General features: G+C 37.5%; 7 protein-coding genes, 1 long non-coding RNA gene and 1 pseudogene across 30 annotated transcripts in view; 5 read left to right on the top strand and 4 right to left on the bottom strand.

Moving 5' to 3' along the window:
- Positions 1-103,002, bottom strand: part of LOC105469869 (solute carrier organic anion transporter family member 1A2) — a 164,115-nt gene extending 61,113 nt beyond the window's left edge. For 3 of the 17 annotated variants that reach the window (XM_011721409.2, XM_011721421.3, XM_024789138.2), the window contains exons 1-2: positions 90,866-90,959; positions 90,268-90,331 (exon numbers count right to left, since the gene is read on the bottom strand). The gene's annotated coding sequence lies outside the window, so the exon portion shown is untranslated. Of the gene's footprint in view, positions 1-92; positions 206-309; positions 332-15,857; positions 16,031-50,154; positions 50,325-73,687; positions 73,921-73,955; positions 74,071-90,267; positions 90,332-90,496; positions 90,614-90,865; positions 90,960-91,842; positions 91,862-92,052; positions 92,085-92,850; positions 92,997-102,793 lie in introns of those variants that run through there. The other 14 variants (XM_011721415.3, XM_071072088.1, XM_071072089.1 and 11 more) reach the window with 13 other exon arrangements.
- LOC112424636 (uncharacterized) lies at positions 1,843-3,727 on the top strand. Its single transcript, XR_003015415.2, has 3 exons — positions 1,843-2,225; positions 2,723-2,909; positions 3,071-3,727. It is a non-coding gene; the product is annotated as an uncharacterized lncRNA (long non-coding RNA).
- On the top strand, positions 49,082-52,457 carry IAP (islet amyloid polypeptide). Its single transcript, XM_024789139.2, has 2 exons — positions 49,082-49,161; positions 52,268-52,457. The coding sequence occupies exons 1-2, from the start codon at positions 49,082-49,084 to the stop codon at positions 52,455-52,457; spliced, it is 270 nt and encodes an 89-aa protein (XP_024644907.2).
- Positions 103,003-105,946: 2,944 nt separating the features above from the next.
- LOC105469867 (pyridine nucleotide-disulphide oxidoreductase domain 1) lies at positions 105,947-140,185 on the top strand. 2 transcript variants are annotated; one of them, XM_011721408.2, is made up of 12 exons: positions 105,947-106,115; positions 108,980-109,060; positions 117,705-117,824; positions 121,633-121,761; positions 124,360-124,433; positions 128,054-128,214; positions 128,909-129,009; positions 133,889-134,018; positions 134,851-134,963; positions 135,595-135,717; positions 138,219-138,356; positions 139,291-140,185. In XM_011721408.2, exons 1-12 carry the CDS (start codon positions 106,032-106,034, stop codon positions 139,537-139,539), a joined length of 1,503 nt encoding a protein of 500 aa, XP_011719710.1. In that variant the 5' UTR covers positions 105,947-106,031; the 3' UTR covers positions 139,540-140,185. The 2 variants fall into 2 exon arrangements, with proteins under 2 accessions (XP_011719710.1, XP_070928183.1); XM_071072082.1 differs by lacking the exon at positions 105,947-106,115 and adding an exon at positions 111,181-111,298 and having other exon boundaries at positions 108,978-109,060; positions 139,291-140,182.
- On the bottom strand, positions 119,645-119,981 carry LOC112424632 (elongin-C pseudogene; annotated as a pseudogene).
- A 638-nt stretch (positions 140,186-140,823) lies between the features above and the next one.
- On the bottom strand, positions 140,824-170,837 carry LOC105469866 (RecQ like helicase). Of its 2 annotated transcripts, none has more exons than XM_071072081.1 (14): positions 170,816-170,837; positions 163,044-163,241; positions 161,730-161,909; positions 157,721-157,827; positions 154,594-154,792; positions 148,733-148,899; positions 147,847-147,928; positions 146,370-146,518; positions 146,162-146,279; positions 145,514-145,652; positions 144,224-144,315; positions 142,178-142,397; positions 141,732-141,861; positions 140,824-141,119 (listed from the first exon to the last, which is right to left on the bottom strand). In XM_071072081.1, exons 1-14 carry the CDS (start codon positions 170,829-170,831, stop codon positions 140,967-140,969), a joined length of 1,950 nt encoding a protein of 649 aa, XP_070928182.1. In that variant the 5' UTR covers positions 170,832-170,837; the 3' UTR covers positions 140,824-140,966. The 2 variants fall into 2 exon arrangements, with proteins under 2 accessions (XP_070928182.1, XP_011719709.2); XM_011721407.3 differs by lacking the exon at positions 170,816-170,837 and adding an exon at positions 166,457-166,627 and having other exon boundaries at positions 140,825-141,119.
- A 2,561-nt stretch (positions 170,838-173,398) lies between these two features.
- LOC105469865 (golgi transport 1B) lies at positions 173,399-187,780 on the top strand. 2 transcript variants are annotated; one of them, XM_011721404.3, is made up of 6 exons: positions 173,399-173,558; positions 178,477-178,568; positions 179,994-180,172; positions 183,861-183,942; positions 186,821-186,853; positions 187,251-187,780. In XM_011721404.3, the coding sequence occupies exons 1-5, from the start codon at positions 173,534-173,536 to the stop codon at positions 186,827-186,829; spliced, it is 387 nt and encodes a 128-aa protein (XP_011719706.1). In that variant the 5' UTR covers positions 173,399-173,533; the 3' UTR covers positions 186,830-186,853; positions 187,251-187,780. The 2 variants fall into 2 exon arrangements, with proteins under 2 accessions (XP_011719706.1, XP_011719704.1); XM_011721402.2 differs by lacking the exon at positions 186,821-186,853.
- Positions 187,781-198,636: 10,856 nt separating this feature from the next.
- On the top strand, positions 198,637-207,889 carry LOC105492100 (spexin hormone). Of its 4 annotated transcripts, none has more exons than XM_071072080.1 (7): positions 198,637-198,828; positions 199,230-199,310; positions 199,477-199,534; positions 200,046-200,108; positions 201,324-201,407; positions 203,436-203,490; positions 207,676-207,889. In XM_071072080.1, exons 1-7 carry the CDS (start codon positions 198,823-198,825, stop codon positions 207,701-207,703), a joined length of 375 nt encoding a protein of 124 aa, XP_070928181.1. In that variant the 5' UTR covers positions 198,637-198,822; the 3' UTR covers positions 207,704-207,889. The 4 variants fall into 4 exon arrangements, with proteins under 4 accessions (XP_070928181.1, XP_011757300.2, XP_011757298.2 ...); XM_011758998.2 differs by lacking the exon at positions 207,676-207,889 and adding an exon at positions 203,870-204,946; XM_011758996.2 differs by lacking the exon at positions 207,676-207,889 and adding an exon at positions 203,910-204,945.
- Positions 207,890-208,806: 917 nt separating this feature from the next.
- On the bottom strand, positions 208,807-271,801 carry LOC105492101 (glycogen synthase 2). Its single transcript, XM_071072079.1, has 16 exons — positions 271,213-271,801; positions 254,577-254,758; positions 250,107-250,298; positions 248,059-248,241; positions 241,860-242,004; positions 236,050-236,167; positions 235,748-235,868; positions 233,273-233,379; positions 232,536-232,595; positions 231,601-231,679; positions 230,711-230,824; positions 219,265-219,391; positions 215,430-215,525; positions 213,051-213,214; positions 211,901-211,981; positions 208,807-209,807 (listed from the first exon to the last, which is right to left on the bottom strand). Exons 1-16 carry the CDS (start codon positions 271,331-271,333, stop codon positions 209,586-209,588), a joined length of 2,112 nt encoding a protein of 703 aa, XP_070928180.1. The 5' UTR covers positions 271,334-271,801; the 3' UTR covers positions 208,807-209,585.
- Positions 271,802-288,358: the final 16,557 nt, after the last annotated feature.

Genomic DNA, 288,358 nt, shown 5'->3' with positions numbered 1-288,358 from the left:
TAAATTAACTACAAAATTGTAAAGCATCATTCTTTTGAAGTAAGTACTGAAAATGAACAACATAATTGAAATCCATTGTATTACAAAAATACCTGGAATACTTTTAATACAGATTAGAAAATCATGGTGTTAGAGAAGATTTAGTTGTTGATTTTCTATTTCAAATGGTACATCAAATAACTTCAGTTACTCTTCAGTGAGATTAAAGACATTAGAATTGTTTGTTATCATCTTGCAAAATAATGGTCACATGGTTAAAAGAAAGTTTTTCACTTCTCTAGCCAAAACAAATAGTACCAAAGGACTTACATGAAAATAGCTGCTTTTAATAACACACATACTTTGAGTTGTGTTTTTGCTAAAACCTGCTTCAGTAACCCTACCAAGGCTCAAAAATCTTTTTTTGGCCAGGCTCTCTTTTCAAGTTATTTGCATTCCAAGGCTTCCCTAGAGTCTCAGGAAGGGAAACACTTTCTGGGGCACTGCTGATACATGGAAACCTGGGGAGACATGGAATTTTAATCATGAAAATAGGCTAGTAAAAATAACAAACAATTCTATGTTCTGGAAAATAATCCCACAATTGCAAATTAAGATGTAAGACTTAGGAGATTAAACATATAAATGGATATCTATGGGTAGCTATATGTAATAGGTATAGATATATGTGGAAATATATGTACATATGTATAATATACAGGCACACATTTTTATATATAAAACAAAAAGTTGACTTAAACTCAAGTAAATCCTACTAATCCCATCAAAGATTTTGTTTGTTTTACATCGTGAAACTAAGGCAATATTTTGTATCAAAACCAAAGTGTTTCACTTTGGCAGTATTTATTCTAGTTTCTAGAATGATTTCTTAACAGTATCCCCAGCATTAATTAATTAAGTCCTTTAAACAATATCCATTTAACATGTGATCCTGAGTGGCACTAATTTTTAAAAAACCAACTGCTTTGCCTCTACAAACGTGCTGAATCCCAAACAAATATTAAGGCAACAGTCACTGCACTATAATGTTTGAGTTTTGTTATTTTTACACATTGTCTCACGGATACAACAAATATTTATTGAACATCTACTCTGTGCCAGTCATGGTGCTACACACCAGCATTCAGCAGTGAGCAAGACAGCCAAGTACGTGCCTATGGAGAATATAAACTAGTGAGAGAAGTATGTTTCTGTGGAAGATACTTGGACCCAGATTCCAAAGAACTTAAACTTTCATTGGGAAAGATAAAACTTTTAAATAAAACACGCTGGAATCGAACCAGACAGTGTAGAAGGAAATGCAATTTACTTGGTATGTAAGTGGTGAAAAAATTCATAGATTATTGTTCTCAACTGCCCTCATTTCTTTCTTCTCGTGCATTTACGACCCAATCTCTTTCCCCTTTTTCCTTCTCTGTCTCCTAACCATTATCTTAGCCCAATATAGTCACCCTATCAAACACTAAGGGAGAGCACTTATTGTTCTTCCATGTCAAAACTGTCTTCATTCTTCTTTGTGGCTAAAAACATTACTATATTAAATGTCTATTTTTTCATATATAACCAGAGGGCATAAAAGCTGGAGGTAGCGCCACAGCGAATCACCACATAGGGGAATTCTATAGAGTTCCCACCATGAATTGTGACACTAAGTAACCATCTAGAGCAGTGTTTTTCACCATATCTGGAAGATTTGTTTCAAAATGTTTTGACGTATTGAAAAAAAGGGTTAAAAAACTATTAACTGAGGTAAGAGGTAATATTTAACGCTAAGCACTTGAAAAGAATTAAATGGGATTAAATGAACCCTAAACTTTCCCTAGTTTTCCAACCTATACAGTGAAAATATTTTATATTTTCAGATACATTTCAAACATTTTCATGGAGGAAAATAAATTAACAAAATCTATTCAATTTATTCAACAAAATCCATGAAATCCAACAGTTAATATCACAGTCACTGTTGTCCATCTTGGCCCCAAATCAGGAAATTGCGTGTGTTGTCTTTTCATCTTCTCGAGGTTGTGCTAGTGCCAGCCATGTGAACAGTCCTCTTTTGTTAGCACAGCGTTGTTTACGCAGTGACTTCTGCTTCCAGGACCACACAGTGTCACCAACAAATCCCTGTCAATCATCACTTCTAATGAAAAAGACGTGCTGAAGTTTTATTAAGTGGAGAATTATTTTATTTCCCTAACTCCTTCTCAGCATTCAAATGGGAACAGGTAATGCTTCAGTATGCTTTCTCACACAACTGCTGGATTTCTTCCATGCCTGCTGGTCATAGCTCTGTGTTGTGTTGTTTTTTTTGTTTGACTGGGATTTTTAAAAAACACACAAATAAGAGGAGCTCTACTCTCCTAAATTTTTAAGTGCACAGTACAGAATTGTTAACTATATACACATTGTTAAATAGCAGATCTCTGGAACTTTTTCATCTTGCACGACTGTAATTCTATATCCACTGAACAGCAACTCTGGGGCTTTTGACACCTGTTGGTTTCCAGCCCCTAATGATGTGTCTCAATCACAAGATAATACAAAGTTTGATAAAACAATAATATGAAGTTTTATAAAACAAATTTTGTTTGGGCTCTTGCCCAGTGTTAAGTAAATTGACATAGTTTGTGATTGTTAGAAATCAACTGGGAAAAAATGTGTGTGTTTAATTTTACATTATTCTGTACTCTCAAATTAATGAAATAAAGGCCTTATTTTACAGAAAAGCTAGCAGTACATACATGAAGAAGACTTAGGAGATCATCCTTTTCCTGGGGAAAATAAAAAACGTTACACCAGCAAAAACCTTATTTCCAGGATCCTGAAATGGCTCCTAGCTCCGTGAGAAGAGAACAGCCTCTTGGGTGGTATCCAGCTGAAACAATTTCAACCAATACTAATCCAAGCAAGTATGTGCCAATGAATTACATGTAGAATCATCAATGGCTTTTTGTATTTTGTCTATCAAATTATTTTACTTAAATTCATTCATTTTCACCAGAAATTAAAGAATAAAATAATGAATTCTGCAATTCAGTTTTACAAATATAAGTATTATTTTATTTTCTAGATTCAGAGGAGGCACTAAGAATGCATTGCTTGGAAAAACTATGAGAGAAACTTAACTGAGCCATAAAATGTTACCCATACATGTGATTTCACCATGCAAAGCAAAGACTGGATCTCACAAAAACACAAGTAAACACTTTCATCAACAATCCATCAGTAAAAATATCTACCCTATGACTTTAGATAATGTACTAACTCTAGATAATAGACCAAGAAACAGAAAATTAAAGTTGAAACCTGAATTCTGTGTTTAGGGGAATTGGTTGTAAATATCATCAGTGTCACACACCATACCAAGTAATTCTAGAGAATGAGTAGATAACCATGGGGATAACGAGCATTTTCCGCACTTGATAACAAGATGAACTCCTTTACCTAAGTCTAGTTCTGACTCCTCTATGTCCCCTAGGCCTCAGTCTTGGTGCCCAACCCTCTACTGCCCAATTGTAGTGGGAATCTTGCTAAGTCTGTTTAGAGAGAATCCTTCACTCTTGATATCTGATTGTCTTGATATTTGATCAAATTCCACATCCCCAGAATTCCCCAGTTGATATCTGATCATCCTGGCCTTCAGTCTGCAAAAGTCCTGTCACATTGGTTTAGCCATAGTCCCTCCTCACTCCCGATGTTTCCTGTTAGTAATTTTCCATCCCCTCATCCCCCAACCTGCTCCTTCGCTAAAAATCTCCATCTGTTCAAGCTACATTCGGAATTGAGCCCAGTACTACACTGAGGTCTCTTTTCTCCTGTTGCAATAGTCCCTGAATAAAATCTTTTACCACTTTACTGTCCAGCTCTGATTTTATTTTGACAGCAATATCAACTATTTCATTTCTTCAGATTATTATCCCAATTCTTATTTTCTTTTTTTCTGCATAGTCTAGGTAAGTACAAACATATGTATTTTCATTCAATATATGGCATACTGAGCTGCTCCTTTTTCTCACAGAGACAAGACTTTATCTGTTTATAAAGCTCAAAAAAATAACTGAATATTCAATCAAATGCTTTGAGTTTTTTCCAACACATTTATTTATGTATTTTTTTTCACATAAATTGATGTAGGGAGGCAGCTAGACATAGTCAAGATAGCAGACCTTGTAATCCACTTAGCCTAGGTTTAATCCCAGATTAATTGTGAGCTGTTTAAACTCTTTGAGCCTATTCCTCATCTCTAATATTGAAATATTTATGCCTACTTTGCAAGATTGTCATGAAGATTGAGTTATAAAATTTACATAGGACTCCTTGCAGGGCTGCGGAAATAAAATAGTCACTCTGTCAATGACAGTGATTACTACTCATTTATTCTACAAATATTTATTAAGACTCCACTACATTCCAAGCACAGTAGTAGGTACTGGGGATACAAAGATGAATCAAATGTGCCTGCTCTCAAGTGACCTTATAAACAATTGGGAGAGATAGATAATTAAGTGATGATGATAGCTAGTTAGTGCCATAAAGCAGACAATTTGAGCTAAGTAATAGAAAGAGGTGATTAATGAAAAGTATTCATTTGGGTATTCATTTGAACTATCACTTGAATGCAGCATAGTAGTTCAAATACTTGGGCTATGAAATTAGTTACAACTTGTTTGAAAGCCTGTTTTTAAACTAGCTGTGTGCTTTTGTTCAAGTTACTTAATGTTTCTATAAAATGAAAACAGTATCTATCTTTGTCAGGGTCCTGATAGGAAAACAGAACTCACAATAGATAATTTAATAGAGGGATGTTATATGGAAAACATCTCTTCATTCTTATAATGATACAAGAAGAGCTAAAAAAAAATGTGGGATTGTGGGCAACTCAGAGATTTACAACAGTGGAAAGTCACTCCCACTCCAAAGGCTATAACAGAAATGGGAAGGGCTGACGTGCAAGAAGCCATGACAGGCAGAAATACCTTGCTTTCCCCTTCTCCATAACCCTAGTCTCACACCAGTACTTCCCACTGACATACATAAAAGGAAGTCAGGTGGCATTGGAGTAGAAAACTTAGTTTGCAGGAGTTATTCTCTTGGGATACAGAGAGGATCAGAGGATAGGAGAGAATGGATGTGAGGCCAGACAAAAAAATGACCAACACAACCATAATCATTGCAACAGAGTTAGATAAAAGATGTATAGTGTATAAATGTATCATATAAAACTAGCATGCCATCAACATTCAATGAAGGGTAGCTATTCATATTTAATAACATAATTTCAGTCCTCAATGCTCTTTTTATTCCTAGTAAGAAAAAAATTCAGGAGACTTACAACCTGCATAATTGGTCAGCTCCCCACTTTACATATGTAAGCATTGCAATTTCTGTGTCATACCAAATAAAACAAAATGTTGTCATCAAATCAACTGATTTTTAATCAACCTGCATGCATTCACAGTTGCATCATGTAAACACAGCCAAAGTCACCAAGTCTTCACATAGCAAAATAGATACAGTTTACTTATTTAGTTTATGTGTGTGGGGACAATGTCCAAGAAGGACTGACTTGATGATACATACATAGTATTTGTTACCATTCGCTGCTTTGTTAGAATGCTTCAGCAGCCAGATTACAAACAGTACATAATTTTTAAGGCACATAAAAATCAATAGTGAAATGTTTCCATGGTGAAAGGAGAAAAAGAGAAAAGGATAAGATTAATATGTTTCTCATTTTTAGGATTTGCTTCTATGTAGATTTAGCTCCATTGGCACAGCACGCCTTTCCTTTCCATACCCCAGTCACTCATGTGGGTAACATTGACATAATCCAGTGAAAACATGGAAAGTCCTTCTATCTGGAGGTTCATGATGAGGAAATCCACTTGCCACTGGATCCCCTAATAAGCCACATCTCCTAATATGAGCTTGCCTCATGCTAAAATTGACACTTTGGACTCCAGGTGCCATACTTGTGTGTCTTGTGTTTAAATTGATTTACAGTTAAGATGGAGGAAGAAAGTCGGTATATATTGAGTACTTTCAAAGACCCCAACATATAAGAAAAGGATGAAGAGGCAGATGTTCCTAAAGGGCTAGCATCAAATTGGAAAGCCACAAGCTTTAATATAACATACAATGTGATGTCACTTTTTGTAAAACTATATACAATTAGAGATAATAATAAAAATATAAACATTATATACTGCTTTCTGTATTCCAAGCACTGTTCTAGGGGCATTTCAGATGTCAACCCATTTAACTCTCCTAAAATCTTATGACATAAGTACTATTCCCAACTTTAAAGATGTAAAAGTTAAAGCACAGAGAGGTCAAGTAACTTGTACAAAGTCACACACCTTATAAGTGACAGAGCCAGGATTCAGACCCAGGAAGTCTGGCCCTAGAGAATCTTAACTACTCTAAGCTACCTCTCCACAGGTGTGTGTGGGTGTGGATACGCCTATTGATGTATTCACTTAGATAAAACACTGGAGGACCTAAACCAGAATTTAAAAAGTGGTTATCTCTGGATAATCTATAGCTATCCAGAAAGTGGATAATCCTATGGTTGATTTTATTTTTCCTTTAGGAATTTCTATGCTGGTTTCCACAAGGATCATTATAGTTTTCCCAATTAAAAAGTCATTTAAAAAAAAAGGAATCATTGGAATCAATTCTTTAAAAATGTAATAAGAATATAGAACACCTTGATCCATGTTAATGCTGTGTTCTTGACTATTTCAGGGTTTGGTATTTTTTCTGTGTTTCTCTAATTGTTGTATTTTGTGTTCTCCAAGAACCTTTGTCAGTCTCCAATTTTTCTGCTTTTTTTTATTACTTAAAGTGGAATTTAGAAAACTGGCCTGAGGCGGCCATAATATTCCTGACTGGAGCCACGAAATATTAGTTAGAGCTAGGACGCATCCAGCGTTGATTCCCAGAACTTCTCAACTGGCTGCATGTGGTTTAAGGTTGGGATAGTATCCATTCAGATTTCTACTTTGGGATGAGTAAATAAAATGATGATTGAAATAATATAAAGGGAACAGTTTGGAGCTCTGTGTATGTATAAATGAGGCATGGGATGAGGTTTAATCGATGGGCATGTGCATATGACTCACCTCTCCTTCGGTTTGCCACTCAGCTGAATACCATTTGTCAGCATGGTGGTTTGGATCATTAGACAATTTTAAATGATCCTTATTTGTGGTCATATGCTGTTTTATTTATTCCTCTAATGAACCATGGCTAAAGGCAGGAAGCATAAAGAGCACTGATCTCAAAATATAACCTAATGAGGAGCATAAAATGATAATGTTATACATTTCCCTCAAGATTGCCTTCACCTGATCAGTAAATTTCATTCAGCTATTCAAAATATTTACCCAGTACTTCATGTTATTTTTCCATTGTTTCAAGACCTATTTTTGAAAAAAGTGTAATACGATGGAGAATTTTACTAAGTAGGCTTTTCATAGTCAGAGAAATATGCTGATATAAAACCCATTCTTCTTTCTTCCATTTTAAAGAAATTATTAAACAAGTGTATTGACATTTTACACTTTTAAAATATTTTAAGTATAAAAATTCCAAACATAAAAAATCAGTTTCCTCTTATTTTAACAAATTAAAACATATAGTAAACTCCAGTTTACAAGTATGACATAATGTCATCTATAAATTTATTTGTTAACAGGCCACATTTTTTCTCTCAACATTAATTTAACGTAAGGGGTGTATGTTACAAATTAAATAGCATGATATATAAGACAAAGAATATTGTATTCACGTTTAATATTATCAAATGTCATAAATAAGTAAATTTTATAATTATCTACAAGCATATTGATCTAAAATTAAACATTTTAGAATCATGTATATGTACAAAAAATTTTTTTCAGAATTAATATTTGTAACTAATATCTTTAGTGATTACTGAATATATGGGATGAAAGAGGAGGAGGAAGTATAAAAGATGATTCCCAGGTTTCTAACTTGGTAGTACCAGTACTTGAGATAAAAAATATAGGACAGAGAGCAGCTCTAGGGGGAAAGGTATGCTCAATTCCTAAAATGCAGAAGGCGCTCAGAAACAGAACAGGGTGATTTATTTGGGGAACTTTCAGACAGTAGCATGGTCTTTGGCAGTTGAAAGACAGGTAGATTCCACACTGCAATCCCCCGACCCAGGGATTATATCTTGAGGAAAAAGTAGGAAGATGTAGGTGGCTGAGAGAATTCTGCCGGCGTCATAGCCTATGTTATATATGCAGCAGCAGCAAGAGTTGTTTTGGAGAAAAGGTAAAACTTACAGTAAGTCGGTGTTTCTAAATTTGTAAATAAAAAGTGATACCTAGGCCAGAAACCCCAGAATCATTCCTGGACTTGAAGGTAGTTAGGTGTCACACGGCAGTTTAGCATCTAAAATAGAGTCACCTTGTCCCCACACAATGACTGTTTCCATATTTGCTAAATGAGAAGTTGACTAAGTCAATCTTTGCCAGTCTCATTTGATTTACAATGATTTTTCACACGAATGCATAATCTCTTGAAATTTTTTTTTTTTTTTTTTTTTTGAGATGGAGTCTGGCTCTGTCGCCCAGGCTGGAGTGCAGTGGCGCCATCTCGGCTCACTGCAAGCTCCGCCTCCCGGGTTCACGCCATTCTCCTGCCTCAGCCTCCCAGGTAGCTGGGACTACAGGCGCCCGCCACCACGCCCGGCTAGTTTTTTTTTTTTTCAGTATAGACGAGGTTTCACCGTGTTCGCCAGGATGGTCTCAATCTGCTGACCTCGTGATCCGCCCGTCTCGGCCTCCCAAAGTGCTGGGATTACAGGCGTGAGTCACTGCGCCCGGCCGAACATTTTATAAATTAAAAAAACACGCTTTTCCTTCTTTCTTCTGAACTCCTAATACTTTCTCAAACTTATTGTCTGCTTTCTTATCTTGTAGATCTTAGTAAATCTTTCTAAAATGAGGCACTTTTCTTGATCCACCAAGCAAACCCAGTTGGGCACACGTGTGTGTCAAACCCTGAGTGCCAAGATTTAAGCCCCAAGATTTGTGTCAAACCCTGAGTGAATTACTGAATATAGATACAGTGGGGACAAGAGGGACTTTATTTTCAATGCTAATCTGTTTAGCCCCGTGTTCAGGAATGCCTCCAAATGTCTGGTTGATGACTAACGTAACTCCTTATGTAGTAACATGCATTCACTGTAAGTTTTGCCTTTCTTTCAAAACAACCCTTCATATTGTTGTATACATAATAGACTGGGTGCCTACAGCCGCCACCTACACGTTCCTTCTGAGTACGTGTACTTTTTCCTCGAGATGTAAGCCCTGAGTGCGGGGAGTTGCAGTGTGCAGATGTACCTGTCTAGTGACTACCCACGCGCTTCTCTCTGTAAGTTCTAATGAATCATCTTATGCCTACCAACTGGATTTGTCTGCCGCCTTCTTTGGTTTCCTGGCTCTTTCGGCATTTGGGGCCACTTTGCATATACTGCCCTTTCACAGAACAGACACCGAAGTATCTCGAATCCAAATTTCATTTACTTTGTAGTGAAGAGAAAGACGCTGAGTATTTCACAACTCTTTGGAACACATGTTATTAGAAAGAACTTCAGGGCAAAAAAGGGTAGTTTTCCCAATCTTGACAGAAAAAAAAAAAAAGCCTCGTTTAAATTACCCTTACTTTGACAATCAGATTGTGAAAAGTAAACAGTTTGTTCTATGTGTATTTACTCTGGTATAGGCCAGAGATAGCCAATGTTAGTTAGAGGAGATGGTTAAAACCCTCTAAGCCTGGGCAACATGGCAAACCTGTAAATATAATAATCTCTAATAAAATATAAAATAAAACCTATAAATATAATAATCTCTAACAAAATATAAAATAAAAATATAAAATCTCTAATAAAAATACAAAACATTAGCCAGGCATGGTGGTGTGTGCTTGTAGTCCCAGCTATTCAGGAAGCTGAGGCACGAGAATCTCTTGAACCCAGGAGGCAGAGGTTGCAATGAACCAAGATCTCACCACTGTACTCTAGCCTGGGTGACAGAGTGAGACTCTGTCTCCAATAAATAAATAAATATAAAAATAAAGACTATAAGTTAGTTGTTTTGTAAAATATTCCTAAATATAAGTTTTTCTGGTGTTTATTGATTGGGTTCTGGTGACACATTTTGGATAGAAATAATATTGAAATGACATTACGCCTTCCTCAAGTGCTTGAGACAGATGATGTCACTTTGTCAAATGTTGGTGATATTAGTTTTGATGACATGGTTAAAGTATATCATCCAGTTTTCTCAGTATACATACTATTTTCTCTTCAATAATTAGTAAGAAATAAGAGTGGAGATACTTAGAGACCACATAAACATTATTTTTCTTATCAAACTTTAATCCACTAGTTTTAACATCCATTGCATATTTTCTAACCCCATTATAACCCCATGTTATATTTATTATTTGGTATTCTAGTCTAAGAAAGAGCTTCCCTTTCTGTCTTGATATTTATTTATTTCAGTGTGGACTCATGATTTTTTATTTTATTCAATGGGTTATAATCTATTACCTTGATTGTTTATATTCATGTTCAAATTTTCGAGTGGAAGCCCCTTCAAGCTGGTTTCTATATGTTCTTATTCAAGTAGAAGGCTCTTCAAACCGATTCCTATATTTTTAACATGCCCCCATAATTGTTTGAGCACTTCTATATCACTCCCAAAAATGTCCCAGGCTCACTTTTTACTTTCCCTAGAACAGCTCTCAAATCAAAATTTTCTTCAAGAAATTCTAGTTCCTTGCAGTGAAGAACAATATTTAGAAGCTAAGATAGAGAAAGAGATAGAGATATCTATACACATGTACACCCAGAAATATATGTCTATATCACCAAATATAGATAGATAATATATAGATAAGTGTATCAATATTAAAACTGGGTTTTAAACTGATATTTCCAATTCCAATTCAATATCACAGAGTACATTCTAGTCTTCTTTCTATACCTGTAACTCTCATCTCCTTCCATGAGAAACCTATTTTCCATTATTTCCAACACATTTATTTTGAACCTAGAATATAGAGAAAGTACTTTTCAGAATTGCTAACCCTTATTACTTTGAAAAACAAACCTATTAACAGGAATTCAATATTTGTTTACAGCTCTGCAGGTGAAATTAACATACAGTGAAATTGCACTAAGCTTGAGTACGGTTCATTTACTTTTGACAATTAAATACACCTGTGTAGTACACATCCCTATGAAAATGTACAGTATTTCCATTATGCCAAAAAGGTTCTTCATGGGCATCATGAAGTTATCTGGGGTCTTCTTAGTGTGGGTTTTTAGTAGTAACAAGGAGTGCTTTAACTTATTTGCAATTTTAAAAACAACAAATTGAGAATGACTAAACACACTATGCAATAATACAAAAATAAATTAACTGAGAAAAATCAGTCTTTCCTTGCTGTGGAATATGCTCACATTTTTAAAATTTTTTATTTCCATAGATTATTAGAGAGCAGGTGGTGTTTGGTTATATGAATAAGTTCTTTAGGGTGATTTGTGAGATTTTGGTGCAACCATCACCCAAGCAGTATACTCTGCACAAATTTGTAGTCTTTTAACTCTCACCTCCTTCCCACTCTCTCCCCCTGAGTCCCCAAAGTCCATTGTGTCATTCTTAAGCCTTTGCATAGTTTAGCTCCCACTTACGAGTGAGAGCATATGATGTTTGGTTTTCCGTATCTAATTGACTTCACTTAGAATAACGGCCTCCGATCTCATCCAGGTCACTGTGAATGCCATTAATTCATTCCTTTTTATGGCTCAGTAGTATTCCATCATATATATATTCCCTTCAACATAGTACTGGAGGTCCCAGCCAGAGCAATCAGACAAGAGAAAGAAATAAAGGGCATCCAAATCAGTAGAGAGAATGTCACCATTGCTGTTTGCTGATGATATGATTATTTACCTAGAAAACTCTAAAGACTTCTTCAGAAAGCTCCTAGAACTGATAAAAGAAATCAGTAAAGTTTCTGGATACAAAATTAATGTACACAAATCAGTAGCTCTTCTATACAACAAGAGCAACAAAACTGAGAATCAAATAAAGAACTCAACCCCTTTTACAATAACTACAAGAAAAAGAAACACTTAGAAGTATTTCTAACCAAGGTGGTGAAAGACCTCTAAAAGAAAAACTACAAAACACTGCTGAAAGAAATCGTAGATGGGGGCCAGGCGCGGTGGCTCAAGCCTGTAATCCCAGCACTTTGGGAGGCCGAGGCGGGTGGATCACGAGGTCAGGAGATCAAGACTATCCTGGCTAACATGGTGAAACCCCGTCTCTACTAAAAATACAAAAAACTAGCCGGGCGTGGTGGCGGGCGCCTGTAGTCTCAGCTACTTGGGAGGCTGAGGCGGGAGAATGGTGCGAAGCCGGGAGGCGGAGTTTGCAGTGAGCCGAGATCGCGCCACTGCACTCCAGCCTGGGAGACACAGCGAGACTCCGTCTCAAAAAAAAAAAAAAAGAAAAAAAAAGAAATCGTAGATGGGTAGAATTAATATTGTGAAAATGACCATACCGCCAAAAGCAATCTACAAATTCAACACAATTCTCATCAAAAGACCACCATCATTCTTCACAGAACTGGAAAAAACAATTCTGAAATTCATATGGAACCAAAAAAGAGTCTGCATAGCTGCAGCAAGAGTAAGCAAAAAAACCAAATCTGTTCATCAGGGATTTGGTTCTGTAGTTTTCTTTTTTGGTTATGTCCTCTCCTGGTTTTGGTATTAGGGCAATAGTCGCTTCACAGAATGATTTAGAGAAGATTTCCTCTTTCGCTATACTGTGGAGTAGTGGCAATAGGATTGGTACCAATTTTCTGAAAGTCTGGTAGAATTCCGCTGTGAATCCATCTGGTCCTGGACTTTTTTTGTTGGTAATTTTTATTATCACAATTTCAATCTTGTTTCTTGCTATTGGTCTGTTCAGGGTATCTAATTCTTCCTGATTTAAGCTAGGAGTTTTGGAATATACTCACAATTAATTATCAGCACTTTGTAATAGGGTTATGATTTCAATTATACAAAGGAGAATAAAATAATTAGAAATAGATAAAACCTTAGCCTGTGTAACTAAGGAAATATCTTTTCTCGGGTCCTATTTGAATTTTGTTTGTTGTGGATTGTATTAATCATCTTCCTCTGTAATTCATACTGATCTACACTAAAATATTTTTCCTCTTGAAAAAAGTTTTCAGATTCTCATGTCAAGAAGATTTTGTTTTTCTCAAATGTATTTGAATTTCAAACACAACACAATACTATGTTATCTTTACATGTATTTGTCAATAAATTCATGCCCCTTAGTTCATTAATTCAATTAAAGCTAAACCTCCAGAAGAGCTTACCACCTTTCTAATTATTAGTCAGGGGTAATAAGCATCTGTATTTGCAATTCCCTTATGATATACTCGAGTCTACCTGTTCTAAGCCCTCTTTGGGTGCTTCCTTCTGTGTTCTCTGCTACATAGCAATAGAGAAGTCTTTACGGACCTTTTTGTTGTGGCTGCCACTTTATTTGTGTTCTTCTATTTGCTTTTTTCTAGAAGTTACTTTAAAAATTGTATTCAAGCAAAAAAAAAAAAAACTTCCCACTATTTACCAGAAACATAGAGTCTAGTATAATTCCCCCTATCATTATTAAACATCCATCCTGGAGACAGCAGTTGACAGTTTTGCTGTTTAACTCTTTCTCGCTCATTAGTGAGCTGGGCTACACACATTAAAATAAATATATGTTCATGTGCATATTATTTGTATTAGGAAGGGTATGTCAGCTATGTTACAAAGTACAAAGTTTAAGAGCTATTTATGTTTTTGATCCACAAATAAAAGACCAAAGTTGACTGAATATCTGAAGAAAGTTTGAGGTAAAAGGAAATTAAGAGAATATACACGGAGTGCCTATGACATTCTCATTGAGGAAGGCAAGTTTTCCTGCAGAAAGCAAACTAGTACGGACATGCTGGAAGATTAAATAGATGAAAAAGTTAAAAATAGTCATCATAAATATTTAAATAGGAAGCTAAAGGGAAAGGAGTAAAGGAATTGGTGAATAGCATTGATTGCTACTCTGAGTCAGACTGCCTAACATGTGTTTGTAAAGAAGTCCATCAACATCATTATGTAATTTATTCCAGAAACACTCAATAGAAAAGGGAAAGGAGGAAGACAAGTAGATGTATGTGTTTACCCAGAATTATGAATTAGCAATTTTGATTTAGTCATAGATTAAGGAAGTAAAGGAATCTGTGTACAAAGTCAGTAAATATACACTTGAAATTATAGACTATAAAGTCAAGTTTGAATAGAGAAGAAAAGGAAAAACAAAGAAAGTGATATTAAAACCACAGGGAGGGTCATATGGTGAGTAATACGATACCGGTGAAAGTTGATTAATTGAAAAGATTAGAGAATCAGACAAATAAAACATTATTGTTAAAGAAAAAAACATTCAGAAGGACTTCCTGTTGGGAGATAAGAGATGGGGAGTAGTTTCTTGAGGTGACAAGGCCACAGAACAGCAACATATGTTAACTGTCGTTATAAGGTAGATGTGAGTCACTGAACTGGAAAAGTATTCAAAAGGCAATGCCAAGATTTAAATAATTTATCAGAATGGTGTGAATTTTACCCAGATGAAGCAAAAAGATTTTTTAACTGTGTAGTGCTTAAAAATGTTGTGTACATTTTATAGCTAATATTTGACAAGATTGTAGGCTTTTCTGAAATTTTAAAAAATTCCTTTGTCCAACATTTAAAAACTATCAGTACTTTTTTTCCCATCCCATGTTCCCTTTCCTGATGTACCCATTACAATAAAGAGTTCATCAAAATTTAATATTTGACAAGCGGTTAAGCGAATATGCTTCTAAAATATCTCTTAGAAGCTTAGAAAAGTGATAGTCCACACTAAGCGAAATAAAAATTCCAGAAATTCCATGGGAAATGGTAGGAGAAGGGATCAAAAAGCTCAAAAAAGTGCATGAGTAGATATATTACATAAAGTCCCAAACTCCACCATCCATCCATATTTCATAGGAAAGTTTACAGAATATTCCATTTTCCAGAGCAATTGGGAATTCACCAGTAAGCATTGTTGAGAAGCTCAGTAATGGCACCTTCTGTAGGCCAGGGATGACATTAAGAAATCCTTTTACAGAATAAGGATGTCTGATTCAACCAACTGGTATCTCTCAGTCTGTTTCATTGGCTACCCTAGAGCTGGGCACATGAACAAAATGATCATTGGAAACCATGGGGGTAATGCATGGGATCAACAGGATGAATCCTCTCAGCCAAGGCTGATACAGATACTGTCCCAGATAAAGCTGATATGGCTACTGTCCCAGATAATCATTCAATTTTCCAGGAACAGAAACCAACTATGAGTTCCCAAAATTGTACACTTAAGAAAATTAATCAGTCATTTGGTGGCAAATTTCTTACATTGGACCCCTTCCACCCTGAAAGGGGAATTTGATACATCTGTACCAGAAGATACGGTCTGTGTGAAGAAATACCTTTTCTGCTCATAGAGTCTATCTGAACCATTATCTACGTGGAGTGTTTGGTCTACATATGCAGTGCTTGGTCTACCTTCAAAACACAGGATCCTGCAAAACTTAAATTGGACCAAGGAACCTATGTTATAGCTGAAGAAGATATGGACCCATTACCATATATATTAGTCTGTTCTCACACTGCTATAAAGAACTGCCTGAGATTTGTTAAGTTATAAAGCAAAGAGGTTTAATTGACTCACAGTTCTGCGTGGCTGGAGAGGCCTCAGAAAACGTATAATCATAGTGGAAGGGGAAACAAACACATCCTTCTTCACAAGGCAGCCGGAGAGAGAGGTGCAGAGTGAAGGGAGAAGAACCCCTGAACCTCCATTGTATCTAGGAAGTAACTAACTTGCTTTCAATTATACAAGCTCATAGGTGGGAGAGACTTGCTCTGTCTCAGATGATACTTTAGACTGTGGACTTTTGAGTTAGTGATGAAATGAGTTAACACTTTGGGGAACTGATACGAAGGCATGATTGGTTTTGAAATGCAAGGACATGAGATTTGGGAGTGACTAGGGGTGGAATGATGTGGTTTGGCTGTGTCCCCATCCAAATCTCATCTTAAATTGCAGCTCCCATAATTCCCACATGCCGTGGGAGGGACCTGATGGGAGATAATTGAGTCATGGAGGTGGTTTCCCCCATACTGTTCTCATGGGAGTGAATAAGTTTCAAGAGATCTGAAATGTTATAAGGGGTTTCGCCTTTTGCTTGGCTCTCTCATTTTCTCTCTTGCCTACGGCCATGTAAGACGTGTCTGCCACCTTCCACCATGATTTTGAGGCCTCCCCAGACATTTAGAACTGTGAGTTCATTAAACCTCTTTTTCTTTATAAATTATCCAGTCTCAGGTATGTCTTTATCGGCAACATGAAAACAGACTAATACAATTTCTATGCTCATGTCTCTGCCAGTTGGGTGAAGAACAGCTGAACTAGGCTTAGCTCTGCTCAACCAGGGTAGACTCTAGACTTCTGCTTTTATTGGCGAGCTCTTGTTGAAGGCATAGGGTTTACCTGAATCATGCCCTTTCCATGAGAACTCATATACAAAAGGGTATGCTCAAATAAGTGATGCCTCTGGGCACCTTGGACTCAAACAGAAACACTCTCACTTCTTCCCACATTCTACTGGCTAAAAATATTCTCATGGCTAAGGTCAACATCAAGACAGTCTGCAAATACACTCAATCATAATGGGAAGTGCTGAAAAGTTACATTACAAAGGATCTGAGTATATGTTTTATTAAGTAAAGAGTTAAAAAATTGAAAACAATATTGCAATCTCCCATAGTCTTCCCTCTTAATCACAATTACTCACTTTTTCTCACTCACAAAATACACTCGTGACCTATATTTCAGATCTACCTCAGGTCCATAAATAGGTCCTCTTGATCCAGAATCCTATGAATTAAAAAGACAGGTTATCCTCCCCTCACATACTTAACTCTGGAAGAAGAATAAGGTAATCACATTATTGTTCCTATTCAAAAAGAGAGAAAATGTTACGTACCTAGCAGTCCCCAGTACACTGCAATTTTCAAAACTCACTGGGCAAATGTTCCTAGTCTAGATCCCAATTCTAGCTGTCTCTGAATACACTACTATCCCCCTCCAGTCAATTTTTTTCCAGAGCTACATTCTCTTTGTCTACATGACTACATTAAAAAATATGCCCTCTTTGACACCTGAGAGTCTTTATTAACCTACTTACTGTCTGTAGAAACTTGGGGACCCAACTTTTACATGTTTTACATCTCCTCAGACACTATTTCTTTAATCTAGTCTGGCAGCACATTTGGCAATACAGTGATCTCAAATAAACTTTGTTGGTTTTCTAGAAGTTCAATTACAGTCAATAACACATTCCCCAAGCTACATTCATAGTCTATTTTGAGATATGCTTCTATCTTTATAGATTTAAATGCAGACATTTGAGTATATTAGGCTTTGATGGTACTTTGATCTTAATAGCAATTCATCCAAATGAAAGATCTATAAGGCATGATCTTCATCCTTTTAGGAGTCTTTATAAAGACCATGCCTTTGCTCTGAGTTTATCCCTAAAGGGCAGTCCTTGAGTATGGTTTCCATCTTGAGGATATGCCTTAATGACTGCACCTTCATTGTGGTGAGAAACAATTTTATTTTCTAATCCCGGGTTTCTAGGTTCTCTACATTCCCTTTCAATTCTGCTTGCAAATGAACTATTTTCTAAGCATATCTCTATTTTGCAGCGTTTTATAAAATTATAGTTAGCAACAACCAGCTCACTCTATGAAATTTCTGCCTCAAGACCTCCTTGCCAATGTCACCTGTTCATTAAGTCATGATTTTGGTTGTTTGTTTTCTAAGTCATTTCAGATGAGCTGTTTGACCAAATGTTTAACCACCACATAACACGGGTCATCACTTTTCCAGCTCACATTATGGTTTCTTGTCACACTATCCCAAAATCAGTGAGATAGAATTTCATGTTTTTGTTACTAAAAATAAGCCCATTTGCAGTACCCATTTCTATATTAATCAGGTTTGGGTGCAATAACGCTGCATAATAAACAACCTCAAAAATCTTAACGGCTTTAAAACAACAAGTATTTGCACAGCTCTGTTGTTTGGCTTTGGGTCAGATATAGGCTGTGCTTAGCAGAGCCAGCCTAGATACTAGGCTTTTAGTAAGGCTTAGTTCTACTCCCATATTCCACAGAGACACACGCTACCTGATGCGTATTCTTCTCTTATGAGATCACAGGTGTACAGACAAAACAAGTAGAAACAGGCAATGCACCTTAATGCCTCATATTAGATCTTACAAAATACATTCTGACCACAACCTACAGGCCAAAGGATACCAAATGGCCTAGCTAATATCAGACTGGTCAGAGGCTTTACAAAGTCACATGGCCCTAATTGTGAAATCCATGTTTATTTCTGTACTCACTCTATGCTCCACCTACATGTATCGACCAGTTACTTTTTTCAGACTCACGCATTTACATCTTATCACGCTTTTCCCTTTTACTGGAACATGTTTCTGCTTTCTCTGCTATCTAATTCCACTTATTCTTCAAGGTCACAGCAAAAAGCATCATTCTTTGAAGTCTCTCCCATGCCTTCTTCATCTGCCTTCATTCAAATTTATATAATTTGTCGTTTTTCATTTTATCACAGTCTTTGCATTTTAAATATGTAAATACCTCTGAAGAGGTTATAATCTTTTATAAGGAAGATATGATACTTTACTTATTGTTGCCCTCCACCAAAGAGCTTTCCAACTTTCGTGCAACTTATTCAGTGAATGGGTTAAATCTGTATGAAATATTAATATCACAGCCAAAGGATGGCCAATCGGTCTGGAGCAGCCAGATTCCCTAAACTGGTCACCTTCAGTTGAGAGCAGCCACTTTCATTTACCCTGGTAGGAAATACAAATAGTTATTTTCTCTGTGTGTCACAGGAAAAGCTCCCAAGCACCTAGAAATGTGCTGCTGTGTTAGTAAATACTCAAAAAATTTTATTGAATAAATGGGAGGACAATAATATTATTTCTAAAATAAATTATTATTGTAAGCATTTGCTAAGCAAATATTCTAAGTTCAAAACATTCTTACAGGTCAGTGTCACATCTTTCCTTGGAGGTGAGGATATAAAAGTCAAATAAGCTATTGCTGGACTTCTCAATTATTATGTTAATACATATAAAAATTATAAAGAATGATAAGAAAAATTATATAAAAACAACATGTTTGAAAAAACTGAAAGAAGGAAATATTAACTAAATGTTTTGTCCTGGGATATGCAAAAGTCCACCCAATATGAATATGTCAGATGGTAATAAACACAAGTTCACCTAAGAAAAATTGCCCAATACATTTCTTCAGGTCAAGAGAAAATTATATTTTCCTAGGGCTGATGAAAGCATGGCAAGTTGAGTTATGATACAAAACTAATTTCTATGTGTCCATTTTATCTGCATCTGAATTTTAGGTAATCTGATTGCCCTTCTGACAAAGCTAGAAATCAGAAAACATGATCAAAACGTAAAGAATTGGCTGTCTCCCTGCCTTAGTTCATCTTCGTAACACTTATACAAACACAAATGAAATAGATAAAAAATATCCGGTATATCCCTTTGGTTTAGAGACCTGCCACTGGGGGTGGAGGGCATTATGAGAGAACTTTATGAATTGTCATGTTTTATTAATCCTGTCAGTTCTCCCTGTTACTTAGTCCTTGAAAGGATTCAGTTTTTTTCATCTCCTTTGCCACCACTCTAGTCCAATGTACCATCTAGTCTCACGCGGTCTCAACATTATTGAGTAAGGGGAAATAGTTCTTTCTCTTTTATTTGACTGCATACTTCTTCCCATCCTTCTTTTGTGTATTATATTTGTTTAGTAAACATGTATTATATACAGTCATGTGCCCATAATGGTAACAATGTTTTAGTCAATGAGGGACTGCATATAGGATGATGGTCCCATAAGATTATGATGGAGCTGAAAAATTCCTATTGCCTAGTGACGCAGCTGTTGTAACGTCTTAGCACAACTCATTACACATTGTTTGTGGTGATGCTGGTGTAAACAAACCTACTTCACTGCCAGTTGTATAAAAGCATAGTGCTTACAATTGTGTGCAATACTTAATACCTGGCATTAATAAGCAACTATGTTACTGGCTTATGTAACATAGCTGGAATACTATACTTTTTTATTGTTACTTTAGAGTGTACTCCTTCTACTTTTTTTTTTTTTTTTTAAGTGCAGAGTAACTGTAAAATATCCTCAGGAAGGTCCTTCGGAAGGTATTCCAGAAGAAGGCATTGTCATAGGAGGTGACAGCTCCTTGTGTGTTATTGCCCCTGAAGACTTTCTACTCCTTTCAAGATGCAGGAGCAGAAGACGTGAAATTGAGGGTCCTGACCCCATGTAGGCCTAGGCCAATATGTATTTGTGTCTTAGTTTTTAACAAAATAGTTTAAAAAGTAAAACTAAAAATTTAAAAATAGAAAAAATCTTACAGTATAAGGATATAAAGAAATATTTTTTTTGTACAGCTATATAATGTGTTTGTGTTTTAAGGTGTTATTACAAAAGAGTTTAAAAATTTAATTTAAAAGTTTAAGGAGTTAAAAGGTTACAGTAAGCTAAGGATCATTTATTATTAAAGAAAAAAATTATAAATTTAATGGTGCCTCAGTGTACAGTGTTTATAAAGTCTACAGTAGCTATAGTATTGTCCTGGGCCTTCACATTCACTCACCACTCACTCACTGACTCACCCAGAGCAACTTCCAGTCCTGCAAGCTTCATTCATGGTAAGTACCCTATACAGGTCTACCATTTTTTATCTTGTATACAGTATGTTTACTGTACTTTTTCTATTTTTAGATATGTTTACATACATAAATACCATTGTGTTACAATTGCCTACAGTATTCAGTACAGTAATATGCTGTACAGGTTTGTAGCGTAGGAGCAATAGGCCATACCATATTAGCCCAGGTGTGTAGAAGGCTATACCATGTAGGTTTGTGTAAGCACACTATGATGTTCACACAACAACAAAATCACCTAATGACAAATTTCTCAGAATGTATCTCTATCATTCAGCAACACATGACTGTACAGAACATACAAAGAATACTTTTCTAAATGCGTGGGGGATAGATAGATACCTTTGGAAGACATGATTTCTATTTATATAAGCTGATTCTATTATCAATAAAACCTATAAAAGTACGTACTTTAGAAGTTTGCTCTGAGAATCAAATGAGTTAATGTGTGCAGAGATCATAGTATTGTGCCAGACACATAGAAAGTGCTCAGTAAATACTACTTTTATTAATGGAGAAAAATATCAAATTTGACATAGGAAATCAAAGAAGGTTTCAAGAATCAGACAGCACTCAGGCTGAACTTGAATGCAGAAATTAAACAAAGAGAGGAAACAAGGCATTCCAGACAGGAGAGTGAGACAGCAAAGGTCTAGCACAAAATAAGCAGACTTCCTTTAAACACAGCATTTTCCCCCCGAGCCTACAGGAGACAGAATTAAATCCTTAAGGTCAGCAATTGATCATGAAAGAGACATAATGCTTAATGACTTCTTCTCTTGGGCCTCTATTACTCTCTCTTATGCTTCTTTTTCTAACCTAGTATTTTCTCTGTGTGTAAAAGACAGGAACGGATTAGATGATTACATTATTTTCCAGATGGGGAACCTGAGATCATAATCATGAAGAGATTAGACTAAGATCACATACTGGATATTTGCAGCAGCAAGCATCACCTGCCAATTCCCAAAGCAGATCTCTTGCCTGTGCTTTCAGTCTCTCCCCAGCTCTGTTCTCCAGAACCACCAACATACTCACACATGTGTGTACACACACATACATCTGCACACTCACACAAACATTTTATTTTCCATCACTTTACAGCTCAACAAATGACCATTCTAACGTGAAAACCTACAAGGAATGACTCATTTTTGTGTAGATTATCCCAAAGGAGTAAATGGTTTCAGGCCAGATAGAAGAAGAGTGACCCTGTAGCCTACTGTTGGGGGCATGTTTTAGAGAAGGTGGAATGCGAAGAATTCCTTTATGTAAATCAATGGTGGCTAATGCTATTGTGTATGAAGGAGAAATCAGAGTTGATAAAAATCCAGTCTCCATCCCAAAATGAGGAATAAGTCAGGCATCTTTGCTTAGTTATAGAGAAAGCTGGATAAAAATTAAAATTTAAAAACTCTGAACTATTCATACCAGCAGTCTCTGCCTTAAGTTAGTAAATAGTAGTCAATCTTGCTTTTAACTTGGTGCTGCATAGAATTGACATCAGTATCCAAAATAGTCAAAGTATTATCCCAAATTATTAAAGCAATTTTTAAAGCAGCTCCCTTAATGATATGGTCACTTAGCATAGGTAAACATGTGGTAAGATACGAGTTGAAGCCCTTTTAAGTTCATCTAATCTGAATTGCTTACAAATTAGCTATGTTACAGAAAGGGTTTTGATTAACAAAATTTAAACACACACAATGTGGTGCAGGTTGACTGCAGCTCAAAGATTTTTTTTTCTTGAGTTTTTCACAAAAGGTCATTAATGATGATTCATTAATCACTGTTTTTGTAACTAGATAGCATTTTACTTTCATTATACACCAGGCCATAATTCTGAAAGTATGGAAATATGCCTATCTTCAAATTCATCAGACAACGGCCAAAAGATTCTTGGTTAGACATAAGAATAACTAATAGATGTAATTTACTCATAGACTTTTTGTTTGAGATATCATTGGCCCTGCCAAGATATAGAAAATAAATTAAGCATCTCTTGGTGGTCTACTAACTCTTTCCTTTTTTCTCGGCCACAGTAAGTTGTTGCCTACGCAATGGGATTTTAAGTAAACTAACTCCAAAACATCACCTTCAAAAGGCTGCAGATACCTGCACTCCCCTGTAAAAAGGCTTTGAAGAATTCCTGTTAAAAATACACCTTCATAACGCAGAGAGTTCCAGAGGGGTAGACCACGTAAGATCCTATAGGCAACGGAAGAATTCTGCTGTTATTCCAAAGGAGAACAAAAATCACTGTTTTCCTGCTTTTATTACAAAAGACAATGAAAATCACTGTCAAGTTTGAACAGAGGAGTGATATTTTCTGACACGCTTTTAAAACTCATCACTCTGACTGTTGTGCCAAGAACAGGATGATTATTATTTTTGAAGCCGGGTGGTGTGTTCAGAGGCATTTACCACAGTCTTCTTTCTACTTTTGTGTATATTTGAAATTTGCCACAATAAAAAAATATTAAAAATTTAAAAAATACACCTTCATATGTAAAAGAGGCTTAATAAATATTTGTAGAATGACTGTTATTGTATTAGTCACTATGAGATTACCTTATACATGGTAAGTTACTTGGTCAACAGATACAGTTGATAGTTCGTAAAGTTACATCATGTGCCTCTAATCAGGCTAAAACCCCTAGATATAGTGTGAGAAACTCATATAACACACATGTGCACATACAGACCTTCCTGATGTATTCCTGTCACCTTGAGAGCATCATATTGTCCTTGTCATTTATTTTTCTCTCCTTAAACTATATGAGAAATGACAGACTCAATCAAAGACCATTATGCAAACATCTTTGTCAACCCCATTTTCTCTTCTTCCTTTATTTTAGCACCTCAGACATATCCCTTGAGTACCTCATTTTGCTACTTTTCAGCATGACATCAGCTAACCAAAGAATGTTCTGATTAAAGGATAACTAATCCTCATCCTCCTTTCCAGGAAAAAAAAAAAAAAGTATGTTTATAAAACACAGGAGAAGACTCTCCCCTTGCTTACCTCATGCAAAGGTAAAATGTTAATAATGGACATTTGCATTGGAATGGAAATAGGGCAGAGCAGAACAAAATTTTGCAATACCTCTCAAATCACATCCATTAGATGGACACCTACTGTGTCTATCCTCAAGACCTGCTGTTTTGCAGAAAGTATGAAGAATGCCTACTAATGGCTGAAGAAAGGCAAAGGAATCATATGGGTCCAACATATTCCTTTTGCCAGATAAATAGTGTCCTTTAAATATGATAAAATTACTGATGAGCAGTAAAAACTGGAACTTTCACAAATGAATTCATGAATCTTCAAAAATTAGATAAATCTTGTTTACTAAGTGAACATTTGCATGCAGCATTGATGCTAGAGGTACATTAAGCAACTTTATGAGCTATCAATTGTATCTATTAAAAAACTATATTTCCTGCCTTTCAGGAACTTCTAGAATGAGAGAATCATAAAATTTTAGCATAGTAAGAAGCTGAGAGACAATATAATCCAAGCAATAGCCTTCTCCCCTTAATCCACCACACCATAAACCCATATGTTTCTGATACTCGACTTCATGGAGGCCTAAGTTATAGTAATTCACCTGACTCACTTTCCATAGTGTTCCATGCCTTGGTTCTATTCTAGTTGCCAGAAAGCTAATCAAATTAATAAATTCATGACAATAGATTACCACTTCTTAATTTTGAATTTGTTATGCCCCTCCCAGTTAGATATATATTTTAATAGGGGCCTTTTGTTAGTTTTTTTAATTAAGGGGACTGGCTCACATATTAGAAATTTTAGCATACTCAAAGCCAAAGAGGCAAATATATGTAGTCATGGAGACCTTTTAAGACTCTTCATATAATGCTGTGAATTTCTTATCTGAATAAATATAGCAGAAAACTATATGCATAAGAGAGAGACAAGAGAAAGGAAACATGCAAATTAAAGGCCTGCTCTACGCAATGTTAACAATGCATTTGATTCATCAAGTTACATACAAATGAGATTTAAAAAAAAGAAGAGGTAACAGTTTGGGGTTTTAGATTTAGAATGGGTTTTTTTCTTTACATTGAATTCAAATGTTAGTACCCTAGTCCTATTTCTTAAATAACTAATTGCAATACTGCTTCTACTTCTTCTTGATAAAATCACTGTTAATAATAAAGATTCTTTCTCCAAAATCTCCTATTCCATATTTATATAAATCCAAGGAGAGAGTTTATTCATATAAACTCCATAGGAAAGAGTGGGTAAATGTTACTTTTCATTATATAAAAATACTAAAAGCCATAATAACACAATAAAAGAAGCAGGTTAATTTTTAATTTTCAAGCATTGGAAGGCTTTGTTTTGATTTTGATCTCTTTTCGTTTCCTACTTGGTTTAGCTAAGTAAAATTGCAGAATTTTTTTACGCTTCTGACATTTATGGTGCAAATTCAGTTCATTCTTCATGTAAATCTCAGAAAATAAGGGCTAAATACATGTGAAAGCAGCATGTTCAGATGGAATCTGCTTCCTCCTTGCAGTAGACAGTAAATCATTATAAATCTGCGACTCAATTCTTATGATGTAAGCATAGTAGTCTTGAACTAAGAATGGTCTAGACTATTCTAAAATGTTAGAACCAGAGAAAGAGTGATGAGTTCATTGGCATGCAGGGCCACATCTTTTTTTTTCCTTTGGGCAAAGACAATAACTCTGCTCATTCATTTTAGATAAATAACAAATCCCCAAAATATCAAATCATTATCAGTTGTAGGAATAGATTTATACTATCTTGTTGAAAATAATAATTGATTTTAAGTTAGTTTTTATTACATCATCATAGAAGCCAAGTTGGCAAGGCTGAATGAAAGCTATGAAACTAAAGTGTATTTTTTCCATTTTAAGTCTTGAAAAACAATCACAAACTATGCTTTCTTAAGTAAATAAATTAATAACAGAATTAAACCCGAGGTCAGTTACAACATCAATTTACAATTCACCAAGTGACAAACTTGCCACATTGGCCAAATTTGCAAATTTACTAAAATTTGGTATAAGAAATATTATCTTTAAATATACACATTTTCATTAAATGTATTTTTTAAATAATGTTCAGTTTGCCAAAAGCTGGGTCCTAGGCTTATTACTTTTTTGTGAATATTTTTAACAAATACATAGACTATATAACGTGTATATATCTTAATAGAGTTGAGTGTAAATATGTTAATAAAGAGCACATTCCAGTAAAGCAGTTCTACAAACATAATCAAGAAGAATAAATTAATGAATATATTCTTAATGTGAAAAATATACTCATAAACAGTACAATTAGGAAGAATGCATTTATAAACAATATATTCATGCTGAATATGTTCTTTAGTAGATTATTAAATATATTTTTAAAAATCATATTCATTTAATATAGTAAATAACATATGTTTAAGAGAAACCATATACAAAATCACTCAATATGATCATGCAGATTAATCCGTAAAACAATATTCTTGGTAAACTAGTAAATTTACTTAATTCACTATTCCAGAGGTGGCTTTCAGTGTCTTGATCTTTGAAGAATTCACCCACCTCTGTAGAACTGTTGGTGAGAGAGCCGTGCTGAAGCACAAACATGGATGTATTTTTACTGAGCACAGGATACAGATCCATGATGGATTCTTGTGTTCAGAAAAATGTCCATTGGTAGTGTGTACGGTTCAAATCAAGCCATAATTGTGAACTATGTGACTTTATTTTTAGAAGATACGGTCACAAAAAGAAAACATATGTGGAACAATGACTAGGAAAATGACTTTCACCCTTGCTTCATCAAAAGCCACTGGCATAGCCACCTTCCCAGCAATGGTAAGGACCTAGTTACAGATTCCCAAGTGATTTTCCTTTCATTGGAGTTTGACATGTTGTGTGACCCAACCTCCAACATCATCAAATACCACATATCTTGAATTTGCAGACTTAACTGAGACTGTCTGCTCTACTCCCCCATAAAAGTAACATTCACACTTCTCATGTACTTCATTTGGAAACAAGATGGATTACAAGCCATACATATACCACTGGTGCCATTAATAGTAGGCTCATTTGTATTTAACAGTAATTTCCCATGAAAATCCACCTACACAAAGAAGAACATTTCCTTAACTCCTTGTGGAAAGCTCTTAGCAACATGACTGAGTCTATGTTCGGAATTGTTTCAAACATCAAAAAAAAAAAAAAAAAAAAGCTACTATTGATAGCCCATCTGTCAAGACTGCATTGTTTTGTAAGATGAAGTGTGTTTTAACATACAGAGGACATTCTTTTGATAAACTGAATCAAAAAGAAACTTACTATTTAAAGTGAAACAACTTTAAAGAAAACTTGCTGAGAAAAATTAGAAAAAAAAATTTAATTTCTACTTTCTTCCATACCCCAAAGGAAATTCCAAAAAAGTTCTGGACAAAAAATATTGTAACTATTTATAGGCTGTGATGGAAGCTTATTTATAAGCCTTTCTAAACACAAAAGCAGAGGCAGAATGCCTATATCAAAAAGTTAAAATTTAGAGAAACAACAACAAAGAATATAAAATAAATTCTATTAATAGTAAATTAAGAATCTGGGGGCCAGGGGCGGTGGCTCATGCCTGTAATCCCGGCACTTTGGGAGGCCAAGGGGGGCGTGGATCACCTGAGGTCAGGAGTTCAACACCATCCTGGCCAACATGGTGAAACCCCCTCTCTACCAAAAATACAAAAATTAGCCAGGCATGGTGGCACGCATCTGTAATCCCAGTTACTCAAGCGGCTGAGACAGGAGAATTGCTTGAATCTGGGAAGTGGAGGTTGCAGTGAGCCGAGATCATGTCACTGCACTCCAGCCTGGGTGAAAGAGCAATACTCCGTCTCAAAAAAAAAAAAAGACGAAAGAAAGAAAGAAAGAAAGAAAGAAAGAAAGAAAGAAAGAAAGAAAGAAAGAAAGAAAGAAAGAAAGAAAGAAAGAAAGAAAGAAAGAAAGAAAGAAAGAAAGAAAGAAAGAAAGAAAGAAAGAAAGAAAGAAAGAGAAAGAGAAAGAAAGAAGGAAGGAAGGAAGGAAGGAAGGAAGGAAGGAAGGAAGGAAGGAAGGAAGGAAGGAAGGAAGGAAGGAAGGAAGGAAGGAAGGAAGGAAAGAAAGAAGAGAAGAAAGAAAGAAAGAAAGAAAGAAAGAAAGAAAGAAAGAAAGAAAGAAAGAAAGAAAGAAAGAAAGAAAGAAAGAAAGAAGAAACTGGGGAAAACGGAATCATATAGAACAAATTTAAGAGCATCATATAAACAGCACTTATATATCAAAAAGTAAAAGATACCACCAATTGAAATATGGACAAAAAATAGAAACAGATGTACAAAGAATAAATGGCAAACCAATTAATGTATTTTAAAACAATAAACTTCAAAGAACTTTTAATAGAAATGCTTGTAATTGCCATCTTTAATTCTTCAACTCATTACTCAACACCTGCGGCTTCTAGCCAAACCACTGTGCTATGCTTTCTGTATCAGGAAGTCCAATGAACTTTAGTGTTGCTAAATTCAACATCCACCTTTTAGTCTTTCTTTTTTTCCATCTCTTAGGAATAGCGGACAATGAGGACCATTCCCTTTTTTAAAAAATTTTTATGAGTACATAGTAGGTGTATATGTTTATGGGGTACATAAGAAGGGGTACAGGCATGTAACCTAAAATAAGCACATCATGAAGAATGGGGTATCCATCCCCTCAAGCATTTAACCCTTGAGTTGCAAACCATCCAGTTACACTCATTATTTTAAAATGTATGGTTAAGTCATTTTTGACTATAGTCACCCTGTTCTACTATCAAATAGTGTGTCTTATTTATTCTGTCTATTTTTGTAACCATTAACCATCCTCACCTCTCCCTCACAGCCGCCCACTACACTTCCCAGCCTCTAGTAGCCATCATTCTACTATCTATGTCCATGAGTTCTACTGTTTTGATTTTTAGATCCCACAAATAAGTGGGAGAACATGTGATGTCTGTCATTCTGTGACTGGCTTATTTCACTTAACATAATGATCTTCAGTTCCATTCATGTTGTTGCAAATGACTGGATCTCATTCTTTTTTTACTCACTTTTTTAAAAAGTCTTCTCTTCCCTTGGCTTCTATGACACCACATTCTGTATCATCCTCACCCTCATTTTACATTGCACTTTGAGCCATTTATCAACCACAAGGAATCAAAGCCAGAAATCATCTCTATCATTTAAATTTAATATCTATTCAGTTCAGCCACTTGTTATTAATAGTCATACTATCTTCCATGGAGCACAGTGGATTTTTAGGGCAGTGCAGCTACTCCAAATAATGTAACAGTGCACACATGTCATTATACATTTGTCCAAACCCACAGACTATATAACACCAAAATGAACAACTTATGTAAACTAAGGCCTTTGGGTGGTAATGATGGGTCAGTGTGGGTTCACCAGTTATAATAAATGTACTACTCTGGTAGAGGATGTTAATGGAGGAGCATATACAGTTGTAGGGGTAGGAGGCATATGGAAAATCTGTGTACCTCCAGTCTATTTGATGTAAACCTAAAATTCCTGTAAAAATTAAGATATATTTTTAAAAAGGGGAGGAGAGAGGATCTGTTCCTTTCCAGATGGTGAGGCAACAATATTTGTATTACAAGAGTCACCTCTGGCCTTGTTTTCAGCCATGTAGAGGAAGTCAGTCTGAGATCATTAGTTTGAGATATAACGAGAAGGATAGAAAAAAGAAGAATAAGAGAAGAGAACAGGAAAGTTGGGGAGGGGTAAAGATAGAGAGACTATTAAGAGCATTCGATTCCTTGGTTTCTATTCTGCTGAGAGGCCCAGATGAAACTTTTACTTTTCATGTTTGGGTTATAAGAATCAACAAATTCTCCATTTTGCTTCAGTGGCTTGAGTTAAATTTCTGTCACTTGCAATCAGAGTTCTAAATAATACACACTGCAAGCCATTGTGGTCGACACTGTTGCCTTCCATCTGGGCTCCCCACATGTATCCTTGCTTTCTTGTACTCAATTCTCAAACTTCAATCAGAATTATTTTCTTAAAAATGAAACATCTAACCTTCAAAATAAAGTCCTCAATCTTAACATACCTTCCAAGGCCTTATGGGATCTGACACCTAACTACCTCTCGGGCCTCATTTTGACTCATTCTGTTATACTCCATGCACTAACCAAACTGTTTTCTTCAGTTTCTCCAGCATCGGCCAGTCAGGAAAGATTTTACTTCTGTGGCTCCCTGCATTGCCTTCCTTTCCCACCTTGGCTAACTTCGATTCACCCGTAAGTGCCACTTTAGGAGGCCTAATCAAACACCCTGAACCTAGAACATAACCTTCAGTGCTCTTCATCATCACACCTTTAATTGCTACTTGTTTAAAGTTGTTAGACTTTAAGTTCCATCAAAGTAGAAACTTGATCTGCCTTGCTCACCTCTGAATCACTTCCCCTTCCCAATATTCAATGACTGGAACAGAGGAGATGCACATTAGTATTTGCTGAATTGAAAATAAATTTTGAAATACAAATTAGTTGCCATTTTCCAATTATCAAATTGTCAAAGGGTTCTTTCTTATGATAGGTAACATTGGTAGAGATATTTCACTTGTTGATGATGAAAGTATAAATATTTCAGTGGCAATTAAGTAGTAAGTATAAAATCTTAAAAAATGTATAAAATCTTAAAACTATAAAGTCTTAAGTTTATAGTCTTAAGACTATAAAGTCTTAAGTTATTCTTTTTAGAATAACTTAAGAAAAAATTGACAAGAGATTGTACAAAGGAATATTCACCACAGCTTCACAGCTTTGTTTTAGTAAAATACAAAAAAAGGAAGAAGAAAACCTAAATGTCCGATATTATGGAATTGTTTATTTTATATATATACAATAAGAATAAAATATGGTTATTTAAAGTTACAAGGTAAAACATTATTAATATGGAAAAGTATTCATAGCATGTTCTTTCAAAAAAGGGACACTACAAAAATGATCTGAATGGCACATTACTTTAAATTGACATGCAAATAAATATAAATTAAAAATAAATGTTTCAGGTCAGGCACAGTGGCTCATGCCTGTAATCCCAGCACTTTGGGAGGCCAAGGCTGGCGGATCACGAGGTCAGGAGATCAAGACCATCCTGGCCAACATGGTGAAACTCCGTCTCTACTAAAATACAAAAAAAATTAGCCAGGCATGGTGGCGGGTGCCTGTAGTCCCAGCTACTCAGAAGGCGGAGGCAGGGGAATCGCTTGAACCCAAGAAATGGAGGTTGTAGTGAGCCGAGATGGTGCCACTGCACTCCAGCCTGGCAACAGAGCAAGACTCTGTCTCAAAAAAAAAAAAAAAAAAAAAAAAAGTCATGTTTCAATATCTCTGGGAAGTGAAATTAGATTGATTTTTATTTTAATAATTTTCTAACATATATTTCCGGGATTTTTTAAATAAGCATATACTGGTTAACTTAAAATCTCTTGTTACTCAGTGTTATAAATGAGGAAATAAGATTCAAATATATTAATTTGCTCACAGCAACAACACAGACTGTATTCCAACCCAGTTTGTCAGTCTCTAAAGCCCTGGCTCTTAACCATCACACTATAATAACACGGTGCCTAAGTGTGTACAAGGCACTATGGGAGGCATTGAGTAAATAAGAAGTTAGCAGCTTGGAAGCCAATAGATAAGAAATATAGACAAATACGTGACATGGCAAAACTTGTTTTGTAACCTGGGAGGTACAAGCATGGAGGTCACAAAGTTCAACGTTTGCTTGGAATAAAAAACAAGTCAGTTGTCCTGTTTTATTAGTGCAATTTCTCCAAGTGTGGTCTACAGTCCACCTGCAACATATTCCTAAACAGACCTGCTAAAGAAAATCTCCATGCAGCTCAGGAAATTTCAAATTACCCCCAGGAGCATCATCCATTTGGTGCCTTGCATTTTTTTTGGATGCCTTATAATACTTACAAATACAACTAGTAAAATTTTAGGCCGGGAGCAGTGGCTCATGCCTGTAATCCTGACATTTTGGGATGCCAAGGCGGGTGCATCACCTGAGGTCAGGAGTTCGAGACCAGCCTGGCCAGCATGGTGAAACCCCCTCTCTACTAAAAAGCACAAAAAATTAGCTGGGCATGGTGGTGTGTGCCTCACATCCCAGTGACTCAGGAGGCTGAGGCAGGAGAATCGCTTGAACCCGGGAGGCGGAGGTTGCAGTGAGCTGAGATCATGCCATTGCACTCCAGCCTGAGCAAAACTTTGTCTCAAAAATAAAAAATAAAAATAAAAGTTTAGGAATAGACCATTATTGAAGGGAATATACAAAGTGTTCCAAGACCAGGCTTTGTTTCCAAATATCTGAGGTCAGATAAACACTACGCAACCTCACCAACATCCCCTAATCCTTTGGGTCCCAGTTTAGACTGACTCGACATTGCCCTTAGGAGGAATTTTCTTGAATTTCAAAGAAGGTTTAGCAGTGTGTGGCATAAACAGAATCTCAGGATAAAATCTGAAGGACAGATTGAGAGGAATTCAAGATGCTTCCAGGGTCTCACACTCTCATGGAAAATATCAAACCCTCGATTGCTTCAGCCTCATACTCACTCAAAAGGTCTTCTATTTTATTTCATAGGTTGAAAGGTTAGAATTGGATGTCACCAAGCATTTCACTACAGAGCAACGTCCCCTAAACTGAACTGATCTGGGGAAATGCGAAGAGAGGAAAAACTAGGACAGGTGGATGGCAGCAATTAGACAAAATTCTATGAGGTTTGAGCCATTAAAAGCCCTATAGGGCTTTAGTCTTATAACTCCAATTTCATAGTGTCTGTAAAATCTCAATTAATCCCATTCTATTTTTGCAGTAACTGGTTTATTACCATAGTTCCTCCCTTCACCTGATTTCAATAAGATCATCTGATTGAGGGAATTCCCTAATTGAACATTTTATTTGAATCTTCCTAGTAACAGTGCTACTACAGCTATGTGTGGTTGTGTCTGAAAATACCAGCCGTCAATCAAGAGTCCGTCAAGGCTGCCCACATATGAACACACTCTTTATTAATTAATACCTGTCATCTGTTATTTATAGACAAAACTTGGTTGCTCTGGGCCTCTGAAACTCAAAATGTTTGTTCAGAATACACAAGTTTTGGCTCTTCCATCCACAGCCAAAAGCATACTGTGAGAAATAGCTTCAATCCATTTATGCTGAAACATTAAACTAAAAATGTTTTTTCCTGGTTGCTTTACATGTTTGTTCAGTTCATTGCTTGGTTGATTGTTCTTGTGGGAACTGGGGGAAGTACACAAGGTGTATGCAAAAATATCTCAGTAAGCTTGGCCAGTTTGTCTGGCTCAATTTACATTTAAAGTGAAACCACCGATCTTCAAAGAAACTTTTGGCACAAGTTATTAAACTTTGGAACAATGGTTATAAAATAGTTAGATTTCAGCTTTAATTATATGCTACCTCTCTGAGCAGTGCTACAACAAAATAACAGACTATTCCCCCTTAAATAATCATAAGGTCCGTTTAAACATTCAAATTCTAATCAGAGTTCCTTTGACTATACACATTACTGCTTAAAACCCCATTATAATTTTATCCAAACACAGTATTCATTATCAAGAATTTATAACTAAGAGAAATAAATAGTTGGAAACAGTTAATTTTATCCTATCTACTTAAGTTGGAAGTTACTTAGCAGGAGATCAAATTGCAATACAATTCAAACATAAACAACAGAAAATAATAGTATTTTTCAAATGTTCCTAAATATGGAGCAAAAGAAAATATATAAAAACAGAGTTTCAAAGAGCTAAAGATCTTCTGAACCAACATGAACAGTAATATGGATGCTTAATCCTGAGGCTTCTACTACATGGAAGGTTCATAGCCTCTTTATTTTTTGGATGATGTTCAGAAAAAAAAAAAGAAAAGAAAAGAAACAAAAAGGCAAGGCTCAGTGGCCTTGATAGGAGATAGCAGATTGCTCTGATGCACCTGATTATATCCCGTTTGTTTTCCCTTTTCATTTAGCCCATATGTGAAAATCTCCTGTGGACAACTTGGTTTTTTTCCCGGAAGCTTGGTCCAATCCCTGCTTCCAGTGCCATCAGCATGGAAGGGACGAGGGAGCAGGGCCAACCAGTTGCAGATCGGTGTAGACACTGCTTCAGGTGATGAAAGGGACATTGCGGACAAGTCAGTAGAGAGTAGAAGGCCAGCCTAATGGCTATTCTCAAGTGGTCATTCACAGCTATTTGCCAGTGAAAATTGAGACTGAAATTTCTCTAATTTACCTTCCCTAGAACTTCAATCTTTTTTACAATAAGTAATTTTTTAACTTCTTTATAACTCTCGCCGTGTGGCAGCTTTGGTGCGTGACACATGGAGGTGCGATTCTCCTTCTTGCCACTTTCGAACATGAATTTGAAAAAGTTACTAGGCCGGGCGCGGTGACTCACGCCTGTAATCCCAGCACTTTGGGAGGCCGAGCGGGGCGGATCACGAGGTCAGGAGATCAAGACCATCCTGGCTAACACAGTGAAACCCCTTCTCTACTAAAAATACAAAAAATTAGCCGGGCGTGGTGGCAGGTGCCTGTAGTCCCAGCTATTCGGGAGGCTGAGGCAGGAGAATGGCGTGAACCCTGGAGGCGGAGCTTGCAGTGAGCCGAGATCGCGCCACTACACTCCAGCCTGGGTCACAGAGGGAGACTCTGTCTCAAAAAAAAAAAAAAAAAGAAAAAGTTACTTAACCTCTCTAAACACTCAAATGCTCACTGTAGAAGGTAACATTAGGGTTGTTTGAAGATTATGGGAGATATTGCATAAGAATGTCCTAACACAATTCATGATATAAAACATATTCTGAATAAACTGATATTTCCAAAGTCCACTTCCCTCCTCCTTAAAACACTAATGTCTCCACCACACCCATGATCCCATTGCCTCTAAGTTCTCTGGGGACACTGTGCCAACAATTATATTTTTCCTCTCTTTTCCTGGTGGCTACTGAAAAATCAACAAGCATTCACTGAACATGTGTTTAGTAAGTGCCAGGTATTTTTCACATGTTACCTTAACCTACCCCTAAGCTCTCCTGAAGGTATTGGTATTTCTCCTTTCTGCTATGATGAAACTTTTTAAATTAGGTGACAATAAGAGAATCCAGATAAAGATGGTTATCAGAGGAAATGTGACTATCTAGATACTGCATTCAATATTTAGATTGTGTGTGCATGTGAGCATTTTCCAGAAAAAAAAATCAATTTTTTCCATCGTAGTCTCAAAAGATCCCTGACTCTCAATATGATACAATAGATTGAATCTACATTAGTAGTTGTTCAGGACTGTCCTGCTATTCCATTGTATCTGTTTCTGTCCTTACCTGAGAGCAGTTTAGCTATGGTCGTCGGTAAACTTTTTTTTTTTTTTTTTTTTTTTGAGACGGAGTCTCGCTGTGTCCCCCAGGCTGGAGTGCAGTGGCGCGATCTCGGCTCACTGCGAGCTCCGCCTCCCGGGTTCACGCCATTCTCCTGCCTCAGCCTCCTGAGTAGCTGGGACTACAGGCGCCCACTACCGCGCCGGGCTAATTTTTTGTATTTTTAGTAGAGACGGGGTTTCACCGTGGTCTCGATCTCCTGACCTTGTGATCCGCCCGCCTCGGCCTCCCAAAGTGCTGGGATTACAGGCGTGAGCCACCGCGCCCGGCCGGTTGTCGGTAAACTTTTGCTTTTAAATTCAAATTTCTGTTTTTCAGCCTTCATCCTATGTTATCTTCATCATGTAACACTCATAACAACCTTTCTTTCTTTGAATTTTTCTTCATTTGATTACTGACACTACTGATATCTCCCAAGAAATCATCTTTGAGCAGTTCCATATCTTTCTTTGACTCCTACTTCTCAGTATGACTCATGAATTCTGGTGTTTCCTGAGATACTCTTTGTCTTAATTTACTGTTGTTGTACATGCACTCTTTGGATTATATACTCTATAGGCAAAGCTTTCTGCATCTCCAGGTCAGACCTATCCTAATATCTACATCTATATTTCTAGGTGACTAAAAAGTAAATTGCACAAATGTCCAAAAATACACTTTAAATCACTACTATCAAAAATAAAAACCAACTTAACACAAAGATACTAGTTTTCTTTATCATTTGATCCATATGTATTATTTTATTATAATGTCCTCTGTTGGCAATTTTAAGAAGACCAGAGCCACTAAAACATTTCTAGAGGAGTATGGATTATTATAACCTTTATAGAGTAGAATTTGTCTATATAGCTCAGAAGTCTTTAAAATGTGCATACATTTCTCTATTTCCTGAAGTATGACTTTATCCTAAAGAGTCCTCCCACTAAAAGACAACTAGAACTTAGATAAGCTAAGACAAACTTATTTTTATGGCTAAGCTCACAAAAAGGAAAAGAAATCTCGAAGTGTGAGGGGGTAGGCAATGAGCTGAAATCCGAGCAGACAGCCATGAGTAATCAATAAGTGAGAGGAAGTTGTTCTGGGAGCAAATACTGAGACAAGGCCTAGGAGCTGGGAGACCTGAACTTTGAGTCTGTCTCAAGGTTAGGGAGCTGATGTGAGTCTCCTATATTACCCTTAATCCCCCATGGAGCTGAAGCAATCCTAGATGTTAGGAAAATCTCTATAGTGGCACATGCAACCAAATCTTTTCTCAGGGAATATTTCCAACATAAACACTGAGGATTCTTACAGATTAAGTTCAAAAACAGATGATCTTATAAACAAAAACCAAGCTACTATAACTGAGAGTTCTCAGAAACAAAATACAGATTAAGTTTAAGAGAAAATTTGTATGCTGAAATTATCAGATACACAGTATAAACTAATGATATATAAAATGGTTAAAAGATTTTAAAATGGATTATTTTTAATTAACCAAAAAAGACTACTTAAAATGGCCAAGCAGTATTTAGAACTAAACTAACTTAATCTTTGATATTAAAATAGTATTGAATGAGTAACAGCATATCAGATACAGATGAAAGGGATGATTTGCGAACTGGAAAATAGATTTTAGGAAAGTACACAAGATTATCACAAAAGGCATAAAATAAAGACCCTGTATAGTGATAGAGAAAAAAATTCAAGAATCACAGCTCTATAAGCAACTAGCTCTGTGACTTTCAGTATGTTATTACCCTCTCTGTCCCTCAGTTTCACCATATATTTTTAAATGATAATTTATGTAAGAATTAAATTTAAAATATTTATATATAATTCTTGAATAAAGTCTGGTAATATTAAGCACTATAGAATAATTTTCATTATTCATATGACAGAACTCAGCCCAAACATACCTATGATATTAAGAAATATGCAGACTTGGCCGGGCGCGGTGGCTCACGCCTGTAATACCGGCACTTCGGGAGGCCGAGGCAGGCGGATCACAAGGTCAGGAGATCCAGACCATCCTGGCTAACAAGGTGAAACCCCGTCCCTACTAAAGGCGGGCGCCTGAAGTCCCAGCTACTCGGGAGGCTGAGGTAGGAGAATGGCGTGACCCCGGGAGGCGGAGCTTGCAGCGAGCCGAAATCGCGCCACTGCACTCCAGCCTGGGCGACAGAGTGAGACTCCGTCTCAAAAAAGAAAAAAATAAAAAGAAATATGTAGGCTTAATTTACCTACTAAAAGAAAGAGCTTTTCAGATTAACTCCCAAAACAAGTCTCAATTTTATGCTGTGTATGAGAGAGACACACTAAATACAAATTTATACATAAAGATAACAATAAAAGAACAGGCACAGTGGAATACAAAAGAAAATAAGGCAGAGAGAAAAAGGAAGGAGAGAGGTAAGAAAAAAATGAGTCATGATCATAATATTTGAAAAGGTAAAATTCAGAACTTTTGAAAAAGCATTAAATGTGACATAGAAAAGTACTTTAAATACACTAAAGGGAACAATTCACAGTAAAGATATAAGTGTTATACATTTCTATGCACCCAATGAGTAAAAAGCTTCATGAAGCAGAAAACACAGCAGATGCAAAGACAAAGTGGCAGAAACATTTAAATAATAGTAGCTTAATTCTCTTGTAGTCCAAGATCTAGTAAGGTAAAAAGTATAAACAAGGATTTGTGAGACTTAAATAACATTTTTAATAAAGTAGATTGTATGGAGATCTATACAGCAGCAAGAACTTTTGTATCTTAAACAGAAAATATTCCTTTTCCAGCGCTCATGGAACCTATACTGAAATAGATTATATTTTAGATTACAGATATAAATTTAATAAAGTCCCAAATAGCAATAATACAGAAAACACTGAGCACAAACAATAAAAGAAATAATTTCACTGAGAAAGATTTACAAACAAAATCTATTGAGTTAAAGAAAGGATAAAAACAAACAAAATTATAGAATGTCTGGAAAACCTTTATGGGTTAAATTGTGTCCCCTGTAAAATGCATCTGTTGAAGTCCAAATAGTGCCTCAGAATGAAACCACATTTATAAACAGAGTTATTTCCGAAGTAATTAAGATGAAGTCATACTGAGATACTTTGGGACCCTAGTATAATATAACTGGTGGACATATAAAAAGGGGAAATTTGGTCACAGAGACACACATACAAGGATAATCTCTCATGGAAATAAAGACAAAGATCAGGTGATACTTCTTCTACAAGCCAAGGAACACCAAAGGTTGCCAGGAAACTACCAGAAGCTAGGAAGAGGCATGGAACAGCCCTCAGAAAGAACCAACCCTGCTGACACCTAATCTTAGACTTCTTGCCTCCAGATCTGTGAAACAGTAAATTTCTGTTGTTTAAGCCACATGGTGTTGCAGCACTTTTTGTCCCAACAGGTTGGAAATGTCATTGTTATTTTCCCATTTGTTGACCAAATCTCCAATTAGACTATATATAAGAATTTAGTGTCCAGTAGATGCTCTAAGTATTATTGAATGAATAATTCAAGCATTGTGGGAGAGTTAAATTATTCTTAAGTTTTCTTCTAACTCAGCGATTGTTTTTCATTTGTTTCTGTGTTTATTTTTTGTTTTCATTTGGAAGAATCATCAAGCCTTTCTAAAGCACCTAATCTGTATGTCTGAAATAACAAGATTTCAGGAGTCCTTAAGAAATGCATTTTCTTTTAAAATATTAAAACAGTATTAGAAAACACATGTTCTTGCTTAAGAAAATTTCTTGAGAAATTTTAAAAATACAGACATGCAAACCATTAAATACCGAATTATCCACAAAACCACACAAAGAAAATGAAGCTCTAAGTGAGAGCTCACTGCTCACTCTTACTCAGACTTCAGTGGGTGGGTGGCGTGAGGTGGGGCAGGATGGAGTGAGTTGGTCTTCTGCCTCTTTTCAAAACTTTACTTACATGTTTTGAATCAGATAAAAAGATATGAAGAGAGTGTTGGAATAGGTATTTTCCATTTAATAAACTTAAAAATGTCCGTGCTACATTTTAAAGAATGGTAGAAATGAATAATTTTTTAAAAGACAATTCTAGATTGTTCTCCAGCAAAGTGAATCTGTGATACAAAGAGATGAAAGTAACGCTGGAAAAAATCATTAAGCTTGCTAATTTGCAGCTTTTTGCATAGGATATCATGTTATTTAAGCATTCATAGTGGAATGAAATAGAAAAAGTATTGTTTGATACCAAACAGCACAGATTTAAAAACACATTTTTTCGTCTCCAAAAAATGTTTAGAACAAAGATGCAACTTTTAAACTATGTGGCAATCCACTAACAAGATGATTTTAAAACTATGTAACAACATTAAAAATGCATAGAGAAATGTCAGCCATGACCTAATATTAACACAAAAACTATTATGATATTTTTGTTTTCTTTCATTGTATGCAAATATTGTGTATAGTTCTATCATCATACATAGATAATTTTGTACCTTATATTTTATCAGTAGTCAATACTTTTCAATATTTAGTCTCTTTTTAATTTGTTATAATTAAAAATTAACTTTGAAACATGAAAAGTCTACAAACAATAAATGAACAATATTGGAAAAATTAAAAGCAAAATAAAAAGCAATTTGTTGGAGATACTTTTAAAATATAAAGATGCAAACCATTAAACACTGAATTCTAATACATAAGTCTAAATACCTACCAAAGCCACAAACAGATTCCTGAAGGAATTAACATGTAATGTTACACTTCATTTAACTATGGCAATATTAAAAATGAAAGCAAAGAAATAAAAAGAACACATGGACAAAAAGAATGAGCGAGGAAACAATAACAGGCTGAAAATATTCACATATATTTGGAAGGTGGCAAAAGACTGAGGAGAGGTAATGACTTCTCTTCAGAATCCTACCCTTAGCTAAAAAGGCAATCTTAACAAGAAGCAAGCTGCTACTCCAGTGTGCCTGCAAGTCTAGGGATTTTTAGACCCTGGAAAACTCAGAAGCAAGGCCATGGGATAAGACTAAAAGCTAGAAGATTTTTATATACTTTAAGACTATGGACTTTAAGAGAGACCCTCCCCGCATACTTCCTTCCAAGTATCCAGGTAACGACCTTCTCTAATCCCAACAAGAGTTTAATCTCTGGATAAATTAAACTTGATAGACTCTAGGTCTGTGGAAACCAATCACCATAAAGGGAAGAAGAAAAACACTAGATTAAAAACATGGAAAATCAACTAAATTGTAAACCCTCTTCCTCAACTTGACTATTCGCTCTTTGTGGAAAACATTAGTGAATTAAAAAAAAAAAAAAAAAAAAAAACCACAAACTGAAATTCCCTGGCTAGAAGAACCACAAATACTGATATTTGGGAGTCTCCCAGATAAATGATCTTGTTCCTACCCAATAACCATACAATGAAATCCACCATTTGGCAAGCCATGTCCATGCATGTAACACCCAAGCAATGTTGTAGTGTCTCACTAATAAAAATTAATGGACTTCTAACTCTCCCCTACACACTTAAACAACAGAAAAGAAGAAGCATGTGTCAACAGAAAGACTTGTACATTAATATTTGTAGCAGCTTTATTTGTAATAGCCTCAAACTAGAAACAACCCGAAGTCCATTAACAAAATGGCTAAACATTTTGTAATATATTCACACAATGAAACACTACTCCACAATTTAAAATACACACATGGATACGGAATGCAGATAAATTTCAAAATCATTATGCTGAATGAAAAAAAAAAAAGTCAGGCAAAAAGGAATACATGCTATACTATCTCATTTGTACAGTATTCTAGAAAATGCAAACAAATCCATAAGAACAAAAAACACAGCAGCAGTTACCTGATGAGGGGGTTGGTGAGTGGAAGGAAATGAGGAAGTATAACAAGAGATAAACTAAAAAAGGTTACAAGACAGCATTTTAGGAGGATGGAAATGTCTGTTACATTGATTGTGGTGATGGTTTCAGTGGTGTGTGCATTGACCAAAAACAGTCAAATTATACATTTTAAATATATGCAGTGTATTGCATTTTGATAATCCCTAAAGGAAGGGGTAAAATGACACCAATATAAAAATAAATAAATGGGCCAATAAGGATCATCAGATATTTAAAGAAAGCTCCAATAAGAAATATAAACATCAAAAGATTTCTTTTTAAAAGGGATCTGAAGGAAATGAAGACCACAACAGAAAGAGAATTTTAAAAAGAAACCAGAAAAGAGAAAGCTGTAAATAGTAACCTCAGAGATAAGGATGGATATTACATCAATGAAACAAAAGCAGGCTGCTATAAAAGAAGATTCAGAAAGGAAGATCTCTTAAAAATTAAAAATATAATTGTAAAAGTTAGTTTTTGTATGGAAAAGTTGGTAGATTAGGAATTTTAAGAAGTTAAAAAATTAAAGAGATCAAAAAATAGTGAAAATATGTATAAATAAATACAAGAATAATAAATTCAATTCTAAAAAGCCTTTTGGGGAGGAAAGCAGAGAAAATGGAGAGGAGACAAATATCAAGAAAAAATTCAAAAGTACTTTTCAGAACTAAAGAACACAAATTTACTTATTAAAAGGTACACTGAGTTTCCAGCTCAGTCAATAAAAAAAGATCCACACCAAAGCATATCATCATGAATTTAAACATATCAGGAATACAGAAAATATCCTAAGGACTTCTACAGAGAGGTTTTAAGCAATGAAATACAAAAAATCAAAAACTGCTTTTCTTTGTAGCCACATTAGTGATTAGAATACAATGAAATAATGCCTTTATAATTCTGAGTAAAAATAATGTGTTTAGAACTATGCTCAGAAACAAAAGGTCTCAGTCTTTCATGTGTCCATTCTCAGGAAGCTACTGCAGTATATGTTCCATCAAAATAAGGATGTAAATCAAGAAAACAAGAACAGTATATTGAAAATGGAAGAATGGTGGGAGTATTTCTCAGTACAAAAACAAACAGATAAAAACAACTGGGCGGCAACCCTAAAAGAGCAATCAGTTTGGAGAAAAGGAGGAGGTCAGAGGCCATAGGAGAGAGATTTCTATGAGAATGGGCAGTGAGAGGGAAAGTTGGAAATAAGAAGGAAATATTATCATATGAAGGGTGGTCATATCATATTTTATCATTCTGTGAGACTATTTGCAAATCTAAAACTGAGCAATCGAAAAAGAGGCAAATGTTAATTAGAAGAAAAACAAAAGGTATATCAGAAAGGAAAATACTCATAGCATATTACTCAGTTCAATAGTAATCAGCATTTAGGCTATCATAAAATCATGCCATTCATCAGAAATTAATAAAGCTATCAAAGTACTGAGACAGTGTCAGCAAGACATAGAAGGCAACTGGAAGGGATTCCTATTGATCCAACATGGGATAATTTTAATACAAAAAAGATAAAGGAAATCAAAATACATATATAGTAAAGTATATTTCAAAAAATAAAAAAGAAAAATCATATATCTTGCCTTTCGTTTAAAATTACCTCAAGGTAATCAAATAGTTAACAAGAGATGTTCTCTTTTATTGAAGAATTTCAACTAATAAATGACAAAGGAATGACAGAATTAGACTAGCACTATCTTTCAACCCCTAATAAAAAGTATTTCAGGCAATTATCATCAAAGATTGCTAAAAAGCAGTAAGTGAAAGGCTGATAGAGAACTCAGAATGAACAACTTGTCTGCTGTCTGAACTCACTGATCATTCTTAGCCTCATAAAAGATATTATATGCCCCTTGTTATAATGCAATAGGAAATAAACAACATCACGTGAGACCTATCTTACCAAAATAATGGAAGCTGAATCATATCAAGCCTCTAGATCAAATTACAAGTATAGAGGAAATGCAAATGAGAAAGGAACATGTTAAATGATACCACACATATGCCATCAGCAAAATCCAGGATGTGGGAAATTCTACACAACAAATGCCCCCATTTTTTAAATATCAACAATAAGAAGAATAAAGGACAGACAATTATAAATTAAAGAGTCACAAAGAGCAACCAAATGCAATCTTCTTTAGATCCTGAATCCAACAAACCAGTTAAATTTTTATTTGTAAACAACTGGAAAATGTGAATGCTAAATGAATTATTTATTTATATTAAAGAATTCCTTTAAATTGTATGTGTAGATGGGATAATGGTTTTATAGCTCCGTTCTATAAAATGTCCTTATCTTTTATAACACTAAAAAATGTACAGTTAAAATTATGTGATCTCTAGGATTTGTTTTAAATAATACAGTGGGAGGTGGGAGGAAAGTAGGTAGGAACATAGAGTGAGCAAGATAGATCATTTGTTGATGATTGTTCTAATTTTATATGCATTTGAAAGTTCCACAAGAAACACTTTAAAATGTAAATTAAAAAAAGATGTACATCTAATATTGATATAATTCAAAAAATCTAGTAAACTATTTTAGGATGGTGGTAGAGAAGAAGAGTGAGGAGAGCTGAATCTTCGTCCTCTAATATGGGATATCAACATATAAAATGTAAATTTAATAAATCAAGAGTGACCAGAGAAGTAAATATTTTTGAAATGTAGAAACAGCTAAAATAGTTAAAATTGAGTGCCTGTGGAGAGCAAAATTTATGGGTGGGCAGATTAAGGCAAGGGACTGCTGTGATTATTAGTAGTCTTCTAATACCATTTGAACACATACAAATTTGATAAAACATAAAAATTATTTTTTAAATGATAGATAAAGCATCTTTTACTTTTAAAATTTGATAGGAAGAAGCCCATTAATACATATTATGAATTATATCCTAACCTGACATTCATGTTTATCGTCAATCTCTTCTCATTTGTTCCCTTTCTTTACGTCATTGTCAAAGCATGTTATGATTATGAAGATGACTTGGAGTCATTTACTTCTCTAACTCCTCAGCAACCACCCTGGTCTAACGCCTCATCATCTCACTGACTTTGTCTGCTAATAGATTTCCTGTTTTTACCCTTGCCACCCTCTAATTCATTCCACAAATATCCTGGGACAGGCAGAGGAGAATTTGTCTTTCACTCTGCCCTTGAGTACCTCTTTCACCTTAAGCGAGTCGTTTATATTCTTTGAATCTCAGTTTCACTATCTATAAATTAGAGCAGATGATAATCACCGTAGAGGTGTGAAGATGAAGTGAGGTATCACATATTATTCCACATCCAGACTGATGTTTTAAAGATGCAAAGCAGAACATTTTATACCCCTGCTTAGACTTCTTCAGGAGCTTCAAATTGTCATCTGAATAAATCCAAGATCCTTAACACAACCTTCAGAGCCCTACACCTGCAGGTTCCTGCTTGGATCTCCAGCATCATGCCGCTTTTGCCTTCATTCACTAGAACTGGCATATGCTTTTTCTGCTCTTGAATACTTCCCCATCACTCTTCCGTTAGCTCTTAGGCTTTGCAATTCAGCATAAATGTCACTATTTTTTTTTCTAACTCCGCCATATTTTTTTTTCTCCGCAGTGCTTACTATTTGTAATTGCACATTTACTGTTCACTTGTTTACTCTGTTTCTTTTACAGACTATAAGCTGCGTGAGAACAGGAATGTGTTTCTTTCACTGTCATATTTCTTGTACCTAGAATAACTCCTACCACAGAGTAGATCCTCAGTAAATACTTACTGAATCCATAAATAAATGGAATGTATTACGGGACAGTTTTTCTCAACTGTAGTGTGCACGCAATCACTAAGGAAAGATCATTTTTGTTTCGGTTTTTTTGTTTGTTTGTTTGTTTGTTTGTTTTGAGACGGAGTCTTACTCTTTCGCCCAGGCTGGAGTGCAGTGGCGCGATCCTTGGCTCACAGCAAGCTCTGCCTCCCGGGTTTACGCCATTCTCCTGCCTCAGCCTCCTGAGTAGCTGGCACTACAGGCACCTGCCAGAACACACGGCTAATTTTTTTTTTTTTTTTTTTTTTTTTTTTTTGTATTTTTAGTAGAGATGGAGTTTCACTGTGTTAGCCAGGATGGTCTCCTGACCTCGTGATCCGCCCGCCTCGGCCTCCCAAAGTGCTGGGATTACAGGCGTGAGCCACCGCGCCCGGCGGAAAGATCATTTTTGAAATGCAGATTCTGGTAGAGTGGATCCAAGGTGCGGCCTGGGATTCTGCATTTCTAATAAGCTCCCAGGTGATGCAAAAGCTGCCAGCACCTTATTCACACTTTGTCTTAGCAAGGCTAGAGGAGATATACCAAGATAAGTGACAGTGATGCTTGTCCTTTAGAAAGGAGCTTATGCCCTTGTAAAGATAATCTAAATATCCACATACCACCTTCACTTTCATTAGTGCTGTAGGGAGCATGTAAACTCTGAAGCTATTTGAGATTGGGATAGATGTTGATTTTACTAAACATTATACGAGACCAGCATAAGGTCACATCTGGCTATAACAAAATCATTCAAGGTGTTATAACAAGATATACAACTTAGAGAAAGCAATTAGCAATTTAGAATATGAAAATATAGATCCTTTTTAACAAAGAAAGAAATATCCTGAAACAGACGGATGGTAATTTGTCTTTCACTCTGCCCCTGAGTAGCTCTGTAACCTTAAGCAAGTCGCTTATATTCTTTGAATCTCAGTTTCATTATTTATAAATTAGGGCAAATGATAACCACCATAGAGGTGCAAAGATGAAGTGAGATATTACATATCAATTCTATGACTGTGCCTCACATATATGGTAGTCCTTATAAAATACCAGGTCTTCCTGTTCTTTCCTTAGATAGAACATTTTGCCTACGTACCCTCTCTTAGCGTAAGAGAGGATCCATTTTGAATGTTATGTTTGGCACCCTTAACATCTTAGAGAAAAAATAAAAGGTTATGAAAATAGAATAAACAACAATGTAGGTAATAGGCAAGTATTTTTGTCTAAATGAACACTAGACCATGAGTCAGAAAGCTAGGCTTTGGTCCAGGATTCAGCATTAACTAGATGTTTGATGCTGAACCTTTTTTAGTGTCACTGGCCCTTGAATGCTTTCTACATCACTGTATTTAACACAGGACAGGTGAGCCCCAAAGTGGGGCTTAGCCCTCAAGGGTTCTTGGCTTTGTTCATGAAAGAATTCAGGGGCAAGTTAGAGGTAGAAGAAAAGAGCTTTGTTGAAGAGGCAATGTTACGGTTCTGGCATTTATGACTCTGTGATAATATAATATATAATATACAATAATGATAATATAAGCCCTTCAGGGCAGGGCTACCCCTTATGCAGAGAGTAGCAGCTTAGGGCGGTTTTGCAGTCATATTTGCACCCACTTTTAACTGCATGCAGATTAAGGGGTGGTTTAGGCAGAAATTTCAAGGGAAGTGGTAGTAACTTTGGGGTCATTCAGTCATTGCGGTGGAAAGAAGCAGTAACTCCTGGGTGTTGCTACAGCAATGGTAAACTGACATGGCACACTAGGGGGCGTGCTTTCCATTGGCCCTGTTTTAGCTAGTTCTCAATTTGGTCTGGTGATCAAGCCCTGCCTCTGGAGTCTAGTCCTTCCTCCTACCTCATATTCACCTTATTAAGTACACTATCTTCTTACGGAAATGCATTATCATTCCAAATCTTTTGATTTTATTTTGTGTTTTTTTTTTATTTTGGAATATCAGTAAATTTCACAGAAAATATTAAAATTGTAGAATCATTGAATAATTAGAACACGGATTCTAAACAAGTTTGTTTCTTTGGTCCTGAAATCCCTACCAAACACCTTCAAACTATGTTACTACACTTTCAATAAGTATGTGAAATCAATGAACTAATGTTTCTAGTTTGATAACTTTAATTTTTTTAAGATTACACAGGCATGCACATTTTCACTGACAATTGAAATTTATTTGCTTTACATGACATTAAGTTGCTATATTAATAACTAAGATAACAAATATAATTTAGAAATACAAAAAAAGAGGCCGCGTGCAGTGGCTCACGCCTGTAATCCCAGCACTTTGGGAGGCCGAAGCGGGTAGATCACCTGAGGTCGGGAGTTCGAGACCAGCCTGACCAACATGGAGAAACCCCGTCTCCACTAAAAATACAAAATTAGCCGGGCACGGTGGAGCATGCCTGTAATCCCAGCTACTCTGTAGGCTGAGGCAGGAGAATCACTTGAACCCGGGAGATGGAGGTTACGGTGAGCTGAGATCGTACCTTTGCACTCCAGCCTGGGCAACAAAGAGGGAAACTCTGTCTCAAAAAAAAAAGAAAGAGAGAAAGAAATACAAAAAAAAAAAAAAAAAAAAAGAGCAATTTGGAGAAAGATTTAAAAACTAAGTCATTTTAAAAGACAAAGTACAAAGTACTGAGTCAAGCCATTCATAATGTTCTCATGAAGCTACAGGGAAACAAATCTGTTCTTTCAAAATAATTGCAAATTTCTGTGTAAGAATGAATGGAAAAAGTCATCCAAAAACTACTTGACTACATATACTTATGGATCTCTATGTAAGTGCCAACAAATGAATTTTTTTTATTCATTTGGTTATGTAGCAGTTGTTCATTCTAATCTTGTTTTGTTCCCTGTCATATCTCTGGTACCTAGAATAATCCCTACCACGGAGTAGGTCTTCCATTACTCTTATGCTTTTAAATCTCCCCTCACTTCATTGTAAATGACTTTTGATTTCTCTTTTATGCCCTTTTTATACACCTTCCCCTAATATCTCCATTTATTTCTGAAGCTTCATAGGATTCAGCCATTGAGGTCACTTGGGTTTAGATATACCAAAAGTCTGTGATTTCTTTATTTGCATATATGCACATTTGTTGTTACCCTTGCCACCTTCTATCAGTTCCTTACCATAAGATACACTTACTTCTTGAAAATTCACTTGTATCTTACAAAGATGGCAAATTCAAACTTCGGCTGTGTATGACACACCATTAACTGCACAAGGACACTCTGTATTTGCTACGTTAATATTTGCTAATGAGTTAATGTAATAACGACCCATCTGCTTCTGCTGTCTGTGAGGTACTTTCTATCTATAGGGATGGAAATTAATGACAAGGCTCTCTGAGCTGCCTGATGTCAGAGCTGTGAAAAGTGTGAGGGGTATATAAGAGCTAGATTACTAGTTAGCAAATGAGGGGGTAAATATTCCAGTGGATACAAGCTTGGGCTCTTTTCTTGAAGCTTTCTTTCTGTCAGAGGCATTTGCTGATATTGCTGACGTTGAAACATTAAAAGGTAAAGAATTTCCTATTTCTGGGAAAGTTTTATTTATTTAGAAAAATGTACACTTGGTGTTAAATTCATGGTTTATTTCAAAGAAGGCTAAAGGGAGAACATATTACAATATAAATGTTCAGATTGTTTAGATAAGGAAATTGGGAAAGTAAAAATCTCAAAATTACTTGAAAAGTAGACAGTATTAGGGACTAAATCAATAAAAATTTTGATCCTTGTAAATTATGTTTTAAAAAGATGTTTCTTTTAAAAACTAGGCTCTAATTTAAAATTACATCAATTAGAACTGTAAGAAATCTCTTGATTTCAGTGCTGGATTATTCTTTGCAGAAAATTTGAGAAGCAATGTGCATTCTGAAGCTGCAAGTATTTCTCATCGTGCTCTCTGTTGCATTAAACCATCTGAAAGCTACACCCATTCAAAGGTTGGTAACTTTAAGATCCTATTTCTTCTGTAAAGTGTGGGAAAATTAGAATTAAATACTGTCAAATGACTAACAGCCTTAAATTTCTGACTATATCATGCTTAAGAACAGTACCTTCAGTTATTCCATTGTTGCTTGAATTCTGTGTTCTTTAAAGAATAACACCAGTGGCAAATAAATATCTTTGATGGAACTTCTGACAGACAAGAATGGATAATTCCAGTTACATATTTAGTTTCCAGCATATTTCCAAGAGAAATATGGTTGGAACTTAGAGGGGCAAAGCCAGAACATGAAGCAGAAAAAAAATCAAAAGGTAGTAATTTCTCCTATATTAACCTGATACTGAAACAAACCAGAGGAACTTAAGTAAAGCATATATTTTTGTACCAAGTGTAATTCTTTTTGTATATTTACTTAGATTTTTATTTTCCTCAAATGTCTCTGGAAATATTCAAAACTTTTACATCTTGTGGAAATGGAAATGTATAGAAATAATCAGGAGCAAATTAATGTTTTTAAGAAATGAAACATAAAATAACTAGTTAAAAAGTCATTTGCTGTTGGGGGATTTATTCTATATTGTTAGCTAGCTATTCTGTGAGTGAAACAGATTTATAAAAAGTTAATGTTCATACATATTACTTCTAAGCTGCTATAAACTTAATACTTTTTAAAATTACTTTCAATAGGGAGCATATACGTCAGGATTTCCTGGGAAGTCTTTGTATGAAAGGTTTCCTGACATTTAAATGGTAATTAAGGAAGTCTAAAAATTATGTCACGTAAAACGTTTAAGAGTAGTTACAATTTTCAAACTGAAACTTTAATACTGTAATTCTCCATTAATTTAAAGGATTACTAAGTTCAAATCTGTGCATAAGTCATAAATAATATAGTGAGGATTTGTTTGTGCCTAAATCAGTTTTGCTCCATACAGTCTTATGGGACTGAACTTACACACTCTTTAACACCAAGAAGAATTAAGTTTACCTTTGTAAAGAGTGTGCATTGTCATATTAGAACTCTTCCCATTAGAATGATCATCATCTTGTCTTTGTTTTCCTTTGAGATCGTTTTTCTTGGAAGCCCATAGCAGTATGCAAAGATTTCTACAGCACCTATGTATAATAAATAGCAAGAATCATGTTTTTTGTCATTTCAAGACTTATTTAGTTTACAGGGTGTTCTTCTCAGAACTGACTCTAATTTTCTATTTGATTTTTATTGGATAAAAATAACTTTTAAAATGACATGAAGTTTCTGATAAGCAGAATAACTGAATGATGATAGGAAAATCAGTAGTATTTCCTACTATATCTGTTTATATCTTGATACTTTCTTTCAATAGATATGGAAATTTACTCAGCACATTTACCCTCTTTTTTAAAATTTTATTTTGAGACAGGATCTCTGTGTCACCCAGGCTGCCGGAGTACAGTGGTACAATCATGGCTCACTGTAGCCTTGACTTTCTGGGCTCAGGTGATCCTCCCACCTCAGTCTCCCAAGTAGTTGGGACCACAGGCACCTGCCACCATACACAGCTAATTGTTTTATCTTTATTTTATAGGGAAAGGGTCTCCCTATGTTGCGCAGGCTGGTGTCAAACTCCTGGGCTTAAGCTTTCCTCCTGCCTCAGTCTTCCAAAATTCTGGGATTATAAGAGTGAGCCACAGAACCCAGTCCATTATGATTTTATAGATGCTTGTTTGTTTATTATGAGAGAAACTTCTCTTAGAAATAGGGTAATATGTAATATAATATTACTTATTATTAAATGATTTTGGTGTTAGTCTAACAATCTTTAACTTTGAATTATTAGAAATCTTGTAAAACAGTCTTCAAATTGCTTTTTAATGTGTTGCCTGAAATGAGTATGTTTGAACATTTGTTAAAAGGTGTATGATTTATCATGCTGAGATGTTAAATCATGTACTATTCTACGTATCTCACAGAAAGTTAGGAAAATATATGTGGAAAATGTGTCAAATTTTAAATTCTTTTCAAAAATAAAACTAATATTATTCAGTGTAATTTTCCTCATAAAATTTAATCATCTCATTAGAGATTTTTTCAATTTGTAAATGTATGAAATAGGATAAAAGGATCACATACTTTCCCACCAACTTTTTTACACTCCCTTGTAAATATCTGCCTGGCAGGTAATCAAAGGATAGTTAAAAATGTAATTACATAGATGCCAAGATGTAATCACTAGGATCTCCCTACAGGAGCTCACATACTTTCCACAGGTGAATGTTAAGAGCTGAGAGCAGGGAAGCACTTTAAAGCCATTTTTAAAACTCTGGAGCTACAATTTAAAAGAGAGGCAATTTAAGAGTTATACTTTGGCTTATTGTCATCTCTGTTTAAACTCTCTTAAAGTCAAGAATTTCCATGTGTATATGTGCCTGTAAGTGGTCAACAACTTTAATGTTTGTTACTAGCTGGTATGTTACCTGTCCAGGTAGTCAATGAGAAAAAAATGCCTGAAACCAGGGAGGTAATGCCTTTTATTAACCATTTTACACATCTTTTTCCATCCTAAAGATTGCTTTAGATAGAATCTTATATATGCTGAATAGTATATTTAGGTGAAAAGTCTTTTTTAGAAAAGCAATTTAGGCCGGGCATAGTGGCTCACGCCTGTAATCCCAGCACTTTCGGAGGCCGAGGCAGGCGGATCACGAGGTCAGGAGATCGAGACCATCCTGGCTAACACGGTGAAACCCTGTCTCTACTAAAAATACAAAAAATTAGCCAGGTGTGGTGGCGGGCGCCTGTAATCCCGGCTATTCGGGAGGCTGAGGCAGGAGAATGGCGTGAACCCAGGAGGCAGAGCTTGCAGTGAGCCGAGATCGCGCCACTGCACTCCAGCCTGGGCGACAGAGCAAGACTCTGTCTCAAAAAAAACAAAAACAAAAACAAAAACAAACAAACAAACAAAAAAACCAACTCAGTCATCTAGGTGTTTGCAAACCTGAGTTACTTTTGTGAAAATTGTTTCTTTAGTTTTCATCAATACGAGATATTTGACGTCACGTGGCTGGATCCAACTAAAATAGTAAGGCTCTAACTTTTCACATTTGTTCCATGTCACCAGTCATCAGGTGGAAAAGCGGAAATGCAACACTGCCACGTGTGCAACGCAGCGCCTGGCAAATTTTTTAGTTCGTTCCAGCAACAACTTTGGTACCATTCTCTCATCTACCAACGTGGGATCCGATACATATGGCAAGAGGAATGCAGTAGAGGTTTTAAAGAGAGAGCCACTGAATTACTTGCCCCTTTAGAGGACGATGTAACTCTATAGTTATTGTTTTATGTTCTAGAGATTTCCTGTATAATTTAACACTGCCTTTTTCATTTCCAGTGTGAATATATGGTCTGTGTATCTGATGTTTGTTGCCAGGACATATACATTGTCAAAAGATTGTTTTATATACAGTACTAAGGTCCCGTAATAAAAATATGGTATCTTTTAAAGTGAAATGCTTTTACTATAGATATTTATTTTAAAGCATAAAAAAATCATTTTGGGACCTATATCTCAGTGGCACAGGTTTAAGAACAAAGGAGAAAACAGTAGTTTGAACCTTAGTAAATTGTAAACAGCTAATAATAAAGTTATTATTCTTAACATTAGAAAATCAGTAATTGGGCCGGGCGTGGTGGTTCACACCTGTAATCCCAGCACTTTGGGAGGCCGAGGTGGGCAGATCACGAGGTCAGGAGTTCGACACCAGCCTGACCAACATGATGAAACCCTGTCTCTACTAAAAATACAAAACTCGGCTGGGCGTGGTGGCACATGCCTGTAATCCCAGCTCTTCAGGAGGCTGAGGTAGGAGAATCACTTGAACCCAGGAGGGGGAGGTTGCAGTGAGCCGAGACTGCGCCACTGCACTCCAGCCTAGGCGACAGGGCAAGACTCCGTCTCAAATTAAAAAAAAGAAAGAAAGAAAGAAAAAAAATTAGTAATTGTAAGTACCCCTGTTAAGTAAATTAGTAAATGTAAGTACCCGTGTTAAGCAATTCCTTTTTGCAGTAGATTTCTGAAATGATAGGATGCTGTTTTAAAAACAAAGAAAATCCTGCTCCTGACTCAGTCAAAATATTTTTTAAAGTCCATTGTTTGTTGTGCTTGCTGGTTCTAAGAGGCTATTTAAAAATATAAAACCACTTTGTATCCATGAGAGTTTCATTGTGTGTTAGCAGCAGTGAGCTTCTGTTAAATGTATATGCCCTTTATTCTGTTTAAGTGGCTTTCAGCAAACCTCAATCGTGTTTTTATGCAGGGTATTGCAAAACAACTTGTGTTCTATTAATCGTGTCTTCAGTTAAAAGACCACAGACGTCTGGAAACTATTTGCTGTATAGGAATTATTTCCTTTGTTTAATAAATTGGACATTTCTGGCAGAGGTTTATGTGTATGATACACTTTTTTTGATAGCAGCTGCAATGTTGGACAGGAGATGAAATGCTTTGCTTTGAGTCAGATTCTTATAGAATGAAGGGGTGGCCTGCCCCTCCACACCTGTGGGCATTTCTCCTTAGGTGGAGCGAGAGACTTGAGAGAAGAAATGAGACACAGAGACAAAGTATAGAGAAAGAAAAAGTGGGCCCAGGGGACTGGCGCTCAGCATACAGAGGACCCACGCCGGCACCGGTCTCTGAGTTCCCTCAGTATTTATTGATCATTATCTTTACCATCTCGGAAAAGGGGAAGTGGCAGGACAATAGGATCATAGTAGGGAGAAGGTCAGCAGAAAGACATATGAATAAAGATCTCTGTGATATGAATGAGTTTAAGGAAAAGTGCTGTGCCTTGATATGCATATGCAAACAACTCCATAAACCTTTTTAGTGCATAAAGAGCAGCATTGCCACTAGCATGCCCCACCTTCAGCCCTAAGGCGGTTTTCTCCTATCTCAGTAAATAGAACATACAATCGGGTTTTACACTGAGACGTTCCATTGCCCAGGGACAGGCAGGAGACAGATGCTTTTCTCTATCTCAACTGCCCAGAGGCCTTCTTTCCTCTTATACTAATCCTCCTCAGCACAGACCCTTCACGAGTGTCAGGCTGGGGGACGATCAGGTCTTTCCCTTCCCATGAGGCCATATTTCAGACTATCACATGGGGAGAAACCTTGGACAATACCTAGCTCTCCTAGGCAGACGTCCCTGCAAACTTCCGCAGTGTATGTATCCCTGGGTACTTGAGATTAAGAGAGTGGTAATGACTTTTAACAAGCATGCTGCCTTCAGGCACTTGTTTAACAAAGCACACCCTGCACAGTCCTAAATTAGTTAAACCTTGAGTCACCACAGCACATGTCTCTTGCAAGGACAGGGTTGGGGGTAGGGTCACAGATTAACAGCATCTCAAATACAGAACAAAATGGAGTCTCTTACGTCTACTTCTTTCTATATAGACACAGTAACAGTCTGATCTCTCTTTCTTTTCCCCACATAGAATATCTGCTTTTCCCTGACTTTGAGTTAGGAACCTATGGAAGTAGCATTAATTCAGATAAACTGCCATCATGCTGCGTTATGCCATTTCTAAAGGCACTCAACTTGTACTTTCAAAAAAATAGGAAAAGTAAGCATTTCAATCTAAGTGGAAATTTGACTCATTGACTTACCTTTCTATGTTAAAATTTCCCTATATGAAGTGTGTCTTAGATTACCAAATTGTAGAGGCTTTCATTGGTGGTGGTAAGTGGTAGTGGTCATGAGTGTATAGAGGCAGACAAATATATTTATAATACATTTTATGTCATGAATTACATATTGAAATAAATAGATGAATATATAGATTTATATTTGTGATGTTCAATTATTGGTCCTTCTTTCAAAGTGGACTCAAACCCAGTATTTCAAATTGAATAAGGTATAATTAAATTATAATCTCTCAAACTTATTTGAAAAATTTCCCACAATAGTCTACAGTTTTATTGTATATCCCATCTATATATAATATAAATATATATAACATAATATGTAATTTATAATATGCCATAATTTATAATATCAACATTATATTTAGGTTTATAAATATTACATATATGTGTTTGTCATTTAACATTATAATTTATTTCAACTCCCCCATCTCTCTTTCTAGTGTTAACAACATTTTTTTTTTTTTTTTGAGACGAAGTTTCACTCTTTTTGCCCAGGCTGGAGTGCAATGGTGCGATCTCAGCTCACTGCAACCTCCGCCTCCCGGGTTCAAGCTATTCTCCTGCCTCAGCCTCCCGAGTAGTTGGGATTACAGGCATGCGCCACCATGCCTGGCTAATTCTGTATTTTTAGTAGAGATGGGGTTTCTCCATGTTGGTCAGGCTGGTCTTGAACGCCCAACCTCAGGTGATCCACCCGCCTCGGCCTCCCAAAGTGCTGGGATTACAGGAGTGAACCACCGCACCCAGCCCGTGTTAACACAATTTTAATGAGCGCATATGATGTTCAAGGACATTGGCTATGGTAGCATACAATTCCCAGGAATTAAACAAGAGGACTTATGAATAGTAACCCAACAACCTCTGGTGCTAGGGATTAAAATATAGTTTGAGTGACTCCATAACACTCTATAACACAAAGATTACTATGTGGATACATCAGATATTAATTGTAGATTTTATTCTAAAGTTTATTCATTCAATTTCTTATGAAAGTGAAGCATTTAGACAAATTCAGCATTATTTCCTTAGTTAGGTTGGTATTTGCAGCTCAGTAAGGAATCAAATACATTAAGGTTGAGAATGCCTTACTGCCAGGGAGCTTACTGAGTGTATTCTCTGGTTTCACACAACTACTTTGGAAAAAAATAATGAGAATAACTAAATTACTGTAATTAGAGGTACCAACAGTAAAATTTTGGTGACTACGTTTATCTTAACCTTTCTCAGTGTGTACATGAAATCATAGGTACCCTTGAGTAACCTGAGTGAGTTAGGCTTCCAAGTGCTAGAATGGGTAGCTAGGCAAGCATGAGCAGTGACGAGAGGGTTCCCCAACCCTACCCACACCCATCTATGTCCCCATTCGCCCAACGCTCAACCAAGAATTATCAGGCGACCGTCAGCTGATGGTCAGGGGGTTGTCAAATTGTCTCTCTGAAATAATAACTGGTGGCAGCCAGCACCAGGGAAAGGTAGACTCCCAATAGATAGAAAACACCTGAAACTGATTATCAGCAGCTTCCAGATAAGATCTCAGAAGCTGGGTAAGTAGGCTCAAGTATATACACTAAGAGACAAAATGGCAGAGTTTAACTGGTATATGACCCCAAAAATAAATGCAACAAAAACAAAAATATATAAATGGGATGTAAGTAATTAAACTAAAAAGCTTCTGCACAGCAAGAGAAATAATAAACAGAGTAAACAGACAACCCACAGAATTGGAGAATATATTTGCAAACTACACATCCGATAAAGAACTAGTATCCAGAATCTAAAAGGAACTCGAACAAATCACCAAGAAAAAAATAAATAATCCCATTGACAAGTGGGCAAAGCACATGAACAGACATTTACTTTAAAAAAGATATACAAATGGCCAACAAACATGAAAAAAATGCTCAACATCGCTAATTATCAGGGAAATGCAAATCAAAACCACAATGAGACACCACCTTCCTCCTGCAAGAATGTCCATTATTAAAAAGTCAGAAAACAGGCGGGTGTGGTGGCTCACACCTGTAGTCCCAGCACTTTGGGAGGCTGAGGCAGGTGGACCATGAGGTCAGGAGATGGAGACCATCCTGGCCAACACGGTGAAACCCCATTCCTACTAAAATACAAAAAATTAGCCGGGCATGGTAACGCGTGCTTGTAGTCGCAGCTACTTGGGAGGCTGAGGCAAGGGAATCACTTGAACCCAGGGGGCAGATGTTTCAGTGAGTTGAGATCGTGCCACTGCACTCCAGCCTGGCAACAGAGCAAAACTCTGTCTCAAAAGAAAAAAAAAAGAAAAAAGAAAAAAGTAGAAAAACAATAGATAGTGTGTAAATGTGGGGAAAAGGGAATGCTTACACAATGCTAGTGAGAATGTAAATTAGTACAATCTCTATGGAAAAGAGTAAGGAGATTCCTTAAAGAGCTAAAAGTAGGTCTACCATTTGACACAGTAATCCTAGTACTGAGTATCTAACCAAAGGAACAGAGGTCATTTTATGAAAAACACACTTGCACACGTATGTTTATAGCAGCACAATTCACAATTGCAAAGGTGTGAAGCCAACTTAAGTGCCCATCAACTAATGAAAGGGTAAAGAAGATACGGTATTTACCCACTATGGGATACTACTCAGCCATTAAAAGGAATGAAATAATGTCTTTTGCAGCAACTGGGGTGGAGCTAGAGACCATTATTCTAAGCAAAGTAACACAGGAGTGGAAAACCAAAAACTGTATGTTCTCACTTTTAAGGGGGAGCTAAGCTATAGCTATGAGTTATGCAAAGGCATACAGAGTGATATAATGGACTTTAGAGATTCAGAAGGGGGGAGGATGAGAGGGGGCCAGGAATAAAGAACTATACATTAGATATAATGCACACTTCTTGGGTGGCAGGTACACTAAAATATTAGAATTCACCACTATATAATTCATCCGTGTAACCAAAAACCACTTGTATCCCAAAAGCTATTGAAATAAAGAAATGAAAATAAATTTTTTTTTTCTTTTTCTTTTTTTTTTTTTTTTTTTTGAGACGGAGTCTTGCTCTGTCGACCAGGCTGGAGTGCAGTGGTGCGATCTCCACTCACTGCAAGCTCCGCCTCCGGGGTTCGCGCCATTCTCCTGCCTCAGCCTCCCGAGTAGCTGGGACTACAGGGGCCCGCCACCTCGCCCGGTTAATTTTTGTATTTTCAGTAGAGCAGGGTTTCACCGTGTTAGCCAGGGTGATCTCGATCTCCCGACCTCGTGATCTGCCCCATCTCGGCCTCCCAAAGTGCTGGGATTACAGGCGTGAGCCACTGTGCCCGGCCTAAATTTTTTTTTTCTTTTGAGACGGAGTCTCGCTGTTGCCCAGGCTGAAGCACAGTGGCGCCATCTCGGCTAACCTCAAGCTCCGCCTCCTGGGTTCACGCCATTCTCCTGCCTCAGCCTCTCGAGTAGCCGGGACTACAGGCGCCCGCCACCTCGCCCGGCTAGTTTTTTGTATTTTTAGTAGAGACGGGGTTTCACAGTGTTAGCCAGGATGGTCTCGATTTCCTGACCTCATAATCCACCCGCCTTGGTCCCCCAAAGTGCTGGGATTACAGGCCTGAGCCATCACACCTGGCCAATAATAAATTTTTAAGAAAGAAAATGGCTGGTGCAGTGGTTCACGCCTGTAATCCCAGCACTTTGGGAGTCCGAGGTGGGCGGATCACGAGGTCAGGAGTTCAAGACAAGCCTGGACAACATGGTGAAACCCCGTCTCTACAAAAATACAAAAATTAGCCGGGCTTGATGGCGGAAACCTGTAATCCCAAGTACTCGGGAGGCTGAGGTGGGAGAATCGCTTGAACCCAGGAGGCAGAGATTGCAGTGAGCCAAGATAGCACCACTACACTCCAGCCTGGGCGGCAGAGGAAACTCTGTCAAAAAAGAAAAAAAAAAAAAGGAAAGGAGAAAGGAGAGGAAGCTAACTTATCTAAGATCACATAGTAAGGGTGGATTCAGGATTGAAACGCAGGTATATTGACTCAGAAGTCCAGAAAATTTCTCTACATCATGTCCAAATAAAAATATTTTTCTTTTACTCCCACTTTGCACTGTTTTATTGAATGTCAGACCGTGCCAAATCAGTTTGTCTTGAAACTGGACAAATAGGTCAGGCAAAAGAAGAATGAGACTAAAATAGTTATCACCTTGTCTGACATTGAGAATAACAATCTTTACCCTACCCATTATGGAATACTTTTGTTTTGTTTTATTTTGTGTTTTAAGGTTTTAACTGGAAGAAAGTTAAAAAAAAATCAATACACTTATTAAATATTTCCAACACTGAAAGATTGCTGGTAGCACATCTTTTTTTTCTTCTAAAATCCAAATGGGATTGTTCTATTTTCTTTGTTCTGTATACAACTAAGAAAATTTTCTTTTATGGTTCAATAAAACCTTTACCGACTAAATAGATCCACATCCTGTAGCTGGTCCCTTAATGTCCTTCCAAAGGAACTTTGGTCTATATTTTCATCTGCCTCATTACTGCTTCCCTTATGCATTAACCATCCCATACCCCACACTCACCTGCCTCCACGTTCTTGCTTATACAACTTACTCCCTTGAAATATCCTTTCCTCACCTCTGGGATCTACACTGTACCCTGGTTCTGCTCAAAGACCACACTGTCCGTAGAGCCCGTCATGATTCTTTCAGTCATACATAGATAAGAGTCTTACACAGGTAAGAGTCTATATAAATACAGGTTCTGAATTTACAGACGTTCACTCAGTGACTGAACATGTTTAGTTAGCTTATTTTTATACTTGATGTGATATTAGTGGTTGGGATTTTGAGACCACCTTGAAGAAATTCACAGGTAGAACCTGTGACTAACTGAGGTCAAGGATGTATGAGTCATCTCTGTAATTGCCACAACATTTAAGCCCATTACTTGCCTATAACAGATGCTCAATACATATTGGTTGACTACATTTACTCTATGAATAACGAAAAAACAAATTATTTTAATATAGATTTATAATTTAATACAGTGTGATTAAGTTGATAGAGTGTGGCATCTTATACTTCCTTTGTAAAACAGGGATAGTAATATCTATCTTGCATAGTTTTCTTGAAGATTAGAAATAAAATATGCGAAGTATCTGTTATATCTTTAAAGTCCAATCAGTGATAACTGAATTAACAATGATAACTACACAAACCAAAGAATGGTATGGTATTACAGTGGGTACTTTTTAAATTAATTTTATTAAGAATTTTAAAAGAGACAGAGAAGAAAATAAGTCAGTCACAAAAGCGGGTACAAAACAATGCAGAGAAAGGTTCAAAGATGAACAAAAAGGGAAACAGAATAATGAAATTAATCTCCCCAAATCCTAAATAAAATTTGCATAAGTAGATACCTTCTCTGCTCAAATAACAAAATGACACAAAGAAACTTGTACTGCACAACCACATCTAGAATTACAAAATTTTTAAAGAACCATAAAGATACTGGTTCTGAAAATCCACCGCTTCTCTGTGGGAACATTCCTTATGCTATTTAGAACAAAGGTTACATCAGTAAGAAGTGGCACACAAACCCTTGAAAGGATATCGCAGACAATATAGAAACAGCATATCTGGTAAGTTTATCAGGGTTGTAAGTAGATTAGAAGAGCAGGAAGAAATTCTAAAATTCTAAAACGATATAATTTAAGTAGTGAGAAATCTTACCACATAGATAACAAACTGCATTAATAAACACTTTAAAAATTGAAATCATGGATAGGCATTATAAAAAGAAAAATGAAATATATCAAAAAAGTGTCCACTTAGATTTTTTTAAACAATGAGAACACTTGGACACAGGAAGGGGCACATCACACACTAGGACCTGTCGTAGGGCAGAGGGATGGGGGAGGGATAGCATTAGGAGATATACCTAATGTAAATGACACATGTATACATATGTAACAAACCTGCACGGTGTGCACAAGTACCCTAGAACTTAAAGTATAATGAAAAAAAATAAGAAAATAAAATAAAATGAAGAAAACTAAAAAAACCAAAAAACAAAAAAACAAAAAAACAAAAAACCTTTTTTACCTTCATGGACATAATGCCCTGATTATCACATAAATATATAAATACAAAACCTCTGGAACTGAAATGCTGAAAATTTAGTAAAAGCTTACATGAAAGCTAAGAGGCTGTGGTCCCACATACAGCTATAACTGTTATAAAACTCTGTTCTGTTTTCTGATCATTCACTTCTTTGTATAGACTCCATGCCTCCACTTTGGTAAATAACCTGATCAAGCAACAGATCTTGAGCAGAAACTCTGTCCAGAATTTACTCCATAAATTTCTATAATGTGAAACTCATTCTTGTGCATAATAAGTGCTTTTTAGTCAAAGAATCTCTCATTAAAAGACAAATCCTTCTTGAAATAAAAACTCTCATCAATATCAAATAAGAGTTGAAGTTAGCTAACAGCTGGTTAAGAACAAAGCCCTAAGAGAACAGGATAGGTACCTTCAGCAAGAACATTGGTAGAGGAATGGTAGGGGTAAAGTGCAAGGAAAGCAAAACGGAAGAAGAGCAAAAGAGAAGGGCATGAAGGAGTCCCGTTACCGTACAATGTCTCTGGTTGGGCTTTGAGAGCCATATACATTTGCAATCACTTTTCTTCACACGTCTGGGTGTGATAAGGATTTAAAGCATCTATTTCACTCTGGTTTTGAAATCCTAATATGTTAACCTGGAGGATGGGTAGAGGAGGCTGGCACGACAAGACAGGGAAAGGAGCAAGACAACAGAAACATTTGTTTTTCTGAAGCTTCATCAGCCTTCTGAAAACAATATTTGATCCTTATGAGGTGCTTAGAAACCATATTTTTCTGGAACCCCTCCTGCAGAAAAGCCACTGGAAAATAAAAGAGGATATGAACCAGAACCAAGCCCTTGGAGTACCCAGATATTCAAACTCAGTTTTCAGAGCTTTATTTGATTTTAAGTTTATGATTATTATCTGGCTATACCAAGAGATATTGTCTAAGTGTTTTCAACTTTCATATTAAAGTAAAATTTAAAATTTAAAGAATGTCTTGCTGTGATGCTGAAGAGCAAAAAATCAATAGGACAGTGAAAGATACTACAGTAGAGTCATTGGTGCAGTGGGAAAGACAGGATTTTTTGAATCAGGCAAACATTTGTTAGGATACTGGCTGTTTTTTAAAACTTTGTATACATATCTTGACTTCTTTTGCTTCAACTTTCTTATTTACATATTTTTAAAAATCTGCCTTGCAAAGATATGAGGATGAAATAATGTATAAAAAACCCTTAGCATATAACAATACCTAGTGATAAGGTTTGACTGTGTCCCCAGCAAAATCTCATCTTGAATTGTAGCTCCCCTAATCTCCACATATTGCGGGAAGGACCCTGTGGGAGGTAATTGAATCATGGTGGTGGGTTATTCTCATGCTGTTCTCATGATAGGGGATAAGTCTCACGAGATCTGATGGTTTTATAAAGGGCAATTCCCCTGTACTTCTCTCTTGCCTTTTGCCATGTAAGACGTGTGTTTCCTTCTCCTTCACCTGCCATGATTGTGTGGCCTCCCCAGCCATGTGGAACTGTGAGTTCATTAAATCTCTTTTTCTTTATAAATTACCCAGTCTCAGATATTTCTTCACAGCAGTATGAAAATGGACTAAAGCAGTAAATCGGTACCAAGATTAGTGGGGCGCTGCCGTAAAGATAACTAAAAATATGGAAAAATGTGGAAGCAACTTTGGAAATGGGTAACAGGCAGAGGTTGGATAGTTAGGAGGGTTGAAGAGAAAACAGGAAAATGTGAGAATGTTTGGAAATTCCTAGAGACTTGCACGGCTTGGGAGACAGGAAAATGTTGGAAAGTTTGGAACTTCCTAGAGACTTGTTGAATGGCTTTGATCAAAACACTGATAGTGATTTGGACAATGAAGTGCAGGCTGAGGTGGTCTCATATGGAGATGAGGAACTTCTTGGGAACTAGAGCAAAGGTGACTCTCGCTATGCTTTAGCAAAGAAACTGGTGGTTTTTTGCCCCTGCCCTAGAGAATTTTGAACTTGAGAGAGATAGGGTATCTGATGGAAACAATTTCTAAGCAGCAAAGCATTCAAGAGGTGACAGAGCATAAAAGTTTGGAAAACTTGCAGCCTGACAATGCAGTAGAAAAGAAAAACCCATTTTCTGGGGAGAAATTCTTGCCAGCTGAAGAAATTTACATAAGTAACAAGAAGTCAAATGCTAATCACCAAGATGATGGGGAAAATATCTTCAGGGCTTGCCAGAGACCTTCACAGCAGCCCCTCCCATCCCAGGCCCTGAGTCTTAGGAAGGAAAAATGATTTCCAGGGCCAGGTCCAGGGCCCTCCTGCTGTGCACACCCTTGGAACTTGGTGCCTTGCATCCCAGCCACTCCAGTCGTGGCTAAAGGGGCCAAGATACAGCTCGAGCTGTGGTTTCAGAGGATGCAAGCCCCAAGCCTCGGCAGCTTCCATATAGTATTGACCCTACGGGTGCATAGAAGTCAAGAATTGAGGTTAGGGAATCTCTACCTAGATTTCAGAAGATGTATGGAACGCCTGGATGTCCAGGCAGAGGTTTGCTGTAGGGGCAGGGCCCTCATGGCGAACCTCTGCTAGGGCAGTGCAGAGGAGCATGTGGGGTTGGAGTCCCCCCACACAGAGTCCCCAGTGGGATACTGCCTAGTGGAGCTGTGAGAAGAGGGCCACTGTCCTCCAGACTCCAGAATGGTAGATCCACCAACAGTTTGTATCGTGCACCTGGAAAAACAACACAGACACTCAACACCAGCCCATGAAATCAGCCAGGAGGAGCACTGTATCCTACAAAACCACAGAGGTGAAGATGTACAAGGCCGTGGAAGTCCACCTCTCGCATCAGCATGACCTATATATGAGACATGGATCAAAGGAGATCATTTTGGAGTGTTAAGGCTTAATGACTGCCCATTGGATTTTGGACTTATGTGGGGCCTGTAGCCCCTTTGTTTTGGCCAATTTCTCCCATTGGGAATGGGTGTATTTACCGAATGCCTGTACCCCTATTGTATCTAGGAAGTAACTTGCTTTTGATTTTGCAGGCTCATAGATAAAAGGGACTTGCCTTGTCTCAGATAAGCCTTCGAACTTGGACTTTTCAGTTAATGCTGAAATGAGTTAAGACTTTGGGGGACTGTTGGAAGGGCACATTGTATTTTGAAATGTGAGGACATAAGGTTTGGGAGGGACCAGGGGCAGAATTATGTGATTTGGCTGTGTCTCCACCCAAATCTCATTTTGAATTATAGCTCCCATAATCCCCATGTGTCATGGAAGGGACCCAGTGGGAAGTAATTAAATCATGGGGGCAGGTTTTTCCCATGCTCTTCTTGTGATAGTGACATTTCACAGGATCTGATGGTTGTATAAAGGGCAGTTCCTTTGTACTTCTCTCTTGCCTGCCACCATGTAAGATGTCCTTTGCTCCTCCTTCTTCTTCCACCATGATTGTGAGGCCTCCCCAGCCATGTGAAACTATGAGTCCATTAAACCTCTTTTTCTTTATAAATTGCCCCATCTCGGTTATTTCTTCATAGCAGTATGAAAATGGACTAATACCCCTAGCAATACAACACTTTAGTAATTTTAAACTATAATCATAAACTAAAATTCTAGGATCCTGTGGCATTGACCAAAGCATGAAGTGCTCAAAAATATTATGCCACTTCACTACTTTCATATAAGGCCCTTTCTTGATTCTAAGACTTCTGGGAAAAAAAAATAAGGAAATATGTAAGCCCACAGGTCAAGATGTTTAGGAAATTCTAATAGCCGCAACTGGTAAAATGCTGCAAGTGTAGGATTTGTCTTCCAGAGTACATGCAAACATAAACCTAGCCCCTTTTGTACCTCATCATTATAAATACCATAATACAGCAATCCAATGGATGTCTAAATGTGACTATTTTTAAGACATAATGTACTGAGTGTCTTCAATAGCTTTAAAATCTCTTACATCTGTAGTACACGTTGCCCTGTCAATATATGCGAGTTTAGGAGCTGAATAACCTAAAATGGGTAATGTACTACTTTACAACCAAATATGAGCTAGGGTCACTGTGACCAGTAATCTGAGGTAAATTGTTTTTTCATCTATAGTAGAGGAAGGCATCAAGATATCAATTTACTTGTCAAAAATAGTTATAATTATTACAGGTACATTGTACTGTATGTTTGTATCTGGAAATTACCCTCTGCAAAGCTTATGTTATTACCACCTACACGTTTTGCTTTCTCACTTTTCTTATAAATATATATTTAAAACTTTATTTAGTCTATAGAAATACCCACAAATATGGCCAAAATGTTATGCAGATAAGACTTATTAACAAGTTAAGATCCAGATGCAGATTAAGACTTATTAAGTCTTATCCAATGCAGATAAGATTTATTCATAAGCTAAGATCCTAAGTTAACAAATGATCAGTGTGCCAACTGGAAACCAGAAATTCAAAACACTGTACAAAACAAAATTCTAACCTCTGTACTCTTCCATATCCATATGAAGAACTTATTTTTTCATGTAAATGGAACAAAATATATTATAGCAAAATCAAAGATTTTTTGACATGACATTATAGTTCATATTGAACTTAGCTATTAGACAGCCCAACCAGTAAGTTCCATCTAGCATGGATTTTTTTTTTTTTTTTTTTTTTTTTTTTTTTTTTTTTGAGACAGAGTCTTGCTCTGTCGCCCAGGCTGGGGTGCAGTGGCCGGATCTCAGCTCACTGCAAGCTCCGCCTCCCAGGTTTACGCCATTCTCCTGCCTCAGCCTCCCGAGTAGCTGGAACTATAGGCGCCTGCCACCTTGCCCGGCTAGTTTTTTGTATTTTTTAGTAGAGACAGGGTTTCACAGTGTTAGCCAGGACGGTCTCGATCTCCTGACCTCGTGATCCGCCCGTCTCGGCCTCCCTAAGTGCTGGGATTACAGACTTGAGCCACCGCGCCCGGCCAAAATTAAATTACTTTTAATGGCTAAAAGACATAATTACTTGTGCACCAGCCTAATATTTACATACTGTTTCTTCATTTTAAAATGCAAATACATGTATACTGTTACACTAGATTACCATGTTTTATTCTTATAAAAATAGATGGGATCGTAGATAGTTACTATCAAAAATGTGTGATTTGTAAGACAAAAATGCTGGTGAACTATGTTCACATTACCAGCTATTTATTTCTAGAGTTTTATAGAAAATTTTAAATCACAGAAAGATATTTGTAGTGTCAGGAGGCATCTGACCATACAGGCCAAACTTAAGTAAACTTATATAGTTTTGAGTTTCTAAATTACTGTTGCATACTTTATTTTACTCAAAAACATCGTCATATGGACCTTAGACCGTGTCTAATGTCCACAGAAAGGAAAAGAAGGTAAACTTGTGAAAGATAGCCTTTTAAAAATCTGAAATACAAATATATTTATAGTTAAAATGATGATAAGGTTTGTAAAACGCAATGCAGGAGGTTGTAGAAGAATAAAGATACTATTTTCTTATTCCCCAACTTCTAATTTCCCCCAACAACATTTCCCAGTCTACATTTTCCTATTTTTTTTCCTGTCTTGCAAACATTTACATCATATATTGCACTTGGATGACATTTTGGAACACTCAAGCTGCTACTGTAACAATGGAATTGATACTAACTTTTAAATCCAAATAACAGAAATATTTCTGATGCTTTGGTGATTGCCAAAGGGCCATCTTGGTAGATCTCTTAGGCTTCCTAGGATTGACTCAAATAGGAGATATCTAAATCTTCTTTTGCTGAATCCTAAAAAGATTATATATCCACATGCATATAAAAAATGAGATAAATTATGTAAAGTCCCTCTTAGAGAGCCTGAAATGTTATAAATTTCAATAATTGGTAGCTCCTGCTGCTAGACAAATTAACTGAAAAGTTGTCAGCCTTCAGCTCTGTCTTGTCCTTGTTCTGCCACTAAGTAGCAGTATTAAGCAACCCCTAAGCCATTTTTTATTTTCTGTCCCCATTTCAAAGGTAGGACATGTCTTTGAACACTTATTTGTTTTGGCTGTCTTACAAGAAATAACGATTTCAAGAGATTTAAAATGTATAAATTTCTGAAATTTTTCATGTAAATGTAACAAAATATTACAGCAAAATCAAAGATTTTTCTGACATTATAGTTCATACTGAATTTAGATATTAGACAGCCTTACCAATGAGTCCCATTTAGCATGGATTTTAACACCAAGATTTACAGCATTATTATAAGTGATGAATTCTCCTTTGAAAATATCCATTTATAGAGGAGCCCAAATTTGATTCAAATGCTTTGACTGTCCTTATCAATTTCCATCTCATGGAGATGATGACATGCCTCTCAAACAAAATCTATTCCATGATTCATGAAGTTGTCTGTAAGTTAAATGGTAAAATATATATATAACCTGAAAAACTAGTAACAGCATGCCAAAGTGAGGAGAGTTGCAGAAGGAAAAATTATAATTCTAGTGTCTTTCTGAGCATAAGGACAATATTTACCGAAAGAGGTGTGTTATTGAAAAATACTCGAAAGTTGTGATAATGCACTGTTGTACTCCCAAGCAATATTTACATTTGAAAAGGATAGTAGGCGCAGGTAACTTGAACAAATGGGATGTATATGGTGATATTAGAAAAGAGGCTAGTTCTTCCTCCACTGCCTATCAAATTCATTTTATAGGACCAGTTTTTTTTTTTTTTTTTAATTCCACTGACACTAACTGTAATCTCAAACAGACTGCACTACTTTCCATTGACTTTCAAAAGAAAAAAAAAAAGCCTTCTGGTCACTTTTAGTTCCCCCAAAAGGCGCAGTTCTGGATTAATATGTCTAGTTCACTTCGCACTTTATGTAAACCAAATCTCCTTCCCTCCCACTATATCAGGTCCAAAGTCTACATTTGAGAAAGAGGGTCTAGGTTATTTCTCTATTTTTCATCCTAGTTTCTCTCCTTCTGCCTTCCTTTTTCTCCTACAATTGAACAAAGCTGTTCTATCTCCTCTAGAGTTGAAACTTAAAGGGGAAGAGTTAATGAAGGAAGAAATGTCTTCCTTGATTCCTTTGCCCAGGGCAGTATCTAAAACTGACTCTTTCTCTTAAGGCCACTTTCTTGAATTCTTTGGAGATCCTACCCCTCATTCATGGTCTGACACCTGCAGTATCTTTGGCAGGGTAAATGCATCTCCTCTGACTATCACATCCAATTTCTCCCTGCAACTTTAGATATTCAACCTACACTTTTAGCCTCTTTCTACTAAACTCTCATCACCACTCCATACGACCCAATCATTCTGGATGTAAGACAGCCCCAAACTAGCTCTGGGTAACCCATGGCTGGCTGGCGTGAAGCTCTTTTTTAAATGTGGCCTTCTCTTCAATTCACCTCCTGGCAGGTGGATCCAGCCACAGCCTTTTGCCTTTTAGACTTCTTGAATTTCTTAAATATGAATTGGACGCCAGTCCCCTGTGTCTCCCAAACTGCAGAGGACAAATATAAAGCACTCTGAGCAAACTTAAAGTTATGCTCCCTAGGCTTTAAATCAGAAGAAAGAATAGCTTACCTTTCCCTAACAGAAGTGAAAGTGGGACTCACAGCACAACTCTCTCTACAGAAACGACTTTTATCTTTATCTCCACCCTTTGATCTCTAGTGCACCTCTCTACCTGCACAACCTGTTACACATGCTGGCAATGAGAGTTTTCACAAACCCTGTTCTTGTATATTTTACAACTTTATTTTACAAGTTCCCTAGGTGGTCTAAAACAGGTTCTGCAAACCAAGGTATATGAATATTTAGAATGCATAAAATTTTCCAAGGGGTACATGAACATTAATAGTTTTAAGAGAAGTCACTTTCAATTCTTCATTTTCCATGTGGACCCTTTTGAAAAGCCAACCTCTCTAAAAATGTATCTTAAGTTTAGTCATCATGCTAGTCCTTCTTTCCCAATCTTTGGCCTCTGCATAATTTCCTTTTCAAATGTTACAAAAGGAAGGACTTATCTCTCACCGATTCTAAATCTTACTGTGGCATATTTCATCCTCCTCTCCTATAATCAAATAATTCATGCCTCCTGGGGTAGAATCACATGAGACCATATTTCTCTAAGTCTCCTGTTTAGCACTGGCCAAATACCTTATGTTTTGTAGTTAATTTTCCACCAGAAGATTTCATTGTACACTTAAAATCAGAATATATATATATGCAGATAAAGATCAAGATCACATAATGAGAACACAACTGATAATAAACCCTCTATCAATCTAGCAATAGGTAGAACACAGACATGGTTCACACTGCACAGTGATTTTCATTGCTTCCCCAAAAGCAATCTAGGTAACAATGCATTAAACCTTAGAAAACCAGTTTCCTTTATTTAAGATTAATTACTCCCATTCAGAGAATGATAAACTCTGATTCTACTAGATGCATAATAAGAAACATAACCATTTTCAATTGTGAAAGAAATTCTAATCAATATAGATATAAAATTCTCAAAAATATTTATTTCTGTTGCTCTGTCAAGATTTTTGAAGCTGCTTAGAGACCAGCCAGATTAAAAATTTTTAATTTGGCAAAGATAAATAAATCTTTGCTCAGCTTATCAAAGAAAGTTCTGCAATAGACAATGTCCAATTTAATTTTTTTAGGCTGATATAATCTATGTGTAGCTTCAAAAACAAGGTGACTATAAGAGATAAACAGATACAGTTAGTAATCCTTTTTTCAATCTAGATAAAATTGTAAGGTATATTTCTCAGAAATCAGCAAAATGAAAGATTCTAATAACTAATGTATTTTTCTGTAAAAATTTTGAATGTTTTCAACAGACTTGAAAGAAAACCAACGTATCAATTGACAGTAATTTTTGATATTGCAACACAATTTGAATTTTGACATATAACTATAGAGGGTTCAAATAACCAAGTGACATTACTGTAGTAAAATGCCTTCCCTCAACACCATCTTCATGTAAACATATTTCCTAGTGCTTACTTCTATAAAATAATAACAGAACTGATAATAAACCTTGTATCAATCTAGCAATAAGCAGAGCACAGCCATGGTTCAACATTGCACAGTGACCTTCGTAGAGAAAATATAAATCTAGGGTGTCTGTAAGTGAAAACCCCCTTTCCAGATTAGGTGCTCATAGATTTCAAGAAAGAAACGTGGGCCCATGCACAAGACAGTGCTTCAAAAGACAGTGTCTATGTACATCTTTCTTCCCATTCTGGTCAGCTTGCCTTAGTGGCTCAGCAACAGTATAAAATATTGGGCCAGTGCAGTAGTCTGTAATCCCAGCACTTTGGGAGGCCAAGGTGGGCAGATTATTTAAGTCCAGAAGTTGGAGGCCAGCCTTGGCAACATGATGACACCCCATCTTTACACACATACACACACACACACAAATTAGCCAGAAGTCATGGTGGATGTCTGTAGTCCCAGCTACTAGAGAGGCTGACATGGGAGGATCTCTTTAGCTCAGGAGGTAGAGGCTGCAGAGAGCTGTGATCGTACCACCACACTCCAGCCTGAGTGACAGAGTGAGACTCTGTCTCAGAAATAACACACACACACACACACACACACACACACACACAACAAAAACAAAAACAAAAAATAACACAAGAAAAAGAAATGTGCAGGGAGACATACCGCAGTTACAGCAAGCTATTCCTGAACAAGGTGATATGGCCACCTCTACAAAATCAGCTGTGCACAGAGAAGAAAAAGTGCTTAGAATGCTGGTCCTGGGGAATAGTAAATTATCCCAGCAAGAGGCTTGCATAACATTTTTTTTTTATATTTAGATATTTTTCAACACCTGGGAGTGGGTGGTACACTCAAGCCACTAATACCAATGGCTAAAAAGCTTAATTCACATAAAATAACAGATCCTTCCACTAGTATTTTGCTAACAATTGCTTACCATCTTGTCAGGAAGATGATGATGATAGTAACATAGCAGGCACTTAACAAAGCACCATAAGTGTGCTGTGAAATAACCAAGCTAGTCTCATGAAAATCAGGAACAAATAAAGGTTGCCAGCTAATATAATTATTATTCATCACTGTTTTGATATTTCTTGCATTAGCTAATACAAGCAAATGAGAAAATGAAATTAATACATAAATATTGTAAATTTAAAAACAAAATATATTTAATTATAGAAAATTACTAATACTGGCCGGGCGCGGTGGCTCAAGCCTGTAATCGCAGCACTTTGGGAGGCCGAGACGGGCGGATCACTAGGTCAGGAGATCGAGACCATCCTGGCTAACATGGTGAAACCCCGTCTCTACTAAAAAATACAAAAAACTAGTCGGGCGAAGTGGCGGGCGCCTGTAGTCCCAGCTACTCAGGAGGCTGAGACAGGAGAATGGCCCGGGAGGCGGTGCTTGCAGTGAGCTGAGATCCGGCCAGTGCACTCCAGCCTGGGCGACAGAGCGAGACTCCGTCTCAAAAAAAAAAAAAAAAAAAAAAAAAAAAAGAAAATTACTAATACTTGCAAAACACAAAAAAGTTCCTATATTGTAATTAATAAAAGAATTTGATACAGAAACATGATACAAAATATATAAAACCAAAGGCTTTTCTTTATACTGGCAGTATAATACAAAAATTAAAATAAAAATGAAATAGCATTCATAATAACAATCAAACTATAAAGTACCCCAGAAAACTTTAACAAAAATGTGCAACTGTATGAAGAAGAATACAAAATTTTATATTGAAGGTCATCTTGCATGAATTAAGAAAAACTATCATGCTTACTGGACCAAAGAAAATCCATAATATTATTAAAACCTTTATCTTTCCTAAATAAATATAAATATATAATGCAATTTTAATCATAATTTTCTTGAGATACTAATTTTTATTTGAATTTTCCTTTATGATTTTAAATGATTTTTAATTTTAATTATTTTTTATTTTGTTTATTTCTACTTTTTAGTTTGACTTTAAATTTTATAAGGAAGAATAAATATGTAAGATTTGCCTAAAAATATTGAAAAAGATGGTAGGTACCTGACATAGGAGATACTAAAGCCTTCTGTGATATTAATTTGATTAAAATACCATGTTATGACCACAAAAAATGTACAAGTTACTGTACAAAACTGAGTTTATAACTACAACCAATATAAATATAAATTAAAATGTGTTATATGATAAATACTTCAGCAGAAGTATACATATACATAATAAATACATAATAGCTCAGCAGAGAAAGTATAGCTTATTTAATAAATGATTTTATAATTATAATTAGATCTTCATTCAACAAGAAAAGAGTGGTATTCCTGCATAATGCCATGTTTAAAGATGAAAAAGAGCAATAGATTAGGGATTTTAATGTTAAAATAAAATGTAAAAAAAAATGTGAAAAATAAGAGTAATGTTAGGTTAAAGAAAAACTTTTTTAAAAAAAGACAAAAAAAAAAAAAGAAACTATAATGGAAAAAAATTATAGAGTCTACTTCTTTAATAGTACAAATTTACACAAAGGCAAAAAATACCATAAATAAGTTTTTTAAAAAATAGAGAACATGTTTGAAATGTATATGAGAGGTAAGCTTTATAACTCTAATGTAAAATAGAGAACTTCTACAAATTGAAAAGAAAAAGCAAACATGGGTAAAATGTATGAACTGGGGTTTATAAAAGAGGAAAATGGCAAATAGACAAAAATTATTATAACCTTTTTATAAAAGATGCTAAATCTCACTGGTATCCAAGGAAATGTGATTGAAAAGTAGCACAATACCCTCATTTTTGCATATAGTAAATTAAAAAAATTTTTTGAAAGATTTATCACATACAATGGAATGGCGTGGAGAAGTGATGGGATTGTATATTGCAGTACATGATGTTTCTTCATTCCACTTTTGGAAATTCATTCTGCAGAAAGAGATATTCTTATCTCAGGATTTATGGACTAACCACAATTTAGATATACATGCTGACCTAGAGGGATGTCCATAGTTCATAAATGATTACAGCAACAAGTCAAGATATGTATGTAATGATGATCCTATATTTGTGAGTAAAAATTGTAGGGGAGCATATGTGTATAATTACGTACATCATGTATGTTTTATGTGAGCATAGAAAGAAATGTAAAAAGATATGTGCAAAATTGATTTTTTTATATACTCCTCTGTTACTTGGCTTTGAAAAACTAATGTTCTCATTTTTGAACTTTAAAAGAAAACTAAAAAAAAATGTGTATATGTGAGTGTTAAGTGTGTAGCTATGCATGTTATAGACAACTAATGTTCTAAGATTTCTAGAGAGAGAGAGACATGTGAAGAACACGGGGCTTGATCAGAATTGGAACGATGGTTGTGGAAGAACTGGATAAACAAAAAGGGACTTTCCAGGCCAATGACAAGACAGGAGGAAAACAACATTATCCAGAATCATTTAGACATACTTCTAATGCTCCAAGCCACTTGTAACTACATATTTAAAAACTCAATGTAAACCTGTATCTGTGCATGCATAAACAAACAACATTATTATTACTTCACAAAACGAATCCTGCATTAAACAGAATTGTCATTGCTATAGGACTGTATAAACAAAATAATTAGAAAACCCAAAGAATCTTATAACTAAACATTAAATCTCCTTATATTTTTCCAAGTAAAAATGACTGAATTGCAACCCATTAAACTTCATTTAACCCAAATAAATGAAGGACTTTTACCTTAGCATTCACCAACATCACCATTCATTGTTGCTTCCATACTGTAAGATCATCAGATTTTTAAAAAATTACATATTGAGTAGCCAGTATGAATAAAGCACCTCAAACGTGTAAGCTGGAGCTTCTTGTTCGTCAGAGAAGCAGAGTTGTAAATAAAAGGATCTTTGTTTACGTAAGTTTTAATCCTTTAGTTAAGTTTCTTTGGCTCTGATGGTTGCATAAAACAGGTTATAATCTTGGAAACAGGTTCTAAGATTACTGTACTCACTTGGAACCAGAGGCTCCTCCTTGCTTTTTTCTTTTTTTCTTTTCTTTTTTTTTTTTTTTTTTTGGTTGCTGTTTTTTTAAACAGTTCACTCTTAGGTGGCCTTGGCTCCAATATCCTGTTGAAAAACCTCAGTTAATGGCACTAAACTTTGCTGAGTGTCAATTTTCTCAGATTTTTTCTTTTGTGATTAAGGCGCCTTTAACAAGTCTCTTATAAATCAAAGACAACATGTTAATTTACTCATTGAGTCAATTGACACACATATATTTGAGCATGAGTTCAATTTTCATTGCAGCTGGATATCCAAGAAAAAATGACACCAAAACGGGAATGAGCTTGAAAACAGAGTTGTTGTAGACAAATATAATTTCTGTGGGATGCCACTGACATTTTTCAACAGTAGCCTGAGATGCAAAAACCAGTGTCTACAGATTATTCTATCAGTAACTTTCTAGCTGGATGGGATAAGTAAAAGATTAGAGGCTACGTAAAGTAATTAGGTGGTCATATCCAGGTGTAATTTGTAATGGAGTGGATAAAATAGTGAGATTGATTTTTTTTAATTTTGTGGGGAAAAGAAAGAGAGATCAGACTGTTACTGTGTCTATATGGAAAGAAGTAGACATAAGAAACTCCATCTTGTTCTGTATTTGAGATGCTGTTAATCTGTGACCCCACCCCCAACCCTGTCCTTGCAAGAGACATGTGCTGTGGTGACTCAAGGTTTAACAGATTTAGGACTGTGCAGGGTGTGCTTTGTTAAACAAGTGCCTGAAGGCAGCATGCTTGTTAAAAGTCATTACCATTCTCTTAATATCAGGTACCCAGGGATACATACACTGTGAAAGACCTCTGCCTAGGAAAGCTAGGTATTGTCCAAGGTTTCTCCCCATGTGATAGCCTGAAATATGGCCTCATGGGAAGGGAAAGACCTGATCATCCCCCAGCCTGACACCCGTGAAGGGTCTGTGCTGAGGATGATTAGTATAAGAGGAAAGAGGGCCTCCTGGTGTAGCAGGACAAGCCGCAGACAAAACTCCTCAGACATGGAAATAAAGAAGGAAGGGGTTTATTCGGCCGGGGCATCGGCAAGACTTCTGTCTCAAGAGCCGAGCTCCCCAAGTAAGCAATTTCTGTCCCTTTTAAGGACTTGCAACTCTAAGGGGGTGCATGTGAGAGGGTCGTGATTGATTGAGCAAGCAGGGGGTACATGACTGGGGGCTGTGTGCACCAGTAATTAGACTGGAACAAAACAAGATAGGAATTTCTATACAGTGCATTTCTATACAAATGTCTGTAATCTATAGGTAACAGAACCAGTTAGGTCAGGGGTGGATCTTTAACTACCAGGCCCAGGGTTCGGTGCTGGGCTGTCTGCCTGTGGATTTCATTTCTGCCTTTTAGTTTTTACTTCTTCTTTCTTTGGAGGCAGAAATTGGGCATAAGACAATATGAGGGGTGGTCTCCTCCCTTGCTGGTGGTTGAGATAGGGAAAGGCATCTGTCTCCTGCCCATCCCTGGGCAATTGAACATCTCGGTATAAAACCCGATTGTATGTTCTATTTACTGAGATAGGAGAAAACCGCCTTAGGGCTGAAGGCAGGACGTGCTAGTGGCAATGCTGCTCTTTATGCACTAAAAAGGTTTATGGAGATGTTTGCATATGCATATCAAGGCACAGCACTTTTCCTTAAACTCATTCATATCACAGAGATCTTTGTTCATATGTCTTTCTGCTGACCTTCTCCCTACTATGATCCTGTTGTCCTGCCACTTCCCCTTTTCCGAAACGGTAAAGATAATGATCAATAAATACTGAGGGAACTCAGAGACCGGTGCTGGTGTGGGTCTTCTGTATGCTGAGCGCCGGTCCCCTGGGCCCACTTTTTCTTTCTCTATACTTTGTGTCTCATTTCTTTTCCCAAGTCTCTTGTTCCACCTAAGGAGAGACGCCCACAGGTGTGGAGGGACAGTCCACCCCTTCATAATTTTATTTTATATTCCAGGATACATGTGCAGGGCATGCAGGCTTGTGCCATGATGATTTGTTGCACCTATCAATCCGTCAACTAGGTATTAAGCCCCGCATGCATTAGCTGTTTATCCTGATGCTCTCCTTTCTCCTCGCTCCCCAACAGGTCCCAATTTGTGTTGTTCCCTCCCTGTGTCCATGTATTCTCATTGTTCAGCTCCCACTATTAGTGAGAACATGCAGTGTTTAGTTTTCTGTTCCTGTGCTAGTTTGCTGAGGATAATGGCTTCCAGCTCCATCCATGTCCCTGCAAAAGACATGATCTCATTCCTTTTCATGGCTGCATAGTATTACATGGGGTATATATACCACATTTTCTTTATCCAGTCTATCATTGGTGGGCATTTGGGTTGATTCCATGTCTTTGCTGTTGTGAATAGAGCTGCAATGAACACACTCCTGCATATATCTTTATAACAGAATGATTCATATTCGTTTGGGTGTATACCCACTAATGGTTTTGCTGGCTCAAATAGTATTTCTGGTTCTAGATCTTTGAGGAATTATCACCCTGTCTTCTATAATAATTGAACCAATTTACATTCCCCCCAACAGTGTAAAAGCATTCCTATTTGTCCACAACCTCTCCAGCATCTGTTGTTTCTTGACTTTTTAATAATCACATTATGACTGGAATGAGATGATATCTCAATGTGGTTTTGATTTGCATTTCTGTAATGATCAGTGATGCTGAACTTTTTAAAATATTTGTTGGCCACATAAACGTCTTCTTTTGAGAAGTGTCTGTTCATGTCCTTGGCTCACTTTTTAATGGGGTTGTTTGCTGTTTTTGTTTGTTTGTTTGTTTGTTTGTTTTTTGTCTTGTAAATTTAAGTTACTTGTAGACTCTGGATATTAGACCTTTGTAAGATGGATAGATTGAAAAAATTTTCTCCCATTCTGTAGGTTGTCTGTTCACTCTGATGATAGTTTCTTTTGCTGTGCAGAAGCTCTTTAGCTTAATTAGATCTCATTTGTCAATTTTTGCTTTTGTTGCAATTGCTTATGATGTTTTAATCATGAAATCTTTACCCTTGCCTATATCCTGAATAATATTGCCTAGGTTTTCCCATAGCGTTTTTATAGTTTTGGGTTTTACATTTGAGTCTTAAACTACCATTAACATTTTTCACTGAATTTGAAAAAAAACTACTTTAAAATTCATATGTAACCAAAAACACAAGTATAGACATGTATAGCCAAGAAAATCTAAGCAAAAAGAACAAAGCTGCAGGCATCACGATACCAAAACTCCAAACTATACTACAAGGCTACAGTAACCAAAACAGCATGGTACTGGCACAAAAACAGACACATCAACCAAGGAACAGAAAAGAGATCTCAGAAATAAGACCACACATCTATAACCATCTGATCTTTGACAAACCTGACAAAAACAAGCTATGGGGAAATGATTTCCTATTTAATAAATGGTGCTGGGAGAACTGGCTAGCCATATGCAGAAAATTGAAAAGGACCCCTACCTTACACCTTATACAAAAATTAACTCCAGATGGATTAAAGACTTAAGTGGATTGATATTTTAAAGGGAGAAACATGATGCAATGCTATGGAATGTTTAAAAGCACTAGCTGAACCCAGCACTAGCATTGACTAGCTGTTATCTTGGACAAGTTAATTAACCTCATTTTTAAACATATACCACAGGATAATCATAGCACCTACCTCAAAGAGTTGCTGATGTTGTTATTTCATTCAAGAAATACTTATTGAGCACCTATTCTATGCCAAATATTTCTAGGTTCTAGAGATATTGTTATAAGCAAAAGAGTCTAAATTACTACTCATGGATTTTGGTCTGGTTGAAGGAAGAAAGAAAATAAGTCAACAAGTAAGATTAAGATGGAATCCTTTTCTTTTGCTAGATCAAATGAGTAAATATATTTAAAATGGGGTGTGTGTGTGTGTGTATGCGTGTGCAATGCTTGGTAACCAAATCAGAACTTTTTTTCTAAAATCCCTTTTAGAATTTCTCAGATGTTACTTGTACTGCTTCTCAGCTGCTGCTGATGAGGCTTCTTTCACTTTTTCCAACTATTTAAGTAGTTCGAAGAAAGACAGACAGAAAAATATTTGCCAGTAGTGAAGCTCTGTGGACAAAACCTGGGAACTGCTTCAAAAGTAAGGGGAGGAGCCCTGATCACTCCTGCCATCTTATCTGGAGTGGAAATGGACATTTCAACCTTTCATTTCTCTTGAGAAGCTTCAAGCAGCAGGACTGTTTTCTACTCTCTGGTAAAAATTAGAGTTAACATTTGTTGAATATTTATGATGTGCCACAGGTTATTCTAGGAACACAGGGCTGTTAACTAATGTAATCCTCTCAACAAATGTTTAAAATAAGTACTATTATTATCCCACTTTTACGGATAGGACACAGGTACAGATAGGCTTTATCATTCCCAAGATTTCACAGCTGGTAAGCAGAAGAGTGGGGATTCGGTCAGCTTCAGAACACTACACTATACTGCCTCTCAGTATTGATATTAAATTAGCAAATAGATGTGAAAGAGACTTAAAATAATTTTGGAGACAGCTGCATGTTCTTTCTCTTTCTTTTGTTGAAATATGTATAAACTCTTAGAACGTTGAAAACAGTGAAGAACCAAACCACAGAAAACATATGGTAGTCTATATATCCCAACTTTTCTCAAAAGAAAACATTTCTCAAAAGAAATCACATTGCCTATGTTCAAAAGCACCCTGGCTCCATGCCTGGCCCCCACCCACACCCACCTCCTTGTTTCACTTTTTCATCTTCTGTCAAGATCATCCAGGGCTTTTATGAAACAATTTAACAAAATAATTTCAGGAAGGCAAAAGTGCTATGAAGACAATCAAACAGAATGATGGACTTGGGAGTGCCCAGGGGTTTACATTTTTGGGGCGTGGACTGGAAAGTTCCTTGATGAAATAATGCTTGAAATGAAATTCAAAGCGTAAGAAGGAAACAATGTGTGAATATCTAGAGACAGAATGCTTCAAGCATGGAGATCAGCAAATGCAAAAGCCCTAGGATGGAAGGAAACAAGCTTGGCATATTTGATAAGAAGGTTGGTGTAGTTGGAGAAAGAGAGCTATCCTCACTGAGGGGAAAGGGGAACAAGATGCAGCTGGAGCATTGGGCAGAGGCCAGGTCATGTACCGCACTATGCCCAGCAAGGAGTTAGGATTGTATTTATTGGAAATGGGAATCCATAGGAGGGTGTGAAGCAGAAAAACTACTTGATCAAATTTGTGTTTTTAAAAGGCCTATTTGGGCCAGGTGCAGTGGCATATGCCTATAATCCCAGCACTTCGGAAGGCCAAGGCAGACGAATCGCTTGAGCTCAGGAGTTCAAGACTAGCCTGAGCAACATGGCAAAACCCCGTGTCTACAAAAAATACAAAAATTAGCCAGGCATGGTAGTGCGTGCCTGTAGTCCCAACTGCTCCCTACTCAGGAGGCTGAGCAGGAGGATCACTTGAGCTTGGGAAGTCAAGACTGCAGTGAGCTAAGATTGTGCTACTGTACCCCAACCTGGGTGACAGAGACCCTGTCTTATAAAAATAAAAATAATTTTTAAAAAAAAAGCCTTTGGCTGCTCTGTGGAGACAGGACTGGCCAGGGGAAGGAAGAGTACAGCCAAATCGCTACTGCAAAAGCTCAGGCAAGAGATGGTCAATGGGTATAAGTTTGGTGTTACTGACAGTAAAAATCTGCACATATTTGGAACTTATCTGGGAGAGAGCCTGAAAGGTTTACTGATTGAGCTTTTCTGGAAGGCTTTCTATAAGGGGAATATTTAGAAAATTCTGTGGCAACTCCTCGGATAAGGAGTTGTTAAGGAACCAAATTATTTTCCCTAGTACCTTAGTTACTCTGGTAAGTTTTTACACAAAATAATGTTCCTGGGACTTAGATGGGCCTGTCCAAAATGCACAAAAATGCCTGTTTTATATGACAAACGGATTTATTAACCATGCATAAAGTGTTTCTAAAACACTGATAATGTCCCTTAGTCATAAAAACACATTCTTCCCTTGCCTCTTTGTGTCTATCAACCTCCCTCTTTTTTTTTAACCAGAAACAATACGCTTCTTTGAATAAATATCTACCCAAGGTCATCATCCCTCCCTCAGCAACAGTGAAACATAGAGTCCTTTAAGTTGTCACTGTTGACCCTCTCTCTACTCCCAATATTCAACGCGATTTCTTAGCTTTCAGTACCACTTTACCACATACAATGTTGTACTTAAAGACCTGTGTGCATACTCCTCTTCAATTTGCCGGTGAGTCTACCAGAAACCTGCAACTGCCCAACAAAAAGTGTCCCAGTCCCCTTCTCTGTTGATGAAACTCAGTATCGTGTTGAAGATACTGGTTCTGTAAGCTGGCGAGTAAAAGTTCTAGACAAGCGTATACATCAGGGAGGCAGCTATGAAGACGTTTGGCTGCCACATGCACGCGTGCGTGGTTGTGCGTGTGTGTGCATGCACTCATACACACACGCACTTATAGATAAGACAGAGAATAGTCATGGCAAAAAGTGAGCTTGTTATCCATCCTAACAAATAGGATGGAGAAAATTATGTCCAAAGACCACCAAAAATCCCCAACGCTCTTCTAAAACAACTTCCAAATAACTGGTAGAATAAAACTTTTTAATGACTGGTAGAATAAAACTTTCAAATTTTGTCCCAAACTTATAAATAGACAGGCAGCAGAGGTAGACAGAGTTTGTGGATCACCCTCAGAAAGGTTTCCTGGGTTCTAAAAGCAACCAAGTTTTAGCTCCCAAAGAAAACTGAGAATCTTCCTTTCAAATTCTGTTACTGTTTGCTTCTCATCTCAAATTTGGAACTCTGGAGATAGTGTCACTTGATGAGAAGTCTGTTGGAGGGACTCCTGTAGTGTGGATCCTGAGGTTTTGTTTCTTTTCATATTGCAAGATGAAGCAACTGTTGTGGTATAACTTATTAAACTCTAAGACATGGGATAAAGATGATCTCATCATATTGGCAAGCATGTTGTATTCATATTCTGCCTCTGCAAGATACAAAGACCAACTATTGGATAGATAGTATAAAACTAGGGTCAGACTGTGAGTAGAATCTGGCCTGCCACCTGATTTTGTAATTAGAGTTTTATTGGAACACAGCCACGTTCAATGATTCAAATTGTATCTATGGCTGCTTTCGCAAACACAAGGCAAGTTTGGATATTTGAAACAGTGATATTATATCTAACAAAACCTAAAATATTTGTAATAAAATAATGTATTTAGACCTTTATAGGAAAAGGTTTGCTGATCTCTGGTGCAAAACGATGCTTCTGGTAGCAGTAGTGGCCAGTTTGTGGTAGTGTCTGCAGAAGCTCTAGTAAAAATTGGGACCTGTGGCTAAACAGATAAATCCCAATGGAAAGTATTGGGATGAATTCACGTGTCTATGGTGACACATCTGCCATTGTTGTCTTTGAAAACAACCTCTGAGATCACAGTCTTATATTTGAGCTGTATAGTACACAGTCTTCCTTCAGAGTCTGCACATCCTGTTATGTCACTGTAAACATCAAACACATTAGGTGTGTTCTCTTCACCCCATTACACAAGTTCTTTCCTCTCAATGAGCATTAATTAGTCAGGTGTGGTGTCCCATAAATTTTTTTCTGTGCTCTATTTTTCTTGTGCTCTATTTTTACAATGTGGAAAGTAAGCCCTCTAGGAAATCCTTCATTTGGAGAATATTTTATTTAATGGCTCTCAGGAGCATAACATTGAATTAATCATAATCCTTGGATCACCCCCTTGCTCTCACCATTTTTCAGGCACAGTATACTTTTATTTATGAAATCTAAAACTTTGTCAATAAACTAAATCTAAGAGTCAGGCTTCCCCCACCAACCCACCCCCTGTCTCCTCCAGTCTGAGGAAACCTCTACCTGAATCTTGAGTCCATCATAAATCTTCTGCTTATCACTCCCTTACTTTTAATTTTATACAGTTTTGCAATTGCGTTTATGCATATTCCTAAAGAGAGAGAGAGAGAGAATGCATGTGTGCCTGTGTGTATGTGTGTTTAGTTGCTTAAAACTTTATATATAGAGAGATTGAGGCTATATATAACTTGAAGGAACATTTTTCTCACTCATTGCTATCATTCATCCATGTTGTAACTATCCATTCATCCACATTATTATATAATTCTCATTAATTTATGGTTATAGCTGTAGAATACTATAATAGGCGAATGCACCACAATGTAGTCATCTAATTTTACCTTTAATGAGCATTTGGGGCCGGGCGCGGTGGCTCAAGCTTGTAATCCCAGCACTTTGGGAGGCCAAGACGGGCGGATCACGAGGTCAGGAGATCGAGACCATCCTGGCTAACACGGTGAAACCCCGTCTCTACTAAAAAAATACAAAAAACTAGCCGGGCGAGGTGGCGGGTGCCTGTAGTCCCAGCTACTCAGGAGGCTGAGACAGGAGAATGGCCCGAACCCGGGAGGCGGAGCTTGCAGTGAGCTGAGATCCGGCCACTGCACTCCAGCCTGGGCGACAGAGCGAGACTCCGTCTCAAAAAAAAAAAAAAAAAAAAAAAAAGCATTTGGATTGTTCTTTGGGTTTTGCTGTTTAGAACAGCTCCTACTATGTAAGTGCAAAAGTTTCTTTTGGGAATAGACTTGTCTGTGAAATGGTGCATTAAATGGTGTGTTAATGCTCAACTCTAAGTGGCAAATCCAAACTATATTCTAGTAGTGATACCAATTTATGCTCTTAGCAGTAATGTGTCGGTGTTATTTAAACATATTGGTATTTTCTAAGTTTTTATTTTTCTCAAATGGTTAGGTATAAAATTGTATCTCCTTATTTCAATGTGTATTTCTCTGATCATTAAAGAGAGTAAACATTTTCTTCATATGTTTATTGGCTATTTGCATTTCTTCTCTCTGATGTGCCTGTTCATTTATCTTGTCTGTTTTTCTATTGGGTTATTTGTACTCTTTTTATTAATGAGTAAAGATTCTTTGTGTATTATTAATTGTAACCTGTTAGTTTTGTGCATTGTAAATACTTTCTCCCATTGTGTTATTTGTAATTTCATTCTTTATGTTGGCTTTTGATAAACAAAAATTCTTGTTTTTCAGTAGCCATCTTGGACCCGCGGAAGAAAAAAAAAATCCTTGCTTTTAATACAGTCAAAATTTTAAATTTTTTTCTCTTGTAGCCAATGCTTATTTGTTACAGGTTTAAGAAATCTTACCCTGCCTAAAGATGTTAAAAAACAAAACTCTAAATTTTTAAAAGATGTTTGAAAATGTTGTTTTTGATATGTAAATCTTGACTTGGGGTTTATTTTTGTATACGATATGAAACAGAAATTCAATATTATCTTTTTCCATATAGATATGCTTTTTCCAGCTCCAATCTCTTTTCCTCCTTGATCTCCCATGCAACTGTGATCATATACCAAAATCCCAAACATATTTCGACCTGTTTCTGGGCTCATTCTGTTACACTGTGTCAATTTATCTATCCTTGCACTATTACCACACTGTGTTCATTATTATGGCTTTATCATAAGCATTAGAATCCAGTAGGTAAAATCCCAGTCCACTCCTCACAGATTTCCCTTTAGAAGTGTTCTGTTGGTGACCTTTTACTTGACTGTATAAACTGGAAATAATCTTATCAAATTTTATGACTGTTACTTACTTTGAACCTATAGATCAATATGGGGAGAAATGTCATCAGTATAATTTTTTTGTTGTGTTTTTTTTGAGACAAGGCTTCACTCCATTGCCCAGACTGGAGTGCAGTGGCACAATCAGCTCACTGCAGCTTTGACGACCTCCTGGGCTCAGGTGATCCTCTCACCTCAGCCACCCAAGTCGCTGGGACTGCAGGCACACTCCACTATGCCCAGCTAATGTTTTGTGTTTTTTTGTAGAGACAGGGTTTTGCCATATTGCCTAGGCTAGTCTCGAATTCCTGAGCTCAAGAGATCAGCCCGCCTTGGCCTCCCAAAGCGCTGGGACTATAGGTGTGAGCCACTGCACCTGGCCATCAGTGTGATATTAAGTTTCATCCATGAACATGATTTATCTATTTAGGATTTAGTATTTTCTTAATATGTTTTAAAAAGTATTATAATATTACCTATAGAGATATCAAATATGTTTTGTAAATATCTACGAAGACTGGGCATGGTGGCTCATGCCTGTAATCCCAGCACTTCAGGAGGCCGAGGCGGGCGGATCTCTTGAGGTCAGGAGTTTGTAGACCAGCCTAACCAACATGGAGAAACCCCATCCCTACTAAAAATACAAAAATTAGTTGGGCATGGTGGCAGGAGCCTGTAGTCCCAGCTACTTGGGAGGCTGAGGTAGGAGAATCACTTGAACCCTGGAGGGAGAGGTTGCAGCAAGCCGAGATCACACCACTACACTCCAGCCTGGTGACAGTGAGACTCCATCTCAAGGGAAAAAAAAAAAAAGTATATCTATGAAGTATCACTTCATGGAGACTTATCAGGTCAAGATCCTTTTCCTTCTATTTCTAAGTTCCTTTGAATGTTTATCATGATTAGTTATTAAATTGTATCAAATGTTTATGAAATGGTATTTGTAGTCTATTAATGTGATTAAAGGCACTTATGAATTTGTCTATTAGGTTTTTAAAAGACCAAATACTTGCCTTTCTTCACCGTTGAAAGGTAAGAGTAAATTTGTCCAAGACTGATTCCCTGCAGGGTACCTCCTGCAATGCTCCACTGGAAACTAACTATTGTTTAATACTTAAGGCAATCAGTCTTGTAGAGTGTTACAGTGAAGGCCTCAGGTTCTAGAAGGTTTGAATTAAGATTCATACCTTAGCCCCTCACCATGACAAAGGAAGTACTAGTGTTCCCTCATTAATAAATGCCATGATCAAGGAATAAGGATATAGATAAAAATGTTGCCAAGTCACAGTGCTATGACCTGTACACTTAGAGTCCATCACTTCATATATCAGGAAAGGGACTTGTGCTTCCTTCACAGTCCAAAGCCAGAGGTCCTCTCCCCAAATCTGGTATCCAGTTCTGCCAGATATATGTAGAATGTCTAGATGATAGGGGACCTGCTCACCTGTTAGAATTTCTATCCACCAAAGTATCCTTCAATAAATGATGTTCCGGAAATATTTGTGTGCCTCTTAATTTTATTTTTGTATTATTTTTTGTTGATTTTGGTATATATGTACACATATTCCTTTCCTTCTATATTATTTGTGCTATTGTTTTGTATTTATGACTTCTTAAGATAGATACCTAGTTCACTGATTTTAATACTTTCTTCTTTTCTTTTCTCTTTCTTTTTTTTTTGAGAAGGAGTCTCCCTCTGTCTCCCGGGCTGGAATGCAGTGGCACATTCTCTGTTCGCTGCAACCTCCACCTCCTCCTGGGTTCAAGCGATTTTCCTGCCTTCTGAGTAGTTGGGACTACAGGCACGTGCCACCATGTCTGGCTAATTTTTGTATTTTTAGTAGAGATGTGTTTCTCCATATTGGCCAGGCTGGTCTCAAACTCCTGGCCTCAGGCAATCCACCCTACTCGGCCTCCCAAAGTATGGCAGTCCAATTCTCCCTGACAATCCCATAGACAGGCTTGCATGACAGCCACACAGACGGGCCTGCATAGCACTCCAGTTACATGGACAAATTTCCACAGAGCTGCCTTAACATTGAGCAAATAGTCAGTGCCCAGACGTCAAAGCTAGAAATGCAAACATGGCCATCAGGAGCCTTGCATAGCCTTCTCCCTTGCTGGAGCAAGTCAAAATAAAAGAGACAGCCTTGCTAGTGCCAGGACCCGTCTTGGGTTGACAATATCTGAGATGAGTCAAGGTAACAGAGGCAACTGTTTGAATAGATTTATTGGAGAGTCTAAGGCAGCTCTCCGGACCAAGCTGTAAAGAAGATAAGCTAGAAATAATCACTCTGGTACCACAGTAGACAGGCCTTGAAGGCACTGGGGCCCTCACAGCTTAATTGGATTTAGCAAGCATTTTTTTTCCCCCTCTGAACTTCTAGTTGAAACAAAATTAGTTACCTATAGATTTAGGCAAATGCTGTACTGCACATAGGCACATAACCCCAACCTATATAAGCACTAAGAAAATTGTAACACTTTGAGTTGGTCTGGTGGAACTATCTCCAACCTTCTCCCTGTATCCAGCAATAGCAATAAATTCCCTTCTTTCCTAGTTTGTCTGCTTCTCATTATTGGCCCAGGAGAAAATGCAGCCAGACCCAGCTCTGTTCTGAGAACAAAAGTGCTGGAATTACAGCAGTGAGCCACTGTGTCCAGCCTCCTTTTTTTTTCTTTCTTCTTTTCCAATGTAAGCCCTTAAAGTTATAAGTTTCTCTTGAAGTACAATACATGTTGCTAAGTAGTGTTTTCTTATAGTTTAGTTCTAGATAATTTTTAATTTTCATATGATGTTTTCCTTTACCTGAGTTATTTGCTAATTTTTTTTTATTTTTTTGCTAATATTTTTTAAATTTCCAAATATGTGGAATTTTGTATTTATGTTTTGCTATTAACTAACTTAATTGCATTGTGTTCAAAGACTGGGATCTGAATGATGCTTGATTTTTTTAATTTATCAAACTTATTTTATTGCCTGGATTCTGATCAGCTTTTGTAAATGTCTCCCATTTTCTTCAGAGAAATGTGCCATCTCTAAATGTTAGATGCAGAACAACTCTATATCTGTCTATCATGTCAAGTTTGTTGCATGTATTGTTTAGATATTTTAGTGTTTAGATATTTTCAATATTTCCAAACTTTTATATATTTAACTTACCAATAATGAAAGGATGTACTGAAATTTTAGTATAATCCTGGATTTATAAACATTTCTCTCATATTATTAATTTGGATTCATGTATTTTAAGGCTTAAAATTTCTACACCTCCATAGTGCATCGAATACTTATTATTATTATTTGATGATATATTGTATTCCTAATCATTATTTTGTACTTTGAGGTCTATTTTATCAGATATAAATAACTACACTAATTTTCACTTGGGTAACACTTGCCTGATGTATCTTTTCTTCATGTTTTTACTTTTGATCTTTAATGTTCTTATCTTTTTGGTATACATTTGGATTATTTACTTATCAAACCATATCTTTTAACTGGTGAGTTCAGTCTAATCTTATTTTTTGAAATTATTGATATACTTAGACCTTTTTTATCATCTTAATTCATTATTTGAGTTTGTCCCACTTTTTGTTTTATATTCTTTCTTACTTTATTTTAAAATTTACATCTCTATTTCCCCCTTAATGAGATCAGAACTATTCTCTTGATTCTTACCATACTATCATTATCTAGACTTTCAACTTTGCATCTGGGTTTTTGTGAATATATTTGGGGAGAAGGGCAGTTAGCAATTTTTAAAACAGCAACAAATGTTTATTCTTTTAATCGTCTTTACCTCATACATTTCATGTATTTCCTGGATTTTTCTTTCTTTTTATTTAAGTATTTTATCCAAAACTGTTTTTAGTAGGAGCTTTTTGTGTGGCAAACCTGAGATCTTGTCTGCCTGAGAATATTATTTTTATATTATACTCTCATTTCTGAATAACAATTTGGCTCACACTAAATTTAAGATCTTTTTCTGTGATATTTTAAAAATATTGCTTCATTTATTTTTGACCCTAGTGTTGCAATTGAGGAACCTAAGATTGATATTTTCTTGTCTTTTTGCATGTCGATTTTTTATTCTCTTCAGAAGTTTTTATATTTTTTTCTTTGTCTTTGTTAGTATTGAATTTCACTATAGTATTTGTGTATGTGCTTTTCAATATTTCTCTTTTTTAACATTCTATAAGCTCTTTCAATATGAAGACTTGTAAAATATTTTAATTCTAGGAAGTTAGCACTTTTCCATTATCCTCCTCATCTCTTGGCGTCTCTTTTATATTTTCCTACTTTTTGTCCTTGGCTTCTTCCTTCTGGAAGATTTTCTCCATCTGATATTCTCTTTCAATACTTCATTCCTCAAGCTTTATCCATTCTGCTAGTCATCCCATCTGCTGCGTTCATTATGCAATTATTTTTTATACATAATATCCTCTGTTCTTTTGGTGTTTTGCTGTTCTTGTCTCATATTGTTAGTAACTATACTTTTTCTCTTTTAGTATGTTTATTACTTTAATTTTTTGTAACTGTTCTAATATTCTGATTCTGTTTCTATCTGTAACCTAATCTGTTATTTTTTAGTTCAAATGGCTGTGCTCTCAAATGTCTTTTTATTTGAGTCTGGGAGCTCATTTTACCTTGAAAATATTGGCTAATCTGTCAGGCAATGCTAGGAAGGAAGACCAGACCTTATTTTCTGTCAGTCACAATCAAATCAGGAAAGGGAAATAATGAATCTTTGGATACAGAATCTCAGGTACAGACACACACACACACACACACACAAGACAATAAATCACTCGTCCTCCCAAACTAACTCCACAGATCAAGTTTATATTTCAACTGTTTGTTCCCCAAGTTTAAATATTATATCATTAGGAGGATTTTTTTTTTTAACATTGTAATTCCTCAAACTTGAGAACTAAGCTAGCTTCATGGGTTTGTGTGACCTGTTCATGCTCACTGAGGGTGTCGTGCTTGGTTTAATTGTCTGCAGGCTGGTCTTGTTTAACTTTTGCGTTTTTATTTTAAGAGACAGGGTCTCATGACATTGGACAGGCTAAAGGGCACTGACTATTCACAGGAGCAATCCCACTACTGATTAACACAAGAGTTTTGAACAACAGGTCCCATCTTTTTTTTTTTTTTTTTGAGATGGAGTCTTGCTCTGTCCCCAGGCTGGAGTGCAGTGGCACGATCTCGGCTCACTGCGACCTCCGCCTCCCGTGCTCACGCCATTCTCCTGCCTCAGCCTCCCGAGCAGCTGGGACTACAGGCGCCCGTTACCACGCCCAGCTAATTTTTTTGTATTTTTAGTAGAGACGGGGTTTCACCGTGTTAGCCAGGATGGTCTCGATCTCCTGACCTCCTGATCCGCCTGCCTCGGCCTCCCAAAGTGCTGGGATTACAGGCGTGAGCCACCGAGCTCGGCCTGGGCCCCATATTTTTATTCGGCTGGGCATACTCATCACAAATGAAGGAGTTAACCAAGAAAAAAATACATCATTGAGTTCAAGAAACAAGCGATCTTACTCAAATGAATGGAATTTCTGGAATGAGAATGAAAAGAAATTACTGTGCAGCAAAAATGGAGAGCAACAGTTTAATTGGATCAGGAGGATAAATGTCTCTCAAAAGGAAATTTCCAAGGAAAAATCAAAACTAATATTTGTTGAATGTATTAAGCTGGAATGTTGAGTATTTGAACTTAATGATTGAGAATGTTGAGTCTTTGAACCTTCTGATCTAGAATGTAAGGTCCATGAATGCAATAAGTAGCACACAATGGTACTCAATGTATTCTTTTTCAATATTCCTGATATGACTTCACTTTTTCTGGCAGATTTGGAAACAAAGTGATAGAAACAAAGAAAACTAAGTAAAGAAAAAAACCAAGGCAATTTTAATTACAGGAAAAACAAAAAGTTTTATAAGAAATGTAATTATACTACAATATATGAATCAGCTATGAATAATATTTACATAGTCATAATTCCATAAACATTGAATACTGATTTAATCAAAATTATAAGGAACTATATTGAGATGTTTTCAAAAGGAGTAAAGAATATATGGGGAAATACGTTATTTAAAAAAGTTTTTTTTAAAGTTACATCTTTCATAGTAGATTTAAAAAATTACATCTTTCATAGTAGATAAAAAGCAGAAGGCCATTACTTAGATTTTCTTTTTAAAAAGAGGCAATACCAAAAGAAATGAAAAATATTGAAAATAATTGCCTTAAAAGAGGGGAATTTGGAAAAGGGAAAAAGTGACAAAGAGGATTATTATTTTTGTTGTAAATCTCATAAAACTATTTTCAGGCAATTTATGCATGCATAATTTATTAAAAGTCAATTTAAAATAAAATATAAAAATTAAACCTATATACTCAATGACAAAAATTATGAAGAAGATGGGATTTGGTACATATCAAAAAGTTAAATCACAAAGTTTCCTAAACTGTTTGGGAGAATGATCGAAACACTGACAAGCTTTAGATCTCGTTAGAAAAATATAATGTACATACATATTAAAATGGAAGGAGAGTCAACAGAATTGTAGAAATAGAACACTGACCTTTGCTTCCAGTATCAGTTCAGAGGAGAGTTCTGTGAGACTTTCCCACTAAAGAACACAGCTTCTGTAAAGAAAACACACTTTTATAACACACCGGGGGTCTCTATTGAGGTAGGGGAGGTCTAAAAATATCCTAAAACTTTATATCCTCATCCCCACACCTGACCTGCACCTGGGTTGCTCTGAAGGATGAAGACAAGAGAGAAATACTAGTATTTGGATACTATACCTTAAGCCAGAGGCAACAAAGAGAAGCTTAACATGAGACTTCTGCACTGAGCCAAAATCTAGAGAAAAGATTCCATGTCAGTGGTGCCCCTGGATATCAACAGAAGCAGAAGAAAAGTCTTCCTGTCTGGAGAAAAATGTCCCTCAACTTAGGTATATGATTAAGATCAAATAATCAGCTCCAAAACAATGGAAAGACAAATCTTTTGAGAGAAAAGAAATAAACAGAATCAGATTACTGAGAACTGCAGGTATTAGAAACCTCAGGCACAGAGTATTGAACAGTCATTGTATTAGTTCATTTTCACACTGCTGATAAAGACATACCTGAGACTGGGTAAGTTTTAAAGAAGAGGTTTAATGAACTCACAGTTACATGTGGCTAGGGAGGCCTCACAATCATGACGGAAGGCAAAAGGCACGTGTTAGATTGTGGCAGACAAGAGAGAATGAGAGCCAACTGAAAGGGAAAACCCCTTATAAAACCATCAGATCTCACGAGACTTATTCACTACCACGAGAACAGTATGACAGAAACCTCCCTGTGATTCAATTATCTCCCACCGGGTCCCTCCAAAATCATGTGGAAATTATGGGCACTACAACTAAAGATGAGATTTGGATGGGGACCCAGCCAAACCATATCAGTCATGTATAAAAACTTAAAGAAGTAAGGGAGTTTCTGCTATTAGTAGTGATGGTCTAGAACAGGGGATTAGCAAACTATCACCTCCAGGCCAAATTTGGCTTATGATCTATTTTTGTATGGCCTGTGAACTAAGAATAGTTTTACATTTTTAAATTATTGAAAAAATTTAAGAATAATATTTAGTAGCACACAAAAATTATATAAAATGCAATATGTTCCAGCTCTGGGAAGTTGAAATAGATATACTTTTCCCTATTTCTCCCGTTATATAAGGCTAATAATTCAGGATATTACATATAAAATCAAACATAGGAAGACTCTGCTTACTATTTAACCCAGAAATACCAGTAAATAAAGCTTCTTTGGTTTCTTTAGCCAAAGGACCAGGAAAGGGGCGGTTTACCTGCACTGGAAAATTTTTTGGATAATAATCTCTCCACTCCTCCTAAAGATCACAGGAAAAAAACAGTGGTCTCACCCCCCTTAATGCCAAAATGGTGGAATAAGGGACCTAGATGTCTACCATTGAGAGGCTATAACAAGGCAGTCCAATATCTGCTTCCCACCTCCCTGCAGTTTTGTCAGAAGAGTGAAAGTAGGAACCGGGAACTTCATCCTTGCTAACCAGTATGAGCCCCCAGCCCCAGAATGTCAGTGGAGATCACATGGTGAGCCTAAACTTCTAACCAACCCAGTACCTTTTCCTTACTGGGTGATGCCAGAAGAAGCCTAGTGAAGAGTCAGGACTTTCACCTTTGCCCAGTGGTAATGAAGCAGCTCCCACTGAAGAGACCACATGAAGAGCCAGAACACCCATCCCCTCCCAGTAACAAAGAGAAGGCCCTCACCTCCCACACCAGCTAGCTACCAATGGAGGCCATGTAAAGAATCGGGACTTTAACCTTTACCTGGTACTTAAGTGGTGGTGTCATCCATTGCCCTACAAAAGTCATTGTCAGAGAAAGCCAGTTAAAAAGGGTTTAACTATTAACACATACAACAACCAACATGAATATTCAAAACATTATGCTGAGTGAAACAAGTTAATCTTAAAAAGTTACTTGCAGTCTTATTCCATTTATACAACATTCTTTAAATGACAAAATTATACAAACAGAGATCAGATAAGTGGCTACTAGGAACTGAAAAGAGCACACAAGTGGGAGGGAAATGGACGTGGTTATAAAATAAAAACATGAGGGATCCTTATGGTGATGGAAAAGTGCTGTACCTCGCAAGTATGAGTGTCAATATTCTGGCTCTGTTATTGAACTAGAGTTTTTCAACATGTTACCACTGGGGGAAACTGGGTAAAGAGTACATGCATCTTTCTGTATTATTTCTTACCCACTTCATGTGAATCTTCAGTTACCTCAATATAAAAAGTTTGGTTTCTAAAAGGCATGCAGAAATTATATGAAATTCAATTTTCAGTGTCCAAAAAACAAAGTTATATTGGAAAACAGCCATGTTAATTCATTTATGTATTGCCTATGGCTGCTTTCATGCTTCAGTGATGGAGTGGAATCATTAGAAGGGATACCATAGGGTCTACAAAGTCAAAAATATTTACTATCTGGACCTTTTTAGGAAATGTTCTCTGAACTCTGATCTAGATAAACCAGACCAACCTTCTTACTGAAGTAGTAGTAAAAATTTTTTTGTGTATGTGTTCACATATATTTAAATATGATAAATTTACTCACCAAAATTTAGCAGAAGATAAAATTAAATGTAGTCCGAACATTCAACAATGTTTTTGTCCAGAAGACATTTTTTGATCTAGAATAAATAACAGCAAAACTCATCTATTTCTGTGGATCGTGGGGGCAAAAGGCTGACTCAAGTGGATCTAAAAGAAAAGAAGAAAAAAAAATTTCTGCAAATGGTAAAGAAATTTTTTTCAAGGTCACTAATGACTAGGGTGACCTTATGTTCAGTTTTTCCCAGACATTTTTGTCTTATGCCTATGGTTTTGCCATCATAATTAATACTCTCCCTCTTTCTGTTTTAGAAAGGTCAAGTTTGAATTATAACCAATATAGTCACCTTATCAATGACTTCTCCATTGCTAAATCCAGTAGATGTTTCTCACTGTTAATTTAACTTTGTGGCATTTGACAAAGTCTATCATTCCCTTCTCCTGGAAACTTTCAATATTGGGCTTTTAGCACACCATACTTCATGGTTTTCCTACCATCTTACTGATTCCTTTTTTCAGAGTCTTTTGGTGGACCCTTCTCTTCCACAAGATCTTTGAACACTGGAATACTTCATGGTTCACTTCTTGGTCCTTTTCTCTACTCCATCTATATTTATTTCTTCAGTGATCTCAACCAGTCTAATGACATTTGAATATGACCTATAGGGTCACCATTCCCAGATCAATATATCCAGTCCGGACATTATTACGGAACTTCCATCACATGCTTACTCAATAGCTCCACGAGATCTCTAATGAATATGTCAAACTCAACATACATAAAACAAGACTATTTTCCCCCTTCTTCCCTCTCCCCACTGACCCTTTCCCCCCAAAAGAAGATCCTGTTTCCTGCTCAACCTGCAGGTTTCCTTATCTCACTAGATGGTATATTATCTCTCTGTCTTCTTAACCAGAAACATTGGGACAATACTTACTTTTCCTTGTCTCTCAGCACTTTTTCTCCCAGCATGCAATGCTTCATTTGACCAGAGGACATTTTTCTGCCCTAGTACAAATAACTGCAAAACAATCTATTTATATGGCTTCTGGAGGCAAAGCCTGACAGAAGTGAATTTAAGAGAGAAGGATAGTAGAAGTTGTTCTGCAAAGAGGGAAAAATGTTCTTTTCAAGGGCACAAATGAATACAATGGGTTTATGTCCAGGACAATTCTGGTTTATGTCTCCTGCCTTGGCATAATACTTAATAGCATCCCTAGATAGTTTTAGAACTATCTAGTACAGATGCTAAAAATTGTATCGTCAACCTCCTCAAATCCTGTTGATTGATTTTGTCTTCAAAACAGATTCAGAATCTAAGTGTTTGTCACCTGTGCAAGTCACCATCTCGTCTTACCTGCTGCATCTTCTCTCTCTCTCTCTCTTTTTTTTTTGTTTTACGCTCTTCGGAGCATGTCACTCTTCCACTCAAAGTCCTACAGTGACTCCTTGTTTTATCCAATAAGTGCCAAAGTTCTTACATGGCCTACAAATGTCTATTTAATCAGCCCACTCCTTCCCTGATCTTCTCTGACGTCATATCATACTTCTTTCCCCATCATACACTCCGGTCCAATGAGATTGGCCTCCTCCATGTGAGAAATGCTATCATTTTTTAACTGTTTGCCCACCACCCCACCCCTACTCACCATCTATAAAGTTCTTCCCCCAGACTCCACATGGCTTTCCCACCTCCATCATGTCATAGGTCAAATATCATCTTTTCAATAAAATCTACCTATTGACCTTATTTAAAATTTTCTACTCTGCACATATGGATCCCACTTTCTTTTTTTGAATTGTTTTCCATACTCATAGCACTTTTTGATATACAACCCTGTGTATTCATTAATTTCTTTAATTGACTGCCTTTCCCTTGTACAGCAGAAATTTCTGTTTGTTTTATTCACTGATATATCCTAGGTGCACATAGCAGATACTCAATAAATATATGTTGAATAAATTAATGAGTGAAAAGGTAACAATTTTAAAATGTTCAAATAACATTAGAATAGTCTTACTGATTTGCATTTGCAAGGCCCAAATGTAATTCTCTTAATTCATTTCATTAGTTTTTTGATTACAAAATTAAAACATGCTTATTGAGCATATTTAGTTAATTTTGATAAATACAAACTTCTAAGAAACTGAGAAATGTATTCAGACTTAGAAATTTACCACATTAAATCATTAAATAGAAATCCATGGTGGTTGGGAAAAAAGCAAGGCTATTGCCTTGGAAAAAGTTACATTTGTATAACTATTTGATATCTCAATCACATACATAGATATAAATGTAGATGTAGACATAGGTATAGATATGCCTATAGATACACACAGGTAATTAAATATGTTAGTTTGCACAGTAGCCTGCTTCCTGCTCTCTGCTAAGCAACCTCCATAGAGAAAAGGTGGCAAATTGGAATCTACATCTGATGAAATATATCATGCCTAAATTTTAAAAAAAATAATTTGGACCAAGTTTGTAGGAACGATTAACATGAATTGGCATCAATATGGTCAAGTAATGGTATAAGGAAATCAAATGTCACCAAGGTTCCCAAATTATAAATCACATCATGCCAACAGCAAAAGATTGCAGAAAAATCACACTAAGAAATGTCAGAATAAATCGTTGAACTCTTTTGAACCAAAAGTAATTTATTTGGCTTTGCAAATGATACAGAATATTGCCTTCAGTTTTCTATATTTTCAAATAGTACATTGAAGAGAAAGCAGAGATGAGCAACAGAAATAAATATGGCTTGATCAAGCATAGGTGTCCTTAGGCAATTAAATAAAAGCAGACTCAGTATTATACTCAGTGATCACCACAGACAAGGAAGAGTGGATTAAACATATAGCAATTTGCCTCGGGGAACAAGAGTCCTGGAGATAGACAATCCAGATTTGTAAAAGAGGTTCAGTGAAGCCTTTAGAGAAGGATCACTCTGTCTCTTCTCTTGACATCATTAGTATATGTGCCTTTATCTTCATACTTGCCATCTCCTGGTTGTAAGACGACCGCTCTACCTTAACCTCACATCCACATTCCAGACAGGAAGAAGGAGGAAGAGAAGAGGTAGAACTAAAAGCCTCAAAAGAGCAAAAGCTTTCCCCAGATCCCTGGCTGACCATCCATTATTCATTGGCTAGAACTGTGTCCCATGGCGACCTCAGCGAAAAGAGTCTGGAAAGACAACTGTTTTTGGATGGCATATTGTCAATTCAAACAAAATTGGGGTTCTTTTAGTAAGAAAGCAGGGAATAATGAATATTTGATAGGCAAGTAGGAGTAAACGTACAGATAAAGGACATATAGAAAGAGAAGAAAATTTGGTAAAGAAGACGGCTTTGAGAAACAACTACATTTAGGGGCAGGTAAAAAAAAATGAATAATCACAGGAAAGAGAAAAAACATAACCAAAGATGTAAAACAAAAATAGGAATATTGTCAAAAAGTTATTCATGTTTTTGCAATATTATTAGGTTTGTAAAATGTTTTGACTTATTTCTCAATTATCTTTGAATGTAAGGAAGGTAATTACATTATGATTTCAGAAGTCATGACCATCTAACAATTGACACTTAACATTCCTCTTCAACAAGTAACATTAATAAATACAGAAAAGCATAGTGTCGGTTCCTGAAGCAGACGACTGGGGCAAAAGAAAGTTCTTTACAGACATCTAATGCTGTAACTGTTAGTCAACTGACAAAAATTTAGATAATTTCAAATCACAACACAGTCAGCTGATGTGTCCATTTAAATAAATATTTCTTTTTATTGAGAAAAAAAAAGCTTTTTCCTTTGTGAATGCAATTTCACAGCCAAAAGAATAACTATTTTTGTTGTTATATCAAATATGTTTTTTTAACTGCTCTTTTGCTAAATGTACTCTATGCACTAAATGACCTGACCTGAATCAAGCCAGAAATTTGTTAGACTTGTATCTCCAAAGTTTGAAGATGAAATGAGAATGTTTCTTTTCACTTGTAGCTTGCTGCTTTTGGTTAAGCATTCTCAATGTGCATCATCGTTAGCATAAATAAACTGATTAAAGATATTTTGATAGCTAAAACTGTAAAATCTCATGTGAACTTGAATGTATTTTCAAAATTAAAAAGGAAAATTTATTTAAATGTTCATATACATATGTTTGGGGTTAATTTAAACTGTAAAAAGTTAACGTGTACTGCAGTGATATTTGGAACAACAAATGTGTTTCATTTTTCTTTCCAAAACAAGTAAAATTAAGAGATAAAAACTCTTTAATTTCAATACTGTCGGTCAACAGAAATAAATTAGCCACATTCATTTGACACCATAATTTAACATTTTACTCATTACGAATAAATTATGCTCTACTTTCTTTGCATCTTATTTTTTAGAAAACACAAGTTATTTTAATCAACAAAAATAGGAGTAGAAAGTGTTGCTGCTTCTTTTTTCTTCAGTAGAATAACTAGCCTCAAAACAGTTTATTTTATTTATTTATTTTTTTTGAGACAGGGTCTCACTTGGTCACCCAAGCTGGAGTGAAATGGTGCAATCATAGCTCATTGCAGCCTTGCCCTCCCAGGCTCAGGTGATCCTCCCATCTCGGCTTCCAGAGTAGCTGGAACCACAGGTGTGCACCACCATGCTTGGCTAATTTTGTGTTTTTTATAGAGACGAACTTTTGCCATATTGCCCAGGTTGGTCTCAAACTCCTGAACTCAAGCGATCCACCAGTCTCAGCCTCCCTCCCAAAGTGTTGAAATTACAGGTGTGAGTCACCATATCTGGCCTGATTTTATTTATTTATGAAAAAAAAATCTGAAGTTCCCTGATCTTCTATGTAACTGATGTTAAAATGTTACCTGATATATTAAATAGAAAATAATTAAGCCTCAGATCATTAAATAATAATTCTTTCAATTGCTGTCACAATAATTTTATATATGGAAAGCATAGCGATTAATGAATGATTGCCATGAAACATAAGTATGAATATTTCATTCAAAACGGCGTGGAAGTTGTAAATCTATTTCTTTATAGAGGATATAGAAAAGTACATGCAAATTATCTTATAATATTTCATACTATGAAGGACATCTTTTAGAAGTTTTCATCATGATTCAAAAGTTATAGAAATGAGATGTGGATAATAAAAAAGATTTTATATTTGACTTTGGAATTTGTGTACTTACAACTTAATAGAGTACTTCCTGTTGATATGGTTTGAAACTTAAATTGAAATATCAAGCTCCATGGTACCACTTGTGAAGAGCTTAGAAATTTTGTAAACCTATCAAACAGCATTGGAAACCCAGGAGGAAAGCCTCTTATTGTAATAAAGAGCCTGATTCCATTGTTGATGTTTGACTGCTGGAAGTTTTCAAGCCTCGCGATTCCCCTGTCCCTTGCTGCCCCACATCTGGGCAGGCTGAGAAGTTTCAGTATGCCCCTCCCTTGGTGCCCACGGGATTTTTCAAGCCATACAAGGCCTGGCCTGTATGTGCCAGAACTCTCACCCCAGCTCGATCACCTAATCTCATTAAAAACAGGGCCTGTCACCTTTCTCTGCTCTCCAAGCCTTTTTTGTACCAGCTTATAATCCTGTCCTATTCTCCCCAGAAAGCCTCATTATGTAAGTAATAAGCCTTTTCATTCCCTCATGGGGGGTGTGTGTGTGTGTGTGTGTGTGTGTGTGTGTGTGTGGGCGTGTGTGTGTGTGGGGGGGGGGGGGATCAGTAATCTTCACATCCAAATCAAATTTTGGATGGAGGTTCCTTCCTGATACTGTGAGTTCCTTCCTGATACTGTGGGGTGACTGTAACGTTTGTCTACCTAGAACAACAGAGCAACCTGGTCTCAAAATATCATATCAAACTATTGAAAAAGGAACAGCAGTATCTCATAAGGCAAATTCATATTTCACAATCGTAGATTCAGCCATACTATGAAGCCTGAGTCTTTATAAGATTGTGCTTACTATGCTAATTATAAAGCCTTAAGAAACATTTATTGAATATATATTACTTAAATAGCTGTGCTAAATTCTGGGATTAGGGGCATAAGCAAGAAAATCAAAGGTGAATAAAATGCATTCCCTTTTCTCAAAGAAGCCCAATAAGGACACACCAACTTAACATAAGAAACACTGCTCAATGCAGTAAAGTACTACAGATTTGGCCATTTCTCCCTGAGAGTGGTGGGTAGCATCTGAGCTTGCCATTCTTAGACCCATAGATTCCCATAGGCAGAGCAAGAAAGCCTATAATGAAGGAAATCAAAATTCTTTTTTTTTTTTTTTTTTTTGAGACAGGATCTCACCCTTTCTCTCAGGCTGGAGAACAGTGGTACGATCAAGGCTCACTGCAGCCTCAACCTCCCTGGGCCCAGGTGGTCCTTCTACCTCAGCCTCTGGAGTAGCGAGGACCACAGGTGCTTGCCACCACACCCAGCTAATTTTTGTATTTTTTGTAGAGATGAGGTTTGGTCACATGGCCCAGGCTGGTCTTGAACTGGGCTCAGGCAATCTGTCCACCTCAGCCTCTCAAAATCCTGGGATTACAGGCGTGAGCCACCAAGCCCTACCTGAGACAAGAATTCTTGATGCATTCAGGGAACTGGGAATGTTTCAGAAGCAGAAGTGGTAGAAAGGCAGAGGAACCACATCTCCCTTTTATAAGATAACTCTGACGGCAGCATGGAGGATAAGTTTAAAGACAGTGAATGGAGGAAGAAAGACCAATCAGGAACTCATTTTAATAGTCTAAGTGGGAGAAGAAGACCAAAAATAGTGCAGTTACATTCAAAACTGAAATGAGGGAACTGAGAATCACTTGAGAATTGGTAGGAATTGGGAAACTATACTTTGAAGTTGAGGGAATATCGTGTAAGAAATGCATTCGGTTTTCTAGATGGTATAAGTTTAATATTTATAAAACAAACATGGTGTATCATGGGGTTAAATGTGATTTCTCTGGTTAATTCAGCTGCAAAAACTTAAAACAATATGATAGGCACCAAATTGCCCAATGCCTTTAACACAAGGCACTAGACCACGTAGGCAACACATGCTAAAAGACTGTAAAATTAGTTCTGCCAGCATTAGTCCATCACATTCACTCCCTGCTCCAACATGCTCATGAAGCATATGGGGAAGGGAAAGGGAAAGTTTTTCACCCCACCACCACCAATTCCCTGTCTTCAGCACAAGTGAGTAGGATGTTAAGGGAACCATTTAGAGAGCTTTACAGGTAGCCCCTGGAGTCTGAGTGATGCAGAAACTGATACCTCATTCCACTGAAGACAAGGAGGTGTGGCTAGCTAGACATTCTGACAGCAGAGGAGAAGAGAGGTGCTCTGTTAGTTTGGTGTGCACTTTCAGGGTCTACTGGGGACAAAGGATGGGTGAGTTTTCCAGAAGCCCATTGTGGACCCTATGTCATCTGAAAAGGGACTGAATCTGGACAAGGAATGGCCCAGAAACTGTAGGTGAGAAATCCCCAGTGATATTGAGATTCTGATGTGCCCATAAAAAACCCCAGCAGAGAAAGAATCAACATTTGGAATCAGCCACACCAAGAAAACAGCAATGCTAGATTATAACTAATGTTTGTGCCGGCAAATGTTTAACGACTGGCTGTCTCAAAAAACTGCATGTATAAATATATGTGTGTGTATGTATGTATACATAGGTTTATTATAAATTTTATTGAAAGATGCATAGCAAATATTTTACAAATAATAATATACAATACTCTTTATGCAAATTCCATAGAGTCAACTGATTCCCACAGAATCCTTTCATTGATTTTTGCTGAATCCTTGTATTACCCAAACTGTAACAGCAATTGATGAGTGTAGTTTGAATGTTGCTTGACTTTTCTATTTACATTAACTAGTAAGATGGAAGTGAAACAAAGGAACTATAGGTCACAATTCCACTTGTTTGTCTGATATTAGTGAGTTCTTTGCTAAATTGAATAGCAGCTCTCTGACAAAAGAATTCCTTCAATTTTTTGTGCCATTCACAGTGTACTACAATCTACCACAACAGACACGACACACTTTTAATTTCATTATTAATATTCTCTCCATCACTTTTTAAAAAGGAGTCTCCATCTATGTTATGTCTTTAAAAATGAGACTCCATCTATGTGAAGATTTGTTACATAGATAAATATGACTCATGGGAGTTCGTTGTACTGATTATTTCATCACCCAGGTATTAAGCCCAGTATCCGTTAATTATTTTTCCTGATCCTCTCCCTCCTCCCACCTCCACCCTCAGATAGGCCCAGTGTGTGTTGCTTTCCTCTATGTGTCCATGCTGTTCTCATTATTTGGCTTCCACTTATAAGTGAGAACATACGGTATTTGTTTTCCTGTTCCTGTGTTAGTTTTCTAACTAATGGCCTCCAGATCCATCCATGTCCCTGCAAAGGACATAATTTGATTCCTTTTTATGGCTGCTTAGTATTCCATGGTGTATATGTACCACATTGTCTTTATCCCATCTATCATTGATGGGCATTTGGGTTGATTCCATGTCATTGCTATTGTCCACCACTTTTTTAAGTCTAAAAAATCAACAATAAAATAAATCAAACTCTGATTTGTATGATCTGCCATTTTCCATGGTGTAAATACTCCCATTATGGCCAATTTCAAGCTATCAACATGACATCACTGAATGAGGCAGTAGGAAGAAATGTGTAGCAGCCCACCATTATATTTTTACCTATAGATACAATAGATGTAAATAACCTCAAGAGTAGAGATAATAGCAAAAGAATTAGGAAATAATGAGTTTTGAATACTTATTACCTTTGTCTTAATATAATTTATGTGATTATGTTTATACAGTTTAGTGTTTAACAATAGCTGTGCTAACAATCAACTCACACAAATCCTAAAATTTTAACAATCAGCTCTCACAGATTCACAGTTGTACCACACCACTGATTCATAGATACAGGAAGACAGCCTGTGGTATAGCAAGAGTGACACAACGGCCATGATGACTGATGTTTGATTCCTGCCTACTAAGGTATTCTGCAGCAAGGTCCTTAAACAATGCCCATAGCATAGATAACCCTTCAAAAGAAACAAAGCATGTAGCATAGATAATTACCTCAGTAAGATTCTTATCTAGACTCCCTAGTATTCATGAGTTTTGCAAGAAAGTCTGAGATAAGATCAGCTGTACATGTTTTATCCTAAAACCTTACATATTTTCTGGAGGGCAGATGTGGGGATCCACTTTAACAGAATCATCATTTCTGTTTGTACGTCCCTATTAAATATCTCTTTCTAAGAAACTGGATTTGTCAGCTTTTCTTTGGCCTCTCAGCTCCCTCAGCCTTTGGGGGTAGGTTTGCACATCTATGCTCATACAGGAACAACAGGGAGGCTCTTTCCTTTCCTTACTCCTTACCCACCCTCCAATTTTAAAGCCCCTAACTAAGAAGCAGCAGAGAAGCAGAAAAGACAGAACTTCAGATCCCTTTTAGCTCTGGTCAGTAAGCTTAGGAGTGAAGACCACATCAACCTGGTGACTGTTTCTGAGGAGTCAAAGAAATACCAGTGCATTGCTAAATATTATAGGGTAAGTTAAGAGCTCTTAGTTAGGAGAAGAGCTGGAGCACGAAAGCAACAATAAATCATTTAGCATTGCCTGTAGTTAGGTGAGGCTTTAATTGGATGTGTGTCTGGAGTTTTGATAACACATAGTACCAGACTTTTTATTACCTGAGAATGATCAGATAAGCTAAATTAATAAGCATTTAATTTAGAGGAGAAAAATACATTCACGGGAAAATTATCCAGAATTTAAAATGTTTGCTTTAATTTCTTCCCTATATAGTCCAGCTTGTTCAGTAAATCAGTTACATGAACTATTAAAAACAAAGAAGAGGTTTCGAGGGCAAGATGAATCTAGGCTGTACTCACAGTGAATTGGCAAAAACCAAGATAACAATGAGAAGATATCCAAGATGCTTCAGAAATTTCAGACTTGAAGATTCAGAGTAGATTACATGAGAGATAGACATCTGGGAGTTAAAAGCATAATAGGTTTGTCAAGGTTATGACCATAGATAAAATCCTTTAGACAGAGAAACACAGTCTATTCAACAGGGCACAGGCAGACAACCATTAATCCTACTAAGAGGCACGCACTGTGCTAGAAAGTTTAAATATGTCGCCTCACATATGTATCAAAGCAACTCTACAAAGTAGATGTTATACCCACCTTGCCAATGAGGAAACTAGGGTTCAGATGAGGTAAATAATTCACTGAATAGTCACACAACAAAGAAATTCTGGTGCCACATTTGAATCTAGGTCATCTGACTCAAAAGCTATTAATCTTTAACTACTCTATGAAGTGTCATTATTCATTCCCAATTTTTGCAGTTCAAAATTAACCTCAATACTCCTATTCTAGACATTTCTGATATCAACTTGAAGAAGAATGGAAAACTAGATTTTGATGGTAGTTTAAAAGTTGGGAATGGCCTTCAAGAGATTAGGCAGGTATGGGAGTCAGATGTAAGAACACTATGGAGGGAAACAGAAGAAGATAGCTTTATCTCCTTCAGTTTTTCCCGATGAGTCTTGAACTCCCCAACCACTTTTCTTTCTTTCTTTCTTCCCTTTTAACCATCTCCTGTATTTCCCATGCTCATTCCTGCTACTAAGCCTTTGGTTCTTGGGATATTTCCTACATGACTTGCCACATCTTCTTCTGAACCTATCCAAATGCTATTGGCCTTTGAGGTTCAATGTAAGTTCCACTTCTTCTCTGAACCTTTCTTTGCCAACTCCAGTCCTGCTATTCTTTTCCACCCATAAACATACACCATAATATTTAGCAACACACTGGTATTTCTTTGACTCCTCAGAAACAGTCACCAGGTTGATATGCTCTTCACTCCTAAGCTTGCTGACCAGAGCTAAAAGGGATCTGAAGTTCTGTCTTTTCTGCTTCTCTGTTGCTTCTTGGCATTGGGCCTCCCTTATTTGTAGGTGCCCAGTTTTCTTTGCAGTTGCCCTTCCCCTAACCTGTACCTATTGCTGCCCTCCCTGTGGATAACATGTTTCAAGTTACCTATATCTTACTTTTAACCCACCCTACATCCAGTATATGTATCTAATTTAATCAACATTAAGGTGAGATGTACTGAAAGTTCTTTAACTCTTAGACATTTCTAAAAGTTGGATCTTTATGCCAGTGTGGCAGGCAGGTAGGTCTTATCCCTACACCACCTTGACAAAAAGCCAGCCTTCAAAAGCGGAACAAAAAAGGAGAGTGTGGAGTCATTACTCCTTTACATTTGAGGAGGCTCCTGCTACTTTGCTTCCCCTCCCATAGACAATGATCTCCCTCCATTTCCCCTGGGAGCTTAAATTCCACTCTATTCTTCCTTCCGACTGAATTCCGTAAAGAGGAAACCCCTTTCACAATATACAGGAGGATCCTGACCCTGAACAATGAATCTAGAAGTCTTTAGAAGGACTTCAAGGCAGTTTCATACTGCACCAACTTTCTACTTCATTCAGCACATTTTTGTTGAATATATATTACCTACTAAACATTGGAGATACAAAGGGAGACAAAAACAATCCCTGAGATTAAGTAAGGAGTTTATGGTGGTGGTGGGGTCAGGCAGTAAGAATTTACAAAAAAGTGGGATAAGTCTAAATTTAGAGGATGACAAGGTGCTACAGGAACACACAGAGAGGACAGCTAGTTGTCTTGAGGATGTTAGATAAAGTATCTTAGAGGAAGCAATGGCTTGATGAAACCAAAGGTCGATGAGTTAGCTAGGGAAAAGTAGTTGGGAAAAAGGTATGTGCAAATGCTCAGAAAGAAATTGGCATATCCTGGGATCTGGAAGTGTAGTGTGGCCTGAATGGACCACAGTGTGAGGGAGATAATGTGAAAATAAGGTGAAGCAAGATTAGATCTAAATGGGCTTAAGGAATGTATTTCCTCCTCCTAGAAATGAATGCTTTGTTTGGCTGCTACACTAGTAACAGGAATTAGACACGTTTATTAAACCGCTTACCATTTAAATTGGTAAATCAAAGAACAATGATTTTTATGGGTATCAGTAAATATCTGTAATTAGATACGTGGTAGGCTTTCCTGTTCATATATAATGGTTATTCTCAGTGTTTAAAGAATTAAAGGGACACTGGTAATTACTAGTTTTAGAGTGAGCCATTTGGGAGATAATACCTTACCATTACAATAGTACCTTACCATTACCAATAGTAAAATAATATGAATAGTGAATAATATAGTAAAAACAGTTAGAAATAATTTAGCAATTTCTTAAAAACAATTGACCACCACGAAAAAAATTCACAATAAAACGGAGACTGGGAATGTTTCGTTCAACTTTCAAACATGCTGCTATTGATTGGAAATGTAAGAAATGTTCATTTGTTTTGACAAAATGGAAAGCAACTGTACATTATTACTGGAAACTTTAGCTGAGGTCAATGTTGTAAATGTAAAGGATAATTTATCTTAGAGAACAATTCAGTAGTATTGTTTTGCCTTGTCATGAAAAATTTTTGTGCTTCCACAAACAAAAATCTTGGATTGTTAGGTGAATGGTGGCAATGAAGTGGTTTTCAGAAGACTCAGTTTCTTCATCTACAAAAATGACAGGAAGTGGGGCCGTCATTCTGCCAGTAAGACATTCTGCCAATAAGTGGGGCTCCTTCTGCCAATAAGAGCATGAGATCTGCGCCTCTAATTTCTCTCAGAAACAAATAATGAGAACTTCATACCAATTCATCTATTATATGAAAGCTTTGTCCCGTGAGAATACTGGTCTATCTTTAGATATGTAATTTATCAAACTTCTTTGGGCAACCCATCTTTTTTACTTTTTTATTTTTTGGTCTTCTCTTTGTCAAATTTTTATGGAATAACTACATTCAGGTGTAGTAATAGTAACGCAAAGCTCTGAAAACCACGAGACAATCCGTTGCTTCCGAAACGCAGCCGGCAGCAGGCACTCGAGAAGACTAAGTATGAGCTCCCGAGCACCCGTAGGTCGGATTCCGTGGATAAGGCACCGGAAGTGACCGCTTCTTGGCTGCTTCCTCTCCTGGAGTCCAAAGTCCAGCTGCTCCGCCGCAATATTCAGTAAACCACCGGGAGTCCGGCAGCATGGAGGCAGCGCGCCCTCCCGCGACTGCAGGGAAGTTCGTGGTGGTCGGCGGCGGCATCGCGGGCGTCACTTGTGCGGAGCAGGTAGGGCGGTGCTCAGGCGGTTCCGCCTCTTTCCCCTACCCCAAAGGCGGTAGCGCTGAAGACTTTCCTCTCACCCCCTCCCTTTTTCTTCCGGGTTCCTCTTTTGCTGCGTGCTTTTCGCGCTTATTGCTCCCAGATTTTAGAAACGGCTTGGTGGTCCTCACATGGCCTCACTAGCTTTCTCTCAGGCGCAGGGAGGAGTGGGAGGCAAATTATTGCCGAGAAACCAAAGCTGGCAGATCCGTGCTCAGATCCTTGTAATGTCAGAGCAGACATGAGAACTTCGTATTTAGACAAAAAATTCAGCCCTCTTTTTTTTTTTTTTTATTTGAGACGGAGTCTCACTCTGTCGCCCAGCCTGGAGTGCAGTGGTGCGATCTTGGCTTAATGCAACCTTTGCCTCCCGGGTTCAAGCGATTCTTCTCTTGCGTCAGCCTCACAAGTAGCTGGGATTACAGGCGCCCGCCACCACGCCCGGCTAATGTTTGTATTTTTAGTAGAGAAGGGTTTTCACCATGTTGGCCAGGCTGGTCTCGAACTCCTGGGCTCAAGCAGTCTGCCTGCTTCCGCCTACCAAAGTGCTGGGATTACAGGCCTGAGCCACAGCGCCCGGCCCTCAGCCCCCTTTGTTAATTGTCATAGGTGACTGAGTTTAGTTTCCAGATAGTTGCCAAGTCTTTAGTGCACCTTAACTAATTAATAAAGAATCCCATATGTAAGTTTTCTATACTTCGAACTCCCAAGATAGAAGATACTTTATTTCTAGTAATGTTTTGTAAAACAATCAGGAAGGGATTATGTGCATGTAGGGCATGCTTTCCTGTTGATACTGAATAGCCAGACCGTATATATTCATATACATGTGTGTATTCCAAAAAGTTCTAGGTTATTTTGTTGATATAAATATGAGCAATCGCTGAAGTCATAAGAAATAGTGCAAGAAACTCAAGTGTTTTCATTATTTTATGCATATTTTTCATTTATTCACTAAGTAAGCATATATGATGCAGGCACTGTATTTAAGGATTGAGTGTTCAGCTATGAACGGCATGGTATACCATACTAGGGACCCACAGCCTAGTGGAAGAGACAATGTTGTATGTCTATGCAAGAGATATCAACGGTTATCTTAGGGGTGCCTGTGGAGTAGTTAGGGAGTGAATTAGGAAAGAGGAATTTTTTTTAATCGAAGGAGGTATTTTTTAAATCTCATTTTGAGAGAATGAGTGAAAGTTCAAGTATTCAAGAAAAGAATGTCATCTCCAGTGGAAAAGCAGGGATCATCAGCGAGCAGTAAAGCTTAAAGCATAGATCATAAGGAATCTTATAAATCATGCTAAGAACTTAAGAAGAATTTACAAGTAGTCAGATGTTTTTGAGCGGTGGAGTAACTTGATCATGTGAAAAGGTTTGAAAGATGATTAGTTACAATGTATTTGTGGCAGAGGCAGCTGGTTTATACGTGAAACTGGGGAGCCAATTTGAAGGTCATTTGAGTAGTATAAAGAAGTTTCGAGGACCTCATCTAGCAATGGAAACAGGGAGATAAATTACAGAATATACAAAGGAAAGAAAGATGGAGAGAGTAATAATATTGCCAAATATAGAAAGTTCAAATAGAATGAGACTAAGAAGAATCCCATGGGTGTTGGGCACGATAGCTCACAGTTGTAATTTCAGAACTTTGGGAGGCCAAAGTGAGAGGATTGCATGAGGCCAGGAGTTTGAAGCCAGGCCGGGCAACATGGCAAGATCCCATCTCCATTAAAAACAAGAAAAGAAAAGAAAAGAAATAATCCCTTGGATTTTAAGGATTCATAGATACCTCAAACATGCTGTTTTAGTGATGTAGTAGGAATAGAAGCCAGATATATTGAGGGTGGTGGTGTGGAGGAACCAGACTTTGAGATAAGAAAATGCTTTCAGGTACAGAATGAAGAAAGAGATTATAGCTAAAGGAAAATAATGAAACATTAACAAGTTATACCTCTAAATTTTGTTGAAGCTATTGTTAAAATGGATTTATCATCCCACAATATGTACTGACTGGAAGAGGCAGAATAGGAGTGCCAAAGCATTGGGGAAGGTCAGACCAATATTCTAAGTGTTTAATATTGAGGGTTTGCTTTGATTTCATCCCGTTGAAGACAAATGAAATATTATTTTAAGATAAATATAAGTTGGTTTAACTGTTAGGTAGGAAAATAGTTTATTCTAATTCTCTGCATTATAACTCTAAATTGGTATACAAAATAGTTGAAGTAAATAAAGGATTCTTCTTTTTTTTTTTCTTTTTTTTTGAGACGGAGAGTCTTGCTGTGTCACCCAGGCTGGAGTGCAGTGGGGCGATCTCGGCTCACTGCAAGCTCCGCCTCCCGGGTTTACGCCATTCTCCTGGCTCAGCCTCCCGAGTAGCTGGGACTACAGGCGTCCGCTACCACGCCCGGCTAATTTTTTATATTTTTTTAGTAGAGACGGGGTTTCACTATGTTAGCCTGGATGGTCTCGATCTCCTGACCTCGTGATCCGCCCGCCTTGGCCTCCCAAAGTGCTGGGATTACAGGGTGAGCCACCGTGCCTGGCCATAAAGGATACTTCTTTATATCACTTTTCTTGTTCAGCAGTTCTTTGTTAGTGTTTGCTGTAAATATATTATTTTATCAGTATCAGAGTTTACCATTATTTACCATTGCCCCATAGATAAGGACATGACAGGGGATAATGGAGACCTTTAGATGAGGAGCAGTGAGTTTTTAATTTTCTAGATTAATTACATTATTAAAGTTGCATCATCCTCAACCCCAAACCATATATGCCAGTAGTTAATTTGTCCTAATTTTTTTTTCTCTCTTTTTAAAAATAAGTTGGCTACTCAGTTTCCATCAGAAGATATTCTCTTGATAACAGCTTCTCCTGTTATTAAAGCAGTTACGAATTTCAAGCAGGTAAGAACCTTTGTATAACTTCTTAATATTAATTTGAAAAAATTGCAATTTAACTTGCATAGCATTAAGGTAACTATTTTTTTCTTTCTTAAAAATTGACAAGTACAATTATATGCTGTACAACATGATGTTTTGATATATGTATACATTGTGGAATGGCTAAGTCAAGCTATTTAAAATCTTTCCAATTTTGATGCCTTCTATTTCTTTCTCTTACCTAATTTAATTACTCTAACTAGGACTTTAGTACTGTGTTGAATAGAAGTGTTGAAGAGTGGGCATCCTTGTGTTGTTCTTGATCTTGGAAAAGCTCTCAACTTTTCACCATTCAATATAGTATTAGCTATAGGCTTGTGTATGACCATTTTTATGTTGAGGTACATTCCTTCTATACCTAGTTGTTGGGCTTTTGTTATGAAAAGATGTTTAATTTTGTTGAATTTTTTTTCTGTATCTGTACAGATGGTCATGATTTTTGTCCTTTGTTCTGTTAATGTGGTATATCACATTTACTGATTTGCATATTTTAAGCCATGTTTGCATCCCTGAATAAATCCCCCTTGATTATGGTGAATTGATGATTTGTATTTTATTGTTGTTATTGTTTTGTTTTTTGTTTTTGTTTTTGTTTCTTTTTTGAGACGGAGTCTCACTCTGTTGCCCAAGCTGGAGTCCAGTGGCGCAATCTTGGCTCATTGCAAGCTCTGCCTCCCGGGTTTACACCACTCTCCTGCCTCAGCCTCCTGAGCAGCTGGGACTACAGGCGACCACCACGACGCCCGGCTACTTTTTTGTATTTTTTAGCAGAGATGGGGTTTCACCATATTAGCCAGGATGGTCTCGATCTCCTGACCTCACGATCCACCCGCCTCGGCCTCCCAAAGTGCTGGGATTACAAGTGTGAGCCACCACACCTGGCGAATTGATTACTTTTAATATGTTGTTGAAATCAGTATGTTAGTATTTTGTTAAAGATTTTTGCATCTATATGCATCAGGGATATTGACCTGTAATTTTTTTTCTTGTAGTATCCTTACCTGGCTTTTGTATTGGGTAATGCTAGCCTCATAAAATGAGTTTGGAAATTTTCCCTCCTCTTCAATTTTTTGGAAGAGTTTCAGAAAGCTAGGTATTAGTTCTTTAAATGTTTGACAGAATTCAGCAGTGAAGTCATCAGGTCCTGGGTTTTTCTTTGATGGAAGACTTTTTATTGCTAATTTAATCCCCTTATTACTGATCTGTTCAGATTTTCTGTTTCTTTGTGGTTTAATCTTGGTAGGCTGTATGTAGGTATGTATCCACTTCTTCTAGGTTGTCCAATTTGTTGGAGTATAATTATTCCTAATAGTCTCTTATGATCCTTTGTATTTCTGTTGTATCAGTTGTAAAGTGTCCTCTTTCATTTCTGATTTTATTTACTTGAGTCTTGTCTCTTTTTCAGTCTAGCTAAAGGTTTCTCAATTTTTTTGTATTTTCAAAATAACATCTTTTTGTTTTGTCGATCTTTTCTATTGTTTTTCTAGTCTCTACTTCATTTATTTCTGCTCTGCTCTTTGTTTCCTTCCTTTCTTTAATTTTGAGTTTAGTTTGTTTTTAGTTTTCTAGTTCCTTGAGATGTAACCTTAAGTTGTTTACTTGGTATCTTTCTTTTTTGATATAAGTGATTATTGCTGTAAACTTTGCTCTTAGAACTGCTTTTGCTGAATCTTGTAAGTTTTGGTATGTTGTGTCTTCATTTTAATTAGTCTCAAGATATTTTTAATTAAAAAAATTCTTTCTTGACCCACTGGTTCTTTAGGAGAATGTTGTTTAATTTCTAAATATTTGTGAATTTTCTGAAATTTCTCCTGTTATTAATTTCTAGTTTTATATCATTGTGGTAGGGAAAAGGTGCTTGATATGATTTCATCCTTGTATTTGTTAAGACTTGTTTTGTGACCTATTGTGATTTATCGAATGTTCCATGTGCGCTTGAAGAGGATGTGTACTCTGCTGCTAAGTGAAATATTCTGTATGTGTCTGTTAAATCCATTAGTTCACATCCAGTGTTTTATTTCCAATAATCTTTTCATTGTTGAAAGTGGGGTACTGAAATTCCCTACTCTTATTTTTTGAGACAGAGTCTCGCTGTGTCACCAAGGCTGGAGTGCAGTGGTGCAATCTTGACTTACTGAAACCTCCATCTCCCAGATTCAAGTGATTCTCCTGCCTCAGCCTCTCGAGTTGCTGGGACTACAGGTGTGTGCCACCATGCCTAGCTAATTTTTTTTTGTATTTTTGTTAGAGATGGGGTTTCACCATGTTGGCCAGGGTGGTCTTCCTGACCTCAAGTGATCCGCATCCCTTGGCCTCCGAAAGTGCTGGGATTACAGGTGTGAGCCACCATGCCCAGCCACTCCTACTCTTTTTATACTGCAATCTGTGTCTCTCTTCATATCAGTTAATATTTGCTTTATTAGGTGCTCTGATGTTAGGTGCATATATATTTACAGTTGTTATATCTTCATAGTGAATTGTTCTCTTTAGCATTTTGTAATGACCTTTTTTGTTTCATTTTACAGTTTTTTACAAATGGTTATTTTATCTGGTACAGTTACATCCACTCTCTTGTTTTCTCTTTGCGTGAAATATCTTTTTCCCTCCTTTTCCTTTTCCTGTGTGTCCTTACAGGTGAAGTAAATTTCTTGTAGGTAACATGTAGTTAGACCTTGTTTGTTTATTCATTCAACCACTGTTTCTTTCACTTGAGAATTAGTCCATTGATATTCAAGGTAATTGTTGATAGGTAAAGACTTACTGCTGCCTTTTTTTGTTAATTGTTTTCTAGTTGTTTTGCAAATCTATATTCCTTTTTTCTTTCTTCCTGTCTTCCTTCTAATTAAATTATTGGTATCCTACTTGAATACCTAATTACTAATTGGTATCCTTTCCTTTCAGTTTGAAGAGCTCCTTTTAGCATTTCTCTAGTGGTAGCTTCAATTCCTTAATCTTTTCGTATTTAGTGTATGTTTTTGCTTTGTGGTTATCATGAGGCTTATGTAAAACAATTATAACGGATATTTTTTCTTTTTTTTTGAGACGGAGTCTCACTCTGTCGCCTGGGCTAGAGTGCAGTGGCCGGATCTCAGCTCACTGCAAGCTCCGCCTCCCGGGTTCACGCGATTCTCCTGCCTCAGCCTCCCGAGTAGCTGGGACTACAGGCGCCTGCCACCTTGCCCGGCTAGTTTTTTTTTTTTTTGTATTTTTTAGTAGAGACGGGGTTTCACCGTGTTAGTCAGGATGGTCTCGATCTCCTGACCTTGTGATCTGCCTGTCTCGACCTCCCAAAGTGCTGGGATTACAGGCTTGAGCCACTGCGCCTGGCTATAATGGATATTTTAAGCTGAAAACTACTTAACTATGACCACATAAAGTAACTCTACACTTTTACTCTACTCTTCTACCACATTTTATGTTTTTGATACCACAATTTACCTCATATTATATATCCCTTAAATTATTGAAGCTACTGTTATATTTAATAGTTTTGTCTTTATTTAATAGTTTTGTGTAAGCCAAACATATAAGTGGCTTACACACCACCATTACAATTTTAGAGTATTCTCAGTTTGACTGTGTAGTTACTTTTACCAGTTAATTTTTATATTTTCACATGTTTTCATGTTACTAATTGGTGTCCTTTTCTTTCAGTTTGAAAAACTCCCTGTAGCATTTCTTGTAAGACAAGGCTGGTGGTGAAGAACCCCCTCAGCTTTTATTTGTCTGTGAAAGTCCTTATCTCACTTTCATTTCTGAAGGACAGCTTTGCCAAGTACTGTATTTTTAGTTGGCAGTTTTGTTTTTTGTTCCTTCAGCACTTTGAATATATGATTTGTGTTAGGCCTTTCTTGCATTGCTATAAAGAAATACCTGAGGCTGGGTGATTTATAAAGAATAGAGGTTTAATTGGCTCATAGTGCTACATGCTGTATGGGAAGCATGGTGCCAGGAATCTGCTCAGCTTCTAATAAAGCCTCAGGAAGCTTACAATCATGGTGGAAGGTGAAGAGAGTAGATGTATCGTATGGTGAGAGCAGGAGCAAAGGAGAGAGTGTGAGGGGAGGTGCCACACATGTATAAACAACCAGGTCTCACAAGAACTCATCATGGCAAGGACAGCATCAAGCCATGAGGGATCTGCTCCCGTGATTTAGCCATCTCCCACCTCCAACACTGGGGATTACATTTCAACATGAGATTTGGCAGGGACAGATGTTCAAATCATGTTATTTTTTCATTTTGTCCTGGCCTGTAAGGTTTCTCCTGAGAAATCTGCTGTTAGCCTTTTGGAGACTCCCTTATTGTGATTTGCTTTTCTCTTTCTGCTGTAATGGCCATCTCCTTGTTTTTGATTTTTGACAGTTTAATTATAATATGTCTTGGTGTAGCCTTATTTGGATTGAATCTGATTAGAGACTTTTGACCTTCTGGTTCCTGGATATTTATATCTTTCTCCAGATTCGGAAAGTTTTTTATTGTTATTTCTTTAAATACACTTTCTACTCCTTTGTCTCTCTCTTCTCCTTCTATAACTCCTATAACTCAAAGATTTGCTTCTTTGATGCCATCCTTTAAATTCCATATTTTTACATTCTTTTCATTCTTTTTTCTTCTTCGTTTTTGACTGTGTATTTTCAAATAATCTGTCTTTAGATTCACGGATTTTTTTCTTCTGTGTGATCAGTTCTCTTGTTGACATAGTCTGTTGCATTTTTTGTTTGTTTGTTTCATCCATTGCATTTTTCATTGCCAGAATTTTTGCTTTATTTTTTAATAACTTGTCTTTTTAAATTTTTTGTTTTGGTTGCTTATTGTTTTCCTGATTTAATTGAATTGTTTGTTTGTAACTTCTTGAAGTTCCTTCAGCTTCTTTAAACAATTATTTTGAATTCTTTGTCAGGCAGTGGTTTTATTTGTGTGTGTTCTTTTAGTGGCATGTCTTCTTGGTTTATCATGTTTCTTGTTGCCATTTCTTTCTGTTCTTTTGGTGGCATGGCTTCTTGGTTTATCATGTTTCTTGTTGCCATATGTTGATGTTTGCACATTTGATGACACACTCACTGTTTTCACACGTATGGGCTAGTTTTGCTGTGGAAAGACCTTCCCCTATGGGGAGGGCTGCTTGTTGGATGGGATGTAGCAGTACTGGCACCAGTGAGGGTCCATGCAGCTCTGTCAGCTGAGTTAATTGTTGAAGATTGCAGGGATCCTCAGCATCCAACTCTGGATGTCTGCAGTGGTAGTGAGGGTTGTTGGGGTTTTCAATGTCAGTGGCTGCTAAGAGCCTCCCAATCACAAGGAAGTTGTGGCTTAGGGGATCCCAAGTGGCACTGAGTCTGCCTTCCGGTTCAGTGGCAGCAGCACTGGTGTCTGATAAGTGGTGCCTATGGAGCAGTGATAGAGCTGAGACCCAAAACACAGGCATACATGGAGGAACAAAAGCTCTGGGATCTGGGACAGTAATGACATTGTTGCCTAGAGTGCAAGTACCCATACTGCTGTATTGGTAATAGAATGTGAGGTGAGGATGCTTGTGAAGCAGCCAGGGAAACCAAGGATGGGAACACAGGTGTGCTGTGAAGCAGCCAGGGAAACCAGGAATGGGAACACAGGTGTGCTCAAAGTTATAGCAGCTTCATTGTCAGGGAAGGGCCTTGCTTTCAACTGTGGCTGAGCCAGTGCCTGGATTTCAGACATGTGCAGTGAGGCTTGGTTGCAGGGCCCAAAGTGCAAACTAGCTTACTGTGGTGATGGCTCTGGTGTCTGAGATGTAGGTGGGCCCAGTGCAGGCCATAGAACCTGGGTCTGATGTGTGGGCATTCTCAGAGTGACCATGGCTCTGGGGTTGGGACACTTACGGGGTTGAGAGATAAAGTGACTCCTTTCCCAAAGCATCTTGACATTGGCCACTTCTTTGTGAAGACAAGCTGTGCCGCCATGTCTCCCTCTCTGGGGTTCCCTGGCCAGAATGGTGGTTGGATCCGTCACAGTAGCAAGGGATGCCAGTTTCCTCTGCAGTGCAGGCCACCATGGACCACAGTGCTCCCCACCATGTGACTGATACTAATAGCCTCTGCCTTTCTTTGCTCCTAGCCGTTTCCTGGTTTCTCAGGTGTGCCAGGGTCAGTATTGATTCTTATTATGTGGCTATTCTCCATTTTCTTGCTCCACTGTGTTGCTGCAGATTGTAAAATGGGCCCTTGAGCCCTCTTTGGGCTATTTTGGCTTGTGAATAGTCGTCTATATTTGTTTTGTTGTTTTTTTCTTAATGGGAGAATGAAGGCTGGTATCTCCTACTTAGCCATCTTGATGATAATACCTCCATGCATTCTGGAGTGTTTTAGTTGTTTAAAATTACAAATATTCTTTTGACAGTCATTTTAAAAAACCTCGAGTTGAGAATTATTCACATAAAATACCGAAAGCTCCCAGAATTATACTGAATTTTTAGTCTTCTATTCTTTTTCTCCATTTTCCTTCCACTTAGAATTACTTTTGAGAAAGTTTCCAATAAAAATTTTCCAGGAAAGATGCTCTGCAAATCTAAAATGGATACAAATATACATGTAGATAGTTATTATAAATATGGGTAGGGGTGTGTGTATGTGTGTTTACAAATCAGAAAAGTACTTCCAAGCCAAGTTTATACTTACAGATAATTGGTGTTTCAGATATGTAATAAGCATCTCGGAATACTTTGTATTCCATTAATTTATATTCACATTATAATAGGAGTCTAAGAACAGTGGGGTCGTAGTATAGAAAAGCCATCTCCAAACTTTTTTGATCCTGTAGCTCAACTGTTAAAACGTTTTGCCTTGACATCCCAATATATGTATACTAATAAGTTATATGCATGAGCTACAGAACTACAATTATAAATATTATAAAGCCTATGCAAAATAAAATTTATAAAATGGCGAAAAACGTAGGTTCTTTCTTCCCACCCTTCAGTGAAGACTACTACCATAGCCCTTCATTTAATACGATGTTTCTTGTAATATCCTGATAATGGAATATAATTTTCTCATATTGTAAACCTGTAAGACCAAGGGTAGTTTAGTGGCATATACCATGTTGTCCCTTTATAACCTAAGCAGAGATACATATGATATCTTACTAGTTAGGTATAGCCAAAGAATTAAGGAGTTTGGGAGAAATAGAGGAAAAATTATAGCTATTAATCTTTAAAAGGTAAAAGTACATATTTAATGACAGGCTGAGACTGTATACATAAGAGAAAGATGTATAGCTGGGTCCCATAATTATCTTTCCAGAAGACCTAATTCAGTATAATAATCCAAGAGTTGTGAGACTTGAATTCAGTTTTTGCCAGTTTTGTAAGTTATGCACAATAGAAGGAAAAAACTTGGTTTCTAGGCCTCTTATTTACTGGTCAGGTAGCCTTGGAAGAGCTCTGTAAACTGCTTCTCCTGTAGTATTAATACTTTCCTTGCTTACTTCACAGGGTTGGGAGCTTAAATGTGCCAATAACAAATATACAAATATCAGCTATTCTGTGTACAGCAGTAGGAAATGGCATTATCTTTATGATTTATTGAGTACCTATATTATGTATTAGCCAATGTACTAGGCACATAAGATACAGAGATTAAAAGTATAGAGCATAATACCAAAAAGTCACTAGTGCTTATCCTGAGGGATTATGGATGAGATTTGGAGAGGGATAAAGAGAGACTTTAACATTTACTCTCTATTATGTATTGTTTGTTTAGTGTTACAAAGAGCATGATTCATGACTTGTATAATTTTTAAAGGAGAAAAAAGATTACTAGTAATAATTCATATTTATTAAGTGCTTACCATGCACCAAGTAGTCTTCTAAAGGTTTCAAATATATGATCCTTAAATAACCCTAGAAGTAGGTTCTTACATAATTTGTAAGACCGTAGAGGGGTCATGAGACCAAAAGGTTTGAGAACTGTCAAGGCCATGCAGTAAGATTTCCATGCAGTTTTTAAGGAGCAGCTGAGGTTGAATATCAATCTGTAAGGCTGTGTGGTCTTTCTGCAGCAAACTGGGCTTAGGACTAGAGCAAGTAGATAATTTATAGGGTTGAGGATTTTCAGGTTAACAGTTTAGGATAAAAGAGCAAGGTAGTGAAGGATTTAGGGAAAAGGTGAAATGATTCACAACTGAACTTTAACTGGACAGAAAGGAAAGTGAGTCTAGAAGAATACTGATGGTTTTATAGAACAGGAAGGAAGAGTGCAAAGACTAGATGACCATAAGGTCTGCTAGTAAATAGAGAGTGAAAGCTTGAAGGATAAGGAAATAAATAAGCTGTTTGACTAAACTGTAGAAATGTAAGTGGTGTTACCCCTCATTTTACAGGTCAGTTCTCATTTTATTAGCCGGGAAACTATGGCTTATAACACCTGACTTGCCCAGGAGTGGCCAAGCAAATATTTAAGTCTCTAAATGCTGAATGTAATCCTCTTTCCACTCTATATAGTGCAGTTGGCTAACTTTTTTGTTTTACAAACACAAAATAGTGTATAAAAGCAAAGTATTTTTTTTTATTTAAGTTCTTGAAAGAAAATACTTTAAAAATATACATTTTTAATCTCTTTGATCTGTACAGATTTCTAAAATATTGGAAGAATTTGATGTTGAAGAACAATCAAGTACCATGTTAGAAAAACGCTTTCCCAACATTAAGGTTATAGAATCTGGCGTAAAGCAACTGAAGAGTGAAGAACACGTAAGATAATTGTTTTCTTAATAACATTTTCCATTATTGAATCTTGATGAGGTTTTGCCTGCCTTCTTTTCACTCCAGCTCTACCACCACCACCACCATTTAAGTTTTTAATATGTAAAGTTTAGTGACATTGATTTCTGATATTATTAGAAAAAATACAGTTTTTGTAAGTTTATTGGAATTATATAATTAGATTTGGAATTTTAGTCTTCACATTTCAAATTACATTAATGTTTATAAAGTGTCCACTGTGTTCTGGTTACTGCATTAGGTGCTGGGATGCAGTAGGGATAATACGAGGTGTCTGCTCCTAGGAACTGTCAGTGTCAAAGGGAATATGAACATGCGTACAATAATTATATTGACATAAAAAAACACAGTCATATAAAAAACACAGTCACTGAAATACTGTCAAAGCTCTGATATCAGGGATTTAGGAAGACTTCACAGAGAGAGTAAAATGAGCTGGGTATTAACAGATGAATGAAATTAAGAGTTCGCCGGGTGGAAAGGGGCATTCCAGGAAGAGGAGGTTGAATGTACAAAGACCCAAAGAAAGGAAAAGAAATATGAAGAATAGAGATGTCAAAGGGATTAGGGTATAGTTAAGTAAAGGAGATTGGCAATCAAGGCTAGAAGCTAAGTAAATAAGATCCTGAAGGGTTTTTAATGTCATACTCTAAGAAGTTGAGTTTGTTTTATATTTGGGAGAAATTGTAAGGTGATTTTAAGAGCTGAGGCATCAATAATAAAATTGATTTTTTTTTTCTAAGGAAGATGGATCTGATAGGAGTGTTGAGAATGAACAAGTGGCCAGTAGCCAACCGAATTAGAAGGTGGTTATGATAGTCAAATATTATGTAAAGGGTCAGGAAATTATGTACAGGCTCACACCTATAATCCCAGCACTTTGGGAGGCCAAGGCAGGTGGATGGCTTTAGCCTAGAAGTTCTACTCTAGCCTGGGCAATATAGCAAAAACCCATATCTACAAAAAACATACAAAAAATTAATCAGGCATGGTGGCGTGCACTTGTGGTCCCAGCTACTTGGGACACCGAGGTGGGAAGATCACCTGAGCCTGGGAGTTCAAGGCTGCAGTTAGCTGTGATTGTGCCACTGCACTCCAGCCTGGGCAACAGAGTGAGACTCTGTCTCAAAAAGAATAAACAATTTTTTAAAAAATTGATTTGAAAAATGATGTAAGGCCTGAACTGAGACAGGGACAATGTAGTTGTAAAAAATATCCAAGATTTGAGTGAGATTTCTACTATAAATTCAGCAGGACTCAGTTACCCTTTGCATGAGAATGAAGAAGGCAGTCTCAGGAAAGGATGTAGTTAGATGATTTACAGTATCCTCAGATGAGCTTTAGGCAAGATAAGAAGTAGGTTTATAGTTGTTTATATAAGGCAGTTCTAATTTATGAGGTCTAACCCATAAATTAGAGATGTGTTTTATCTCCTTTAGGGATAAAACACATACCACATTTGAAACACAAGTAATTTGAGAGAAAAAAGTAAAAGTACTGAATTTTATCAGGAAACAAGAAAAAATCTGAATCCTCAAACCAGATAAGTTTCTAATACTTAATAGTGGTATTACATATTCCAAGTAATATCATTGTCAATTTATTTTGTATTTGAGGTGGGCTCTCACAATATGCTAAATGTGTTGTGAGGGAATTTTTGTGTTAGGGCATTTGAATGAAGCAGAATGCCTCCCATTACCATTTGAAAAATATCCCACATGCAGTGCATGTCTGCCTTCTCTTATCCATTGTCCTTTACATTTTTTTTTTAACAGTTTATTATAATTTATTTAACAATCTAAGAAGTTCACAGCCATCAGCAGTTCTAGTGCTATATTTCAGGTGCAGTTGGGAGTTTGGGAACTTGGTGGCGCTGTTAGTGTAGCGAACTTTGTATGTAAAATACATGCATACTTTTGATAGCACATGTGAAGGTATCTCTCTAAAATTGACCTCATTGGTTTCATTCTCAGCAAACTGACCTGGGCCACTCATGGCTTTTATCGTGTCTGATGTTAATGCATGTTCTCTTTTTACCATAAATTCATGGTCATCAGATGATATCAATTTCACATACTTGGCATCAGGGCCTTAACAGCCACCACAGGTTTTCTCTTCTCCATCCATTTTTTTTTTTTTTCTTAAGACAGAGTCTTGTTTTGTTGCCCAGGCTGGAGTGCAGTGGCACAATCTCAACTTACTGCAAGCTATGCCTCCCAGGTTCACGCCATTTTCCTGCCTCAGCCTCCCGAGTAGCTGGGACTACGGGTGCCCTCCACCACGCCCAGCTAATTTTTTGTATTTTTAGTAAAGACGGGGTTTCACTGTGTCAGCCAGGATGGTCTGGATCTTCTGACCTCATGATACGCCTGTCTCGGCCTCCCAAAGTGCTGGGATTACAGGTGTGAGTCACCGCGGCTGGCCTCTCTCCATCCATCTTGTTTATATGAAATGCTACTGTGCTTCCCCAGGAACTTCAGTAGTTTCCCGGTGAGGCGAGGATGCAGAGTGTGTCACTCACTTCCGTCTGGAGAAGTGTCCTTTACATATTTTAGTGAATTAGAGATAGTATGTTTTACTTCTACATCTCCTGGCAAAAATTTAGCAGTATGGAAAGAGTTTTTGTGTGTGTTTGTGCTGTTTGTTTTTACAGCAGCTAAATGCAAATTATTTTTTAAGTTTTGTCAGTGCCTATAATTAACTTTTGTTCTTGTCAGATAAAATTCTAATGAGATTATCTGAAAGAAGACTTGTATAAAATTTCTATATGGCTTATGCTTATGCTGGATTACTGGTTTTATGTGTTTGTTTTGCAACTAAAGAGTTAATTTGGGTTATAAATGTCTCGTTGGGTATTAAGTGCTATGATACAATTTGCCAAGGTTTGTAAATAAAATAATTGGCACAAACATGAGCACTTAAATCATTCAAACAAAGTTGAACATCTCTCATAGTATCATGCGTTATGTTTAAATGTTTTCTAAAGGCTACTATTTATATGTAGTTTTTCATTCAGTATTAAAGAACGAAAGCACTAGATCTCTGATATGTAGTTTTAGACCCATTTATTTTATTAAAAATTAATATAAATTTAAAGCCAGTACATGCTAGGATTGAAGATTATCATGTTCTTTACTTATACTAAAGTATACCCCAAAAGCATTTTGTTTGCTAGTGAAGTCATTATTTTTACTTAAGAATATAAATACTGCTTTTTTTTTAATAGCACTTCCTAGTCTTTTTAGATTAAGAAGATATACCGTAATTTCTTGCACCACTCACTGCGTTTCTGTACTCATAATAGATACGAAGGTATGATATGATTAGAATTACTAGGTCGTCTTATAGTAACTTCCCTTGAGATCAGAAATCTTCATCAAGGCCTGTCACAGGTGTAATGAGAAAGCTTAATTAAAAAATGTCTTGAAGTTTTGTTTTTAATCTGGGGTCAACATACCTTTTCAACCAACATGGGATTCCCTGAAGTTTAATGTAAAACTTTGCGTGAATGTACCTTTTTATTCCAGAGGAGAAAGACTGGTTTTCACAAGATCTCAGAATGGTTCATGAGCTTAAAATGATTAAGAATAACTGGATCAGTGCACGTATTCTCATGCTTAGTTTTGTAATTGCTATAACAAAGAACTGAGTGCCACCAAGAGGCAACCTTAATATGTTACGTTTTGCTTTTGCCTTATTGAATTTTTAATTTAAAGTGAAATTGTATCCATGTTGATTATGTGTCCCCCTTTTCTCCCATTGTTTAATGTATTTACAGTGCATTGTAACAGAAGATGGCAATCAGCATGTATATAAGAAACTCTGTCTGTGTGCTGGAGCTAAACCAAAGTTGATATGTGAAGGAAATCCTTACGTATTAGGAATCCGTGATACAGATAGTGCTCAGGTAACATTTTAAGGTTGAATCATGGGAAGGAAAATAAAAGACTTTTCTACATTCGAATTAAACTGTTCCACTTATGATTCCTAAATTATAATGGCAGAAGGGAATTTTGTTTCATGACCAATAAACCACAGAGTGGTTATGTTTTATTCCCACCAATTTTTCTTTCTTTTTTTTTTTTTTTGAGATGAGTCTCCCTGTCACCCAGGCTGGAGCTCAGTGGAGCGATCTCAGCTCACTGCAAGCTCTGCCTCCTGGGTTCACACCATTTTCCTGCCTCAGCCTCCTGAGTAGCTGCCATTACAGGCGCCTTTCACCACGCTCAGCTAATATTTTTTTGTATTTTTAGTAGAGACGGGGTTTCACCACGTTAGCCAAGATGGTCTCGATCTCCTGACCTCGTGATCCGCCTGCCTTGGCCTCCCAAAGTGCTGGGATTACAGGCATTAGCCACCGCACCCGGCCTATTCCTGTCAATTTATTTATTTTTAGTTGTTATTATGTTTTTAAGTTCATGCTGATGTGTTATCAGCGTGAGATAACCCAGATATAATGACTCTGCTGAATATTAACAACTTGCAGTACACACACATTCATTACTCTACTTTGGGAATATGTGATTTGCAGCCTAAATAATATAACACATACATACCACATTTGAAACACAAGTTTTTTCCAAAAAGGTAAAAGCAATTCAAAAATTACGGATCTTATTCTCCAGCAAAAAAATTTCAAAAGATCTTTGTGGTACAAAATCATGATAGAATCATAGAACAGAAAAAGTCACTTGACTTATTGTTCTGCCCTAGATAAACTGTCCCAATAAGGTGAAACATCTGTATTTGGAGCATTATATAACTTCCTTTTGGTAATTTAATTCAGGGCTTATTAACCCTTATTGCCAAGAAGCTCTTCCTGGTTTCACAATACTATGTCTAGCCTCATGTTTGTTGTTCTGTCTCGTGACATGATGATTTTGCATTAATATAATTTATATTCTGAAAAATTAATAAGGTTTTCTTTCAGCCTATTTGTCTCTTAATTAAATCATTAGGAATTGAGAGAAAATTTAAAGGAACTTGATTATCTTCTTGTAAACAATTTAAGTTCATATTATCAGAGATTGAGCTCATAACTGTTTCAGCTAGGTCTTCTACATACATGAACTCATTGAATCCTCGTGATAATCCTGTGTGACGATTATTACTCCCACTTTACAAATAGGAAACTGAGATTGAGAGATTAATTATGTGTCTGTACTAATTTAGCTATTAAGTTTATCAGATACACAATTTAAACTTGTGCTTTTCACCTCTAGGTCCTAGTGCTCTTATAGGTCTTTCTTAAATTGCAATATCCTCAATGAAGGACAAACTAAAATAAACTTCAGTGGTTTTTTTTCTTGGAGAATTTCAAAGATATCAGCTTCAGTGAATATTATAAGTTTGGAGATAATAGAAACTTAGTAGGAGGGGGGAATTTTTCTGTTCAGATGTCATTTTGAAGCAATGAGACTATTCTATACTTTCGAAAGTGCCCAAAGAATTACCACTGGCTTCTGCTTCTGTAAGCTCATTGTGGTCTTTTTTTCTGGAGGGTGGAGGCATCAATTTATCTGTCTTAGAATGTTAATAACATTTTTTTTTCCCGTAAACGTTTGACATTATTGTGCACCTGCTACTCCTACCAACTTTGTCTGTATCATCTCACGTAATCTTTACAGAAGCATCAGGATATATAGTCACTTATCATTTCCATTTATTTGTGGGGTTTTTTTGGTATTTTTTTTTTGAGACAGGGTCTTGCTCTATCACCCAGGCTGGAGTGCAGTGGCGCGATCTCAGCTCACTGCAAGCTCTGCCTCCCGGGTTCACGCCATTCTCCTGCCTCAGCCTCCTGAGTAGCTGGGACTACAGGCACCCGCCACCACGCCCAGCTAATTTCTTTTTGTATTTTTAGTAGAGACAGGGTTTCACGGTGTTAGCCAGGAAGGTCTCAATCTCCTGACCTTGTGATCCACCTGCCTCAGCCTCCCAAAGTGCTGGGATTACAGGCCTGAGCCACCGCGACCGGTGGATCATTTCTATTTGTAGTTGAAGGACTGAGGTGCAGATAGGGTAAGCAACTTGCAAAGTCATTCAGTTAGTAATTGCTAGAGCCAGTGCTTCCAGAGTCTGCTCTTAACCGCTGTGCTGCTAAGCTTCTCATTCCTCATTCCTAGAAGTTTTGAGTGTTGAGTAACTCTAGGGAGTCTAGGCAAAAAGAAAGAATAATTGATTTGGTCAAATAGTTGGGAATGTGGTAAGTTAATAGTGCCTCCTGCTGAAATTCTGAAGTACTGTAAATGTAATGACCTAAAAGGAAAGGAAAATCAGGAGAAGCATTGCTGTAAAAGCAGCCTGGGATAAAGTAGAAAAGGGAGCTTTTGTAATATTAATTGAGAGGATGTACCCTGATAGAGTGGGAAAGTGAGATTCATTTTTTTTTCTTTACAAATTCAATAAAATATTTACATTTTTAGAATATTATCATTGAAGCCTCTTATTTCAGATATTGCCCGCTATTACAAAATACTGCCTCATTATTTTCTTTTTAACATAGGAATTTCAGAAACAGCTTACTAAAGCTAAAAGAATAATGATCATAGGGAACGGTGGTATTGCACTTGAGTTAGTGTAAGTATATATTTTTAAATATAACATATTTAAATTGTTTAAAAATCATTTGTTTTTAAATTTAACAATTGCTTTGTGATTCATGTGATTTGTTGGCAGACTGGAAAATGTTTTTTATTCTGAAAATCAAAGATAAATATAATTTTCATACATTTTCAAGGGGAAAAATTCACCTTTTTATTTTTAGCTTTTGTGGACTCCATAATTGTAGAAATTTTATTATAAAATATATATGTTTTGGGAATGCTTTAGGTCTCAAGGTGGTTGGCCAAATTTGGCCCCTAAATGTGTTTTATAAGTATATTCTATGTTTAAAAATAATTTAAGCTGGGCGCGGTGGCTCAAGCCTGTAATCCTAGCACTTTGGGAGGCCGAGATGGGCGGATCACGAGGTCAGGAGATCGAGACCATCCTGGCTAACACGGTGAAACCCCATCTCTACTCAAAAAAAATACAAAAACTAGCCGGGCGAGGTGGCGGGCGCCTGTGGTCCCAGCTACTCGGGAGGCTGAGGCAGGAGAATGGCGTAAACCCGGGAGGCGGAGCTTGCAGTGAGCTGAGATCCGGCCACTGCACTCCAGCCTGGGCGACAGAGCGAGACTCTGTCTCAAAAAAAAAAAAAAAAAAATTTAAATATTTGCACCTTTTGAGATTTCTAGTGATAACCCTCACCACTTTTTTTTTTTTGAAACGGAGTCTCGCTGTGTCGCACAGGCTGGAGTGCAGTGGCGCGATCGCGGCTCACTGCAAGCTCCGCCTCCCGGGTTCACGCCATTCTCCTGCCTCAGCCTCCCGAGTAGCTGGGACTACAGGTGCCGCCACCACGCCCGGCTAGTTTTTTGTATTTTTTAGTAGAGATGGGGTTTCACCGTGTTAGCCAGGATGGTCTCGATCTGCTGACCTCGTGATCCGCCCGTCTCGGCCTCCCAAAGTGCTGGGATTACAGGCTTGAGCCACCGCGCCCGGCCACCCTCACCACTTTTTATTGCTTATATGATAAATCCTGCTTCACACATTCATGTTACCTGTCTGGCCAGTGTAACCTAGAATATTTGTGACTCCTGTTTTAGGATATGTGGTTCTTCCAGCTCTTGGTTTTTGGTGGCTTAGGAAATGTGAACACATTAATTAATATGAAATATTTTCATCTTAAGATGACATTACAAGTTCAAAAACCATTGAGAAATATCCCGCTGTGGCCTGCAGAAGACTGATTCACTTCATGATTTTATCCTCTAGCAGATGATTGACGTGAAATAGTCTGGATCTTTTTCAGGCCATAAAGTTGGGTCAGACCACAAAGAGGACAAATTTGAATCAAAATAAGGACTCTTCCAAAGCCATATCTATGCTCACTTGCGTTCAATCCAACTCTCAGACTAGGTTTTTGCCCCGCTTTTAGAGGATGATCTGACCAAGTGGAAGCCTGTAGGAGTTCTTAAATTGCCTGAGTACTATAGGTAGCAGTCATTATTGTTGTTATGAAGTTTGTGGCATTGTATGTAGAAATACAGAGAAAGGGTCAAAACCAAAATGTGGGCCAAGAGGGAAGAGGTATAGATTTATTGTAAATGGGGTTTCAAATCCATGTGTATAATATATACATGACAGGTTTTCTCCATCAGCTATCACCAAAGTATCACTATTATTGTAACTGTCATTATTTACATTTAAAAATTTTATGTTCAGAAATGTTCAGAGTCTTCCATTTAATCCGATTCATCATTTTCTTTAAGTTGGAGATTGAAGACAGTATAATTGGATAAAACTTATAATTTTGTATTTAGTAAGCTCTTCTTTGATAAATAAAAATGGACCCACATAATGTTATTCTCTGACTTTAGGTCTGCTAAATGATTAGGTCTTTGTCTGTCATGAAACTTGGCATATTCATACCCTTTCTGCACTGTGTTTCAGTGAAAGTAATACTCATGTTCTTCATTATACATTTTTTTCAGTTATTATCTGTTTTCTTGTTTCTAAGTGTAAGTTAATCCTTTCCTTTTCAAACAGATACTGTTTTTCATAACTTCACAAAACTGCAATACCTCATTGTCTGTTTTTGTAGAGTCATTTTAAAAATGAAAGCATATTTCCCCTCTGTATGTGATGATGATCGTCAAACTTGTGCATCTTGCATAGTTCAAGTTAGGAAAAGAGGATTAGAAGGTGTCTTCAGAGGTAGAGCAAGTACTGAAGTTTCTTGTGGTTGCTTGTAATAACTTCGTCTGCTAGTCAGTCATCAGTATGTTAAACTACACTGATAGGTGTTATATTGTAATATTACTTTAAATTTAAAAATGGTAATACAAATTCCCAGTTTATCAAAAAGAAAGCATTACATGATAACTGTATGTCTGTATGTAAATTGAAATACAAACTTTTTTTACCAAATGTGTGTGTATTCCACTTTCCACTGGTCAGTAATGCTATATGACAGACTAACATAAAATTGAATGTTCACCCACTAATCTGAAATTTGGTGACTAAATGTTTACTGACATAGGAGAGCTGGAAAAGTAAAGACTTATTAGATGAAGCAAGGAGCTCCTTATCACCATATGTTGAAAAGTGTGAATATCAAGTGACCTGGATTCAGATGTACTAAACCCTTTTTCTGTAATCTGTTTATTGATTAGTTTTGAAAAGTTGTATAACCTAACTATGTTATATCAGTCTGCAAAATAAAGATGGCAGTACTTTGTACCGTAAAGAAATGTGAAAAATTAATACCTTAACTTTTTAATTACAGTATTTTATTAGTATTGCAAGTTTAGATAAAATCCTATTATAGTTAGGATGGCCAATATATCTTGTTTGACTGGGATTGTCTCCATTTCCACCAATTGTACCAAAAATGACTATTAGTAGCAGATAGTATACCAAGTTAGATGATAAATTATATGATCACCTTAATTATAATGGACTTCAGGGACTTTGTGAAACGAATATTGTTACGAAAACCACTTCTCAGTATCTAAACCTTCAATAAAATATCACATGCCCATTACCTTACATTAGTGGTAAATAGTAATAGAAGGTGGCTTACATATACCATGTCCATTCGTTCCTTCCTCTAAGATCCTTGATCTTGATCCTTAAGATTTTTAGCTTATAACTCTGATTCTCTACATTTTCTATCTCCTTCCACAATGTGCTTTGAAGATACAAAAAGTCGTTACCAAATAAGTGACTGATTCTCAATGTTATAGCTATGTACCATCCATCCATTACTGATTACACTATAACCAGAGTTTTTAAAAAGCACTGCTTACCCCTGGGGGCCATTCATATAATAAGTGTGTTGTAGAAATTGAACATTTTCTAATGATGTACATTGTAATGAAATTACATGTATTTGTCACTTAATACATATTCATATTCAGTACATGTATTTGTCACCTAAAGGTTCTTTCTGTAAACAGCTTTAGTTTCTTTTACTATTCTATTTTTCTTAGTATCTTTAAAGAACGTTAATATTCCTCTTTATAATCAGTTTTTCCCAGTTTGCCTTAAAAATGTGTTCCCTGCTTTTACTTCAGGAGATCATTATTTGCAAATACAAAGATTTTTTACTTAGACTTTTGAAATTACTCTTAGTAACTTCAATATTGTTTTAGGTATGAAATTGAAGGCTGTGAAGTGATTTGGGCCATTAAAGATAAAGCTATAGGGAATACTTTCTTCGATGCAGGAGCAGCTGAATTCTTGACTTCAAAGCTCATTGCTGAAAAACCAGAGGCTAAAATTGCACAGAAAAGAACCAGATATACAACTGAAGGTAAGCGTAGCACCTAGCTCTTAATTCTCATACAAAACTTTGTTTTAACCATATAGAAAAGGGCTACAAGAAAATTTAATAAAACAAATTTTGGAAATAGTAATATGGGTATTTATGTATCTTTACATGAAGTTTTCAGATTTTCTATTATATATATTTTATATATGTATGTATTTTATATGTACAATTAAAATAAGAAATTTAAAATGAATTGAATAACTCAGCCCATCTGCATCTTTGCAAAGAGATGCTACATTTGGGCAACACCTAAAGAAGTTTTGTAAAAAATGCAATGATAATATAAACATATTTTTTAAGTTTGATGTCTTTAAAAAATTTTTAGATCATAAAATTAAACGAGTTTTGTACATTTTGGAGGTGCTAAAAATTGACAAAATTACAAAAATTCGAAGGTTAATTTTCTTGCCCTTCAGATTAACCAATGTAACATCCAAAATGTAAGTTGAGTGTGTTTATACACAACTTACACAGTTGAAAGAGTATCCATTTTGTAACTCTCCATCAGAAAAATATTAAAATAATGACTAAAATGATTAATAGAGGTAACATAGTTTAGTCATGCTGTAATGTATGTATATATATGAATCGTTACGTTGCCTAAATAAAAAACTTCAGAACACTAACCTATTTCTCTACCTGGTAATTTTTATATTATTTAATTTCATCTCTTTAGGAAGGAAAAAGGAAGCTAGAAGCAAATCTAAAGCAGATAATGTAGGCAGTGCGTTGGGACCAGATTGGCATGAAGGCTTGAATCTTAAAGGAACAAAAGAGGTATCTTTTCATATACTGACTGGACATGTCAAAATGTAATTTTAAATTCTTGAACCATTTATTAAAGACTGGTTGTAGATATATAGTCAATGAACTGCTAGGTCACTTTACTCAAAATCGATAGTGCTAGGAAGAGACTTCCAATCCAGTTGGTCCATTTGGCCACCAAAGAAAAGTGAATGTCAAAGCATCTAAGACTGGATCTCAGCCTACGTTTTAACTCGTGAGGTGTGATACTGTAATATATATACGGTCATTCCTTGGAGTATTGCAGGTTCAGTCCCAGACCATCACAGGAAATAAAATATCACAATAAAGTGAGCCACACGAATTTTTCAGTTTCCCAGTGCATACAACAGTTAGATTTATAACATACTGCAGTCTATTAAATGTGCATTAGCATTATGTCTAAAAAAACAATGCACATACCTTAATTTAAAGGTACTTTATTGCTTAACATGCTGGCAATCATCTGAGCTCAACAAATCATAATCTTTTTGTTGGTGGAAAGTTTTGCCTCAGTATTGGTGGCTGATGACTGATCAGGGTGGTGCTTGCTGAAGGTTTGGGTGGCTGTGGCAATTTCTTAAAATAACAAGGAAGTTTGTCCCATCAATTGACTCTTCCTCTCATGAAACATTTCTCTGTAGCATGTGAAGCTGTTTTATAGCATTTTGCCCAGAGTAGAAGTTCTTTCAAAAGTCAATTCTCTCAAACTCTGCTACTGCTTTATCAACTAAGTGTATGTAATACTTTAAATCCTTTATCATTTCAACAATACTCATAGCATCTTCACTAGAAGTAAACTCCATCTCAGATAAGTACGTTCTTTGCTCATCCATGAGAAACAACTCCTTATCTTTTCAAATTTTATCATGAGATTGCAGCAATGTAATCTCATCTTCAGGATTCACTTCTAATTATAGCTCTTTTATTATTTCTACCACATCTACCTTTCTCCATTGAAATCTTGAACCCCTCAAAGTCATCCATGAAGATTGGAATAAACTTTTTTCAAGCTCTTGTTAATGTTGATATTTTGACTTCCTCCCTTGAATCATGAGTGTTCTTAATAACATCTAGAATGGTGAATTCTTTCCAGAAGGTTTTCAATTTACTTTTCCCAGATCCATCAGATGCCTCACCCTTTGTGGCAGCTATAGCCTTATGAAATGCATTTCTTTAATAAGACTTGAAAGTAAGAATTACTCCTGGATCCATGGGCTGCAGAATGGATATTGTATTAGCAAGCATGAAAACAACATTCATCTCTTTGTGCATCTCTGTCAGAATTCTTGGGTGACCAAGTACCTTGTCAATGAGTGTAATGTTTTGAAAGGAATCTTTTTTTTCTGAGCAGTAGGTCTCAATGGTAGGCTTCAAATATTCAATAAACCATGTAAACAGATATGCTGTGTATTACTGCATTCTCACAGTATTATAAAGAAATACCTGAGAGTGGTAATATTTATAAAGAAAAGAGGTTTAATTGGCTCATGGTCCCACAGGCTGTACGGGAAGCATGACTGGGGAGGCCTCAGGAAACTTCAATCATGGGGGAAGGGGAATTAGGCACATCTTACATGGCCAGAGCAGGAGGAAGAGAGAGAAAGGGGCTGGTGCCGCACACCTTTAGACAACCCGATCTCATGAGAACTCTATCATGAAAACCATTAAGGATGGTGCTAAACTATTAAAAACTGTCCCCATGATCCAGTCACCTCCCACCAAGCCGTACCTCCAACACTGGGGATTACAATTTGATATGAGATTTGGGCGGAGAACCAGACCCAAACCATATCATGCTGTCATCCAGGCTTTGTTGTTCCATTTATAGAAGACAGGCAGGGTAGCTGTAGTAAAGTTCTTAAGGGCCCTAGAACTTTCACAGTGGTAAATAGGCATTGGCTTCAACTTCAGATCACCAGTTACGTTATCCCCTAACAGGAGAGTCTGCCTGTCCTTTGAAGCCAGGCATTGACTTCTCTATAGCTGTGAAGGTCCTAGATAGCATCTTTTTCCACTAGAAGGCTGTCATGTACACTGAAAATCTATTGTTTAGTGTAGCCACATTAATCAGTTATCAATTGTATTTTTTTGTTGTAGAGATGCTTCTTTCCTTAAACCTCATGAACCAACCTCTACTAGCTTCAGCCTTTTCTTCTGCATCTTCCTCACTTCTCTCAGCCTTGACAGAATTGAGAACAGTTAGGGGCTTACTCTGGGTTAGGCTTTGGCCTAGGGGAATGTTGCGGCTAGTTTAATATCTCCACACCACTAAATCTTTCTCCATATCAGCAAGAAGACTGTTTCGCTTTATCCTCATTCATGTGTTCACTGGGTTACCAGTTTAGATTTACTTCAAGAATGTTTCCTTTGCATTCACAGTTTGGCCAACTGTTCAGTGCAAGAAGCCTGACTTTCCACATGCCTTCCGCAATAAGCCTAATAATCATTGCTAGCTTTTGATTTAAAGTGAGAGATATGTGATCCTTCCTTTCACTTGAACGCTTAGAAGCCACTACAGAGTAACTGATTGCCCTGGTTTCAGTATTATTGTGTCTCTGGGAATAAGGAGGCCCAAGGAGAGGAAGAGACATAGGACAACAGCTGGTTGATGGAGCAGTCAGAACACAGAACATTTATCGATTAAGTTCACTGTGTTAGGTGGGTGTGGTTCATGACACCCCAAGACAATTACAATAGTACATCAAAGATTACTAATCACAGATCACCATAGAAGATCCAATAATGATGACAACTGTGAAATACTGCAAGAATTACCAAAATGTGACAGAGACACAAAATGAGCACACGCTGTTGGAAAAATGGCACCAATAAGACTTGCTTGATGTGGGGTTGTCACAAACCTTCAATTTGTAAAAAACACACTATCTGTAAAACAATAGTGAAGCGCAATAAAATATTGTGCCTGCAGGTTTCTGGCGCACAGCTCCTAAACTTTTTGGCATCTCCAAAGTGTTGTGTCCTTTTGTATGCTAACGAGTTGACTGGTTAGCCCCTAGGTGGCTTCAGAATGGGGACTGGTCACAGGAAAGACCAAGGCATGATTAGAGAATTTAGACTTTTCAACCCCCAGGAAAGGAAAGGGGTTGAAGGGTAAGCCAATCACTAGCAGCCAATGATTTAATCAGTCACCTACATAACACAGTTTCCATGAAAACCCAAAAGGACTGGGTTTGGAGAGCTTCTGGATAGCCGAACGTGTGGAAGTTGCTAGAGGGTGGTCTATCTGGAGAGAGCATAGAAGCTCCATGCCCCTTCTTATATGCTTTGCCCTATGTATTTCTTCCTCTGTTTCCTCGTGACATCCTTGATAATAAACCAGTAAATGTAAGTAAAGTGTTTCCCCAAATTCTGTGAGATGTTCTAATAAATTAATTGAACCTAAGAAAGGGGCTCATGGGAGCCCCTGGATTTGTAATTGGTTAGTCAGACGGACTGGTGAAACACCCGGGACTTGCAGTTGGTATTGGAAGTAGAAGACAGTCCTGTGAGATTGATCCCTCAACATGTGGGACCTGATGCTATCTCCAGGTAGCTGATAACATCAGAAGTGAATTGAATTAGAGGACAGCCAGATGGTGTCCTGTGCAGAATAATCGCTTGCTTAGCGTGTAGAAAACACCCCACGCATGTGGTCGCAGAAGTATCCTGTGTTGTGAGAGTATAGGAGGAGAAACTGAGTTTGTTTTTTCCTGTATCCTCAGATCAGGGATAGAACTCTTTATACCCAGACTGCAGTGAATACCCCTGCCCTATTTTAAACTAATCTTTTCTCAAAGGTCATTTCAGATGCATGCAGTAAACTTATAAAAGTTATTAGATTGATTAGAAATATACACTTAATATCCTAATTGGATAAGGAGATGATTTGCTTTTCCTCGTTTTGTTAGATATTTTGATTTTGTAATAGTTGTTAAAAGGCTGTGAAAACTAAATGTTGTAAGAAGCATGTATGCAGTCCTTCGTTACTGTGTGTGGTTTCTTTAGAGCATTGGTTTTTGGCTTTCAGTAGGTGGGAGGGGGGCTGGCTGCATAGTGTATCTAATTTTCGTGATGGAAATTATACAAAGTCCCTTCTTTCTGCACCTTCAGATTCCAATATTAATTATATTTTTAACCTGAGGACTTCAACAGTTTAATTCAGTAAGCATTTATTTAGTACTTACTACCTACTTGGGACTTTATTAATGTTCAGGGATATAACAATAAGTCAAGACAGATCTGACCTGAATAAATTTTTATAGTCCATAACTTTTTTTTTTTTTTTTTTTTTTTTGAGACAGAGTCTCGCTCTGTCGGCCAGGCTGGAGTGCTGTGGTATGATCTCGGCTCACTGCAACCCGCCTGGGTTCAAGCGATTCTCCTGCCTCAGCCTCCCGAGTAGCTGGGACTACAAGCACACGCCACTAGGCCCAGCTAATCTTTTAATTTTAGTAGAGACAGGGTTTCACCATATTGGTCAGGCTGGTCTCAAACTCCTGGCCTCAGGTGATCCACCCACCTTGGCCTCCCAGAGTGCTGGTACTATAGGCATGAGCCACTGTGCCCAGCAACTACTGTAATTAAAAAAATATATATTTGTAATTATCAATGAGGCCTAGACTAAAAAACATTCCCTCGATGCTGTCTGCTAATGCAGATACCAAATCTCTTAAGTTACTGAATGAATTTTCGTTCACTCCTTTCATGTGCATAAAGAGACTTATTTTAGGGCAGTCAATGTGTTTTCATTTGTATTATAAGAATTATGCTTTCTATATGTTTCTACAAGTATAAGTTTTTTCTTCATCATTAGTAACCCAGGTCACTCTTTCTGGAAGTATTATGCTAACCAGTATTTTCTTAATGTTAGTTTTCTCATAAGATTCACCTTGAAACTATGTGTGAAGTAAAGAAAATCTACCTTCAGGATGAGTTTAGAATTTTGAAGAAAAAGTCCTTCACTTTCCCGAGAGACCCTAAGTCAGTTACAACTGATACAGGCAAGTAATGAAAGAAGAAGAAATATATATAACCACTTAATTAAAAGGAAAGCAATTTAATCCTGCTGTGTTATATATTAGACATAACTTCATATTTCCATATAAAATTTAAAGATGAAAAGTGAAGACCATAATGTAATAACATTCACTTCATTTCACTATCCGTTGTTTTCTAGTAAATTAAACTGTGTAGGGCATTACATCTTACATAGAGTTCATAGTGTTTTGATCAACAATCAGAATATATTGTAAATCCAAATAAAACAATAACTTGCAGCTCTTAAAGGTGACATGATTTCACCCAAATCGGATTGAAAATGTATATTTTGGGGACTAAGATGCAGCTTTCCTAACTCCAATTCCACAACTCCTCTGAGAATTGCCATGATTTGAAGAAATACACTCAGTGAACTAGCATATGAAATACTCTCCTGTTCTGAATTCTTCATATTTTTCCATAGGAAAGGGGAATTTGAATATGAATAATGAGGGAAAACACCCAGTTGAACTAAACACGAGGTGGAGTGTAAAGTATTACGAAAGATTTTTAGAGAAATAATTTAAATTTACTTTGTCAAAATGTATGTGTCCAAATTTGAAGGAAAAACATTTGAAATGCCATGGTTTTAAAATTATACCCAAACAAGATGATGTTAATTGCATTAAAATTGCTTTAGTAAATATGCCTCATAATAATTACTAAGGAGTGTGCTACAAAGTCATCTCTTGCCTACCTTTTACTTTCTTTCTTTCTAGTCATTGTAGTCACATGCACTGCTGTGGTGGTGGTTCCATTTGCAGATAAAGTCTGTTTTTCTTTTTTTTCTTAAAGAGATGTGGCCTGTCTATGTGGAATTGACCAATGAAAAGATATATGGCTGTGATTTCATTGTCAGTGCTACAGGAGTTACACCAAATGTAGAACCTTTTCTCCATGGTAACAGTGTAAGGTGAAACTTCTTTGTCCAGCTGTGAATATATTTGAAGTATTTTTGTGAAGATCTTTAGTTCTCAAACATGAATAATAATTATTTTAGTATACAACTGTAACTTGATATGGTTGAAAACAGTTTGGTTAAAACATTGTCTTGATTTACAGTATTTCTTACTGCTTAAAATCCTTACATAGTTACATCCTGGCATAAGCGTCATCAGTAATGGTTTATAATGTACAATTTGTTTATCTAAATGTTGGTAAGAGACTGACGCCTCCTGTGACTTCTCAAAAGTGATTCTTTTAGAGAAACCATCTTGTATTTTTTGCTTTTCAACACTTGAAGCTTACAAAAGAAAAAAAAAAGAATATTCTTACAGTTATGGGTAGGGTAGCAAGATAGTTATTGGATACTTTCCATGTTGAAATTCTAAGAATTTTATGGATCAATCTTAGTTGGAATTTGATCCATGGAAATTCGGCTGACGTGTCTCTAAACTTTGTGGCTATTTTTCATTTTCTCATTAAAGATGAGCATGCCAAAGTGTAACAGTTTAATTTGTTTTTACCTTAGAATGGAAAAAATCATGTTTCTTTTTATTTATTTTTTTACCACTAACGCTTACGGGGAACATTGTTTAGTTTAATCTAGGAGAAGATGGTGGCCTGAAAGTGGATGATCATATGCACACATCCCTTCCTGATGTCTATGCTGCCGGTGACATCTGTACTGCATCCTGGCAGCTGAGCCCAGTCTGGCAGCAGGTAAGCTAGCATATGTGATCATGTTTTTATCAGAGATTCTGTCTGAAATAAAGCGGTTGTTACCAACAAATCCAACTTCTGGTTTTCCAACTTTGCTGCTTAAGTGGGAAGCTAGCACAGAGTTGTTATATATATTTAAAAAAAAAAACAACTAGAATATTTCCCTGTGTGGTAAGTTATTATAATGGTAGATTGGGCTATCTTTTAATTTAAAGGAAATTATGGGCTGTCACTTTGTTTTTCATTCTTACATGCTTGTCAGCACTGTCCAGAACTTTTTGTGATGATAGAAATGTTTAATTCTGCACCATCCAGTCAGGTAGCCAGCAGCATATAACATGAGCAATTGAAATGTGGTTAACGTGACTGAGGACCTGAATTTTTATTTTTACTTACTTTTCATTAACTTTAAATAGCTATATGTGGCTAGTGGCTACCATGTTGGACAGCACAACTTTAGATTTAAAAAACTACTAAGATTGTAAATTATATAGATAAAGCATTCTATTCCTGGATGATCCTATTCTGTCCCTGTGGTAATTATTACTACAAAATGTTCCTGGCCGGGAGCGGTGGCTCACGCCTATAATCCCAACACTTTGGAAGGTCGAGGCAGGTGGATCATCTGAGGTCAGGAGTTCGAGACCAGCCTGAACAACACGATGAAACCCTGTCTCTACTAAAAATACAAAAAATTAGCTGGGCACGGTAGCATGCGCCTGTAATCCCAGCTACTCAGGAGGCTGAGGCAGGAGAATCACTTGAACCTGAGAGGCGGAAGTTGCAGTGAGCTGAGATCACGCCACTGCATCCCAGCCTGGGCAACAAGAGCAAAACTCCGTCTCAAAAAAAAAAAAAAAAAAAAAAAAAAGTTCCTGTCGTAAACACCTTTCCTGAGCCTTAACAAGTCCCAACTAGATCTAGACTTTTTCGAACCCTCACAGCTTTACCTATGTCCTCCTAACGGTGGAACAAAAATACTAGAGGAAGATAAAGACAGTGACCAGAGGTGTGCAGAGGAGTAGAGACCTAGGTAGATGTTTGAGATAAAGGAACCCTGCAACATTTATCTTTGTTAAAGACCAGCTCCACAATGAGGGACTTTATTCATTCAGATTAACTATGCAGTGTGAAGTAGTAGAAGAGCTAAAAGTATTTCAAGAGGCAGCACCATCATTTTGTGTTCTTACAGACAGTAGAGACATCAGTAATAGGAGAGTGGTTGCAGCCTTGTTTCTAATCTGCCTCATTCTATGTCATTTCTGTGGCAAGACTATCACAAATTCTTAGAGTTGGAATTTGTGGGGTTTTTTTTTTTTTTTTTTAACATTTTTAATTCTCCGGGGTAAATTATATCTTAATGTGTTATAATCTGAAAGAGGGGAAAAAAATCCAAAAATAAACAGATGTCCCTTGTTTTGAGTGCACCTTATAGACCCCATATCTTGGCTTACACAAGCAGGAAGGATACTAATTAGTTTACACAGTTCAAGATGCAAATTTTCAGGCCACTTCTATTAGCTGTTCTCTAGTTGTAACTGTGCTCAGTTTTTTCTGACCTCCAGCCATAAACTGCCTTTCACTTTATCAAATCTATACCTTGTTTACAGAGGAGATTGAAAAAAAAATCTGTATCACTTCTGCTAGAAAGACTTAAAGCTCATGTCTATGATTATGATATTATTTCTGCAAACAAAAGATAGCATTAAGTACATATGCACATACAGGGAGGTAGAAGGAAACCAAGTGCTTATTAGAGGCCAGTCTATTTAATTCTCTCAGTAGTTACGGAGTAGGTAGTGTTATGTTTATGTTTCAGGTAAATGAACTGAGGCTCAAGAAAAGTTAACTATATGTGTAGATCTGGTGATATTAAAATCCACCGTGACTTCCAAGATCAGTGTTCTTTTATACCAGGGAGTCTCAAAACTTTGTAGAAATAAAATAAAAATACAATAGAGGATAAATTGATACTGTCATACAAAACAATTTAAATGACTTCCCAGAATCAGTTGCTGAAATATTTATGTTATCCTGGGGTGAGGTACCAACAGTCTGTCTGACCACTGAGGTCAACAGCATGGCAGACCTTAACTAGTGCATAAAAGTGAAGGTTGCTGGAAAACAGAACAAATTCTTCAGTGATAATTTGACATCTCTATTAATGGTGATGACAAATTTTTGAAGAAAGGACTGGTTAATTAAAACATTTTTCTCACCTGGTACAGCTTAATATAGTTTTATAATATTTAATAGAAATGTTAGTAAAACAGGCATGATTGGTACCATCTTTTAATTTTAGAGGCACTAATTTAGATAGAATTAACAAATACCAAAAATCAGTCTGATTAGTTGTCCATTGGTGACTGCTTCTGTGGCAAAGATGACAGAAAGACTCTCAAACATTGAACTCCTTTAAGTGAATTTACGAGGTTAAGATAACATTTTTCAAATAATGATCATGAAAAATGACATTGTGTAACATTTTTTCATTATTTCAGATGAGGCTGTGGACCCAGGCTAGACAGATGGGATGGTATGCAGCAAAGTGCATGGCTGCAGCGAGTTTAGGAGACTCCATTGACATGGATTTCAGCTTTGAACTGTTTGCTCATGTGACAAAATTTTTTAACTATAAGGTAAGATAGTTAAGCATATTAATGCCTTCTCTGCTTGTTAGTCTTATGACTATGGTAAATTGTCTAATTTTCTTGCTTGAATAAAAATGTACATAGTTTTAATCATCTTACAAAAAAATGACATTTTTCATTTCTTACAAACCAATACCTAGTATTATTGCTGGTCTTAATCCCTAATCATCTGATAATTATTATCCACCTTACTACTATTCTATTTTAGTTAAGAGGGGAAAAAATTTCTCTCCAGATCTGTTCCCCGTTGGTGCATTTTTAACTTTTACTTATGATTCATCCTTTCTTTGTGAAGGGAACTAACAGCTATTGTACACAAAAATAAACCAAGTGCCTTCCTGTATGTATTATCTTATTCAGTCCTCTTTACATTACTCTGACGAAGGTTGTTTTGGGTTCCCCCCCCCCTAATTTACAGAGGAGAAACATACTCAAAAGGCTCAGGGAAATTAAGTCACTTGTCCATGAAAGCTCTAATTCAGTTCCTTGCCAAATCTTTAAACCACGACCCCACATCGTTTAATGTATCCACATCCTACATATTTATATATTCACTAGTTTTAATGTTCATATAGATTGGTAGAATCACCTACCTATATTCACTAGATATTTTTAGTGTTAAAACACTAATTAACATTAATTACTAATATTAATTAACATTAATTACTAATAAATAACATTAATATTTCACTATATTCACCAGAATTTTTTAGTGTCAGTGTAGATTGTGTGGTGGTGTCATCTGTAGAATTAATGCATGCTATTCAAACATTTTCTTTGGGACTGTCCCCAATAACATTTTTAGTTATAAAATTTTGTGGCATCATTTTTCTGCTGGCTATTCTAACATGACACAAAATAACTACCCATTACATTTTCTGTTTGATACTCATGACAATAACCTCTTTATCTCTATACATAGGTTGTACTGCTGGGAAAATACAATGCACAGGGCTTAGGTTCAGATCATGAATTAATGCTGAGATGTACCAAAGGACAAGAATACATCAAAGTTGTCATGCAGAATGGACGAATGATGGGAGCTGTCTTAATTGGTGAAACTGATTTAGAAGAAACATTTGAAAACCTAATCTTAAACCAAATGAATCTTTCATCATATGGAGAAGATCTGCTAGATCCAAATATTGATATAGAAGATTATTTTGACTGAAAATGGAATTTCTTCAAGAATCATATAAAGTTCCAGATGACACCAGAAGAATCACAAGTCAATAAAATCAATGACTGCATTGAGTTAATGATGACCACACTGAAAATTACTGAAGTGATAATGGTATTAGTGGAAAAGTATAAAAACATAAATTCCAAGTTTGAAATCAGTTCAAATAGTTTATTTATAATCTTTCCAATACAGCACTGACCGCTTAGATAAAAATCTTAAGTTATTTATTTCTATGTTTTAAACATAAATATGTTTACTTGTGACTTAGCTTTGAAGCAACTTTAGCTAAGTTATCAACTTAGCCAAATGTACTCTAGTAGACTAGAACCATTCTTTGTGAAATGTCAAAATATGACTGTGGTTTCAGGAACTTTAAAATCGGTTTTATTTTACTTTAAATAGAGATGTAGCAGTATCTCATCTGCTAATATTTATAATGATGACTTACTCCTTTTTTGTTTGAATTGTACTTCTGGTTTTATAACCTGAAATCATCTTGTCCAACTCTAGCCCACGGGCCTAATGCAGCCCAGGACAGCTTTGAATGCAGCCCAACACAAATTTGTAAACTTTCTTAAAACATGAGATTTTTGCCGGGCGCGGTGACTCAAGCCTGTAATCCCAGCACTTTGGGAGGCCGAGACGGGCGGATCACGAGGTCAGGAGATCGAGACCATCCTGGCTAACACGGTGAAACCCCGTCTCTACTAAGAAATACAAAAAAACTAGCCGGGCAAGGTGGCGGGCGCCTGTAGTCCCAGCTACTCGGGAGGCTGAGGCAGGAGAATGGTGTAAACCCGGGAGGCGGAGCTTGCAGTGAGCTGAGATCTGGTCACTGCACTCCAGCCTGGGCGACAGAGCGAGACTCCGTCTCAAAAAAAAAAAAAAAAAGAGATTTTCTTGCAGTTTTTTTTTTTAAGCTCATCAGCTATCGTCAGTGTTAGCGTATTTTATGTGCGGCCCAAGACAATTCTTCAGTGTGGCTCAGGGAAGCCAAAAGATTGGACATCCCTGATCTATGTATTTAACTTAAAGTATCACTCAGTGAGCCTCTGTCAGTATAATACTGTTTTCAAAAAGATAGTTATGTCAAAAGAAAAAATATAGCTAAGTATATAAAGGCATAAAAAACTTAAGACAATTATATGAACTTATTCTCAAATATTTTACATATAAAGTGTTTTACATAAAAATTTTTCCCTTGTATTATACTGGAAAATTATATAATTCATGATCTCTAATTTTCAAACGTTCTCAAAAGTTTAGATCTTCAGAGTTAAGCTCTGAAAATATAGATCCATACATATAAAATATCAATGAAATTGCTTTAAAAATTAAACTTTTATCTAACTACAAAAATAATGGCATATACATGCATAAACCATCTTTAATTAGAAAATTTAGTAACGTTCATTTCAGGCATCATCAATTTTTCTTTTCTTAGCTCCTGTATTCTTAGAACCAGATTGCTGAAGCATGTTTGCAGCCTTCTTCTGGAAGTTGCCTGAATTTTTTTCCTCCATCTTTTTATCACCTTGTTCAGAATGACAAGTTTGAGATGATTCAGCCTACGAAAACAATAACAAAGCAAGCACCTTGGTAAAAATTCAGCCATTCAGTTTTCTCATGAGATTAAAGATTTCAAAATATTCTTTTTGTATCAGTTGGCTTTTTAAGTATACAGGGATCTAGTTTTTTTTTATCTGCAAATGTCTATTCAAATATGAGCTCTATTTTGAATAAAAGGGGCTACATTGTGAGAGAAGTTCTAAAGACCTCAAATGTCCTGAGACAGTGGCACCTGACATGCTTTTGCAGACTTGATAATATTTGGTTTATAACAGTGGTTTTTAACCACTGGAACAGCAGAAACAGGCTTCTCAACTATTAATAATCACAACCAAATAAGAGCAGGGAGCATAACAAAATTAGATATTCAAATGGAGTCCTCCCATTCCCAGACATTGGAAACCCCTAGTTTATGTTAAAAGGCCAGTCTAAATTCTTTCACTTATATCTTTACAGAAAAGTATGTTTTCTCTCTTCCATACCCACAAATCTAATCAGAAAACTGGACCTAGGGGATATGACAGAAAAGCATCCCATAGGCTTTAATATACTTTTAAAATATATAAAATATAATATACTTTAAATATATAAAACTGAAAATAGCCAGTTACCCTGAAAGAGTTCTGCGTGGACTTTGTCACTTGCATAGTAATAGCATGTGCGTCATTGTTCAGAAGATTAGCTTTAGGTCCTATTTTCAAATATGAAATGGTAGCATAAGCTGTAAAACTGTAGTCTTCTCTGCATAAAATAAAGGCCAACAATAAGAAAGTTTTTGAAGGAATCACAGAAAACAAATTTATAAAAGAAATAACTGTGCAATAATTTTTAACACATTGACTTGAAATAATAAAACAAGAATGCAAATAAAGCCTTTAAAGAAAATATTTTTGTTACATTTTTTGATTTATAGTGATTGAAGTTTGAGTGTTTTAGGTAAATTTCCATAGCATTTAAAAGTTCACACAAAATAACTGCAAAACCGTGTATTCTGTTGCAATTAAAAAGAAAAACCATAAAGACAACCTGAAAGGATGATGAATGGGTTTGTACATACTTAAGATACTGCTGTATTAGAAAGTGTGCAATAATCTTCTCCAGGTCTTCACGAGGAAGTGTGGGAGCCACAACACCTGCTACTCTCAGTTTTGCTGCACCCTTTCCCATCCAAGAATCAATCAGTTTCAATGGAGTGAGTTTTTCATTCAGTTCCTCTGCCTGCTTCAGGATCTTGATTAGATCTCTGCAGTACTCTGTTATATTCTTTCTTTCAAATGCTGTAATAAAGCAAATATGGTAGCAGGTAACTGGGATTTAGAAATGAGGGCAAGGATAGGCTATCTTAAGTGGATAAACTGGTTTAAAGCTGGTTATCAATGTGAGCCACCCTAAACACTGATTTTTAAATGTATTCTGAATGAAGACTAGGCTATTCCTCAAGTCTCTGTCACTAGACCAAGTTATGGTCTCTACATTGTGGAGTTTACAGTGATATTTAAAAAAAATGGTTATCAGAAGCCCTGCCATATACTCTAGAAATCAATGTGTCTGCCAGATGTGATTATTAAGTTACTAAGAGGTGTGCTATATAGGAGACCCTGTCTAGTTATAGGCTCCTGTGCACTCTGATTTAGCAACAAGAATGTCCTCGACTGATACCCCGATTATTAACAGACCAGTACTCTGATTTATATATAACACTCTTGTTATTTTATAAGATGGTTTAATAAACTCATAAACTTCTCTGCAAAGTTAAAAATGTAGTGGCTTCCACCTAACAAGGCATCAGAACTCAGTAAGGTCTTACCATGAGGTCCAGATCTTCAAATACAACACACAGATGACAAAAAGTTAAAATACAGTGCCAAAATGATTGCAGGCAAATCCCAAAATTGGGACTCACCCCAGGAGGGTTCCCAGTTTCACGCAAGAAAGAATCTGAGAGCAAGCCAACAGAGTAAAGTGAAAGCACAGCAAGTTTATTAGCAATAGAGTATAGAAAATGGCTCCACAGACAAAGTAGGGCTACCCCAAAGGCAGAGTGGCACTGTAGATTGCTCACTAGCGATATTTACAGCTACTCATTAGTTACATGCTAAATAAGGGGAATATTATTCGTGAATCTTCTAGAAAAGGGTAGGGAGTTCCTAGAACCATGTAACGTTCGGGCATTGTCACGGCATTTGTAAACTGCCATGGTGCTAGTGGGAGTGTCTTACAGCATGCAAATACATTACATTTTCTAGTTCTAACTGGTTTGGGCCAGTTTCTTTGCTACATCTTGTTTGACCAGATCCTGTTTGATCAGCAGGGTTGTGATCAATGCTCAGAAAACAAGTCCTGCTGATCTACCTTTAAAAGAATTTTAAGTAAATCTCCTATGACTAATTAGCCATTAACTGGATCAAAAATGATTCTCTATAATCTCTATTTTGCACTAAATTTTCTTCTCAATTAGTGACTATAATGTATTAGAGATTATCACATGGTTAGCGTTTTCTTACAGAATAGCATTTCTATTCAGAAGAATTCAAATATTTTCCTTCATTTCTTAAAAATTTCACATCCTCGGTATAGCAATATAAAACGTGTGCATACACATAAGACGTTTCCTTTTATTCAGCTTTGTTTCAAAACTTCATGTTGATACTTTTAATTCTGGAAAATCTGAGTCACACTTTAATCTTTTAAATCCATTTGGAAGTCTAATACTTCTCTCATGTCCCAGCTGTATATACAGTTTTGTGTGTGCCACATAATATTTTGGTCAGTGATGGACCACGTACATGCCAGTGGTCCCAAGAGATTATAATACCATATTTTTACTGTACTTACTCTATGTTAAGATACACAAATACTTAGCAATGTGTTACAGTTGCCTGCAGTATGCAGTACAGTAACACGCTGTACAGATTGGTAGCCTAGGATCAATAGGCTATACCATATAACCTAGGAGACTATACCATCTAGGTCTATGTAACTACACTTCGATGTCTGCACAATGACAAAATCACCTAGTGATGCATTTCTCAGAACGTATCTCCGTCACTAGGCAATATATGACTGTGTTAGCCTATAAAGGTTTACAAAACAACAAACTCACCACTGTCTTTACAGCAGTTATCACACATTTTGTTACATGCTTCTGAGTTCCATACTTCATCAAAATGTTGAGCCATCAACACACGACGACATCTGAAAACACATTTAAAGATACAGATTATTTGAGGATATAATAAAGTTTTAAGAATCTCTTTCAGATTACACCATTATATACTGTATTCGCGTCCTATAACTGCCATATTACCATAAACTTAGTGGCTTTAAACAACACAAATTTATTCTTAACATTTCTGTAGTTTAGATTCAGAAGGTGTACTGTGGGTTTCACTGGATCAAAATCAGGGTGTCAGGTTCTTCTCACATCACACAATCTAAAATAATCTCCCGATTTTAAGGTCAGCTAATGAACAGTCTTAATTCCACGTGCAACTCTAATTTCCTTTTGCCATGTGAGGTAAAATACAGGTTAGGAATTAGGACATGAACATCTTTGGGGCACATTGTGCCCCCGACATAGGATTTTTTCCCCCCACATATTCTTGATAAACACTGTTTAAAAAATTGTCTGAGTTCCATTTTTAAATTCAATGTTTTACAACTATTAGGAGAATATTCTCGACAGTAAAATAGTTTCTTATATTTTTAAGTAGCAATATTTGAGTCGAAGCCTTAAAATATGCTTCATGAGAATCTACTGGGCTTTTAAAGACATTTTCATTTTCTCATTTCTTTTAACTAGATTATTGTAGCATCTATTGGAAAGAAAGAACATTTCTATCACTGTCTGTCTGCTATTTACCACCTCGACATTTCTGAGCACTTTTTATGTGATAGGCAATAAGAGCACAAAGATAACTATGACAAAAAGCTTTCAGGAAACTATATAGTCTAACTAAAGCCACCCTAAGTAGATTTAAACTTACTTCTTAAGGAGAAACTTGGTATTTCATTGACACATGAGCTAGCAGGATGGCACATGTTACTGAGCCTGACTCTCAAAATGCCTATCTTAACCACAGACCTTTTCAAAATTATTAAAGCATGTAACTGTACACCAGTGCCAGAGAAAAAAAAGGCTTCAACTGCTATCAGTGGGTCTCAAAAACCTTCAATTAAAAAAGTAGTTTTGGAGGATTATCTCAAAGACAGGGCATCTTTTCTTGAATTAAGGCAGATCACACAGATTGATGTATGGGTACCTACCCTCCAACATCTGCTTTTATAGATCTGTACTTTGGTGTTACACCAATGCATTTAGTAAGAACTTAAAAATGATGTCATATACTTTCATATTTAATTGATAAAAGTTATACAAAGGTATGTGGCTTACTTGGTTATGTTTTGACAGTATGATACCATCTCATAAAGCTTCTGCTGTCCCACATTTTCCATCACCACCATTGAACTTATTCTGAATATATCTCCAAAGCCATAGTACAAAATACAGTCTGCTTTCATGTCATCTCGACCTGTGGTGTGAGAAACCTTGAGAATGCAGAAACCTTGAGATTGCAGAATTACATTTAAAAATTCAAAATATGCAAAAATGATATACGTAAAATTAGCAGGCAATGTTTTATACTACATCTAGAAATTTTAGAGATGTGAGAGTTAATTTGTAATGGGTACCCTCAAATTAAAAAAAACTCTAACAAGAGACATCAATCATCAGCTCTACTAAGTTAAAAAATGTGTCTATAATCCAGTTAAGTTACAGATTTGAAATCACTAATTAAAAATTCAGGAGGCAAAGATGAACATCAAATTATCTTAACACACATAAGAAGAAACAATTCAGATAACAACAGAACAGAAGTAAAAATTTCTCCATATGCAAGTAAGTGTCAGACTGCTAAAAATACATTGTTCTAAAAATACTATCCAATAAAGATAAAATATACAGACTTATTAAACACTTATAATGTGTTTTTGGGAAAAGCTTTCTAAAAATTTACTTCTGGATTTGAGTCCTACATACCTGCACGTCCACTCTCTTGGTAATAATTTTCCATGGATTTACTCATTGAATGATGGATGACAAACCTCACATCTGGCTTATCAATTCCCATACCAAATGCAACAGTTGCCACTACTACCTGAAATATTTTAACATTTTATCAGTTAATTAAATCAAGTTTAAATATTTTAAATGTAAATTAGGCTTCCATGGAAGATATATACCTAACCTGAATTTCATTGGCTGACCATTTTCTATGAACTGTGGTCTTATCTTCTGGCTCCAAATTGGCATGGTAAGCACCTGCATGAATTCCCAGATTCTGCAAACTAACCGTAACTTGTTCAGAGTCTTTCTGAGAAAAACAATATATGATTCCTGCAGTAAAATATGTGCATTTGTTAGACAGATATGGTATATTCCTGGAAGATAATTTTCAACACACACATTCGGAACACTGATTAATACAATGCACAGAAGGAAAAAAAGAATTATGAAAACTTTCAAGGCCTTGTGCATATATTGACATTTTGGTATAATTCCAGACTTGAGCACCAGCTTGCTTTAAAGCAGAAATGAGCCTGAGCCATCAGTTTTCATTCCCGTTATCTCTTTTCTCTCTTTATTTCCCACTACACAGTATTTCTCAAACTGATGTCTGTAAGATGCTAACAAATGTGCTATGAATGCAGTGTTCTCCGGATTAATTTTGGGTTAATTTAGATTAATTTGCATGCAAATTAATTTGGAGAACATTGCATTCAACCAAGTTAAATGGGTGTCTCTCTTTATTTTCAGGGATGGTCAGAGCTTCTAGTTTGCTGATATACCCTGTGAATGTCCAGGCAGAATAAATACCTACAACCTTTCTCAAATTTATTTGACCCTAGAACTCCTTTTACCCAGGACACCCATTACTACCTCCTGAAAATCCATAGAACAGTTTAAAATGCTACTTCTACACAAATTCTTTGCTTCGGTAACATTTGTTTAGTCATTAAACCCAGAAAACCATGTATATATGGTTTACTGGTTATATGGTGGCTTTAAACAACACAAATTTATTCTTAACATTTCTGTAGTTTAGATTTAGAAGTGTATTATGGGTTTCACTGGATCAAAATCAGGGTGTCTGGCTCTTCTCACATCACACAATCTAAAATAATCTCCCGATTTTAAGGTCAGCTAATGAACAGTCTCAATTCCATGTGCAACTCTAATTTCCTTTTGCCATGTGAGGTAATGTACAGGTTAGGAATTAGTACAGGTTAGGAATTAGTAGTACATACATATTCAGTATGTACTACTGGATTTACTTATTGCTTTAATGTGTCCTTTACTATAAGGGAGTATATTTTCTATCCCTTTAGAACATCAGTTGCTTAATCCACTATTTTGTACTTAGTGGATACGTACTAAATATGTGCTGTTGATAATTCACATTAAGTCATCAGGTCTATTCTAAAGCAAGTGTAAATAAGCAAAAATAAATCAAGCAATTTGATGACTCATAATCTATGGCATAAGCAAATGTCACACCCAATTTCTAAGATCAAGTGAATTAATTTTATCACACATTTTCAAGTATCTTCTGCTATACATTAATTTTTTGTTGTTATTCAGTTACCAGTATAATTCTCAATATAATATGAAGTCACTTTTTGAAAGTTATCTCTGTCTCCAAAGTTGGTTTGTTTTTACATTACCTGATTGCCCTTTGTATCTCCCATTAATGAGCTTTACAATATCCTCAATAAAATCTTCAGTGTTTGAGGGCTTCTGCCGAACCTAAAAAAAACTTAACTTATTAAAAAGTAAATGAGTACCATTCAAGTGGCTGTCTACTCACAACTTTCAGGATGCAGTTCTTTCATGACCATAGTGCTTTTCTATTACTCTTTCACTTACTCATAGGATTCAACCAATCTGACTCATCTGTTCCTCCTCCCAGACTCTTCTTGATCTTTATTTTTTTAATTTACCAGAGAAGAGCAAGCACAGGAACAGTGAATAACTTGTAAGGATGAAGACTTTTTTATTTTGTGATGCTACTTTTATAAAAGCAAACCGTAACATAAATAACTCTGGAATGAAAACTTAGAAAAATATTAAATCTATTCTTAAAAGGGTTTAGAAAGAAAGAAAAGACAGCTGTTAGGTTATTTTTCAAGTTTATCAAGTCAAATCTAAATAGAATTGGCAAATCTTTAATGGCATATTAATACTTCTATTAATTATTTATTAATTTGAACAGAGATGTTATTAGGGTCCTTAGTATCACTCCATCCTTTCTCCCCATCTTTACACAAAGAAGAACATACAGAAATTTAACAAAGATATATAACTTACTCATATATTTTATAAAAAGTATCACCTAGCAAGAATGTCTTCTGTTTAATCTAACAAAGGATTATGTAGCAAAAGATACATGAATGAAGCCCTAGTTACAGAATCTACTTATAATTACCTCCTAATGTTAAAAGTTTTTGTAAAGTATTTAACTGCTGCTCATGTAAACAAACATAATAAAAAGGTAAATCCTCTCTGTGTAATTCTTCACGAAAGTAATGAATGGACATAAAAATTACATACCTCATAATATAGATTTGACCTATTAAAAGAAGCTGTAAAAGTAAAACACTTTTCAACGCACAAAATTTTCTGAGCATCCGTCAAAACGTGATTGGTTGCAGTCGCAGTCAGCCCAATTAGTGATGCGTTAGGGAACTGCCGCTTTAAGATACCAAGCGCCTTATAATCTGAAAAAACAAATAAAGTAGCCCTTTTTCTATCCTTTAAGAGTTAGAGTAAACTATTCCTTTTAACATTATGCAGATAATCGATGACTACTATGATTTTAATTCCACAGCCATCTATAGCAGTAAATTTGCAGTTCTGCGTTAGCCTTTTTGATGTGCAGGCTTTATTATATTTATTCCAGATATTATTCTTGGTCACAGTGGACTCAAGAGACAGTGGGTATAGCCACAGTGTTTTAATTTATTACAACTAACAAAAGATAAAACCGGCCATCAGACAAACCCCTGCTACCACCTAGTGTCATCAGACCAAATAAAGCTTGGTAAGGGCAGCACTGCTTTGTATATAACCTATTTCTCGGAAACCATTCTAGGCTCAAACTTGTTATATGCATCTAAATCACTAGATAAATTGTCCTTAATCTCCCTTAAGAACTTGAACTATTTGGGGGAAAGTGAAAAAAATGTGGTAGAAATTGCTTATATGCTAAGTAGAGGGCTACTATGAAAACACAGAGGACAGAACAGCTGCTTGGGAAGTGAAGATTTCAAGGAGATAATACTTGAGTTATGTCTTAAGACAATGAGCAGAAGTTCACTAGGAAGAGACGAACATCACGCAGAAGAAACAGCATATACACTGCAAATACACTGGCATGAAATTAGTATGTTCAGACAACAGCAAGCAGTTCACTGGGGTGGTCACAGAGTCTTGTGGTGGATGGATTTATTGTCCAATCCATTAAGCTGGAAATTACATTTCCCAGAATCTCTTTCCTGTTCCAAGTTAGAGCTGACCCAAAAGAGGAACTTGTGCAAGATTTGGTGGCAGAAGTGAACCAGCTAACATTGCTCCTTCAAGGTCTTTACAAGCAGAGAGGATGATGGACAGATCTAGAAGTGCTCAGCCAGTTCTAGGTCATCCTAGTTCTTTTCCAGTCCTCATTCAGCTGTTCCTCCCAACTGCAGGTCTTGCCAGTCAACAGCAGACCCACAGAGGCGATAGCTACTCACAGGAAGTAGCTTACCAGAGACCCTTCCACGACCTTCCCTTTAGGGGTCCTCTTTGCCACTGTACATGCCAGCTGCAGATTTCCCTACAGGCTCTGCCTCGTCCTCCTGCACCAGTGCTTAGGCATCAATCCGTTACTTTTCTCTAATCCTCCACCTCCCCTCTTCAGACCTTCACTTCCCCAGTTCCTCCCACAATTGTTCAAGATCGACTTCCTACAGTAAAACCGTTATCCTGTAACATTCATCGTGACTCTGCTTCCCTGCCTGAACCCTGACTGACACTGTTATGTAGAAGGCAGGTGAGGAGGCCGAGGCGGGCAGATCACGAGGTCAGGAGATCGAGACCATCCTGGCTAACATGGTGAAACCCCATCTCTACTAAAAATACAAAAAATTAGCCAGGTGTGGTGGCGGTTGCCTGTAGTCCCAGCTACTCGGGAGGCTGAGGCAGGAGAATGGTGTGAACCCGGGAGGCGAAGCTTGCAGTGAGCCGAGATCGCGCTACTGCACTCCAGCCTGGGCAACAGAGCGAGACTCTGTCTCAAAAAAAAAAAAAGCTATGAACAATGCAGCCAGTTGATTCTAAGCTGAGACTTTATCCTATAGGAAATGAGGAGTCATCATGTAATTTTTTTTTTTTTTTGAGATGGAGTCTCACTCTGTCACCCAGGCTGGAGTGCAATGGCATAATCTCGGTTCACTGGAACCTCCATCTCCTGGATTCAAGCGATTCTCCTGCCTCAGCCTTCCGAGTAACTGGGATTACAGGCATACACCACCACATCTGGCTAATTTTTACATTTTTTGTAGAGATGGGGTTTCACTGTGTTGGCCAGGCTGGTCTTCAACTCCTGACTTCAGGTGATCCACCCGCCTCGGCCTCCCAAAGTGCTGCGATTACAGGCATAAGCCACCGCGCCCAGTCCATCATGTAATTTCTAAAGACGTATGCTTCATAAATCATCTTTTGGTGACAGTGCAAAATATAGACTGGAATAGACAAAACACTGAAGGAAAACCAGTTAAAAGATGGCAGTAACAGACCAGAAAACAAATAATACAGAATATAAAATAAGACATGACATTAAGGACAAATCAGAAAGAGTAAAGAGACATACATGAACCTACAGGTCCTAGTGACTACTGGGATCTGGAGGTGGCAGGGAGGAGGGAGAGAGTGCCAGATTTACCCATTCATCAGTAGATAAATGTTGAACAACTTTTTCATTGGGTGCCAAGCACTTCCCTAGGCACTGAAGATAGAGTGATGAACAAGACAAAAATGCTATGCAAATGTGTCTGTAATTCAAGCAAAGAAACAAGACAATACAAAGAGTAAGCCAATAAATACGCCATTAGAGAGTGGTAAGTGCTCATAATAAGCCCGGCATAGCTGGGGCTTAAGAAGTAAGAGAGGAAGAGTGGGAAATCAGGTAGACAGATGGGGGCAGATCACCTATTACCCTATGGGCCCCAGTTAAGAACTTTGGGGTTTTATTCTAAGCACAGAGTAGCTACTGGCTAGTTTAGGTAGGGAAGTAACATGATTTGATTTATATTTAGAAAATATCACTGGTTGCTCTGTGGAGAATGAACAAAAAGGGTAAGACCATAATCACAGACTACTTAGGAAGCTACTGCAGTAGACCAGTGGAAGGGAGCTCAACTGTATGTAAGACGTAGGTGCACAAAGTGTAGACAAACTTGAGATTCATTTTAGAGGCAGAGCTGACAACACTGAGTGGTGGACTGGACCTGCAAAGGGAGCGTAAATCAAGGATGGTGTGTCATCCATCATTTTTTTGTCATCTCTAACCCTACCTTCTATACTCTGCTTTGGGATGCTGCACCAAGGACTCTGCACACGACGCATCAGCTTTGCCTGCTGGCCCTGCATGGAAGATTCTATGGCTGCTTCCTCCCTAACTGCTTCCTGTGGGCTTGCTTGTGTTCCTGTGACTGCCACCCCAGCAAGGCTTCTCATCCCTGCAGCAGCACTTCTTTCCTTAAGAGCAACTAAATACAGCTGGCAGTTTTTTCAGCCTTTGGAGAATCAGCTCTATCACAGATGTACCCCACCTCTGGCTCCACCAAGAGACTCCAGCACCAGGGAGCTCAGTTCCACGGGGGCCTCTCCTTTAAGTTTCTAAGCCTTATTTGTTTCAATCTTTTCTTCCTGTTCTCCCAGCCCTACAGGTGGTTGTTGCTTCTTCCAGCTTTTAACTCCATGATATCTTAGTTTTCTTTTTACTTTTTCAGTTATCTATGTAGCTACTTTTTACTTAGTTCACAATTCTTTATAAAAAATCCTCTGTGTTCAAATAACTGTCTCCTGACTGGAATCTAAATGATAAAGGTAACTGCTACAGTTTTGGCTTCAGCAAACAGGTGAGTGAGTGGATGACTTTCTAAGACAGAGAAGACTGAAGGGGAAAATTGCTTGGGAGTAGAGAGGAGAAAGGAGAAAGGAAAGGTGAAGAAAATAAAAAGTTTTTGGTTAGAACGTCGAGTGGAGTTATGGGGAAAATAGTGACTCCCAGTTGAGAAGAAAAAGAGCAGTTCTTTGGGGGGAATTTAGTTTCGTTCATGCTAATTTAGATACACATTTCTGATAAACAATTAGGAGTATAAATTTAAAGTTTAGAAGTTAGATAATTAGATATGGGAATAATGTTTTACACTTCGGCAGCAGATCCACAGAGACAACATAAGTCACGGTAATACTTAAGCAAGGGTGATAATCGTAAGTGATTGCACCACTTAAGTTGAAAATAGGGCAAGAGTCACAAATCGGGTAACTTCAGTGGCCACCAGGTAACAACCATGTGGCATTATCTGGTTAAGAAAGTGGGGTCCTTAATAGAAAGGACTATACATCCTGTTTAAGGCATTTAAATCCATTTAAAATATATAAATAAATAAAAACAATGCCCATAATAATTCTGTAGGTAGAGAATGCAGTCTTTGGGCTACAAGCTCACTATCCCTGGAGAAATGTAAGAAAGGGTAAAGACTGAGGTCAGAACCCTAGGGAACACTAATATTTAAAACGAAGACAAAGGAAGATGAGCGAAGGAGGTAATAATGGAAAGGAAGACACTGACCAGCATTACTGTACAGTAACCAAGGGAGTAGCATGTGGCAAGGTGAGAGGTGAATATATAAAATGTTACTGAAGTTAAGTGGGAAGAGGAATGAAGATGAGACCACGTGATGAAGCCACTGGGGGTGGGTCACCGATGACCTGTTTCAATAGGACGGTGATGGCAGAAGGATATGATTCAATTAGTTCAGAATGGGTTAAAGGTGACAAATGGAGATGGTAAGCTGAGAAGTCTGATGGTGACAGAAAGAACAAAAAGAGGACAGTCACATTAAAAGGTGCAAAAGATCAAAAGGGTGTTTTAGTTTCTGTTTTTAGGGAGGGGACAAAAGAGACTCAAGGTGAAGGAGTGAGGAACTTGGCAGTGCAAGATCTTAAGAAGGCAGGAAAGGATGAAACGGGAGTGGTCATGGTTACCCTTATAAAGCAGTGGTCTTTTCTGCCTTAACAAAAGAAAAAAAACAACAACAAAGATTACTAATGTTTGAAAGTAGAAAGAGGAGCTGTTCATACCTGATGGCATCTATTTCCTGTGAAGCAGAAAGCATCTGCTAAGTACAAGTTAGGGCCTGAATAGAAAGTTAATGATACGAGACATTTGTTGGAAGGAATGTATAAAGGAGTTGAAATAGGGACAAGTATAAGGACAGCTGAGGATAATGAAAAGCTGAACGGAGTTATGCAATTTTTTTTTTTTTTTTTTTTTGGATAATGTTTAGTAGCCAAGCAGCAGGAATAGGGAAAGCAGAAGTCTAGATGAATCCAGCGTCTCAGGCACAACACCTGAAGCAGACTGGCAGAATGGCCAGGCAGTCCAGGGCAAACATAACAGAAGTCGGGGCAACAGCACAGTGTCTGGACGGGAAAAAGAGTGATTGCTATGTAGGGACAGGAGCCTGGATAAATAAGCCGGGATTAAAAGAGGGATCCAGCAAATCCTAATGAGTGTGAAAAGCTTCAGAAGGAAAAGAGGTTGAAGCCAGGGAGTCGGATTTTTGAATTTAGGATTTTTTTGCATATAACAATTCTGAGTAACTTACTTTAGGCTATGACTGTAGGATTGGGTGGTGGGGTGAAGAAAAAGGTCACTAAAATATCTCATCAAAGTTTAATGCTGAGGAGTTGCAGGTGGGTGCTAAAAAGACCCCTAGAATGATGACTAAAGATGACAACTTTGAGACAGATGCAAATTCTTCAATAAATGTGAAGGAATACCTAGATGTCATAAATGCCAAAAAGATGTCTATTATTGGCTAGTAAACATATGTGTCCATATTTGTCCATAATTGACAAAGGCAATTAAACTACAGACTACAGAGGGGAATGAAACTAAAGATTCTGCTTCTCAGTCCTCCTCATAATGAGGCAAGATAAAATGAGTAATACAGGCTGATCATCCCAAACCCAAAAAAATCCAAAATTTAAAGCTCTTTTGGTTCCAAGCATTCTGGATAAGGGATATTCAACGTGTAACTACTTGAGGCTGATTTTAATAGAAGCAGAGATTTCCATCATGCCAAGCTGAGTAAGGACACAGTCTATGACATCAAAAAGCTTTCTAGATAAAACATACATACCAGGTCTGAAATCATGTCCCCACTGACTACAGCAGTGAACTTCATCCACAGCAATTCGAGTGAATCTCCTTGCTTCATAGGCTTTCTCTAGTCTTGACATAAACATTTTGCTTTTTGCAATTTTCTCTGGAGTCACATAAATCAGCTTTAACTCAGAGTTTTTATTTACCATTTCAGCATGAACCCATTTAACATGCTCCTAGTAAAAGAAAAAACAGACACAATGATAGTAAAACTAAGCTGGCAGACTGAAATACTAGGTGGTAAATGAAAACGTTCATTTCTCGAAAGCAATAATAGACTTCGGCTCTTCTAGGAGCAGACGTTTGGTTCATTAAAACTGAAACCATGTCCCAGTACTAAACATCATGGCAGCTGTGTAAACAGCATTCTAGTTATTTACTAACATCTACATTGTTGGTGATTTAAAAAAAACTCACTTGACAAAAAAGAACAAAAAAAAATGAACATGAACAGATAGTCCAATGAAGAGCATTTATTCTATAAAGGGATAATTCTAAATTGTTCATAATATATTCTAAAATGTGAGCTAGATGCAATTGTTATGGTTATAAAGGTGGGTTTTATTAATTTTAACATTATATTTATAATCCCTTTATGTATGTGAACAAAATTTATTATTTATTAACTTCTTAAATGATGCCATCAAATCTTTTAATCTCTTTATTTAAACATGAAGACCATGGGGTTTCAAAAAGTATTACTCATTAAATTAAGATAATAATAAATCTTAAAAGCTAACATTTATTAGCTTCTTAGTACTCTAATACAATTCTATATAATACTTAGCACATTAGATATCATTTTTTTCCTTCTAACCTAAAGAGGACCAAAAAAGTATAAAAACATGCCAGTGAATGGGATAGAAAGAGACAATCAAACTGCTTTCATCATCCCAGCAAAGCAGTTTGTTAATTCCTAGATATATTCTAGGATACAGATGTTCTTTTTTTCTCTCTCCAACTTTTCAAGCAGTGGGGATATATCATGAACTTGTAATTATCTTCAACTTTCTAAACTACTTTCTATTACTATTATGTTCTTTTCCAATTTTAAGAAAGTACATTATTAGAAAGCAGTTTTCTCCGTAGACTGATTTTGTTGAATGAAGGAGCAGTTATAATAGAATGACATGGAGTTTAAATAAAACAAAAACATATGGGTAAACTAAAGGAAGCAGGGCTTCTTGGAGGTATGGCTGACTCTAGGTCTGCGCAGGAAATGCATAAAATGAACATGGATTATCTTACTGCAAAAGAAAGCAAGGAGCAGAAGCAATGCGGTTAAGAGAAAAGATTCAGGAACCAACTTAAAGAGGCTCTCACTGCCCAAGGCCAGGACTATTTCAGCATTACATAGATACACATTTATATGATTCCAAAGGTGAATCACATTATATCTCAAAATTTGTAAGTTTATAGTGATACTTGGGGGAAAAAAATACCTTAAAAATCTTGTTGACCACCTTTGGAGAATGCTAGAAAACCAACTCTTTCTGAAAACTGGTAAAGAAAGGGAAAAAAAAATCTAGCATTTTCATCATGCAGAGTTAATGAGGAAGAAGTTCATTTTTGTAGAAAAAGTGTAGCTAATACGAAGAGTGACAGAATTAGGTATCACCATTTTGCACCTCCCTAATGAAATCATGGCTCTCACGGTGCCACTCAGTGGCTGCTAAAACATTAGATGAAAAGCTGATAACCAGAGATCAGGCAGACATCACCTGAACCCACTGATGCTTAGCATCACAAAAAGATAACCCGGTACTATGTACCACTTGAGTGATACCACAGTAAGTATACTCTTGCAAAAAACAAAAAAAAAAAAGTTAAAGAAAAAAGAAAAATTCCAAATACAATCAGGCTTTTAGATCTAACAGGATCCAGTTACCTATGTAACAAACCTGCACATCTTGCACATGTACCCCAGAACTGAAAAGAAAGAAAACGAGAGAGAGAGAGAGAGAGAGAAGAAAAGAAAAGAAAGAAAAGAAAAGAAAAGAAAAGAAAAGACCACAAGGATGCAATCAGGAAAATGTAGAAAGATACAGGACCATTAATGTGGTTTCTTCAACAAAGAATTTGCATGGGAAATACAAAAGAGATAAAGGGAACCTATGGGTATATCAACCAAACACAATACAATGTATGAATATTATCTGGGCTATATTTAGAAAAAGAAAACATAAAAATGAGACAGAGAAATCTGAATTTTTCATAATTCTAAAGAATTGATATTAAAGTTTTTAGATGTGATGATGGCATAGCACTTTTCTTTAAAGTTAGAGATACATACTGAAGAATTTACAATTACAATATGATGTCTGGAATTTGTTCTGAATAAATAAACTAAGGGGAAGGGGGTAGGGAAAACTGGAGGTATATAGATTAAAAAAAAGATTAGCCATATGTTAACTGTTGAAGAGGGAAATGGCTACATGGCAGTTTTTATGCTATTCTCTCTCCTTTTGAAGATTTCAATAATACGCTTTTTAAAAAAGAATAGCTGGGACATGCTTTATTCTACAGATGATGGTAAAAGAGTCCATCCCTAAATAGAAGAAATTCCATAGGTACAGGGTAACTTCTTAGTAATTCATATTTCACATTTAATTACACTGCATAATTAGAAATTCTCCCTTACTATTTTAGAATGGATAATACGAAATAGGTCAGCAAATGTTTTCTGTAAAGTACCAGACAAAAACATTAGGTTTTGTGGGCTATAAGGTCTCTATCACAACTACTCCACTCTGCCATTATACTGTAAAAGCAGCCACAGACAACATGTAAACAAATGAGCATGGTTGTGTTTCAATAAAACTTTATTTATGGATACTGAAACTTGAACTGCAAATAATTTTCACATTTCACAAAACACTCGTTTTAGTTTTTTTTAGCCATTTAAAAATATAAAAACTATTCTTAATTCATGGGACATACAAAAATAGACAGTGGGCCAGAACTGGTCAAGAGCAGTAGTTTGCAACTCCTGATATAAATAGTTAACAGTTTATAATTTTATAAGCAACTCAACTGCAGGTAAAGCTCCTATTTCAGTGAATAGTTTACATTTAAAAAAAAAAAAAAAAGCCACTGAAACATACCTTAGAACTTGAAGCATTTAACATGGTTGCTGAAATTCCTAATTGTTTTAAAACCATTAATTGGTCTTCCATAAGAGAGATCAATGGGCAAATGACGAGTGTAAAACCTAAAAGAGAAAAAAAAAAATCTACCTTAAACTTTACACCACCCTCAGAATCAGTTGCAAACCATTCACCTTTTTTTTTTTTTTTAGAGACAGAATCTCACTCTGTTGTCCAGGCTAGAGTACAGTGGTGCCATCTTGGCTCATTGCGACCTCCGCCTCCGGAGTTCAAGCAATTCTCCTGACTCAGCCTCCCAAGTAGCTAGGAGTACAGGCACCCACCGCCATGCCTGGCTAATTTCTTTTGTATTTTAGTAGAGATAGGGTTTCGCTGTGTTATCCAAGCTGGTCTCGAACTCCTGAGCTCAGGCAATCCACCCACCTTAGCCTCCCAAAGTACTAGGATTACAGGCACGAGCTACTGCGCCCAGCCCATTCACCTTATTAACTTGTGGGCACCGCCCATTAATTCAGATTAATTTCTAGTGTAGCTTTAGTAAAGCTTACTTACTTCTTACTCTCATTGATTAGATATGAATAAATGACCAAACAAGGTAACTATAAGCCAAATAAACAAACATACAACTAAACAGAACTCTATCCTTATAAAAATAAAGACAGACGTTAACATTTCAAATGTTTAATTTGCTATCATTTTAAATAATCACTACTGGTAATTTCAGTAAGGTAACATATATCAGTTCAAACACTAAACAGTTTCATCAGGGAAAAATTACTACAAAGCTTTCCCAAAAAAACAGTAGTGTGTATAATTAAACATGATAGTTGCATGAGCATTCTTTTACTTTTTATATGAGATTTTTGCTGAGTAGAAATCAGTGAACAGTTTACTGTCTGAATGAAGTTATAGTAATATGCCCCCTTCCTTATAACTGAAACTGTTTAAAGTACAAAAGCTATTCTACAGTTAAAATTATATGACTTTACGTTTCTGTAGTTTGTTTCTTATGACAACTTTTGGCAGAGTGCAGACATGTTTAAAAAACATAATCATATTAAGATCTTATTAGGGATTTTTCCCAATTATTCTCTCTGCTATTATTTTCACTTTTCCTGACTAGCACCTACTCATTACATTTAAACATGGTCAAGTCTCTCTCATCTTGGAAAACACCCACTATGGTCTGAATGTTGGTATCCCCAAGGAAGTGATTAAGTAATGAAGGCTCTGCTTTCATAAGTGGGATTAATGCCATTTTACAAGAAGTTGAAGTGAGTGCCCTTTCTTTGCCACTATGTGAGGGTGCAGCAAGAAGGTGCCATCTATGAGAAACACCCCCTCTCTAAACACCAAAATCTATTAGCATCTTGATCTTGGACTTCCCAGCCTCCAGAGCTGCAAGCGGTAAACTTCTATTGTTTGTTAATTAACTGATATAAAGCATTCTGTTATAGCAGCTGGAATAGACTAAGATAACACCTAATTTATGGCCCCCTCTCTTCTTCCCCTCATAGCCATTCTTTTCCAAAGAGCATCCCACACTCACCAGTTCCACTTCCTCAACTCCTACTCACTTCAAACCATTGTTATTTGGTCTCCACCCAGCCATTTCAATAAAATTGCTGCAGCTAAGGTCCTCTGTCATTAAACTCATTGAAACTTAATCCTTATCGTATTTGACATTTTGCTAACAGACATCACTATTAACCACTCCCTCATTCAAACACACCCTTCCCTAGGCTTCTAATAACACCATACAATCCTGGTTATCCTATATGTTGCTACTCATTCTCAGCCTTGTCTGAAAGCCCTCTTTCTGTTTATCCCTAAACTCTTGGTGTTCTGGTTTCTGTTCTAGGCTTTCTTCTCTTCTTATGCTGCTCTGTAATTCATTCCAATGGCTTCAGTGCCATCTCCACACTAACAATCTCCAACTCAGACCTCCAACACCAGGCTTTAGACACAAACATCCTCCTACTCAGGACAATTCCATCTGGATGTCTTAAAGGCATCGTAAATTCAGCATGTCCCAAATAAATTCATCATCTTCCTTCTCTCCATTCCCAAGAGTTCTTTCTCCAGTGTACCCCATTTCAGTGAAGAACCTCCCCATTGTCCAAGCCTAAAATTTGAGCATCATTCTTGACTATTCTTTCTTTTTTTTTTTTTTTTTTTTTTCTTTTTTTTTTTTTGAGACGAGTCTCGCTGTGTCGCCCAGGCTGGAGTGCAGTGGCCGGATCTCAGCTCACTGCAAGCTCTGCCTCCCGGGTTTTTACGCCATTCTCCTGCCTCAGCCTCCCGAGTAGCCGGGACTACAGGCGCCCGCCACCTCGCCCGGCTAGTTTTTTGTATTTTTTAGTAGAGACGGGGTTTCACCGTGTTAGCCAGGATGGTCTCGAACTCCTGACCTCGTGATCCGCCCGTCTCGGCCTCCCAAAGTGCTGGGATTACAGGCTTGAGCCACCGCGCCCGGCCAACATTCTTGACTATTCTTTCTCCTTTCCCCACAGGCAATAAATACCAAGTCCCACTGACTCTATCTTCCAGATGTATCTGGAATTCATCTAACTGCTAGAATTATCCTTCTAAACCATGAAATAATGAGTCTCTTACCTGTGTAAAACCCTTCAATGGCTTCCTGCTAAAATAAGGAAAAGTTTTTAAAAATAAGACTCTACATGTCTTACCACTGACTGCCACATAGGAATTCCTCTAGGTTACTGAATACATCATAATGTGAATGTTCTCTCTTGCTTTTAGATCTCACACATGTTGCTTTTCTTCCTTCCCTGTCCCTTCTGCCTACTCACCCTTTAACTTTTAGCTTAAACACCACTCCCTCAGAACAATTTTCCCTGACAGCCCCTAGACTAGATCTTTGTACAGTCTTAATTACCTATTAAAACCTGTATCCCCAAATTCTTATTGCAATTGCTGGCAATTACCCATATTCTCTAAACCAGTGATCACAAAGTAAGGGCTGGTTGCCTGTTTTTGTAAGTTATTTTAATGGAACACAGCTACACCCATGTGTTTACACGTTACAAATGTGGCTGCTTTTGTGCTAGAAAAGCACAAAACCTGTGGCAGGGTTGAAGAGTTGTCAAGGAGACCATATGGACCACAAGCCTATATTATTTACTATCTACTCTTTCAAGAAAAAGCTTGGTGACCCCTTGCTACTCCCCAATTAATAATATCAGTAGCACCAGCGAACTTGTTAGAAATGCAGGATCTTTGGTCTCACATAAAATCAGAATCTGCACATAATCAAATCCTCAGGCGATTCTTATGTACACTAACGTCTGAGAAAGTGCTACTCTACACTATGAGTTCTGTGAAAACTAAGACCACGCCCATTTTGCTCACTACTGTACCTCCCAGCGCCTAGCACCGTGGCAGACACTCAATGAAGATCTGGGACTAGAATTCAGGTCTACTGATTCTTCTTCTAGAGTTGCTTCTCCTACAACATTTTTGGGGTTTTTTGCCCCTTTTATTTTCTGTTCTAGTGTTCTACAGCGCTGTAGGGTGAATATGATTAACAACAATTTAGTATAGGGTTTTGAAAAGCTTAGAAGAGAGGATTTTGAATGTTCAGTACAATATGCTTTTAAATTTATGTTTCAGGAACCAGATAAAAGGATTAATCTCAGAAGTTTTAAAAATTCCCCCTTTAGGGAGAGAGGAGGGCAAGGGTTGAAAAACTACCTATCGGGTACTGTGTTGACTACTTGGACGACGGATCATTAGAAGTCCAAAGCTCAGCATCACACAATATACTCATGTAACAAACCTGCACATATACCCCGAACCTAAAATAAAAAATAAGTAAATTCCCCCTTTGAGTGAAACTTTAAATTTCTATTAATATAGAGGAAATCAAACAAAAATGCACTTGATTTTTACATATGTATGATTAGAAATTATTTTTTTAAAGAATTAAAAATGTATGATGACAAAGCACTTCTTCAACTCTAAATTAATTTTTATTAGTACACACCATCTGAACATAATGCTGGTAACTGGTAACATAAGCTCTTTCCACCTCCTGTAGGCATAACAAGAAATACCTCCTTTCCAGCCATTGTTACGTTAATAGTTTCAAGCTGAAGTGGTCTGAACTTCTGCAGCTTAAAGACATTTTGCAGAACATCTTTAACTTTACCAGACCATGGAAAATCTAGAAAAAGAAAGATAAGAATCAGACAAACATATAAGACTATTATAGAAGTTTGATAAGAATGAGACAAACATATATAAGACCTCTAATACTTATAGACCATTAAACTTTTATGATAATAATTTTGAGATTAACTCACTAGCTAAGCAAAAACAAATTAAATGATGTGTTATAAGACATAGTAGGGGTCGTGGCTCATGCCTATGCTCTCAACAGTTTTGGGAGGCCAAGGCAGGAGGATTACTTGAGCTCAGGAGTTCGAGACCAGTCTGAGCTCAAGCGATAGCAAGACTCTGTCCCTATAAAAAATTTTTAAAAGTAGCCAGGTGTGGTGCTGTGCACCTGTAGTCCCAGTTACTAGGGAGGCTGAGGAGGGAGGATTGCTTGAGGCTGGGACTTTGAGGCTGCAGTGAGTTGTGGTTGTGCCACTGTACTCCAGCCTGGGGAACAAAGCCAGACCTTATCTCAAAAAAAAAAAAAAAAAAGTAACGAATGTAAAAATTTGCCAGTTGAGAATTAACCCACACAAGAGAGGAAGGTGTTTGATCAGGTATTTGAAAAATAGTCTCAGTGTTGATCAGAGAATTTACAGCATCATCAAATACTCAAATATCAGGAACAAAGTGAACAATTATCTGGAATTTTTGGTGAAAATATCTTGTTTAGACGTGAATCACTGAAAAGCAACATCCACAAAAACCACAATTCCTTCTAGAGTTATTCTATTATAATTATCCTATTATAGTATTCTATTTATAATCGATAAACATGATGTTGGATAAGATCTTGGATCATGAAAGGTTTGTTCACTAGGGCAGGAAAATGATCTAAACTTTGGCAAGGAGTTTGAATTTTTTTTTTCTTGTTTGTTAATGTAGGTAAAGTAAGTATCTCATTTTCTAAGCATGATCAATGTTGCTAGAATAATAATTGGGAAAAAATGTCTCATAATAAAAGCTTAATTTAAAGACTATAGAACACAGGGAAAGAATGATCCACCTGCAAGTTTCCCATTCCACTGGAGAAATGGCCACTTTCACCTCTAAGCCTACTGGAAAGCACTAACCCAGCAAGAATTCATTCTAGCTTTTTAAAAAATGAGAAGAAACAAAACTAGCAAAAAGAAACGTTAACCTTCTTTATTCCAAGCGGCAGGTGAAGAATCATGTTCGTTGCTTGCCCCGGCATCAGAATCCTCCAAACACTGCTTTATTTTCTTGGTTAGGACTTTTTTTTTCTGAATAAGCTCTTGTTGCCTTTCCGTTAGTTCTTGAATTTGAATTTCTACTGCATGTAGCTCGCTGGTTATAGAATCCAGTTCCTCAGTCAGAGCTATGGGAGACAGCGGGGATACAATGATTAGACAGAGTAAATTACAACTTTAGGTTTCCAGATTGATTGTTGGGTGTTCCCCGCCATATCAATTACAGATGAACTTGAAGTAGCATAGCAAAATGGTTAAGAGCATGTTTTTGAGTCATACAGACCTGAGTTAAATCTCAGGTCCTCCTTTTACCTGCTGAGTGACCTCAGGCAAGATGCCTACCTGTATCCCCATTTCCCTTCCTGTAAAATGAGGATAATATCTAACTTTCATCGTATTTTTATAAAGAGCTAGTGAGATAATATATTAAGAGTTCTAGACACAGTACCTGGTACACAGTCAAATATTTAATACATGATAATTTTTTTATTATGTAGGAGAGAAGTGGTCTAACAATCTCCTAAATCATTTAAGTAAAACAGACTTTGAAGCAAAAGGAAGCTAATGCCCTAATTACTTTTCTAGTACTTTATTGAAGGCATTCCTTCAATTGGCTCATTTGATGGTTGATAAGGAGTTGGTAATTATAAACAAGAGGATGTAGTAAGAGAAATCAAGTGTAGTATTCGAATTGGCATTTTATCTCCTTTGTAACTAATTTATAAAGAAACCTCAGTGTATGATTCTAATCAATCTAAGTATTAAAGTCAAAAAGTGAGATGTTTTTTGATACCACATCAATGGAAGCTAGAAAAATCTTAAGACGTTCTTGGTGCGTTCTCATATACCTGCCTGCATTAATCAGTATACAGGTTTAATGTGTCCCTTCATGAGATAAAATTTATGGTTGTGACTTAAAATAGGATGTTGGGGTGCCTTTTCATTGTACCAATTGCACAATGAAATTGGTACATTTCATTGTATCAACTTCATCAATGTTGTACATTGATGTACATGTTATACATCATCCCTTGTATCAACCCTTCCCTACATGACTTTGGGTTAAGTTTGGCCACAGGTGAACTCTGCATGAGATTTAGAAGGCAGAAATAAAGCAGCAGCCAGTTTTACATTGGGATGGTTGGCCTAAGGCCAGGTGCTTCTGCAACTCACTCATGATATTAGCAATCTGCTACCTCACTTTGTTGATGTGGGGCAGAAGCCAGCTCCCCCAGCTCCTGCTAAATCTTCTCGGTGGAGCAACTTGGCCCACAGCTTCTTTGGCTTCTTGGTCATGTTGCTGAGCAACCCTCTGTGACAAGAACACTAGCTTTTCAGCAGGACACCAGCATCCTAACTTTGTCCTCATGAGTTTCAACTTATCCTTGCAGCTTCCAGCTCATCCATACCCTCCCACACTTCACACCCATCTTCCTTTCTCACTGCTGGTACTGCTGACTTCAGGACCAGAAGCTGACTCAGGGATAGCCGCTTAACCAGCTCCCATGATCACATAAGGTTTAATCCCCATAATAAAACTTACAGCACTCATAATGGTTCAGCATACCTGATTGAACCCTAACCAATACAGAATTTTGATCCACAAGAACAGAAACTTAATAGGTTCTCTGAATTGCTTCTGGGCCACATAGAATTGGTTTTCTGATCTGATTAGATTTCAAGGCATTAATAACCCTGTTTCCACTGATAAAGGGAACATAACTGTTTTATGTCACCATGCAGTGAAAAAAGTTATTTAAGTCATCATCCATAGACACCAGTAGATAAATTCTAGAGAAGGCAAGGCTGTGGGTGACAAAGTGTTTGCTGTTACAGACGTTTTGGTGAGAATAATGGGGTTGACTGGTTGCTTCTAAGTGTGCAAAGAACTCAGGGGAAAAATGTAGGATCTGCATTAAGGGACCTCAAAGTTTCTATGACTGTCCTTAAAAAACCTTATCCACTATAGGTACAGGGCCAATATTTTGGAAAAAGAGCTGTAAGTCTACATCCTGCAGATGGCTGAATTTCAGTACAAACTGAATTATCAACCTTGCAGGGACTCTTACTATAAAGTCAGCACACTGACTGGGAAGAAGGCTCTGAAATTTGGAGGGGAACATAAGGGCAGACTCCAATGAAGCAGGTTACCTTAAACCACTAAATTATGCCAAGTCTCTTCTAACCTGCCTTCCCTTTCTGAAACAATGTCCTCCTAACTGAAGTCCCCACAATGGTCCTCGTTGCCTTGTATGGGACTGCTAATCCTCCTAAGAATCAGCCTCTACCATCTTTCAGTGCTTTAAGATCCAGGAAGTCCTAGAGGATAAAACACAAAGATGTAACCTGTCGAAAGACATGATACGCACCAAGAGAGCTGCATGTGCCAAAACATATCAACAGAAACTGTGTTCATCCATTTCGCATTGATATAAAGGCATATCCGAGGCTGGGAAATTTATAAAAGAAAATAAGTTTATTTTCCTTATGGTTCTGTAGGCTATACAAGGAGCATACTGCTGGCATCTGCTTCTTGTGAGGACCTCAGGAAGCTTCCAATCATGACAGAAGACAAAGGGGGGCAGGTATGTCACACAGTGGGAGATGGAGCAAGAGAGAGAGGAGGCAGTGCTAGCCTCCTTTAAACAACCAGCTCTCGCGTGAACTAACAGAGCAAGAACTCACTCATTACCATGGGGAGGGCACCAAGCCATTCATGAGGGATCCTGCTCCATGACCCAAATACCTCCCACTAGGCCCACCTCCAACACTGGAGGTCACATTTCAACATGAGATTAGGAGGAGACACATATCCAAATTACATCAGAAACCTAGAGAATGTATATGGGAATAGATCATAAAGTACTGAAACAGGGTTTATGGAATACAATGTTGAATTAAGCTAAGCTTATTGATATGGGCTCACTAAGAAATTCTGGACTTAATGTTCTACATAGTGGCCAGGAGTGGCTGTAGTAATTTGCTTGGCTCATTGCCTGAAACCTGGCCTCAAAGATGAATGTCAGAAAACTGGGATGGAATAAAATAGGTGTAGCGTCCAGTGAGGCTGGACTTCTGGAATTTCCTGGGTATGCTCTAAAGGACGGTATCCAGAGGCTTAGAGAGAGAGCAGTGCCCGAGTGGATGATCAAATGGATTGATCATCCACTCCCTTGCTGTCCCCCAGGAGAATCCAGAGTCTCCTTTCACCAAGACGGTGAAAAATACAGTCATGAGGGGAGCCCTAGCATCAGCGGAGCTCTTCAGGGATGCTGGGGCTCCCCTGGCTGTTCTCTGTAAGCTAGGAATGACAGTGGGAAATGGCATCTTCCAAGTAGACTACCTGATTCAACGACAATGATGGATTCCAAGGTATGGGGGCTGAACAGCGGCAATTGAATTTATGACCAAAAATAAAGTGGATGTGGTTGCCATGAAGGGCAACAGAGCTGAGGCAGCAATCAGAATAGTCTGACCCACACGATCTTGGATTGGCTAGTTGACTGCGATGTCCCTGAAATGGAAATAGATTACTTGATTTGTATACGCAAAATAAAAAGCTCTGATTCTGGTAAACAGACCCAGAAACACCACAACACAGCGACCATCCTTCGACCAATTTCCAGAATTGAACCAACTTATAGAACCAGAGTCCCTTGAATAAGGCAGAGGTTGGAGCCCCTTGGGGAAGGACTCTACCACACAACTAAAAATATATGTAATGAATCTTCCTACTAGTCTTCACTAGAGACGTTTATGAGGGTAACTGTGCATTAGAAAAAGAGAAATCACTTCTCAGAAACTACTGGACATTAGCTGTGAACTGATGCTAATTCTTAGAAAACCAAAATGCCATGGTGATCCACCAGTCAGAGTAAAAACTCGACTTAAGTGAGGTAATCAATGCAGTTTTGGTTGCCAGAGATTTAAAAGGTAGAAATAAAGCAATAGCCATATTTTCATATTTTCTGTATTTAAGAAAGTCAGTGTAAGGGCAGGCTGGTGATCTCATTGGCATGGGGGAGGAGCAGGCTCAAGTCCAGTGGCTGCTAGTGATATACAGCAGACCTTCTAATCTGCTATGTGATTATTTCCTCTGTTCCAGAATGTATACCGAGAACAGATATATTCAGCAAGTGGCAGAATCCACACATTGGTCTCTTGGCCCATAATTAAGGATTATCATGATAGGAAAGGTCAAGTGGAAGCCAGCAAAACTGCCTTTACCAACCAATACAGCAAACCAAAAATATTACTGCCTACATCAAGGGCTTGAAAGATGTAAGGATAATGACGACTTCCACACTGCATTCAGCTCACCTATGTGGTGTATGCAGAAGCCAATGGATTCTGGAGATTGAGAGTGAATTATGGCAAAATTAATAAGGCTGCAGCTCCAACAGCAGCCACTGTTCCAGCTGTAATTTCATTAATGAGACTGAACACATACCCTGGCATCTGGCTTCAGCTATTGATCTGTTGAATGCTTTATTCTCCATACCCATGTACCTGTTATTATAGCAGAGGGAAACAGTATAGCACAGTAAAAGCAGTTTGCTGAGCCAGCAATGTATCTTTACTCTCCCACCTCAGAGCTGTATCTACTCTCTAGCCCTAATCTAGTCTGCAGGGATCCTGCTTGCCTTTTCATTCCACTAGACATTACACTCGCTCTCTGCATTGATGATATCACGCTTGCCTGACCTGCTGAGCAAGAAGCAGCAGTAGCAGCTACTACAAAACAAATTGCTAAGAGAGACTCTTGCCAGATGATATAAGATAAATCCCATAAAAATTCAGAAGCCTGAATTTTTCTCACCTTGGTGAGAGTCAAAGCGTATGGGGCATGTTGAGCGATCCGATCTCTTCTAAAGTGAAGGATAAGTTTCGACATCTGGCCCCTCCTATTACTAAGAGAGCAGCACAGAGCCTAATGGACTACTTGGATTTGGGAGGCAACACACACCTAATTTACCAAGTAACCCCAAAACTTGCCTGTTTTGAGTAGGACCTCGAACAAGAGGTAATGCCATGATACAATCTTCTCTTACCATTGAGCCATATGACCCAACAGATTTGATGGTGCTGTAAGTCTGTGATGAATGGGGATGTTATATGACACCTTTGGCCTATAGATGAGTCACAACAAAGATGATTAGGATTTTGGAGCAAAGCTTAGAGAACTCTTACCCTTTTGGAAACAATTTCTGGGTTGCTCCTGGGTCTTACAAGAGACTAAGTGACTATGTGACCCGTGCTGCCTATCATCAACCAGGTGTCATCTGACCGATCAATTCATAAGGCAGACCTCCATCATCACAATGGAGCTGGTATATGCCAAAGGGAGCAGGTTCTAAGTGAAGGCATGAACAAGAAGTCCGAATGCTCACGCACCATGCTCCCCTTTGCCTCCTCCTCCTCAACCTGCACCTATGACCTCATGGTGGGATCCTCTGTAACTAAGGAAGAAACAAAATGCAGGCCTAATTTATAAAAGATTCTGCATGATATATTGTCACCACCTGAAAGTGAACAACTAAAGCACTCTAGCGTCTTTCCAGAGCAGCCCTGAAAAATATTGGAGATGGGAAATCCTCCCTGTCAGCAGTAAGCAGTGCACATAGTTACTCACTTTGCCAGAGGAATACATCCACAGTACCATAGGCAATGGTTAATGATTAGCAGGATGGTTAGCAACCTGGAAGGTAGCAAATAGGAAAACTGGTGGCAATGAGGTCTGAGAAAGAGATGTATGTATAGACCTCTCTGAACGGTCAGTGTGAAGGTATTTGAGTCCCATGTTAATGCTCACTGAAAACCACCTCCACAAAGGATAAGCATAATTAATCAGGTAGACCAGATGACCTGGACATGGACCACACCTGTCCTTGCACAACCAAATCAAGAACAAAGTGCCTTCTGCAACATGGACTGTCACTCACGAAGACCCATCTGGCTACATCCACAGCTCAGTGCCCAACCTGCAAACAGCCCATACCAACCTTGAGTTCCAATGGAGGCGCCATTCTCTGTGGGGACAGTCAGATGCTTGATGGCAAAGTGACTGCATTGGAACCGTCTATAATGAAAGGCAGCACTTTGTTCTCACTGATACAGATGCTTACTCTGAATATGAGTTTACCATCCCTGCCTGCAGTGCTCTATCATGTCCACCATCTATGAATTCAGGGAATTCCTACTGACTGTCATCGTATTCCCCACCAAATTACTTCTGACCAAAGAACTCATTTATAGCAAACGAAGCACAACGGAAGGCTCATGTTTAAGAAATTAACTGGTCTAACTATGTTCCCCAACACCCTGAAGCAGCTGGCCTGAGGAAATAATGGAGTGGCATTTTGCAGACTCAATTATGCTGCCGGCTGGTTATCAGCACTTTAAAGGCTGGACTAGTAGCCTCCAGGATATGGCATGCTATACATGAGTGAATAGTGCTGCTTCTCCCATTGCCACAATTCACGGGAATCAGGGGTGGAAATGGGAGTGGAGCCTCTATTACCCTTAGTGATCCACTAGTGAAATTTTTGCTTCCCATCCTTGAAACATAGGACTCTTGCTGGCCTAGAGGTCTTAGTTACCAAGAGAGAAATGCTTGTACCAGGGGAAAAAACAGTAGTTCCATTAAACTGGAAGTTGACTGCTACTTGGCCACTTTGGGTTCCTCATGCCAACAAATGAACAGGCAAAGAAGGGGATTACTGTACTGGCTGGGGTAAGTGATCCTGACTACTAAGAGTAAATCAGACAGCTGCCACACTATAGGGATAAGGAGGAGTATGTCTGGAAAGCAGAAGATCCTCTAAGGCACCTCTCAGTATTCCCTTATCTTGTGATTAAAATTAATTGAAAACTATAATAACCAAATACAGGAAACTACTAAGGCAAGTAGTCCCCACCAAGCAAAGACCCGTTACCAACTGAGAACCAAGGAATATGGAATGGGGAGTTGAAGAAGGCAGTTGTAAAGTACAAGCTATGACCACAGGACCAATTGAAAAACAAGAACTCTAATAGCTGTAAGCCATTCTTCCTTTTTAACATTTGTATATAAACCAAGTTGGGGTTTTTCCATTTATTTGGTCCTTCTCCGATACATTACAGTATTACTAAGGAGGACATGATTCAGCAAGAAGAGAAATAAGCATCACCCAAAGACGAATAAATATAATTTGTACCTGCTCTTTTGGTGAAGGAGTCAGTGTATACTCAGCTATAACAGAAATAGGCAAAAGAATGATTCTGCTATTGCCTTTATTTGGATACAAATAAGGTGAAAATTAGACACAAAAGGACAAATGTTGTATGATTCCATTTATATGAGGTATCTAAAACAGTCAAGAAACAGAAAGTAGAATAGTGGCTATCAGGGATTAGGAGAAGAGAAGTAATGGAACGTTATGAATTAATGAGTATAGAATTTTAGTTTGCATAGATGAAAATGCTCTGGAGATGGATAGTGTTGATGGTTGCCCAACAATCTAAATGCATTTAATGCCAATGAATTATTCACTTAATAATAGTTAACATGGCAAAGTTTGTAATGTCTATTTTCCCTAAATAAAAAAGCTGAAAAAAATCATTTCTATAATCAGAATTTTTAAAACAAACATTTTTTTTTTCAAATACCATACAAATAGAAATAGAACAGAAGAAACAAGAAAATGTAATCATTGCTACTAACCTGAAACGGACGCCATTCTTTTTTTTTTTTTTTTTTTTTTTTTTTTTTTTTTTTTTTTTTTTTGAGACAGAGTCTCGCTCTGCCGCCCAGGCTGGAGTGCAGTGGCGTGATCTTGGCTCACTGCAAGCTCCGCCTCCCGGGTTCACGCCATTCTCCTGCCTCAGCCTCCCGAGTAGCTGGGACTACAGGCGCCCGCCACTTCGCCCGGCTAATTTTTTTGTATTTTTAGTAGAGACGGGGTTTCATTGTGTTAGCCAGGATGGTCTCGATCTCCTGACCTCGTGATCCGCCCGTCTCGGCCTCCCAAAGTGCTGGGATTACAGGCTTGAGCCACCGCGCCCGGCCGGACGCCATTCTTTTTCTTTCCAAATTTGTTTCTAAAATAATCCAAATTTCTTTCTAAAAATAAAAGCACAACAGTGACAACAAGTTTTTAAAAATAGTACTATTAATGATGTTCACTCAACAGTAATCTGTCATTCCTAAGCATGGAAAATGTTAGAAAGTAAATTATATACTGCAGTGACCTTTCAAATAAGAACCACATGGTTCTTTCAACACTAATTTTTTAAGGAAAACTCTCTATATTTCAGCTTAATAACTCACAACACTCAGAACAACTAATTCCCTAGATTTAAGAGAAGTGTCCAAAGTCACATAAACGCATACATGACAAATACAGTAGCAATAACACTTAGCAAACATCCACCAGATACAAAGTGATGTAACAAAAAACAGCAAATATTCAACAGTTCTAGCACCCATGGCTATGTGACTAAATTACTATGTTACACAAAGTTACACATGCTGTTCCTCTAAGCCTCTTTCCCTACTTGTAAAACTGGGAGGACTGCAATCTTATAAATTGGATAGATTCAAGTGTACCAGATTAAGCAAAATACATCAACATAAATAATAATCATCTAACATTTTATTGAGCACTTGCTTTAAATAATTACAATATAAGCTCAATCTTAAAAGAGAAATTGGTATTCTATAGAAATGCTAGATTTTAAAAGGAGAGAACACAACAAGGTTAGATGTGGGGGGAGGGGAAAATGGTTTGTATTAATGAACTCTAAATATCTATGAATGACTAAAACCTAAGCATGCATATGGACAAGTGGAAAATGGGGCTTGAGAGTAGAAACTTTAAATGCCCCATAATCCTAAAAACACCTCTTCTATCTCTCTAATATGGACACTTTCTAAAACTAAGATGCTCTCCAAAAGTCACTTCTGCAACACCTATCCTTAGACTGCTGACCTTACGCCCTTTCTACACAGAATTCTGAAGCCACCACTAGGCTGGAAAGATAGGCTGACTCTTTTTTGCCTTGCTAAAGAATGTGGAAATAACCACACCATTAAAAGAAGGCTAAATAGGAGAGTAAACCAAGGACTTCTAATTCTTTATACAAACATCTCTTCACGTAATGGAAATGTAACATTCCATCCATAGACTGTAAGGTCCTTTAGCAGGGCTGGAGTTCAATCTCTTCACCTTTGTATCCGCACAGCCCAGCAAAATGCCTTGATATAGTGAGGGCTCAGGTTTGCTAAGGCGGCAGGAGCTGTTTCTACCCTTACGAAAAGACACAGTCTATATATCCAATTTCCCCCCACGATTTTAAATGACTCCTTTGATTATGCCGTTAAAAGACTGCTCCTTCCCAAAATAATGTGATTTGTTAGCAGAAGATATCTCAACATAAAATGTATCCAGAAATTGAACTACAGCGGGTTTGTCACTCAGAAGTATAAGCTAGGCATCCACAAGAAAAATGTTACAAGGTGACAGCCAGTCATCAATGTTGGAGGAAACGCCACTGAGGTACCACAGGCTAAATCCTCTCTCTCCCCGCCACCTGCATTTAGAGGCAATAGTAATTGAATATTATTAACGCCCTTCCTTCCGCTGCTGTGAAGCAGGGGATGGAAGAAGCATCCCCAGTAGTATTTACCAACAAATGGCAGCTGCTAATAAACAGGCTTCGGTGGCCAAGGCTCCTGCATGGAAAAGAGTGGGGAGATCAAAAGACCGGTCAGCAGGCGAACGTGCCCCTAAAGGCCCGAGTTCTCGGAGCAGAGCAGTGATTAACGTTCCGGTTTCTCCTCCGCCAATGTGTGGGCGAAAGGAAGTGACCCGCTACAGACCGGCCTCGCCCTCCAGCAGGAAAGGGAAGAATGAAACAAGAAACGCACACCCTTGACCCTTCAAAGCTGTAACAGTAGTTATCCCAGAGCCTCTCCCCACTGAGGAGCCCAGTCTGACTCTCCGGTGTCTGACTCTCCAGTGTCCGACTCTCCTGTGTCCGACTCTCCGATCTCTGACTCTCGGATCTCCGACTTCAAAGCACCCAGGCCTCGAGCCGATCTTTCTTCTGCTCGGGAGTAAAATCTTCCCGCCACCCAGCTGAGAGCATCCACCCTTCCGGGTCGGTCCGTTAAGCCAATCACAAATAACACCCTTCTCTAATTGGTCAAGGGGTGTGGTCACCATGAGCGTCACCGAACAACATTACGATTTATTGGTTGAGATTGGAAGCAGGTTTCGCCAATAGGAAGCGGTCTTAAAGCGGCAGTGAGGGTGGCTGCGTGTTTCCGGAAGACGTGGCGGCTCTCGCCTGGGCTGTTTCCCGGCTTCATTTCTCCCGACTCAGCTTCCCACCCTGGGCTTTCCGAGGTGCTCTCGCCGCTGTCCCCAACACTGCAGCCATGATCTCCTTAACGGACACGCAGAGTAAGCACCTGCTCCGGGGTCCCCGCCTCGAGCCGTGCACACCCATCACCTGGCTGGGTCTTGCCCCTCCACAGGGTCAATGAATGAAGCTCCGGGTTGGGGGCGGCGGCCTGCGAGACAGAGCTAGGGCTGCTGGGACCCTAAGGGGCTGCCTTGGGGATGCCGGGGCTAGACTTGCAGTGGCGGACCTGACCTGGGAGAAGAGTCTGTGGGGCAGGGTGGGACGCCGTAGCTGGGGAGGGGAGCTTTAGCCGAGTCTGTCTCATTCCAGGGTCGCGATGATCTCCTCATCCCCAGTGAGATAGGCGCTTTGTTCTGGGGGCTCGCCACAAGAGAAAGTTTGCGTGGTGCCCACGGCCCACTCTCGGGATCGTTTATGCGCATGACACACTTCGGGTCCTCTACAAGTCCCTGGCTGGCTGGTTATTTGGGAGGCGGTATTTTAAATGTCACCTACAGTAGGCTCTTTTTGAAAATGTGCTTACGCTTAAATGTGGCATTTTGAATATTCGCTTTTTGCCAGTACTGTAAGCAACCTTTTAGAAATCTCTTGAAACATTCTCACTTTTCTACCTGCTAAAGTTTCAAGCAGTAGAGAAAAGCCACTTTGTGTTCCATTAAAGGATGTATTTCGTTGGTATTGTATATTGTGCTTTGTGGCTTGTTTTGTTATTTTAGCATCACTCTCTGCCTGCCACAGAGTTCTCCAGGCCTATTTCATCTCTAAAGCTAGCATTGATACCGGTTTCCTTTTCTCTCATTATAATATTTCCACTTTCCTACTGCTTTTTGTTAATATTAATAATTTTTGTATTTATGTCTGCCCAAGCTCTATGCCTCATCTTTTGATGGTCGTAAGAGTCCCTTTTTGTCTCACTTTGCTTTATCTGCCACGCCTTTCATTTCATTCCAGTTAACTGAGATTTTCAAGATTTTAAGACTTAAACAGTGTATTGAAGTAAAAAATAGAAGTTTATTTAAAATGCCCTATTTTAAAGTGGAGTCTTCATGTGTAGATTCAAGTCATGGCAGACCAACTTCACAGAGCTTCTAAGGCCTCCTACACACACTGCCACCCCCCAGTCAGACTGTCTTCCCTCCTGAGGCTGGACTGCGGCTGCTCCTTGGGGCCACCTGCCCCAACGTTGCCGCCCACTTTGGTCCATTGACCTGGCCTATTCTGATCAAAGAAAATAAAAATGTAGTCTTAAGCGGGTAGGAATCTGGTGTAATAATAATTACTGGCAATTACATAAAGGTATTTTGTTTCAGTTTACCATGTGCTTTCATGTGAATCGTTATGCATTATTCTTACAAGACCCCTGTAAGGCAAACAGAAGCATGCCCCTTTCATAAGTTAAATGAGGCACAAAAGAAATTCAGTGCATGGTCATAAAAAAAGTGACAGAAACAAAACTTGATCCCAGGTGTGCTGGCTCAGAAACCTTTTGCACTGTACCCCACTATCACCTAAGAAGACTTGATATAAACTTTATTTAAGATCTGAGAATAACCTGTGCATAGAAATTATATTTTTGAAGACTTAATATAGTAATGAGTGCCTGCTTTACATCCTTGCAAAAACAAGAGGGTGGAGTTGGACTGTGGGCATTCTCCCTGAGAAGCATTCTCCTCATTTCATTAAATTTTGTGAGAGCAATGAAACTTTTCTCTTTGCTGTTCACTTGTCACATGTTTTAGGTGAAACAACGGATTGGAACATAAAACGATTAGTGAACCAAATGCATTTTGGATTTCAAATTGTGTTTGTGTGTGAGTGTGTTTAACTGCAGGGATTGGCCATCATTCAAGTGATTTGTCAGGATTATTCTGGGATTTTGGTTTTTAGAGAGAGTGACCAAGCACCGATCAGAGTAGAATAAATGGAAATTCATGATTATTTTAAGGGATTCTAGGACTTTCCTCATCGCCTTCCCACCCGGCCCCAAAAAAAGGCAAGACTTATTCACAGGGACGGAGGAGGGGCATGCTGCCTCTGAATCTTCATTTCATCACGTTGTCTAAAAGTCTAGTGTGAAAATTGCGTTCTCCAGTACAGTTAATGTTCAATTGAATTCTTTCTTGACTTCTGTTTTTCAAAGGACATAGTAAGAAAGACAATGCTGCTTTTAAAAAATTGTGAATAAGATATCAAAATGCTAACAGTGTTTACCATTAGGTAATGCATGTCTTTCCTTAAAAAATTTCCGCAGTATGCTCCTTATGTTAGACAGATTCGTTTTATTAAATTGTTTTTATATTTTTTTAAACTTGTGGGTAGTTTTTTAAACGTGGGAGGAGTGAAGGAAGATAAGTTTTACTTCTGATGGAAAGAAGGCAGCTCTGTGCAGGGCTTTTGATAGCCAGAGGGCTTATGAATGCATAAGGATAGGGAAAAGGGGGATCCTGGAGGTGAGAAAAAGGCATGAGGCCAATTTGAGACTTTTGACCGGTGCGGATCAGGAGCTACTTGGCAATGTCATTGCCAGTGCCAGTTGTGGCAAAGATGTTTTGGGCAATGTCTTCCACTGGACTGTACTGGATAAAGTAGTGGAATATTTTGGTTCCCATGTTGTAGCTGTAGGACGGTTGTCTGTGGAGTGAGAAGACTGGTTGAATGCTGACTCCACAGACTGTTGTACCTGCCTCCATACCACACACACATTTTTGCTGCGTCTGTGATCAAGAACAAGTTAACTTAATACCTCTAGGTCCACGGTTGCACATATGAACCATAGGACTAGTGCTACTTTTAACCTCACAATTTTGTTAAAGAAATTATAAAATTTTTGTATAAACACTTCATGACATGGTAAACCATACTCAGAGATTGTCCTTTTTCACTGCAGTTAATTTTTAATAGTTCTACTTGGCTATGTTAGATAACAAGCTAATATTAAACTTGAATCCCCTAAAAGACGCGCCCTCCAGACGTTCAGTATACTCCAGTGTCTCTGAGTTTCATGTAACCAAACACCTTTAACCTAAAAACTAAACATTCTGTGGGAAGAACTATGGCATTAATGGTTAAGCACATAAGCTTTGGATTCAGAAGACCTTGGTTCAAATGCTTCATTAGAAGTGTGGCTTTGGGCAAGTTAAGTCAACTCTCTAAACTTCATTTTCCTCCATCTTTGAAAAGATGTAATTATACCTGCATTCCAGTAGCACTGGAAGTATTAAGTTATATAAGGTATGCGAAGCACTTCATAAGGCCTAAATCATGGTAAATTCTCAGTACATAGTAGGTGTCTTTCCATATACTTTCCTTTCTAAAAACATCTCACAATGTTTATGTAATCATCAAGGTTATTTGTGAAAAGATAGAAATTAGTCATATTCAACCAACAAAGCTGCCGATGTTTAATCCTAACTACTAAATAGTTACTAATAGAATTTTACTCGCTCTTTTGTCCATATTTTCCCCTATGAAATTACGTCCACTATCCAAACAGCTAATTTGGTAAATTATCTTAAGGCATTTGATCATGAAAGTATCAGCCTCAAATTTTCATAGGAATGTGTGTTGAATATACTTTACTGGTGTATTTATAGACCAGGTACCTGAATTATTTTAGACTAACTTTGGGAACAAAAGATGTCTGGAATGGAAGACACTAGTTATTAGGAAATTGAGCAGGTGGGGAATGTAGAAAAAGCTAAAATTAATGCAAGTTTTCAAATTATCAGAACATTTTATATGACTTAAGATTTTTTAAAGTAGCTGTGACCTAGATTTTAGCTTTCTGGAGCTGAGGCAAAAAGTTAAGCAGTAGATCAGAAATCAGTGATAGGGTATTTTAAATTGTGCTTCTAAAAATACAGTGGCTTCTACTCTGACTCATTTGTATGCAGATTGTGCTTCTAGCTAAACTATGGATTAGTGACTATTTTCTAAAATCAAAACTAAAATGATCAAGGAGGTAACTTAGTGAATTGCGCTTTTTAACATTAATAGAAGAGTACATCTGTCACCTTAGACGTTGAGACTTTTCATATTAAAAACATAAGACCTAGGGAATGCACAGTCAATAAAAGTATTAATTTTATATGCAAGATAAACATAGACTTTAAAGTTTGCACCTCGTCTACCACTATATATTCAGTACCTGGAACAGTTCCTTGCATCTGGCAATTGATCAACATTTCTTTGTTTCTTAATGAAACACTAAAAACCTAGAATATTAATATTAGGTAAAACAGGATTCTTTGAAACTTTGGAGAGGTGATTTTAGGACTGTAGACCAAATATGTAAGTGGATTTGTAGTTTGGGTAAATGTGTAGATAAGTCCATAATAAGTAATCAAGAAATTAAAAGTGACGCCTGACCTTGTGAAAATATGATTTTGAGAAGACTGCTACCGTGATTTTCAAAATATTTCTTGTTGCCATTGTGACAAGCAGTGTGTAATTGACTAAAGGATATTGTGCTGACCTACCGTAACATTTCTAATGGAGTAAAGAAGGAATTAATTTTAAGGAGAGTAAGAAGGAACTGTAGATATCGTGCATATAAATAATAATTATAGAATGTGAAAGGAGATAAGTAATTAAAGGAAATCTATACATTTATGTCTGATGTGAGAGAGCTTCTTAGGAAGAAAAAAACAAATTATATATATACAAAACCAAAGGTTTAGAATCCTGATTTATCTTTTTTTATTATAGCTATGTCTGAGAAATGCTATCTCCCAGATAAGGATTAGAAATTTTCATCATGTTTTAAATTTTGAAATAATTTGCTGATAATTAATTTGTTATAGAGCTAAATAAATGTCATTATGAAGTTAACCTGCAATTTTGAGTACCTGTTTTCGTATATCTGTGAAAGGAAAACTGGAAAGTTTTCTTAGTTTACAGGGATGTTAATGTGAGTTTAATTTTTCTCTGCCCTTAACCATATAACTTATATTGCAGAAATTGGAATGGGATTAACAGGATTTGGAGTGTTTTTCCTGTTCTTTGGAATGATTCTCTTTTTTGACAAAGCACTACTGGCTATTGGAAATGTGAGTTTTTAAATACATATTTTAACTAAATTTATAAGGAAATTTTACCTACGAATGAATTATTACCTGCTATTAAATTTGGGGAAAATAATTCACTATTACTCATAAGTAATTCCTGTTACATTCTCTATTTCCATCAGGAATGAAACCTGTCAGCTTTCTGTTTAAATAAAAGGTAAACACTTAATGAGGTTTTCTAATTCCATAACTACTCTGTTAAGTGTTTGTCATGAGATTTACAATACATTAAATGAAGGCTGCCTCTAAATAGGAGTTCAAAATAGATGACTTGATAGTCTCATGCCTTGGTACATTCACTGAAGTATTTTTACTTTAAACATCCGAGACTTTGCATTTGATTCAGCTGCATAAGATAGATTTTTTTTTACCCTTTTAAAAAATATATCTCTATGTTAATGGTTGACTTGCTTAGAAAGGGATCTATGTTGTTTATTTGGAATGTGTACTATGCTATTCATGTGTGGAGGTTATGATCCGGAAATAAATAATAACCCTTCTAAGGCAGTGAAGACACTGTATATATATATATATATATATATATATATATATGTATACAGACACACGCACACACACATATATATATTTGGGCTTTTAATTGGAAATGGGAAAAGATAAAAGATAGCAAAATTGTTCAAAATTGATGTCTTAATAAATGATAATAGCATTGCTATCCTAGAATATGAAGCTTAACCATTAGGCTTAATCTATATTTGTGTGAAATAGTTTTCACTAAAGAATGTTAATGGAGAGGGCAAGTATTTGGAAAGAAAACCTGGGGAAAGCAAGCTCTTAATATATCATCATTTCTTGTCCACAGAATACATTCAAAATATTTGAAAACACATGGTTGTATTTTTATTTCTGCTGCCACCAGGTATTCTAGAATTTATAAAACTAGAATCTTCTTGGCTTCCCGTTGTTTCTTCTGCTATCAACTTAGCCATGTCAATATTTCTCCCATCCATAGAAACTCCTGTAGCCTATGATGAATATTTCAGAACCAAGAGGAATACCCTTGGGTGACATATTTATGGGCAGCTTTCCTCTTTATGCCTTGCCAACTCATCTGCTTGACTAAGCCCTCCTCATCCAGCTAAAACTAGGAAAACTACTGCAGACACAGATGCCCCTTGGTAACGTCTAATCTTTCTTTGTTTCTCTTTTTCTCCATTTAATCAAGATAGAAGAGGAATGAGACAAGTGGAACAAAACTACAACTTTAACATGCATAACCCCCTCCTTGGTTCTGCTTCTTGGTTGTACATTACAGTTCTGTCTGGCCAGTTGCCCACATGAAACCAAACAAATGTGCTTCTTTTTTTATATTTAGCTTTGATTTTACTTTTAAAATTTATGCAGTGTGTTTAACTACCTTTTCCGTGTTGTATTTTTTTTCTCTTTTAGGTTTTATTTGTAGCCGGCTTGGCTTTTGTAATTGGTTTAGAAAGAACATTCAGATTCTTCTTCCAAAAACATAAAATGAAAGCTACAGGATTTTTTCTGGGTGGTGTATTTGTAGTCCTTATTGGTTGGCCTTTGATAGGCATGATCTTCGAAATTTATGGATTTTTTCTCTTGTTCAGGTAAGGTATATTATTGTCTCTTTCAGTAAACCAGTGCGTCAGATAGTTAGTACAAAAACTCAGATATTTACATCACTTGGAGTAAGATGATGATCATTTCCTTAACTTTATTTAAGTTGAATCTTTTATTATAGTTTTAGATGAAGCAACTATAAAAATGTTTATCAAATGTAAATGATTGCCTAACTAATGGTATAAATTATCTTGTATTGTCAGCACAATAAAGTTCATTTTATTGGCATTTTAAGGCACCATCTTTATCTTTGATATTTTTATCAACTAAATAGTGGTTGGTGCTAGGTAGGTAGGTAGGTAGGTAGATAGATAGATAGATCGAGCCAGCATTTTAGTGTGTAGAATCTTATACTTCGTAGTTACTACTACTTGATCCAAATTTATTTAGCACATATACATATTAGAAGATTGTTTACCAAATACACCACTATGGGAGATGTTGATCAGGTAATATTTTGTAAATGCCAATTAGCAGGTAAGCAATAGTATGTGTATCTATCTATGTGAAAATAACTTTGGCTGGGTGCGGTGGCTCACCCCTGTAATCCCAGCACTTTGGGAGGCCAAGGCAGGTGGATCACCTGAGGTCAGGAGTTCAAGACCAGCCTGGCCAACATGGCAAAACCCCATCTCTACTAAAAATACAAAAATTAGCCAGCTGTGGTGGTGCGTGCCTATAATCCCAGCACTCGGGAGGCTGAGGCAGGAAAATTGCTTGAACCTGGGAGGCGGAAGTTGTAATGAACCAATCACACCACTGCACTCCAGCCTGGGCAACAGAGCGAGACTCCGTCTCAAAAAAAAAAAAAGAAAATACCTTTAAGTAGGGTTGGGCTTAATTATTTATTCCAACAGTGCATATCCTTTGTCTTCTATCTGCCAGGCACTGTATTACCCACAGGAGACATAAAAATAAGTACCAAATCTGCTTTAGAAAATCTCTCATTTCTATTATGGGAAGTAGACTCTAAAAATACCAGTAGGATATAGTCATAATGCCATTATAAATGTATATGCAGAATATTGTAGGAGCATGATTAAATAATTAGTAAATTCAGGGAGAGGTAAGAAATGTTAACTGATAAACTGGGCTTTGAAGAATGGGTAAGAATTTATCCTATAAATGAGAAAGGGAATGACAGTTAACAGAAGGAACAGACAGGGCCATGAAAATACACAGCTTGTTCTGAAAAGAATGAATACTCCTATAGAACAGGAGCATATGATCAGTTGAAGGAGATGGTTGGTAATGAAACTGAAAATGAAGTCTGCAGCCAGGTTGCAAACTTCCTTTGATGACTTATTAAGAAAAGTGTATCTTAACCTGTAACCAAATTTGGGCTGGGGGAGCAGTGTTTGGAGAAGGTTGGGGTAGTGAGGCACAGGTATTTTTAGGCCAGAGGTGATACACAGGGCAGATGTTTTAGGGAGGTTGTTCTGCTACCAGGATAAAGTAGGTATTAAAGAGAAAAACTGAAGTCAGGGGAGCCAGTCAAGAGGCTGTTAATACAATACAGAGTATAGAGTGATAAGATTGGAATCTTGGGGTACTCTTGACATTTTAGGGTGGGCAGAGAAAAAGAAGAAAACACTAGAAGAAACGAGGAAAAGAGGTGGGAGAAGAACTAGGAGTAAAGCTCATAGTGGCTAAGAGAGAAGAGAGTAGAGAAGAGGAGTTTGTGTCAGCAGATGTATCTTGCAGCAGAAAACTTAAGCATCTTAAGAACTAAGAAAATCACTGGCTTTCTTAATTATGTAGGAATTTTAGTAATGAAAGTTAAAAGCCAAAGCTAATCTTTGAGATGAATAAAAAATGGGAAGTCTTAGTATCATTGACAAGCTTGGAGTAATACATAGGTTTTAGGTTTAGAGAGCTTTGTGGTATAAATACTAGTTTTTGTTCTTGGGTTTTGTTGTGTTCTGAGATATTCTGAGCTGGAGATTTAGTGCCAAGGGTCTTTGGCATTGTTTTTCTAGATATTTATAATCCTAAATAATGACATATGAAATCACACATTTTTATGTTTTAAAACAATACTTAAAATAAAAGTGATCTTTTGAATTCATTACTACTGGGAAATAATTGTGATTTTCTTTGAAACACACATGTATACCATCAACATAAATACTTGTCTAACTTAAAAAATTCTACTTTCTGTTTAATTCTTTATTTTGACTTCTGCGGATTCATAACAGAATCTTATTGCTTAATTTCTGAATTCTATTCATGGTAGTATTTTCAAATCCCTATCTAACTCTGTGAAGAAAACAGCTTTTTTTCTGTACTCGTCTTACCACAATCAACACAGAAGACTGCTGTGACCAAATGTGTGGGGGTTTTCCCCATACAGCAATCAAACAATTAGTTGTCTACAACAGACAACAGCTGAGTGTCCTCCCAATGTAGTTCTGACACTGTCTGCATGGAGATAGCTCCAGATCACACAGGTTGAGGGCTCAGTCCCACAACAGTCCTCTACTCCCAGCAATGCCAGCCACAAGCCCCAGGTTGTTTTATTCATGCTTCTGACTGACCAGCTCTAAATTGGGGTTCCCACGATCCCCTGTTTGGATCTGACTAATTTACTAGAGAGGCTCACAGAACTCAAGAAAACACTGATGTTTACTAGTTTATTATAAAGGCATTACAAAGGACACAAATAAAGAGATGCGTAAGGCAAGGAAAGGGGAAAGGGTCGCAGATCCCCCCCACACTCCCCAACCCACCAGCCTCCGAGAACCTCCTTGTGTTCAGCTATTCGGAAGCTCCCTGAAAACTGTCCTTTTGGGTTTTTATGGAGGCTTCATTACTAGGCATGATTGATTAAATTATTGGCCATTGGTGATCAGCTCCACCTTCAGCCCCTCTCCCCTTCGTGGAGGTTAGGAGGTAGGGCTCAAATTTCCAGCCCTCTAATCTTGCCTTGGTCTTTCTGGTGACCAGCCCCCATACTGAAGCTACCTAGGGGCTGCCACCCATTGATCACTCAGATCACTCATTAGTATACAAAAAGACATCACCTTGTAGGGACTCTAAGTATTTTAGGAGTTGTAAGCCAGAAAATGAGGTCAAAGACCAAATATATATTTCACAATATCACAGTACATATTTTAACACCCAGGAAAAGTTTACTTTCTTTGCATTTTTAAAATAAACTATTTCATTCTCTTCCTATACTAAGGTAGCTTAACTAATCTACTGTTAATTTTAAACTGGTTAGAAGCTGTGGAACTTCTGTAGACTTGTGTTTCTACCAAGAAAGAATGAGACATACTGTGAGGATCAGTATCTGGCAGGCAGTCTCTTAGTGTTAACTAAATGTTTTGACTCTTAGTACTTATTTAGTAAATGATAGCTATTATTATTTTCATGGTTCTACACATATGGTCTCAACAGCCCCTTTCTTTTGATCAGTTTCACCCCACACAACTCATAGTTGGAGAAATCTTCAGCAGTTGAGCTAACTCATAATCGAAATTATAGCTAGGCCTCATGTACTTCTCACATTTTTACCAACAATCACAAAATTTTTAATTAAATTTGTAGTTATTTCTAAGTTTGAAGTCCCTCAATTGTTCAGAATTTTAACAGGATACTTTCTTTTTCTTTGGTTAGCAATTATTTTGAAAATAGAAAATGTAAATATTAAGAACCTTTTTTTCCCTCTCCCAGGGGCTTCTTTCCTGTTGTCGTTGGCTTTATTAGAAGAGTGCCAGTCCTTGGATCCCTCCTAAATTTACCTGGAATTAGATCAGTAAGTCATCATATATTTAGCAATATATATTTTAAGCCAACAGAATACGTATTTTATGCTTTTTACTTCTAGAAATTTGAGTAATTGAAACATGGTTAACTGATGAGTTTTGTATTATGATATAGTTACCTCACACAGATCATGAGTACCATGAAGACCAAAAAATGAATATTGCTAAACCTATAAAACATGAAATTTTGTTTTACTATATCCATTTCTAGATCCATATTCTCTTTTTTAATGTTACTCAGATTTGATATGCTATGCTACCTTTCTCTCTGAGAGTTCAGGGCATTTTTTATTTAACTTTTATATAATCTTTAATTTTAGTAGCAATAATGTAAAAAGGAAACCATTATTTCCTGCAAATATTTTCTTTCTCCACCAAGTAGCCTAGATTAAGACAGTTAAATAAGGCCGGGTGTGGGGGCTGACACCCTGCACTTTGGGAGGCTGAGGTGGGTGAATTGCTTGAACCTAGGAATTCGAGACCAGCCTGGGCAACATGGTGAAACCCCATCTCTACCCCCGAAAATACAAAAATTAGCTGGGTGTGATGGTATGCGCCTGTTGTCCCAGCTACTCGAGAGACTGAGGTAGGAGGATTGGCTTGGGCCTAGGAGGTCAAGGCTGCAGTGACCCATGATTGTGCCACTGCACTTCAGCCTGGGTGGGTGACAGAGTAAGACCCTGTCTCAAAAAAAAAAAAAAAGAGTTGAATAAAGCAGTATTATACTGGGATTCAGATGGAAAGAGTCTATTGCCAGCTCTGTTTACAGTTTGAACAAGCTTGTCAAATTTGTTTTCCAGTGTGTGCCTTGGTTTCCATCTTGATAAAATAAAAGGAATCAAATCAGACAAAGAGAACATTTGCAAAATTAACAAATAGAGTTTCTTCCTTTTATTCAATATTCATTCAACAAATGTTTCATACTAAACTGCTACCTTGAAGGTAGTAACATCTTTTGGTGGAGTCTTAGAAGGCCATTCAGAATTCAGCTTATTTTTTGCCACCTTAGGAAAAGCTTTCCTGACTCCCTGTGGCTGGCTCGGGGTGTGCTTCCATAACATTCCTGTGCACACCTCTGTTATAGCATTTACCTCTGTTTTTTTCTTTGTTTTTGTTTTTGTTTTTCTTAGAGACAGGGTCTCACTATGTTGCCCAGACTGTTCTCAAACTCTTGGGCTCAAGCAATCCCCCATCTCAGCCTCCCAAAGTGCTGTGTGAGCCGCTATATAGGTGTGAGCCACTATGTGCAGCCTTACCTCTCATTTAATTGTCAAAAAAAAAAAAAAAAGCCTTCAGGCCATGCATGGTTGTTCACTCCTGTAATTCCAGCACTTTGGGAGGCCAAGGTGGAAGGATTGCTTGAAACAGGAGATCAAGGCTGCAATAAGCTATGATCACACCACCGCACTCTAGCCTGGGCAATAGAGCAAAACTTTGTCTCGAACAAAAAAGAAAAAAGAAAGGAAAGGAGAAAGGGAGGCACTTCCATGTAAAACTACAGTCCTTGAGGGCAGAGACAGATTGTATTTTAGTCATTGTTCTATCCCCAGTGACTAGCATAGTATCTGGCCTATAATGGAAACTCAAAATATTTTCTGCTAAGCAAGTGAGCGAAGGATGGCATTTTGTTGACCTTAGGGAACTTGCTCAATTTCAAGACAACACTAGATGACTGTTTCTTAGCCTACCTCCTCAGTTTCAAAACTAAACCAAAATCCTTAATTTCTAAAAGAATCTAGATGATCTAGAATTCAGCTGAGTTGGCTACAATCCTTTTGGCTCTAGGTCCGACCCATATCAGAAGTATTCATATCCTTCTTTGAATTGGTTTCATAGGTCCAACTCTGTCCTAAATAAGTAGGATAAAGTAGCTTTAAAGACCACAAGTTCCAATTAGGTTCCAGGGAAGTTAATCAACTTTCTAAAGTTGTTCACAGATTTTTATAGATGTTTCTAGAGAGAAAGTTCATAGCATTTATTGAATTCTCAAAGAGCTAAAGAATGGCTTACCTATGGAAAAATAAGTACCACTATAAGCCTAATCCTATTTCCATCCCCAGGGTAATTTTAGGATCAGAACCTTACAGCCAAGACAACCTAAATATTTCAAGTTACCTTTGGGGAGAGATTGTTGTGCTTTCTCTCCACTTAAATTTACCTTAACATTCTAATAAATCCGTGTATTCTTCGAGAGCAACTTTTAGTTTCAGTTGCCAGTCACCTGTTTGTGATAATATAACAAAACGTTGGAATGTAGGCTTATAGGGGTATACTCTGATTTCATTTGCATTAATCTGCAAATGCATACAGTAGTGAATGTTACTTATACCTAAAATGGCTTTTGAATGTACTGAAACTTCTAGTTACAGAGTCATAATCATTATTTGTGCCCTTAATTTAAGGATTCTTAAGAATTTGCATAAATGGACACCCAATACAATAGAAAATGTTTCTTATCATTATTCATCATGATAAGTATTTATGTAAAAATGTGAATTGTGAAATAAAATAAATGATCAGGTGATTGCTAGAATTTGGTAGTATAACCACCTGGGTTATATAACTTTTAATGTCTCTACCAGTTATATACAATATCAGTCTTTACATCACCATCTGGAATGTTAAAAAAAACAAACAAACCCAACTGCTTTATGTTTGGGGTGTAGTAACCAAAGTAAATAACCACTTACAGTAATGTGTGTTAAAATTTATATTCAATAATTATAAATTTATGCTTACATCATTAAATCTATCTTTAATGTCATTACCACTTTCAATCCAACGTCCAGAATACACATTTAAAGTATTTTTAGTCAATAACTGTTGTTAACTATTGAACTTAATGGAGTTAAATCTGTTTGTTCAAAGACTACATAGGCCCCGAAGAGATCCACAGTAATGGTCAGTTGAAATATCTTATTGGGTTCATTAATGCATGAATGGCTGACATTTCAGTTTTTTTATGTTTTTATTTTTTATTTTTTGTTAAGCTGGCAGTGTTATCTTCATCTTATACAATTTCTTTATTCATTGTGTTGCATTTTTCATGTTGCACCCTTGAACTCATATGTATAACATGTCATGCAAAAAACAACTTTTAGAAAAAAAAATGTTATACACATTTATGTATCAGAAGATGATGGTGAGTAGTACTGGATTAGCCATTGTCAGTCATACCTTAAATTTCCACAACTCTTCTTGTAAGGCTGGGTTTTTAAAATCAACATTTTAAATATTGATATAATGTTTTGTAATGTTCCGGACTTTCTTTAATTATCTGTTTTTCTTCTCCTTACAGTTTGTAGATAAAGTTGGAGAAAGCAACAATATGGTATAACAACAAGTGAATTTGAAGACTCATTTAAAATATTGTGTTATTTATAAAGTCATTTGAAGAATATTCAGCACAAAATTAAATTACATGAAATAGCTTGTAATGTTCTTTACAGGAGTTCAAAACGTATAGCCTACAAAGTACCAGCAGCAAAATAGCAAAGAAGCAATGAAAACAGGCTTCTACTCAAGTGAACTAAGAAGTCAGCAAGCAAACTGAGAGAGATGAAATCCATGTTACGATGCTTATGAAACTCTTGAAGGCTATTTGTATTGTTTTTCCACAATGTGCGAAACTCAGCTATCCTTAGAGAACTGTGGTGCCTGTTTCTTTTCTTTTTCTTTTGAAAGCTCAGGAGCATCCATAGGCATTTGCTTTTTAGAAATGTCCACTGCAATGGCAAAAATATTTCCAGTTGCACTGTATCTCTGGAAGTGATGCATGAATTCAATTGGATTATGTCATTTTAATGTATTAAAACCAAGGAAACCCCATTTTTGATGTATGGATTACTTTTTTTTTTTTTTTTTGTAAACATGGTTAAAATAAAACTTTTGTGGTTCTTCTGAATCTTAATATTTCAAAGCCAGGTGAAAATCTGAACTAGATATTCTTTGTTGGAATATTCAAAGGTCATTCTTTACTAACCTTTAGTTCCCAAATTATAACTGACTAAGTTTGGTCAGCAACATACTCTAGAAATTCTCATACTTCTTGGGAGTCTGCCCTCCTAAGTATCTGTTTATATCATTCATTACATGTAAGTATTTAACAAAAAAGCATTCTTGACCATGAATGAAGTAGTTTCTTTCGTGGCTTGTCTCATTGAATAGTCTTGTTGAAGATACTAAATGATGCAAACCAAATGGATTTTTTCCATGTCATGATGTAATTTTTCTTTCTTTTTTTTAATTTTAGCAGTGGCTTATTATTTTGTTTTTCATAAATTAAAATAACTTTTGATAATGTTTACTTTAAGACATTAACATGTTGCCGGGCGCGGTGGCTCAAGCCTGTAATCCCAGCACTTTGGGAGGCCGAGATGGGCGGATCACAAGGTCAGGAGATCGAGACCATCCTGGCTAACCTGGTGAAACCCCGTCTCTACTAAAAAAAATACAAAAAACTAGCCGGGCGAGGTGGCGGGCGCCTGTAGTCCCAGCTACTCGGGAGGCTGAGGCAGGAGAATGGCGTGAACCCGGGAGGCGGAGCTTGCAGTGAGCTGAGATCGGGCCACTGCACTCCAGCCTGGGCGGCAGAGCAAGACTCTGTCTCAAAAAAAAAAAAAAAAAAGACATTAACATGTTAAAAGGTTAAACTTAGGCTATTTTTAAAGGGCTATTCATTTAATCAGTTTTCCCTTATTTTCAGCTTTTTCCTTTTAAGCATGACATATCCTTCATATGATCACTCGAGTTAATTACAAAATACATGAGTTCACATGCTAAAGGTATTTCACTGTAATTAAACTGGCTATAGTTTCTTAAGAACATGACACTAAAAAAAAAAATGTGTTCTTTTTTCCACCATTGCTGATTATTAGACAGTAGGAAATAGCTGTTTTCTTTAGTTTTACAAGATGTGACAGCTTTAGTGATAAATGTAGGGAAACATTTCAACAGCGATAGTACTATTTGTTTTACCACTGATTGCACTGTTTCCTTTTTTTAACAGTTGCAAAGCTTTTTAATGCATAAAAGTATAATTGAAATGTGTGGTATTTATTTACAAACATGTCTACGAAAATAGATTACAGCTTATTTTATTTGTAGTTAAATCTCTTGATACACAGAGAACTCCCAGTCTTGCTCATCTAAATAAGGAAAGACTTTGGTGTATAGTGTAATGGTTTAGTCTTGAGGATTACTGACATTTTTGGTACTTGGATTTGACTTAATGATATGTCTGTGAAAATGCGGTAATGACAAATGGAGACTCCTACCTCAATAGTTAATGGAATAATAAGAGCCTACTGTTGTGTCTAATGTTCTTCAAAAAAGTAATATCCTCACTTGGAGAGTGTCAAATACATACTTTGAGGATTGACTTATATAAGGTGCCCTGTAGAACTCTGTTACACATATTTTCGACCCATATTATTTACAATGTCTTGATAATTCTACCTTTTTAGAGCAAGAATAGTATCTGCTAATGTAAGGGACATCTGTATTTAACTCCTTTGTAGACATGAATTTCTATCAAAATGTTCTTTGCACTGTAACAGAGATTCTTTTTTTCAACAATCTTAATTCAAAAGCATTAGTAGACTTGAAAGGGTTTGATAATCTCCCAGTCCTTAGTAAGATTGAGAGGCTGGAGCAGTTTTCAGTTTTAAATGAGTCTGCGGTTAATATCAAATGTGAGTTTGGGACTGCCTGGCAACACTTATATTTCTTATTCAGAACCCTTGATGAGACTATTTTTAAACATACTAGTCTTCTGATAGAAAGCACTATACATCCTATTGTTTCTTTCTTTCCAAAATCAGCCTTCTGTCTGTAACAAAAATGTACTTTATAGAGATGGAGGAAAAGGTCTAATACTACATAGCCTTAAGTGTTTCTGTCATTGTTAAGTGTATTTTCTGTAACAGAAACATATTTGGAATGTTTTTCTTTTCCCCTTATAAATTGTAATTCCTGAAATACTGCTGCTTTAAAAAGTCTCACTGTCAGATTATATTATCTAACAATTGAATATTGTAAATATACTTGTCTTACCTCTCAATAAAAGGGTACTTTTCTATTAATTGGTCGTCAAGTATATCTGTGTTATGAAGTTCTAAAAGCTAGTTTAGCACTGTGAAATAACCTCATTTTTAAAAAATTAACCTTATATGCAATTTTTTCTTATTTATCAAGTGATCTTCACATCTTTCATTTCCAAATTGTTGAAATGTACTAATGAATACAAATAGACTTCAAGTAAGCACAAACATTCTTAATTTTGAAAACTGTAAAATAAAAGAAAGTCACTTAACCTTGGGCAATATGCTACTTTTTAAAAATCAGACTCTTAAGTTTGTATATTATGTTATTCAATAGACATTTTCTGAGTACCCCTTGAATGCTAAAAGTCCTGTGTTGAATGTGGGAGACTGAGAACAAGATGTGCCATCTGCTCATTAATTGTTTACAATGTTAACATTGCTCATAAATTCTTAGCCGTGTTTCCAAACAACTTGTCCTGACTTATACTGCAAACAAATGGTGGTAGAAGAATTTGTGGTCTAAACACCCCAACCTCTTATTTTTCTCCCAGTCAAGAGTTGCTAAAACTATTCAACCTTCAGCTGTGTTTCTTTGTGGCGGGGGGTAGAGAATTGTTTTTAATGTAGGCCTAGGGATTTAAAACTGTCACTGTTATTTGGGTTATCCAGAAGCCTGCCACAGAATTTGTATTGCCACAGGCAGTTGGGACAGTTTTCTGAAAGCTGCTATGATTGCTACCATTAATTGCAAAATTTTAAAAGTGGTCAGGGAATTTAGAAATTAGAGGATAATTTTTCTCAGAATGGAAAAGATCTTAAGTCTTTGTCACCTAAATAAGACCACAACACCTGCAATGTTTTGAGTGTAAATTTTATTAAGGCCGAAAAAAACCACTGGCCAAGTCTACCACTTAAAATACCCAGTAAATTTTTGTTGAATTCACAAATTAAGCTGCAAATCCAGACTATTGTTGGGTGAACAGGAGGTCTTGAATTTGTTGTTAAATATCCAGCGTATCTCTCTAATCTTGACCTGGGCCAAAAGGCCCCAACCTCCGTTCTTCTGTTACCTGTATCCATGTAGGAGATTGGACACCAGCAGCATGCCCAAAATTCTTCATTGACTAATGTGTATCCATGACCTTCGCTTTACTCAGTTCTCAAGGCCTGATTAAAATGTCACTGCTATTATATCTTTCCTGACCAGTTAGGCCCAAACAGCTGCTCCTTCCTTGTCCTCTGATATAACTTTCCACTTGCTTTGTATTGATTTGGTTACGGAAAAGATTCTTGAGGTTCGAAATCTCCTCTTACATTTGTATCTCCAGTACATGTTGGTTTAATGAGTGAAAGTTCATTCTGCCAACTTTTCTGTGCTGGCCCCACTGATCACTTCTGTTTGTTTGTTTGTTTGTTTGTTTTAAGATGGAGTCTTGCTTTTGTCGCCCAGGCTGGAGTGCAGTGGCATGATCTTGGCTCACTGCAGCCTCCACCTCCTGGGTTCAAGCAATTCTCCTGCCTCAGCCTCCCGAGTAGCTGGGATTACATACGCCCGCCGCCACACCTGGCTAATTTTTGTATTTTTAGTAGAGACGGGGTTTTGCCATGTTAGCCAGGCTGGTCTGAAACTCCTGTCCTTGTGATCTGTACACCTTTGCCTCCCAAAGTGCTGGGCTGGGATTACAGGCTTGAGCCACCGCACCCAGACTGATCACTTCTAATCTATTGAAATCAGCCTCTATCAGCCATAAAATTGAATCTAATGATCCGGCCCCCGCAGAAGTACCTTTCTGCTTCACATTCCTTAGGACTTTACTGTACCCAGTAGCTCGTCGATGGAGAGAGGGATCATAGATGAAAGAAAGGCCATGCCTACAGATTGGCTGCCCTTCTTCACTAGAAAAGGGAGGCTGCTGGGGAAACCAGAAGCTACTCCTGAAGTTTTGAGGCTGGTGTGAATCACTGATTCTCAGTTTTCCTCTCTTTCCAATATGAAATGAAAAGTTTCTTGGGAGTTTTTTGTCGTTGGAGCTGGTATTATGAAGTAGAATTATCCCAAAGAGAAAATGAAATGTATTCCTTAAGTGACGAAAGCCAGAAATAATACCCTATGACAAGAGGGATCACTTGTATGATAGTTTACATATATGAAATAATGCTGATAATAATGGGTAATTGAATCCCTGAAGAAGACTATTCTGATGTGATGTGATCCTGTGAGGTGACTCTGAGTTCTGTGGCGGTATAACGACCAGTCTTGGTGCTAAAACACTAACTCTACCATTTAGTGTCAAGTCAAACTCTCTGAGTATGCTCCTAAGTGAAACTCAGGATCTACCGCATGAATTTGGTATGAAAATTGAATGTAACAATGGATGTCAGAGGGCTTTCTCAAATTTAAAGTGTTATGAATATAACATGTGTTATTGTCCTGAGAGTGTTTCTGGCCCAGTGATACAGATTAGAAGTAGGACAACTGACCATTCCGTCTTCCTTTTAATGATCACACCTGGCAACACCCAGTATTCAACCTAATTCACATTACAGGAGTATGGGATCATTCTTCACATTTCTGAGCTACCAATGTTTATAAGGCTCAACATTTCCAAAAAGCTATCATTATTAGTGTTTTGTTGTTTGCATCTTGATCCAAGACCTTTTTGCTATATTTGTCCTCTGTCTTTGTGCTGCTCCTACATAATATACACAATTAGCAGCCATGTCTTATGAATTATCCTGTAGTAATGGTGGCTGTATATTAATTCATATTCACCATTCTGTCATTTTGGAAATGAATGGTAAAACATTTTAATCCAGAAGATAGTATGAAATTGGTGAACTTGAGTCTTCCCTGCTTCACTTTTATCTACCCCCAACTCCCTAAATAGTACTTATCTTAACTCTCCTCAGAAAACCAATATCTTCATATTTTCTCCTTCCTCTCCCTATCTGTAGTTCTGGAGAAAGGATCTGAAATAGTCTGTAAACAAAGAACTGCAATATTATCCGTTTCAGGGTGTGAGTTCATTGCGAATCAAAGCCTTAAGTAAAAGAGAGCCTGGGTTAAAACTTTGGCCAATTGCCGGGCGCGGTGGCTCACGCCTGTAATCCCAGCACTTTGGGAGGCCGAGACGGGCGGATCACGAGATCAGCAGATCGAGACCATCCTGGCTAACAAGGTGAAACCCCGTCTCTACTAAAAGAAATACAAAAAATTAGCCGGGTGTGGTGGAGGGCACCTGTAGTCCCAGCTACTCGGGAGGCTGAGGCAGGAGAATGGCGTGAACCCAGGACGCGGAGCTTGCAGTGAGCTGAGATCCCGCCACTGCACTCCAGCCTGGGTGACAGAGCGAGACTCCGTCTCAAAAAAAAAGAAAAAAAAAACTTTGGCCAATTAATGGGAAGTTTTATTTTGGATAGCAAGCCTTCTTAATGCCCCTAAAGCCCCTCTTAAAACTGGTAACCCTTTGGGGAAATGACTTCTTTCATCTGATTATGAGACGACTGGCCTAAGGGACTGAATAGAAGCCCCATCGAAGATTGAACTCATATCTTTATTCATGCTATCCAACCCAAATTCTCTCTATTCTGTCATCAAAAAGTAATTTAGGCATTTTGTATCATAATAGCCATATTGTTCAGATAACCTTATCCAAGATAGCAGCTGTTTTCCTTGTGAACACAATAATCACTGACCTTGAAAGAATGTCATTTAAACAGTGACAGGTGATCGTTTGTTATATAGGGTCTGGGTACTCTACAGTCAACTACGAGAATCCAGGTAACAGTGCCAAATTCAAAACAGTCTTCATTGAATGTGCCTTTAAAAAAGGCTTAAAAGACCATTTGTTCAACATCTACTGCCTGGTCATACTGTCAGGAGAATAAAATTCAACGGCTTTACCTATCTTGGTTTTTTTCTTGTTGTTTGTTTTGTTTTGTTTTATACCAAATATTTTAACTTAACCCATGTCTGGTTTTGGACCTGTAAAAACCTTAAAAGCTTTGTGACTTAAAAAAACATTCTACTGGGGTTCAGTGCCCTTTGGAAATCCTTGTAGAAGTAATACATTCTAGCATGTTACTCTTGATAAGACTGCAATATTGATAATATGTCAAAACCATTCCCTTCTTTTGTGCACATTAAACTGAAAATGGCAGCTTTGACGTAAGACATCTGCTTGTGAATTCATTAGCTAAACTATTACCAGCAAAGCACATTTATTTATTTCTTCTTAAAATTGTAAGTTCAAAACACATTTTATTGGTGATTCACTTTCCTGCTCCTCTTCCCAAAACCTTTGTGTTTTGGGTACGGAAAGGCATTTTACTTATTTTTCAGGTAACCTAGTAATCAGGTTTCACGTGTGACTATTTAAAATATAAACACAGCGTATTTCACTTCTTTTATTGCTCTTTTTTGAAGGAAATTGCCACAATCCTTAGAAATGAAAATCCTAAAATCTCACATTTGAAGCATTATTAAAATAGCATCCAGGGCCGGGTGCGGTGGCTCAAGCCTGTAACCACAGCACTTTGGGAGGCCGAGACGGGCGGATCACGAGGTCAGGAGATCGAGACCATCCTGGCTAACATGGTGAAACTCCGTCTCCACTAAAAAATACAAAAAACTAGCCGGGCGAGGTGGCGGGCACCTGTAGTCCCAGCTACTCGGGAGGCTGAAGCAGGAGAATGGCGTAAACCCGGGAGGCGGAGCTTGCAGTGAGCTGAGATCCGGCCACTGTACTCCAGCCTGGGCGACAGAGCGAGACTCCGTCTCAAAAAAAATAAAAAATAAAAACAAACAAACAAACAAACAAAAAAATAGCATCCAGATAACCTTTTAGTCAGTTTTTATCTTTCTCCTCTCCTACGACAGTGGAAATAGAACATTACACTAATGCCTCTAGTTTTTTCCTGCTTTACTTTTTTCCTTGAAGACAGTAAAGAGTTCTCAAATTTCTACTCACATACTACTTTCTATATTCCATTCTCATTTAGTAACCAAATCTCAGTTTTCCTGTCTGCATATGACTGTCAAGTCTAAATATCGGCGCCCAAACTCCAATCTCTTTTCCAAGTATTTGCAGGTAGATAGCATCAGCCCTTTAAACTTCAATCCCAAATGAAACTTACCAGTTCTCTCCTCAGAGTCCCTGCTATTTCTGTGTCTAGCCATTCTTCCAGCCACACAAACTCTGAGGTTTAGTTTTCGGCACTTCTTATACTCCTAAATCTGAGTTACTCAAAATGTCCAAGGGCCAATAGCATCTATCACCATCAGCTGGGAGTTTATTAGAAACGTAGAATTTGGGGCTCCACTCCAGGTCTACTGAATTAGAATCTGCATTTTAACAAATTCCCAGGTGATTCCCATGCACACTAATACATGAAAACCACTGCCCTGACTGAGAAGGAATTGCTATGACCTAAATGTTTGTGTCCTACCAAAATTCATATGTTAAAATTCTAAACCTCAATGTGATGGTAGGGCCTTTGCAAGATGACTAGGTCATAAGGGTGGAGCCCTCATAAACGGGATCAATGTCCTTATAAAAGCATTCCAAGTAGTTTGCTTTCCCCTCCCACTCATGTAAGAACACAGCAGAGAAGACAACAGGCTGCAGCCCAGAAAAGGGCCCCCCCCCCCAGAACCCAACCGTGCTGGCTGGACTTTGATCTTGGACTTCCTTGAGTAAGGAATTTCCATTGTTTATAAGCTACCCAGTTTGTTGTATTTTGCCATAGCAGCCTGAATGGACTAAGCGACCATCTCTTTCTTTCATGGTAACTTAGTATGTGGTGGATACTCAGGTCCTTGTTCCACATCTGTCTGTGTATACAGATCTTTTAACTGAATATTGATACACTTTGAATCCTCTTGCCTTCTAAGAATTTCCTTTTGCTATTATCTTCCCTTTCTTCTACATCATGAATTTCTCCTTCCCTACTGATCATCCCCATCAACATACATGTCTTACAAATGGTTTCTTAGTTGTCACATCAACAGAAACCAACAAACTGATTTGGGCAAAACAAAGATTTTATCAAAAGGACACTGCAGCTGGAGCACTGGATGCTGGAACTTGCCACTAGCACTGTAGCTAAGACTACTCCAGAAACTCAATCTTACTACAACCCCCACTTCACCCGAGCACTTCTTCCATCCCGGCATGAGATTCTCCATCTGAGCATGCTCGTCTGATTGGTGAAGCCCATGTCACATGCCCACATTCTCCCTGATAGGGAGGCGAGAAAAGTGACTATCTGGCATTTTCAGTTTGTACAATAGAAGAAATACTCTGCCTCCCAACAAGATTCCTAATTTCACAATTCGTAATTCAGGTAATTTTAGGAATTGCCTAGAAATGAGAGGTTTCAGATGTTACCTTAAGCCCAAAAAGTATAACAAATCTTCTATCTTATCTTTAAAAAAGAAAAAAAAAAAGATTTCACAGGCCAAGGGTGCCTATAATCCCAGAGGTTTGGGAGGCTGAAGTGGGAGGACTACTTGAGGCCAGGAGTTTCAGCCCAGCCTGAGCAACATAGTGAGACCTTGTCTTTAAAATAACAATGACAATAATAATAACAGTAAAAAAATATTTCTCATTTTTTCCTTTCCCTCTTTCGTGACATCTCTTAAAGAGATTGTTTTTTCTTGGCTTTGATTTATCATATCTTATTCACTATTCAACCGACTCCAGTCTTGCTTCTATCCTCAAAACCATCATATTCCAAATCCAGTGGGTATTTCTTGGAGCTCATGTTGCTTGACCTCCCAATACTACTGGATCTTCACTTGGCTTCCATGGCATCAGGGTCCCCTGGAATTTCTTTCTTTCTGACTCTACCTCAACCTCCTTTTCTGGCTCTTCCTCTGCTCATTCTCTGTGCGTTTGTTTCCATAGCTCTGTCCCTGCTCTTCTTTTTTTTTTTTTTTTTTTGCCTGCTCCTCTTCTTTAGTCCCATTCACTCCCTAAGTGTTGTGTTTAATCTCATCCCTTTACTGGTTTTAAAATTCATAGAATTCTTAAAATTCTTCAATTAATCATTTCTGCCTCCCTCCCCCCCCAAAAATCTGTAGGCTGGTGACCTCTTTACTGACCTCTATTGAGTTTTGTATTTCCAACCTCCTATTTTGTACTTGTACTTGGATATTTTTAACATACATTTTAATTTTAATATGCCTATATGGCAAGTGTTAATTTCCCTCTCTTAACTGGCTTAATTTCAGTAAATTACATCATTATTTACCCACAGTTTTATCCATAAACCTAAGAATCATCCTTGATTTATTTTTTCTCACACTCTCAAATCCCTTTCATATACAAGTTCTATATTTTCTACCTCCACAACATGTATTCCAAATTCATTTACAGCTCTTCTTTCCCTGTGTGTACCATCCCAGTGTAAGCCATCATCATCTTTTGCTTCTAATCATATTTCCACATCAACTAGCCCATTTCTTCTTCTCCAATCTCATTTCAAAGCACCTCCTCTGTCACCCACACAACTCTGCCTACATTGGCCTCTTTCCTAGTCCCCAAGAAAGACATACTCTTTGCTGTCCGTATATTTTGTTTTTCTTTCTTCTATTAAGAATGCCTGGAATACTAATTTCTGCCCCAGCTTTTCCCATTACTTCACCTTATCCTTCAGGACTACCCTCTGTTTTTAACCTTCCCTAAAGTAGCCCACCACTTATCCTATCACCTCACCTTGCTTACTTTACTTAACGATTTAAAACATTCTGCAATTACAGTAGTCCCTGCTTATCTGCGGTTTCACTTTCCGTGGTTTCAGTTACCCATGGTCAACTACAATCTGAAAATATTAAATGGGAAATTCCAGAATTCATGTTTTAAATTGTGAGTTTTAAATCTGAGTAGGGTGTTGAAATCTTTCACTGTCCAGCTCCAGCTCACCCAAGACATGAACCATCTTTTTGTCCAGCATGTCCATATGTAAATACCACTCTCCTATTAATCAATTAGTAACCATCTTGGTGAACAGATAAAAAAAAGCATAGTATACATAAGGCATATACATATCAGTGGTTTCAGGCATCCACTGTGGGTCTTGAAACATGCCCTCTGCCACACACACACACACACACACACACACACACCCCCCTATGATTAAGGGGTAACTACTGTGTCTTATTTATCTATTCATCAGTTTACTGTGTACCTTAACTAGTAGGTAACTTTGATCAAAGAAGAGACCATGTCTTTTCAGTGCATGGCTGTGTCCCTTGAAATAAAAGGATTGTGTATCTCATAGTAGGTGCTCAATAAATATTTGCTAAACAACAGAATGAACTGATAATTAAGCGAATGACTGATGTCAAATTCCATTGAGATTCCCAAACCTTTTCATACATCTTTAGCCATCAGTGATAGACTGATAGTAGTTACCCAAGACGAGTTTTCTTACTTATTCTTTCACTTTTGATTCTGCCTTGGACTATTGATTGTTTTCATTAATAATAATAATAACACACTACTTTGGGCAGCTAGTAGGAAAAGCAAGGGCAATGATGCTGACACATTCTGAATGTCTCCGGGGTGATGCAATCAGTATTTAAACAAATAATTTCTGCCCATCAATCATTCCTCTACTTCCTGCAATGAAGCTCCCTGGAGGAGTCATCAGATTCTCAATCTTGCTTGAAGACTGACAAGATGTCCCTGTGGACTCCCAAACATACTCCAGAGGGGGAGGGGTCCTTAACGCCAAGACTTTAAAAGCTCCAGTTTCAGAGCAAGAGTCGAAAACTCACACGTAAAGTTATAGTAATTTCAGGGTTCTGAAAAGACGCAGAACATGAAGGTAAGTAAAGACTTTATTCACTTGAGGCTTCTTAGCTGTGTTTTAAAACGCTTTATGGCATTTTACCTATTTCATGTTTAATAAGCATTTTAGAGTTTAAAGGATATTTGAATGATATGCCTTTAGAATAACAGAATCATTTGATTTTACTAAGAAAAAAAATCACATCTTATTCTTCATTTGGGTGAAGTAATACGAATAATATGTTTCTAAATGCGTTTTTTCAAGTGGACTCTTTGTGAATTAACTAGAAGGTAGAAGGGAAACACCTCCAGAAAACTGAGTATTAAAACAGAATATTGCGAGAAGTAAGGGGTTTGTAATTGTCCAGGCGTCAAGGAAGGAAGCAGAAGATCCTATTGGCACAGAAATGACCCTTTCTGGTTGACCGCTTCATACAGGTACTCAGAAGTCTGGCAGCAACAATCTTGGCTCTTTTCCTGGTGCTTTTTTTCCTGGGAAACTCCAGCTGCGCTCCGCAGGTAATCAAATGCAAAATAATTTTTTTTTTTTTTTAATGCGCACTCTGTGTCCTCTCTGCTCTTTCTTTCTTCCTTCTTGTTTTATTATCTTCTTTTTTATTTTGCTGTAATAGAGGACTGAGCTGCAATGTTTTATTAACTGCTCTTCCCTTCTCCCGGGTTACAGAGACCCTTGGAGAGAAGGAACTGGACTCCTCAAGCTATGCTCTACCTGAAAGGGGCACGTAAGTTCCAAATATTTTGCTCTTCCTACAATAATGGAAGACCCTTAGGAGTCATGAACAGATAGATGGAGAGTTATGGAGAGAGAATAATGTCGAGTTTATTCCCTTAAATCATCGAGGCCATCAAAGAGAACGGTAGGTGAGGGAGGGGTGGGAGAGGGGAAGAGTCCCTGATTATTGGAAATCCTCCGTCCTTATTAGAAATTCTCCATCCAAAACTGGAGGGTTGCTTGTCTTGGTCCAAATGGGAACTCTGGCGTTGCCTGGGAAATACCGCACTAACCCGGCGTCCGGTCAGGCGCAGGGCTTTCCTCCAGGTCTCCAGGGCGCCTGGCTCACCCCGGCGTTGCGCTGGGAGCGCTGGAAACTCGGCAGCCCCTCGCGACCCTAACCTGGAGCAACCTGCCTCCTCCCCAGGCCCGGGGACTGTGCTGTGCCGGGAGGAGCTGAGGTTTAAGCCCGGGTTGTCCCGGGCCGGGCGGGCGCTGAGCCCCGGGTCTCGTTTTTGCAGAGGGTCGCCGCTTCATCTCCGACCAGAGCCGGAGGAAGGACCTCTCCGATCGGCCACTGCCGGGTGAGTGACCGAGGTGTCAGGGCGCTAGTCTTGCGCTTTTAAAATAGAATGGGGCGGGCAGGGCTTGCTCCGCGGTGGTGCCTAAAGAAAGGCACCTCACCGGAAAGACGCGGCTCTGACGCGCCCTCAGATGTAGTCGGCCCAAGGGCAGCCCAGGTTGGCAGCAGCTGCTGGAGGCCAAGCACCGGAGCTGGGAACTCGCGCGTCCAGCCCGCGCCAATGCTGGCAAGGGCGGCCGAGGCTGGCGCTGCGGCTCCCCAGGCTTTATTGGCTTGCGGCTGTTCAGCCAACCCTCTGGCCGCCAGGGTGTGCAGAGGTCGCCAGGGAGTTAGGGCCTGAGGTTCAGCTCAGAGGGGTAAGGCGAGATAGGAAGAACTATGCAAATGCTTCTAGAAATGTATCTGCGTGTTTATGCAGGAACTTTACTCAGCCTCCTCTTAAACGCTGTTATTACTAAAAAAGGAACTTACCTAGGAACTTCAAAGGTATGTTTCTGTTTTACTAGAAAGAACTACCAAAGGTTCAAAATCAAAAGAGTAACATGCGGGCAGTTAAGGATGGGACCAGGGACTATTCTTTTCCATGCTAAACCTTTCCATCGTATTGTTTTAAAAAATAACAGTACAATTCGATAAAATTGTAAAGATTGAAATGCTAAAATGAAGAAGTATACTTACTTGGAAAAATACCAAACACCGCAATTGAACACATAGTAGGTGCTTAAATTTTTGTTTAGGCTCTTCAAACATGCTGTGTAATTGAGCTTATTTATCTTATGAGAGTGAGATTTGTTTCTCAACTTCAGTTGCCCCAAATTAGAAATCATGTTTGGTGCTGAATCAGAACAATGTGTCTTTTTTCAACTTAGATTTGAAATAACTTTGAATTCTTAGCAGATACTCCTTCAGTCAAATAATTACCTTCTATTTGGCCGAAAAGGTAAATTATTATCTAAACTTCTCTTTGGCATATAGTTTAAAATTCTCTTCCATACCCTGTTTGTAAACTTGACATAACCAATTGTAAGTCATTTCCAAGGCAAGTGTGACATATTTCTATTTATAAAAAATTAGTCTTCTGTGTAAGTAGTCCTTTGTTGAGGGCTCAAAATCTATTTCATAGAGGTTTTTCTAGTATTGCTGCATGTTAGAATAGGACTTATCTATATGAATATATAAATGCTAACAGAATCTGTGTGCGTTTTTGTTTCTCCAGAAAGACGAAGCCCAAATCCCCGACTACTACCTATTCCAAAGGCAGCAACCATCTTACTGGCATCCCTTCAGAAATCACCAGAAGGTACTAGCATACTGACCTATTTCACCTGCCTAACAGAACAGCTTTGCTTACTTTTGGGATTCTATGTTGAGTGCAGCACCCCTCTCCCAGAATTTCTTGGCCTTAGGCCCAGAGATTCAATTCTGTACTGCTTGAGTGAGGCCCAAGAACCTCTGTCCTTAAGCAATTCTTCCACATTATTCTGATGATTGGTCAGGTTTGAAAACAACAGGAACTTCAGAGCCAGTTAATAAAAGTTGAAATCATGCGAATGGAGATACTTTCTAGGGCTTAGATGTAGTGGGAAAAGGGAAGACAATACAACACCCAAAAATCAAGGGAAATGGGGGAAAATAGTACCAGTGAAGGGACATTAAAAGGAGCAAGCAGAAAGATGAGAAAAATCAGAATAAGAGAGTATCCCAGAATTCATTCGGTAGTTGATGCTACTGATCACTCTCCTCTTGAAACTTTCTAAGGATGGAAACTATCAGAATGGTTACTATAGCCGAATGTTTAGTAAGAATACAGAACTCAGGGGACATTAAACAGTGTGTCACCAGACTTCCCCACACCTCCTGCCCAGTGACACAGCTTGCTGCTGCTATGCCATATCTGAAACCTTGTTTACAGAATGTGATACAAGAAAGTAAACTGCAAAGTTAAGAGCAAGCAGGTGAGGCTCTGGAGAGCTGGCATGACTCTCAGAACTCTAGCAGTAGAAAGTTGTGAAATAGTTGAATAATGGGTAGAGGATGCTATATCCAAGGTGTTCTTTTTAAAACCCAAGATGTGGAACCCAGCGATTTTTGAAGTCAGTATGAAAAGAGCTCTGATGGAGATTGGTAGATAGTGACGTTTTAGATTTGATCGTTGGGAAGATGTGCAGAGCCAGAAAGGAAAGTGACCTATAATGGACAAGAGAGAGCTAATTTTAAAGAGGAGAGGTATCTTCATTAGCAGTTTGAGGAATGGATGTGATTATAAGGTCCCCATCTCAAGTCTTTTTTGGAAAATAAATACGTATATTTTTAATTATTGAAGTTTTCTAAGTGGATTGTCTCTGAAGATGAAATAACTAATTTTATTAGTCTAAATTGACAGAAAAGTTGTTGATTCCCATATGATAAATTAATCACTAGTCTTCTTTAGTATTTTTATTCTATACTCCCTCAATATTATTTAGAAAGCTCTTATTTAGCGAATTATGGTTTCAGTGGAATTTATACAGGGATGCGGTTCTGGTTTTGTTTTGTTTTGTTTTGTTTTGTTTTCTTCCTTCCCTTTAAAGAGAAGCCCATTTTCTGCAATGGTTTAAAGTGTGCTAGAAATTCAGGTTAAGATGTAACCCAAACATTCAAATTATATTGCAACTAACTGAAAGGTGATCTTAGAAGAAATTAGTAGATGCACTTTGTCCCTGGCCACTCCTTCCCCCTACCTGATTGTAACTTTTAGTCATTCTATCCTATTTTTAGAGTCCCAGGAACCTGCTATTGTCTAACTCTTTAAGTATCCCCACCTCAGATGTGATAACTCATGCTCCAAAGTTTCGCGATCCCACACAGCAAACGAGTGCCTCTTCTTTTTGTCTCACTTCCTCCCCAGAACTCTAGCTCCCCTAATAAAAGAACATTTGCAAATGTGTTCCCATGTCATCTTTCCTGAGTAAGATCCATTTGAACAGGAAATATAAAGAGACAGTCCTTTGATGCAAATGAATTATTTCAATAGTGGATATTTTAGACATAAGTCAATTTGTGAGACACATGGCTCTTTGAGATTTTTACCAGACATACCATACTGTAGTTTCAGTCATTATAGAGGTTCAGATGTAAAATATGAATTCCCCAATGTGTCCCAAGCTGAGAAGAAAATATTTTAAACTGAACAAATCAAAACCCATACTGTTTAAATTTTCAGTGGCAGAGTCCATGAGTTAGCATAGCTTAGAAGGCTAAATGTTTATTTCCTGAGATTCTCTGTCTTACCTTTTCCTCTATTAAAACACAGAGTGTATATTTATTTTAAACATTTTTTTTCTTACAGATCAAGAAAAAAACTTTGATCAGACCAGATTACTGGAAGATAGTCTGCTTAACTGGTGAAAATATTATGTTTAATTATAGTTCTATTCTCTCTGAAAACATGAACCATGTGAATAAAACCTTTGGACCCTTTTATTCATTTGTAATCTTAAGAACACACACAGATAGTTTTATTCTTTCAGAAACAAAATATATATACATGCTTAGCTGAGAACATCATCTTCTTTCATTGCTTCAGGTCCTGTTTAGATGACCAAAAATGTTTTTAGATCACCTTGTGTCTTACTCTTGAGTTTCTTAGAATATTTATAATTATAAGGTTGAAGACTAAAGTGTTCTTTCCTTTTAATTATAGCCAGTACCTGTCTTGATCTTAGTTGTTGTTGTTGTTGTTTTCATTTTGTTACCCACTTGCATTTTGTTTTCACTCAACAGAAATTCTCCTTCTCTGTTTTCCTTTTATCCCATCCCCAAGGAGGTGGGAGGAAGGCAAGAAGCATGGCAGGATGGGAAATAGGAGAGTATGACTCTCTATAACTCATCCAGGAGTGATCAATTAAGAAGATAAATTGGATGACTGGGGAGAAGCCCTGTGACAGGAACACTTCAGTGTGGTTGCTGAGAGGAGACAGTCATTGAGGTAGAAGGTTTGCCAAAGATCTAGAGCTTGGAGCTCCCTTTGTGCTCTTTGGGAATTACCTTGCATTCAGTTTAGAAACATGGATCTAAAAGTTACTGGAAAATAAGCAGATGGAGACACACTCTGTTGTTTATGTATTGGAAAAAGGGAACAAGCCAGTTTTGTTAGAGGTAACTCATTTTCCATGACCAGACTCAACAGATTCAAGTACTCCACTTACTCTAATTGACTAGGCTCTAGGTTTTATTTGACATCATAGCATTACATAAATCACTCTGATAACATAAGTGCACAGTAATATGCCTGATCTTCTCCTTTTTAAAAGCCAACTTGAGTTCAGTACTATCTGAATACACCCATGCGCACATACACACACACACACACACACACATACTCCTGTGGCAAACATAATAATGTATTTATTTAGAATTATAATATGACCGTCATGTTAATTTTTTTTTACCTAATCAGAGTTGTTATTGACAAATGTCATAAGTGGAAAGCATTGTTAATTCTTATTGTCATCAGTATTTACCATTATTTAGTAGCTCAAGGATATCTTTATGTGAATGTCTCTGTAACTTGGAATTGCAATTTAACTGTGTTAAGTCATCAGAACTCTGCTTATAAGATTTATCTGTATCTTGTTTCATGATTTAATAATGAAACTAAATTCAAGTTAATGTAATGTTGATCTCTGTCAAAAAATAACTTGTGAGCATTAAAATATCTGTATGGCATTATAATAGGCACCTGTCATTTATGACTTGATTTGAAAGTAGACTTACTAGGCAGTGCTTATATCCAAGTTATTGAAAATTGTTTCCGAAAGCATTGTTTTTTATTTATACAGAGTCCTAACCACTTCACCATTAGGAGGGGTGGCACATTAAAAATTATTTACCCATCAGACATAAACTTGTACATATTGACTATTGAAATAGTATGCGTATTCAAAGAACACTTTTTTTTTTTTTTTTTTTTTTTTTTTTTTTGAGACGGGGTCTCGCTCTGTCACCCAGGCTGGAGTGCAGTGGCCGGATCTCAGCTCACTGCAAGCTCCGCCTCCCGGGTTCACGCCATTCTCCTGCCTCAGCCTCCCGAGTAGCTGGGACTACAGGCGCCCGCCACCTCGCCCGGCTAGTTTTTTGTATTTTTTAGTAGAGACGGGGTTTCACCGGGTTCACCAGGATGGTCTCGATCTCCTGACCTTGTGATCCGCCCGTCTCGGCCTCCCAAAGTGCTGGGATTACAGGCTTGAGCCACCGCGCCCGGCCTCAAAGAACACTTTTAACATCTATCTTATGAAACAATTCTTCCCACAACTAACCAGAACAATCTCAAAAATGTCATACTAATCACTGTTTTAAAAGCTGTCTCGATGATCAATAGCTGTTAAAATATAACTCCAAGTATTCTAAGTACTCAAAGTCCTTGGATGTTCTTAGGAACAAATATGCTGATTAATTTAAAAGTCCCTCTTCCCAATTTTCTATAACTTTTCAACTCTCTTACGGTGTCTACATTCTATTTATTTCTAGATTTTTAAAAAACCGAAATGAACAAGTGATCATAGATCAGAAAACCTTCACATTATATGGCTTGTGTTTTAAAATTGGAAATGTTCTGCCTTCAACATGGATACATGCACAAGAATACCTCGATCTGCAGGCAGGGCTTTCAGTCACTTTCTGCACGATTCTCATTGCCCTTCCCTTTTTTTTGCCTCTATAGCCTACCTCGGCTATCTGGCCTCCATCCTGGGCTCTTAATTATTCTTTGTTTTCCAGTAGTTGCCTTCTCTCCCCCAATACCATCATTGTGTTCCTAAGAGAGGAGAGAAGAAGGCGAAGTGGCCCTGGCTTGTTCAGATTAGCCTCCAGCTTGCATTTCTTCTTTCTTTAACTGGTTATGATAAATGAAAATGTGTTATCTTATCAACCTTGAATTACATTATTTTATCTTGACCACAAAGAAAGGGAAGTTGGGAATGTAACTTCATTCTGTTCAGTCTCTTCATACTGGACTATAAATTCCTTTAGAAAGAGCTCATCAAACACTGTGTGAAATGGGCCCTTTTATCATCCATATTACTCATAGACATACTCATTCAGTGAAGACTCTTTGGACCTCCCTAAGTAGACTTGACCAGTCCCTCTCGTGAGTCTTCCTTGTACCCTGGAAAACTATTAGTTTAACACCTGCAACATTTATGTTCTCATCTGCATATGTAAAACCAGTTCTGTTCACTCTAACCCTTACCGTGGAAGGGACAGTAGTGTCTTGATCAGTTCAGGCTGCTAAAACAAAATACTGCAAACTGTGTGACTTATAAACAACAGAAATTTATTTCTCACAATTCTGGAGCCTAAGAAGTTCAGGATCAAGGTGTCAACAGAATCAGTGTCTGGTAGAAGGTCCATTTCTTATAGATGGCACTTTCTTGCTGTGTCCTCATGTGGTGGAAAGGGCAAGGCAGCTCTCTAGGGCCTCTTTTATAAGGGTAGTAATCCTATTGATGAGGGCTCTGCCCACATGATCCAATCCCTTCCCAAAGGCTCTGCCTCCTTTGTGGATACCATCACATTGGGGACTAAGATTTCAATACAGACGGGCCCAATTTATAATGGTTCAATTTATGATGTTTCAACTTTATGATGGGATGAAAGCAACACACACTCAGTACACTCCTTGACTTACCATGGGTTTATATTCTGATAGGCCCATTATAAATTAAAAATATCAGAGGGTTGGCCAGGCATGGTTGCTCACGCCTGTAATCCCAGCACTTTGGGAGGCTAAGGTGGGAGGATCACTTGAGGCCAGAAGTTCAAAGACCAGCCTGGCCAATATGCCAACACCCTGTCTCTACTAAAAAGAAAATAAAAAAATTAGCCAGGTGCGGTAGCACAGGCCTGTGGTCCGAGCTACTTGGGAGGCTGCAATATAAGAATTGCTTGAGCCTGGGAGGTGGAGGTTGCAGTGAGCCGAGATCACACCACTACACTCCAGCCTGGGTGACAGAGCAAGACTGTCAAAAAAGAAAGAAAGAAAGAAAGAGAGGAAAGAAAGAAAGAAAGAAAGAAAGAAAGAAAGAAAGAAAGAAAGAAAGAAAGAAAGAAAGAAAGAAAGAAAGAAAGAAAGAAAGAAAGAAAGAGAAAGAAAGAAAGAAAGAAAGAAAGAAAGAAAGAAAGAAAGGAAGGAAGGAAGGAAGGAAGGAAGGAAGGAAGGAAGGAAGGAAGGAAGGAAGGAAGGAAGGAAGGAAGGAAAAGAAAGAAAATATCAGTGGATTTATCCAAACATAACCCCATTGTAAGTTGAGGAGCACCTATATATGAATTTGGAGGGCACACAAACATCCAAACCGTAGCAGGTGGTACAATCCATAAAAGGGGTCTTTCTCTCAGCTGATCAGATACCACACATTTTTTCTATAGTTCTTGTCCTTCAACTTATGAATACATACATTCTTTAAAAGCAACAATTTTTTGAACCTCTGTGTCTCCCAGTAAGACCTTTTATTTATGCAACTATTATGTACAAGGCACTGTACTACACACAGAGCCATCTGCTAACAATCTTATTTGCTTCTCCTCACCAGCTTTTGTCGGTCTTGGGGAAAAGGATGAAGAAATGACTAGAGTGGAGGGATGGAGTCACCTGGCAGCAGCTGTCTGAATAGGGGACCAAGTACAGGATAGAAGGTGATTCCTACACATGCAGTCAAAGCCAGGTGTTTGCAAGTCAGCTAAATTCCATGTGCCCTATCATTTGTACACACTTCTTATCATCAAATTATTATTTCATTGAATAAAAAGCACTTACATCTTCAGGTATTTTACTGTGTAGGCATGTTTTCAATAACAGTTGAACAACCAGTTACCAATCAAGAATATCATCTGAATAGACACTGTATGCTACTTTACTAGGGATACATTTTCATGGTTATTGTAACAGTGAACCCTCGTTTATCACAAGATCTTTCTGGTACTTCAGCGAATGAGCCTATAATATAAGTCCATCTCATATTTTCTCTACTCTCCAGTAGAGAGCATTTCAAACTTCTCTGCAGATGCTGGGTTAATTGGCATCCACAGGGCATGTGTCAAAGGTTAGATTTTAGGTCAATTATTTCTCTTCTTTCTGGACATCTAAGTAAAGTAAATTTCCAGCCATCTTCCATTTTGGTCTGATTTGCTGCTTGTATCCAACAGTCTTCTACTTTTTTCTAGCTAATGGAGCAATAGGAGGGCTGAATTACAGTTTTCCAATGATCTTGAACCATCTGACACCTTGTCATTGCTGCTTTTCCATTTTTGTCATCAATAGTCCATCTCTGAGAAGACCAAAACTTTTTTAGAGCCTCCTCAGAAGGCCAATTGATATGTCAATAAAGGAAGTCACTGTGAGTTAAATGGAACTCTCAGTGAATAACTACTTAGTTATGAAAAAAAGCAATCCAAGAGTGATTTTTGTTTTTGTTTTGTTGCCAATTTAGACTTAATTACACTTAAAACATAAATCTGCTAAATTAATAATCGTTCAACTATGACTCTACGCACATCACAGAATATGTTAAGAGACATTGTTGTTATTACAACTGAATAGATGTTCTATTCTAACTACTTTTAGAAAGATAGCTTCTGTAGGAATTATTCATAACAGCTGCTTCCCACATGTTATTGGAATGTCTAAATAATTTTTAAACAAGGCATTATCAGTGAAAGTTAAGTTATTAAATATTAATGCATTTATTTACTGGGATTTAACAACTTATCATCTATGAAGATTGACCAAATTTTTTTAAAGTCTTTCTATTTAAACAATAGAAAAATGTTACAGTAAGATGTTGGTACCATGCACATGGTAATATCTTCCATTCACATGATAATATCTTCCATTAATTACAACATAAATTCTAGAGTTCAAAAGTGACATAAATGTGCATTAGTATGCATCAAAATATGAACTTAGGATAGCTGTTCACACATGGATTTTGTCTCTGCAAAACTACATATAAATCATGGTTCTGATGCATGTGAAAAATGAAAATAATCAGTAAAAATCTAGCTATTTAAAATATGTAGGTATTGCACATTCATGGGTAAGATCAAGGTTTTCAGAGGGAAATGAGAAATTTGTGTGGTGGGGTAGAGAAGCTGCATAAATAGTAAGCAAAGGATTATGGTGATAACTTAAAAATAAACAGAGTAAGAGAAAATCCTTACCACTTAAATTCACCATTTTAAAAACACTTTTCCATCTTCTGCCTTTAATGAGTGCTCCTCCTCATGCCTAACTTTTACGGGGAAAACAAGAGTTGGGGAAAACAACTTGGATCTTATTCTAAATTATGAAATTGTCATTCACTCAATTTCTTCCACTTTTTAGGCAGATAATAAATTCCATTGTAATACTTAGAAGAAGAAAATGAAATGTGTGGCATTTTTATTTTAAATAATTAGTCTTACTTTGCTTTATAAAATTAGCTCTTCTCAGCACATGTAGAATTCAGTTCTTATATTCACCATGCAGCTTTTTCTTCCCACGAGGAACGTGGCTCAGTGCAAATGGTGACTTGATATTTAACCGATCCCTTTCAGCCTCCTTTTCCTCATCGTATCTCTCATCCTCCACTTCGTCTTCCACATCACTGCTCTGAGGACTGGAGGCCTGAGACCCTGAAGGAGAAGGTGGTACTGAGGAAGGCCTGGGATATTTAAATCCTTCTGTCTGCCAAAGACAAAAATAAGACATAAACATCAAAACAATGTACTGGTTTTCAATGATGTAAATACTATGCATCAACTATCAATTTTGTAAGTAGTTATCTATCTATTGTAGTCTGGGTGCTGTTAAACTTTGATTCATTTTGATTTTGATACCACCAACCTCAAGAGGGAGTCATTAAATATATAGCTATTCTTTATTAAGTACTGAAATGTACCAGGTGTTATATACATATTATTATCATCTCATCTTTTAACAGCACTCTGATACATATGTTTTTTTCAGTACAGAAGAAAATGGAGGGTTAGAGGGGTCAACTAACTTGCCCAACATCACACAGCACATCAGTGGTAGAGCAAAGATTTGTACCAGGTCTGTGATGACTCCAGAAACTTTAATGTCAACTGCCATCTTACACTGCTGATACTGTTAGTCTCTAAGTCTCAACTTTGCTCAACAGAGCTTTGGAATGTGGGTAGCCTGGAAATGCCACGGACAGCCACCACTTGAAGGCATCCTGGAAGTCAGGCCACGTCACTGACCCTACAATTCCACCAGTTGCTGTTATTTCAGTTAATGAGAAAATACCACTAGACTTTAATTAATTTGCCCTTCTACTTGAGATACTGAGATAACTTATTTGATAAACACATACTAAGCACCAATTATGTATCTGGCACAATAATGCCACTAAAGAAACCAGATGAAAAAACATGATTGGAGTGCATATGATTGAATGGGGAGACACATGTATAAAAGTGTTACAGCGCTCGTCACTCTGTATTTCAATTATTTTGTACATTATTATCATGTCATACATATACAGTCATTTTGAGGTTCAGATACTTTACCTGTTAGCAATATAACAAAAGAACAGAGTTCTGCACTTGAGACCTAGCTTGAAGTAGGTGCTCAATGCTTATTAGATATAATAACTGGATAAATAAGTAGATAAACAGAAAAATGGATGAATATTGCTGAATTATCATTAAGTAGAATGACCACCTCTGAATAAGCTAAGCAATCAACTCTGAATGCTAGAATCATAAACATGAAAATCAGAATTTGTAACCTGAGCGTTTAAGAAAACCTTGTCACCTTTTTCATGGGCAACTTTTACTTCAGGTTAACTTTCTAGATCTGTTCCACTAGAGACCTGATATAGGTGGAATATAAGTCATGTTATTAGGGATAGTTGTTTATAGTAACAGTGACCCCTGATTGAGAAACTATATCTGAACTGAAAAAATCTATAAATACCTGATGAGGAGCCAGAGTTTTTGGGACTCTCTGAATGATGACTTGTAATTGGGCATATTCCTTGCAGGGAGCATGAAAGCTGGTTTGCAGGGATTTACATGAGATAGAGGCTCCTGTGGGACATGGAGCTACTAGCTAAGGTGATCTCATTTGCAATGGTATGGGTCTTATCTTCCTGCACCTAAGCCGTCACCTAGTGTGTAGGGGGCAAAGATGTTTAGCTCTTGAATCACTGTGTAGACTACTGCAAGGACTAATCCCAGTAAAGAGAAATGCCTGATGCTACCCTGCTTCAAGCAGCACTTCTTGTCTTCTACCCTGCTAAGTGAATCTGATGACAAATGTGGCCTATAGCAGTCTTATGAACATAAATGTCTAGTTGGATTTTAGAAGACACCCTGGTGGGCATTGCTGAATGGAACATAAATGCTTATCTAGTTCAATTCCTGCTGGGGTGCTGAACTTACTCTATTTCACTCTTGCCAAGTGGTCACCCATATAAACACTTTCTTGGGGAGCAAATTCACTTTCGATTAAAGCAGTCTAGTTTGTTTTTGAACAACTCCCCAAAGAATGAATGTCCATCAGAACCATTTCAAGCACTAAGGCAGAGAAAGTTTTAACTCAGAGATGCTTCTCCAATGACCTGAATCAACTGTCTTGAGAGCTTTAAGACAGTCTTATTTGTGAGTTCTTCTCTCTCTTCTTTGGTTTGATTCAACATTATGAAAAAGTATCATAGCTTGTGTGCGTAGCTACTTCCAAATTTAAATGTATTATTTAAACTTATAAAAAGAAATACAGTTTTCAAAACAAACAATACATTGACTATTTACCGTTGGTGGTGATGTTAGTTCCACATGGAATTTATCTGGAAAAGCTCTGCTTAATGTCAGGTGTCTGGCATGCTGGTAATACTATTGACAGAAAGCCAAATCACAGGTTAATAAAAACCCTTAGTATCTCAATAACCAAGTTATTAAATAAGGCCTTATTCTCCACTTCTGAAATATATATACTTTTTAAAGTGACAGAATCTATGCACTCTAGGTTTGAGACTCAGGAAAGAAATTACAGTTTGTAGTTTTACTATTTTTCAACCCATAGGCACAGAAATACTATAAAATGCCAGGGAAGAATGCCCATACTGGTCATACTGAGCTCTGAATTGAGCATTAAGGTGACTGAAAACACTGGTTTCATTCCACAGAGAAGCAGTGTGGCATGGAAAAAAGATAGGGCCTGAATATTCAGAGAAATTGGGTGTAAATCCGGCTTCAGACCTCAGGCAAGAAACATCACTTCTAAAAGTCTAATGTATCTATTTTCATTGCAAGATGGAGATAGTAAAATTAATCATCCAGGTTGTAATGGGCACTGGCATTTGTGTGTGCAGATACTCAGCAAATGGCAGCATCTATCATTCAGCCAACAGTGTTCAGCACTGCGCAGACAGACACATTATGTGAAGGCAAAGTCAATTTATTTATTATTAAATCACCACTGCTAAGCTATGTGAGCATCCAGGTGTTTATAAACCTATTGCATGATTGAGAGGAGGTATTTCCTGTACTCATCATTTTGAAAAACCGTATTATTCCCATTACTCACTACAGTTGAGAAATATGACCACAATATTTCTCTAGAGAGAAACAAAGTAGGGACTTTTATCTTGATGTTTTCTTCAACTTCATAAAATGTTTCCTTATACCAGTAACATATCAAGTGAGGCACTGACAATGGAATAGCTAGTAACATTAGTGCTAGATCCTGATGGACTTGCTATTATGGATAGATTCAAACTAAACATGAAGAAATAGATTTAAGACTTTGTAAACTCATTAAATTTTAAAAAGTACATGGAGACACGGAGGTTTTAACAGTTATAATATTGGATTAATTTTAGAGATTATGACTAGAATCAACATGTTTATAGTCCACTGGAATTTTTTAAGTGGTCTGCTGTGTTTATCAAAACTTGCTTACTCTGCCTAAGTATCTCCAATCCAGAAGATCTGAGAGCCTCTCAGTTCTGTTCCTCTGGATAATCCTTTGGCGGCGTGACTGTTTGCAAAATCCATAAAGAAACTGAGTCAGCTGATTGCAAGAATCATCTGGAGAACGGAACCGCCTGTCAACGATGTAAATACCTGAAGAACACAAAAGCCAAAGCACAAGTAAAAGCAGGACTCACCTTAAACATTTGTTCTCCTATGATTTACTAACTCTTTGGTTCTATCAAAAACCTATGCATTATCTACCCCCTGACTCAGGAATTACCCCCACTTTATTCTTTTCTAAGGCCCTTCTAATGGTTTACAAGCATCACTGACATACAACCAACAAAGTGGATCTTGCTGAAAAAACTCTGGCAGTCTAGGGATACGCCGGATCAGTGATCCTCCATGTGGTTGCTCACTAACCAGAATTTCCGGTATCTGTGCCTTTTAGGTTCCCCAGTGTTCCCACTGTGCAGCCGTGGCTGAAAACTCCAGCGCTAGCCTGAGGAAAGAGCAACAGTACACCTAAAAAAAGACTGAGGGAAGGCTGGGGCTTGGTAGCTCACACCTGTAATCCCAGCACTTTGGAAGGTAGAGGTGGGTGAATTCCTTGAGCCCAGGAGTTCGAGACCAACCTGGGCAACCTGGGGAAATCCCATCTCTACATACAAAATTTAGCCAGGTGTGGTGGTGTGCACCTGTAGCCCCAGCTACTCGGGAGGCTAAGGCAGGAGGATTACGTGAGCCAGAAATGTGGATGCTGCAGTGAGCCAGGATCAGGCCACTGCTCTCCAGCCTGGGCAACAGAGTGAGACCATGTTTTTTTTTTTTTTTTTTTTTTTTTTTTTGAGACGGAGTCTGGCTCTGTCACCCAGGCTGGAGTGCAGTGGCGCAATCTCGGCTCACTGCAAGCTCCGCCTTCCGGGTTCACGCCATTCTCCTGTCTCAGCCTCCCGAGTAGCTGGGACTACAGGCGCCGGCCACCTCGCCCGGCTAGTTTTTTGTATTTTTTAGTAGAGACGGGGTTTCACCGTGTTAGCCAGGATGGTCTCGATCTCCTGACCTCGTGATCCGCCCGTCTCGGCCTCCCAAAGTGCTGGGATTACAGGCTTGAGCCACCGCGCCCGGCCGAGACCATGTTTTTAAAAAAAAAAAAAAGATCCAGGGAATTGGCAATGTATAGGCAGAGAATGTATCCCATTCTAATTTTTCTTGCTTCTAGTCAATATGAACAGACAGATAATGGTATGCAAATTATTGTACCATCTTAACAAAAAATTTAGGTGAATTTTGCTAACTTGGCATGGGCCTTTAAAATAATAACAATAACAATAATAATACTAATATATGTACTCTCTATCTAATGACCAATATATGTACTCTAAGACCATAGTTATTGTAATATCGCTTCTAGGCAGTAGAAGGGATCAAAATTCAGGGGGAAAAAAGGTAAAGAACAAAGTTTGTCCAAGGTTTGCATTCTTCTTGCAGTTTGTCTTATGGGCAACATATTAATATTAATAGCATTCTTATGTTATTTGTGGACCACATATTTAAAGCTACTTTTTTTTTCTCCACTTTTAGTTTAGGTTCAGGGGAAACACATGCGTATCTGTTAGATGGGTACATTTCATATTGCTGAGACTTGGTGTACAAACGATCCCATCACCCAGGTGATTAACATAGTGCCTGGTAGGTAGTCTTTCAACCCACGCCCCCTTCCCCCACTCCCCACTCAAGCAGTCCCCAGGTGTCTATTGTTTCCATCTTTGTGTCTATGTGTATTCAATGTTTAGCTCCCACTTATAAGTGGGAACATGCAGCATTTGGTTATCTGTTCCCGCATTAATTCACTTAAGATAATGACCTCCAGCTGCATCCATGTTGCTGCAAAGGACATAAATCCATTTATAAATCTACATTTTTTTTTTTTTGAGACAGCCTGAGGCTCTGTCACCAAGGCAGGAGTGTAGTGGCACGATCTCAGCTCACTGCCTTCTCTGCCTCCCAGGTTCAAGTGATTCTCATACCTCAGCCTCTGGAGTAGCTGGAAGTACAAGCATGAGCCACCATATTTGGCTAATTTTTTGTGTGTTTTTAGTAGAGATGGAGTTTTGCAATGTTGGCCATGCTGGTCTCAAACCCCTGAACTCAAGTGATCCACCCACCTCGGTCTCCCAAAGTGCTGGGATTATAGACATGAACCACCGTGCCCAGCCTAAATTGACTTTTAATTAAACAAGAAATATAAAAACATTAGTTTAATTATCAGGATAACTTTAGAGTTAGGCTCTGTAAAGAACCTGTGCTTTGTTTGGTTAGAGGTCACGTCTCCCCAGGATGGGTTAATGATGAAAAAGCTCACCGTAAGCAGTAGGATCAGCCACATGCTCCTGCATGAAACAGCCAAACCCGGAGAGATTCGTGGTCACACTGGGGATACCCATCACTGTGCATTCAGCTGCCAGGGGAAATAGACCAAAGCTCGGCTTCAGACCAGCACCTAAATCCTTGTATGCACTCAGAGGAGGAAAAGGCCCTCCTCCTAGTAATAGCAATGTTCACTTTGTGTCAGGCACAAGACTAAACTCTTTACATGTCTCATTAACTTATTTAATCTCTCAGCAACCCTGTGAAGTGGGGCTATCATTATCCCCATCTTACAGCTGAAGAAATTGAGGCACAGAGAAATAACTCGCCCACCTTCACAAGGCCAGGGTTTGTGGTATAGCTGGGATTTGAAGTCAGGCATCTGGCTGCATAACCCTTGAGCGGAACTGCCAGGCTCCACTGCACCTTCAATCCCAGCTGGTTTTGTTTTTTGCTTCTTTCTAGCCTGTGTTTCTAAGAACTTGGCAAGTTTATAGGGTAGGTTAAATATGTTTTGGATGTGACCAGCTTCTTCCCCCATTTAAATCTCCCTTGGCACATATTCCTTCCACTGTCTCAGGAGCTCAATAAATGGATGATCTCTTTCACTGCTCCCTCATCTTTTAATAAAAATCTGTTTTCCAGGAAATAACTGATATGTCTTAAAAATTTTACTAGTCTCAAGGATATCTGCATTTTTAGGAATTTATATTTGATAATGGAATTACCCTTGGTTGGTAAGTGGTGATGGAGGAAGAAAGATCTTCCCATTACCCATGAAGTAATACAATTTAGACAGCAACCTTATCTCTTGCTCTGCAAATGTTTCCTCTTGGTTTAGCTATATAGCTATGGAGTTGTGGTTCTCTAATTTTAGTGGCGGGTGGTGCAGAGGAGGAAAGTGGGATGGGGACTATCAGCCCTTTTGAGAGTCTGATGAACATTTTGGAACTTCTTTCCAGAAAAATTCTTTTTTTTTTCTTTTTACATAATTTTATTTCCTCAGACTTCCTCCTGGATTCAGCTCCCCCTTCTTTGGGAGTTGGGAGTTGGAGAGTATCTCTTACTTTCTTTTAAAAAAAATTTTACTTTAAGTTCTGGGATACATGTGCTGAATGTGCAGGTTTGTTACATAGGTATACACGTGCCATGGTGGTTTGCTGCACCTATCAACCCATCGTCTAGGTTTTAAGCCCTGCATGCATTAGGTATTTGTCCTAATGCTCTCCCTCTCCTTGCCCCCCAATCCAACAGGCCCCGATGTGTGATGTTCCCCTCCCTGTGTCCATGTGTTCTCATTGTTCAACTCCCACTTATGAGTGAGAAAGTGAGGTGTTTGGTTTTCTGTTCCTGTGTTAGTTGGCTGAGGATGATGAAGAGAAATATTCTTATACACATATGTATACAAAATTTTGTCTACAACGCCATGAAAGTTCACAGATCCTTAATGTTTACTCAATGGCCATCAAATCACTATGCAGTAAAATTCCAGGCACCCATGAAGCTTAGTATATGTTCATTGAATTAATTTAATGAAGTAGGTCCTTATATTTATTTGGCTCTCTGAAAACACATTTTGAGGAATACTTTCTAGAGTGAGTTGGATCTAGTAACACGTAAAAAGATTATTCTAAAAATATTAGAGAGTTATCTAATATGCTGATGTTAAATGTATACCACCAGAAGTCGCATTCTTTCTGTAACTATAGGTTGGGGAAGAGTGACCAGCTCCTTTTGGTTAATGTAAATCACAGCATGACTCATTCACTATGGACTATTCCACAAGCTCACTTATTTGTCTATTTATAGTATCCTTTGTAACATCTTCTTTGGCCTTTATCTTAAAACATTAGATATATCTCCTTTATCATTTTGGGTTGTTAAGTTTAACTTTGCCTTATAAAATGACACTTTGGTGGACAGTCAGCTGTTAGTACTATCACATTTTCTTGACCCGACAGAAAGGACTTCCCACATCGCCTCAGTCACTCATGCATTTGGTTGTATGCTTCTCTATTCATGATACTTCCAATAGTAAATTGTTTTACTAGAAATAATAAGAACACGGTCAAAAACAAAGTGTTAAGTTCATCAGTGAAACGTGTGCTTTGTATGTCTCAAAAGATGGTGTAGTGCAAGCAATTTGTGATATTTATGTGGACATTTCATAAGTAAGAAGACAACACCTTCACAAAAGTAGGCCATTTTTAGATCTGCAAGAGAGACACCTGGAGGAGTTATATACAAATATTTTCTACATCATGTTTCAAGACAATCCTTTATCTATTTTCCCCAAGAAATTTTAAAGTTTTCATAGCTGCTGGCAAATTATGCTTGGTGAAAGCTAGAACAATAGAATAGGACCTTATGACCAAACACGCATGGCCCTCATGTTGTTCCTGCTGTAAATAATACTGGATGCTATTTTTGTAGAATTTTTAATTCTGTATTTTAATTCTAGGATAAAGATGCAAATAATAGAAAAAATTCTTCCTCTTCATAATTCAGCCTATTATTCCCCCTCACCTTGGCCTCTGCTGCTCCTTACTTGAGCTTTACATCAATGATAACATTGAGATACAAAAGGCAACATTTATTATCTCAATTATAAATAAAAATGTTTTCTGAACTTTTTTAAAATCACAAGTGAAGAGGCCGGGAGTGATGGCTCATGCCTATAATCCCAGCACTTTGGGAAGCCGAGGCAGGTGGATCAGTTGAGGCCAGCAGTTTGAGAGTAGCCTGGCCAACATGATGAAAACTGTCTCTATCAAAAACACAAAAATTAGCCAGGCGTGGTGGCATGTGTCTGTAATCCCAGCTACTCAGGAGGCTGAGGCACAAGAATCTCTTGAACCCAGGAGGCAGAGGTTGCAGTGAGGCAAGATCATGCCACTGCACTCCAGCCTGGGCAACAGAGTGAGACTCTGTCTCAAAGAAATAATAAAATCGCAAGTGAAATTTTATTTACATTGGGCAGAAAAATCTCTGATTATTAATAAGAGATGGAAAAGTTATTATTGTATTCTTTGCATTGGCATGTATTTAAAGTATTTGTTTCCCTTTTAATTAGACATTTCAGTACAAATACAAATTGATCACTTTTGATGCTAATGGCAACCATGCCAGTTGGGTCCAGAAAAGAAAAATACATAGTAAATCTGATAATCTACCATCTGTTAAAAAATAAAATAAAATAATGAAGGAGGGTGAAGAAGGAGGAGTTTCTGAATGGAATGATGTCATTGTTGACAATACTTACTGAATTGCTAGCCTCTCTTAGTACCTTTTATTTTGAGGCACACGAATGTGAAGAAGACTTTTCACTGTACACCTTTTTATATTTGTTTCCCTAACCATGTGACTGTGTTACCTACTATATATTAAATACATTCATTAAATTTTAAAAAGAATTATTCTAAAATAATTTTTAAAGGACAACATTGCCAGACTATTATTTATTATATTAATCCTACTTACAGTCAATTTCTCCTTCACACTAATAAATGGGGCAGATAGAGATGGCTAAATAACATACAACCTTTATAACACATTCCTTTTTCTTTGGAATTCAATGAGGCAATATCTCACATACCTTCTAAAATATGCCCAAACCGTGGTGTACTTATATAATCTTCATCCTTATTCTTAAGTAATCATCTACAAACCATAATTTGATCCCTGAGATGAATCCAATCAAAATTTTTTTAAAACTGAAGAATTGAAATCTCATTAGAAATTTAATATCAACTTTGAATATTATATATATGCACATAAAATAATATACTAACAAAATCCAAAACATTCCACATTCTATGCATGACACATACCTGGAGTATAACCCCAGGGTTCATAGTATGATGGAAATACTCCAAGGTGACAACCTCTGACGAACTCTTCATAGTCCATGGGTAGTAGGGGACTGGTGGAGGATAGAAATTCCGGGTGCAAAATCACCTAAAAAAGGAAAATTCTAATGAAAAAAAAGAAAAAGAAGCAAGAAAAGTGAAAAATCTCCTACAATTTGGTCATTTCAGTACTGTACTATAGAATCCTTATGTTCTAGATTCAGAAAGAAAAAAGAGATAAGACAAAAGAAAAAGAAAAAAGTCTTGGTGGTTTGTTCTCCTCTCTCCATTTTTAAAAAGTGTCTATGCTGCATATTTAACTTTCCCTCAGGTTCCAAGGCTTAGATTGAAGGATAAGGAGTTAGAGTGCTCATTTTTGTTCACACACTAAGCTACATTCTCCAGTCCAGCTTTGACATGCAATAAACATTATATTTGGTTTTCTAATTGCTCTTGTCTTTTTACCAATTTGTTCCCAACTCAAGCAGGGAAGAAGGAGCTACATAACAGACCATTCTTACATGCCTTAAGCATGAGTTGTTCAAGCGAAATGGAATTAAGGGACAGGGAAGATGTTCTAGGAATGCCATCTAGATTACATCATGCTGCAGGACCTCATGCAAACCACCATCCTCTCTCACCTAGAGGCCATCACCTCCTAACATGCTCGCCTGCCTCTTTCTGTTCCACTGGGGTCTCTATTCAACACAACTAGATTGATCCTTTAAAAATGTCAGTCATTCCCTTGCTCAAAGTTTTTCAGTGGCTTCCCATTTCACTCAGAGTAAAAGCCAAAGTGTTTACCATGGCTTCTAAGCAGTAGTGTGCTGGTAAATATTTAAGAACTGAGACAGTGAAGTATAAATATATATTAGTACATAAATTTGTTGTAATTTTTATCGAGATGAATAATGTATATACAGTTACCAAACAATGAAAGATGTTATAACATGTAGATGCTTAAAGCAACTTTATTCATAATTGCCAAAACTTGGAAGCAACACAAATGTCCTTCAGTAGGTGAATGAATAAATAAATTGTGGTACATCCAGACAATGGAATATTATTTAGTGCTAAAAAGAAATGAGCTATCAAGCCATGAAAACAAATAGAGGAAACGTAAATGCATACTACTAAGTGAAAGAAGTTCATCTGAAAAGGCTACCTGATATATGATTTCAACTGTGTGACAATCTGGAAAAAGTAAAACTATGGAACCAGTAAAAAGATTAGTGGTTTCCAGGGGTCAGGGGTGAGGGAGGGATGAATAGGTAGAGTATAGACAATTTTTAGGGCAGTGAAAATTGTCTGTATCATATTCTGTATCATACTATGATGATGAATACATTTGTCAAAACCCATAGAATGTATAACACCAAGAGTGAACCCTAATGTAATCTATGGAACTTGGGTGGTAATTATGTGTCAATGTAGGTTCATCTGTTGGAACAGATATACCACTTTGGGGGATGCTGATAACGGGGGAGTCTGTGCATGTGAAGGGGCAGAGAGCAAATGGACACTGTACTTTCTGTTCAATTTTGCTCTGAACCTAAAACTGTTCTAAAAAGCAAACTCTATCAAAAGTGGATATATACAAAACTCCTTATTGTGAATTCTATGTAGTCAATTAATTCTCACAATTTACTATTTTTGTTTTTCCAAAATTTTGTATTCGTAACCAATTTATGGTTTCAATTGATGGCTGATTGTAGCTCTGACATAAATGTTGATTGATTTCGTTTGTTAATGAGTAGAAGGAGCTGAAATAACAGAGACATTCGTTGGAACTTCACGAGTTCGTCAATAATGCAAGTGACTTCTTTGCTGGGTCAGATAGTAGTTTTTGAACACGGACAAAATTTTTTTTTTTGCCACTCACAATGTACAGGCTACAGATCCAGAAATCAATACGCAGTCAATGAAGCCATGCTTTGTAGTGTTTGCCTATTTTCATTCTAAAAATATTCCCACTGCCACCAAGGCCATTTTTAAGCTATCAATATGATGTTGCTGAATTCAGAGACAGGGAAAGCAGTAGCACATCATTATAAAGCATTTGCACCACAAAGATCTGACAGACATAAAGAGTCTCAAGTGCATAGGTCACAGTAACATGCAGTAAATAATTAAGATATGAGGAATTTTGAGCATTACCTTTCATTTCATATAGTTGACTTATTTTCAAATTTATATAATTTAATTTTAGCAATAGCTGTATTTAAAACTGGCTCACAAAGTTTCTGAACATTTAACTATTGGCTCTTGTGCACTTGTATGAGCCAGTTCTGGGCCCACACTGGAAAGGCAGAAACAAGAGCATGGACATTCTGTACTTTCTGTTCAATTTTGTTGTGAACCTAAAACTGCTCTAAAAATAAAGTCTATTAAAATGTACACATTTTTAATAGATTCACATTCCTTTTTGTGAATTCTATATAGCCAATTAATTTGCACAATGTGCTATTTTGCCTAGTAAGTTTGTGTGTGTGTGTGTGTGTGTGTGTGTGTGTGTGTGTGTGTTTTGGCACGTATTTTACCCAACATGCTATTTTATCCTTCTGGTTCCTACTATTCTCTCCATCTCTCAATTCAGTGACATCACATTGGTAGCTTGACAATGGCCTTGGTGGCAGGGAGAGTTTTCATAGAATGAAAATAGGCAAATACTACAAATCATGGCTTGATTTACTGTGTATTGATCTCTGGACTCAAGAAAGTAATGGAAAAATATTAATAGTTCAGGTTTAGCCTTAAAATGTGTTGTATCTGTAACCATTACATTGTGACACAAAATATTACTAATGATGACAGCATGGCTATAATTGGAAAGTTGTGACTGGAATAGCTATTTAAGTTGCTAACCGTGTGAATGAATTGTCCTATTTCTCCCGCTTACTACAGTTATCACTGAGCTATTATTAGATTATCTCTCAGCCTCACCCATACCTAAGGGGTTATTGAAAATAAGTGACATCTGATATAAAAGTATTGGGAATCCCACGTTTACAGAAAGTTCCAAGTACAATATGAATTCATGTATTTTCAGAACCATTCATAAACTGCTGACTTGATGCCCAGCATTTCCACGTACTTAATGTGTATTTCCCACAAACAAGAGCATTCTTACATAATCTTACAAAAACATAAAAGTCAGGAAATTAATGTTGATACATCACTACCGTATAATCCTTAAACCCCATTTAAGTTTTCTGATGATTAAAATAGTGATTTTTAAACCAAAGCATCCAGTTCAGAATTACATATTGCGTTTAGTTGTCACATCCCTCTAGAGTCCTTTAATCTGGAAGAGTTCATGGGCTTTTTTGGCTTTCCTGACTTTGATATTTTTGAAGACTATAATCTATTTATTTTGGTGTATGTCCCTCAATGTGGGTTTGTCTCATGCTTGTTCATAATTAGATTTAGTTTACACGTCTTTGGCAGATATATCACAGAAGTGGTGCTGTGTTCTTTTCATTGCATTTTAATCAGGTGGTAAAGGTTTTCTATTTTTTTCATTAATGATGATGTTTATTTTGATCTCTTGACGAAGGCCAAGCCTTTTTGGCTTCTCCGCTGTAAAGTTATTCTTTTTTCTCTTTGTTATTAACAAGTATTGGGGCAGTTATTTTGAGGTTGTGTAAGTATCTCGTTCCCAATTAAACTTTTAATTAATATTTTTATTGGACTGCTGGTTCCTTATGTCATTCAATGCATCCTAATTCCTTACTATCTTTATTTCTTTTGACACTCAAATTGTCCGTGATTTGGCCAGTGGGATCTCCTTCAAGTTTGTTTCTGTATATATTTAACAAGTCTTCATTGTTCCTTGAGCATTTCTTTGATTTTTGACACAAGAAGTTTCAGGCTCATCTTGTACTTTACCTGTCACAGTTCTAGAATCAGCCAATTCTAAAGGCAGCCCTGGTTCCCTTTAGTAGCAAATGGTATTTAGCAATCAAGACCTGGCTACCAGGTGTGCTCACTGTCATTGGCCTATTACTTCCCCCAAGTGCTCTGAGTAGACAGAGATAAATCTCACACACACACACACACACACACACACACACACACACACACACACGGTTTTTGCTACCTTTAATTTGCTATATATTGGGTCAATCTTCTTCTGTGTAACTAATCTTTCTCCACACACTCCCTCACATGCACGGATGCCCTCTTCTCTCCACTCTGGCTCTGACATTGCTTTAGGCTGCTCCTCTTTGTGTAGACATTTCTCAAACTGCTTGGACTCTGATGCCTTTCTCTGGATTTCCACAGTACTCTCCCTGTTCTAGTGCAGATACCTACCTTGTGTTGCCCACCAAATGGCTTTAGAACTGAATTGTTCTGGAAGGAAAAGGAAAGATAAAGAAAAAGAAGACAGGCCAGGTGCCGTGGCTCACTCCTGTAAGTAATCCCAGCACTTTGGGAGGCCGAGGCAGGTAGATCACCTGACGTCAGGAGTTCGAGACCAGCCTGGCCAACATGATGAAACCCCCATCTCTACTAAAAGTACAAAAATCAGCTGGGCGTGGTGGCGGGCACCTGTAGTCCCAACTACTCGGGAGGCTGGGGCAGGAGAATCGCCTAGAACCTGGGAGGCGGAGGTCGCAGTGAGCAGAGATCTCTCCACTGCACTCCAGCCTGGGTGACAGAGCAAGACTCCATTTCAAAAAAAAAAAAAAAGAGAGAGAGAGAAAGAAGACAAACTAGTTTTACACAAGCACACTACACTTCTCGTGTTTATTCATGAAATAATAAGTACACATTCTTCAGAAGAGATTACTTTGAAGAAAAACCCTAACTTGGATATGTAACAATTATCATTATATTTGTAGAACATTTTATATATTTTAAATATACATATTACCTCATTTAATCTTAGTGACATTGTGCAATTGGTAAAGAAGACATAAAGAGGGCCATTGCATTATCAATTTTAAATTGATTTTTGTCACTTTATAATCTTATATACCAAGGATTAAAGTGGAGAGTTTTACCCCTTGGATCCTCAAGGACATTACAAACATTAATTATATCTCAGCAGATCCATAAGTAGGAGAGAAGTTAAACTTAAGAAGAAATAAAATAAGATATGCAAACCGCAGTACTTAAGAATTCAGTCACAGAAATTACAAAATGGCAAAGTAACAGTGAACACAGTATTTTCACTCATAGAACATGATTTGAGTTCCTATTATGTGCAAAGTACCTCACTATAAAAAAAGACAAAAGACAAAGATACTGTATTTGGGCAATCATCAGATTGGCAACCCATTGTACTCTCTCGGCAAAGAACAAGAAAGGGGGATTTGAAAAGCATTGTGTCTGCTTTAGCGTTTCCAAGCTTAGGAAAAGTTGCACTCTCCAAAGTCCATTTTGAAACATGAAAACACCACAGTTCATTTGTTTTGCTCCCAGCCAAACAGAATGACAGCACAACTAAAATAAGAAAACAGCTGCTCTGGCCCTAAACCAGCCAATTGCAGAAGCCCAGGGATGAGGAAGATATATTAGAGGTCAGCTGAAGGTTGTAAAGAGGATTAAATGAGATCCCGTATACAAAAGCCCCAAGGAAAACTCCTGGCTCACAGAAGGCCCTACTTAGATCAGTAGGAAAAACAAAACAGAAACAGAGACAAAGACTTGTCTGACTCTCTATTCCAGGACAGAAGTAAGGTCTCAGGAAGTTAGTTTATTTTTACACCGTGGCAGCCCACAGTCGAGACATGAAATCTTCAGCCTGGGCTTTCCTCACCATACCACATAGCTAAGGCAAAATGATAAATAAATTCGAATTCAAAATCATCTGCAATGTTTGCTGAATCAAATATGATATTCATATCAAAAACTTATCAATGTACTCAGAGAGTTTAGAGCCACTCTATAGAGTTCTTTAAGTAAGCAAGTGATTAAACAGTTACTTAAATCAGCTCAGGCCTAAGTTATTGCCAAAGTTTTAAAGGATTGTTAATAAAATATAATACCTAATTCTGAATTGATGGGAATTTTTCTCAGTGCTTTGAGTATATAGTAAATGTCAGGAAGGAGCTGTACATTTATTTTGTGTGTATCTGTGGCTGCCTTATGAAAATAATAAATGAATATCTCAAAATATTCATGAGTTTAACTGTATAGACATAAATTACAAGCCAAACTTTCATCTCCACTCACCCTATGAAAGTCACGTGCTTTGATATCTCTGTGCCTTCTCCTCAACTTTTTTTTCTCTGCCTGGTGAGTCCTCTTTCCTGTTATTTACATGATGAATTCCTGATCATTAATCAAGATCTAGCTAACCTGTCATCTCCTTTATAAAACGTCTTACCAAATCCTGCAGGAGAAGATAAATCCGCTTTTTTCAACTCTCACCAAACTCTATTCACATCTCTCTTCTAAAAATAATGAGTTCCCATCATGTGTCAGATACTGGGCTAAGAACTAAAAGAAGAGAATACTTATTATGTATTGACTATGTGTCAAGCTGTTAAATGAAGTACCTATTTATGAATTATTTTTGAGATGGGGTCCCACTCTGTCGCTCAGGCTAGAGTGCAGTGGCACATTCATAGTTCATTGCACCCTCGAACTCCTGGCCTCAAGTGATCCCCCCCCCACCTCAGCCTTCTGAGTAACTGGGATCATAGACAGGAGCCACTGCACTTGGCCTATGTCTAATTTAATCCTTACAGTTCTATGAGTATGGGGTTATTTTATCACCATTCACAGATGAGAAGACTGAGGTACAGACAGATTTGTGAATTTACAAAATTGGTAAGTGTCAGGGATTTACATATTGTCTTCATGGACTTAGTCTGCTGCATTCTTTATAGATCTGCCAGCCCTGGAAATACAGCTCAGCTTTCTTTCTGGAGGTCTTAGCCCCAGGAATCTTGACTGACAGCACCAATTGCAACAGCTGCTCCTAACTTACAGGACTGGCAGAAAGAGTACCAGTGTAAAGTCATTTCTGCCCAACAGGTGCCTTTAATGGGCAATTTTTGTTTGGGGAATCCCTATCCCTATTAATAGGAATCTGTATTCAGTTGCTCATAGAATCAGACACCTATCTGTCTGCCAATCTGAAACTATTTTGGTAAGTGGGAGGTACATATAAAGGTAAAACAGAATGGAAAGGTTGCTGAATACAGGAAAAAGTTGTATGTAGTAACATTAACACTAATATATTTAAAATAAGTTAACAGTAAACCAATTTATGCACACACAAAACACACACACATAAAACAGGCTTCTTTTGTATTAAGAAATGAAGCACTGTAAAATAGTTCTGAATTTGTGTTAGCTGTAGACTGCACTATTGAAAACTATTTTTCCTATATTTCTGTGTACATGTGTATGTATGTATTCCTTTCTTTCTTCCATTAACTGACAAGCCATGTTGAGGGGTTTTGGACCACCGCATTTCCCCTGTGTGAGGCACAAGTGCTGCTGTGTGTGTATATTTTTTGTATATTAGCCAATTTTTATCAATTCTTGTTTTTTATTAAATACATTGACTGTCCTTTCTAGGAAGGAAAGAAGGAAGGAAGGAAGGAAGGAAGGAAGGAAGGAAGGAAGGAAGGAAGGAAGGAAGGAAGGAAGGAAGGAAGGAAGGAAGGGAGGGAGGGAGGGAGGGAGGGAGGGAGGGAGGGAGGGAAGGAAAAAAGGAAGGGAGGGAGGGAGGGAGGAAGGGAGGAAGGAAGGGAGGGATGGAAAGAGGGAAGGAGGGAGGGAGGGAGGGAGGGAGGGAGGAAGGACAGACTGAGGCATTTTTAAATCTGGGATGCAGTCTGTGGCTCTTCCTACATCATCCTTCCTACCTGCTCTCTCTTCATGGGTATATTGACCTGCAAGACCTGCATCTCCCTGCCTGCACTTGCTTTCGACCCCTTGGTCCTTCACAGGGCTTTCCTTTAATTAGTCCTTTGCATATCTAACCTCACCTTGGCAACTGCTTCTCAGAAAACCTAAACAGAGACAATACATATGAGACATGATTGCTGCCTCAAATAACTGAGTTCTTCTAGAGAAATGAACACATAACATTTTTAAAAATACAATTTGTTGTAATAACTCATATAACTATAGTAGATAAAAGCTTCTCGAGAATGCAGATAAGGAAACAACTATTCCCGTCTGGAGTAGAGGAATGTGTGTTAGGGAAAGGGGCAAGGAAATAATGACTTTTAGGTTGGAGCCCAGAAGAATTGTTAGTATGACAGGTAAGAGTATTTCAGAAAGAGATGATAACATCAGGAAGGACACAGAGGTATGAAAGTGCTATGTATGCTTAGGAAATAAGGTATTTTTCCATTCCTGGAAAATTGTTTCACTGAGGCAAAACACTTTTAAAACACAGATCAGCAAGGCATTCTTCATTTAGAGCTTCCAATTTCAAGGAACTTTCCAGTCTCAGTCTTCCCAAGAGCAAGGGAAGCATAAACTATTGCCAGCTGCATGACCCATCCCTCCTTTTCCCACTTTCCTTCATCCCTCCCTTCTATCTGCATGTATTGTATGTAACATGTGCCAGGCAGCAGACAGATCCTCAGAAAAAGATATATAGATTTAGATAAAAGTGTGACACAAAATGTTCTGAGAAAAATAGAAATCTACAGGGAAATAAAAGGCTTTCCGTGCCCCTACTATTTCCTTTCCAGGAGACAGAGAGAGAGAGAGAGGGAGAGAGAGACAGAGAGAGACAGAGAGCGACCAGCCTAGGTTAAACTATATGAGAATGAGGCCTAGTTAGTACTGACATCCTCTGCAATGAAGTATAATACTAAAAAGTGGTATTATAATACTAAATTGTGGATATAATACTAAAAAGTCTAAGGGATAGGTTTTTCTATCTCTTAGAAATTATTTCTATCCCTCAGTATTATTTTTACCTTGATGGATACATTCCTGCATTCCCAGGGATGTAGCTCACTGATTGTAGGAGGTGTGCTAGGTGAATATATTTCAGAAATACAGAAACACAAATGAGAAAATAAAAACCACTTACAATGAAAGTGGCCCCATTGTCCTATAGAAATAATACTTATGGGTTTTTAAATAAACATAGAAATCGCCACTTCTGATCTTAAAACTTGAAATTTACATTTGTCTCATCTGAGTTCCTCCCTCAGGAAAGTGATCCTCAGGTAAGGCACAGAAGCTCACCAGATCACCACATCCAGACAATGAGATGCCAGACCCCTCTTCCTCCTGATTGCTTCTTTATCCTTTCCTAATTCCTCTTTTACGTTCCTTCCCCGCTTGTGTAAACTCCCCAATTTTAGTCAGATGGGGAGATGAGTATGAGGCTGATCTCTCATTCTCCTAGGCTGCAGCACCCGTACAGGGCTTCTTCCCTGGCAGTACTCATTTTCTCAGTAACTGGCTTTCTGCCTCACGAGCAAGGGGACCCAGATCAAAAACCTGGCATCTCAGTAACAATGCTATGGCCTAGGGCCATCTATGTGCATATGGATATGTTTGATATAAATGTTTCACAGCATGGAACATTTTATAAACTGTTTGTGTTACTTAATACTGTATAATGAAGTCTTCCTACAATTAAGAAAATTTCTCCTACTTCAATTTCTGAAATATTTTTCTTTTTATTCTCTGCTCTTTCTTTCTTTCCCTCACTTTTCTTCCTCTAATTTTCTCTTAAATCTTGAAGTTTCCTTGGACTGACATTTTTCTCTACTCATTCAACCTAGTCTTTTTTATTTTTATTTTATGTTTTTTTGAGACAGAGTCTCACTCTGTCACCCATGCTGGAGGGCAGTGGCACAACTGCAGCCTCTACCTCCTGGGCTCAAGGAATCCTCCCACTTACGCCTCCCTAGTAGCTGGTACTACAGGCATGTATCACCACACCTGGCTAATTTCTTTGCATTTTTTTGTAGAGACAGGGTTTCACCATGTTGCCCAGGCTAGTCTTGAATTCCTGGGCTCAAGCGATCTACCTACCTCAACCTCCCAAAGTGCTGGAATTATATGTGTGAACCACTGTCCTGGCCCTCAACCTGGTTTTCAGTGTGTCAGGGTCATCATTCCATGATGTCCACTGCTGCCCATGCACCAATATCTCTCCTTCAAGATTGCCCTCATCAGCTCCAGGCCTATGTTTTCTCAGTGCCCATTAAACATCTCAAGTTGTATATCTGACATGTAACTCAAACTCAATTCATCAGAAACCGAACTCAGTTCATGACATGACCCTCAAACCAGTTTCTGCTAAAGACTTGTTTTGATTTTTAGGAAGCATTGGTTAAATACTGAAGCCAAGAGGCTATTATTCTTGAATTTTCCCTCTTTCTTACTCCCAGTATCCAACAGTCACTAAGGATGACCTTTTCTACATGCAACCATCTCTCCCATGGTTTTGTAAAAACATCAAAGGGAAAGAGGGTGGAGGCCAAATTTATTTGTCTGACTTTTTTAACATGGATAAATATAAGAAATATTTATAGATAGCAAGAGAAGAAGCTAGTGATAACGATGAAATGTACAATAGAACAGAAGGTAAAAAGATAAGGCAAGTTTCCTAAGAATGTGCGTATTGAAATCTTAGAATAGTTGTAAGAACCTGAAGGAAAAAATGTAAGGATGGTCAAAATCTATATTTGAGGCCAGCTTGGGAGGACACTGAAGGAGTTCATAATTCATTTAATTCTCAATTAGGTCACCTGCTAAAAACGAAAGAAAGAAAGGGGTGAAAGTGGGGTCATTTGAAAATATTTGTTGTGGCCATTTGATCTTGAACATTAGTGGATGGAGCTTAGTAGAGGTAAGCAATTATCTGTTTGCATGTTCATATTCATCTTCTATATCCAGAACCATGCTTGGAATACAGCAGGCCCTCAGTAAATATTATATAGTTTAAGCTCCATGGTGGCAGAAACCAGGTCTTATTCATATAAATGTCCTCAGCAAGTAAAATTGTGCCTAGTCATTGTAGAAACTCAAGCCAAAAGAATGAATTGCTCTATAGAAAATTATATAAAAACATTATCAGCCACATTCTCCGAAACTGGAAGCTTCTCATATTATCCCCTTAAGTTGAAGTTTATTAGAAAGAAACAAACACAATTCATGTTAATATCAACAATTCCTTCATTCAAATAATTCTTAGAATAATTGGTATCATTAAAAAGTAATTTCCTTATGCTTATTGGCAGTATTGCACAGTGGAAATAAATGCTAGAATTATAGCACAAAGCCATGAATATGCTTCAATTTTCAAGAATTATACGAAAATATTCATTATACTTTAGTTATCCGAGACAAGAAACTGAGCCACTTTTCCTTTAAAATACTTAAAATATTTCTTGTAGATGTAAAAACAACTAAGAAAAGCTCCTAATAAATTCTCAGAAAATATATTTTATGTAAGTTTAAAGTTCCCCACATAAACAATTAGTTCTACCTTGACTCTGTCTGTGCGGTTGTTGAAAAGTCCGATCCGTCTAATGGTGCTGAGGATGGGGTCGGTGGAGTCATCAATCATGTTGTGCGTGGTCACTGGGGGCAATGACTGTCGCTGAAGTATGAGAGGGAAGGAAATGTCAATTGCAGAAAGAATTAATAAGGGTGACTAATTTCAACAATAAGTCACTGACATTTCATCCAACCTTCACACCTTCAGTCTTTTGAGACGGCACTAATGATGATGACTAAGTCTTGTGTGTCTTTCAAAGGAAGATATGGGTTGAAAAATCTCCTTTGCATACTATGAACACATGAAGCTTTTGCTTTCCCCCTGCAACTACTATATGAGAGACCTGGACTTCCTGACTGCTTCCAGGACTTATTTGGAATATAAAGGTGTCCTGAAGTCTTGACTTAAGATGAACTTTACTGATTTCTTTCAGCAAGGCTGTCCTCCAGTACCTGATTCTTCCCTATTATAACAAGCATTTTGATGCAAGTCTAACACATTTGTTTTATCTCTTTTGTAATAATTCCACTCGACTAAGAAATACTCTTTTCTCTAATGTGACTCAAATTCTATGTTTTGGAAATATTTAGGACTTTTTTGTAATTACTAAACTATACATGATTTTTATAATGAATATATTGATTCAAAAATAATTTTGTAAGTGAGTGGAAAGACAAATTTCATGAGTTTTTTTAAGGAGTCCTTAAAACCACTAATGAAAAAATGTCCAAAGTAATCATTTAAGTGACTATGTAAGAATGTCTTTTTTAGCCTCAGGTCCAAAAATGTTCCAAATTAGCACATTCCAATAAATTAAAATACTGATTAGATAGAATTTTATAACTATGGGACACGGTAGGTGCTTTTTTCCTTATTACCTGAGTTGAAAAGATGGCTCTTTTCATAATTGTTAGATCATCTCGATCTAAAATATTGTTCATGTCAGGAATTTCTCCTCTGCAGGGAAAAAATGTTAATAACAAGAATAAAAACAGCTGGCACTAATTCAGTGATTCCTAAGCATCAGATTATATATTATACATTTCATGTATTTTAATAAATAATGTTGATTATTCTATTAAGTAAATGTGTTCATATAGACTTAATATTTAAGTACATATTTAATACACATTGTCAATATATATTTTGAATTAAAATCTCATGAAGTCTCCCTCAGCTTCAGACTGACATATCAACCCTTAATGAGTTCATCATTGAATTAGAACTTGCCTAAATATAACTGTGTTCTTTTTTTTTTTTTTTTTCATAAAACACACCTTTTTTTATTAATGACAGTCATGCTATATCCTCTGCAGGTCTGCATAATGTAAAATAGATTTTCTCATTAAATAACTGCACATGATTGAACGATTTTTAATGTCTTTAAAATGTACGCTTTGTAATACATCATGTGATATCTTCCACTGCCATACAGGATACAGGCAGGGGAGGAGAGACTCGTAGTGTGTATAGGGTCTAGCTCCAGCAAAGAAAAGGAAATATAATGTGTGTTTTTAGTTCCAGCATTAAGTAGGGAAACTGAGGAGAGTTACTTAGAGCTAAGGAATATAGAACTGATGAGAATTAAATAGAGATTAGATGAACTATGTAAGCGGACACAGATTCTTATTTGTACAGCTGTTTACAAGTTTTGTCAAATGAAGGATAAAACACTGTTCACATGACATAACACACTTTCAAAGATTAATTCCTTTATATTTGGAACAAAATTAACACGTTATGATATCTAAATTGTTAAGTTTGAATCGTGAAGCCTTGAGTGATTGAAGTACAAAGCATTTCAAGCACCTACCTTAATAATGCATCATAGAGTTTTTTTCCAAACTTTTCCTTCACAGAATGTGCAATGTCCCTGTTTGAAACAGAAAGATTTATCATTTAAACAGTATGACAATGTTTAATCTTTATTTGTTATGATAATACTATTGTTTTGTTGACATTCTTTGATATTACATTCTTTGAAATTACAGGTATCTTTTTTATAGTCTCTTCTGTTATTTTGCTACTTGCCAATTCAGCTTAACTTGACATCTCCGGAGCTGAGGCAACAGAACACCATGGCCAGCACAAAGTGCTTAAATTTTTTTTTGCTTCATGATGATAGGAACAGGGTAGAGAGCAGAGAGGAGGAGTAGATAGATGCATAGATGTAACAAGACGGGAATCATTGATCATTGTTGAATCTGAACTATGAGTATAGAGGGGGTCATATTACTAAGCTTTTTGCTTGACATGTTTTTAGAATTTCACACACAAAAAAGCTACAAAATGTTTGACTCATCTTTAAAGATTTCTACAGGGCCTTGTTCCTTCAATAGTAGCTCATTCCAAAATTTGTATAACACCTATAATGTTATAAGCATTATAATAATCTAAAATAGTAGCACGATGAAAAGAGAGTCAAGTATTATCTGTCTGTAATAATCTAAAGGAAAAAACAAAGTTCAAGGCGATACATGAGATATCATTCACTTAAAAGAAATCTTTTTACATTTATTGCTTGAGAACATTCACAGGACGTGAGATTACCACAGTTGTTTTCGCACTGCTTGTCCTTTCAGGGTTTCCACGTTGAAATTATTTGTCTTGGCAGGCATAATGAAAAACACCACCACTGTGACGTCACTTTTATGCATCTGATGAGGAATTAGTAAACACAACAGAGTCAACTATCAAAGATTTTTTAAAAGTATGATAGATTGAACTTACACATAGAAAAGTAGTGTTTTAAATACCAGTAGATAAAAGGAATAGCTATTATGATTCACAGACAAATTATATTCACCTTCCTGAGACTTTTTCAGAAATTTTAATTAAAATTAACATTTAATTAAACATTTAATTAAATTTTCAATTTTCAGTCAGTATTTGTCAATGAACAAATTGACTTTCAATCAGTATTTGTCAATTAACAGTTTGAAAATTCAAACAGATTATTTTCACGCCTTTGACAATCTAGAATAGATAACAATTGCTATTGATAACACTGCGCTTTTCTGTGGTTAAAAAAATAGCATGAATGAGAGCTAATATTACCAGACCAAAATTAATTCTTTAAAATTTCAGATTGGAAATTTAATGAAGATTTAAGCTTTGGTAAAAGCTAAAATAATATTTAATTTTTTTTGCTTATTCACATTGATTGATGACAAATAGATTATTCACATTTTTCTGCTAAATGTCTTGATTCTCATGATGTTGTATTTTGGTTTTTAGCCCTAAAGTAAAGAAACAAGCACATGCTGAGCACTGTGCTGGGGTGCTTTAAATATACTACCAATAATCATGTATAATAGGCATTTCTCTCCTCATTTGATTAATGTCAAAAGAAAGGAATGAGAGGTTAAATATTTTGTCTGAGTTCCTACAACAGGTTAGTGCCAAAGCTGACATGTAAACTACTGGCTTAGCATCTCTCGAAAGGAAATGACTTATTAAGAAGCTATAAGAATGAAAGCATAAACTCACTTAAAATCATGCACCTCTAAGAAGTTTTATGTGTTCTGGAAATGACTGACTAGCTCCAAAGTGTGGGGCACTTTACCATCTGGTACGTAGCTTCGGCTCTCCGGGGCCTGACATTTTATTAGGGAAAGCTACTAAAGGCATACAATAGGAAACTCACCCTAGGACCAGCCAATGTGCTATCAAAGAATAAATGTACTATGTGGAAAGAGAATTCCTTCTTTTAACTTCTCCAAGTATTGCACTTATGTTTTATGTCTAGTATAATGGTAATCAGTCTTTTCTTCAAATCTATAAATAAAGTGAATATTTAATAATTATATAAATACATTTATTAATAATGTCCCTAAAGACTCTGCATATTTGATGTAGTTGTGAGTCCATTATAAAGCTTGTTGAATGAATATATACTAGGAAAATATGAAGTAAGATTATTTAAGAATAATCTTTTTAGCCTTCAGTTCTATTTTGCAGAGTTGGACTTTATTAATGAATTGCTTGCTTATTAATGTGACTTTAGTAAATTTTTTTAGCATATTTGGTATAATGTCTGCTCTAAAGCAAAAAATGTATGTCCGAGAAATAAAAATTTAACTCGAGTGTAGTAGAAAACTCAGGAAAGTTTAGATTTTCTCATTATCTCATTAAAATTGAAATTCTACACTCCTCTCCTGTGAATATTTTCCTATTACTTATTCTGTATTTTTATGTGATTGGGATTGGAATTGGAATATAAACCAATAGCTCCCATCAATACCTATGACATGGTACCATTTTTTTAATAGTTGCTTCTATTTATGCATATTGTATTGCCCAGTTAGTCGAGAACCCACTTTGTATCCCACCTTCCTGAGTGAAAAAATGATTTCACATTGTTGGGAGTAAGAACCTTCTTTTTCCTCCTTCATGCTTTCATGTGATGTGACATCCACTAGTTCAACAGTTTAAGACTCTCAGTTGCAGGAAGGAGGTGTGGCTGGGGAAGTGAGTGAACCAAGTGTGTGTGTGTCTGCCCTGTTCTATAGAGAGTTAGAGGTGTCTGGTTCGACTGCCAGCTATGTGGCACATGCTTCAGTTGGGGGAGGAGAGTGATGGTCAGAGCTTCCTATGATTAAATGGCTAAGAGTAATAACAAGGTTCAGTATTAGGATGCCTACTGCCATGTGCATAAGCCACATCTTCCATTATAGTCTTCAATGATTTTTTTGAAAATTAATAATTTGCTCTCCATCACTTGATTTCTCTATACTAATTTTTCAATTGATTACAAACTCATGTGAGGTAAAAGGGATGTTATAATGACTTCTTAAAATATAGCATATATAATGGGATAAGCTTAAGCTTCTCCTAAAAAAAAAAAGACAACATTATAGACAAATAGACAAGTCAACACTGTGGCAACTCCAATATGTAAACTGAAAGGCTGAAGCCATTTTTGGAATACTATTATCATTTATTCTCTTGAAAACTATTCTTCACTTCCCACAGAAGAAAGTTCTCCCTACAAGGGTGTTATATCATGTCCTAAAGCTTTCTTACCCTCAGCAGGAAATTTAGCCTGGATAAGGATTCTAGGAAGATGTCAGCTCCTTTGTTTGAAAACTCATATCTCCCAGCAATGAAAAGGAACAAAGTCTTTTCAAGATCAAAGTCCAGATGACTAAAACAAAACAAAACAGTTTCAAATGAAATACAGCAATAGTAACAAAATGTACACAAGAATTCTGTTAATGTGCAAAGGGGGCTGGGAGAGATAAACATTTACTATTACAATTCTGTTTTCTCTCTACCAAAGATCCCTCATATCTGATCCTTCTTTTCTTTAATAAAGAAAATCATACCCATAGAAATGACCTCGAACAAAATCTTGGATTCTGGCCTTGTACATGGCATGTAGATTTTGAAACTCATGCACTGCTGAAAATTTCTTAACATTCAAGCCATTTGGAGTAACTACATCTAGAAAAGTAAAACAAAATTATTATTAAAATTCTCTTTTCAAAGAGGGTACATTGTAGAAATAAGTATCTTTAAAACTATAAAGCTAGATGTTTATTAACATTCTACTTTCTGACTACCATAAAAAGTAAAATTTATAAAACTTCCAGTTCATAAAAAGTTCATAAAAATTCACAACAAATTTTGTCTATTGATTGAAATAGGAAATCAGAAATGCCTGACCAAAATAACAATGAGGGACTGGTACAATGAAACAGGTTAATCAATAGCAATAATAATTGTTATTATAGTATTCATTTATTGATTATTTAATGTGCACCAGGTTTTGCTTTAAAGGCTTACAGTGTAACTCAATCTCTTCAACAAACCAAAGGAGTGAGTGCTCTTATCTGCATTTTCAGAGGTGGAAACTCAGGCACAGAGTTGTTCAAAGACCCTGTCCAAGAGCACACGGCTGGTAAGTCGAAGCAGAATCCATGCAGTCTGCCTCCACATAGTGTTTCCTTAACCCTGCACTAAACTGCCTCCTGCCATCTTGTTTTCCACAGGTGTATGGGACACCTTTTGTACATTTGGAAAATTGGAAAAGGCAGCCTCTTACTTCTAATTTCCATTCTTATTTCTATTTCTTATTTCTAACACAACTGATGCATTCTTCCCAGGAGATTCTGTTGCTCAGGCAGGAAGACATTCTTGGTTTTCCAAATAGTGGTCTGTGACAAGAAACAGAGGGACCACTCATAGCATATGATGGAAACTACCTACTGAGTTGAATACATGGGTTATCACATTTAGTAGCATAAAAGCAAAAGCAAGAAAAAAGAAGCTATGTTAAAAAAAAATTTAGCACAGGGCTCTGAAGATTTTTGTAATTTTAAGAATCTTTTCCAGCCTGGCCAACATGGTGAAACCTCATCTCTACTAAAAATACAAAAATTAGCCAGGCGTGGTGGCAGGCACTTGTAGTCCCAGCTACTGCAGAGGCTGAGGCAGATGAATCGCTTCAACCCAGGAGGCAAAGGTTACAGTGAGCTGAGATCGTGCCACTGCACTTCAGCCTGGGTGAAAGAGCAAGATTCCATCCCAAAAGAAAAAAAAAAAATCTTTTACAGTTAACTGCCTATTTTCTTGATATGGTTCCACAAAATCAATCCAGGCTTTTTGGTCATTTTTTGTGGAAAATAAAAACGTACTGATTTTTATGAGTTTTTATTAAGTAATCTGACATTTGTTATACTCTTTTACATACATGGCCACCGTAGAATCAATTTTAAGTAGCAAACGTTTCCAGTAAAAGCTTTCATGTAATTCCTAAATGAACTATATAATGTGATTCATATAGTATGACAATTACATCTTAAAATGTATTTATCTTTCTATAGCAATTACGTAGGGCTCATTTTGTGCCAGGCCCTATTACATTTGACATATAATAATTTTTTAAATTCCCTATGAGGTAAGTTGTTTTCACTGTCCCCATTTTACAAATGAAGAAACCGGCCTACAGAATATTAAGTCATTTGGTCAATGTCAAGTGAGTGCAAAGTAACAGAGGCTGGATTTAGAACCAAAGCAGCCTGGCTCAGGAGTCTCTGCCCTTTTGACGCAGTGGTGTCATACAACTGTACCATACAAAAAGCTATAGAAGGCAAGAATGTATGTGGATACCAGCTTATTATGGATTGTAATCCTCAGCAATTTTCTAAATTGTTTCGAAGACAATTATAAAAAAAGATCTGTGTCCTGAAATTGTCTGTTTATTAGCCTAAGGAGTTAGGCCAATGAGGTCTTCTAATATCCATATTAATAACAGAATAATCTCATATGCACAGGCCTATGTGCAGTCATATGCTGGTAAAATTTAACAAAAAGTACTCCAGGAAAAAGAGAGAAAAAGAGAAAGAGAGAGACAATTTTAGTATTTCCCTTTCTCCAAGATGTAAATATTCCCATCATGACTGATTTCAAGCTACCAATGTAAGTTCAGAGTTGGGAAGAAAAGTGCAGTAACACCATTATAGTATGTCCATCCATGAAATATATATATGGATGTTAATGCACCATTATATAGGTTATAGGTTTTAGGTTATTTTTATATAATGGTGCAGTAACATATAATGGTATTACTGTGCCATTATATAAAAATAACCTAAAATCATAGTAAAATAACTAAGAAATGATGTTAAATTAGTTAAATTAGTTTGATTAGTTAAAATTAATTAGTTCATATAATAGAATATGAATAGGTTTTCTCTGGAAAAGAGATCTTTCCCTGGAAGCAACATTGGTCACTAATTTCTTGCTATTGTTCCCAAGTATAAGACAATGTCAATGTTACCCACATTTCTGATGTTAGGCAACACCAACACAAAGGAAAAACATTGACTAAAGGATGGTATTAGCTAGAGTTCATATTAAGGTATTAGCATGGGCTCAAAAATCAATAATTGCTACACTATTAATGATTATATTAAAGGGAAAATGACAAATTTTTTAAAGCAACACAGGATATTTAAGGCAAATGTTGTATTCAGTTTTGTATCTGTAATTAGTAGATTTATAATACTGCCTTCCCTCCAATATTTTAAAGAAAATACCACCTTTTCAACATCCTAAATTATTTTGAGTCAAATTTATGGCAAAAGCATAATGATACAGTAGTAAATATAAGCTTTTGCCAAAGATTATATAGTGATATTTTGAAAAATATCTGGTCCCATGCATGTTTTTGATCTAGTCAATTTGTCTCTTGCTCTGTAGTTGTGCCCTCAGCATTAAAAGTAATGGCTCTAGTTAAACTTTTATTTGGGGAGGACTTCAAGAAAAACCAAGGAATACGAAGTCATAGTTACTCTATGTGATCCTTTTTTTTTCAGAATGCTCTTGGGAGGGTTTATATATTTACTGATCTACTGAAAGTCCATTGACCTTCCTGAGCCACAAAATGTTCAGAGATTTCACAATTTCCATCAGAGCCACCACATGATTCTACTGCAAGTCTGAAGAAAACCAGATTGCAGTGTTTACAGTTTCTGGTAGAACTTCCAGGTAAAGCTAGTTTGTGGGTACTCAGTAATAGATGAGAACTTGGGGAAAATCTAGACAGTGATCCACACAAAATAATAATTGTTGATATTTTCTAAATCTTTACAATGGACCAGGCACTGAGCTGAGTTTTTTCCATATGTCAACTCTTCAAATCATTGCAACAATTCTAGATAAGAGAAAGGAATTTTTTTTTTTTTTTTTTTTTTTTTGAGATGGAGTCTCGCTCTGTCGCCCAGGCTGGAGTACAGTGGCCGAATCTCAGCTCACTGCAAGCTCCGCCTCCCGGGTTCCCGCCATTCTCCTGCCTCAGCCTCCGGAGTAGCTGGGACTACAGGCGCCCGCCACCTCGCCCGGCTAAGTTTTTTGTATTTTTTAGTAGAGACGGGGTTTCACCATGTTAGCCAGGATGGTCTCGATCTCCTGACCTGGTGATCCGCCCGTCTTGGCCTCCCAAAGTGCTGGGATTACAGGCTTGAGCCACCGTGCCCGGCCTAAGAGAAAGGATTATTATCCACATTATGCAGATAAGACACAGAGAGCTTAAGCAACTTTTATAATGTTACACAGCTAGTAACGTATACTCAAAATCATTTTTGATACTGAATACAGGCAGTTTGGCAAAAAGGTCATGCTTTGACCACTACTCTGTAGCTATATTCTTAAGAAAACAAAAATTTAAGAAAATAGTGTATAGAGAAAGCAGGACCCAGAATACAATCTTGGAGAATTTCCACTTTGAAAACTAAAAGAAAGTAGAAAAACGATTAGAAGCACCAGAAAAGATTATACTGGAAAGAAATTAGAATGTGCGGTGTCATGAAAAATAATGGAAACATGTTCACCACCTTTAAATGCTAGAGAATATAAAGAAAAATAAAAAACATTAGATAACCCTGAATTTGATGATTTTTGGAAAAGCAATTTTAGGCCAGAGTTGGAGGTTGGAAGCCAGAGTCCCAGGGGCTAATGAGTAAGTGAACCTAGCAATTATGGTTTACTCTTACAAGATATTTGGCAGCAGGAGAAAGGAGGAGATGGTATGACATTTGGCAGGGTAGCAACCTCAAGAGAAATTTTCATTTTAGAATAGGCAAAAACAAAGAAGTATTTCTGTGAGCTCAGAAAAAGATACTGTAGACAGGAAAAAGGAATATCCAAGAGAGAAACAAGCATATTGATGGCATAAACTCCCTAAAGAAGAATGGGAGTAAGAATCCAAGTGAATCCAAGAGAATCCTTGGAAAGAAAAATGCTACCATAGGTTCTTAATGCTTCACTATTCAAATTAGTTGGGTTCTCGTTCTATATTGTTTTTTATTTTTTTGTTTGTTTTAATCTAGCACCTTGAAATACCCCCTCTACACATTCTGCTATCTGAAAGAAGGACAACTAGAGACAAGATCATAGGAATTAAGCAAGGAGGATATATTAATTAGGATGGTTTGGTTGCAAGCAATATAAACCTACTAATGCTTGCTTAAGTATAGTAACAAGGAATTTATTAGTAGGATGCCGGAGTGCCTCACGGCAAAGATTTAGCTGAGCCTTAGGAATGATTTTTAAAAGTGGTTGAAATTAGCCGGGCGCGGTAGCTCACGCCTGTAATCCCAGCACTTTGGGAGGCCGAGGCGGTTGGATCACGAGGTCAGAAGTTCAAGACCAGCCTGGCCAAGAGAGTGAAACTCTGTCTCCACTAAAAATACAAAAATTAGCCGGGCGTGGTGGCAGGTGCCTGTAATCCCAGGTACTCGGCAGGCTGAGGCAGATAATTGCTTGAACCCGGGAGGCGGAAGTTGCAGTGAGCCGAGATCGGGCCATTGCACTCCAGCCTGGGTGACAGAGCAAGACTCCGTCTCAAGAAAAAAAAAAAAAAAAAAAAAAAAGGTTGAAATCACTGCGGAGAACCTAGAGTTCTCTCTCTCAGTCTGTTTTTGCTTCTCATAGCAATTCAATGTAGTTTAATCTCTTTGCGTCCAGTGCAACAGAATAGAAAAATAAACACTACCAATAGCTCAAAGCTGGCATTCTATCATATGGCAGTGCATTCAGAGATTCGTTTGAATGGGAGCATTCTGATTGGCCCAGCTTATGTAAGATGTCTTCTTTGGGGCCAATCAGCTGTGGCCGGATGACAGGGCTATGTCTTATGAGTATAAGTTCTTCACATTGCAAGCGCTGGTTGGGTCTGCAGATAGTTCCTAGAAAAATTTGCAAGGAATTTGGGGATAGGTAAAACAACATGTTTCTACCAACACAGCACCAATGAGGCAACGTTACAAGACGTAGGACTGGGATAGTCTCACACAAATTTCTATTTTCTTGGCTTTCATTTTCTTAAAAGACAAAAGTCAACTGAGCTTCCTTACACATACCAACTCATTATGACAATCTAGGTCATACGGAGGTTACTTCAAGCATAGCTCATTTATTCAACAAGCACAGATTGAACACTTAGCCATGTTCCAGATATAGCTTTGTGTTGGTTTCCCTGCAAACCTACTGAAATTGAAAATTAAAATACACTTAAAGAGCTGCGTGGTAACGGGACGCAATTTTTCCTCAAACTTCACGATGGAAAAACAAAATCCTCATAGTCTAACGTCACTTGGAACTGAAAGATAGGTGATTCAGGGATAATAATTACCAGGCTTTCTCTTCAGCATGTGTTCGGCCTCTATTGCTGTTATTTCAGAAACCGTGGTGAACACATGAGCGCAATGAACGGAGGCTCGCTCCATGCAGTACCGGTGGTAAATCTGCCTTTCCCCAGCCTCTTTGTCTATGTTAAACTGTTAGAAACAAAAATAAAACACACATTTGCTAACACTAGCCCTTCTACACAAGCAAAACAAAATCACACGTTTCACCAATTGGCTTTCCTCAAGGCTATGTAAAATTTTATGACCACACAAAAGTAATAAAAGCTTGAATTAAACCCATTACTACAACACACACAAGAACTTACACTTTAAAAGACATTGTTTACTCCATTTCTCCTTCCAAACTGCTGTTTAACTCCCTAAGTAAATGATGCTTCTACCTTGCTGTAATCACATAGAATTCTTGAATTTTTGACATTTTAATTACACTTTTACTTATTCTACATCTTGGAATACTGAGCTAATGCCTTTCTCCAAAGTCTTTTATGCATTTTCCCATAAACAGTGAAACAAAGTTGACATTAAACTTGACATTGAAAATAAGAATAATTATTGTAATGCTTAATTCACTGGAAGAGAACCTGAGAAAGAGAAAGACAAATGCTTTTCCTTGGTTATAGATCTTCCCCTTTATAATTGCAAAGAGTGTATAGTTACTCTAGTTAGATATTGTGCTAGATTATGCAATTATCTATACTTCCAGGTAGTTTAACTTTAAAAAAGTCAAATTCCCAACAATCACTTAAATAATCGGCAACTGTTGTGGGCTTTTGCCATTGCACTTAGTTACTGAATGTAATGTTTCACATAGCTGCATATGAAACTAGCAGTGTCTAAGACAAAAAGAATATGTAAAGTTTCTGACATTATGTAAGTAGGGTGCTTTTCATAATGGAGATTGTTAGTAGCTCTTCAGCACTAGTGTCAGGCACTCCACTAAGCACAATGACATATTTAATCTTTGTAAACTACTGAGACACATATTTTGTCTTCATTTTATGGAGAAGGAAATTGAAACTTTTAGAGGTCAAGAAACTTGCCGAAGGTCACATTGCTATTAAGAATCTTAGTAGAACCCTAATTTGATCCCTAATCAGCCTGACTGATGAATGAATACAATCTTGTATTCATCTGTTTATATATCATTTAGACTTCAACTCTATCAACAAGTTAGTCCCAATAATTATGGCATCATAGAGAGAAAAATACTGAAAAGAGACCCATTAGAGGAATCTCATAATTAGAACAAGAAAACTTCTAGAACATTCTTTCATGACTGTAATATTTGGAATCATCTCTCTGAAAATGTTTGAATCAGGTTGTTTATGACATGCTTGGATTAGCAGAAGTTTTCTTAAAAGCTCTATGTGTCCGGTCTAATTCATGAAACCAAATCTCTCATTTAATCAACTTTTGTGAGCAATTTATGTGTATCTATTACCTTTAAGAAACTTATAAATTAATGGAAAATGGGTTTAAAAAACAGGTAGAAATGAAATGAGTGTGTGTCTGAATAAGTTACAGGATCAGAGCAGCACTGATTCACTCTGGCTGAAGGTAGGCAAAAGTATCTCATACTACGCAATAAGTGTAGTCAGCATCAACCCTACAAATGTAAGACTTTCAAGTGCAAAGACGAAGACTTACTCATCTTTGTATTTCCAAACTGGTTGGATGAATAAAATGGCATTTGGACCACGACATGAAAGTTTAATTCTGGGAAAGTTATTTTTAGCTGAAATGCTAGCCGCCCTAAAGAACAAGTATAGAAAATGCTATGGCATGTACAGAAAATAGCAGCACATCTGATGTGACTGTAGCATTGGATGTAGAATGTAAGAGACAGAGGCTGGTCAGATACAATAGGGCCAGATCACTGAAATCCCTAAAGATGAGCTTAGGAATTTTGCCTTTGTCCTATAAACAAGAAAAGCCACTCTGAACGTGTTTGTTTAGAGGTGTGGTAAAGACAGAGTTGATGTTTAAGAAAAATAACTCTGGAAAGAAGTAAAGAATGTTTTCTATCCCGTTGAGTATTTTGTGAATTTCAAATGAGATAACAAATGTCAAATGTTTAGAAAAGTGCCTGGAATATGGAAAGTGCTCAATACACTTAGCCATTGTTCTTATTAATTATTATTATTGTTGTAGAGAATCACATGTCACAGATAAGACAGCATTTAACATTTGGACATTTAGAGATGGAAAGATAGATTTTCTAAATGAGCAGGCTGAGTATGCACAAATACAGTGGCAGGATAGCAGGAGCCTGGAAACCCCGTGAGAGGCCTTGGGGAAGTCAGGCAGGTGTGCATGCTTCTGCCTTTCCCTCCTCCCATGGGGCACCCTTATCTTTTAGGTCTGTAGTAAGCGTGGCCACACCTGTGGCTTTACAGAAACCCTATCCGTTTACACATGTTGTCCACTCTTTATGACTGTATCTTAAAATCTCTGTACAATAATTCCAACATAGGACATATCTGGACCTGGTCTTTTTGACAATGGGTTTTTACTTTCTTGCATTTTAATATATCTCATAATTTTTTATTGAATACTGGATAATGTGTATAGAAAAACAAAAAAAGGGTAAAGTACATATTAATCAATAAAACACAGTCCAGTGACACAGTGGGTAACCCTATAATTGAAGCTGACTAGCTCAAAACTTGATCAGAAGAAAGTTTAAATCCACCAAATAATTGTCCATGGCTTCCTTTCCCATTTTCCAATCCCAAATGGCATTGTCCTCAGATTTCCATCTAGGAAATTCCATTACAATTAAGAGAAAAAAAAAAAAAAGGCCAGGCGTGGTGGCTCACGCCTGTAATCCCAGCACTTTGGGAGGCTGAGGCAGGCAGACCATGAGGTCAGGAGATCAAGACCATCCTGGCCAACATGGTGAAACCACGTCTCTACAAAAAACACAAAAATTAGCCGGGCGTGGTGGCGCGTGCCTGTAGTCCCAGCTACTCAGGAGGTTGAGGCAGGGGAATTGCTTGAACCCGGGAGGAGGAGGTTGCAGTGAGCCAAGATCCCATCACTGCACTTCAGCCTTGCAACAGAGCAAGACTCCGTCTCAAAAAACAAACAAACAAACAAACAACAACAACAACAACAAACCCATAAGAAAACTAAAGGCTTTAGGGAATAAAAAGCATTTATTATGTAGCCATTAGAGTCGAGGGGATAATTGATCAATGACTGGACTTTAAAAAACGAGTTTGAGCCGGGTGCGGTGACTCACGCCTGTAATCCCAGCACTTTGGGAGGCCGAGGCGGGCGGATCACAAGGTCAGGAGATCGAGACCACGGTGAAACCCCGTTTCTACTAAAAATACAAAAAATTAGCCGGGCGCGGTGGCGGGCGCCTGTAGTCCCAGCTACTCGGGAGGCTGAGGCAGGAGAATGGCGTGAACCCGGGAGGCGGAGCTTGCAGTGAGCCGAGATCGCGCCACTGCACTCCAGCCTGGGCGACAGAGCAAGACTCTGTCTCAAAAAAAAAAAAAAAAAAAAAAAACGAGTTCGGAGGCCGAGCATGGTGGCTCATGCCTGTAATCCCAGCACTTTGGGAGGCAGAGGCGGGCGGATCATGAGTTCAGGAGATCGAGACCATCCTGGCTAACACGGTGAAACCCCGTCTCTACTAAAAATACAAAAACTTAGGCGTGGTGGCGGGCGCCTGTATTCCCAGCTACCCGGGAGGCTGAGGCAGGAGAATGGCTTGAACCCGGGAGGCGGAGCTTGCAGTGAGCCGAGATCGCGCCACTGCACTCCAGCCTGGGCGACAGAGTGAGACTCTGTCTCAAAAAATAATAATAATAAATGAGTTTGGAGACATATTCTTAGAGGTTCTCAGAAATTTCATACGCTGGCTGAAAATGGTTAAAATGTTATTTTAAATAATGAATTTTACTAAAAACTTAAACCAGCATTAGAGTTTTTGTAATTGGCTTCTAACAAGAATTGTTTTCAGTTAGCAGTAATTTGAGGAAAATAGCTCTAATCTTTCTGATTTCACAAAAGTTTAATTATCTTATTCTTGTTCTCATACTTACCCTATTTTTATTTAATAAATACCCTATTTATTAAAACTGAAACTGATTCTGGTTCCTGCATCAAAGATTAAACTATGACTTATTCCTTATACTGAATTTTTAAAAACCTTTCACGTGTATAATTTGGTATTCTTATTTCTTTATTCTAAACTTTGTGTGAGCATGGGGGCTTCTGTTGTGAAAAATGATTACGAACTTAATCCAAAAGCTAGTTGTTGACTGCTTGTGGTCTACTAGTCATTTTGCTAGATAGAACATTTTACTGGAAAGACGGGCAGGGTCTGACTAAACTTAAATATCTCAACCAGTGAGGGGCTTTAAACTAGAGAGATATGTCATTATATCTGAAGGAAGTGTGATAAATACGGCCCTTTCCTCAAAAGGGTAAAGTTGTAATATGTAACTATATGCTATAATGTGTTTCTTCCTTAAAACCAAATAAGAATATCCTATGTATATTATTAGTAGCTTTTTAAATTATTTATTACTATATAAGATTCAAGAATTCCGAAGTGGGCCGGGCGCGGTGGCTCAGCCTGTAATCCCAGCACTTTCGGAGGCCGAGACGGGCGGATCACCAGGTCAGGAGATCGAGACCATTCTGGCTAACACGGTGAAACCCCGTCTCTACTGAAAAATACAAAAAACTAGCCGGGCGAGGTGGCGGGCGCCTGTAGTCCCAGCTACTCGGGAGGCCGAGGCAGGAGAATGGCGTAAACCCGGGAGGCGGAGCTTACAGTGAGCTGAGATCCGGCCACCGCACTCCAGCCTGGGCGACAGAGCCAGACTCCGTCTCAAAAAAAAAAAAAAAAAAAAAATTAATTCTGAAGTGAAATACTCAATCTGCCACTCTGATATTTTCTCTTTCACTGAAGTCAAAGTGCACTCCTCTCCAGGAAGCATGCTTGTTCATCTTATCAGCTTAGCACAGATGACTGGTTTGCCCTTATTAGTCCACCATTACTATGTGCCGCTAAGAACCTCCTACATCCCCAAGCTTTCTGAAATCCTTGGTGACTTTATTTTAAATGTACAGCTTATGTTTCTAGTTTGGCCTTTAGATTAGGCTGACCTTTTCATAGGGATGGACTCATCAGGACCACTCATTGCTTTACAGATGTTAAAAGTTTTTCAGAAAGAGCTTTTTTGCACTCTGTCTTTGAGACAGTAGTATAACTTTTCAGTAGCATTATCTGAGTATTATTTACGTATCACACACACATACACATTCTGTTTTATAGAATCCTAGAACTCTTTAAGCTGGGAAAGTTTTAAAAATCAACTTTCTAACTTCCTAATTTTCCTGATAATGAAACCGAACCCTAAAGTGCTAAATAGATTTGATAATACAGATACCAAATCTGCAAAACCTCTGAATTTATATTCCTCAAATGCTTTGTTAATATTATTAACATGCTGATATAAAATACATACTTTCATTAATCTAAATGGACATATAAAAAATAGAAGAAATAAATCAAAACTGAATGACTTTGGCAGGTCATAGAATCAGGTAACCTGCTAAGATTAGCAAAAATAACTTGTTGTTCACCGAGGACCCATATCCCTGTTTGCAATAACTTCTGTTTTACTTGATCCCACAAAAATGCCCCCTGTGCATTGTGAAGTTACAGGGAAAATTGAGCCTATCAACCTATAGTGTGGCTTTTAATCAATTGTTTACCTGGAGGATAGAAGAAATAGAGGAAGGAAGTCTCACAGTGCAAGTTTGTATGTCTCAAATCCCAGTTCTCTACCTGCCACTCAGAGCTGTGTGTGGATCCAGGGTGTTCACAGCACTTCCATAGCCTTTGGCTAGAACGGGGGCCCAACCCTGGGCCGACACCATGTCTTTCCTCCTACCATATCCCTCTGGAACTATTGTTCCACAGCGGGACAGAAATCAGGCCTCTCACCTCTCTACTCTAGTGTACTCTGAACAAAGTTGAGCTATATGAGCTGTCTGTCAACCCAAGGGAAGCTTTGTCATGAATATTGATTAGCTAAAAGGGCATTTCTGCCGTCTGGTTGGCAGATGAAATGTACAGATCAATACTTATCTTTCAGCTTCAGCAATCTGAAAGAAGGGTGAGTAAGGAGGAAGGAGGAAGGAGGAAGGAATATTTACCTTATCAAGATGGTTGTAGAAATCAATATTTGCTGCGCAGAGATACCTCCCGAGTAGTGTAGCGTGGGTTGTAAATATTGTGGCAATAGGAAGTTTCCTGGCTCGAGAAAGGATCAGTCCAATTCCAGCCTGCCATTCATGGAATTGGGCAACGACATGTGTATCATCTGCGTGATCTGTCACCTACATTAGAAAAAAAAAAAAAGCATTCAGAAAAGTTGTTGATGAAGCTTGATTGTGATCATGGTCCACATTATAAGTGGAGTTATGGGCCGGGCGCGGTGGCTCAAGCCTGTAATCCCAGCACTTTGGGAGGCCGAGGCGGGCGGATCACAAGCTCAGGAGATCGAGACCACAGTGAAACCCCGTCTCTACTAAAAATACAAAAAATTAGCCGGGTGCGGTGGCGGGCGCCTGTAGTCCCAGCTACTCGGGAGGCTGAGGCAGGAGAATGGCGGGAACCCGGGAGGCGGAGCTTGCAGTGAGCCGAGATCGCGCCACTGCACTCCAGCCTGGGCAACAGCGTGAGACTCCGTCTCAAAAAAAAAAAAAAAAATAAGTGGAGTTATGGTGTCTATAAAATATTTTACAATTTAAAGGAATCTAAACATAGAGCATGAATATTTAGCAGGAATAAGTACAGGATTCAGTGGCATGTTCATTAACCCCATATATTTTTATATCTTAATCCTCTCTTTCAGTGATGGAGCAGATTTTTTGTATCCACAGAAGAATAAATACTAATATTAATGACAAGTAATGAATATTAAGAAATAAATGGAATAAATGCAAAGTAGGCACTCAAAAAGTATTTATTGACTGGATGAATAAATAAATTCTTAAAGATATCACTGAACAGCTGAATCAATTGGGACTACTCACTTACAAGTTTACTTTTTAAAAACTACTTGAATTTTTTTTAATTGACTAGACTTGTGTTTATTTATTGTGTACATTCTGATGTTTGCTGAAGGAATGGCCAGGAAGAGACTTCTATAAAAATATAAAAATGCCTTCTTTATTTGTAGTGGCCCAGTTACGGAAAAGCAAATGTTGCTTAAAACTATATAGCAATCATAATGAAAAAAATGCATATGAAGAAAAAGTGACTTTTACAATATCATTTTTTTCTAATAAATAGTACTTGGATTCTCGATGACTTGAAAACTCTAAAAGCCTACAATGATTTTCATGTGTGTATTTGCATATTTGATTTTGAGAAACAAAGATAAAATGCCATTACATCATTTTAGAATAAATAATAAACGATTTCATGTTTTGAATTTATCTTATTTGGGTTTTCTTTTTCTTGAAGGCAACAAAATTTAACTGATATATTATTAAGAATATGGAATTAGAGAGAAAGAGGCTAATAAAAAACATGCCTTAAATCAAATCGCACCTTTGCAACACACTGAAGATCGGGGTATAATTCCACCCCAGGGTCTAGTTCCAAATCAGGTGGGCATCCGTCTCTTTGCCTTACAAAGAGACAGCTTATTTTGTTTGCCCTTACAAAATATTAACATTCACACTGACTCCACTGTGAGAATTCATTTCCTTAATAGAGAAAAGAGCAAAACACCAGCATTCAAGAAGGCTGAGCAGAGAATTGGGAAATTTGGAGCGTTAACTTAAAACAGTGGTTATCACATGTAGTGTACATCAGGATCACTTGGAGAGCTTATTAAACAAATAGCTTCTTAAGCTATTTGCTACTCTTAGGATTCTATACTTCATGTTTTTCTTGCATGTATATTAAGTATCATCTATATATCGGGCAATATAATTGGGTGTTTTACACACATCATGCCATTTAAATTTGACATGAGGTAAATAGTAATAAGTATCATTATTACACTGTTCCAAAGGCTGGCATTTAATTTCCAGAATGCTCAACATTTTCTCAGATTTCTTTCAATTGTATTAGGACAAGCCATAATGGCATCATCTCAAAATTTCCTTCATTTAAAGATCATGGGATCATTTTTAGGCACTGAAAGCAGTTGTGCTGTTCCTCTGTTGTATCACTATATAATAAACCATACCTCTTTTAAGAACCAGGCAGTTAAAGATCCAAATATCAGCATATCATTGGCTTCTCGGTCATGATAAGGAATGCCGACACTGCATGCTTCCCAGAGGTCACCCTTCCACCTATCCAGATTCCAAGCTGAAAAGCCTATGTCAAAAAGTACCACATAAGGACTTCCTTCTATCAGCCATCTTCCAAAATGCACCTGTCATATAAAGAACACATAGCCATGTATGATATTAAGTCATGCAAGACAGGACAATGTATTTGCACTCTGAGGATATAAAATTTATGTAGTACTCAATGGCAGATTAAACAAGCTACTTAGAAAAGAATACTGATAACATATAGCCTTTGCTGTTTGAGCCTCAAGCTGGAATGGGCATAAATCCATTCTTCTAGAATCTCCAAATTCTTGCTCTTCATTAAATTTAAAAACAATGTATCTAGATCATGTAATCTCTGTTCATCTGTCTTTAGTTACTTGCTTGTGACCTTGAGCTCATAGGGTTTAATATTACAGTCTCTGCTTTTATGACAGAGCAATGAAATGCTTTGTATCTCTGAAAACCTGGGTAGTTGGATATAATGGCTCCAGTGTCACTTATTTTCTTTTATGGAACAGGACTAACAATATTTCTTGCTAGAAGAAAAAGCTATTTCTGTAGACCAATATGTATGATTTATCTGGCTATTCCTATCAAAAAAAAAAGTGATGCAAAATGTTTCCCAATATGGTTGCCGTCAGAGGTTTAACTAAACACATTGCCCTAGATACATTATCTCTTTAATCTAGCAGCTCAAAGTATAATTCTATTACAATCTTCAAATTGACGTTGATTCCTCAATGTTTTATCTTCTGCAAGTTTTAATGGATTAGTGCTCTCATTTTTTTCCCAATTGTGTGTATATCATCACTTGAATATCCAAGTTTTAACTCCCTTTTTTGTTTCCATATTTCTACAGCAATTTACTTGTTCTTTTGTCTTAATTTTTATTTTATGTTTATTCTTCTATTACATGATATACAACCTCATAAACCACTTCAAACCCTTTCTGGAACTCAGCAGAGGCTAAGAGTCTCTTTGAATGTGGATCCAGGCTTCTCTAGAAAATAAAATATATTCATATCGCTTACATGTTGGCACTTATGACTCCACCCATGGCTGAATTTTGCAGGACTTCAAAGCCCAATTTGATCATTTCCTACCAGGGGACCCAGACATGTGTGGGGATGCTTCTCACCCATCTGTTCCTTGGTCAACCTTGAAAGACCCTCATTATGTTTCAGTTGTTTCCTTTATAATTCAGTGTTTATCATGCCACTGTTTCCTTTTAAGATGAAATTTTCCTGAGCCCCAAACAACTTTTCAATAGTTTTTCTCCTCGGGAAATTCATTGCTTCATGTATTTTAACACTGTGAATAACATGTAATATTACTATATAATGTTTACTGACTGCCTAATATGTGTCACATGATACGTAAGCTAAGATTATAAAGAAGAGCTGACACTATCACACAAATAGAGAATGTAAGCCAATTGGTACTGACCTCCAGTCAGTTCTTGGCTGCAACATGAAAATATCCCTACACTAGGAGGCCATGTAGTCTTGAGACCAGTCAGTTCCACTGTGTTTCTCATCTACCTCCTCCTTTACAGGAACTTCAAATGCAAGCCCCTTCTAATATCTCCTTTATTTGCATCCTGACAGTACGATAGGCATTGTTCTATCACATTTCTAACATTCTCTATGCTGCCTTCACTAAGAAATGTTTTCCGGTACTCTTTGGGATCTCACGTTCCCTTGTAAATTATACATTCCACTCCTTAAACCTTGCGTGCACCTCCTAGACACCACTACCCACACAGCATCTCAAGTGAAGACTTCACATTTTTTCACCCCCAGAAACTATATTCCTGGGATGAGTAGGAAGGAAAGTTACTGATTTTTAAAATTCTACTGAAACTTTTAAAGCCTTATTCTTTATTTACACATAAAACACCTTTGAAATGTATGCTATCCAAAAATATTACCTTTCCTTGCTCAGCAAAGATAAGGTTACTTTTTGACCTTATCCTAAGCAACTTCAAAGGCCATATTTTTTATCCTGCACACTTAACCTCATGGTTACTTGACCTTATGGACTTAAAAGACTTTCATGTCAATCTGCTTTCAGCTACTCAAGATCATGACTGCATTCTTTCCTTGTCAAATCCCAAATTGTTTCTTCTCTAAAATATTCCACTTCGGCATTCTGCTACCCAGTTAGAACTCTTGTACTTCCATTTCTGTCACTCTGTTTCTGCCAGTGTATATATTCTTTCTTTCTCCCCTTTAAGATCTCCGGTTCCCATAACCCTCCATTTTGTCCTACATTACCATCTTCTTTCTGGCTTTGCTTACTTTCCTGTCTATTCCTTATTTAATTCCTTCCTTTTCTATATATTCTAATGCAATGGCCCATCAATTAAACTATTAATTCAATCACTTTCACAATTACCTTCTATTCTTGGGCTACGTTGACCCACTGTATGAATGGTGAAATTAAACAACACTGGATCTTCATCTATTCTACTTCCTGCACCATCACTCAGACTGCAGATCTCTCCTGGACTAAGTCAGACACGTGTGTATTTGTGCCACTATAAAGTCATGACTACACCTCAAACATGTCCAAAAATTCCTTGAACACTTTTTCAGAACTTCTTTCTTGAACTTCCCTAGTTTCTACATTTGCCTCTTAATTCTCATAAAATGACCTTTAACACCTGCTTCAGTAAGATCATCAAAAAGACAGGGTAAGATTGGCCTGAATTCTTCATTAACTTGTATCTAGTATTTGCAGATATCCTTGTTTCCTGTTTGAGTGAGACAAGTGAAAAATGATTCTTTCAGTATTGCTTTGGATCTTGTTCCCTTCCCCATTCTCAGTGACTTTACTCTCTTCAATCTTCCATTTATTCTGAGCTTTTAGCTTTTTCCTGTCTGCTAGGTATTTCCCTTTTGCAAATAAACATGCTCAGGTCTTACCCATATTTAATAACACACCAATTCTCAAAACTATGTCATTCTGCAACTACTTTATTATATTTTATCTTCATAGAAAAATCTCGTAATCACAACTTCTGTATCTTTTTTCTTACCACTTGTTTATTCTTTAACCCATTGAAATGAGATTTAACCTTCCTTTCTCTTCTGAAACTGTACTTACCTATGTTACAAATGGCCCAAATATTACCAAACCCAGCAGACCCTGGATCAATCCTTTGTTGACTTAATCCCTTCTTCATACTTAAAATTCTCTCCTCCCTTGATTTGATATCACAATTCCTATTGTAGCTGTAACAAATTACCAGAAGCCTAGTGGCTTAAAACAAATTTATTATCTTACAGATATTGAAGTCAGTCGTTCAAAATAGACTAAAGTCAGTGTATTGATAGAGCCACATTCCAGGTGTAGTCTCCAAGGAAGAATCTATTTTCTTCTTTTTTTTTTGGAGATGAAGTTTCACTCTTGTTGCCCAGGCTGGTGTGCAATGGTACAATCTCGGCTCATTGCAACTTCTGCCTCCCGGGTTCAAGTGATTCTCCTGCCTCAGCCTCCCAAGTAGCTGGGATTACAGATGTCTGCAACCACACCCGGCTAATTTTGTATATTTAGTAGAGACAGGGGTTTCACCATGTTGACCAGGCTGGTCTTGAACTTCTGACTTCAGGTGATCCATCCGCCTTGGCCTCCCAAAGTGCTGGGATTACAGGCATGAGCCACCGTGCCTGGCTGCCTTTTCTTACTTCTATAGGCCACCTATATTCCTTGTGGCCTCTTCCTCCATCTACAAAGTAGCGCCCTTCAACCTCTGCTTTCATTGTCACATCTCCTGCCTGATCCTAATTCTACAGCCTCCCTCTTATGAGGACCCTTATGTTTACTTTGGGCCCACCTAGATAATTCAGGATTATCTCCCCTTCTCAAAATCTCTAAGTTAATCACATCTGCAATATTCCATTTGCTATAAAAGGTAACATATTCACAGCTTCTGAGGATTAAGACGTGAACATCCTTGGTTCTACATCATTAGCTTTGCTTCTACATTTGCAATATCTAGCTTCTTTTAATGTAGATGCCCTAACATGCTGACATTCCACAAGGGTTGGTTGAAAACCTTTGCTCCATGTCTAAACATTTCCACGGAATAATTTTAACAACACTCCTGACTTCAGTTTATGTACAAACGACTTCCTCAAAAACACGTTTACACTATAGCTTCTGCTGAACTCCAAACCACTTATCCTTCCTCCTTGGTATTCACAAGGTGTCTCAAATGCAATCCATTTAAAAGGAAGTTCATTATCTTTCTCACAAACCTACTATTTTTCTCTAAGTAGGTGAATGGTCTTCTCTTGTGAGTTCATGTTAATTGCAGTCTTTTTTCCCATAAGTTTACTGAGAATTGCCAAGTAAAGTGTCAGTTCCTTTACCTGGCAGCCATGCTTATTCATTGCATCCACTGCTCTTCTGACAGCATCATTTACAGGTTCACATTGTTCCACCTGAGTCTTCATATTATGCTCAAAATATGGACCTATCAGAAAATAGTTGTCTCCCCATTCATCTGCTGTTGTTTTGGCCTTTGTCTGAATCACAGTATAGATGCCTCCAACTGTTAAAAGGAAAAAAGTTTCCATTATCATTCAGGTTAGCGATTCGTTCAAAGTGAAAAGGGATGAAAATGAGTTCAGATTTTTAAATTAGCATTTAGGATCCACTAAGCCCAAGGATTTATTTACCTTTCAAAAAGAATAGTGTTTAGCATATTGTTAAGGGACACCAACGAACGGTTACTGCTTTGTTCAATTCTGTGCGTATTTTAAAGTCCCTTCCAGGTACATGTGAAAGAACAGCAGGCTGGCAGCAGCAAAGAGGTAAAATACTTCAAAAAAAAAGTCTGAAAAGACAATTGTAGCAAAACACTAACTTGCTTAAAGCTCCAGTCACTTTGTAGTGTCAAAGTTAGGACAAATACCCATTGTCATCATACATGCCTTCAGCATCAGAAATCACTTTCACCTCTCTTCCTCCTTCTCCGACAGTGGTCCAGAAGGGGCTCAGGCATGTTCAAATAACAGCTGCTGTGGTTTTCAATTATGAGGAAATCTCCTAAGCTAAATAGTCATTTATCTTTTAAAGCACCAACTAAGGTACCTTTTGATAAGGAGAAAGTGCTTATAGATGTTCATAGAAGATGCTTGGTCCAACCCTGATGTCAAATCCAATAACACAGATACATATTTCATTCTCACATGGTATTTCTCCCTTCCTAGTAAGGGAGGAGACCACCCCTCATATTGTCTTATGCCCAATTTCTGCCTCCAAAGAAAGAAGTAAAAACTAAAAGGCAGAAATGAAATTCACAGGCAGACAGCCTGGCGCCGCACCCCGGGCCTGGTTAAAGATCGAACCCATACCTAATCGGTTATATTATCTATAGATTCCAGACATTGTATGGAAAAGCATTGTGAAAATCCCCGTCCTGCTCTGTTCCACTCTGATTACCGGTGCATGCAGCCCCCAGTCATGTACCCCCTTAGAGTTGTAAGCCCTTAAAAGGGACAGGAATTGCTCACTCGGAGAGCTCTCCGAGTTTCTCCTATTTGTTTCTCCTATTTGTTTCTCCTATTTGTTCTGTCTCTCTAGAGAACCCTGACAAATACAGTGAGCTCAGGTCCTGAGCAGACATTTTCCAAAAGAAGACATACAAGTGGCAAATAAATGTGAAAAAAATGCTCATCATCACTAATAATCATAGAATGCAAATTAAAACCACCATGTGATACCTCCTTATGCCAGTCAGAATGGCTATCATTATAAAGTTTAAAAACAGCAGATGTTGGTGAGGATGTGAAGATAAGAAAATGCTTATACACTGTTGGTAAGAATGTAAATTAGTACAAACGTTATGAAAGACAGTATGAAGATTTCTGAAAGATCTAGAAACAGAACTACCATTCGATCCAGCAATCCTGCTACTGGGTATGGACCCAAAGTGAAAGAAATCATATTTAAAAAGACATCTGCATTAGTATGTTCAAAGTAGCACTGTTTCCAATAGCAAAGATGTGGAATCAACCTAAATGTCTATCAATGGATGATTGGATAAAGAAAATGTGGTGTATATGTGTGTATTTATATATGTATATATTAATATGTTAATATATATCTATTAGCCATAAAAAAGAATGAAATCATGTCTTTTGTAGAAACATGGATAGAACTGGAGGACATTACCCGCAGTGAAATAACTCAGAAACAGAAAGTCAAACACAGTATGTTCTCACTTAGTGAGAGCTAAGTGGGAGCTAAACGATGGGTACCCATAGACATATAGAATGAAATAATAGACACTTGAGACTAAAGAAAGATGGGAGGATAAGAGTACGGTGAGGATTGAAAAACTATGGATTGGACACAATGTTCACTTTTCAGGTGATGGTCCACTAAAAGTTCAGACTTCACCACTATGCAACGTATGTATGTAAGAAACCTGATCTTATACCCTGATACAGCTTGGCTGTGTCCCCACCCAAATCTCATCTTGAATTGTAGTTCCCATAATCCTCACATGTTGTGGGAGGGATTTGGAGGGAGGTAACTGAATCATAGAAGAGGTTATGCTCATACTCTTCTCATGATAGTGAGTTCTCACAAGATCTGATGGTTTTATAAGGGGCTTTTCCCCCTTTTGCTTGGTACTTCTACTTGCTGCTGCCACGTGAAGAAGGACATGTTTGTTTCTCCTTCTGCCATGATTGTAAGTTTCCCGAGGCCTCCCCAGCCCTGTGGAACAGTGAGCCAATTAAATGTTTTTCTTTATAAATTACCCAGTGTTGGGTATGTCTTTATAAACAGCATGATAATGAACTAGTACATACTTCCTAAATATATATAAATAAATTTTAAAAATATAAAATAAATTAGATCTGATTGGAAAGGCAAAAATTGAGCAAGTAAAATGTCATTCAATGGGGTAATTACAAAGGGTGAAGAAACTGGGCAAATGGATGTCATGAAGAGAAATTTTTAGGCAGAGGTAATGGTTAGAGCCCAGGCTCTAAACTGGAGTAGAGTGTGCAAGGAAAGAGTAATAGGATTAAAAAGGATAACCAGGTAGAAGGATATAGGGAGGGGTAAGGGGAGGAAGACCTCCAGTAAACTTAGGCAGGATATTTCCCGTGACAGCGCTAAACAATAATCACATGTGAGAATACACAAATTAGTCTGTCAATTACTTGAGCAATACTTTGTTCATGAGCTAGAGCAACGAAATGACTCAAGAAGTCCTTTGTGAAATCCTGGAGGTAATAAGATCCTGGCATCAATCTTCAACTCAATTGCAAAGAGCAATTTTATTACTTATATATTACTTCTCATTTTTCACTGCTGTCTTTCAAAACATATTCCAATTCATCAGACTACAGGTTTTGATAGCTACTATATTTCTTAAATGGATTATTCCAGTAACTTACACTTTACACAGTAAATCTTACCAATAGTCACAATCAGTGGTCACAAGGTAGAACGACATCTGGAGACATTACTTTAAGCCTGAGCCGTGCAAAATATACTTTTTGGAAAATTGCCCTTCAAAAGGTGAGACACAAAAGGCAAATGTTGATGCTATTATATGGTACCATAGGATTCATTAATTTACAAAAGAGAAGAGCTAAAGTAACTCCAAAATCCAAGCAATTTTCATATGAGTCTACACAAGCTAGTTGTCCTTAAGAATTTCATCTTTAAGGAAAAGTTTTTTACTGTATCAAAAAAAGTTTAAACTGTCATTGAGCAGAGTCTGATAATAAGGACACTATCAAACCACAGTTCAAATGCCACGTGATGAGGACAGAACAGAACACATGAGGAGGATATATAAAACTTGCAAGCAGAAACTTTTAGAGTGGACAAGAACAGACATGATGCACTTAACCATCCAACAATAAATCTAAGTTAACATAAATTGATGTTATCTACTACACCTAAGTATTTCCTCAAATTCTGGACGATTTTAGAAACCATCAAAATTATTCGTTGAGGAAAAATAAACTTAGCCAATTTACAAGGGCAACTAAAATGAAGAACTTTTCTTTAAAGTGTGGGAGTCACATCTTAGCAACATATTTAAATATATCTAAGCTTTCTTCAAAACCACTATCCACAAAAATGCAAAATTTCCAAAGAATTTATCCTTTTCTGTAGACTCATTTTCTTCATCTTCTCCAGGAGAATATACCATAAGTTTCTGATGGTACATGTTTATTAGATGTTTTATTTACATGCTTTATCCTTGAAAACTCTTTATATTTGCAACTATGCATCTTGCTCAGAGATCTTAAAACATTCTTGTTTGCTAGATTATGTATTTCAAATTCATATACACTTTGGTAGATGCTAACACTTTTATTTACTAAAGAACATAAGGGGGAATAGAAATTCTTTATTTGAAGAAACAAATGATTTGATTTGGGAAATGAAATGAAAAGATAAACATAGTTAATTAATTTGCTACTTCTTTTACTCAGCTGAGGCCTTCAGATAGTTCCCCATATAGCCTTGGAGTGTGTAAACTATGATTATGCTCTCTCAGTCTATTAGAAATAAAAACATATAGCTTTAAAAATTTCAAGGGAAGGGGCTTCAAGATGACTGACTAAAGGCATCTGATACTCGCCTCCTCCACAAAGAACCAAAATAGTAAGTAGAAAATCCCACATAAGAGAGAATTCTGGAATTCAACAGAGAAGTGACAGGAAGCATCTAAGGCAATGAAGGGGAGGGAAGCAAGGAAGCCTACCCAGTAGGCTTCCTCTGTGAGGCCAGAGAGGCTCCCCAGTTCATGGAAAGGTAAGTGACTGACTCCCAGTGGTCCACATCTGCATTATGGACTCCAGCAATCCTAGCCACAGGAGAGTTCCTTGACCATGCAGGCCTTGAGACACACATAAGGAATTGCCCAGCAATCACACAAAGGCATTGCTCCAGAGAAGGAGATCTCACTGGGTCCCACCCCTGCCATCCCCATTTCTGAGCAGCAAGGCGCCATTTTGAGAGCCCAACCCCCACCTAGATGACATCTTTCCTCAGACCCCAACATCATCTGCATCTCCCCATCCCTGAAGCCCTGTTGACATTCCCCACCCACAGCTGAGTGCTACTGCTGGCTGCTGTCACCAGGGATAAAATGTGTGTCATTAGAAGTGGACTCCTCCACCCCCCATAACAGGGCTGTTACACATTTACAAGCTCCCAAAGAAAATGCTACCCCACTTGCAACCACCATCTAGGGCTGTAACACATGCTCACAAGCCACCCGTTTATGGCTGCTGCCACTGAAAGCAACATACCCTGCACCCTATCAAGAGCAGGGCAGCAATGCAGTAGCTACTACTTCACTCGGGCATTCTGCTGGGGGCCTGAGGATCACTGCACTCCAGCGTATGACAGCCAGTGTCCACATACACCATTGAGTGGCCTGAGGACAGGAAAACCCAGCCTGGTTTTGCCTTCCTCAATGCCTAAGCAAGCAGTCTGGGAACCTTTCATAGATGCTAACTACACTCTACCAAAGACAGCCTTGTCCCATCCACCACAACTAGTACCTAAACAGTCCTCCCAGGAGCCTGATGATGGGCCTGCCCAATCTGCCATTGCCATCACAACTGGCACCACCTGCATGTGCCACCTGTGGGTCTGAAGATTGACTCTTCCAGCCCTTGCAGCCACCAGCAACACCAGTACAGACTGCTTGGGAGCCAGAAAGTTGTCTTGCAGTTGCTACAGCCATCACCCACACCACGCCCACTGCCTAGAAACCTGAGGACCCGCACATCAGCCCAGCCTACTATGGCCACTACTGGCACCCAAGCAAACTGCCTGAAGGCCAAAGAATCAACCCAACTAGACTCATTACCATCAGTGCCAGTGTACACAGCCCTGGGGCCCAAGGACAGGAATGTTAGGCATACCACTACCACTGGGGCCAAGGACTGGCCTACCTGATGTTCCTGTCTCCAGCACAACTTCATCACCACCTTCACTAACAACTGCACCCTAAGCCACTGAAAAAATCACAGACACTGCTGATACTGTTGGCAGCTGAAACAAATAATATGAAGACTATGCTACTGTATGCACCTAGAAATCAAAACCAATGTGCTCTACTCAATCAACACCAAGATATATCTTCAGGAAAAAGTCTTCCCCTGCAAAAACAAATTTACAAAATTGGAAGCAGCAATCGTTACACCAGATGCATGGATATCAATGCAAGAGCAAAATAAACATAAAAAGGCGAAGGAATATGACACCCCCAAAGGAATTTAATAATTCTTCAGCAACATATACCAGTGGAAAAAAAAGAAGACACTTATAAAATTCTGGAAAGAAGAATCCAAAATGTTGATATTAAGAAAGCTCAGTGAGACACAAGAGAACTCAGATACACAAAAAGAAATCAGAAGAATAATTCATGATATGAAAGAGACATTTACCCAATAGATAGATACAATAAAAAAGAACCAAACAGAAATTCTGGAACTGAAGAGTTTATCGAAAGAAATACAAAATGCATTCAAAAACTTCAACAATAGATTAGATCAAGCAGAGGAAAAAATTCAGAACTTGAAGACAGGTCTTTTAAAATTACCTAGTCAAATTTTACCTAACTTTCAAAGAAAACTGGCAAGTCTCCCTAAACTCTTCCAAAAATTAAAGAGGAAGGAATTCTCCCTAATTTATTATCTGGGGCCAGTATTATCCTGATTAGATAACCACCTTACTTCTGCAAGAATTACCACAATCAAAAAACAAAAAACAGTAGATGTTGGCATGGATGTGGTGAATAGGAAACATTTCTACATTGCTGGTGGGAATGTAAACTAGTACAACAACTATGGAAAACTGTCACAATTCCTTAAATAACTAAAAGTAGAACTACATTTGATTCAGCAATCCCACTAGTGGGTATCTACCCAGAGGAAAAGAAGTGATTACAGGAAAAGATACTTGCACACGCATGTGATAGCAGCACAATTCGCAATTGCAAAATCGTGGGACCAACCCAAATGCCCATCAATCAACGAGTTGATAAAGAAACTGTGGTGTATGTATACATGATATAAGACTACTCAGCCACAAAAAAAGAATGAATTAATGGCATTCGCAGTGACCTGGATGAGATTGGAGACTATTATTCTAAAAGTAACTCAGGAATGGAAAATCAAATATTGTATGTTCTCACTGATAGGTGGGAGCTAAGCTATGAGGGTGCAAAGGCATAAGAATGATGCAATAGACTTTGGCGACTTGCGGGCAAGGGTGGGAGGAGGGTAAGGGATAAAAGACTACAAATAGGGTGCAGTATACCACTCAAGTGATGCGTGCACCAAAATCTCACAAATCACCACTGAAGAACTTACTCATGTAACCAAATATCACCTGTGCCCCAATAACTTATGGAAAAATTAAATATATATATATATAATTTTTAAAAATTAAAATATTTCATATAAGTCTCAAAAAAAATGTAATCCCCAATGTTGGAGATGGGGCCTGTCAGGAGGTGGTTGGATCATGGGATAGGATCCCTCATGAATGGCTTAGCATCATCTCCTTGGTGATAAGTGAGTTCTTGCTCATTTGGTTCACATATCTGTTTAAAAGAGTCTGGGGCCAGTTGTGGTGGCTCACACTTGTAATTCCAGCACTTTAGGAGGCCAAAGTGGGCAGATCTCTTGAGGTCAGGAACTCAAAACCAGCCTGGTCAACATGGCGAAATCCCGTCTCTACTAAAAATGCAAAAATTAGCCAGGTGTGGTAGTCTCAGCTACTCAGGTGGCAGAGGCATGAGAATCACTTGAACCTGGGAGATGGAGGTTGCAATGAGCCAAGATTGTACCACTGCACTCCATTGTGGGCAACAGAGTGAGACTGTCTCAAGAAAATAAATAAAATAATAAAAGGAAGAAAGAAGGAAAGGAAGGAAGGAAGGAAGGAAGGAAGGAAGGAAGGAAGGAAGGAAGGAAGGAAGGAAGGAAGGAAGGAAGGAAGGAAGGGAAAGAAGGGAAGAAAGTCTGGGATCTTCCTCTTCTCTCCTTTGCTCTTTCTCTTGTCATGTGTTGTGCCTTCTCTGCTTTGCCTTCTGATGTGAATAAAAGCTTCCAGAGGCCTCACCAGAAGCCAAGCAGATGTGGGTGCCATGCTTCCTAAACAGCCTGTGGAACCATAAGCAAATTAAACCTCTTTTCTTTATTATTACTCAACCTAAGATATTTCTTTATAGTGATGCAAAAATGGCCTAATACAACCTCTATTTCTTGCCATATAAAACATTAACTCAAGATGGATTAAACACTTAAATATAAGACTCAAAACTATAAAACTACTAAAAGAAAACATAAGGGAGACACTTCAAGACATTGTTTGGGCAAAGATTTTATGGCTAAGACCTCAAAAGCACAGGAAACAAAGCAAAAATAGACAAATGGGACTATATTAAGCTAAAATACATCTGAGCAGTAAAGGAAACGATCAACAGAGTGAAGAGACAACCTGTTGAATGTGAGAAAATATTTGCATACTATTCATTTGACAAGGAATTAATCTCCAGAATATATAAGAAACTCAAACAACTCAACAGTGGAAAAACAAATAATCTCATTAAAAAATGGGCAAAGGATATGAATAGACATTTTTCAAAAGAAGACATACAAATGCACAATGGGTATGGGGAAATGCTCAACATTACTAATCGTTGGGAAATGCAAATCAAAACCACAATAAGATATCATCTTATGCCAGTTAGAATCGTCATGATTTAAATAAATTAATAAATAAATAACACATGCTGGCAAGGAGGTGAAGGAAAAGGAACTCTTAGGCACTATTGGTAAGAATACAAATTAGTATAGCCACTATGGAAAACAGTATGTAGATTTACCAAAAAACTAAAAATTGAACTATCATAAGATCCAGCAATCCTATTACTGGGTATTTATCCAAAGGAAAAGAATTCAGAATAATAAACAGATACCAGTACCACACTGTTTATTGCAGCACGATTCACATTAGCAAAGATATGGAATCAACCTAAGTGTCCATCAATGGATGAATGAAGAAAATGTGGTATATACACACAATGGAATATTATTCAGCCATAAAAATATAAAATCCTGTCATTTGCAGTAACATGGATGAAACCGGAAGTCATTACATTAAGTGAAATAAGCCAGGCATAGAAAGACAAATTTTGCATGTTCTCACTGATACGTGAGAGCTAAAAAGTTTGATGTCATGCAGGAAGAGAGTAAATGATAGATACCAGAGGCAGAGAAGGGTGTGTGCGTTGTGGGAGGAAGGGAGATGAAGAGAAATTGGGTAATGGAAACAAACAGGCAGTTAGATAGAAGGAATATGTTCTGATGTTCAATATCAACGTAGGGTGATTACAGTTAACAACAATATACTGTATATTTCAAAATACTAGAAGAGAGGTCTTGAAATGTTCCCAACACATAGAAATGATAAATATTGGGATGAATACCCCAAATACCTGACTTGATCATTACACATTATACGCATGTAACAAAATGTCACATGTACCTGATAAATATAAGCACATGTTATATATCAATAAAAGAAAGTCGATCCCATATTGGTTGAGGCCTGATTGCAAATAAATTTTTGTTCTTCCAGACATTTCCCTGTACGGTCTTGCTATGAGGAGTTTCTTTTACTGCCATTTCTTATATTCCAACACCATTTTAGCCTTTCTTCCCTCCATATATTTTTACCTCAGTTTTTACTGTTTATATAGCACACTTTGTGCTACAGTTTGCCTCAGTTTTTACTATTTACAAAGCACAATTTGCTCCAAACTTCTCTCTTAGCAAGCTAGAATACAAGTGAACGCAACACCATAGAGACAGGGTCATTCCTATTTTCAAATTCGAAGTATACCCCAAGGAGATTTACATACACGTTTATTTTTTTAAATCTGCAAATGAATAGTTTTATTCTAACATTAAAAAAGAAAACACTTAATATCATTAATGAATGATCGTTTTACCACAGCATAGGTCACTGAATTTGAACTTAACCTTCAATTTCAAACAAGTACTTTGTATTTTATTGATCTCTATTTTCCTGGAACAACATGGGGGCTATGCGTAGTGTGAGGACAAAGTATCACACTTTTCACCTGAAAAAAAAAGATGAACTACCATGGTACATATAACAATGAGGTGGTTAAAACCCTAAGCTGGCATCTGGCAACACTGCCAATTTACTAAAAGTCACTATTCCAAAGAAGTATAGAATAGGTATCAACCAAAATAAGGATCTCTCTTCCTGCCTCTCTCTCGCTCTCTCTCTCCCCCCGCATCTCTCTGCATCTCTGTCTCTTTATATATGTATACACGCATATATACATATTATACACATATGGAGAAACTTCACTATTTAGTACATGCTTAAAAAGTACAGACTTTGCCGGGCGCGGTGGCTCAAGCCTGTAATCCCAGCACTTTGGGAGGCCGAGACGGGCTGATCACGAGGTCAGGAGTTCGAGACCATCCTGGCTAACACGGTGAAACCCCATCTCTACTAAAAAATACAAAAAACTAGCCGGGCGAGGTGGTGGGCGCCTGTAGTCCCGGCTACTCGGGAGGCTGAGGCAGGAGAATGGCATAAAAACCCGGGAGGCGGAGCTTGCAGTGAGCTGAGATCCGGCCACTGCACTCCACCCTGGGCGACATAGCGAGACTCTGTCTCAAAAAAAAAAAAAAAAAAAAAAAAAAAAAATTACAGACTTTGGAAGTCATATGACTATTTCAGTATGTGTGGCTACTAATCTGACCCTCCTGTTCCAAAACACAGTTGCAGAAGCAGAGGGAGTCATTATACAGTTAGAACATCATTTTATGAGGTCTGGTAGGAAGGAGATTAGGTGCTACTTGAGACAATGGTCAGCAAAATATTTGTGTTCCCAGTACTTTTCTAGATACTCTGTTAAAATCAAAGCAGCTGCAGTCTTGGCAGTGGGAGGTGATACTCAAACTTTGAACAAGACCACCTGCACTGCCACCAATTATACCTACAATGGCAGCTCCAAATATTTTACATGAAAGGGGCCTAGATATGGCATGCTGAATGAAAAAGAAGTGAGTAGACTGGTGCTTTCCTTGAAGCTGTGCAGCCAAGCATAGTTTTTACATAGGCTGTGTGTTTCACATGGTGTGATAACAGCTTGAGATGCCATTGATATAGCCCACTGGCTTATCCACACCAGTAATTAGGGCAAAGAAATCCTAATTACTATGTATCCCATGATTGAAGTAAAATTGATGTATATATATTTTTTCCTATTCTTTCTGCTTTTGTGTTTAAAAATGCAATTATGGACTCATTCAAAGTGAAAGCTGGTATGACAATACATGAGCTAACTTCCTCATATTATGCATACATTTGATAAAGAAATAAGCTAATACCCACAGAGTGTTTATTAAATGCTAGGCACAGTTCTGAGTGATTTACAATTGGTATTTCTTTTAATTTTCACAACATTGTTACAGGTGGATGGTGTTATCTTTATTTTATAGATGGAGAAACTGAGGCACAGAGAGGCTATGCAATAAATCTCAACTTTACCTAGGTGATGGTGGAGTTGGAATTCCAAATCAGGCAGTCTGACTTTAGAGCCCATAGGCTGTAGACAGCCAGATAGTAAGTGAAGGAATGGAGGAACAAATTGATGGATCTTATTGCTTTTGTTTGTTTGAAACAGAGTCTCACTCTGTCACCCAAGCTGGAATGCAGTGGCGCAATCTTGCTCACTGAAGCCTCACTAGAACACGTGGACTCAAGTGATCCTCCCGCTTTAGGCTGTCAGGCAGCTAGGACTACAGGTGTGAGCCTCCACGGCCGGCTACAGAAATTTTTTAAATTTCTGTAGAAACAGGGTCTCCCTATGTTCCCCAGGCTGGTATCCAACTCCTGATCTCAAGCAATTCTCCCGCCTCGGCCTTGAAAAGTGTTGAGATTACAGGTGTGAATCACGGTCCTGGGCCTTGATAGATCTTTAAAAGTGGTGGTGGGTGGGAGAAAAAGAGGAAGAACAGAAACAGTATCACAAAAGATAAACATCATTAGGTCTTGGGAAGGATGGAATCCTTTTTATTCTGCTCTGGAGAAAAGCCATTTGGAAAACTTCTGTGTTAACAAAAAAGAGCCCTGTGGCTTAGTAGTAAACTTTACAGCAGTTGTGCTTTATGGCAATCACAGGGGCCTTCAGGAAACTGATGAAAGTATGAAGTCCTCTTCTCAGAAAAAAAAGCACTTTTATACACGTGCACCTAATTTTTAGATAGATTTTCTGAAGGTTTAGAAACTCCTTGAGTTCACTTATATCAAAGTCCTCACCTTTAGAACTCCTGTCTTAGGAGAGTGGACTCATGATTATAATTTCTTCCATAAACACTTTGACTACAGTGTTCTGAATTCTTCCCTGTGCCACTTGTACCATGTAATTGAGAGGTGTAGTGTCTAGTTTCAGGAGGAAGCAGGTAAAGGATTATGTCCAGCAACACGTTGGCTTAGGCAAAAACAAATTGTTTCTAGTCCATTTTAAGAGGGAAGCATTTATTTAGGGACTACATTGAGCAAGTCTTTACAACTCTTAAATTAACTTTCATTATGTGCTACAATATTTACTAAACTTTTTTAATGAGTGTAAATATCCTTAACAAGATAATTTCTCCATAGTCTGTAATGCTCTGAGCAAGTCTGTGCAGACGAAACGATTGTAGTAAGACCTGGACAAAGGAGAGAGTAAGGCCGGGCGCGGTGGCTCAAGCCTGTAATCCCAGCACTTTGGGAGGCCGAGACGGGCGGATCACGAGGTCAGGAGATGGAGACCATCCTGGGTAACACAGTGAAACCCCGTCTCTACTAAAAATACAAAAACTTAGCCGGGCGAGGTGGCAGGCGCCTGTAGTCCCAGCTACTCGGGAGACTGAGGCAGGAGAATGGCGTGAACCCGGGAGGCGGAGCTTGCAGTGAACTGAGATCCGGCCACTGCACTCCAGCCTGGGTGACAGAGCGAGACTCCGTCTCAAAAAAAAAAAAAAAAAAAAAAAAAAAAAAAGGAGAGAGTAAACATCTTTCCCCCTACATTTGGGCAAAATTTCCATCCTAGGTCACACTACAGCCTAATTTCCCTACTCTCCTCTCCCTCAGCTGGTAACAGTGCTTCTTCCAAAACACATTTAACTACTTAGCACTTCCCACTACTATGCATAGAATTTCAGTGACTCCCCATTCATTAGTTATAGCCTGGATACAAAACTCCTTAAGGCTATTAACTCCCGTTGAGTTTCACAATCTAGTCCCTGCAGGTCTCTCCCATCTTCTCTCATACTCCTCTCCTTTTCCGTCTCTGAGCCCCGCTCATATCTTCGAACAGAGAACACTTCTGCGTCTTGGCATATATAGTTCTCTCACATAGAACGCTTTCTCCCCTTTAGCTATGCATCCTTCAAGTGTCAATTCAAACATCTCGTCATTAGAGAGGCTTTTCCCAAACCTCTAGGTAACTAGGTTAGAAACCACTACAGGGTACACTGTGTAGTCTTAGGACACCTGGTTCCCTTAGTCTCACATTCCTCACATTTGACTGTATTGTATGTTCAATGTCTACCTTCTACAAATCTGTAAATTCTTGAAGATTAAGAATCAGTTCTGCCAGGCACGGTGGCTCACGCCTGTAATCCCAGCACTTTGGGAGGCCGAGATGGGAGGATCACGAGGTCAGGAGATCGAGACCATCCTGGCTGACGCGGTGAAACCCCGTCTCTACTAAAAATACAAAAAAATCAGCCAGGCGTGGTGGCGGGAGCCTGTAGTCCCAGCTACTCGGGAGGCTGAGGCAGGAGAACGGTGTGAACCCGGGAGGCGGAGTTTTCAGTGAGCGGAGACCGCGCCACTGCCCTCCAGCCTGGGCGACAGAGCGAGACTCCGTCTCAAGAAAAAAAAAAAAAAAGAATCAGTTCTGTATTCTTAACTCTATCTCCCTCGCCTCTCGGTGCCTGATACCTAATAGACACTTGATGAATCCGTACCGAATAATAAAATGGATTAATGAATAAAAGCAATAAATTTCAAGGTTAATATTAACAAATGAGAAAGGTTATTTTGAGGTGTGAGAATTAGTACCCAGAACTAACTGTGACTGTCTCATCTGTTATGTTTTTCACATTTCCGTTGTTCATGGACAAAATTCTGGCAGCAAGGGATTTTTCTCCTAAGAAACCTCTTGTTTTCTTTTTTTTTTTTTTTTTTTTTTTTTTTTTTTTTTTTTTTGAGACGGAGTCTCGCTCTGTCGCCCAGGCTGGAGTGCAGTGGCGCGATCTCGGCTCACTGCAAGCTCCGCCTCCCGGGTTCACGCCATTCTCCTGCCTCAGCCTCCCGAGTAGCTGGGACTACAGGCGCCCACAACCGCGCCCGGCTAATTTTTTGTATTTTTAGTAGAGACGGGGTTTCACCGTGGTCTCGATCTCCTGACCTTGTGATCCGCCCGCCTCGGCCTCCCAAAGCGCTGGGATTACAGGCGTGAGCCACCGCGCCCGGCGAAACCTCTTGTTTTCTTAGATGTGAATACACTTCCTTGTTTGCCAGAAAACATGGTAAGAAAACTGGAGAATATAACATTCATTTTATTCATGAAGACACTGTTATTCAATTTAAGGGGTTCTTTTTCAAAAATTTCAGAAATCCACGACCTTTGACTGCAAGTTCTGTGTTCTTACATCTATAGCATATTTCCTTTGAAAACCGAGGTTATAATATTTAATTCTTACATAATAGTAAAAAGGTGAATTGGCCTTGGAGAAGACCTAAATTGGTTCTAACTTGCTATTTGCTTGATCCTTAGATGCCTCTATGAATCAATTTTCTCTATGAAGTGGAGGAGTGGGATGCATGATCTCTAAGATACCTCATATCACTACTATGAAATGCAGGGAAGTAAAAATTCAAGCCATTAAATTTAAAGAAACTGTAGAGGCAATGTACTCTTAGGAATAAACACAATAATTATCCATCTATATGAAAATCTCTAACCATACCAGGCTATGATAATACTAAAATAAAGATATATCTAAGATGATACCAACTTGGGTAAATCACATTGTGAGGACCTCTCCACAAAAACACTTCACTTCCCCTTGAAATGGAAATGATAGAAAGTAAGTATTAAAGGCAGCTTAGGGATTGAAAAATAAATGTATTCCTTTATTCAAAAAAATCCATTGAGCATTTTCTATGTACCAGGCACCGTTCTAAACCCTGAGATCAGCACACATGCTACTGATTATAAGATCCATAAAATAACTTAGTTTCACTGGCGTGTTCCCAGTGCCTAGGAAACAGTGCTCCATTAATGTTTGTTAAATGATGAGAAAAGAAGAAAGGAGAAGGGGCTCTGCTCAGGTGTGGGAACTTGTGCAGAGATCTTCTGGACTGATTCCCAGTGCTAAGAGGCCCCCTCCAGTTTTATCCACCAATAAGCTAGGTCCTTGAGCTCCTGCCCACTCTCTAGAGAAAACTTTTATTTCAAGGCATACTGTGGGATTCACATGTAATAGAGATGGTTCTGTTCCCAGGAACGTTGGGCATATTTAAAAACTGGACTGGAAAAATTTGTGACTAGAAAAAGGACATTAAAAACAGGTACTCATTTCAGGATAAAGATCTCTGAGGAAAAGAATAAAAAAATATTTAAAAGGAAACAACAGAAACAGGTACTCATAAAATACTTCACTTCTCTGTAATAAGGTTTCTGTCCTCCTAGATTCTTTCTCACTAAACTACAGAGAAAAAGACTGTGCTTTGTTCTCTTATATGCATTCTGTCCACTTCTACATAGGCAAAATTGACTTTTAATTTTGATTTTATGAATGCATACACACAAGAACTTTGAACAGTTAGTATAAGGTGAAAAATCAGAATGCATGCCATATATAATGCCTTTAATTTTGAGATTATGCTGGCTCTGATTAGCCAAAAGAAGGAAGTAATGGAAATAACCACATTCTGGTTATTATTTCAAATCCTTTAGGTTACCATAATAGACATGTAATAATAAACACAAAATGAAAAATAAGCATGTTATATATCACAACACATGTCATAATTTCAGATCCTTTAAATTACACAGGTCATCACTGCCATTTACCCGGCAATCATTTGGCTTGATTCGTCAAGATCTTAAAGAACTAGTCTTCAAAACCATTACTTTTTCTTTGTTAATGTTTCTTCAATAGTCTTGACACTTTTAAACTAGAGAGTATAAATCCACAAGGAATTGTTTTTATAATTTTACAGATGTCTTTATTTTAAAAATCATTTACATTGTGGTTCTCTACCTTGCCTTCTCTTACCCAGCACAAATGAGGTTATAGCTTACTCGCAAATTGATTTAATTTTATCAGTTTGATTTTCTTTATTTTATAATTCCTACGTAAGCATAGCATTGAAGAAAAAATTACTTACATTCTGAAAAGGAGCACAGTATTTTGCCTTTTGAGAAGCTCCTGAATTAAAATTTTAATTCCAAGCTAATTGTGAATTAGAAACATTATTAAGCATCTCACATGATCACTGACAGAATGTAGAGTTAAAGTTTCTAACTGGTTCTAATCACATATACATCTTCCTAAATAAAATGTTTAATTATACTATTTTGCTGAGGAAAATTTTAAAACAAAAAAGATAAATATTAACTTTTTATTTCTATTTTTGTCATAATATGGATTTTAAATTTTAATTTAAATACACATTCCATGGCAACGGTTAATATTTTCAACTTTCTCCCTCTTCAACACACAGCCAAGTCTGTATTCATAGCCTGTTGTAATAGACAAGGTTAAATGTAGCTTAAATGTACATTCCATTTAAATGCTTTCCTCACTCACTGGCAATTGGTTATCACTAGAGAGTCATCTGTGAAATCTTACTCTACAGTCTTCAATCACCTAGCAAATATCCACCTTCAGGAGCAGTACAAACCTTTATTGGTCACCTCCCAAGCAACTTCAAAGAGCAGTAACTCCTCCACAGGAAGTTCTTCGACTTCCCACCGGGGCAGCCCACTCAGGGATGTTACAGACAGGGATCGGCCTCGAAGCATTCTTCTTACGGTCCTCTGAGATTCCGTTAAATCCCTGGTTCAATTTGTTGTAATCCCAGGAGAAGTGTACTTAGAGACACAAAAGTTAGAGTTGGTAGTTACCAAGCTTTGGTAGCTTCTCTTGGGAATAAACTAGTAGCGTGAAATCCTATGTGCTTCCCAGAGAATTCCTGGTGGAAAGAGGAATTTTTCCTCCTCTTTCCCGTCTTTCTGGGCAGGTATTGTTAGGAAGTTTCTGCCCTACCAGTATCTACCCAAACAATCCAGAGCTGTCAACAGAAAAATCCTCTGATTCAGGACATAGGTTAGCACCTCCTGGGATAGGCAGAGCATGACCCAAGTTCAGTCTTTTAGCCCTTGTCCTTTTGACCAGACTCTTAGATTTATACAGTTACCAATGCTTATTTCACCATTTCCAAAGTGATCCAATATTGGCAACTCCCTTCATAAGTGTGCAGGCCTCCTTAGATTACATGTAGACTGATTGGGACGTATTTTTATGCTTTAAATCCTTTTGGATTTCCTAAATATTCTTCTTTCTTTTGATTCCTATTTCTAGAGCTTTTAAAAAAATAATCCTAGTTATTTTATTCTACACTTACAAATTGAATTTTGGTGATAGTCAGAGATCTTGATCCACCTTTTCTTAATTACTCTTCTTAAAACTTTCCCTATGAAAAGGCATAAATTTCAGTATGTCTTCGGGTGTAACATGAAAAAAAATGTAATTTTGACTGGTCAATAATCATCAGTCAATAATTTTGATGAGGTAGTAAAAATTAATCTTTGTTATGTTTGTACATTTTCTTCAAATATTATCAAATTGATAAAGAATAATTCAGTCGATGTAAATGTTCAAACATGGGAAGAACATTGCAAAAGAAATTAGATTCTAAACTATCACCAGGATCGGATTGCAGATAAATGGCATATGTTTGCTTTTCCCTATGTGCGTAAATCTATATGTTCCAATTTATTTCCACACCCATACAGACATATCCTATATTGTACCTATAGAGAGTTAGTGCATTCACAAGCAAGCTTAATTTTGAGCCATCTTTACAGATTTAGCTAAAATCAGTATTTTACATTATTATTCTCTAGAGAAGCAGAACTGAAGCTCATACAAAATATCCTTCACGTTAGAATTACAGTCAGAATTGTCAGTAATTTGTTACTTGATAATACTATTTTAGTACCTCTTATTAGGTTTTAAATTATTTTCTATTTAGTTGGTCTTATTGACTTACACCTATTTTAATGACTCAAGATGGGCAGAACCACATTTCATTATATTATATTAATAAATCTATATAAGTCAAATAGATTAAATATGTCAGGCTGACGTGGTAGTACATACCTGTTGTCCCAGCTACTCATGAGGCTGAGGGGGAAGAATCACTTGGGCCCAGGAGTTTAAGGCCAACCTGAACAACCTAGTGAGACCACATCTCTTAAAAAAATAAATTCATTAAAACAAAAATACATAAATGTCTTCTATGATTTTGTGACACATTTGATTCTTATCTTTGTCCAGAAAAGTACATTTAAGTGCATAGTTTATTATCCATTTGTTTGCATTGTGAGAAAAAGATTATATGACTAATAAAAAAACAAGCACTAAAATAGAAAACATATGAGTCCAAATGATCAAAATGATTGTCTCCTTTATAAAATGGTTTCCTTATGTTAACGTAACCTCTGAGAGTCCCGCAAGTACACATTCCGGTAAAACCAAACCTAAGGACATGTTGACAGGAGTGAGAATGGGATGACAGTGTGATGATAGAGTTTCACGTTTGCAATTTTCTGTCCCAGCAGCCTTGAGATTGGTTCATCCAGTGTCACACAGGCCACACGAGCACACTGATCCATATTCTGCAGCTTACACGTTAAGGCTGGTTTATTTATTTACAATCTGTTCCAGGTATCAACTGCTTAGTTGTGAGTTAGTCGCCTGTGGCATCGCTTATCTGCTGTGTAAACTTGAGCCAATTTCTTACCTAAGTTTTTGTATTCTTGATAAAACGGGGATGAGATAATCTATATAAGTCACTTAACATAGTGCCTGGTACCATGACAACCACTTTAGTGATCTCAGCCTTTTTTATAACACATATGATGGCCTAGTAAAAGCTTTCCCTAATGGCAGAGGTAAACCATTGAAGAGGAAAGGGGTAAAAAGAAGACTTTACTTTTCTTTCATTTTTTTTTAACGTTGTACCACCTGTATATATTACCTGATCAAATGCTTAATTAGAGAAAACATTTTTTTTCAGAAAAATGACCTTAAGATCAATGGATATATTTTATAACATCCTAAATGAAAATAAGTAGGATGTAAAATAAAATAAGTAGTATGACTGATGCAATTTTGTGAAAATGTACTATATACCTCTGTTCATGAAGTATATGCAATAGAAGGCTGGAATAGACATAAACAAAAGACGGGAGGCTACATGTAAAAACTCTTACAATAGTTGTCTTTAACTGGTAGTAATTATGATTGATGTTTATGTGGTACTTTTGTTTGTTTATGTTCTACATATTTTCTACAATACACGTATGCATATATACACACCATATATAGGATGAGTAACACAGTTTTCAGAAGTTTAATCATATAAATGAATTAAACACGCATGATTGTTTCACACATTTACACTCGTTATTCTGATTTTTTTTAAAATTTCTAGCCTTTAGTTCCCATTTGGCGTTTTTGTGTCAAGTACCAGCACTCTCAGCCACACGTCATCTCCTAACAATCCCTCACAGTAGACTTATTCTCTTGATCCTGTTATTCTCAACATGAGAACATCCTTTGCCAATTCTTTGCTTGTTAATGGTAAATACCATTTTCAAAGTTGTTCGTTAGGTTAAGTGAGGTAAAATAAATGGAACCCTATGAAGTATATCCTTGAGATGGATATATCTTCATCTATCCATAGTATCTGGATGAATTCCCTTCTTTCAGATATTTGTGCAGAGAAAGGCAGTCATTTGTGCAATAAGATTTGAAGAGGAATCAGGGAAAGTTCTCTTCCTACCATGTCCCTGAACATTCTCCTATAATGTTTGTGCTAAAAGCACAAATTGATGAGATGGGAGCAGAAAGAGAACAATCATCCAGACAGAAAGGGAGATGGGTTTTCTCCAAGTTGGGAGAAGCACTCTCAAAAGTCCCTGATACCAAATTTTATACTTATGCTAACATTTTATCACCCAATGAAAAGAGGTGAGAGGGCAAGTAGGAACAAATGAAGACTTGTATTTGGTTCCCTTGGTAAGTATTCCAGCAGAGGTCACTAGATACATTTAGAAAACCACACATTTGCTTTGACATTTTGGAATCTTCTTAGAAGTCTTCCAAAAAGCCTTTAGACTTCAAGACTTGACTAGCCTGCAGCTGCATATCCAGAATAACTTAGTTAGCATATTTATGAGGCCGGGCGCGGTGGCTCACGCCTGTAATCCCAGCACTTTGGGAGGCCGAGACGGGCGGATCACGAGGTCAGGAGATCGAGACCACCCTGGCTAACACGGTGAAACCCCGTCTCTACCAAAAATACAAAAAATTAGCCGGGAGTGGCGGCGGGCGCCTGTAGTCCCAGCTACTCGGGAGGCTGAGGCAGGAGAATGGCGTGAACCCAGGAGGCGTATAGATTGCCGTGAGCCGAGATCGCGCCACTGCACTCCAGCCTGGGCGACAGAGCGAAACTCCCCCGCCCCCCCGCCAAAAAAAACAAAACAAAACAAAACAAAAAACAAACAAACAAAAAAACCATATTTATGGAGCACCTACTATGTGCTACTATTCTCATCACTGAGAATATTTTCAATAAACAGTAGACAAGTCTTTGCCTTTATATGGACACATAGACATTAATCTTATAAACAAATTATGTTATTTCAGATTCTGCTAAATTTCTGGAGAAGAAAAACTGCAAACAGTAGTGACTGCTATTGGATAGAAATGAGTGCTTTAGGTGGGGAAGTCAAGAAAGACCCTTCTGAGGAAGTGATATTTGAGTTAGGATATAAATGATAAGAAAGTGGCCACATTTGAAGATCTGAGAGAAGTGATAGCAAAGCCTTTAACTCTTACAGGAACAGAAAGACCAATGTGGCTGAAGCCAAAAGCATAATGAATGAGGGGAAGCCTGGAGGGGATGAGGTCAGAGGAAAGTAGGAAATGGATCATAGAGAAGCTGGTCAAGAGCTTAGATTTTATTTTGGTTGTAGTAGGAAGTCACTGGAAGGTTTTAAGCAGGGGACTTTTTGCTACAAAAAAATGGAATGTTGAGAAGTATAAGGGAGGAGGCTTGAAGACTGAGGTTATGAAGCTTGCACATCAATCGTAAATTCTAGAATGTAAAATTTTATTCATTTGGTAGATAATCCCTATATTCTTCTGAATGTCAACAAAGCAGAAATGAAAGTTAGTTATTTAGCATTTAGTCTTTGCCTTTTAAGGTTAGAGAGAGTACCTCTGTTTTCCCACATAGTATCTCTAATTTTATTTTCTTATCTGTCCATTGCTTGTATGTACTTTATTATGTGTGTAGTGATGTTGTTACTACAGAAACTGGAGAATTAAAAGCCATACGTCAGATACTGTGATCATGATTCTTGCTCTTATGAAGTTTATACTCTAGCAGAGAAAGCAGTATTAAACAAGTAACTAAAAGACTTTGGGGCTGGTGAATGGAATACAGAATCTATGAGAGCATGTAACAATAGAATTAACTCTATACGGAGTATTAAGAATGATGTCCCTGAGAAAATAACATTTATATTGAGATCGAAAATGAGAAAAGCTAAGGAAGAAGGGTTCCAGGCAGAGGAGCTAGTGCATGCAAAGACCAATAGAAATAAAGAATGTGGTAAATTCAAAAAACTGAGAGATCAATACATTTAGATTCAGCAAACTTGAGGTAGAAAGTGATATAAGAATGAACCTGAAGAAGTGGGAAGGGGCTGATAAGAATTTTGAATTTATCTTAATAATAAGGAAAAGCAATGATAGGATTTACATTATTTTATTTTTTTATAGTTTTAACTTTTAAGTTGAAGTGGAACACATAAATAGCAAAGTGTAGAAATTATGGCCCAGTGAGTTAATACAAAGCAAACACTTTTGTGTTACTATTCAATAAAAAGTTGGAACAAGCAATACCAGAGTGAATTTTTTTTCAAAGAACTGATTCCATGGTATGATATATTTCAAACAGTGGATGATTCTAAAGATTTGCATTTTCCAAAGATCATTCTCACTGCATAACTGAGAATGAGTTAGGATGAAACTTAAGGTGAAGTGTCTGTAGCATTTTGGAGATGTATTATGTGAACATTTAACTCCTGAATATTTAATTATATTGGCTAGACAAAGAGAAGATAGAAAAAACAAGAAATAACACTTTAAATAGCCTGGAATAATTTACTCAATGAAGAGACAGGATCCCCAGAATGAGGAGCTGCTGGGAGACTGCGTTTTTTTACAGTCGATCTTCTCAGAATCTGAGTGTCTCACTGACTGAATGCGGTGAAGGGTTAACATACACATTTTGACCAGAATCCCTACCTTATATGCTGGCTTTAGAACCCAGTATCAGTTAAAATGACTCCAATGTGTCTAGACAAGAGAAGGTGGCTGGTTGCACAAGAGTGATGGCAGTGAGATTAGAGAAGTGAGTAGTGAGATATGTTTGAGGTAACAGTTCATGGAGTTGATTGGTTGTGGGGAAGGGTTAATGCCTAGGTTTCTAGTTTGGACAACCAAGTGGATGGTCATGCAATGTACCACAATAAGAAATATTGAGTGTGGGAGGGAAACAGATTTGCTTGAGAGATGAGAGAATGACTTCTGTGTCCAATGTGGTGAGTTTGAGACACCAGCCAGATGCTCAGTAGGAAGTTAAATATTATGCCTACTAAGAACCTGAGATGAGAGATCTGGACACAGTTGGTAACTGAAGCCATGGGAGTGGTGAGTTCTGAGGAAGAGGAGGTGCAGGTTGGATAGGGTAAACTACATGAAGCAGAGCTCCAGAAGGGTCAACTTTTAAGGCAGAGGCCACAATATGGTGTGATGAGTTTAGATTGGTATGTGCAATGCTCCCACAAGAGTCAAATATCTCTCAAAAGAGATTTCACATAAAGCTTTGGATCTCTCTTTTCTCTTCAAAAATCAAATCTGGCCACTCTGGATTCTATTTGCATGCCTTCATGAAATAATCAGCTGGAGCTGGGTAAATCTCTCCTGAAATCACCACAGTCATCTCAGTCTCCATGGGCCTACATTAACTGTCAGGTTTCTAGAAACACTTAAGCTCCTGAGTTAATTTTTTTTCTATACACATTTGGAGTTGCTGATCAGGAAGCAGTCAAAGACAAAGCAAGACATTATCCTTAAATTACACTTAAAATCTAAGCTGACAATGCCCATCCATCACATTGAAGATTGTGACAGAGATTTTTGACCTTGACTGTTGAGATTATCTTAGTATAGACTGAATTTTACCCATATACTCAGAACTTGTTCTTGGAATAGAGCTTTTGGTTTGTTGATCCCTCTTCTCTAATTTTATTTTAAACTCTTCTTTTAAGTTTTTACGAATTACTAGTTCAATACCTGCCACAGTTCATTACACCACAGGTGCTTTGGGGAGGTTCTAGAACATACGTATGAAATTAGGAACTTTATATTGATTGTGTAAAATATTAGAGATCACCTCAACCAAAATGCACATTTAAAATAAATATTTTTTGTCTCCTTCAGGGAGGAGTAGTGAAGTTTATAGAATAACAAGAAGAGGAAGTTGTTATCTGTTCTAGACATCTGTTTCATTCTCTTTGGATTTTTTTTCTGAGGGCTTCAGAAGATTGCAATGGCTAGAATTTTACTCTTCTTATGGTGGTAATTATTTACCAAATTATACTTTTGAACAACATCCTCTTGGAAAATTGGCCTCCTTATATCTGACCAGAAACTGATCAGCTTCTGGTGCAATTAATTCATTCTCTAGAGTCAACGTCGCAGACAGAAATTGGACTCATGAAAACAAAATTCTATGAGGAATGCTGCTCACCTGGTTTATTGGTGAAAACTCCAAACAGCAGAGACTGGAGTGTAATTCAGGAGACTTTCACCCAGTTAACACATTTAATGCATAATCATCTTTGGAGAATTTTGCTAATTTGAAATTTCACATGAACACTACGTGATTAGTTACATAAGAATGAATTCACATTGAATAACATGAACAAGTTTTAAATAGTTAACTTAGGCATAATCTATGCAGCAAAACACAAATGATAGTTCCATTATTCATTCCTAGTTTCTTCCTTGCAAGGAATTGCTGAAAGCCCTGACCTGCAAGCAACTGGGAGAAGATCTTTCTTCAAACCATTTATTAACCTCTTTCTTTTTGGAGTTGCCCAGATTTTACTGATGCTTTTCCTAGTGTTTCCTGGCAATCTGTCTGTCTCATGCCACACCCTCCTGGGAATTGTTATTTTCATGTCAGAGTCCTTTATTAGTACTTCCAGTTTTTTCATTCTGCATCTGGAAATGTTCACAGTTTATGCTCTGAGTTGTACTGATTTTCTCTTAAATATATCTCAAAGGAGTCCATTTTCCCCCACTGCCTGTGCTGCCACCGCGATCCAGCCACCCTTATCTATAACCTATCATCTGTAACCTTATTTATAAGGCAGCCTTAGCCTTCTGACTCCTTCTAACTAGACTTCCCCCTTTTTCTTAGCTCTCCCTGCCACAAGCACACACAGTCATTTCCCACATAGCAGCCAATGTAATCATTTCATAGGAAACTATGACCATATTTCTATTGTACTTAAAACATCTCATCTAATTCCATCACTTTTGGGTAAGTTCAACACCACCAAAACAACCACTGCCCCCCTCCCACCCCACCCAAAGTAGAACACAAAGCATCAATTCTGCTTGGCAATTCAAGTAATTTTGTGCTGGGAAGAATAGATATCTTTATGACATTGTCCTCCCACCCAGGAATATAAAATATCTATTTATTCTTGTCTTAGTTAACTTTCATTATTTTCTTTGTATAATATTTCACTTTTATCATTTAATTTGTTCATAGATATTTTAGAGCTTTTTTCATTAGTGTAATATGTGAAATGAGATTTTTTTCCCAAGAAACAGGGTCTTGCTCTGTTGCCCAGGCTGGAGTGCAGTGGCACATTCATAATTTACTGCCTACTTGAACTCCTGGGCTCAAGCGATCCATCAGCCTCAGCCTCTGTCTGAGTAGCTAGGACTACAGGCTCACACCATCATGCCCAGCTACTTTGTTTTTGTTTTTGATTTTTGGTGGAGACAGGGTCTCACTATGCTGCCCAGGCTGGTCTGGAACTCCTAGCCTCAAGTGATCCTCCTGCCTCAGCCTTCCAAAGTGCTGGGATAACAGGTGTGAGTCACCACCGCAGACTTAAAATGAGATTTTTATATTTCAATTTTTAATTTCTCTTGGTAAAAGGAAAGTTGCTGATATTTACATAGTTATCTTGTATCTGCCATCTTATTGTATTGTCTTGTTGGTACTGATAGATTTTTAACAATGTTTCCTGGATTTCTTTTCTTTTTCTTTTTTTTTTTTTTTTGAGATGGAGTCTCACTCTGTCGCCCAGGTTGGAGTGCAGTGGCGTGATCTTGGCTCATTGCAACCTCTGCCCCCCAGATTCAAGTGATTCTCCTACCTAGGCCTCTATAGTAACAGGGATTACAGGCACCTGCCACTGTGCCCAGCTAATTTTTGTATTTTTAGTAGAGACAGGGTTTCACCATCTTGGCCAGGCTGGTCTTGAAGTCTTGACCTCCTGATCCACCCACCTCGGTCTCCCAAAGTGCTGGGATTACAGGCATGAGCCACCGCGCCCAGCCAGATTTTTTTTAAGTAGGCAATCATCTAAAAATAGTAATTATTTCTCAATGTTTATAACATGTTTCATTTTTGTTTGATTGCAATAACTAGAATATACCAAACATTGCCAAATAATAATGATAAGCATTCATAAAAGTTTCCTGGCTTTAATGAGACTGTTTTTAGTATTAATATTTTAGTATAATGTGTTCTATTGACCCCTAAAACAGCTGTTGTCATGTTTAGTAATTTTTCTTATTTTTCTCCTATTTTTACTTTTTCAATTGTATTCATTTTGTCTATTTGCTAACTTCAGATGTGGAGTTTAATTTTCAAAAATTTCTTGGCTCCTTCCGTCCTTCCTTCTTTCCTTCTGTTCCTTCCTTCCTTCCTTCCTTCCTTCCTTCCTTCCTTCCTTCCTTCCTTCCTTCCTTCCTTCCTTCCTTCCCTCCCTCCCTCCCTCCCTTCCTTCCTCCCTTCCTCCCTTTCTCCCTTTCTCTCTTTCTCTCGTTCTCTCTCTTTCTCTCTTTCTTTCTTCTTTTCTGTCTTCCTTTTTTACATCAACCTCCTACATGAATCCTTAGGCAGAGGGAAGCTGTATGTGTCTTGATCACTTGATATTCCTGCACCTAACGAATTGCCTGGCAAATTACAGGCACTCCACAAATACATGGTGAAAGAATGGATGAGAGAGTCTCAGTAGCTTCCTAAAGGGGCTGCTGCTGATTCCTTATTGTCCAAGAAACAGTTTCTAATCTCATTTTAATGTCTGTGTTCTGTGGTATCTGGGCGGCTATTTGGTGCTCAGCAGTCCCTGACGGGGTTGGGGTTGGCGGTTTTTGTTTATTTTTTCAGACAGAGTGTGGCTCTTGTTGCCCAGGCTAGAGTGCTGTGGCACGGTCTTGGCTCGCTGCAACCTCTGCCTCCTGGTTTCAAGCGATTCTCCTGCCTCAGCCTCCGGAGTAGCTGGGACTACAGCTGTGCACCACCATGCTCGGCTAATTTTGTGTTTTTAGTAGAGATGGGGTCTCACCATGTTGGTCAGGCTTGTCTCGAACTCCTGACCTCAGGTGATCGACCCGCCTCGACCTCCCAAAATGCTGGGATTACAGACATGAGCCACCATGCCCGGCCCATTCTTTTGTTTTGAATTCCTTTTTGAAGGGAGAGTAATTTATTCATTTAGAGCTGACCTGAAAAAAAGATTTTCCCACTAGGCAAGAACATAATCTCTTCCTGCAGATTGTTACTAGAATGTAATAATTTCTTGTGCTTAAATGAATAATTTTAAATGGATTTCAGCCATGTTTGAGTACAATGGATATAATTCCTGCCAATCCTCCTTGGCTCCTCCTTCTTCTCCATCTACACTCTTCATATCCAATCTAATAGCATCCAACATTTCTACAGCACTCACATGTGCCAGGCAATGTACTAGGTGCTGTAAGTCTGTTAAGCATTTAGTCCTCACAACAATCCTGGGAGGGAAGTACCACTATTATGTCCATTTTACAGGTGATAAGACCAAGGCAAAGGTTAATGGATGGGTTCAAAGTCACACAGCTAACAAGGGTCAGGGCCATGACTTATACCAGAGGGTCTGACTCTAGAAGCTGCACTCCTAACTACTGGGGCCTAACCATAATGTTTACACTTAGGTCTTATTAATTTAGCTGCATAAATATCTCTAGAATTGTCCTTTCTCTACTTCTCTGCCACCACCACCCTAATCTAAATTACAATCAGCTCTTGCCTGAGCTGGGTAATGGTTTCCATGGATCCATTCTTGCCACTTGACAAATAAAGTGCTTTCTGAAAAATGCAAATCTGATCAAGTCATATTCAAACTCAGAATATCCAATTGCCTCCAAATTTTCTTAGGCTTAGGATTAAGGCCTTTTTACCTGACTTACAAGATACCACAGAATACAGTATTTGTTTTTGTCTGCAGCTTCTTCTTCACTCTTCTTTTTTCCCCTCTGAGCCCCAACCACACTGTCTTTCTTTCAGTTTCTTGATTACACCATAGACCTTTCCACCACAGAGCCTTTGCACATGCTGTGCATTCTGCTTTGAAGCCTCCTCCACTTTTGCAGCTTCAGATCAAATGTAATGCTCCCAGTGGGAAGCCTTCCATGATTTCCCAAAATAGGGCAAGTTCATCTATTAAAGGTTCTTGTTAGCACCCTGCATTTTTCCCTCGTAAACTTAACACAGTTTGTAATCATATATACCTAGCTGTGTGATAATTTCACAAGTGTCTTTTTCCCCACTGCTCTTCATGTCTCTTTGCCTTCCACTCTTTCACTGACACACATCACATGTCCCAACACTCAATCAAAATTAATTACTAGATTCATGAATGAAAAAAAATCTGTTTCTGGAAGTATAGGCAGAATTCTCTGTACTTACATACTTTAAAGCAATATCAGGCAAATTTAAATCATTAAGCATGAGTAGAATGTTGAAATGTCACAGTGAAAAAAATAATGGAGTTTTCTTATAAGAGAAAAGAGAGAATATTTGGAAAGAAGGAGGGAAAAGAGAAGAAGGAAAAGGACAATGTAGAGACACATTCAGTGCTTCACATGCACCCTCTAGCATGTAAGAGGGTTGAAAACATTTTGTCAGGACAATCTCTTCCTTCCAAAAGAAATCCCTTCCTTCTGGAGCTGATGCATTTCTGCCTTGAGTCAAGCATCTCCATATGTAAGAGTATCGTTAGCAGTTAATTTTCAAGTTAAGAAATTGAGGAAGAGGAGGGACAAGATTAAGTTTCATAATGAGGCCGGGCGCGGTGGCTCAAGCCTGTAATCCCAGCACTTTGGGAGGCCGAGACGGGTGGATCACGAGGTCAGGAGATCGAGACCATCCTGGCCAACACGATAAAACTCCGTCTCTACTAAAAAATACAAAAAACTAGCTGGGCGAGGTGGCGGGCGCCTGTAGTCCCAGCTACTCGGGAGGCTGAGGCAGGAGAATGGCGTGAACCCGGGAGGCGGAGCTTGCAGTGAGCTGAGATCCGGCCACGGCACTCCAGCCTGGGCGACAGAGCAAGACTCCGTCTCAAAAAAAAAAAAAAAAAAAGTTTTATAATGAAATCTATTTGTTAATTAATATCTTGTTTAAGAGTTTAGTATGTCTACATTTTTCAGAAATTTAATAATTCTGAAAAATCCTGATTTTCAAGCAGTCTAATATCGTTCGCATTCACTGCTTTTGAGGTGCCAAAATGACTTGTTGCTCCACAACAACTTTGCCTCTGAAATAGACTCTGTGGAAGGAGGTCCTCGCCACCTGCCCCAGCCTTATCATCTAACCCTCAGAACCAAACCGTGATGCTCCAGTGGCATCACAGCCCCCACGCCATGCTGTGATTTGCTTCTCTTCCGGTGCTAATATCGTCCCTTCTTCCGGGAAGAGTCTGTTGCCTGTTCTGTACTTGGGCAACTCTTCTCTCATCCTCTATGACTCAATCAGGTGTCATCATGCCAAGGATTCTGAAGCTCCCACCCTCACAGGTCCTGTTACATATTTCTCCCTAATTCTCCTTTAATGACCTATGTATATTTATAACTACATTTGTCATACTTCTTTTCATAATAATTTTCTGTGTTTGCCTCTGTTTCTCCTCTCTACACAGCCCGATTAAAGTGGAATTGTGATGTTTTCATCTTTGAGCCCCAGGCCCTAGCACAGTGTTTGGCCATCAACGCTCAATAACAGTCTGCACGTTTTGCTTGCTGCTACTTTTGTGTAGTTTTATTTACTTAGAGTCTACCTTTTTTAGACATTATTTGAAACTATTTACAACTATCCACAGGTTAGTGAGATGGTAGCACAATTTTGAAGTAATGTTAAAAAAACAAACAAACAAACAAAAAACAATAACAAGAACAGGGATAAAACTTAACCAGGAATGAGGTTGAAGCTGAATATGAATTTAGCTAAAATCCCTTAAAAATCAGCCTCAAAATTTGCTATTAGTCCACTTGAATTTTCTATTAGTCCACTTGAAACAAGATATTATTTATTTTATTCCATTCTCAATGTTCACCAATAAAATCAATTTCTTAGTAGATACTGTTTTATCTGCTTAGTAGATACTGCTTTTTTAAACAGAATTTTGGGTGTCCAAATGCATTTTTATTACTAAAATTCAGATGACCTTACTATTTATTACTCACTTTTAGGCACCTGAGAAAAGTGTTTAAAAGTCCTTTAATTTTATTTATTTTTTGAGACAGGGTCTTTTTCTGTTGCCCAGGCTTGAGTGCAGTGGTTCAACTGCAGCCTTGACCTCCCAGACTCAAGTGATTCTCCTGCCTCACCCTCCCAGGTAGCTGGGACTACAGGCATGTGCCACCATGCCCACCTAATTTTTGTATTTTTTGTAGAGACAGGGTTTCACATGTTGCCGAGGATGGTCTCGAACTCCTGAGCTCACGCAATTCAACTGCCTTAGCCTCCCAAAGTGCTGGGAATACAGGTGTGTGCCCCCATGCCTGATGATACCAGTATTTTATTGGGGTTTTCACATCGATGTTCATCAGGGATATTGGTCTAAAATTCTCTTTTTTTGTTGTTGTGTCTCTGCCAGGCTTTGGTATCAGGATGATGCTGGCCTCATAAAATGAGTTAGGGAGGATTCCTTCTTTTTCTATTGATTGTAATAGTTTCAGAAGGAATGGTACCAGCTCCTCTTTGTACCTCTGGTAGAATTCGGCTGTGAATCCATCCGGTCCTGGACTTTTTTTGGTTAGTAGGCTATTAGTTACTGCCTCAATTTCAGTATCTGTTATTGATCTATACAGGGATTCAACATCTCCCTGGTTTAGTCTTGGGAGGGTGTATGTGTCCAGGAATTTATCCATTTCTTCTAGATTTTCCAGTTTATTTGTGTAGAGGTGTTTATAGTATTCTCTGATGGTAGTCTGTACTTCTGTGGGATCAGTGGTGATATCCCCTTTATCATTTTTTATTGTTTCTGTTTGATTCTTCTATCTTTTCTTCTTCATTAGTCTTTCTAGCCGTCTATCAATTTTGTTGATCTTTTCGAAAAACCAACTCCTGGATTTGTTGATGTTTTCAAGGGTTTTTTATGTCTCTATCTCCTTCAGTTCTGCTCTGATCTTAGTTATTTCTTGCCTTCTGCTGGATTTTGAATGTGTTTGCTCCAGCTTCTCTAGTTCTTTTAGTTGTGATGTTAGGGTGTCAAGTTTAGATCTTTCCTGCTTTCTCTTGTGGGCATTTAGTGGTATAAATTTCCCTCTACACACTGCTTTAAATGTGTCCCAGAGATTCTGGTACGTTGTGTCTTTGTTCTCATTGGTTTCAAAGAACATCTTTATTTCTGCCTTCGTTTCGTTATTTACCCAGTAGTCATTCAGGAGCAGGTTGTTCAGTTTCCATGTAGTTGAGCGGTTTTGAGTAAGTTTCTTAATCCTGAGTTCTAATTTGATTGCACTGTAGTCTGAGAGACAGTTTGTTTTGATTTCCATTCTTTTACATTTGCTGAGGAGTGTTTTATTTTCACTATGTGGTCAATTTTGGAATAAGTGTGATGTGGTGCTGAGAAGAATGTATATTCTGTTGATTTTGGGTGGAGAGTTCTGTAGATGCCTATTAGGTCCACTTGGTGCTGAGCTGAGTTCAAGTCCTGGATATCCTTGTTCACCTTCTGTCTTGTTGATCTGTCTAATATTGACAGTGGGTGTTAAAGTCTCCCATTATTATTGTGTGGGAGTCCAAGTCTCTTTTTAGGTCTCTAAGGACTTGCTTTATGAATCTGGGTGCTCCTGTATTGGGTGCATATATATTTAGGATAGTTAGCTCTTCTTGTTGATTTGATCCCTTTACCATTATGTAATGGTCTTTGTCTCTTTTGATCTTTGTTGGTTTAAAGTCTGTTTTATCAGAGACTAGGATTGCAACCACTGCTTTTTTTTTTTTTTAATTTCCATTTGCTTGGTAGATCTTCCTCCATCCCTTTATTTTGAGTCTATGTGTGTCTCTGCACATGAGATGGGTCTCCTGAGTACAGCACACTGATGGGTCTTGACTCTTTATCCAATTTGACTCTTTATCCAATTTGCCAGTCTGTGTCTTTTAATTGGGGCATTTAGCCCATTTACATTTAATGTTAATATTGTTATGTGTGAACTTGATCCTGTCATTATTATATTAGCTGGTATTTTGCTCGCTAGTGATGCAGTTTCTTTCTAGCATCAATGGACTTTACATTTTGACAAGTTTTTGCAATGGCTGGTACCTGTTGTTCCTCTCCATGTTTAGTGCTTCCTTCAGGAGCTCTTGTAAGGCAGGCCTGGTGGTGACAAAATCTCTCAGCATTTGCTAGTCTGTAAAGGATTTTATTTCTCCTTCACTTATGAAGTTTAGTTTGACTGGATATGAAATTCTGGGTTGAAAATTATTTTATTTGAGAATGTTGAATATTGGCCCCTACTCTCTTCTGGCTTGTAGAGTTTCCACCGAGAGATCCACTGTTAGTCTGATGGGTCTCCCTTTGTGGGTAACCCAACTTTTCTCTCTGGCTGCCCTTAAAATTTTCCCTTCATTTCAACCTTGGTGAATCTGATAATTATGTGTCTTAGAGTTGCTCTCCTCGAGGAGTATCTTTGTGGTGTTCTCTGTATTTCCTGAATTTGAATGTTGGCCTGCCTTGCTAGATTGGGAAAGTTCTCCTGGATAATATCCTGAAGAGTGTTTTCCACCTTAGTTCCACTCTCTCCGTCACTTTCAGGTACACCAATCAAACGTAGATTTGGTCTTTTCACATAGTACCATATTTCTTGGAGGCTTTGTTCATTTATTTTTACTCTTTTTTCTCTAAACTTCTCTTCTCGCTTCATTTCATTCCTTTGATCTTCAATTACTGCTACCCTTTCTTCCACTTGATCGAATTAGCTACTGAAGCTTGTGCATGTGTCACATAGTTCTCGTGCCATGGTTTTCAGCTCCATCAGGTCATTTAAGTGCTTCTCTATACTGTTTATTCTAGAGAGCCATTTGTCTAATCTTTTTTCAAGGTTTTTAGCTTCCTTGCGATGGGTTCGAACATCCTCCTTTAGCTTGGAGAAGTTTGCTATTACTGACTTTCTGAAGCCTGCTTCTGTAAACTTGTCAAAATCATTCTCCGACCAGCTTTGTTCTGTTGCTGGTGACGAGCTGTGGTCCTTTGGAGGAGAAGGGGGGCTCTGGTTTTTAGAATTTTCAGCTTTTCTGCTCTGGTTTCTCCACATCTTTGTGGTTTTGTCTACCTTTGGTGTTTGATGATGGTGACCTACAGATGGGATTTTGGTGTGGATGTCCTTTCTGTTTGTTCATTTTCCTTCTAACAGTCAGGTCCCTCAGCTGCAGGTCTGTTGGAGTTTGCTGGAGGTCCACTCCAGACCCTGTTTGCCTGAGTATCAATAGCAGAGGATGCAGAAAAGCAAATATTGCAGGGCAGCAAATATTACTGCCTGATCCTTCCTCTGGAAACTTCATTTCAGAGGAACACCCGGCTGTATGAGGTGTCAGTTCACCCCCACTGGGAGGTGTCTCCAAGTTAGGCTACAGGGGGGTCAGGGATCCACTTCAGGAGGCAGTCTGTCCATTCTCAGAGCTCAAACACCATGCTGGGAGAACCACTGCTCTCTTCAGAGCTGTCAGACAGGGACATTTAAGTCTGCAAAAGTTTCTGCTGCCTTTTTTCAACTATGCCCTGCCCCCAGAGGTGGAGTCTACAGAGGCAGGCAGGCCTCCCTGAGCTGCAGTGGGCTCCACCCAGTTCAAGCTTCCTGGCAACTTTGTTTACCTACTCAAGCCTCAGCAATGGCGTACACCCCCCTCCCCCCAGCCAGGCTTGCTGCCTTGCAGTTAGATCTTGGACTAGCTGTGAGCAAGGCTCCGTGGGCGTAGGATCTGCTGAGCCAGGTGTAGGATATAATCTCCTGGTGTGCCATTTGCTAAAACCATAGGAAAAGTGCAGTGTTTAGGTGGCAGTGTCCAAATTTTCCTGGTACAGTCTGTCATGGCTTCCCTAGGCTAGGAAAGGGAAATCCCCCGACCCCTTGCACTTCCCAGGAAAGATGATGCCCCGCCCTGCTTTGGCTCGCCCTTC

This window comes from Macaca nemestrina, chromosome 10 (assembly GCF_043159975.1).
Source record: "Macaca nemestrina isolate mMacNem1 chromosome 10, mMacNem.hap1, whole genome shotgun sequence".
NCBI classification, from domain to species: Eukaryota; Metazoa; Chordata; class Mammalia; order Primates; family Cercopithecidae; genus Macaca; species Macaca nemestrina.
Note: the sequence above shows the minus strand (reverse complement) of the source record. Positions and strands in the feature narration are given on the sequence as shown.

Excerpts from the sequence above, each read along its gene's own strand:
- IAP (XM_024789139.2), top strand. The coding sequence starts at position 49,082 with ATGTGCATTCTGAAGCTGCAAGTATTTCTCATCGTGCTCTCTGTTGCA. Across the intron at positions 49,162-52,267 it reads AAAGCTACACCCATTCAAAG|TCATCAGGTGGAAAAGCGGA; the intron begins GTTGGTAACTTT and ends CCATGTCACCAG.
- LOC105469865 (XM_011721402.2), top strand. The coding sequence starts at position 173,534 with ATGATCTCCTTAACGGACACGCAGA. Across the intron at positions 178,569-179,993 it reads CACTACTGGCTATTGGAAAT|GTTTTATTTGTAGCCGGCTT; the intron begins GTGAGTTTTTAA and ends TTTCTCTTTTAG. Across the intron at positions 180,173-183,860 it reads GGATTTTTTCTCTTGTTCAG|GGGCTTCTTTCCTGTTGTCG; the intron begins GTAAGGTATATT and ends TCCCTCTCCCAG.
- LOC105492101 (XM_071072079.1), bottom strand. The coding sequence starts at position 271,333 with ATGCTTCGAGGCCGATCCCTGTCTGTAACATCCCTGAGTGGGCTGCCC. Across the intron at positions 254,759-271,212 it reads TTGGGAGGTGACCAATAAAG|TTGGAGGCATCTATACTGTG; the intron begins GTTTGTACTGCT and ends TCCTTTTAACAG. Across the intron at positions 233,380-235,747 it reads GGCTAAATTTCCTGCTGAGG|ATGCATAAAAGTGACGTCAC; the intron begins GTAAGAAAGCTT and ends ATTCCTCATCAG.
- LOC105469866 (XM_071072081.1), bottom strand. Across the intron at positions 161,910-163,043 it reads TGCCGCTTGGAATAAAGAAG|ATTTTCCATGGTCTGGTAAA; the intron begins GTTAACGTTTCT and ends TTCTTTTTCTAG. Across the intron at positions 154,793-157,720 it reads TAAATGCTTCAAGTTCTAAG|GAGCATGTTAAATGGGTTCA; the intron begins GTATGTTTCAGT and ends TTCTTTTACTAG.
- LOC105492100 (XM_011758996.2), top strand. Across the intron at positions 199,311-199,476 it reads ACTCCAGCTGCGCTCCGCAG|AGACCCTTGGAGAGAAGGAA; the intron begins GTAATCAAATGC and ends CCCGGGTTACAG. Across the intron at positions 203,491-203,909 it reads GAAGATAGTCTGCTTAACTG|GAGGTGGGAGGAAGGCAAGA; the intron begins GTGAAAATATTA and ends CCCATCCCCAAG.
- LOC105469867 (XM_011721408.2), top strand. The coding sequence starts at position 106,032 with ATGGAGGCAGCGCGCCCTCCCGCGACTGCAGGGAAGTTCGTGGTGGTC. Across the intron at positions 134,019-134,850 it reads GTCAGTTACAACTGATACAG|AGATGTGGCCTGTCTATGTG; the intron begins GCAAGTAATGAA and ends TTTTTCTTAAAG. Across the intron at positions 134,964-135,594 it reads CTTTTCTCCATGGTAACAGT|TTTAATCTAGGAGAAGATGG; the intron begins GTAAGGTGAAAC and ends AACATTGTTTAG.